We start from the raw sequence: 231,162 nt of genomic DNA, 5'->3' as shown, positions 1-231,162 counted from the left end.
ATCTTGGCATGTAAAGAAGAACGCTCTAAAGCCCCAATGGATTACTAAATAGTTTCTTGACGGCGCTGGTTGCTAATGGCATGAGGAGATATCTGATTCAACCAAACCCCAGCTATAAACCACAGAAATCTCGTGAGTTGCACCAATATTTATACTGCACCTCGTCACTCGTCACTCGTCACTCGTTAGTAAAGAAAAAAAAAGTTTGTGGCAGCTGGCGAGAGTCATCTTTTCAACATCACCATTTTTAAAGTTTAGCTGAGGATAGCTTCGGTGGATATCATCTATGTGAGGTTAATTTGGAAGACTAATCATCGAGTTATCAAGAGTGATTCAACTATGATTGTAGGATGGACTTGGAGGTAAGTGGAGGTAGCGATTTCTCACCTCTTTTTGTATGACATCCGAAGGCTTACGAAGAAGTGTTTCTCTAGATGTCAAGCATTTTTATCAAGAGATGAATAGGACGGCAGACTAAATCTTTTGTATGGCTAAATATGTAAGAAGACTTTCATAGATTGAGATAGTGACTGCTTGAGTTATTTTTTATGATATTTTATTTTCTAAATTAGTTGGATGTATTCGTGCTAGATGTGCATGAATTCTTTTTTTTTATCAAAAAAAAAAATAATTATTGATTTCTAATATAATTTTTTTTCTTATAACATAGCTCAAAAAGCAGTTGGAGATGAATATTACAAAATTATCAAGATAGAGCTTGGAAAGCTTGACAATAGACAGAAAAAGATTTTTCGGTTGACGAATGACCAAAACTGAATGATAAATATTATGCATGTGAAAGTTACGTTTTAATTTTTTGCATCAATAGCAATCATTAACAAATTAACAGAATATTTCTTAAGTGCGCTTATGTGAAGAATAAGACATAAAAGCTCAGAATATTTAATCAGTCAACCACCTCACGGCATCTAATAAAGTGCTCTCATCTTGCATAGTCCTTGTTCCAACCATTTTCTGTAGTTGCATTGCTTTCTCTTATGCAAGAATTGATCCTAGTGCATCTTGGCACGTTGAGTGGTTGCTATTGTGCTCTTCGAAAGAGTGCTTTCTTAAAGATTGGGACTCTAATTGAGTCCATTAGGCAATAAGTAATATAGAAGGTACCACCAAAATGTTTGCTAAGGAAGAGGGGAAAGAAAAAATGTCCACGGAAGTCCCTATACACATTTTTATCCGTACTTCTCAACGCCAAGGAATATGGGCAATCATGTTGTTTTAGGGTTAGGTCTTTCATTTTAACAGATGCTAAATCTTTAACAGAAATCTTTATGTCCAAACTGATGGCCAAGAAAATGAAAGAAAAGCAAAGTAAATCAATAAAAGAATAAGAAACTTGTACAATAGCATGGATGAAGTGGTACCGTTCAACTTATCCTCATTCACTCAGAGTAATTGTTTTAACTTAATTAAATAAGAAAAGAATCAATTATATATGTCAGACTTAGCATTCTTTTTCATGCAGCCTGGATTGTGCATATGAAGAGATAAGAATGACTGAAACGAACCAAGCTAATAGTCAGAATGATTGGAGTGAGTCATGATAATAATCAGATTGATTAAATAAAATAATTAGTATGAAGGAATCCGACCTCACGAATCTAAACAAATCCAAACTCTCCACCACATAAAATAATACAAACCCCTATGTATATAGCACATTGGCCCAGAATCTTATGAAGAAAGAACTAAAGCAAATAGCAAAATGGTGAAGAGAAGAAGAGACTTAGAGTAGCTTTGGTTGATTCGTTTATATTCCAACACTATTTAAGATGTATTAGAAGGATAAACATTTATAGTTAGATTACTCTTGACCCCATGTTTTTTTGGATCTAATATATCATCATTTTACTATTTAAAATTAGGAATTTCATATTTATCTTGTAGTTGGGTTTGACATGCGAAGAGCTTTCCATATCATCTTCGAAGCAAGACCACTTCTAAATGTGCAACATTAGAGCGCCTTGCTAGCATTGTACTTCCAAGTCACATTTAAAAATTCAATATATTGCTTTTAGCCTTAAGTTTTATATCAATCATTTAAACATGTTGCATGAAATCTTTGTTAGGTTAGCCCTGCTCATAAAGTATATTAGTCGAGTACAGCCCGAAGCCATCTAACACAACCATTTTTGTACCGTAAATGAAAATTCGAATAGAAGTTATAAAATCCAATCCAATCTTCTTAATTTTTTCTATCTTGCCATCACCACAAAGACTATTCTGTTTGATAAGGGAGGTATGCCAACTTCTGCACTCACCTCGACAAAAAGGAGAACTTTGGTGATTTGCTAAAAGGTTTTCTGCAATCATGTTAGAGCTGAACATCTCCATCATGGTTATGCATTGAACCACACTTTTTCCCAGTTGGCTAAACTGCTTAAGAATCATGCCTTTGCTCTTTAGCCACGAGAGAATAACTCTTTTTTAGATGCCATCCTTGTTCAGTAGAATGTCTGGCACACCACACATATTCCCTATGATTCTTAATTTGCTAGTTGTCAATTTTTCTTTGCCAGGTGGTTTGTCAGACAAGCATATATTTCACATTGCGACAGATAAGGAAGATGCCAAATGTCTGACTATATGTTTTTTAGATCACACTTAACCCAGAGTCTCATGAGTTGCGAATTACTCTCTCTTAAAAAAAAAAAAAAAAAAAAAAAAAATCCATGACTGCAGTAGAAGGGAGAAGGGAATAAAGTGCATCAGTGATCAAGAACACTTAACCAGCGCCAGTTTTGCGATGGTCCACAATTTTTAACCATTGTGTTTATAGCTCATATTCAAACTAGATCTTTTCTTATAGTTGTTACCCTTGACAAACCAAAGCAGCTTCCTTACATCTTTCAAGATACTAATATTCACAACCATCAAGTTTCTCGAGTTAATGGGTGCAAATTGGCTAAACACTAGAGCGAAAACTTTCCTACTGCTGTTCGCAGCAAACCCTACAATCTATACTTGGAGCACGGTGTCCATAACATTGTTCAGCATCATAATCCAGCGACCATTTCTCAAATAATATGAATGGAACAGCCCATGATATCATATGCCTTGTTTAACAATAAAAGTAATAGAAATTTTCACTTGATAGCATAATTATTGATAGCCAATAAGCTATCTGCAATCCAATATGCACATAAGAGAGGTACTAGTATAGAAATGAAAACACTTCCTAAACACCATGCGAAAATAAAATCATATGTCCTATAACTCTTAGCTCAGCTGATTTGTATCCTTCCCTAAGTTAAAAAAGATCTCAGCTCCAAATCTTAATGATAAAAATAACACCATTCACAGCCAATGATGAGGGGAAAAAATTCTAACTCCAATGTTTTCATTTTTCAGAGTATAATACCTGTCTTTCACAACATAATCTAGTGGAATTACTAGGTAAATTGGATGAAGAGCGTTGGATAGGATCCAATACCCCATGGTATCACTCCAAACCTAGTCCCACTTGGGAACAGCGGAGTAAACAGCGAAGTGCGATGGATCTTATCCCAACCCTACCGCCCTTGGGAGCAGTAAATGGGGCGGTCTTCGGCATTTTTCTTATCCATTGCACCAACAAAATGGTTGTGGAAGCAGGCAAAAATGTCGGCATGTCTTTTTTTGACGGGAACAAATGTCAGCATATACGTCAACTTTTTGACATTAAAACTTGGACGAAACAACTCTGCGGCAGGATTGGACAATTACAGCTCTTGCTAGGTGCTTCCACGATTAATAAATAACGTCTTTCTTCTACTAATAAAACCAAACAAAACAGGAAAAACGTCGGCAAGTGTCGGTCGCCAAAAAGGCTTTTTTAAGCACCACCATCTCATTCGCCTCCCCAATCACCAGAAGCTTATCCTTCTCTTTGTTTTGTAGCGAAGGAATCCGAATCCGAAGAGCAGGCCTCTCGTCACGCTTCGAATTCTTAATTGGGTTTTTATTTGTGGGGTTGGCATGGGGACGGTACACGGACGAAATCGTCCTGCCGGCAGATGCTGACCCGTCCGTTTGTCCGACAGCAGCCATCTCACCAAATCTGAAACTTTTACTCCGGGGATCTAAAACTCACACGGTGTCTGTTGCTTTTCTAGAGAGAGAGAGAATAGTCATACTATATCATTTCACCGCCCCGTAAGGTCGGATTCACAAATCGAAACGCAAATCTTTGAACTCACGTGGGTGAAGCAAAAGTTGACATGAAAAAGAAGGAAGTCGATGTCTGTAGCCCACACAAAGAATGACGGAAAAGAATGGATTAGGACAGAAGGTAGGAGAAACAAAGGTGGAGATATGATCCAAACTTCTGGATCAGTTGGTTCCGGTGCGGGTTTTCTAGATATAAAGATGGAGCTCCAGCCCAGCATTAGTTTCTTTTGTAGTTAAAAAAAAAAAAAAAAGAAAAAGAAAGAAAAAGAAAAAATGAGAGACCAGGTGTCATTCAATTGATCAAGAAGAAAGTGCATCATGTTTGTGGTGCATCACATAAATATTTCGAGTACAACATGAGTTACATGATGAATGGAACCTGCAAATCTGATTGATGTAGTGCACCAGTGTACCAAGTATGAGGTATTATTTCTCATTGGAGCATTTGATGGTGAGAACGAATGATATTACTGAGTGGGTGGTAGGGTACGTTGGGACGTTGATTTGACCCCAGGACCCATATGCACCACAAGAAGGATTTTCCAAGCAACATATACATAATGCACGCTAAAGGGGCGGTAGGCAAGTGAGTTGAGGTATCACAATTAACATGGATCGTCCAATCTTTCACAGTGAAATCATAATCCTTTTAAATTCCAGATTGAACAGGAGAGATAAGGTCACAAATGTCCATGTATTGTGGGAAGGTCATGATTAACTAGGTCCAATGCATCGTGCAGTCCAATGTACCGTATGAGACCCACTCTGTAACTATTACGTAATACATAAATATAGGGCCATGATCAGGAGGCTAGACCCTGAAGTAGAGAGGGTCTAATTCTCTTCAAAGTGAGGAAGACATGGAACCTCTATAACATAAATTGTGTCCCTGCAAGAAAAAATGGAATTGAATCTTCTTGTCAATTACAGTTAATACCATAGATGAAGCCGTTAAGAATCAGATCAACTTAAGCCCAATCTGACAAGAAATTAGTCAACCCTATCCCAGTTCAACTTAACCACACTTTGACCGCTCAAACTTAATTTGACCTAGCCCAAAACTTTTCAACCAGAACGGAATTTGGTTTAAAACGAGTTAGGTCAGCTTAGATTGGGTTAAGGAAATTTGGTTTAAGCTGGGTCACGTAGGCAGCTTTAGCATAGAAACATGAGCTAAGTTTTGAGTTTTTTTTTGGATTAGGAGCCATACAAAGAATATGGATTGATAGTCTGTTATCAAATTTCAGATTAGATTCAAGTTGTTTAAACTCTCAACTCAAAATCCAATCTGAATTAAAACTGAGTCCAGAATTTTCATCCCAAGCCCAATCCATGTTTAGTATTTGCTGTTGGCTTAAGCAGACCAAACCGTAGATTTGATCAGGTTTAAATTCTAATAACCGCAACCCAAATTGCAAAATTACAAGATAGGTGCCAAATGGTGATACAATTGGCTGCCGGCCAGAGTCTATAATAAGCTTTGACTTTCTGTGATCGCCTCGGGTTTAGTATATAACCACTTTGCTTAGCCTTTCCTTCTAGGCCAGTTCCATGGGAGATGGGTTGCCTAGCCTTTCTTTGTTTAGAACTTGCGTCGACTAATTCTCCAAGCATGTTCCGGAACTGGGCATGTGACGCACACATGTTCGCCGAATATTGAGGTAAAAGAAAAGCCCGAGATAGGTGGGCCAAGTGACCTGCAAAACTGGGAGACTAGCATTACACCTCAGGTGAAATTCTTTGTACACCGCGGGTGGTGTAGAACCACACGCACCGCTCGTAATGATTGGCTCACATATGAAGTCAAATTTTTTTTTTTCGCACGCCGCGTCCGACTTTGTGTGTGAGCCAATCACCGCAGACAATGCGCTTGTTCTGCACCGCCTGTGGTGCACAAAGAATTTCTCCACACCTTAGTATTGACTCAACTGGACTTAGGATTGGATATCAAGAGCGCAAATGCTGGACGTATTTCTGTTGGACTGATGAGGATTAAAAATTTTATTGGACTATATAGTGCAATTAATAAAGAGATATACATTTAATGTAGCTTAATTTTTTTCAAAATATATTTTTTCTCTTTTTATTCTATTTTGCTCATGCTTGATCATAATGTCATAGATAATAACAAAATATCATAACAATCAACAGAATGTTATAGAAAATAATAGGACGTCATAATAATGATATAACATCTTATTGTATCCTATAAATAATTATTAAAAAATAATATTACTAACACAAGATATCATACCAAGCATATGATGTTGTAACATTATCTGGGATGTTATAGGATTTATAGAAAGTCATATAAGACATCAGAAAGTAATAACAGTCCTCTATTTTTATTCTATTACACCCTAAACAATATATGATTTTTTTTATTTTTTATGACCTTTTGATAATTATTCATAGGATGCAAAAAAAAAATCATATGCATGCAAAAGAATGTTATACCATTATTATGACATCATGTTATTTTTTATGACATCTTGATAATTATTCATAAGATATAAAAATATGTCATAAGATATAAAAGGATGTCATCTCATTAGTATAACATCAAGTTATTTTCTATGATATCAATAGTATTTTAGTCAGAAAAATTTTGAGAAAAAAAATTAAGTTTATTAAATACCTACCTTCTTATTAATTGTATTAGATGGTCCAATAAAGATGGAGTAGTATATTTTTTCTCCACCAAAGATGGACAAAGAAGTTCTCATACTGCAAAGAACCAGGCAGAAACCCACTGTAATAAACGCAGCATTAAAAGGGCAGTAATAGGCCCAGGCCAATCAAACCCCATGGGCCCATTCCCGGATACCGCATATCCCACAGAGGGGAGAGAGAGATTGAGAAGCCATCATCTATGATAGTCATCCGTCTCGTGTCTCATTCTTAACATTCCACGCGTGTCAAGTGTTTATACTGACACCTAGCGTTCTCTTTTAGGCTACGTTTCCTCTCTTGTTTTGTCAAGTCCGGAACCAGGAGAAGCAAGCCACCAGAAAGGAAAACCAATAGCCCATGGCAGAAGGAAGCGGAGGAGAGTCCTCATGGATGTCCAAGATGAAGAAGGGAGGGATTTCATTTGTGACCTCCCTTAAGGAAGGTTGGAGATACGCAAAGGCTACTCTCACAGGCAAGGTATTTGTGATGTAGGAGGGGTCCTCTATTTCTTATTGTAATAGAGCTTATCCTCTATTTCTTATTTATCATAGAGCTTGTTTCCGTTGATTACCAGCAAGTTTTATTGTTGAACAGGTGAAGAAACTGACGGCCAAAAATGAGAAGGAAGCTAGTGAAGCAGACCTGCAGGCAGCTAAGATGCAGGTGGAAGCAGCAGATGAAGCAGAGAACCAGAAAAAACAACTGCAAATGTAGCAGAGAGTGCCTTTCCTTGGATAAACCAACATATGCTTAGTACTTTGCTTTTCCTAGATGTACACACTCTAATGCATGCTATGCTGCAATTTTTGGAAGTATGGATGATGATATGTGCACAATAGCTTTCTCATATTATCAACTCGCATGTAACTTTTTCCTGCTCACAGTCAAAACGAGAAAACTTGATAGGATGAACAATTCCATGACAAAAGAAAATCCTAATATTTCATAAAAGCAAGTTGACAACTCAGAAAAACAAAAGGGAGAAAAATATAATAGTATAGCCTGTCAGGCATGGACCCATACAAGTAGTTGAATACATCAAGAATCTTAATATTCTGGTTTGAAAAGAAAAAGATGGTAGAGATGTCAAATTTGCAGAGGTTTATGCTTCCACAGAGCTGGTCGTGAGTTGTGACTCCAGTTCAAGTCACCCAAGTTGATCAGCTCAGTAGAGAGGATTAGTTCTCTCGGTTGGATGATTTTAACACCATAGGAAATATTCTCCCAGCGATCAGATTGGGGCACTCTGCCCAGTTTGCAGAGAAATCCCCTACAAACGATTGTAGGTGAGATCTATGAAGTACAGACTTGGAAAGAGCTCTTATGATCCCCTGCTCTATCAAAACATGGTCTTATCCAAAAGGCTAAGATTCTATTTATCCAGACGATGCGGTTTCCAAGCATTCCTATTTCCTTAAAAACGGGCCCTGAAAGTATGTTGTCGAACAATGATACAACAGCAAACCTGATCAGATCACTCGGTGTCGTGCGTTTAGATGGGCAATTTGGTCGCCAGAAATTGAGAAAGATGAGCTTTAACAGTGCGCCCGGTAGCACAGGGTGACTTCTAGTCACCTGTGTAATGGTATCTGTGGCATAGGGTGCATAATACCTGGTTCAGATCAGACCATCAGGCATCTTTATTTGCACCGAGCTGTTGTTTGCAAGCCAGATGGCATTATGGATTCAAATGAGCGCACTGGCTTGCAAACTAGTTTAGCATGTGTTTATTGTCATTGATCTAAGCAAGAAAGTCCATAAATCTGACCTGTTTCATTTGGCAAGAGATTGACAACAGAACAATGCCAGCGTTTCATGGTCTGATGGCCCTCGAAAGCTTGGAGATGGTATGAGAAACTAACAACAATCACGTTCCTCAATCAAAACTTAGTGCAAGTTTCGAAGCATGATAGCAATGGATTACTCCATTTGATCAGAGTATGACTAACCAGACCGATAACCTTCTGTAATTACTCTCAACATAAAATTAACACACCTAAATTGGCATCAACTTACCGGCAAAGGTAATTTGGGCATATGACAGATCGACTGCAGAAACCTAGAGAAAGCTTGTGCCATAGACCAGGTTGTTTTAAGTCCACAACCAAAAGATACCACCACCACTGTTCTAAGTTGGAAGCAGTAGATGAAAATTTGCCAGAATAGGGTCTTTTCTCGAATCAAGCTTTTCCGATACGATAAATCACCTCTAGAGGCAGCAAACACACAAGTCAGATACAACTCAAAGAGGTTTATTAATAGAAATAAGACACTACCTCATTAATCTTCTATCTATAAGCATGTCTGCCCAAAGGAAAAATCACAAAAACCATCTAGAGAACACAAGAATACAAAGCATAGCATCCAATCAAGCAAGTGATTAATAACATGGTGCCTCTTAGAGAGGTAGTTATCCTGGTACAAATAATCAAATCAGCAACTGTTTGCAGAAAGGATGAGGGTAAAAAGAACATGTACACAAGCACTAAATTTGAAAGTTAGAAGGACAAAGGACAAACATTCCTCTACATCTCACTGTGCTGGAACTCTGCTCTTCATGTGCAAGTAGGTACCAGCATATGCTTTTGACAGAACCTATTGAGAGCAGAAAATTCATTACATATAGGAAGAACAATATTTCTCCTGCAACAAATACATCAGTATATGTTTAAAACAAAATGATCATGTTGAGGCTGTTATCTATGATGCAGTGGGTAACAAAACATCCAACTCTAACTTTTAATTGCAGTTGGTTTATGAAGCTGTTGACTCAGTTATATATTTACAGAAAAGCGTAGTGGGAAGTTGGAAGCAGATTACTTACTTCAATCGGATTGTTTACATGACCTCCTGCGAAGAGAGAAGGATTTTGAAAGATGGTTCACTTAATTTGCATAGACGTTCAATCTTACTTGAGCAGTGACTTCTGGGTGCAACTTAAGCTCAGCAACATATTCACCAGTTTCACGGATCTCTGGAAGGGTGACAATCCGTCTGTCGACATCCCTATATAAAATCGATAAATTTGGACTCAAATAATTACCCAATAAATCAATTATAGCATAATCTAGCTGTGTTTTCATTCTAATATCATACCTATTTAGCTGTGCTTTGATTATGTCAACAAGATCTTGCGCAGTAACACTAAAAGAAATGGAAAGGCAATGACTTGGGATTAGATTATTGTAAGTATAACATGTACAAAATAAGTCAGTTCTGTTGGACGTCGTAAAACTCACGTTCCAAAAATTTGTTTTCCTTTGCCACCTTTGCGCTTCACCTTAAAAGCTCCAACTGTTTGGAAAATTAGAGCAAGTTGTTGTGCCTCCTCTTTTACCTGATTCAACACAACTTGCAGAGTGAGAATTTCATTGACATACATGAGAACATGTGCATTTTATATTCTAATGAATAATGAATAGTAAGTTTCTGCTGTTTGAAGTAATGTGATGCCTACATGTCCAGGGTCAGGCAAAAAATAATTAAGGTAATTAAGTTTTCTTTATGAGCTGACTGAATTCTCAATCTATGCCGAAAATAAAATTGTTTCACACGACAGTGCAACTTATTACTAAATACTCAGAGAACAGAATAAAAAGAGAAAGGGAGAGTGCATTTCTGGTAAGTGAAAAAAATGGTGAATTGAGAGTCGTGCAGATCAGTACATTTTGGAGTATTATGCAGCACCTAAGTCATGATCAGCTGATCTAGCATGATATGTGTCACATGAAAGAACCAAAAGTTTACTCAATGAAAACACTGCAAAGTGAATATATTCCTTAAGAAACACATTTGGAGTCGGAACTATTTCAAAAACATGGACTTTATGGGTGCTAAATGACCGCTAGCTAAATGTGAACTGGAAACTGGAAAGGTTAAATTTTCCAACCACATAAAATATTTAAAGCCAATTGATATACCAAGTGTGTGTGAAAATACATACACATGCTTGTTATGCTCCGTTGATATTTCTTGAAAACTTTAATATTTTACTCCTGGACAATGAATGACAGTAAAAATCTCTACACAATGATGCCAGGAAAAGAGACAGTTTGAGGAATCTGAATCACAGTATGAATCAGCAATATTCCAAGATTATTTAAACAAATATTGGAAAGGTATACTAACAAAAACTGGTCCTATGTAAGGTCTGAGAAAGTAATTAGCCACACAGACAGCAACTATTAAGAATATACACATATTTCCCACTGAATTAGTTATTAGTTTTCAATTCTCTATAACAATCTTCGGATAAATGGGACTATCTAAACATATATTATGTGACATGTAAGAAAGTAAACCTAAGTTAAAAGTTTGATATCTCAAGAGGGAGGATCATCATGATATCTTCTTTGGCAGAAGACATCTCTTTTTATCAAAATACACTGAGATAGATGGAACAAGGCTCATTAATCATTGTTACAGTTAAATGATAAGTTCAGGTGTAAAATTCATTACCCGCTTTTTCTCAGCCTCAATTCTCTCCTCCTCAATCCGCATTTCCCTGAAGTGGGGAAATAAAATTGTTATCTAAATATTCAGTATGTAATGGAGAACACTATCAAATATTTATGTAAAGAATGGCTTCATGTAAAGAATGGCAATTTTTGCTTTGTAAGGTACTCATAAATTCTAAGCACCATACTTACTCAATGAACATGAAAAAGAAAATCAAATGATATAAATATTTCATATATTTTAGGCATGAAATTCATGTTACTATATGCAGATCTCACTGTTATATCACATTGTTTTTGAAAAGAAATGATAATGCAAATATTCGCAATAGTTAAGCTTAGGTGTATCTAGTACATATAAGGAAGTCGTCCCATTGAACAATTTAGAATGAGAGAACCACCAAATAAGTGGATCATGTTTGGTAGACTGCACATTTTTCTCAGCTGTAGGCATCAATTATGAGGTCTAACTATTTTTGCTACATTTAGTAGTCTGTAATGATTAGCAGCTCTAGAACTAAAAGTTGCACTCAAATCAGAAGCATATCATCTGTTCCAATTGTTGTTGGCATGTCTATAGTTCAAACAATGTCGTAGGCTTCCTGTTCTAAATGCTTATTGCTAGCTCATACATAGAAGTACTTTCCCAGGAAGCTTATGTCTATTGCAATTTTATTTTCAGTCATCTAAAATATCTGAAGATTCTGACTTATTTGTCAGGACTGTTGATTCTTTCAAATGCTCCTTTGAGTTGTGTGACGCATCTAAGACCCTAAAACAGCATATCAAATGGTGGATTTGGACATGGCTTGACCCAGACTAAAGCCAATGCTCCAATGGCTTACTCATTTTGCCATTATTTTCTTTTCTTCGTTGCCATTCTCTTTATCTATCTTCACTTTCTTTTTATATTTTCCTCTCTTTTTCTATTTTTTCCTTTCACCTTTTCTTAATCTTATTTGATTTGTGGTAGACCATCTTCCTCAGTGTCAAATAGTTAATCACTTTATCTTCTTCAAAATTGCTTCGAACCCTTTATATTAATGGCAACAGAAGCATGCATTAGATCATTAGATGTCTCAATGCATCTAATATAACATCAATGTTCTTTCAACCCTTTTTATAATGCCAGCGAAGAAGACTACATGCAGCCGCCACGCTGAAAGGAACTGAATTTAGTAGACCAATCAAGCCCTATTTCTCAATCTTCCTAGTTCATTCGCTCGATTCATCTCATTTATCATCTAAAGCAACAAGTTACTCTATGCCGTCCAACCACAAATTGCCATCCAAGGATATTAACTTTAAACTTAAACCATGCCCTCGAAAATTTCTATTTTCTGCTACTGTCGATTCTATATTACATCACCTGCGTAATAATATAATTTGAGCATTTCCCTGATAAATTCCGCAACTAAGCAAAATCACCAAACTAAAATTTCCCCCCAGCAATAAGGAAATAATGCTATATAAGAGTATCTGAGTGCTGAAATCAAATTATAGAGACCCAACCCAATTGTTGGATAACAGAGAGAACAAGAGCACAAAGAAGCGAACTTGAGCAAGAGAGGAGTGACGAGCTGGGCCTTCCCCGTGGGGAGAAGGTAGTTGCGAAGGAACCCGGCTTTCACATCCAGGAGCTGCCCCTGCTTCCCCATCCCCGGGACGTCCTCCTTGAGAATAATCTGGCCAAAAGTGGCGTTCAATTAATCGACCAAAGGCCTACCATACCATCATCGAACACGAGATGGCAAAAAACGCGAGGAGTCGGCTCACCTTTCGAAGCTTCTTGGCTTTCTTCTGGGCCACGATGGGCGCCGCCCTCCCCGTGTCCGCGGGGTTGGGGTTTCCGCGACGAAGGCTTCCGCCCAATGACCGCGGCGACGAGCAGCAGGAAGAGCTCCATGATAGGGCTGATGTCGACGCCATCGCTGCCGACTTCCGTGTGGCCTCCTCCTCTTTTTATCCCCGTCTCCCCTTGCCCTCGTTCCTTATCCCTTGACTCCTACCGTTTCTTTCTGATTCCGGACTTGAACTTATTGGGCCGAGTTTGGGCTTCGTTTAATGTGGTCTCACTTGGGCTCGTTTGACTCATCCCAAAAGGCCTAGTTGAAGAAAGTCCGGCAAGAAGGCAAACTCATTGACCTATAGACCCAGGATTGAGAACTCATTTGTTTTCATGTTTGATGAGGCAGCCCTAAACAATGGTCATAGCCTGGTTAGGCTTGAGCAGCCAAGGGCGATTTAAAAGTTGGGATGGCTGGATTCGTCTGCAGCCTTGAGGTGACATTGTTGCCGATTTTTAACATGTTAGATGCCTCGAAGGCTAAGGATACATTTGGTTAGTCATTAAAAAAATATTTTTTTATTTTTTAATTTTTAAAAAATAAAAATTAAAAAATAATATTTAATAATATCATAAAAAATAAAAAATTAAAATTAAAATAATTAAAATAATTATTTTATATATAAAATAAAAAAATTTATTTTTTAAATTTTATTTTTTTATTTTTTTTACTTCCACACATCTAAAACGTCAAATCAAAAAGTAAAGAGCTTCAATCTTTCTCTCTCGTTAAGCTCTTCATTTTTCCACCTCCTTCTCCCTCTTTTTCTGAACTCTTCTTCCTCATCGAGCTCTTCACCCTCTAAATATTACTTTTTGCTTTATAGCAACGTAGTTATTTGTCACGCCCCCAATCCGAGATTGTGAATCGAGGGTCATGGCAACCGCCGCATACTCATAGAAAACTTTTCCCATAAGCATGCAAGGCATCTTATCATGCTATCCTAAAACAACAGCGGAATAATTATTCAATAATTTAAATCCAAAACATAACGACCTAAATTTTTTTCTTTAATATCTCAATAAATTCAACAATAATTCAAAGGCTTTGCATCAAATTCAATAAGCCTTTCAACCTAAAATAAAAGTATGAAGATACTGCTTCTGATCACTCTTCCATTCATATCTTGTATCATCTTAATTTCTCAACATCTGTAAAAATAGTAAAATAAGAGGTAATGAGCTAGACAGCCCAGTAAGTAATGATCACTTCTCAACAGATTTCATCAGGCATATAAGTAAATAATCATTTATAGAAAATAAGCATATAGAGTTCATCAATTCGAAATCAATTTCAATTATGCAACATAATTCATGCCAAATTCATTTTTTTTTTTCGAAAATTCAAGTTTCTTTCCAAATTTCAATTTCTTTTCGTCAACCATGAGCTATGACCATATTTTTCCTGTGGCAGGGTCATAATACCGCGTATCTACTTGCGGTAGGCTGCGAATCATCTGGCAGCCATGTCCTTTGGAACCGCTGGTCTCGCTGGCGGTTTGTCGCTGGTCTCTCTGGCGACATGTCGCTGGTCTCGCTGGCGACATAAATCCTCAGGACAATCAATTGCCAACGTATATGCCCCCATTAGCAGGGTCCTTTACATAGTCAGGTTGTCAATTCTTATTGTTTCTTATATCATAATTCTTCATAAATCATGTTTCATATTCTAATTTCGATAATAAAACATATAATCATGTAGTATCGAAATCAATCAATATAATGCATCATGAAATCAATATATTCAATCATGCTTCATCATAACATTTCAAATAAGATATTTTGATAACAAAATACCATTCATCCAATTCATGCATCGTTTCACAAATCATGTCAGAAGAAAACATTATAATTTGCCGATAAATCTAGAAAAAGTGAAACATTACTTACCTCAAACGTATTCCAATAAATCCACATAATTCTATAAATTTTCTTTCAAAAATTCTGTTCGTAGATCATATCGCGATATCCCATGATCAAACATCCACAATCCTATACAGAATCAATTTCAATAATTAGAAAGAATACGAATACCATATTTCAATGGCTTAGATTGGGTCCGATCATCTAATTTCATCTAATCAAAATCTAATTAGGACCTAAACGATCCAAAGTTTGACTATCAGATCAAATCGGATTCGAAGTGATAGGACCGAGATTTCTTCATCGATTTCATAAAATCAAGTGGAGAGAGAAAATCAGAGGAGAGAGAATTCATGAGGTACAATTCGAATTGATCAAGTGACACAATCCACATTACGATTGGTCCAATATCTCAATTGGTGAAATCAACATGATCAAATCAAGTCATGGCTAGATCGAAATCATGGATAATCAAATCTAAAGATTCATGGTCTGATTAAGGTGGGTGCCAGTATGCTGTCTGACAATTATGGATCAGGATTTTTCATTAGAATCAGATCAGACTTATTAAAAGAAATTTCTTCATTCACTAACCTTTTTTTTTAGAGAGAGAATCAATCAAGAGAGAGAATATTTTAGAGAGAGAAAATTCTAGAGAGAGAAAACTCATCTTGGACTCCTCAGACGATATGATTCAACAAATTCGATCGATCAGATCAAATCATGCTAAGATTATCATGTGGACAATTTAATAAGATCATGAGAAATAAAATCTAAAAATACTTGATCTGATCAAAGTGGATGTCGGTGTATCGTCTGACGATCACGGATCAAAAATCCATCATGAGGATCATTTAAATTCATCATCATTCTTCTCAAAATTCTAAAAATCTTAGGAAAGATAATCTAGAGAGAAGATTCTAGAAAGAGAAAGTAGAGAGAGAAAGTCCAATTCTAGAGAGAGAAAATACTAGTTCAGGCTGAAGAGAGAGAGGGAAGAGAGAGAAACTCTCTTTCTCATATTTTATTATTTATCTCATTATTAATTAATTTTATTTTTCTCTTTCTTCTTTTCTTTCTTTCTCTCTTTTTTTTTCTTTTTTCTTCGTGGAAGAGAGAGGAGAGAAAATCCTATTTATTATTATTATATTATTATTATTTTATTTTTCTTCTTTCTTTTTCTTTTTTTCTTTTCCTTTTTTTTTCTTTTCTTTTTCTTCTTTTTCTTTTCTTTTTCTTTTCTTTTCCTTCTTCTTTTCTTTTTCTTTTTCTTTTCCTCCTTCTTCTTCTTCTTTTCTTTTTTTTTTCTCCCGCTGGGTTCCTTTTGGGCTGAAACAGGGGACCTTAAGGTCCCCTCGTTGGATGGCCGACCGGCGGCGTGGTTGGCGTGAGATGGCCGTCGGCAGGAGGAGAGGCGATCCGCGGTAAGAGGAGGCCAAACCGGTGGTCGACGGTGACCACCGGCGACGGAAAAACGGCAAAAAAAGAAGATTTTTCCGCAACAAAATCCGACGACTTCGGTCGCCGGCGAGCGTGCACATCGGCTCGGGAAGGAAGGGGGAGGAGAGAGGAAGGGGAGGAAGCTTACTTCCGACGCCGGCGAGGCTTTTCCGGCGAGAAATTGGATGGCACAAGGACGGGTCTCCGCGGGATTTTTCCGACGATTGCCGCCGTTTGAGCTTAGAATTTTCGGTGGAAAGGAGAGAGGAGGGATCTCCTCCTTAAATAGGGCCGGAGAGAACTTGTTTCCGACTCCGATTAGGAGCCGGTGAACGGAGGAAGAAGACTCCCTTCGGGAGTTCTTCTCCTCTGTTTTCCTTCCCTTTTTTTTTTTTTTGTTTTGGGCTTTGGATTCCTTGCTTGGGCTGGGCCTCACATTATCAAACATATTTTTTATTTTTTTTATTTTTATTTAATAATAAAAATTAAAAAAATAAAAAATATTTTTTAAAAATTAAAAATTAAAAATTAAAAAATATAACCAAATGTATCGAGTGATGTTACACTTAGCCGGAACCTGTATCATGGTTGCATGCAGCTCATTTTGGTAGCAAAATTCTAAGTTCCTTTTCCCGGCTACCGCTCCATGTTTATAGCTATTTTAAGAGGAACATTTAACGTTACTTTTAGGACTCTGCAATCGTAATGTTGATTCATCAATACTCATTATTAGTTTGCTTGAAAGCTTTTCTACGTGGCCCTTGCTGCATGTTCCTTCTGTTCAAAGAGTAGTAGGCCATAATTTGCAGTCCCTGGCTGCCAATCTTGAATAATTTCATGACAAAATTAATTGATTGGGTTCACAAAACATGATAGGCCAAGATTTTTTTAAATTTCAAAATATTAATTATTTCTACGTGTTGACGCAGATTTTTGTTTCGAGATCAGATCAGCTGGAGTTGGACGGTGACGGCAAATCAACGATAGTTGGACGATGGTGGCAGAATCTGCAAAAACAGTTCCTAATCGAAGTTGGTTCTGACAGGGATCCTTCGATGCTCAAATCAAATTTCTATTCAACAGAGGAAGAAATAAATATTTTGAGAGAGAAGAGATTGCATACCTTGAGGATCCCTCTTTAAATCTTTATTTATAAGTGGAAGCTAAAAAATCAAGAAAAAGAACGTAGTTGGTAGAGATCTTTTCGCCCTCAATTGAAGATCTTTAAAAATCCTATTGGCTTTCTAATTTTTTAGGTTTGATAGATAGTATCATTTTTTAGCACGTAGAGCCCATCTCCATTAATGGTATAGATTGACAACCAACTATTTTGAGAATGGAGTCTTTTTTTTTTGCTCCTGATTATTTTTATATTTTAATAGAATAATGTAATAGAATCAGGATCAAGTCTGATATAGTTTTGCGTCCCCATATGCCTTATGTTACGAAATTACCCTCCAACATTATGAATAACCAAGTTTGAGACGAATCAAGATATCAATTCATTTTAACCAAATGGCAAATGACAAAATTTGGAAAGAAATAAGGGTTCTTTAGACGGTATGCCTATTGCGCGAGTTGGTTATCATTTGAAATCTAATAAAATAATAGCATACCTTTCTAGAATGATCGAGCCCGTCTGTCCGATTCCCATGATCGCATCCTCCGACCGTGGTAGGGTGCTGTGCAGGTCTGAATAGCCGCCACGTCGTCCCAAGACAGACGGTTGTCAAAAGATCGCAACACCGTCTGCCTTTCCCAATTTAATTTATGACATATTTGGCAAATCAGAGGATCGAAGTAGGTCTGCCCTTCATGACATATTTGGCAAGGAAAGATCCTCCTCGTCATTGCGTCCATCGACACTTGACTTTATGCCTACATAATATCGTCCCCTTCCCAAAGTAACCGTCTATCTCCCATGCAACATTGTCGCGGACAGAGTTGTTGATGAGGGCTGTAAGACTTGGTTGGAACAGTTTGGTATGCGAGAAAAGATGGACATATATTCAACACGAGTTGCATCAGACGGTAGCTACGCTCACACTGTCCATGTTGTAGGGCCGTTCGGATCAACCCAGCATAGGTGGATCATGTAATACGAGTATATTAGGAGGCATGGTTAATTTCTCTTTGTTATATTCATTGAAGGATCAATTACATACGAACATACATTACATATGTGGATGTAAGTGTACGCGTGTGTGTATCCACTGCTGTGGTTTCATTTTTCTTTAAAATTTTTGAATTATTGGTTAGTATGATAAGATTATTGTATTTGCTTTTGTCTTCACCAATGGATGTTCATTGCAGTTACTTTGAAACTTTATTAATTTTATCATCTTCCTTGTTTTTATTAATATTGATTATTCATAAGGCTTGCTATGCCTCTAGTAGTAGTACCGTGCCAACACCTACTTACTGTATGAAAGAATCAAAAAATATGGTAGACCGGTACAGTAAGCCATATGCATTATAAATATCAATATCAAATAAAACAAGGAAAAAGATAAGTAACTATAACGAACGTCCATTACCAAAGACATCAGTGACCACGATAACATTGCTATACTCACTAATAATTCAAAAAGTCTGAAGAAAAACGGAACTGCAGTGAAGTAGGATCTATATATAACACCGACGCTAATGGAGTAATGGGTAAGACAGAAAGAAACAATGCAGCGCCTAAAGGTCCCTTTTTTAGTTCTATTATATAATCCATCTATGGTTGATCACAAAGACCCTGCAACGGGGGGCAGCATGAGGAGGAACGCAACCACTACCTGATGCAACTCACGCGGAACATACATCCACCTCTTCTCTCACGTCAAGCTCTTCCAGGCAAAGCGCCGTTGATGGCTTTGTGAAGGAATGAGACGGTAATATCGGCATTAAATTTGATTCGGAGAGAGAATAATAATAATTAGTCAGCAGTGCCGATTCTATGGGCAAATCCGATGAACCCCTATTGATGGGAATCAACTACCGTCCAAATACCCTATCTCCCATATTGATAAGAATCACCAACCGTCCAAATACACCATGGCCCGTTCGTCGTGGGGAAAAAAGGCGACCAGCATTAAGATGATCCCAGATCCCAGGCGCCTGGCGCGCTCCTCCTGGACGCTCATCACAGCATATTCGCAAAAGTTTCAGAAAAAGGCCAAAAAAAAAAAAAAAAACCCATTGGTTTCCTCGACGACGTTAATACCTCGCTTTAGAAGTCAGATCCTGATGCCCACAAACCGAATCCCGTCGCCTTGGTTTTCTCGACGACGACCAAGAAAGAAAGAAGAGGGGGTAGAGCGATGAACGGGCGGCCGCTGTTGACCCTCTCGGGGAGCTTCCGGGCGGATAAGCTGGGCCGGAGAGCGGTCCAACTCTCCGGCATCACCTCGAGGGTGGACTGGGACTTTGACGCGGTTCACGTCGTGAGAGGGGAGAAGGACAGGAACGCCGAGCTCTGGCCCAATTTGGCGAGGGACACCTCCCCTGAGGCCCTCCTCTCCACATTAGGCGACAAGATTGACGACGGGAGGCACCTGTATATCGCTACCAACGAGCCCGATACCTCCTTGTTTGATCCATTGAAGGATAAGTATACGGTTCATTTCCTCGACGATTTCAAGGACTTGTGGGGTGAGAATAGTGAGTGGTATATGGAGACCGAGAGCTTCAACAATGGGATTCCAGTGGAGTTTGATGGCTACATGAGGGTGGAGGTTGACACTGAGGTGTTCCTGAGGGGCAAGAAGCAGATCGAGACCTTCAATGATCTCACGAGTGATTGTAAAGATGGGATCAATACCTGTCACATGGATTCTTGAACAATTGATGGATTCATTCGGTTTGCCGAATTTTTTAAGTTTTTTTTTTCCCCATGATAATTGCAATAGGTTTCTGCATTGTACCTAATATTTGTTGAAGATTCCTATTGCCTTGTAAGAAGCTGCTTTGGTAGCATGCTGATTAATTTGTTGTCTGGAAAGCTTCCTGTTTTCTTGTGAATTAATACAATGGCATTTTTGTTCATCTTAATGTAGGAGGTGCTGATGTGTTTCTGTAATGCTGATTGCTATTGGTGGCAATTTGTTGTTGGTCATGGTTCTCTTAGAATGTCTCTTTGATATCTCCTGCTTTATTGGATCCTAAAATCCTTTTTTTTTTTTTGAGAAACATCTATCAGTAATGTTGTACTTTTATTGCAACAGGTGTAATTCAGTAATTGTCTTGGGTTCTTGATGATAAACAACCTGAGTTTGAGGTGAGTATATGAATGAGTAAGATCTAATGTTGCCATTCCTTGAACATTTTTGACTAATTCCTTTAGGTCAGTGCCGTATTCTTTGAAGCGGATCATGTGGGACTGGGATTTGTAGCCCTGGTGTTTGGTTCTGTGCTTGTTTATGAACTCATTATGTAATTAATTGAAACAATATCCAATCTTGCTAGAGTCCATAAAACTTGAATTGACAGCTAGTGCAATACCGCTGCAACTATCATTCTTTTAGAGTATCTGTTATTTCATATGCTACTGTTTGTATATTAGTACTTGTTCATATGCTGTTATTGTTTTCATTTTGTGTGTGTGTTGTGCTTCCACAACATCGGTTTCATTTTAGTTATCAACCAGGGATAAAAGGTCACAAAGCAGGTGAAGAGACCTAAAAGAATAGTGTTTTCCAAGCCAATGCCATTGAACTTGATAGAAGACTTTCCTCCAGGGTTGTTTGGAAAGGAAGGAAAAAGCAAAAAAAGGATAATAAAAGCAAGTGCCAAAACTGTGAATGGATTCAATCAGCCTGATCATTTGTTTTTTGTTGTCTCGCACAGTACAATCTATTGTTTCTGTTCTTTTGTTCTCATTAGCTTAATAAAATGGTAATAGGGTTCCTTTTCACCTAATTTTTTACTTTAGATAAAAAAATTGGTTAAAAAAAACCTCCATCAAGTAAGTCTCAACTATGCTGGATGATTGAATGATGTTGGGATCTGGGATCTTTTTACACAATGAAATCTCATGCCCTCTTAAATTTTATGAATAAAATACAAATTCCTCCATTGTAATTTCAACCTGCCAGATGGCACCTACACATTAAGCAATCGAACCAACCCCCCCCCCCCCCCCGAACAGTCTTTCTCTCTCTATCTATCTTTCTTTCTTTCTTTCTATCTATTCAATCTATCTAAAACAATCAGTGGATCAGTTGGTAATGTCTCTTCAAAGACATCCGATAAAATTGACAATGTGCCACAACCAGAGTTTGAACCCTGAACTTTTCCCAAGGGAAAGGTCTTTGTAGATGGCACCAATTAGCTGACATAACAACTGCTGTTTTGCGTGGACTAGAGAATCTTTTTTTTTTTTTCTTTCAAAAAAAAATCTTTTTCTTTGATAAAGTGCTGAAACACTGTTTATCAACTGACACAAGTTATTATCTGATCACTTAAATGCTGCTGCTGCATACTTTCTACTTCTTAAATTTGTTAGATCAGTGATATCGTTCAAAGATGCTGATTCAAGGCATAAGACAATGACTTTCCAATGGATGCCAAATCTTTGAAGCAAATGGTTTAAGGTCCAGAAGATGAAGCTAAAACAAGATGCAGACAATTTATTCTCTCTCATATCAGACAATCGAGAAGGCCGCTCCTTAATAAAGCTTTGAACTTCATTTAGAAACAGAATAGAACAGACGGAGTCCACAAAGTTTGTGACAAAAATATCCAGGAGACTGCCTCAAAATACCCAGGAGATACCAGAGGTAACAAGATATCTACTATGTGCCGGCTTTGCCTTATTGTGAGCAGGTTCATTTTTTAATGGAAGCTCTTGTTTCTCTCCATCCTTTTGTCTCTTCATTTATTTGTTGTAGAGAATTCCACCATTTGCCAGCATATGTATATGCCTTCCCCTCCATTGCCAGTCAGGTCTTCAAGCAACCAATCCATCCAAAGCCATGATGGGTGGCCTCCCACAAATCTTCATACTGTGTTCAGTAATACTGCTAGTTGCTTCAGTGGCTGGAGCTGCTGATATCTTTCTTGAGTGGCATGTCTCCTTCAATTGGAACATCAGGCCAGCCCTCTTCCGTCAACCGGTATGAACATTCTATAATGAGAAGAGGCAGTTCATTCATGACAAATATTAGTTTGCAGTGAAATTGTTACCGGAACCTCATAGATGCTGTGTTGGATCTCAGGTCATCACCATTAATGGAATGTTCCCGGGGCCCCTCATTAATTCAACCACAAATGATATGATCCATGTGAACGTCTTCAATAATCTCGATGAACCGTTGCTAATGACGTGGTACGCAGTCTCTCATAGCACATCCCTATGTTCGTAATTACATTGTTTAGGTGACCAAATTTATATTTCCTCTCAAAAAGAGTGACCAAATTATATATATATATATATAAAACATAGTTGCATAAGATTTGTGAATATATGAAAATAGGGATTACAGATGAGATCGCATATAGATAGCAAGCCAATTCTGTAGCTTTCTAATGGTTCATTATTTTGTTGTTATCCTTAAACTTCCATAAACAAAAATATTCAAAACATACTAAGAAGTTAGAAGTTCATTTCTGGAAATCTAGTTCAAGTGATCACAAGGAGGAATGCTATGAGTTTTAGACTATTCATCCATGTTCTAACAGATGATTGACACTTTTAAGAGGAGCAGTTGAAAGAATATAAGCTCTATATGATGCAGGAATGGCATACAACAGAGGCTAAACTCATGGCAGGATGGTGTGTCTGGAACCAACTGCCCCATCAAGCCTGGTAGGAACTGGACATACCAATTCCAAGTGAAAGACCAGATTGGAAGCTTCTTCTACTTCCCCTCCACCAACTTCCAGAGGGCCGCTGGTGGTTTTGGTCCTATTAGAGTCAACAACCGTGATGTGATCCTGGTGCCTTTCCCCAAACCAGAAGCAGAATTTGATCTTCTGATAGGAGACTGGCATTCCCTTCCATACAAGGTCATCATTTTTCCCCTAATATTAGTAATGCTGCATCAGTTTTGTTACATTATTGATTTCTGAACCAGTAAACAATGAGAAACCTTCAAGGATCCTAGAATATGGATTGATAAGTAATATCAAAAATTATAAATTATATTTTATTCAGAAAGGGTTTTGGAGTTAATTTGAGAGGCAGCAATTATGTTTCCAATGAAATGTCTTAGCATTTGATAAAACTATATTTCACTTTGAACTTTTTGCCTTCTTCGTTGGGTTTGTCCACTCCCTTCTTATTAGAAAAAACAAAATTCCATTTCTGTGATGAGAATATATTTTTTGTGAAGGATTATACTAATAGCAGATTGGCTACCTTCTCATTAAAATTGCCACCGCATAATTCAAAGTATCAATGATGAAAATAATCATGGCGTTAATTTTCACAACATCTAACTGGAAAGTGGATTTATAGAACATAATGTTGATAACCTATGTACTTGTGATAATTTGTGGATAGGATGTACGGGGAATTTTGGCTGACAAATATGTGCGTCTCAGTCCAGCTCGCTGGATTCTTATCAATGGAAAGGCTCCTTATAACAATGTTTGGGGAGGAGAGTATGAGTCCCTCAATGTGGAACAAGGTAATCATATAATTAAGAACAGCTGCTCAATAGTTCATTCAGGAAGATATCATCTGAAAAATGCAAATTTTCAAATAATCATTACTTAAGGCAACACCTTTCAACCTGCTTCTGTAAACCCCTCATTCCTATAATGCTCCTAATCTACGGTTAGATCCTTTCTAGAGCAACAATATCCATTCAACTCTTTTTCCCCTATTCCTTTTGCAGGGAAGACATACCGATTGAGGATATCGAATGTGGGGAATGCTTTGAGTTTTAATTTCAGAATACAGAACCATCAGATGATTTTGGTTGAGACCGAAGGATCTTATACAGATCAGATAGTTTTGGATTCTCTAGATGTGCATGTTGGCCAGTCATATTCTGTATTATTCACTGCAGATCAACAGGAATCAGACTACTATATTGTCGCCAGTCCAACACAAATCGATACTAGCAACTATCCTAAGATCAATGGTGTTGCAGTGCTTCATTATGCAAACTCAAACACTCAATTAAGTGGACCCCTACCTCCTGGGCCTGATCAATTGGACAGAGATTTCTCCATCAATCAGGCAAAGTCCATAAGGTATGATCATAGAGTTCAAGTTGAGTGTGCGTTGACATAAACCAGACTACTATTCTTCACAGTAGCCTGGAAAAACAGAATAATGTTGCTGCATATATTCTGAATTTAGAGAAAATATATTATTTATAGCAGGATTTATTCTTTTAATCTTGCACTAGCTATAAAGCTTTCTCCAATGAAGCCCTAGAAAAGACGGTATTGATGAAAGAAGTAATTTTTTTAGACAAATCAGATTTCTTCTTCTTCCTTCTGTTTCTTCTGTATACGATTGGAGTTTACTGACTTGACTGAATGGAGCTAACCATGTCTGTGGTTGTGAAGGTGGAACTTGACAACAGGGGCTGCAAGGCCTAACCCACAGGGCACATTCAATGTAACCGATGTCACAATCTCACAAACATTTATCCTCCATGGTTCGGAAGCAGAATTAGGTGGTCGTCGTTGTTACACCATCAACAATGTGTCCTACCTGATGCCTTCAACCCCACTGAAACTTGCTGATTACTTTGTCAATGGCTCCGGCGTGTACCAGCTTGATGCCTTCCCAACTAATTCTGTCAATCAAAAAGCTGCTCTTGGTACTTCAGTGGTTACTGGAAATCACAAGGGTTGGATCGAAATTGTGTTTAAGAATGATTTTGATGTTATGGATTCATGGCATCTTGATGGTTTCGGGTTCTATGTAGTTGGGTAAGCATCATCCTCATAACTACTATTTATAAAGCTAACACTTTGCTAAATGAATCATTTCTTGGATTGCATGTGCATTCTAGGTATTCAAACTTGCTTCAAAATGTTAATCAAATTCAATCATTTGTTCGGCTTCAAATTTCTTATGGACCTCTAACATTAGTTCATTTGCATATACTACTTGATTATATGCATGTGTATAGACCTTTGATGTTCTAATATTTTTATCCTTTGATTTGACAATAAAAATTGTTGATCTTACGTGCTATAAATCTTTGAGAACAGGAGTGAAGATTGTTTGCACTTCATCCAACTAGATTGCACAAATTGTATTTATCATTAAATTTTATACATTCTTCTGTTTTCAAGGGAACATTAAATTTTTAACTGTGCTCATGTGATAGGTATGTGATAGATTTAACTTCAGACAATCCAGTTACACATGATAAGTATTAAACTAATTAGAATGACAACTTTTATGTTTTACCAACAGAAAGAATTTGACCATGCCTCGTAAAGGTTGACATGATTTATTCTTTTAATTCTGTCCAAAACTTCAAAATCTCCACTCTAGCTAAGAGGTACCACTGATCTTATCTATAGGTTTGGTGATGGTGAATGGAGTCCTGCTTCAAGAGACACCTATAACCTATACAATCCGGTTGTCCGCTCCACAGTACAGGTTGTAGAAGAGTTACCTACGTGAAACTGGGGGCTAGATGATTCTTTTATGTTAAAAAGACAGATAACAGGATGTGCTTTCTTTGTGAATGCAGGTGTATCCTGGGGGATGGACTGCAGTTTATGCATTTCTGGATAATCCTGGCATGTGGAACCTTCGGTCTCAATGCCTTGAGAACTGGTATTTAGGCCAAGAAATGTACGTGAGGGTCCATGATGATGATCCTAACCCTGCCAAAGAGCGTCCTCCACCTGAGAACCTTCTCCTCTGTGGTTGGCAACCATGTCTCAAATGCTCTAACTTTCATGGCCTTGAACTTGAGATCACAGGTTGCTCAAGTCATTAAGAATTTTTTGTTGTCTTTGTTGTTTCAGGTATCTTTGCTCAACGATCAGGAGTTGCCCCTGCACCGGCTGTCAGTCCACGCTTGGCACCATCCCCACTTGGAGACTGGTGATGGACTTTGTAAGAACTCCACATGACAATTATATCATTTGTCCAAATGATCATTTAAGCCTGTGGTCTTAAAAGTTATCTTCATATATTAACTACATTTGGTCATACAATGGAACCTCTGATGTTATTCTCTACAAGATGTGGCTCTTTATTCTCTACTGTGACAGCTACCAGCCTGATGCTTTAACCAACAGTGTACCATTGATGAAGGCTTCTATATATTTGTTTGTGCTTTGAAGTTTTCTGCTTTTTAAAAGAATTAAAGCTTAAATGAGGAAACTAGTCTGACTCTAGCATTGCAGCCGCGCCACCAAAATTTGATGTTCATCAAATGTTTAGAAACCATGCTACGGGGTCAAACCTTTTGCTAAGAAAAGTCTCTTAGCGCTTGTTTGGATGACCGGACCCAAATCTATTGGAATTGTAGACTTGCGCCAATACAACCATCTAAATGAGGCTTTTGGGATTCAGCCTATCCACTACAATGGTTCTCTGGATGTTCATAAAGACATGTCTATTCTAGTCTCATTTTGGTGGTTGAATCGGTCGAAACCCATGATTCCTATGGAATTTTGGGTCTAATCATCCAAATAAATCCTTAACAACTGGCATGCCATGAGAAAAGAGGGGATTGATGCTAATTATCAGGTGGAGCAATGAGATAGAAAAACTCTTGTATTCTTGGTAATTAGAAAAACAAAAAAAAAAGGGGAAAGAAGAGAAAGAACGATAAAGAGACAGCAAAGGTGGAATTATTTATAGAGATGTTCAAATGTTTCTATTAACAGAAATGGAGCAACCAAGATCGGGAGTTGTTGGAATCCTCAACAGGGAGATGGCAAGGTGGAAGGAGATGAGAGGACACTGATAGACCGATGATATATGAGCAACCATGATGAACAATTCTCCAAAGCCCCTTGGCAAATCATTATTTGCTAAGAAGAAACTACTTTGAAGTCCCTAATACCACAAATGTTTATTTCAAAGTTCTCAATAGAAAGCAAGGGAAACGCTCGAGTGCGCGTGTCTGCATGGTTGTTCTATGCGGATTTACTTCCGCATAACACTTTCATTTTTTATGCGCACTTCCGCAGACGCATTGTCTTCAATAGGCAGTGGCATCGAGTGTGGCCGCGGAGAAGAGAGAGTCAGAGACGAGAGGAAAGTTGTCCGGTAGGGCTAAAGAGGTTTTGGGCCGGGCCGGACTCTGTCTAAGCCTACCCAATCAACCCCAAAGTTATCGTCTTTCAGGCCCATGCCAGTAGTAGCCCCAATTGTTACGGAATGCCAGCAAGTTATTTGTTCTAATTTATGCGATTTTCCGCTGGTTCATGAAAATACTAGTTGAAGGTCGAAAATACTGTTCTGCGTTTTTTTATCCTGCCAGTAAGGCCTTCTTCTATACAAATGTGTCTACCTGTGCAACCTAATTTCCAGTTGTTTCTTCCACATCCCCATTAATGGACAAGATTCCTCTGGATCATGCAGCCAAGGAAAGAAGTTTCATTGCTTACAACCTGGTTTTTATATGATGAATACAAGCATTTTTACTGAGATTAATACTTCTGTGGCAATGCATATGGTGAACTCCTGCTATGCTTGCAGATTTTGAGTATTTTAGAAGCAACATCTGCAACAACGCGTCACTACTTCATGTTTTGCAAGTTCACAGTTCTTAGGTGAATCAAATTTGGAGGTTATCTGTTACTGGCTTAGTCGGCTAGATTCTATAAACAGACACATGTCCCCTAGGAGTTTTGAGTGCATGTATTGCTTTCACAGCATCTATGTGATTGGTGAAGGTCTCAGCTTAACTTCCTATGTTTTTTGGAACAACATGGGGAGTATTTTACTGCATTTCCTCCTTTGTTTCATGTATGGTAAAAGTATAGTACACACCTGGTTGTAATTGCGATCTGCTAAGCAGGATAGCCTCAGATTTACACTGGTTACCCAGCTGACACTTTTCCTTGTCACTTGCTTTGGTTTTTAGGTACTGTACTATTGCCTGTTTTCATTTAATGCAGATATCTTCATAAGCCTTGATTGGTCCGAACAGCATAATATCTTTTGATGTGGTGCTGTTCTTCCAGTTTTAGAGGCTGGTTGCCATCAAAGTAAACCTTCTTGGATGCCCTCACACCACCTCATTGCCTGCCCTTACTCCACCCATCCACCTCTCCCCAACTCAATATTTTCAAGTAAATGACTATTTAAAAGTTGTTATTGGATTATGTGCATAGAAGAAGCGAGAACGTGGCTTCTGTCTGACATAAAAACCTTACACTTTCAGAGCTCACATGATCTGGTATATGTCCTTCAAAGAAATATCCATTTTTTTCCCAAAAAAGAATTAATGGGAGCACCACCATTACCCATATTGAACACTAAGGAGACTCCTCCTAATCTTTGTACCAGAAAAATCAATCAGATTAGTTGAATGATCTTTCAAAACAATACAACAAACATTGTAGTTAAATGAATTTTGGTGTTGGAATAATGTTTTGTGTGAAGGGCAATTTGGGGCTTTACATTGGTGGTAGAATCTTAGACTAGACTCCGCTCAAAAAGAATTTTAGAATATACACAGTAGTATGAGTCCTCTATCAGTATCTCGTAGCGCCTTAAACATTGATTAAGGTTGGATTTGATACCATCTCTCATGCAACCTTTATTAGCAAGTTATTAGGAAGCTAAGTGGCACCTTTTTTTCAACCCTAGTGGTGAACTTTTGCGAGTTCTTGTAATCATCACTAACTTAGCATTCAAGTTTGACAAGATCCTTCACAATTCTTGCCTTCCATTCTAATTGCCTCATCAACTGTAGCCACTACGTTCTAGAGAAATGAGGTGGATATTTGTCATCCTTGCCCCTATATCTACCGTAAACAAAAACTGGTCCACTTGAGAGGACAACAGTTGATTAGGCTATTAGAGCTTCTATGAAATTTTGCCAATTAGGTAGTTGGTATATGTCACAGATATCAGTCCTTGTCCACTGATTTCTCCAATAAAACGTCGAATTATTGAATTAAAAATGAAAATCTAACACCTAACTACACAAAAAGAAAATATGCCATAATATCGTCACGCTAGAATTCACACTTCTCTCAAGATATTCTTTACTCACTCATTCCATTCAGATATAGGCTACATATCAAACTCATTCTCCATTATCGCTGGATCGCCAACCTTGATAAATTTGATATATGAATCCAAACCTTTGATACAATTACTGAGTGACTACAGGATTCATCATCAAGAAAAATTAGGCTAAGATGGCTTTACAGGACTCATGTGATATCTCAATAGTCCAAACTTTAGAGCTTAGCTCCATGAATGATCTGTTGTCACACCACTACTACGATCTCCACAAACACTCTAAGACACGTCAAACTGTGACCTTTAAACGGCAGAGAGTCACATTTCGAAAAAGGATGTAAAACCTCATGGATGCCGGAGCTGGTAGGAGGTCATTGTTGTTGAAGGTCTTGGGGGTCACAAAAGTACAGATTAGTTTCAACTTCCAAGATCCAAGCGTTGCTTAACAACATCATTACTATATTGCTTCTTGCCACTACTTCTAGTGGAACAACAGCATGAACCACACCAGGATTCCAATGCAAACCTTGCAAGCAGTAGCACAATGATTATGTGAGAGACTCTGTCACATATTTCTACCTTTTTTCACACTATGGTGGCATGATCTCTCAAGCTACAGTACTAAAGGTTGAGGGTTTGAATCAACAGTTGGGAAAAGAACTCTTGAATTAAAAATGGTGTAAGATAATTGTTTTTTGTCTAATGCATACAAAAGCCAGAAATATGGTAAATTCAGGGAACCATGATAGGTTTCATCAACAAATAATTGAAGAAAAATACATGAATAAATGATCAATTCTATTATTAAATACATTGTGAAATGATATGAGCATAATTCAGAGAATCATTTAGTTGATCTATGGAAATTCTTGGGCTTCTGAACAAAATTCAATTATTCCAGAATCGTCAACAAGTGGGTTGATGTCAAGAAGTGGATATGTAGATTTCTTTTTGCAGAAAACTTCCAAACAACGAAGGCTTCCATGCAATTACAGGACGATGGTTCAGCAAACTAAATGCGAAGTTGTCTACCGTCTTTTCTAGACTTCAAGATACTTCAAAGGTGTTAATATGACTTTACATTTCATCAAATACTTAATTGAATGGTGACGGATTTCAGAAGGTTGATTCAAAATTCAACTTTCAAAGTTGACAACGTTAATCCATGGGTAGCTTAATTTGAGACTGGATTAAGCTAGAAAGGTAAGGAGTGTTTTGATGGCTTTGCATGCTAACGATACTTTGCTCATGTGAGCCTCATTCATCCATCACAGTCTGATATGTGAAAAGAGAAAAAAAAAAAAAAAACTATCTGGAATATGTGCCAGTTAGAGGAGTGTATTTTTTTAATTTCCATCTTATATTACCGAGTGGCAGTAATATAAAATTATCATTGCTTGATAAAAATGCCCCCACTTATATTATATTAATATTATATAAATTATATTATTTAATCATATTATATTAATAAATATAGTATTTATATTAATTGTATATAATATAATTAATGTGTTATAATTATATATCTATATTAATTATTTATATTTATAATTAATATAGAAAATTAATTAATAAATATATTAAACATATATATTATTTATTATAATTAATACATTTATTAATTATTAATTATAAATAATAATAAGCTAATTTTCTTATAAATAATAGTATAATCAATTTACTGATATATTTATTAATAAATCTAGCATGGGATTTAATTACTAGAAAATATATTTATAAAATTTATAATTAATATATTTATTAATATACTAAGTATATTAAAATTTATTTTTATAAGAAATATATTTTCTATTACATGTATAGTTAATTTAAAAATATTTTTTAGTTTGTATAAATATATTTCAATATTCAATATGGCTCATATTGATAGTTTTAGTAGACCATAAATAGCCAACAAATGAACTAAAAAAATTATTACTCAAATTATTTATTTAAAGATATTATTGAAAACTTGATAATATTTTTATATAAGATTATTTGCAATCAAACATAATAATCTTTTTTCAATATTATCTTTCACAACAATTTTTTCACCAACAGAATATGATAAAATTTATATTGTGCTACAAAAATTTTTTCAAATAGAAATTACCTCAACCAAATGAACCCTGAGAAATTGCCCCACCAAATAAACCCTAAGAAATAAGGTAAAATTTATATTCACCAACCAAATGTGGTAAATGATTCCTAAAAATTGTCCCAACCCAAGGAACCTAAGAAATACGATTTAACCCTCCAATCAAGGGGTGGAGTGGTTGCCCATCTACAAAGCTAACCTCCTAAAAAATAGCTAAATAGGATGGGAGGGTACCGACTCCCCCCAGTACTCCACAGGCAATAATAATACTAGAAACAAAGGAAGCCGGCTTTCTTGATCCGAAGGCATTAAGTAACTTCGCAGCTATGGTTTGGTGGAACTTTCCTATTGTTTTCTCTTCTCCTGGCGCACGATTTGACGAATCTGTCTTTGCTAACGGTGGAAGTGTGTGGAGACGTTGCTTGAGCCACTGAAATCCCTCTGTCTAACGTGAGAAGTGGTGCCAAACATTTCTATAGGAGATTGCCTCCACTCATATTGCTTCAGAATTGAAGATTATCTTGTCCAAATGGGAAAAAAGGGGTCAAGTTATTTTGTTCTATGGACAGGTCTAAATTGAACAAATCCAGTAGCTGATTAATTCTTTGAATTCAAATAGACCAATAGTTATTAGATATTCATAAATATGATAGAAGAAACATCTATGTCAAGCTGGAGAAATACCTTCTCGAAGTTCAGATGGAAATGGAACACAAACCATTAGATTCCAACCGAATTTACAACTTACATGACATCTATAGCCTGTCTTACAAATTATTTTTATCTGTTGTCATTGGTCATGCTAGTATTGCTATCATTGTCATCACCTTTTCTATGCTCAATTTTACTTGAATAAACAAATCAATATTGAGACTGTACAATTTTATATTCTATACTTTTCAGTTTACTCAAAATTCTTCTTCAACATTTCAGCTAATTCTTTCTTTGTTTCTAAATTCCAGAAACTCTGCATCTACCTAAATCGTTCTTTGTATACCTAACTTGGTTTGGTCTAGTTGGCATCAGCAGGGTACATCAAGCTATCCATCTCCGCAGGAACACGAAACACCACCTAACTATTCTAATATTGGCTAGGTTCAGTAAGTTCCAGGAGATGTATCTTATTGTCGAATTAATTAATGTATAATAAAAGAAGCATAGATTGGATTAATTAGTGGAGAAGAGTGGGGAAAGGAACAGAGGAAGCCATCTCCCACCAACTGATGCCTTGCTTGCACCACCACCTAATAACATAAGAGAGAGAGAGAGCTGGCTGGCTCTACACTTTCGTGCCTCACACAACCAACCCAAACAGCAGTTCGTTACGCCAAGAATCTGCCCTCCCTTAACCGACTCATTCCCCCCACCATCGTTGACTTGTCCCCCACAAATTACAACACTCCTCTGGCTACAAATCTACACACCCTCCCATCACATTTAATTAAACCATGTCAATTGCTGCGAGCCATTTGATTCAATGTCCAACCTTAATATATTTAGGAAGAAAACATCATCCAACTACGTTATCACTTATTTACACTACACACCGGAAAAGAATTGGAAGAGTGATTAATTCAACGTCAGTTATAGTGGAGAAAAGGATGGAGACGAAGAGAGAGAAAGAGAGGATAGGTGTCTTTAATTGGCGAGATATGTGGCCGGCCATTGCTCGCACCATCACCACTACTGCCAGTCCCCACTATCTTTAGTACTAGCGGGTTAGAGAGGGTGAACTGATACCGGGTCTCTAGTAGTTGGGAACAAGCAAGCTTTCGATTAAAAATAGCATGTAAAAGGCTACCTAAAATAACTAAAAACTAATAAAGAGATGAAAATTTAAAGGGGCCGGAGGAGCGCATTTTACGTGGTTCCAGGCTTGCAGTCCAATCCTATCAGCAAGAATCGTCGCCCAAAAGGAATGGGCTTGCTTCAAAGCCAACCGAATCTTTCTCTCTCTCATGTCACATTATTACTCACACATTTTTCTCTCTCATTACATTCTTTTTTTTTTTTTTTTTTGAGGACTTGTGAGGGAGGTAGCATGCTTTTATCGTGGTCCACTTGGTTGTAATATTGATGAGTTTTATTTTTGTTTTATAATTTTTTTGATTGGCCAGCCTATCCTTGTTAACAAAAGTGTCAAGTGTACACTACTCAAAAATAGGGGGGCCTTTTCTCCATCCATAGCTCCCCACTCCCCTCCCTTCACTCCAAGCCTCTCCAATTTCCACCTAATTCCAAATGTCCTTATTCCTTCCCCTCCTCCCCTCCTGCGTTTCTTTTGCTGCCTATATTTAATGTGAGTTGGTGCAGAGCTTGGAAACGGAAGGCTGGCCGACTCATTCAGCGAAGCCAAAGGGGCGGCTTTCCTCAGTTTTGACTCCCAAAACTCCAATCCAATTCATCCATTCTAAATATAAACGCCCTTCCTCTTCTTATTCACCTCCCTTCCTCTCTCTCTCTCTCTCTCTCTCTCTCTCTCTCTCTCTCTCTCTACCTCTATAAACCCCCTTCAATTCCTCACCACTCTCTCTTGCTTCCTCTCTTGTTTCCAATTCCCCCACCTCCCTTTCCTTCCTTTCTTTGTTCCCCTTTTTTTTTTTTTTGGTTAACCTGCTCTTTAAGGAGAGGAGAGCAATGGTAACTCCAGAGGAAGCCATGGTCTCCGACAACAGCACCAACAGCAACAGCGACTGCACCCATGCCGTCGTGAAAGGAAAGCGAACCAAGCGCCAGAGGCTCCACCTAGCGCCGGCCCCAGCGGTTGCCACCGCCCCCACCTCCTCGACCTCCTCAGCTGAGATCTCCGGGACCACCACCGAGGAGGAGGAGGACATGGCCAATTGCCTCATCCTCCTCGCCCAAGGTCGCTCCCTTGATACCGTCCCGAAGCCCGAATCACCGAGAGAAGAAGGTGCCGGCCCAGCCAGTACCAACGGTGTGGCCGACAAGTTCACCAGCCGTAGTAGGCTAGCCGAGGCCACCACGACGACCGACGGCAAGGCTGGATTCTATGTCTACGAGTGCAAGACCTGCAACAAATGCTTCCCTTCATTCCAAGCTCTCGGCGGCCATCGAGCAAGCCATAAGAAGCCCAAGCTAGCGATCCCGATGACCGGAAACGAAGCAAAGAAAGCAGTGATCGATGAAGATAGCCTCCAAGTAAGCATGAATTCATTGATCTCGAAGTCAATTATGGCTACCACCAACACCAACAGCAGTAGTATCAGCAATAACAAGCCCAGGATCCATGAGTGCTCGATATGTGGTTCGGAATTCTCCTCAGGGCAAGCATTAGGAGGCCACATGAGGCGGCACCGACAGGTGAGCATCCAGGAACCCTCGGAGGCGAAGAAGCAAAGGAACGTTCTCTCATTGGATCTCAACCTCCCAGCACCATCTGATGACGACCGTGAAGAAGTTCCGAAATCACCGTCAGCCATGGCCTTAGCATTTGAGAGCAAACAGCCGCTCGTCATCTCGGCGTCGGCCTTGGTGGATTGCCATTATTAAGCGGGCATTGAAATCAAAGCTGTCTTATTTCTAACTGTTATTATTTGAAGCCCGGAGGGGGTCATGTTGATTATATCTTTTACCATTTACCATTGATTCTTTGGATTCTTTACACCTTAGTTGTTCTCCTATGGAGATGGATGGTGATGATGTTATGTAAAGAAGAATGAAGAAAAGGTGTTATTGTGTTCATGAGAAGGGAGTGATCAGTTCAAAGGCTTTTCCTTCCTCCTCTTTTTATTATTTGCCGTTTTCTTTGTTTTATTTATGGCAAAGTGGCAGCCTAAAGAATTAATAATGAGATGGGGAGGTTAGAGTTGGCTCAGCTTGGTTTCTCCACCACCAAGGAAAAGGTCTTGGATCAGGCCGGTTTCCTTCTGGTGTGTTTGTTTTGTTTGCAAGCCGACTTTCTTCACATTAAATGCCAAAAGGAAGGAGAGGTTATGAGAAAGGAGGCAAATAGGTTACTGCCCATCAACATGCACACACTTGTATCTATATACACAACTATATGCTTATCTCCTTGAAATGGGAGGTCCAATTTACCATGCCTAACACATCAATGTGTCACTAAGATCAATAAATGCCATGAAACAGTTACATGTTAGTGTTTAGCCTTAGCTCTTGCATGTCACCATCTATTAGCAGCCAGCACTGCAAGCCATCTCATGAATATATGCAGGCGAGCCTATCATTTATCAGTATGGAAATTAAAGGAAGCTCTTTCGTGTCCTTTGAAGCTTGATCACTTGCTTTTGACCAATACACCATGTGACGCCTGAACATTCAGCGTGTGCCAAGTATGAATCTCTTGCTTTCTGAGCAAATACGCCTACTATAATCTAAAGTCACAAGTTTGTGAGATAAATATTCCCTGGCTGGAGAGAGAGAGGAACAATTGGAGAGCAAATCAGTGAAGTAACTTCATCTCATCTACTTTAATAGCATGAGAAGGGAAACTTAGATTTTTAATGACTTGATCAAAGGCCTGGATGTCAGTTAAGTGGACGTTTTGGCGGTGCAGCACAATGGTGTACTTTGCGTGAGAAGACCATAAACAAGGAGGAGTATGTGTTTCAGCTTTGACATTGTCACATGGAGGCGGTAAGCATCTCTTAATAATTCATCCACCACGACAATTTAATACCATCTGCTACTAGTTCCTATTTGTTTTGGCTACTAGTTCTTCTTTTTAATAAATCACAAGGGCTTCTGCTATGAGCTGCCTTCCCTTTCTGCTCCCACCGTTGTGTAGTGTGATAGAGTTGCTGTTCACATGATGGTTACAGATACTCTACTCTGTGATGTGAAAAATTTATCTTGGTGCAGGGCTTGCACACCGCAGACCCAATGTTTGCATTGGACAAGTGCCATGTGTCAAACTAGCCAAATTTGTGTCAAAATTTTGTTATTTATGAAGACTCGATAATTCTTGTTTTCTGGAAAAAAAAAAAAAAAAAAACTATTGATAAGAAATTATTGAATCCATGAGCACCACGTAAGCAAGTCACAGGAGCCACATTCAAATTGTTTCAATATCCACAAGACCATTCTTTCTCTCTAACAAAAGCTTGTGGGGGTCCTCCCTCCATTTTTCTGGAGAGAAAAAAAGGGGAAAAACACCACATGAGCATTCTTAGGTGGATTCTTTTCCATTGGAAGCAATTAATACATGAATGTATCATGGCCTGTCTTTCTCATGTAAGCGACCATGAATTGATAGATTAAATGCCTAAGTTCCAAAATGAAAAGGACACATATATATATATATATGATCAGCATGCTTTTCACTTGGCACACTGTTTGTCAGATTTAAGGGTTACATTGGCTGAAAAATATATATGGTGCTTCTCCACTGATCTAGAGAATCAGTTTCTGACATGGTTCTACTTGCCAAGCTTATACTCAACAAGCATTGCAACACAAGAAGTTAGACCTAGTATTACTTGTAATTCTTGTCCATGCAGCCTTAGAGAAATTTATGCAAGGGACAAAATACCTTGTTAATATACTTGCATCCACTGATTGCAGGCTTTTTGTGAGTGGTGAAACACTGGTGCATATGTGTGAACTGAAGACGTTAGAACCTGAAGAACGGCCAATTTGCTGCTTGCCAAGAAATTCCAAGGTGCAAGTACCTAAGCCTTGAACGGTAGTGGTTTACTGGTCCTGCTGGTTTTGAAGTGGTAATACCATTGAAGGGTCAATGATGTTATCTTGACTACGAAGCTTTTATTGGTTTAAACTCAAGCAGAATTGGAATGTTTAATCTGTAGATAAGCTCTGAGATTAGGTCAGGAAAAGCCACTTGCGTTCTGTTGGATGCTTTTTTTTAGAACATTCATGAAAAGCGTGCGGGTTGGGTAGATCCACTATTGTACAAAGTCAAACATTTTGTTCAAGAGTCTTGTCCTCTGCAGTGAAATTTAGAAGAAATCTAAAGGAGTCACCCTTTAATTTGAATAAGATATGACCAAGGAAAATGAAAGGTGAACTCCATTGCGAACTTATTTTTGGATTCGCTCTTATTTTGTTTGAAATCTTATGAATGATTTGGCTGGATTCCAAATAATATGGATCAATTGGTGGCTGAAATGAACTAACTGGCCTGTCGATATAAAAATAGCCATGATTAAATTAATATGGATAATTAAAAATTTAAAGTTTAGAGTCCAAATTTATTTGCAGATAGAAATATATAAAGTATTTTCAAGAAAAATATCATACAAATACTCTAATCCATTTCATTAAGTAAATAGAAGTACAACAGCAAAACAATAGAGCTTCACAAATACCAAAAAAAGAAAACTACTACTAATTTTATGAATTTTTTTTTAAAAGAAAGAATAGTAATCATATATAGTTTAAACATATCATATAATTACATGGTATTAAAATATTTCTCTAGGGCAGTTTCAGAAACTATTTTTTGAGAAATATGAAGACTAATGATATGAAACCATTAGTCATCCTACTTATTTAATAAAAAGCCAAATGTACAATGAAGTAAACTAGAGAAATAAAATGTATATAAAATTTTAAGTGACAGGACAATCACTTCCAGTATGAAAGAAAAAAAACTTACTTAAGGAATAGATATCAAAACTAAATAAGACTCAGAAGGTATATCAGAAAGCAAAACAAACAACAACAAAAGAAATCACATAATCCTCACAATGCTGTGAAGAATCTTCATCATCATCCTATAATGTGAAAGAAGAGCAAACTAAAGAGAGATCCAAGATGGAGATCTAGCAGTCCAAAATTGCAATCAACATCAACTTGGATGGTTTTCTTTGAGCCCTCTATTGAGTAAAAGAATCGACAATAAGATACTCCAAAATGCTCCAAGATAGAACATACATCTGTAGATCAAGATAAACGATTAAAGATTGAGCAACTAACAATACACTCAATAAAGACAAAAGAAAGCTATGCTATTTTGTCCATCTTATCCAAGAAAGAGAGCGATCAGCAACTAAAAAGAGCAATTCAGATAAAAAATAAAGTCAAGAACATCAAGTTTAAAGTGAAAATAGAATAATGCCAGAGAATTTCTTTTCTCAATCTTACCATATCCAAATACAACAGCAATTCCAAAGTTAGCAATGAGCAACAAAAGCTATAGATCATAAGGCCATCCAAATCAACACTTTCAAGAAATTACATTTATAAAGTTAAAAGCAAAACAAAAAATTGTATTAAATTTTCTCAAGTGAGAACAGTAGTTCCAAGAACTTGACTAATTGCCTTGTTGTTATAGAAACTTGATAAATTTTCTCAAGTGAAACCAGTTATAATGCAAATTTTTCTATTGAATTTAGAAATTAAGTATCTTTTGTTTGAATCGGACATGGGGCATTTGTCAATAAATAAAGCACATTGGAAACTAGAAAATGGTTCTAGGTTCTAGATGACATTTGGGATTGATCCCTTTCTAACTTTTTCGCTTTTGCTTTGGCCAATGAGCATGCAATCATGATTATGTCATCGAGAAAGCTAGATCTGAGGCTTTTTCTTTTACGTGACAAGAGTTTCAGCTTGGTTAGATAGGATCCAAGCGGATACTTACAAAGTTGAGCATATGATCATGAGCTAACAGTGAATTCCTTTTTTTTTAGATAGCCACAATTTTTGGTTCTTTTGTTAACAAATTGAATTATGGCCATGCTGAATAAATTTCTTTGAAAGTTCTCTATCACTCAATCATATATGCATTATCCTTGTGCAAACACTTGGATTTTCCTCCTCCCAGTGATTTTAAGACATTGAGGATGAGAAATTGTAGGATTTTGGAGTTTGAAGCATGTATATGTGTTTCAAAAATTTTATTTTCTAAATAACGCAGCGGAGAATAAGATTAAAATAATTTTAATCTTAGTTTTGCATATATAAAAACATAAAATCACACGATCTATTTTATATGCTGAAATTGATATATGCTGAAATTTAGATTGTGATCAAATCACATACCTGTTTCGCAATCCCTTTCTTCAAAACTAGATCTGAAAGAGAAGAGACTCTCTGCTAGCCGCACAAGTGTCCGACCTCTATGAGTATCTACTTGGGATCAGCCTGGAACGGCCTTCTATAATTTGAATTTTGAATCTCCAAAATTCAGCCTACTGAATCTGAACGAAGCTTGGATCGCGATCAACACTTGATTTTTCTTCTTGATCTTCTTCTTCTCCTCTTCTCTAGAGTTTTTCTTTGCTATGTGCTGCTACCAAATGCTAGAAACCAGTAAGAAAGAGGCATCCAAACACCTTTGGGTATGAAATACCTTGGGACGTGCGTCCTAAGAGAAGGGCGTGTAGAACGCCCAAGAGAAGAGAAAAGGGGAGGAAGAGAGGGTGTGAGGAGAGCCTTTGGGTATGAGGGGCTGCTGGTTTGGATGCTCAGAGGACCTTAGGGGAGGTCTTTTTAAATAGACATAAAGATTAAATCCTTCAATCTCATAATATAAGTCCTATTTGCATTAGGATTCCTATTAACTTAAGTTATCCAACTTATATTAGGAAGCCCATTAGGCGCTAACAATTGGAGCCCTTGCATCCATAATTAGATACCCCAAAACACATCCAAGAGATATCCCATATGAAAACAAAAGGCCCTCTAATCAATGGACATGCCCAAATTGATCAAATCAAGGTGGTGCCCCATAATAACTATCAAGGAGATTCATAAGGGATTTGCACCCTTAATTTATGTGATCCATAGCCTTAGACACCCAATAATTGAAGTCTCATGAATCTTATTCATGAGGGTTGTTAGCAGGTAATTAAGTTAGAATTAACTTATCAAATAAGTAATTCTAATAGAAAGAGGAATTGGGTCCAACCATGTGCTAGCAAGGTTACCATGAACTCAATGGATTTCTCTAAACCCAATTGACACTTCATAAGCTCAATTACTTATTCCAGGTCTAATCCCTTTGTTGTGTGATCTCATAAGTTCAATTCTATCTGATAGTGAGACATACAATGATCTCTATCATCGTATCATTGAAACTCTTTTTAATAGGTCAGAATAATTCTACTCTAACTCAATAAGGATTGTCGATCCAGAACAATCCTAGTGAGCTCTCACAATCCACTAGTGACACCTAGCAGTATACAGTGACAACTCAGTAGAATTGAAATGAACCTCTAAGTGTAGTTAATGTATGATTCAGTCCCTCTATCATGAGTTCCGACTAAATGACAGATCATGGATAAATCGTCAAACCTCAACATCAGTCATATGATAGATTTAATCAGCTTAAGTCCATATGTGATTCTATGAAAACTCTTTTCTATCAATCACACTGCTATGGTCATAGACTTAAGGACTTAGCCTCTTAAATTTCATAGAACTACACCCTTCTACTAGGATCGATAGATCCCATCTTGATGCACACCCCATTCTTATAGTGGATCAACTGTCGTTAACATCCACTACAAGAATTTTTTGAGTCCATGTTGATATGTCAGTTAAACTCCAGCAGCTTCACTGCGAGCAGTAGTATCATTTCAGATCAAAAGATCAATCATACAGCAGGAGTATCGAGAAAGTCACTAACGAGTGAGCAGACATCCATATGACTTCTCATGTTGGTCACGCTCAATGCTAGTTGTTCTCTGACAACCACCTGCACTCTCGCTCCAGTGTCTCTATACTGCAGACTTGAGATCCATCTGTCCGAAGAAAGTGATCCATGCACTGATCTATCCGGATCAATCACCATCTTCATGATGATCCTATGATCAGGAGTAATTTAGGAATCAACCATCAATGACATATACCTCAAATTCTTAACTCTTTGAGAATATGTGTCATCATCTTGTTAATCTCTTGGATGATTCATGAACACATAGACATGAATGGTAATATAACTGCCTAATAAGTATAAAATCATGTCCTAGAGATATGAAATATGTCAGTCAAGATTGACTTCTAGAGCATACATCCAACAATTTTTCACTTGCACTAAAATCAATCTGTCATGTACCAAGCCCTATCTTCACAAGATAGGCTATAGTCTTAGGCTAGCCATGTGACTTACCAGTGGGTCATCCACATCACATGTGGAGTTTGCTCTCTTCATCTCTATATATTTCTACTCGAGGTAGTTGTATGTTCTGCTGTTCTATGTTCGTGGATATCTGGTGAGACCTAGGCTTCTTAGCTATGGTGCCATTGTCTTTGCAGTATAGTGTCACGGTATCTGATAGTATGACAACTAATTCTGCAACTAACATTACAATCAGAATATATCCTACACATCTACAATGTACTCAGCATCTATTGATCGATTATTTAAAATTCTTCTAAGATATCGATATAGGAACACATCCATGATGTAGATATTCTACCATCAATATCAGATATAAAGTCTGAATTGGTGTATCCTCCCACTCCTAATTTTGATCTTTCTTTGAACATGTCCTCAGTTCTTCTTAAGAGCTTAAGAATATTTTCACAGCAATTCAACGCTCACAGTCTGGATACAACTGATATCTACTTATGACAATCACGGTATAATCAGTTCAAATACTTTATGACATACGACTATGCTCGAGAGGGTAGCAGACTCCTCTTCGAAATTTCTATGCTAAACGCTTTCAGCATCTGATCTCTGTACTTTATCTGTGAAAATACAAAGCATCCAATTGCATCTATCTCTATAGATCTTTAAGATACTTACTTTATGTCTTTCATGAAGAAATCTATATTCAACTATTTTTTAACCGATGTCAGTATTGAACACTCCCACTGATCCTTTTGAAATCCATAATTTCTCATATCTGATCAAATAATTTGATCATATTATTGAAATGAATATTCCAACTCCAAGGATATTGTGGTCTTTGTGATCACCTATCATAAGAAGTGAAATCCATAAGCTATTCCATATAAAAATTTTCAAAAGATCTCTACTCAGGAAAAGCTATTTCACATCCTTTCTTGGAGTCGATGTCTCACATCGTCTCGTTGTAGGTTCTGGGATCATCTCTATATTTTCTATCTCCCATGAGAAACGATTTTCTCTACATCCTCTGTTAAGCATATTTAAGTACCTTCGAGAGGGTTGAAGATCTTACTATGTGTATGAGGTGGAAGAGGAATACACATCTACTGATTCATAATTAATATGTTCTTAAGGTCTCAAGGCTCCCTGCTCTTCAGAGACACTCTCTTAGAGCTTAACGTTCCTCCCACTGCTTCATCTTGGTTAAACAGTTTTCTAAGAAGATAGCATTGAGTCACAATCACATTGTAATCCCATCGAAAAGTAATATCACAAATTCTTTTAGGAAGAGCTTTATAGACATATCCTCTAACATATCCACCTACTGTCCTAGACACATGCTGGACATCTTTGAATATCAAAATAATCAAGATTAAGTTCTCACCATGTTATATCTCATATGGTGTGGTAGGAATAGATTTAGAGAGAATCCAATTTCATAAAAATAAAGTATATCTTTAAAGAAATATAGATAAATCAGTGAATTTCATTATGGATTAGATCATATCTCATATAGTCCCATGACTTTTCTTATCTCATTGAGCTGAGATTTACTAAGAGGGGTCCAATATGAAACAATGCCATTTTATGAGATAATCGAAAAATTTTTTTTAATGGTATTGCATCATCGATCCAATCGAAGTATCTTCAGAAATCTTTCGACTTGTTTCTCTACTTACATCTAAATTCTTTGAACTTTTCAAAAATTTCAGATTTGTATTTCATATACAAAGTAGAGACAACTCCTTGGTTAGCACATCACATGGGCTGCACACATCAAATGTGTACAAAGATAAGTATCTCAGTGGTCATTTTCCTCTTGTCCCACAAAAGTAGCTTGATCATATTTTCTCAAAGAGATGATGCACAAACTATATTTGACTCAACAGTCAATGAGTCCGAGTCTATATTTTTTTAGTTTGTTAATCATTTCTTCTCCAATATGACTTAGCTATAGGTTCCACATATATTTTAAATTTTATCTCATTTTAAATCTTTCAGATCCAATGACATTCACTGATTGCTCAATTAAGTTCACATATGCATCAACATGCAAATGATAGAGACTGTCTCTAAGAACTAAATCCAAATAATGATCGTAAAGGATAGATACCTATGACCGCAGCAGCAACTGTTGCCCTATTACCTATTCAAGAGTTACTTCCTCAACCCTCTACTTTCTCATCGACTCTACACTAGAGTCTGTAGCTCAACTAGGAGAAGAAGAAATCATAAGGACAGTATTGAGCAATTTCAACATACCTACTTTAGGTGTGTCTTTATTTCTTTAGGCTCTCCAGGTATTTACCTCTGAACTCTTTCAAGGTTCCTTTGTTATCAGCACTTTAACCAATTCAGATAAAGTGCCATGATGGTCTTTCATATGGTAGTTTACCATAAACTATCCATATAAACTAATCAGAGATCGCAGGATTAAATCCATAAGTAATTCTTTATGCATGGTCATGTCGAGCCTTTTAAGCTCTTTAATGTCCCCGATCATTATCAAATAACGATCATAGACTGACTGCCCATCATGCATCACATATGCTGTGTGACTCTGATCACCTCACAATACTTATGGATGAATCAACATATTGTTGGCAGTGTACATATACTCATGCATAGCACCTATCTTTATTATCATTGTCCATCCACTCATCAAGTATAGCTCGTTAACTATGGATTGGATGGGTTGTTGATATTAGAATAATCTAGTAAAGAACATTGCTTAATTTTCTAAAATTAAGAACAATTCTTAAGTTTGTAAGCCAGTCTATATACTCGATTTCGATTAATCAGTTGATATCTAGGATTCAAGCTAGAGGATTGAAAGCTGACACAATGGATAGCGGAGAGCAAAGATTTTAATTGGGTGTTTGTATTTATTTTATAATTTTGCTCTAAGAACTTTTAGATGCAAAAAGAGACTCTCACTATTTTATCAAAACTCCTACACTCTTCGGGTGGAGAAACGAAAATCCTAATGCGATAATTAAATTTTTAGTGGGTGCTGGGTCCCACCGATGTCGTGCACCTCATTTAACAGTTATTGATAACACGAATTAATACCGATGCATGGACAACTCTTTGCCAAGATGTTTCTCTAAGTATATTGTAGCTACTTGGTCTCTAAGTTATGTGGGCTCACCTAACAGTTATTGCCCGCACTTCTTAGTTAAGTCAGACCCACCATTCATAAGCAGGTGTAAAGTCGTCATTGGGTCTCTCACCTAACAGTTATTGGGTCCAACCCCATCTTTATTCCATAACAACTCTTTGCTAATAAAGTGATTGTGTGTTCTCGATGCAACTGAACTACTATGACCAGCCGAGAACAATCAACATTGGTAGTACGTCTGCACATCTACAACGGTGAAAGATCTTGAACTTAATATTTTATAAAGAGATTTGAGTTTAGTTTTCATCTAATCAGTCATCACATGACTGATGTAATTGGCATGGACTAAATCAAACCACCAAGCAACCATATATGTGACTCAATTTTTCAAATTGGCTAGATAAGTGAAGATTAGTGGGGGTCCCCCCGTTGCTTTTTTAAGACACCAATAAATTGATCAGATAAGTGAATAAAATTAATTAAATAATCATCTTTTAATTACTTATCTTAGACACCAATTGGACAATTGATCAGAGTTGGTTAGCTTAAGTGAATTGGGCTCAAATTAACAAGCCAAATTAGATCTTTAGGTTAATCGATTTTACATATAGGACTCAATCGATTTGATCAACAATAATCGTATGATCATTAACTTAATTGATCTAACTCAATTCAATACTTGACTCAGTTTAATTAATTACTTAATCAAATTAGACCTATATATTTCAAATAAAAAATCTTAGATGTAATCCTATTACATGACCTAATTTTTGATTTTTTCATGACCAAAACCCTCATACATAAATATAAATTTTAGATTCTAAAATTATATTTTAAATCTAAATACTTTACATGAAAGTAAGTATTAAAATATAAAAATAATTTTCAAGTTCTATCATACAAACATATATTACATATATGAATGTAAAATCAGAACTTAAACAAAATTTCAGATCTAAACATGATATTATATATCTCATATACTAATCATAGATCAGATTAAAATTAAATTTATGATCTAAATATGCAATCATATATCATACATATGAATCAAAATTCAGATCACAAAAAAATTCAAGTTTCATGCATGTATCTATTTTACATGAACTAGAACTTTTTCTAGATCAATTTTCAGATCTATGCATGCATCAACATATCAACTATATATTCTAGAATTAAATCTAAAATTAAATTTTAGATTTGAAGATCCATCCATTCTTCTCATGTATCAAGAAAAAATTAATTTTAAATTTTTTTTCAAAAATATGTATATTAAAATTCAGCATATGAAAACCCGTGGCTCTGATACCACTGTTGGATTTCGGGATTTGAAGCATGCATATGTATTTCAAAAATTTTATTTTTTAAATATCATAATAGAAAATAAGATTAAAATAATTTTAATCTTAATTTTGCATGCATAAAAATGTAAAACCACATGATTTATTTCATATGCTGAAATTGATATATACTGAAATTCAGATTGTGATCAAATCACATACCTATTTTGCAATTTCTTTCTTCAAAACTGGATCTAGAAGAGAAGAGGCTCTCTGTTAGCCGCACAAATATTCGACCTCTACGAGTATCTACTTGGGATCAGCCTAGAACAGTCTTCTATAATCTAAATTTTGAATTTCCAAAATTCAGCCTGCTAAATCTGAGCGAAGTCTGGATCGCGATCAATACTTGATCTTTCTCTTTGATCTTCTTCTTTTTCTCTTCTCTAAAGTTTCTCCTTACTATGTACTACTACCAAATGCTAGAAATCAGTAAGAAAAAGGCACCCAAATTTCTTTGGACATGAAACATCTTGGGACGCGCGTCCCAAGAGAAGGGCGTGTAGAATGCCCAAGAGGAGAAAAGAGGAGAAAGAGAGGATGTGGGGAGAGACTTTGGGTGTGAGGGGCTGCTGGTTTAGATACTCAGAAGACTTTAGGGGAGGTCCTTTTAAGTAGACATAAAGATTGAATCATATTCAATCTCATAATACAAGTCCTACTTGCATTCGGATTTCTATTAACTTAAGTTATCCAACTTACATTAGGAAGCCCATTAGGTGCCAACAATTGGAGCCCTTGTACCTCTAATTAGACACCCCAAAATATCAAGAGATGCTCCATATAAAAACAAAAGACCCTTTAATTAATGGACATGTCCAAATTGATCAAATCAAGGTGGTGCCCTATAATAACTATCAAGGAGATTCATAAAAGACTTGCACCCTTAATTTATGTGATCCATAACCTTAGCAACCCAATAATTGAAGTCTCATGAATCTTATTCATGTAGGTTATTAGCAGGTAATTAAGTTAGAATTAACTTATCAAATAAGTAATCCCAACGAAAAGAGAAATTAGATCCAACTATATCTAGCAAGGTTATCATGAACCCAATGAATTTTTCTAAATCAAATTGATACTTCATAAGTTCAATTATTTATTTCAGACCTAATTTCTTTGTTGTGTGATCTCATAGGTTCAATTCTATCTGGTAGTGAGACATACAATGATCTCTATCATCGTATCATTGAAACTCTTTTTAATGGGTTAGAATAATTTTACTCTAACTCAATAAGGATTGTCGATCCAGAATAATCCTAGTGAGCTCTCACAATTCACTAGTGACTCCTAGTAGTATGTAGTGGTAATTCAGTAGAACTAAAATGAACCTCTAGGTGTAGTTAACGTGTGATTCAGTCCCTCTATCGTGAGTGCCGATTAGATGACAAATCATGGATAAATCGTCAAACCTCAACATCGGTCATATGATAGATTCAATCAGCTTAAGTCCATATGTGATTCTATGGAATTTTTTTTCATCAATCACACTGCTATGGCTATAGACTTAAGGACTCAGCCTCTTAAATCTTATAGGACTACTCTCTTCTAATAGGATCGATAGATCCCATCTTGATGCACACCCCACTCTTACAGTGGACTAATTATCGCCAACATCCACTACAAGTGCTCCTTGAGATCCATGTTGATGTATCAGTCAAACTCCAGCAGCCTCACTGCAAGCAGTAGTGTCATCTCAGATCAAAGGATCAGTCATACAACTGCAGTATCGAGAAAGTCACTAACGAGTGAGCAGACATCCACATGACTTCTTGTGTTGGTCACGCTCAATGCTAGTTGTTCTCGGACAATCACCTACACTCTCACTTCAGTGTCTCTACACTGCAGACTCGAGATCCATCTATCCGAATAAAGTGATCCGTGCACTGATCTATTCAGATCAATCACCATCCCCATAATGATCCTATGACCAGGAGCAATTTAGGAATGAACCATCAATGACATATGCCTCAAATTTTCAACTCTTTGAGAATATGTGTCATCATGTTATTAATCTCTTGGATGATTCATGAACACATAGATATGAATGGTAATATAACTATCCAATAAGTACAAAATCATATCCTAGAAATATGAAATGTATCAGTCAAAATTGATTTTTAGAGCATACATCCAACAGAAGTTAGAGAGTCAAAAGGAATAGCAATAACATAACGACATAGTAACTTTCTTGTTAGTTTTTTACTTTTTTTTGTTTCCTGTTTGTTTTTTTACCTCCGTGTGCCTGAAATAGGGCTTTGTAACTTCTTTGTGTCATAGCTAGCCTATAAATACTCTTTTTCAATAAATAATAGAAGGCTGGTTTCTCGGCCTCCGTATTTCTTCAAAAAGACATAATGACATATATTTTGGCAAATCCATTTTTTTTAAAGTGAAATGGAGGGAGTAAAGTACTTCCTCCAGCTTTATTAGAAATAGACTATTTAATGAGAAAGGAGATATATAATAGACTATTTGTTAGAAACATAGGGCGGAGTGCAATGAGATGTAAAGAATAATGGAAGGAAGAAGGAAAGAATACTAAATCGCATACATACATAAGAACACAGGGGTTTACGTAGTTCAGAGTATTTTACTCCTACGTCCACGATCGCACAGAAAAATTTTATTATATAATCAAAAATTTTACAAGAGTACAAGAGATGGGAAAGTAATTCTCTTCTACACACCCTCTCTTCTATACAGCACAGCTGTCGGCTCTCATGCATTTGATATTCAATGATTATTTATTTATACCAGGGATTAGAGTTAACAACTGGTAGAGGTGTTTTCGAATTTGCTCTCCATTCCAATGGAGAATCACAGCCATCAGTAGTATATACCCTCTACCGTTTGTTTGATGGGGTTCCACCCCCTAGACCCCCCTCCCTCGGGCAAGGTGGCACTATCCCCTTGACCCCCTCGTTCGCTGATCATGCAATGAAACCCATGACTAAAATTGTAGCATGCAAATAAGATTTGGATTAAAGGGATGGATTAGACTCCACAATCCCAATACTATTTATAAAATGGACAGGTTTCAAGAACACAATAGACTCTTACATCAGGAATATAACGGAAGCCTAATATGTTGAAAGAAAATAAGATACAAGGAAGAAAAAACCTATATTAGTAAAAGAGGGCAAAGAAGAGACTCAATTCTGTAATGGTTGCCTCTTCTTTTTCCACTGCACAAATGCTTTCATTGCTGGAAGATGCTAAGGGAGTGTTTGGTTCATAATTAGAATCGAAATCAAAATCGGAATGGATGGGAATCGAAATCGGAATAGTCGAATCTCCAGAAGTATTTTGTTCTTGACCGAAATCGGAATAAAAATTTAAATCTTAAAGGAGAGTAGAAATTATGTTTTAGGTAGATTGAGCCATTTTCATTCCATTTCCGAATCGAAATTGAAATAGAACTTCTCCAAATCAAACGATTAGAATGTGAGTCATCTATTTTCATTCTGATTTCAGATCCCAACTCCTTCCAATAGAATATCTCCTAAAAATTTTGTTAAGCACATAATTAATTGGAGCTTTTTTGTTATGGAAGATTTAAGCATTTCTTTCTGGCCAAATATGCCAACATACAGCCATGACAAGTTGATGCCACCCTCCCCTTCAATTTCCTTTGATTCTCTTCCTCCTCCATGCATCCCAATGCCCAAACACAAAAGTTCAGTTGGGTCTCGAGAGAGAAAAACAAGCTCTTCTTAAAGAGGCATTTGACAAGCCAAGTGCGAAGCCATCTCCAAATTTGCTCCACAAAGCCAGACCAGCGCCCCATCCTTTTCTGGCCAAAATTTGCCTACATGTAACCTATTTTTGTCAGCCAACCACACGAAGACCTTCACTTTTTTTTGAAACCGCTGCTGCTGACACCCCCATGGTTCAAAAAGTTGTAGGAGTTTACTAACAAGAGACCATTAAAAATGAGTTTCCAAACTGTCACATCCGCAAGTCTATTAGCTCTTGCAATATCCGGGATTTGGAGAAGGCCATCAAATTATGCATCTTCCAACTGAGTCAATGGCCCGAAGAACTTCAAACGCCACATTTGGTGTCTTTTACTCCACCAAGAAGCTACAGATGAATTCTTTTTCACCAATCTTCCGTAAAGATCAGCAAACAGAGAGACCAAGGGGGATGATCCAATCTAGACATCCTCCTAGAACCTACTATTTTCATCATTCTCCAACTTGAAGTACAGTTCTAGAATGCCTTGAGATCTTTGTTGATGCCTTTCCAAATAGAAGAGAATCTCGCAATCGATTTATGAACTCTAATGACAAATTTCCTTCTTCGATAATATGCCATTTTCATTTGGCAACTCTGGTCCATCTTCTTCCTTGTCCCAGCAAATTTTGACAAATCCTCTCATTTTGAAGTGGACTGTATGCAATATGTTGAGTACTTTCTAACACTTACTCCTTGAAGTGCTAACGAATGGTCTGTACAGTGACAGATTGTAGTTCTTATGCTTGGAAGCATCCAATTTAACATTCCTCGTCAATTAAGTGCTTTTGCTTAGATTAGATAAATACAACATCACATTATGTGTTGTACAATGGCCAATGCATCTAGAAGAAGCATCACACCTTTGTCTAGCTGCAATAATCCAATGGAACACTAAACCTCCCATGGTATGCAGCCAGTCAAAATAGGAGAAGAACACATGCAGAATGGCACATCCAGATCATGTTGCATACATTTAAAATATTCTCCGGGATGTCTGATCTTTTGCGAAGCACCATTGATGGGCCAAATACTTGGCCTTTATCCTAAGCATTAAGCCAAATTTCAGCAGGTCATTTATATGTTCTTAAACTTATCTAAAGACCACTTTATGTCTTCAAAACCCTACGACTGAATGAATCAAAGCTGTTACTAGTTCTGCTATTGTAATGAAAGCTTCACGATCCAGTTCTTACCAAAAAAAACAAAAAACAAAAAACCCCATGACGGAACGAATCAAAAGCTCAATGGCCAATGAGCATGGTCGGTGGTCATGCATGGTGGGTGGATGTACCCACGAATCGCGGTTCTTGGCGGACGGGACAAACCCCGAGGGCTTGGAGTACGAGGAGTCCACGTGGAGGGCATATATAGCGCGGTCACTTCCGGCAGCGACGTCCGAGGCGTTTTACCTGGCAAAATAGGCGTTTAACCTATACCATACGCGTGATTTTGTTAAAGCGGTGCGATCGAAAACGATGAAAACTGTCATCACCGAGGGGCGAAAGGCCAAGCCAAGGCTAATGTAAATTATCTGAGCATAGAAAAATGCAAGTAAAAGTATTCCTCAAGGCAGATGAACACAACCATCATCTCGGTTTAGGAGCCCAGGGGCTTAAGGTTCTAATTCGGGCACGTACGATCATATTCACACAAATACAGCTGTTTCCACTCGAACAGCATTTTAAGATAATCAATGACGTGTCAATCTGTAATTACCGATTTTCTGACGTGGCAACTGGGGAATGTGGGACCCATCTTGTAGCGTTGAGGAAATGCGGCACGTGTCGTAATATGATGGAGAATGCTGATCACAGCTGGCAGCCGATCGAGGGGTCTGTCCGTTTTAATCTAAAACTATAAATTAGGATCTATTCCAGTCATTTAGCCGGGCTGAGTGCTGTGCCGGACGGCGGCGGAGGAGAAGAGATGGCGGCACCACCGGCGAGAGCGCGCGCGGACTACGACTACCTCATCAAGCTCCTCCTGATCGGCGATAGCGGCAAGTTTATCTTTCTTTGATATCTCCTGTCTGCTTGGGTTTTCTTGGTCCCGATTTTCTTTGTAATCTGATTACCGATTTTGTTTGTTATCTGATCGGTTGGTTTCTTATTGGCATTTGGACGAACAGATGGCCGGCACTGAATTGGATTCTTTTTCTTTCTTTTTTTTATAAAATGACTGCTTTTTGAGTGGTAATCTTAGGAGCCTCTTTAATTTGTTTGATTTAATTGATTTCCTCGAAGGACTGGGAATCTCAGGATCCGAAGTTTATGGAATTGTTAAAATAATGAGCAATTGATCGCTCTGGGTGCAATCGAGGAGGAAAATGGTTGAATTTGGGGTTTCTTTACGCGATTCATTAAACTAAGATCCAAATCCAGATTTAAACTATACAAGTAAGTGCAGTCGAAACACAAATCATAATTAAATTACTTCGGAGGTTCATCCCTGGGTTTGGGTATGCTGTTAGTTATTATGTCGGATGGCCTGCCATTGTTTTATTTTATCTACTCCTGAGTAATTCAACATCTGATAAGAATCTCGATGAGTTTTGAATCCAAAAATAGTCCACTGCAACTTAGCAAGTATCAGATCCTTCACAGGGTCCATCCAAATCCAATAACTTTAACTGGTCCGGCTTTTTGTCCGTCCGGACCTGATTACATGTTGTTGTTCAGGTTGAGTTATTAGGACACCCAGCATTGTTTGTAGACAAAGATAGTTACCAAAGTGCATAGATATGTTGTATATTGTTTTATTTTATGTCTACTCTGTTGTGTTGCTTATCTTTTCTCTTTAACTAACAATGTGGGGTTAGTTGCAGTGTGTGAGACTCAGATTATTGTCTTCTTCCTATGATTTATACGAATTGCTGAAACTTATACCTTGCAGGGGTTGGAAAGAGTTGTTTGCTTTTGCGCTTTACTGATGATTCTTTCACCACTAGTTTTATTACCACAATAGGGTGTGTAATCATATCTTATTTCTCATCTCAGCTATGGCTGGTTCTACTTAATTCTGTAATTCTTATGTCGGGATTGTTTATTTCTTAGGATTGACTTTAAGATCAGGACAATTGAACTTGATGGGAAACGTATTAAGTTGCAGATATGGGATACAGCTGGTCAAGAACGTTTTCGTACGATTACAACAGGTATATTACAAAAAATATGCAGTGTTCCACCAAAAGAGAAGAGAAGAAATAAATTCTTTTGGCTGGTTACTTTAGGCCTTATATTGTGGTAATATTTGCCTATTATTTTCATTTCCTTATATGTCCAATATAACAATAATCTTAATGAAGGAAACTGCTGGCAGCTTGTGTGGATGTATACCTGTTTGTCCTTGGACCTTACATAAATTTGCCTACACTGCTTTGCGTGAAAGTGTGGTTGTCTAACTGCCTAGGATTATTAAGAATTGACCCGCTTAAAGGCCAGGCAGTATGCTTAGGCAGCCAGGGTAGTGACTAATAAAAATTTCCTAAAAACTTCTAGAATTGCATGATACATAAAGTATATAGTTTGTAGGAAGCACATCAAAGAACATGATACGGATAAATAGTAAGGTTGTAACTATTTTAGTCAATAGTATAATCAATGATTTAGTTGCTTTAATCGAAATAATTTTTTAGTAAGTATTTAACATATCTAAAGGCCCTAGAAATATAACATGCAAAAGCATCAATTGATATCCAAGGAATGCATTTTCAAGTAGATTTTTTTCTATTTAAAGGTAAAATTAATTTTAAAAAAAATGAACACTCTGTGCAAATGAGCAAAAGGTTTCTTTTTAAGACAGACTGCCACTAGATGGGCAGGTACTTGCCTGGGACTCAATCCAGGCACGTGAACGGCCTTATTGCTTGAAAGCCTACAAAATGTCAAATGCCTGGGGTGTTGGATTGTCTAAATCCCTAGGCAGCTGCATGTGACAACATTGCATTAAATCATACTTTTGACTGCACGGTTGTTGTTGCACCCACTGTAAACTGTTAATAAAGATGCCACACAAAGCTTGCTACATCAATGGTCCAAGACAACATGAGAAAAAGTACACAGCCCTTCCAATCGACTATCCTTGTTCCAGCATTTTTTTTTTTTTGAACAGCTTCTGCTAGCATTCTGGTAGATTCTTGCAGTTGCCATACCCATTGTTGCTTGACCTACCACTCTTGTGGCCCTCCTTTGTTCTCCTCCAGAGTCATTTTGGCATATGTGGCTACATATGTCCCACATATTCAGATGTGATCTCCTGACTCCACCTCTTGTCTATGTACAATTACAATTCATACTGTATATGGGCCTAAAAAATGGTCCATTTAGCATTGTGCAGACATATATGCAGCCCACGTAGCATTGTTTCGCTATATATACAGTCTGCTTGGCATTCTAAGTACCACATGCTCCTCCCTCTTATGCAAGCCTGTGTGGATGAAGTAAGTTGAAGTTGATGGTTGATGAAGCAACTTCAGGTTGATGGTTAAGTTTGATGTAGGTCACAAATGAGCTTCATGTGAGTATTAATATTATTAGTCGTTAATTATATTGTAATTATTCATACTACACACTAAGTACTTGTAGTCAATATTACATGTCGGTTGTTATTATTGTTAATATTGTGTTAATATTGTTATTATTTATCAAAAAAAAAAACTGTTGTTATTATTATTTTTATTGTAATTAATTAGTATATTGTTTAATTTTAAATTTTTTTAAAAATAATTATTGGTGCCATCATATTGCATATGCACTGCGATTCCTTCACCTTCTATAGACTGTAACTACCTTTTAAAAGACTGCCTGCAACCACCACCCATATCATGCTAATTACTTTCTCCACACTTGCATCATTCTGGTTGCTTTTCTCGAACCACCTTCACCCATTGAATTTTGTCATTCTGGATGCATTTCTTCAACCACTTTCATCTATTCGACTTCCTTCTGCAACTATCACCTCTTGCAATTCCGATGTCCACCTCCCTGTTGCTGCGGGTGGTTTGATGGAAGGAGTTCGCTGGAGAAAAAGTATAGGTTTTTGATGGTGAATGGAAGAGGAGGGTAATAGTCAGATGAGAGAAGAGGATGGGGGAAAAGAATTATTAAATGAAGGAAAAAAGAGAGAGAGAATATGGTGGGCTATTCCACATGCATAATTTTGTAAACCATTTGTTTATAGTATGCATATCTTGTAATCCATGCACACACATGAGCATCTATTCAGTCATTCAATAAATTTTATTTTCCAAAAATATCCATATGACCAAATTGCATCAAACAATAAACCAACTCAACGTACACAATGTTGTTAATAGAGTATGTTTATTCTGAAATTTCACCTGGATCTATTTATGTTGAAATTTCATCTGCTTAAACTCCTGATCTTCTTCATATGTTATATTTGGTTTTTTGTTTCTTCTGCAGCTTATTACAGGGGAGCAATGGGTATTTTGCTGGTTTATGATGTCACTGATGAATCTTCTTTCAACAGTATCCACTTCTTGTTTTTTTTTGTTGCCCACTCAGCATGTCCTCATCTCTTTAAACTACATTTGCTGGTTTTTAATTAAAATATGTTGACATCTTTTTCATGGTTGTTTCTCCTGATTCAGACATTAGATATTAGGAACTGGATTCGTCAAATTGAGCAGCATGCATCTGATAATGTTAACAAAATATTGGTTGGCAACAAGGCTGACATGGATGAGAGCAAGCGGGTATGATTAATTTAAGACAAATATTCCTTCGCTTCTATCTCCATATACGCATTCACGATTGCAATTTAGTTTTCCCCTTTAGGCTGTCTCTACATCGCAGGGCCAGATGCTAGCTGATGAATATGGCATCAAATTTTTCGAGACTGTAAGTTGGCATATGCAGGTCACACAAATTTCCTTTGGAGATCTCAAACTATTGCATTAATTCATTTTCGATTGATGCCAATACTTTCAGAGTGCAAAAACAAACTTCAATGTGGAGCAGGTCTTCTTCTCAATTGCTAGGGACATCAAGCAAAGACTAGCAGATAGTGACTCTAAATCTGAGGTATACATGTCCTCAGTATAAAATGAAGATTTGAGATCTGGAACCCTTTTTTCTTTTTTTTTTTAATTTGCATTTTTAATTTTCCATTTTTAACATTTTGTAGCCCCAAACCATCAAAATCAACAATCCAGATGCTGCTGCTGCCCCCAGCATTGCGGAGCAGAAATCAAGTTGCTGTGGTTCCTGAATGATTATCAAGCAAAGTGAGACTCCTTGGAGTTTCTTGTGCACCTGTGCTTTCTTATGTGGTTGGGGCAAGCTGTCCAGCATAACTGAGGCAACACAAGAAGCCAGCACCTTTCGCTACCGTTATTTAACCAGTTGAGAGTTCTATGCTCTCATCAATTTACCTAATTTGAATACTCAAATGATCCTTCCTGTGCTGGCATCCACTGTTTCTACCAATTCCTTCCCTGTGCTCTTTTTATTTCTGCTTTTTCTCCCCATTCTTTTCTTTTGAAGGAATCTTTATTAAGTACAGTTCTGACTCTAATGAGATGATGTTCCTTAAAGTGAAATATCCCCAGCGTGAAACAAAATACTGTTGGTTACTTGGTTTAACCATAATGATTAGATGCGTTGCTATAGCTCATTTTTTGTGAGATTATGGTATCTTAAGTGCAATGGCAGAACCTTTTTTGATAAAATCTGCAAGTGTGGATCTCATCACTGCCTCAGCTTTATTATATTGACTATGAAAGTTCTCTACATCAAAAGATTTCCTAAATCAGGTAACTGCACCAAAGAGTTTAGCAGATTTATGATATATTTCTTTTAGAAGTCTTCCAGTAACCAGTTTTGGGACAATTTCTGTTGAATCTTCAGTAGGTCGGTGCATGGATTGAATATGGATACATCCATAGTGTCTCTTTTTATTTAGCGAATACAAATATAGATATTGGATACTAAAATTTGCTTCTGTAGTTGTACTGAATGGTTATGAATATGAAATTAACCTCAGTAACATTAAAACAAGTGCTGATATAGATCAGATATTATATAATCAATTGGTTAATTATTCCCCTTTTTGTTTCCACCTTTATCATCTTTTTATAACTAAATGATCACACAAAGAAGAAAGAAATGAGTGTTTGACATGACACTTAATTGAATCCTACTAACTCTTCTTAGTTACACATGACAAGGCTGACTATTAAAAATGGAATCACCGCCTTGACAGTTTTCTTCCAATCTATTATTGGCCTGCGTTAAAGTTGTCCTTTGTCTCCCTACTTATTTATCATTTGCATTGATGATGCTTTCTCGTGTCTTGCAAGCTATGACCCTGGGGCAGGCTCTAGACTCCTATGTGCCTCCCTCAAGTGCCTAGTCCATCTGAGACTTACTATTTGTAGATGATTGTCTTTTGGTGAGTTAGATGATTATATTGGAATGCTACTACATTTGTGAAGATTTTGGAGAAGTATTATACTGTATTTGGATAAAAAATGAACCTCACAAAGTTAGCAGTATACTTTAGTCCGAAGACGAGTGCAAGTGAAGTAGGCGATGAGAGAACAGCTAGGCATTTTTGAGTAGGATAGAGTTTGGCATTATTTGGGTGTCCCTATCATTAGACGAAGAGTTCAGAGAGCAGCCGAGTGCATGCAGATGGAGCAGTCTGTCAGAGAGCGACTTGAGGGATGGCAGACTAGATCACTGTTGATAATGGACAAAGTTATTTTGGTGCGATCAATCCTCAGTGCTACTCCGATCTACCTATTGTCCAACACTCTCTTATCGAAGATCTCCTTGGTGAAGCTCCTTAGGAGCTTTTTGTGGGGTTTGTAGTAGGAGGAATGGGGGGTACACCTTATGGCCTAGAATAGTCTACTAGTCGATTAGGGATGGGGGTGTTGGGATCTAGTCCCTACTAATGAGGTGCAAGGTACTGCTTGTTAAACATGCCACACGATTCTTTCTCCTACCCAATAGTTTCTAAAGTATGATAATGTGGGCTAAATATGGCCCGTGGGTGATTGCTGAGGATATTTATGCCAATCCGAGTTGGGCCTTTATATAGAGAGAGATCTACTCTCGCAAATCTCAGATGATGATCCGAGTTAGATGGTTGATAGTGAATGGGTAATCTATCAATCTTTTGTGAGACCCATGGATGGTTGACCTTCCTTTGGCTCGGTGGTTGACCTTCATCAGCAAAGAGGTAGGTGAGATGATGCTAGTTCGCGATATGTTCCTCCCTAGGGAGGAGGTTGAGATACTGCATTGGTGGCCCATCTATTTAGAGATCAGCTCATTAAGAAGGTTTTATTTCAAGCCATCTATATTCATGGTGGCCGAGATGTGAGGGTCTAGTGGGCTTCCTCCAACCCAAGGGTGGCGGCCAAGGACTTCTACTATTTGCAAAGGAGGACATCGACCAAGAGGATGGAGACTGGATGTGGAGGTTGCACACACCCCCGGATCTATCTTTTTGTTTAGTAGGTAGCTTGGGGCCACTTCCCCACCAGGATGGTTTTGAGGGACATAGATATAGACCTCCATATCACTTGTCTCCATTATGAGATAGATGATGAGCCTATAGGCCATGTCCTTTTCTAGTGCTCGAGCACCATATAGGTGTGGTGAAGGATCAGTTTTTTTCTGACATTCGTTCACTCAACAATATTAGTTTAGTTCTTTTTTGAGGCACTGTGGAGGAGTACTGCCACTGAGACTTCATGTTTTTTAGCATTAGAGCCGCTTATATCACATACCATATCTGACTAGTTAGGAACAATCTATTTTTTGAGTCAAGGAGCAGCGTGTGAGATTTGCCTTAGAGAGGGGACTAGCTCAGGCCACAAAGATTGTTTAGTTGTCTATTGACTCGACTTTGATAATCTGAGATATCTGGGACTCCCTTTCTACTCTTGTAGTGACTTGTCAGATGTTCATTACCTGCGAGCCCTCATCCTTGGATTTTATCAAGGTGCAACTTTGAGTGTGTTTGGCAATAAAGGAGCTAGGTTCATGATTCTAGGCCTGAACTTGAGGCTTATTGCTGTATAAGGGAGCTACTTGATAGATGTCATTGTTCTCGATGCAGAGCTTTCGATGGTCTGGGTGGGCATCATATATGCAAAGTTGACCTTGGGGGTAGATCGCATCATCATTGAGGGGGACTCAGCTATTATCGAGGGTTGGTTGCAGAGACGGGGCGAGGCAGCTCACGTGCACCTATTGTTGCGTGACATTTAGAGAACGATGAGGGGGTGCTCTTCCTTAGACATCCGATATGTTTACATCGCCTCTTTTGTTATGGAGCACTCAGATAGAATTTTATGGACTGATGCTCAGAATATCTTTTTGTCTTTTCATAATGTTTTATTTTTTAAGCTTTTTGATTATATTCACACTAGGCTTGTATGATTATCCCATCTTATCAAAGAAAAAAGAGAAAAAGATGGAATCACCAAATAAGATGTCAAAAAAAAAATCTAAAACATTTTGGTATTTTCACCGGTAACCCTACATGGTATAGCAGGTATATGAAATTAAATAGGCTTGAAAATAGATTTGAAAATCAATAAAAATCAGATATTCCTGCACCCACATTTATAGTTCCTTTTTGTTTTTATGATGCTGGATATCAATATTAGCCATATGTTGAAATTTGAGCCCATGTCCAAATATGATTTTTTTTAAAAAAATATTAATATTTTTAATAATTAATTTCAAAAATATCCTCAATTCCAACTTATTTCCGAATTTATCACTCAAATATGAAATCATGGGTTCAACCTACGATTTTAGCACCATCTCAACTGAAATGATAGATTGGTGGCTGAACGACTTGACAAAAAGAAAAAAATGAAATCGTAGGCCTGGCTCATGATTTCATTCGTTTTTTTTTTCTTTTTGTTTCTTCCTTCTTCTCACACCCCCTCGAGTCCTCCACCTTCTTCTTCCCATAGCCGCCCTACACCCATCCCCTCCAACGCCACCCGCGGCTCCTCCGCACCCCACCCCCCGAGCCCCACACCTGTCCGTGGTCCCCCCTTCCTCGATTGCCCAACCGTGGCTTGTCCGTGCCTGCCCTGCCACCCCGCCCTCCACCTCTCTCTCCACCGCAACGTGGCTCTGTGCACCCCCTCCTCCCAACACTTGTGCCCCCACCCCATGATGCGGCTTCGTGCAATCCCACTACCACCCCCTACCCGTGCCCTCCCCTGCTGCGTTTCACTCCCTCGGCCCCACCCCACCCTCCTCCCCCTCTGCCAAGTTTCTGCACTCCCCCACCCCCCCTCCGATGGCTCTGTGCACCATCCGACCCAGCACTCACGTTAACCCCCTACGATGCCACAGCTCTGCACCGCACCACCCCACCCCACTAACACGCCACACACTCCCCCCCCCCCCACCCACCTCGATAACGATCATTGTCGCTCCATGTAGACCCCCCTCCTCCCTCCCTACCCCGACGCTCGCACTCCGATCCTCTGTGACTTCTCTTATTAACACGCCACGCCCCACGCCGCCCCCCCCCCCCCCTCCCCCACATGAGCTCTTTTGCCCTCACTTTCTTCTCATTCCCCCACCCGATGCACCCATGCCCCCAGCACCGCAAACCTTCCATCTAAAAATAAAATAAAATAAAATAAAATCATAGGATGCATCCATGAATTCTTGTGCTGGATCAATCACTTAAAATCGTGGATTAAACATACGATTTCAGCAGATCTGGATTCGAAATCCTGGGCTCACGTGTGGCACTTGCGGGACAATAAGTTCAGAAATAAATTTTATTTAGAGATATTTTTGAAAATAAATAATTAAAAAAATAATATATTTTTTTTTTGAAAAAAACCCGTCCAAACGTACTCGGAAATAGAAGCGGAGTTGAACGGATAGTGTCTGACATTTCATCCTTGAACTTCAAAAAGTTGATACTCAGATTTTTCACAGAGACATGGGTCCTCTACTTCCATTCTTCCTGAAAGTACATCTACCATCAGGCAGGTCCCTGAATGCTAAATTGAGATTCTCAGATTATGCTGAAAGTGTTTCGGAGTTAAACTCCTGTTTGACCCCTAAAAACCATAAAAGGATGAATGCTTAACAGAGAAGCTATGCAACATTTTGTTGGTTAACACTCTTTTATAAAATAAAAAAAAAAAAAGAAAAAGAAACTTCCTTAGAAATCAACAAACCACGAGGTTCTTTCCAACCAAGCACATAACCCAACTTGCTGAGCCAAAAGTAGCCATACATACTCTATTTTCTGCCAATGAGGTGTGCCCCGACGTAAACAGAAAAGTACAGCATAAATTCAACATTCAGTTGGTTTGACACATAAACGGAATAAGTTTATTGTTTTAACCAAAGAACAAGACAAAATTATCAGCTGGCATACTACATAATGGATCAAAATCTTGATATTTTTTTAGCCCAAGATATCCGCATTCAACTCTGCCAGTGTCTGCAGGTGACTGATCGTGCCTCTGGTATACCAGAATCCATCACTCAAGGGGGGTCAACCCAACAACACCTGCGCATGCGGTCAGGGAATTAAAGGAAAGGTTACTGGTGACATAAGAAAAGGTTACTGTTGACATAAGCTAATCCGTAAGTCTGAAAGATTACAATGTCGGTATTAAACAAAAATTTTGAATACAGCTTGAGTTTATGGAAGTTCCCTACATACTAACAATTATTTCCACTAAAATAATATTTAGCGTGCCAGGCAAGTTTTAGAAATAAAACTAGAAACTATAACCAAATACGCACCCATTGCAAGATGCATTTGTATTGTTTTTACATGCACATAATCAGCTTAGAATTGAAGATCTAATTCAGTCTCATCAAGATAATTTTAATCATGTCTTTGCATAAGCATGATAAGAACTTCAGTGTTCATTAGACATTGTTTTCCTGCTCGATCAACTTTCACACTTTGTATTAGCTCCTGAACCACAACCACCAAAACTTCATTCAGTTCCCCCAATCTATGCTTTTTCATATGAATCGGGTATCTCTACTAAAAGGGGGTTTAACATTTAAGAAAATATGCCATCCAAGGAATGGAACACCTATACTTAAAGCAACAACCATAACCCTTAGTTGGTCTTTCTTTATAACAAAATCCAGATGCTTAATCTGGTTAGAATAAATCAAGTATCTTAGTTGAAAGACCTTTCGCATTACAGTAATGAGGTTGTGGAATTAGAGTATGAATAAGAATGTCAATCGGTATGCTTTGGATGACATGGAATGTGTCCTCCCATTGCCTTATAGGCATGCAACACAAGCATGGTATCAAGGTTTTAAGACTTGCATCTCAGTCACCTTGGTGAGTGTCTGATTCCAAGATGGACTGATATCTTGGTTGATCTCAACCAAAGGAATTTTGGCAAAAAAATTAGAAGACCGAAATGTCAAGATCACAGTCCATATTTAATCTCAATATCAAAATCTCAGTAGATAAGGTAAATTAGAGATAATTAATATCTCAAGAAATCAATTGGAATATAACATGGTAAAAAACTGTTTAGAACATATCGATCATTCTGATATCGTATTGGCTGACGTATCAATATACTGATTTATCATATTGGACAAGATATCGATAATACCATCTTGGTTGGTGGCCGAGATCAATGCAAACTGATATCTCGGCTGAGATGAAAACCTTGCATGATATCAGTTGTATGCAGGTGCTTGGCACACCCCATGCCCACGCATGTCAAGAGTGCCAAGTATTGGCAGCGCACAATCCGGCACAAAATACATCATCCTGTTGCTCACACGGTAAATCAGACTCAATGAGAAATTTGAATCATATGATTACACAGGAAACTAGGTTGCCTTGAATATGCTCTTCTCAACATGGTCTCAAGAAACTCTCTCTCTCTCTCTCTCTCTCATGGGGGTGCCCCAAGGGGGTGGGAGGCAATGGTCAGTGGCAATTCTGTACTCAAGGTTTAATTCAATGCCCTTAAATTCCAAGGACTGACTTGGACCTGACTGATCATAAATTTAGATCAGAACATGAGGACTAAAATGTACAGAATTAGATTTATCTCTTGCCATAAAACACATGAAGGACTCTTGCATTGTTCTTTGAAATATTAAGTAATAGAACTCAACCCAACTCAACCAAGCCTCAGTCCCAAACTAGTTAGGGTTGGCTATATGAATCATTTTCCTCCATTCTGCTCAGTTTAGGGCCATATTTTCTGAAAGATGTTAAGACATCAAGCAATAACCACTAATAATAAAGGCCGTCTAGAGAAATTTGGTTGTTAGAGTGCTCCATCTACAGAAATGGTAATGTATTGAAAGCTAAAAAAAACAAGACTGAAGATACACTCTTGTATGATATTAAATTTTCCATCATGTCCAATGTTATATATAGCCCAAGACGATACCTTTACTATATTAAATTAAGTTTGTTTTGCCTATGGATTGATCACCAAGACATGCTTTCAACGCTTGGAAGGCTCTTATGGCTAAGTTATTCAAACTGAACTTCCAATTTTTCTACTAAAATTGCCATTATTTTATTTTAGTAAAAACATTTTAAAAAGAATCATTCTATGTGGTAGTTGAAGATTATAGTGTTGGGCCAGGCCAAAGGATGTTTCTGAATACACCCAAGCATGGAACCAATTTCCAAATTTTAAACATCAATAGAAGCATGGTGTGCTTAATTAATATTCTGTTTCCTTTTTCTCTCCACTGATTTGTTTCTCTTAGTAGATTTTTTGCAGGGAATCTTATCACCAGCAACTTGTATAATTCATATGAGATAGTACAATAAACAATCCAGCTTCTTTTTATTACTTGACTTTAAATAGTTAATGATTTATCTCTTATGTTAGTTTAATGAAGTTCTCAAAGCGATGATTGAATACCATTGCAGACCTACAAGAGAAGAATCAAGAGAACCACCATTGTCAAGTTCGAGTGTAAGAATCACGGATCACGGAACCATCCCGAACCGCCTAGTTTGGGGCGTATCAAGCCATACTAATGGCTGACTAAAACTGATGGAGGGGGAGAGGGATAAACAAAGAGAGAAAAAGAGAGAGGGTGAGGGGGGAGGGAAGGAAAGGGAGAGGGCTGCAACCTCTGGAGGCCCTCCCTCCCTCTCTCTTTTTTTTTTCTCTCTCACATTCTTTCTCCTCCCCTCTCACTATCATATTAATACGGGCTTTGCTAGGCTCAGTTGGCCTTTACCATCTCTCTCCCTCCCTTCTTATCTCTGTGAGAATCCGTACATGCATTATTTAGTCTCACATTAGTTATTCATTGGAAAGATCTTTGATACTTATACAGGACCAAGGAATACAAATAATAACTTCTAGCTAGCATTTTTGGGTGAGGTCCTAGGTCGTTACAACCTCTCCCTCCCCTTCTTTCTCTCTTTTTCTCTCTTTTGTTCTTCCTCTCCCTTACCATCAATTCAGGCTCGACACAGAATGACACAGAAGCATACCGAATCATGCTGCCGGCTAACCAATACGAGCCTTGGTATCGGCAGAGCGAACTAAGAATTGATATTTCTCATCTCCCTTTTTCTCAATTATTATTTTGGCATATAGTATTCATACTATAAGCTCAAGATGGGTGCATTATGAATCTAAGTACTTTTTCCCTTTTACTGCTTGTCTACAGAGAGTAAAAAAAAAAAATCAGATTTTACTTAAATGTGCATTCCACATGACTGTGTGCTAGTGCTACCAACTTCAACTTATTTTCCAATTACACAAAACCACCGGACTCTCTCAATTACCAAACCAACTTATTGTTAGTTAGCCATAAACACATTTGTTTTCAAATCCTAAAACTTCCTCAAGATAGGCAATGATCTTGTAAGAAAAGGCTGTTTTTATTATAAGTTACACAGTGCACTACTTTATTTATATATTGTTTATGAGGTAAGAGTGCACTAATTTTCAGTTTTTGGTTTATCCAACAAATTATTGATCTAGCACATGTACCTTCACATATAGTGGCTAACCTTCAAGTTTTAGTACACATTCAGCCCCACTGTCTTATCCAAAAACCCCATAGTTACATAGCTTTTAGATGCAAACCATTCTCTTCTCCCTTTTGTTTCTCTTTTGCTAAGAATGGAGATGCTTACCTGCAGTGGCAATGGGTGCAGGAGCAGATTTCAGTGCCAGTATAGGGAAGAGGATCTCTTGAAAATATTTAGAATAACAGAACAGTTAGAAAGTAGGTGCAGGATGAATTTCCAAAGAGATTCCAAAGTAGATGCAGCTCCCTAATCAGAAGTTTCTTGCTACACCACATCTTACTGTTATAGTCCCATTTCCATGCTCACATCATCTTTACATTCTGTCATATTCTCAACTATTTCATGCAACAACTTTTGACTCATTAAATCCTTTTAAGCAAGGATCAGCAAAATTGTTTCGAACTTGAGCTCAACATAAACAGCAGTTCCCATACCCTTCGCTACTTTGAAAGGTGAATAACAAAAATCTATCATTCCAAAATGAAGTCTCAGCCCTACCCTGCTCCTATTCCTGTACTATGCTTCCAACATCAATTACATAGAACAATAAACCACCAAGATAACTAATTCAAAATCACTGGACTTTTTCTTAAAACTTTGATGTCACATATAAAACACTTTGAGAAAGAATTAATAATGGAAGAGAATAAGATCATCAAATGAGCAATATCTTAGAAAATAATTACTCAAATCTCCATGCTTTTCCTTATCATTTGATATATCAAGTGTGAAACTAAAACATGAACCTGTAAATCCTCATCCCAAAAGAATTACACGAACAACTAGACCTATGCAATGTTGGCCCATCCTGACCCAATTTTTTCCAGGTTAGGTTGGGTTTTTCGATCCTTTAAGTCAAGGCAAGCATCAATTTTTCATTACCAACAATTTTCAGGTCATGCTCAAGCTTGCTATTTCTTAATGCAGCTTGGCCCAACCCAACCCAATTTTTAATTATATAAATTACATATAAATATTATATATCAACAAAAAATAACAAACTAAAACCTGACTCTTGATCTAATTGCACCTCTGCCTTGGCTTCTATTCTTTCAGCTGCCAACCAACCAACCCAACAGCCCTCACCATCATCCCACGACACTTCTCCCTTCTCTCCCTCTCTCTTGCCCCCCTCCTAGCCGATAGAAGAGAGCCAAGAAGGTCGGAACTGAAAACCCCCTCCCTCCTCCTCCTCTCTCTCTCTCGCCCCCCCCCCCCCTCCGACCAGCCAATCCCACTGATCTCTCTCTTCCCTCTGATCTATCTCTTCCTGTCACCATCCCACCGATCACTCGGCCCTTCGCTTCTATCTCTGCTCCCACCCCACTGATCTCTCTATTATCCCTTTGATCTCTCTCCCTATCCAATCTCTCTACCTTCACTTCTCTCCTTGCCCCCATCCCACTGATCTCTCTCTCTTTCCTATCAGGACGATCGAGTTGAGTTGGGCCCAAGACCCCGATTGAGCTTCAACTTGCAATCCTTAGGTCGTGTTAGGCTATGCTTGGGCCTAAGTATTTTGTGTTGATATAGGATCTCAGCCTAGCCTGAACCTGGCCAGACCCAAAGATGCTCAGGTCTAGAAAGTTGTACTGTAACCTCAGTGGACCATAGGACATATACATAGGACTATAGGAGGTATATATAAATATTAGTAGATAAGAGTACATAATGACTATTTCATGAACAAGCTAGAAGACTATTTTCATGATGCTCGGAGATATTTTTCAAATCTGACATCAAGAAAGTTCTTTCAAATTTTTCAGATCAATCAGAGCTAAAAATTAGAAGTAAAAAGTATTAAATCAAGAATTTCATTTAAAGCAAGTGAAATAAACCATTAATCAAACTTATCAGTAAAAGGTGGCAATGCCAGCAATATATGCATACCACATGCCAATCTTCCTCCTGCATTTCCAGTGGTAAGGCTGAGTTCATGCCCCCCTGTCAGCAAAGAATAGGAGAAAAACAAATTTTACAAAAAAAGAGCTGACAAAGAACATAAATATGTAAGCTAAATAATAAAGATAAATGCTTTCAGACAAACAGGAGATTAATGTTTCCAAGGATATTTCAAAAGAAATTTATGGCTTTAAAAGTCCCACCTTTTCCAAGATCATCCTCCAGCTCATGAACCACAAATGCTCTTCCGACAACCGAATTTGGTCCACTCAATGGAATCTTTATATTGATCGAAAGAACAAAACAACACCATTTATTAACGGAGATTAGCAAGGATAAACTCCAAATCTCAAGAAACTGGGAGAGAGTTCAAAAATCTTTTCTTAAGAGACGAAAGACATGATACAAATGAGACTAAATATCAAATCCCGCTACCTGGTTATCTACCATTGTTGCCTCAGCAACTCCTGGAATATAAAAGCAACAGAAATAGGCAAAATAAATAAATAAATAAACAAAGTCAATCAGTTTTCCATTATCCAGGAAAGAATTTTACTAAGGATGTGGTACATCATACCTTCAGAGTTTGCAACTATGTTTCCCAGGTCACCCGCATGACGGACTTCATCTTCAGGAGCACCATGTGTCATATTGTTAGGGTTAAAATGTGCCCCTGAGAGAAAAGTAGAAAATGATTAGTAGCAACATTATGTATGAGATGACAGAAATAGCTTTGTATGTATGTTTTTCATGAGTAAGCAGGGTTCCTTCCCAAGCCAGCATTGTATAAAAAACCCATAAAGCTATGAAAACTATCCTATTTACAACACAGAATACATGGTGAAATCAAGAAAGGCGGTCATAGAACACTTTTTGTAGCATGTTCTTCATAATTAGTTCAAAGGTTTCGCTAAACCTGTTGATATGCACCCATTGGTGGTGTCCCCGTACTCATGCTGCAGGACAAAACAACAAGCACTTAGAGAAGTCATCGTCTAGCTTAAGCAAGAAAACATAGAATAATCATAACATAAGCACTCACTAGATGGAAACCATGAAGTCCCGGTGTAAGTCCAGTAACACGAACTTTTACTGTTGTAGGACCTATTGCAAAATGAAACCAAGGAAAACAAATTAATAATTCGCAAAAAGTAACGAATTTATCCAATCTCCCAAGAATTTCACACCAGACGAACAACTAGTTATGCATCAAAAAGGATGCCTACTCCATTCATCCCAATGTTGATGCCTAAAAAGCCGGAAGATTATTTTTCAAAGAGTATGATAGATCATGCTTAGAATCGAGTTGAAATTGCTCAAAGTCTCGAAGGAAAACATGCTTGTAACAATTAAAAAAGATCTGCAGCCACAAAAGGTCATTATGGAATGCAATATAAATCCCAATCATATAAAATTCAAAGCACAATCCAAAAAGTGGAAAGCAAACTATCCAAACATGTAAAATTCGAAATCGCTTCCGGGTGCCCAATGTCAAACAGAAGATCCGCATTTTCTAAACATGATTTATGAAGGGACAAAAATTTTGGGTTACCAAACCCAGGCCACGAAAGAACAAAAACTTCATGCACATTTCCCTAAGAACACATCAAGAAGTAACCCTGCGTACCAAAAAGAACCAAGAAAAGAAGAAATAAAGAGGAGGGGAGGGGGAGAGAGAGAGGGTACGGGAGCAAACCATCGTCTTCTTGGACGAGGGTGACGACGCCCTCGACCTGGGAGTTGCCCTTGAGGACGGCGACGGCCTTCTTGGAGGCGGCGACGACGGTGAGGGGCTTCGACACGGCAGCCATGGGAAGCTTGAAGGAGGCGGTGGAGGGGAGACGGATGGACTGACCGACGAAGGCGGAGTGGAAAGGGCGGGCAGAGGAAGGAGGGAGGAGGGGAGAAGCGTGGGCGGCCGTGAAGAGGACGGTCTGGGCGGCCATGGCGGCGGTGAGCAGCGCTTGCATCAACTCACGGCCAGGAGACACAGAAGAGGCGGTGGCTGGTGACTGGAATCTCTGGACACCGGACTGCAGATAAGGGCTTACCGCTGGCCTTATCAAATCCTCGCCTCCGGACCAACCAACCCCGGTTCAACATGCAACCAGCCATGACGCACGGTATTTGATGAATAGATAAATAGATAGGTAGTCTTAACTTAAGTCGCAGGAATGACAAAAAGAAAACACCAAAAAAGACGAAGAGATTGAAACTAGTTTTTCTTAATTCATTGATATATGGCAGTTTTTTAGGAAAAGATTAACATTTATCCTTTAAATATTTTTTGTTGAATAGATCATAGCTTACACTTGGCAATCATATGCAATCCCGATGGGAAATTTAATTTTCTATTATATCATATAGACTTTTAGAAGTCTTTTAATTAAAGTTTTATTTAGAGCTTCTTAAGAAATACTCACATGTGAAATTTTCTAAGAAAAAATTAATATATAACTTTATCTTGAAGATTTTTTTTTTTGCTAAATAGATGGCACACTTTTAAAATTGGATCTGAAATGTTCGTACAAAAATTACATATTTCAAATAGTATTTGCGATTTGGGATCTCATAAATTTAACAATTTATCATCAATGAAAATTCTTATATAAAATTGGTCAAATGAGATTTACCATGATTTATAATATTATAAATACAGCATTCATCAATCTTAAATAAAAGCGGTCCAATAGAATTTATCATCATTTATAATATTATAAAAATTGAGAAAGATGAAGCGAAAATCGGTCAAATGAGATTTGTCATTATTTATACTATTATAAAAGCTAAGACGTTGGAGGTGGGATTTATCATCATTCAATAGATGACCTTGCCACGTACACTTGACAACATTATATGCAACCTCAGTGTACATTTGCCACGCCCCATGCAACCCTTGCCGAAAAGGTCAACTGTTACATTATATCATATACATTTGTTTGGAAGAACAGCTCTCAAAGGTTCTCAAGAGCCACATGGGAGTCCCATCGTGCCCCCAGCTACGTGGTCAATTCTTTTCTTTTCTTTTCTTTCTTTTTCTTTTTTAACCCAATTGCTATATTATTGCTGTGAAAGATGGCATAAGTCAGGGTAATTATTCTCTTCATTAACTCTTGGCATGTTTTTTTTTTTTTCTGTTTTTTTCTGGAAGGGGTTGGCCATTCTAATTTCTAATGATTAATATCCAGTGCAGTCCTGAATTACCCTGTCATCTTCCATCCGTGCTCTGTATAGGCCTTGCCAGCACATAAAATCCGAGAGCAGGCACAAGATGAAGATAAATTTCATTTACACAAGCACAGCCGTAGCACCACTCCTACTACAAACCAAAGAGTAGGTAAAATCTAGAGTTTAACTTTTCTTATATATGATCCAGAAAATTCTTCAATTTTCTCTTAACCAATCAATATTCAGTAATCTTGTAAGATCATACCATATTTTCAAATTTTTCATAAAAAAGAGTTTTTACTTGCTCTTCCTTCTAACCCCTATTTCAAGAAGCTAGATGAAATTTTTTTGGCTCAATCAGATGGAAAATACAGGTCACCCAATTTTCTGATACAAATACTACATTATAATTTGTCATACTAGGCCGGACAAGTCATTCTGCAAGCATTTCACCTCATATGTGCATCCTTTAGATTGTGGTACATATGAAGCCTTCATAATTTGTTTGTTTCTTGACCTCTGATTAGATTTGTGTTAAGCCTCCATTCATAATAAGCTAGTTTATTCCTTCAAGCTTTGTAATAAACACCAAGAAAAAGACTGCTGAAAAGCTTCAACTTCCAATATGACAGTATTAGTTTTGTTAGGGTGATTAAAGATAATCTGTTTCTAACAATTCTGCTCTATCCATTTACCAGCCATCAATCTACTCCTTGTGCTCGACAGTTCTGCATAGATGTCCCAGACTAAGGCTACTGAGCTTTAATTGGTAAAAACAACTACAAGAAAGGGTTTAGATGCCAACAAGGAAACTAAGAAGCCCTAAATAACCCTGTAAAACATACTTCCACATGGTTTTCTTCAAATATTGAATTCTCTCTGATCAATTATTACACAGTATACCCCACCATCGCCTGCTATCAATGCTATCAATATTTCATATCGTTCAGGTTACCAGCATCACTAGAGGTTTAAGTAAATCCAAAACATCTTTAAATTCTTAAGCGTGAGAGATCCATAATGTATAATTTCAGGTAAGTATCAACCTGACAAGGGGCATAAACCATGCAATTCCAATATTGCATACATAATTTCAACGTTGGAGGATGCTTTTCTTGCTTTTCTATGAGTTAAATAAGGACCTAACAGCATCCATGATTCAACTGAATGTACCAGAATATTTCGAAAAAAATAGTTAATAAAACAGTTACATGTTGACATGTCTTTAACATGTTGAGATTCTCAAACAGTTGTAGTCTCTGGTGGTGACTACCCAATCTTAGCCTAGCAACTGAGCACCAGAAAGGTTGCAATCAGTGTTTAATAACCCAAATCCTGTGGTGCGGTTATATTATTCTGAATGGACACATCAGTGAATTCACTCAACTGATACACAGGCTTTAGAACTGAAGAAATTGAACTGGTAAGAAACATGGTCCTTTTTAGATCTCTAATCACATCTGTTGACAAAAAAGTACCAGTAAATATTACACAATTATAAGTTTGGAGAAAAAAGATGTTTATACTCATCAACCAGATGACATAAGCAAGTCTGAAACCTCTGGCTTCTGTAGTTTTTGAGCAGCTGCTAGAGTTATCTGCAAAGATGGTGTAAAGACAAGTTTAGTATAGCCATCATTGATGCATTCTTTTGAGAAATATCGTTGTTGCATTCTCAAATGAAGGGCAAAAAAAAAAAAAAAAACTGTATGGGTACTTTTCTCAGATCATGCACACCAGAAGCCACTTCAAATATAAATACAAAAATTATTAAACCAAAAAATGTTTAGTGTCAAACATAAATTTTATAAGCAAGATTTAGCAAGCTAACAGCAGCCTTTTAATAATCATAATGCTCGGAACCATATTAAACATAAATTTCTCCAAGTCAGATGCTAATGCCTAATGCACAGATGAAAGAATGAGATCAACACACCTGACATAGGGAGATGCCGTATCAATTGTTTGCCCTTCCATGGCAAATCGATGCCAAAAGCCAACCACGGCCAGCTACCACACAGAGATGTGCCTAAAGTATTCTTGCAGTCTAAATAGCAAAATATTTTAATTATTCCAATAGAACTTGTAAGTGGTCCTTGCCTTGGTTTCCTTGAACCACTTGTCTGTAGATAGTGATAATATTGAAATCTTCAACTGATACCAGTAGGGCACGCCTATGACAAACAAGAGAATATCATACCACCCAAGGTACCTAGTAACTAAAGAAAGAAAATGTTCTCAAAGTTTATTACTGAGAAGGCCATGAGAACGTAGTTATTACCTCATCACATGCAAAACATGCTTCTTGTGACATGGAGAAGCCTCAATCTACCTTTTGTCCACTGCAGAATGGAATACGCTCAATCAAGACTCCACAGCCTCGTATTCACAAATCACTAAAGATGTTATAATGTTCTGGAACATCAGTATTCAAAAACATTAGATTCTCAGGAGAAATTTTGTTCCAAACCCAAACATAGGGCTGAAATTGGCAGACTTCAAATCTCACCTCAGGCATACTTGCAGCCTCCACTCTGCTTTACAAATTAAAAGATGTTGAAATTTATTCCCTTAAGTTCTTACTTCATGGGAATTTCCTTATCATATTCGTGTTCCATTGAGACAACCTGCAAAGCTGTGCCTTCAACAAGCCATGCTGTGAGCTCTGGTTGATGCTCAAGGTGGTTAAGTGGGCATAGATTTCCATCATCCATTTGAACACCATAAACAAACGGGAGTCTTAATGTAAGAAAGCTCTCAGGTGGTAGGATAACTCGACAACCAAGAGTGAACCGTAATTGCTGTTCGCGATCAGAAATAGACTGAGGCAGGCAAGAGTCCTAAAAGTACATTCATGTGCACCAAACCTTCTTAGCACAAAAATATAAATAAAACTTAAAAGGAGGCACCAATATACCTTGTTTACAAACGTGTACATCATAACTGTCTGTCCAATTGAAACAGCAGACCTCAATATATAAAGATACCAGATAATAAATTTCAATTGTACAGCAGTTAAGAACTTGGAGTTTGACCTATGTAGATATTTTACTAAAAAGAATGTCTTAGAAGGCAACAACCTAATGAAGAAGCAGAAATTCATCTGGTCTTCTATGAAGAAGCAGCTTGCATCTCAATACTGAATACAGATTAAGAACTTCCTTCAATAATTAAACTAGAGTAGATTGCCTAATTGAAAACGAGAAACTACTTATAGCTTAAGGAATGAAAAGGCTAGTAATATGAGAGCCTTTTATGCATCATACTTACCTCAAATTGTATTACTGGGTGTGTTGCTAAAACAGTAGGAAAAGGGGGAGTCACCTGCATGGCAAAATGGAGAAAGATCAATATTAGGATTGTAGATTACAGCTGCCAATGATGTATACTTGAGGAAAGAAAAAAAGGAGGACCTTAGCATTATACAGCACTGAGAAATAACTATTTGACCATAACTACATTTTCAGAATGGCGACTCCATGCAGTAGAACTTGTGCATAGCCAATATGGAAAATCACTTTTTGAAGCGTGCAAGGAAAGAAATAGAGCTAGCTGAGTCCTTAACAAGTTGAAAAAGGGAGAATGTCAAGTCAGATATGTCACATGATGTCTATACGGCTTAAGTTATGAGCTTTGCTCCACTCAAGGACTGAACTGTAAAGGCAACTTGACCAGCCTAGCAGCCCATAAGTTGGACTTCCAAGTTATGTGGGACTGATATAAGATCTCCAGAGTTCAGTTTCCCTCGTTCTAGTTGACGGCAAGTATTAATGCTTGTAGGAGTTAACAAGGTAGAAGTCAGTTTACAATCTAAACATTAGTAAGTTCCAAAGGTAATACTTTGACAGTTCATTGAACTGAAGCCATCATTGATAAGTAAAGAATGATTCTTTTAGATGGAACAAATAGATTCATTTTTTTAGATGGAACAAATAGATTCATTTTAATTATTACTTAAAAGGTACAACACAAATAATTTTTCATATTCTGATAAATATAAAAGACTGACAGGGAAGGCAAGTTGGCAAAGGCCGGTAAATCAGTTGCAGTACATAAACAAGTCTTAAAAGCTCCAAAAATTCATCAAAACTGTTGCTCCTAGATTGATTTTGATGATTACAAAGCAGATTGAAGGGATACAATCAATTGAAAAAGTCCTTATGCTCTTCAAGGGCAAAATCGTAATTTCACTAAAATCCTGATTTGATAGTACCATTTGGTAGAACAAATGATTTGAAATCTATTGGTGAAAATTTCATTGTGTTTGGACTAATATTTTTGAAGTTATGAAGGTTTGAAGTGCATGAGTCGACTCATGAGTCAACTCATGGCACTATGAGCTGAATGGCACGAAAAAATTCCCATGGCACGCTGGATTTTTGGCTTGGCACGACCTGTAAGTCGACTCATGAGTCGACCCACAAGGCATGAGTCGACTCATGAGTCGACCTCTGCTGATTTGAGCCGAAAAATCCAGAAATCAGATCTTCTGGTCTGTTGCAACAGAAGTCGACTCATGAGTCGACTCCTGAAGCATGAGTCGACTCATGAGTCGACCCCTGCGACGGGAAATGTAAGCAACGGCTATTTTTTTGCCCGTTTTAATTGCCATTTATGCTTCCTAAAAATCCTCTAACGGCTCTTTATCTGCCTAAATTGTTTTCTCTTGCTTCTAATGCTACAAAATGCTTTAAATGATGAAAGAAATTGCAGATTAAATAGCGGATCAAACGTGAAATCAAATGTGAAGAGAAAAAGAAGAAAAAGAGAAGAACAGAAGAGAGGATCCTAAATCTGAGATCAACGAAATATTCAAGAAGAAGAGAGAGGATCCACAATATTCAAGAGAGTTTGTGAAAAAGAAAAGCAAGAGCATTCAAAGAGAGAATCTTTCAAGTCGATTGTTTTTAACCTTGATCTAGAGATCGTTCAAAGCTTTCAAGAGATCTTCAATCAACAATCAACCTCTTCTCAAGCGTTCAACCGTTCATTCATCTTGAGAAAATCTGAAAAAGGGGTTCTTCATTTGAGTAAAGCTTTTATTGTTATATTTGCTCATTTAAGGAGCTGTTATTGTATTCATCTGTGCTCTAAATATTCTTACTCTTTGTGAGTTTTTGCTCTTGTTTTTGGAGGATTTCCAAAACAAGGAAAGGTTGATCCGAACCTGAAATCGGAGTGTTTTGGGTTTGCTTGTACCCGGGAAACAAGTGTTCTAGCTTGGGATAGCTAGGGTCGGAGTTTCCGACGTCTTGTATTCTAGCTTGGGATAGCTAGTGTCGGAGTTTCCGACGTTTTGTATTCGGGTTGAATACAAAGGATAGTGGATTAAAATTCCCAAGTGGGATCTTGGGGAGTGGACGTAGGTGCAAGGTTAGCACCGAACCACTATAAATCCTTGTGTTTGTGGTGTGCTTTATCGCTTTATTTTATTTCTTTATTATATCCTTGCAATACTGCTTTAGTTAATTAATATTGATTTAAAGCCATTGTTTTGTTCTTCATAAGTTATCTGTTGGGCTTAAAATTTTTAGAAACCCAATTCACCCCCCCTCTTGGGTTGCATAGCTGGGCAACAAGTGGTATCAGAGCCAGTGCTCTAGCCCTTCTTTGATCTAACAATCAAAGAGCCAAAGATCTATGGCAACCCATGTTGGAACTTCTCTAGCTGAGGGGCAATCAACAAACCGACCTCCACTTTTCAATGGGTCTAATTACACCTATTGGAAAGCTCGGATGAAGATTTTCATACAAGCACTCGACTATGATATGTGGAGTATCATAGTGAATGGTCCTCACACACCCACCAAGATTATAGATGGTGAGGAGTCAACCAAATCCGAGAAAGAATGGGATGAGGTTGACAAGAAATTGGCACAATTAAATGCCAAAGCTATGAATGTTCTTTATTGTGCACTAGATGCTAGTGAATTTAATCGCATTTCTACTTGTGCATCTGCTAAAAAAATATGGAATAGGTTAGAAGTCACCCATGAGGGAACAAATCAAGTAAAAGAGTCTAAAATAAACATGCTTGTACATAAATATGAATTGTTCAAAATAGAGCATGATGAGTCCATAACTGCTATGTTTACTCGTTTTACTGATATAATCAATGGTTTAAAGAGTCTTGGCAAATCTTATACTAACAGTGAACTTGTAAGGAAGATTCTCAGGTCACTGCCAAGAACTTGGGAAGCCAAGGTGACTGCCATCCAAGAAGCAAAGGACTTGAACACTCTACCTCTAGAAGAGCTTCTTGGATCCTTGATGACTCATGAACTTAGCATGATGCAACATCAAGAGGATGAAATCAAAAAGAAAAGAACCATTGCCCTCAAATCCACAACTTCACCTGATTATGAAACAGATGACTCTGAAGATGAAGATCAGGATGAGGAGATGGCTCTCATCACCCGGAAATTCAAGAAGTTTCTAAGAAAAAGGAAACAGGGGATGAGAAAGAAATTTACAAAAGGGGATCAAAGCATAGAAAAGGAGAAAGATCAAACCCCTATATGCTACGAGTGCAAGAAGCCAGGACATTTCAGATCCGAATGTCCTCAATTGAAGAAAGGTCCAAAGAAATTCAAAAAGAAGGCAATGATGGCGACCTGGAGTGCGAGTGATGACTCAAGCTCCGACGAGGAAACCTCAACCGAACAAGCCAATCTGTGCCTGATGGCACATGAAAATGAGGTAACTTCTGAATCCACTAGTGAGTTTACTTTTGAAGAATTGCATGAAGCTTTCTATGATTCAATTGATGAATTAAAGAAACTAGGGAAGAAAAACAAAGAGCTGAAATTGAAAAATCAGTCCTTAGTGAAACAAGCTGAAATTCTTTCAATTGAAAAATTCACATTGATTCAAGAAAATCAAAACTTTAAGGATGAAATTAACAGGCTGAAATCTATAGTAGATAAGTTCACCTTAAGTTCAAACAAGCTAAATATGATCCTTGATAATCAGAAAGCTATATATGATAAGGCTGGACTTGGTTATAAACCCCTGAAGAAACAAAAATTTTTGAAGGATATTTATGCAAATTATTCAAGCAAAAAGCCTACAAATATTACTTGTTTTAAATGTGGAAGAATAGGACATAAATCATACACATGTTTTATTAACAAATATGCAAACACAAAGAAAATATGGGTTCCAAAAGGAACCATTCTGACTAACCTGAAAGGACTCAAAAAAGCTTGGGTACCTAAGACAGAAACTTGATCTGTGCTTGCAGGTGTGTCTAGCATCCCAAGAAGGAAACAGGAAATGGTATCTTGACAGCGGATGCTCGAGACACATGACTGGTGATGAATCACAATTCATCACGCTTAATGCTAAGGATGGAGGGATGGTCACCTTTGGAGATAATGGCAAAGGAAAGATCATCGGGATAGGTAACATTGGTATCACTCCCTCCAAATACATTGAGAATGTTTTACTTGTTAAAGGTTTAAAGCATAACTTACTTAACATTAGTCAATTCTGTGATAAAGGGTATAAAGTAAGTTTTGAATCATCTGTATGCATTGTGACGAGTCCTATTAACGATGGCATTAAATTTATAGGACATAGGCATGGCAATGTTTATATGGTAGACTTGAATGATTTAACTAAATTAGACATGCAATGCCTAGTTTCCTTAAATGCTAAAATAAATGAGACTAGTTGGCTGTGGCATCGTAGACTTGCACATATTAGCATGCATTCTCTTTCAAAATTAATCAAAAAGGATTTAGTTCTCGGTTTGCCGAAATTGAATTTTGAAAAGGATAGAATTTGTGATGCATGCCAATTAGGTAAACAAACTAGAGTATCATTTAAATCCAAAAACACTATTTCAACTTCTAGACCTTTAGAGCTCTTACATATGGATTTATTTGGACCAACTAAAACCACTAGTCTAGGAGGAAAACGATATGGATTTGTATTAATTGATGATTACTCTCGTTTTACTTGGATTTTCTTTTTAGCTCACAAAAATGAAACTTTTCAAATTTTCACGAAATTTCATCGAAAAGTCACTAATGAAAAAGGGTTTTCAATTCAAAATATTAGAAGTGATCATGGAACAGAATTTGAAAATCATGAGTTTGAAAATTTTTGTGATGAAAATGGAATTGGCCACAACTTCTCTGCTCCTAGGACACCCCAACAAAATGGGGTAGTTGAAAGGAAAAATAGAACCTTAGAAGAAATGGCCCGTACCATGCTCTGTGAAAGCAACCTTCCAAAATATTTTTGGGCGGAAGCTATTAACACAGCATGTTACATTTTAAATCGTGCTTTAATAAGACAATTTTTAAAGAAAACCCCCTATGAACTTTGGAAAGGAAGAAAACCAAATATTGCCTATTTTCATGTTTTTGGTTGCCGATGTTTTGTATTAAATAATGGCAAAGAAAAACTTGGTAAATTTGATGCAAAATCAGATGAAGCAATCCTTCTAGGTTACTCCTCCACTAGTAAAGCATTTAGAGTGTTCAACAAAAGAACCTTAGTAGTTGAGGAGTCCATACATGTTGTCTTTGATGAATCTAACGATCTTCCTTCAAGGAAGAATAAGGATGTTGATGATGCAGATCCACTAATAGAAGGTATGAAGGAGATCACTCTAAAAGATTCAGCAACTCCAGAAGACAAGGATCAAGAAGATGAACAAAATGAGAAAGGTGAAGAAATTCAAGAACAACCTCAAGGTACAAATGACTTACCCAAGGAATGGAGGTATGTTCACAACCACCCTAAGGAATTAATTATCGGTGATCCTATGCATGGGGTAAAAACACGTTCTTCACTTAGAGATGTACTTAATCATTGTGCTTTTGTATCTCAACTTGAACCTAAAACTTTTGAAGAAGCTGAAAATGATCATAACTGGATTAATGCTATGCAAGAAGAACTCAGTCAATTTGAAAGAAATAATGTTTGGACCTTAGTGAAAAGACCTAAAGATTATTCAATAATTGGCACAAAATGGGTCTTTAGAAACAAATTAGATGAGCATGGAAATGTAATTAGAAATAAAGCAAGACTGGTTGCTAAGGGATATAATCAAGAAGAAGGAATTGATTTTGATGAAACCTTTGCACCTGTTGCTAGATTAGAAGCCATTAGACTTCTACTTGCTTATGCTTGCTTTATGAAATTCAAACTATTTCAAATGGATGTTAAAAGTGCATTTTTAAATGGATATATTTCTGAAGAAGTATATGTAGAACAACCCCCTGGATTTGAAAATCATGCCTTTCCCAATCATGTCTTTAGATTAAATAAAGCTTTATATGGTCTAAAACAAGCACCTAGAGCATGGTATGAAAGGCTAAGCAAATTTCTACTAAATAATGGTTTCTCAAGAGGCAATGTGGATACAACTCTATTTATTAAAAGAAACCAAAATGATATGCTAATTATACAAATTTATGTTGATGACATAATTTTTGGGTCTACTAATGAATCCCTTTGTCAAGACTTTGCTAAGCTTATGCAGGGAGAGTTCGAGATGAGCATGATGGGAGAACTCACCTTCTTCCTCGGACTCCAAATCAAACAATCAAAAGAGGGAATCTCCATCACCCAAAGCAAGTACACCAAGGAACTACTCAAAAGATTTGGAATGGAGAACTGCAAACCAATTGGCACACCAATGAGTCCCTCATGTAAGCTTGACAAGGATGATGAAGGTAAAAGCGTAGACTTAAAATACTATAGAGGTATGATTGGCTCATTATTATATTTAACTGCAAGTAGGCCTGATATCATGTTTAGTGTTTGCTTATGTGCAAGATATCAATCTAATCCTAAGGAATCTCATTTGAATGCTGTTAAAAGATTCCTTAGATACTTAAATGGTACACAAACTATAGGGTTATGGTACTCTAAGGACTCACAAATTAATTTGTTAGGATATTCTGATGCTGATTTTGCTGGATGTAAATTAGATAGAAAAAGCACAAGTGGAACTTGCCAATTTCTTGGAGTTAACCTAATCTCATGGTTTAGCAAGAAACAAAATTCGGTGGCACTGTCTACGGCTGAGGCCGAATACATTGCAGCCGGAAGTTGCTGTGCTCAAATCTTGTGGATTAAGCAACAACTCGAAGATTTTGGAATCAAACTTAATGAAACACCAATAAGATGTGATAATACAAGTGCTATAAATCTATCTAAAAATCCAATACAACACTCAAGATCTAAACATATTGAAATAAGACATCATTTTATAAGAGAACATGTTCAAAACAAAAATATAATTCTTGAATATGTTTGCACTGAAAATCAATTAGCTGATATCTTTACAAAGGCCCTTAGTGAGGAAAGATTCTGTGAAATTAGGAGAAATCTAGGAATTCTAGATCCATTTATCTGAAATTTCTCAATTTCCAAAGAATAGATGTCAAAAACTCTTAGAGCTCAATTTTCAACATCTATCCTGGTTCCAAAAGCTCAGTTTTATCACTCTAAAAACTTATCATTGAGCAAAATTCTTTCTCCCAAAATTTTGAATTTTTCTGGAATTTATTTGCATTTTTCCTGATTTTCTGAACTTCATGAGTCGACCCCCATGAGTCGACTCAATGGCAAACTTGTAAATCCCACCAACTTCCATCGGGTTCATTGTTTTTAAAACGGGAAACCTTGTTTATGAGACGACTCATCTTCTCGTCGTCTTCCTTCCGAAAGCCGTCCTCTCCAACTCTTTTTGCTCCAAATCCAAGGATCAATTCTGAGGCAATTCTCCCTCCTCCTCTCCACCAAAAATCGCTTCCTTGAAAAGGATTTTTCTGTGCTTTCTCGCAGTATTAGGCGCGGGTGGAACGTGCCCTAGAACTTCACCGTTCATTCAAAATCCACTTCTTTTCTCCACCAAAATTCTTCTTTACTCTTTTGTGATCCCTCCTCCACTGAATTCAAGTCTTCTTGTCTGCTACCTTATTGGATATGGCTCCAAAGATGAAACTTCCCCAAAGAAGGAAATCAATCCGAGAGCCTGAGGAAATTGTCCGAAAGAAAAGGCATGCTCAGTCTTCCACTGTTCCCAATCCAGTTTCAGTACCTGCTCAAGGTCCCTCTCAACCCTCCATAAGCCCCAGTGTAAATCTTCTTTCTGATAGAAAAGTAGAAACCGGGAAAAATATAGATTTTCGGTTCTTTGAGAAAGAAGGCTTTACTTTTGCTACCAAGATCAAAAATCAAGGATGGGAACTTTATTGCTCTCTTAAGGAAGTCACCTATGTTGATCTAGTCAGAGAGTTCTACCAGAACCTAAATTATGGAAACGGGTCTGTGACTTCAACTGTAAAGGAGATTGACATCTGTTTGGATTCTAGGATATTGGGAGAGATACTTCAGTTGCCTAGTGAAGGATACTCATATATGGAACTCCCAATTAAAGAAGAAGGGATCAGAATTATCTTAGGAGAAGATTTTTCAGGAAGTTTAAACAAATTGGAAGCAAAGCTACTGTCCATTGAGATGAGGGTCCTGCATCAGATTGTGACAAAACTATTCTTTCCTAGGAGTGGTAGACATGACTTACTATCTGGCAGAGATGTATGTGTCATGTTTCATATCATCACTCAGACCCCCCTAAACCTCCCTACACTTATGATAGAGGCCATGAGAGAAACTTTGAACAGATCCAAGGCACACTTGCCTTATGGTATGGCCCTTACTAGAGTTTTTAGGAGGTTTGGAGTTAGCTGTGAGGGGGAGACACCTACCAAGCTCTCACATGTGGACACTTTCAACCAACACAGCCTGCACCGAATGGGAATTACAAAGACTGTTGGTGGTTGGATCAAGGGCTCTGAAGAAAGAGCTGAGGAGAGAGCTGAGGAAAGAGCTGAAGACAGAACTGAAGGCAGAATAGAAGAAGAAGGTCCATCTTCTCCTGTACATGATTTCAGGGCAGCTTCACCAGATACCCAGTTCATTCCTGATACTGAGGCTGGCCCTTCTGAGTTTACTAGGATGCCCACACCAGTGTATCAGCCAGAGAGCAGAGCACCTCATTCAGAGTTCAGACTGGCTGACGATCAGATCGAGCATATATCTCAGCGTGTGGCTTCTTTGTTGTCTAGCCAGTGGAGTAGTACTTCTTTTGCACCTGGAGCTACTTCTTCTGATCAGACCATTACTCCCCACATCTCCACTATATTTCAGATGATTTCAGATCAGTCCGTCAGGATACAGCAGCTTGAGGATACAGTCTGGAGACTTACTGGCAGAGTTCTTGACTTGCAGGGGCAAGTCCTTGCATTGGCCCATCCCCAGCCACAGGAGTCTACCATTGAGGTCACAGACCTCACTGCAGAGGCTGGCAGGCTCAGAGGAGCACTAGAAGGTGGATATGAGCTACTGAGGAAAGAGATCAGAGGATCGAGTGAGCATGCTACCACCCAGTTCACTGCTCTACTTCAATCTGTTTCCAGAGCACTGAACGTACTTGATTCTATCAGACTCATGATATCAGCCCTAGTATCTCAGCGTTCTCAGCCTCCCAGTTCATCTCGTTCTCCTACTCGTGGCAGAGGCAGACGGGGTAGAGGACGCACTTCTGATCCATCATCTTCTCATACTATATCTGATGACTCTGATCATTGACTTATCTAGATCTTAGGAGTTAGTATCTTGTTCTAGGATCTATACCTTGGGGCCATGTATTGACATTTAGCTGGTTGAATTTTATGTATTGAAATGGAATCATCTTTTACCTATATCTTTGTAATGATTATATTTTGGTTATATTTCAATCTCTGATACATCTATTGAAATATTATCTTCTCCTTGTTGTTGTTTGCTATTGATAATTGCTATATTGAGGGGGAGCAAACATCTGTGAAAAAAAAAACTCTAAAGAGGAAGAAATTAAAGAATATTTTCAGAAAAGGAAAAGAAAGAGTTAACTATGTTTGATGATGTCAAAAAGGGGGAGAAATTAAAATTAAACAAAAATTGAAATTAGACAAAAAGCAAAACCCTAAATTATGAGAAAAAGGGGGAGAAATTAAATTAAAACAAATATTGAAGAAATTAAATAAATATTGGAGAAATTAGACAAAAACAAGGATTGAAAGATTAAACAAAACTTTGAGAAATTTTGGTATCGAAATTTGGTATCAGACAGAGAAATTTGGTATCAGACAGAACTTTAATCCATCAAAAGCAAAATCATGAGTACAATAAGTATTTTTTATATATATGCTCTGATATTCAAACTTGCTTTTGAAATTTTACTCACCTTGAGACATCAATAAGAAATTTGTTTTACTCTGATACATCCTACAATTTCTTTCAACTTGATCTGATACATGATCCGATACAGTGTGAAGGTTTCTCTAAAATATTATAACATTTGCTCTAATACTGAATGAAATTTTCTCTGATACATTAAAAAAAAAAAATTTTTTTCTTGCTCTGATACATTATAAAATCTTTTCTGATATCATTGTAAAAATTATTTTTGCTCTGATACATAGAAAAAGTTATTTATCTTCTCTTGCTCTGAAATATCTTGAACTCAAAATGATCTAATACCCTTTTCAAATCTTTAAGAAAATGGACAAACTATTTTTGCATTTATATTACATGCCAAAAGAATCATACTCTTTTCAAGCATATACACCCATAATGGATTCTTTTGAAATTAATGCATTAACATAAATATTTTTGTTCATATGTTTTGTCATCATCAAAAAGGGGGAGATTGTTGCTCCTAGATTGATTTTGATGATTACAAAGCAGATTGAAGGGATACAATCAATTGAAAAAGTCCTTATGCTCTTCAAGGGCAAAATCGTAATTTCACTAAAATCCTGATTTGATAGTACCATTTGGTAGAACAAATGATTTGAAATCTATTGGTGAAAATTTCATTGTGTTTGGACTAATATTTTTGAAGTTATGAAGGTTTGAAGTGCATGAGTCGACTCATGAGTCAACTCATGGCACTATGAGCTGAATGGCACGAAAAAATTCCCATGGCACGCTGGATTTTTGGCTTGGCACGACCTGTGAGTCGACTCATGAGTCGACCCACAAGGCATGAGTCGACTCATGAGTCGACCTCTGCTGATTTGAGCCGAAAAATCCAGAAATCAGATCTTCTGGTCTGTTGCAACAGAAGTCGACTCATGAGTCGACTCCTGAAGCATGAGTCGACTCATGAGTCGACCCCTGCGACGGGAAATGTCAGCAACGGCTATTTTTTTGCCCGTTTTAATTGCCATTTATGCTTCCTAAAAATCCTCTAACGGCTCTTTATCTGCCTAAATTGTTTTCTCTTGCTTCTAATGCTACAAAATGCTTTAAATGATGAAAGAAATTGCAGATTAAATAGCGGATCAAACGTGAAATCAAATGTGAAGAGAAAAAGAAGAAAAAGAGAAGAACAGAAGAGAGGATCCTAAATCTGAGATCAACGAAATATTCAAGAAGAAGAGAGAGGATCCACAATATTCAAGAGAGTTTGTGAAAAAGAAAAGCAAGAGCATTCAAAGAGAGAATCTTTCAAGTCGATTGTTTTCAACCTTGATCTAGAGATCGTTCAAAGCTTTCAAGAGATCTTCAATCAACAATCAACCTCTTCTCAAGCGTTCAACCGTTCATTCATCTTGAGAAAATCTGAAAAAGGGGTTCTTCATTTGAGTAAAGCTTTTATTGTTATATTTGCTCATTTAAGGAGCTGTTATTGTATTCATCTGTGCTCTAAATATTCTTACTCTTTGTGAGTTTTTGCTCTTGTTTTTGGAGGATTTCCAAAACAAGGAAAGGTTGATCCGAACCTGAAATCGGAGTGTTTTGGGTTTGCTTGTACCCGGGAAACAAGTGTTCTAGCTTGGGATAGCTAGGGTCGGAGTTTCCGACGTCTTGTATTCTAGCTTGGGATAGCTAGTGTCGGAGTTTCCGACGTTTTGTATTCGGGTTGAATACAAAGGATAGTGGATTAAAATTCTCAAGTGGGATCTTGGGGAGTGGACGTAGGTGCAAGGTTAGCACCGAACCACTATAAATCCTTGTGTTTGTGGTGTGCTTTATCGCTTTATTTTATTTATTTATTATATCCTTGCAATACTGCTTTAGTTAATTAATATTGATTTAAAGCCATTGTTTTGTTCTTCATAAGTTATCTGTTGGGCTTAAAATTTTTAGAAACCCAATTCACCCCCCCCCCCCCCCCCTCTTGGGTTGCATAGCTGGGCAACAAAAACAACTGGAAGAATGAATGTATCCAAAGTGATATTTATCAATCTAAATTGAGAAAAATAGTAAACAGCAATACAACTGCAGAATAGTTCATTACCAGAAAAATCCGTTGCAGCTGTGATACAGTACTTGCAAATTTGATCTTCTGGTGGTCCTGTCTTGTAGAGTTCTTGCAGTGAGGACAATTCATATATATAGGCAATTTCCTGTTTAACAAAGTGAATGCAGTTCCACCATCATCCAGTCTAAGATGTGGAGGATTCCCTTCAAGTTTTCCCATAGAGTCAGAATACATCGAAAGCCCATGCACAGATGGCAACTTTTCCAAGTCTGATCTGGAGGAAAGCATGAATCTATCAATTTGTTGACTATATCTAACCACTAGTTCTGTGGACCTATTACTTTTTTTCCTATTATTCACAGCAGCAGACATTGTTCCAGATGACTTCTGAAGAATTTTATCATGCACACTGTTCTTATTTTCTAAATTCCCATCAGAATCATCGGTAGACAAATGCAATTTATCAGGAAGTGAATAGGCAGGGTCAAGCTCCTTCAGATGCTCTGGAGACAATAAGAAGCGGTGTCCATAGGAGCACTCGTGCTCGAACCCAACATATACAATTACCTGCTTCAAAGAATTATTTGATTTAATTTTTTCACCGCCTAAGTTTACCGGCACTATATTACTTCCTATCTGTAAAAAGGGGTTGCTAGCATTCTGAAGGTTAGGCCCCTGTCTGTGTGTGCTTTCCTGAACAGAAATATGGTCACCTCTTTGAGGTCCTTGACGACTATCAGCTTCATGGATTTGATCATCAGTTTTATCAGCTGAAGTCACTAGTCTCATACTTTTTTCTGCATTAGTTTTTGGTTGCTTACTCTGCTGAAGACTAGGAAATGTTGAATCTGTGGCAATGGTGCCTGCGACAACCTCAGAAAAAGGCTTCTTCATATTAAAAGATGGAAGCCCTTTGCCAAAGCTGATACTTGAGTCATCAGAATGGAGCATCTCTAAGTGCTTTTTCTGGTTTTCTGATCCTCCATGCTTAACTTCTCTAGGAAACTCAGCAGCACCAGATTTCTTCACTTCTTCATCCACAATGGAAACATGCTTGAGATCAGGAGTTGTGCTTACTACAGAACTTCTGCCAGTAACACCAACAGGAAAGCTGCTTGTCTCCTTCTCTCTCTCCAGTGAAATTGTCCATTTAAATAAATATTTTTCAGTCAAGCAGAATCCAGTTTGAAGCAAGCCTTTTGATGGTTTATAATATCTTGCACCTCCAAGACGCATCAAACGCCATGAACTCGGAGGAAGAAATCCTGCATTACCTCCTCTTGGAAGTACGAGAGTAGGAAGGAGATTCTCACAATTTGCAAAACAATTGAATGTGATATTAGCACTGTCAAAGTCAAAAGGATCATCTCGAAGGCGCCTTGAGCGACCACAAGCGCAGGCATGGAGAAAAACATATCCACTGGAGTGTTGCTTCTTATCATCATGTCTCTGATGCATGCATGGCTTTCCTGTCAGGCTGACAGCATCACATAGTTGCCTTCCTGATTCCCATATTGATGTGCATTGATCTTCCAGCTTCTTTGAAAATAATTGGACGGCTGGTCCCTTAACCATCGAGTGAAATGCTTGCAAAGCTCTCTCCAATTGTGTCTTGTGCAAAGTAGTCGGGTAACATGCAGGCAACTCTTTCAGGTAAACCTCCTTAGCAGCTGGAAGAGCTCTTTGACACCAAGATATAGAAAACTTCATGTTAAGGCCTTTACTACTTTCCAAACAAGAAATTGCAGCTTCAATAGGATTGGTTCCGGGTGCAGAAATCTGCTCATCTCGTATCTCATTTGCACTTCTTTGACGAGGTATTTTTTTCATGTTTCCAATTTCATTCATAGAGCCATCTTTTGCAGACAGCAAGGAATCAAGAATCACATTACTCAAAGACAGCCAGTTTTCTAAACTTGGGAGTTCAGGGACACGAACCGGCTTTCCTGCTGCAGCTGATGCTGCTGCAGCAGCAGCTGCTGCAGCTACCATCCCAACACCAGCAGCCGCACCAGTGTTAGCATTACTTGGCAGGCCTCCTCTTCCTCTTAGAGTATCAGATTGCCTGAATATAAAATCCTTTATCAACTGAATGTCCTCATTATTCAAAGGCTGGCAATGGTTTTCGAGTGAAAACATATCCAGGACAGTTTTTGAATTAAGAGCCTCCTCCAAAAGACCTGTAATAAAATCCAAGGATTCACCTCTCTGGTTCTCAGACCTGTCCAGCAATGCAACAACCCTTGATGCATCAAGAGAAAACAGGGGAAAGGAGCTCACATGACCAACCCCTCTTGAACCAAGATGACCAGATTCTGTACCAACCAGCATGCGGCATTTCTTGATCAAAAAACGGACCTGCGCCTCCAAAGACGATTGCAGTTTCTTCCTGTAACTGCCTTCAATTTTACTTGCAGGACGTGCTAGCATGACTACAGAACCAGTACCTTTCAAGTTCAAGCTTGGCCTTGGCAATCCACCCATACTGGGCGGCTGATTTAGTGATGAGGCATCAGCAGAGTCCTCTACATTGCTTGCCGGATTTGGTCCATCCAACATGTCATCACTGAAAACAAAGAGAATGACAGGAGTACAATGCCCTGGCAGCAGTAGCGGATGAGAGCCTGTACCTGACATTAAAGAAATTGCCGAGCCATGTCGGTTCGAGGTCCCGCCACGTCGGCCTGGTGGAGAGGCAGAAGAGGCTCTCTGAGCCATTGAGAGTGAAACAGAGGAAGGTGATTTTGTTAATGTTGGAGCAATTTGGGACCTCAGAAATGGTGCCAGAGCATGCTTTGCAGCTTGTAGCATCCGGAATTTTTTTAAAATTGGGGTATCAAGCCGCAGACCCTCGTGAATAAATATAATCACATGGCAAACCTGATTCAGATTTAGTTGCTAATTTCAGATTCAGGATCCAAATTATTTTCAAAGTCACCTAAGCCTAAGACAGTTCCTGATGTTTATTAGCATAAGGTTTTATTTGAGGTATTGGAGATAAAATCTAAAAGCTTTATCCTACAAGTCCTTCATGTAATCGCGAACCCACTAAGAAAGCTAATAACACCTAATTCGGTTACTAGCTTCAAAATCATAATTCAAATTGTTTTCCATAAGATAAGAGTCTACGCGGGTTATTGATGTTGTTTGACAGGAGTCTTTTCTATCAGGACTTGAAGGCAAAGGCACGAAGTACAAACTGGAGTCTGTAACTTTTGTACCATAAACGTTTCATCTGATCACGAACCAAATCAAATTCAATAAAGGAAAAATAACAAACCCTAAACCAACAGCATAATCAACAACCAGGCAAACATAATGAAACCTATAGCCCAGCAGCAGAAACACAGCAAGATCGAAAGGACACAACTCACAGAGAACATGAAGAGCATCCCACGGAGATCCTCGGCGTCGGATAGCTCCAAGACCGATGCGGAACCATCTCCTCTGCCATCTGTTTGAGACGAGGCCAGCAACGACAGCGGCGACAAGGACGATGAGAACTGCAGAAAGACCATCCCTTTCTCCGCATCGTGGTAGTAGCTGATCCTTCGTCGCTGGAACCACTCCTCTTCTTGGCCGACCCCATCAGAGGGGGAGGGAAAAAGATCCTTATCGAGGCCACCAGAGCCGAAAACGTTGGCGTCGAGGAGCCGGTTGATAAAATGGGAGACGTCAGTGGCGGCCCTGCTGCCGAGGAAGCCCACAACCACGACACCGTCAAGAGGAGAAGCAGCGGCAGCGGCCGAAGCGGTGACGGAGGAGGAGGAGGATGGATTTTGGGGAGGCGGGATCGGGGGGTTGGAGGTAGCAGCAGAAGCAGCGGGCGTGGAGGCGGCGGGAGGACGTACGAGGACGCGGACGGAGGAGGGAGAGGAGTTGGGTTGCTCCATCGCGGCGTGGCGGCGCCCTCGCTCCTCAGGTCTCAGGCGCTGCCCCAAGCTTAAGTAGAAGAAAAGGAAAGAACCATGACTAGTTCTTGTGAACTGGTGGTCCGAGTTTCAGAGTAACGAGATCCAAAACCTGATTCAGTTGGAACTCTTACAAGGCAGGTCCTATTTCTTTGAATGAAAGAAGTCAGGTCCTCATTTAAAACTTATATCGTCCGGCAGCTCTGGCTGATGGATCCGCACTCCATGTACAGGTCGGATCTTAATTGGACCAAGTTCAAACCAGTTAGAATCTGAGTTAATTTATATAGCTTAATTTTTCTAGAAACATGTTTTGTACTGCAAATGCTGAATACTCTGTAGTCATGAATCATAAATATTTACTCGTTTTGAATCTAAGGGTCCATTTGGTTCGGTCTCAGTAGGCTAACTACCTCTAGACTAAAACCACTTTGGACCATTTCTGTCAAAATTTGGTCAGAACCCACTTCAGCTCCACTTTTCTCAAATGTGGTGAGTTTGGACCCTCCATTGCCGGCAACCAAACACACCTTAGGATTAAGAATAATGAAATAGCCATAATGAGAAATCTAGTTATAATTATTTGTTGGGGTAATTGCAGAGTATCTATACATGATAAGGTGCAATTTTGCTAAGCACATATGCGGTTTTAAAAATAGCATTTAAGCATTTAATCTACTTGAGCTTAGCTTTGTTAGATACAATGCCACTTCGTTGCTCACCTATATAGCATGAATTCATCTGAAAATAGAGATTTAGTGTTTATTTTCTCTTGATTTTGAATCATTTGCCTCCGTTCTATAAATCAGAGTTTGTTTTGTCAAATCCAAACATTTTTCTTGGAATCTAAGCCTCTTTCGCTAATGCGAAGCATAAAAGCAATCACATTGCCATCTTGTTTCCATTTGAAATTTGTTGATGGATTATAATGAATTGTCAAACAATCCTTGGACTGAAGTGATGTAGATGCTGTGGACTATGTCTTCAAACCTATCTTACGCAAGCAACACTAATAATAGGCTAATTTTGTGTGCTTACAAGGACATCATCTTCTTCATTACCTTGGGATTGCCCCCATGCTTTACCATGCTTCTAATGCCATCATCTTCTTCCTCCTCTCTTTTCTTAGTCCAACAAGAGTCATGTGATTTCAATCTGCCTTAATCTTAGATTGATGGACCTTGATTCCAACATTAAGGTAACAGCATCAATTCTTTGTGGTTTTTTACGTGGTTCCTCATCATATATGGCAATCAAGGATACAGATGGGTGACACATAGAGGTTGGATCGAACATGGTCCACTACACGAGAGCAGAAAAATGTAGAAATTGAATATTTGCTTTTTATTGGAAAACTAAGAGGTATTTGGTTGGAGGGAGTTAGGATCTGAAATTGAAATAGGAATGGATAACTCTCATTCCAATTGTTTGGTTAGAATGAGTTTCATTCCAATCTGAATTTCGGGGGTGAAATAGGAATGGCCCAATTTATATGAAATTCAATCCCTACTCTCCATTAAGAATTCAAATTTTCATTCTGAATTCGATTTTGGTCATGAACCAAAAGCTTTAAGGAATTTGGCTATTCCAATTCTAATTCTGGTTGCAAACCAAACACCCCTCTAGTTCATTAGGGAGGCCAAAAGATCTAGAAGGGTGTCACTCTAATTTTACCTCATCTCTTCACACCTAAATATATAAGATAGCTACGTTCTCATGGAGGATCCAAGACCTTGTACTTAGGCCCCCTGTACATCTAAAGAACCGGACACTTTACAACTAACAACTTTGAAGCGAAATTCTTTGTGTACCACAGGCGGTGTAGAAAATCTGATATGGAGTGCACTGTCTATCTGATTGATCTACGTAGTCACAACTTTTCAATGCACATTTAATGCTTGTAGATCGATTTTTTCGTTTAAAAATTTTGTATAACGAAAATACTCCTATCCTTTGAAAAAAATATGATATTTTATATCCATATTATGACATTCTGCACTGGACGTCATAATTTTTTTCTAAAAAATGAGAGTATTTTCATCATTTAAAATTTTTAAACAGAAAAACCGACTTACAGACATTTAGATATCTTAAATCATATTATGACATCCTGGATTATATTACGTCACATGATGTCATAATTTTTTTCAAAAGACAAAGACATTTTCGTCATATAAAATTTTTAAACAAAAAAGCTGATCTGCAAACATTAAATGCGTGTTGAAAAATGATGACTACATGAACCAATCGGATGAAATGATATACTCTACGTCGGATTTTCTACACCACCTCCGATACACAAAAGAAATCTCCAACTTTGAATTATGAAACGGATAGCACTGTTGCACAGCTGATCTCTTCCACAACAAGTCCGAGCAAAATCCGAGCAAAATCCAAACACATAGTGGCAGGCTGGCAGCCTCTGTCCTTCAACGAAAAAGAGGTTCCGCTTTTCTCAATCAATTGGAATATTACAGCCCACTGGGAGCTATGCCCCGACCCACCATAGAACAAGGCAAACAAAGCATCAATGATAAGGACTAGTCTGGATTTTGGAAATCCTTTCCATAATATGACAAGAAGCACATCATATGAAGCTTTGGTTGATGCTATAATCACGAGAAGAGACATGTGAAACAGGAAATGACAATAAGTAAATCTTTTCTGGATCTATTTTTTGAAAGTCTTGGGGCTCTTTATAAAAGATTGTGCTGTCATGCCAGCATACTGTGATCCCATCATTATCAGTTGGATCACACCAGATCACATGAGAAAATTATCGTGTTGCATGAATGAAGTCTATCAAGAAAAGTTATTCCAGCCTATATGGAAGAAGGGGAAACAACAGAATGCGATAAAAAAGATCGCCCTAAGATTCTGTTGAATTCACAATCTTATATTGTTTGAAAACAACGATCATCTTTGAACAAGACTGCAAAGTTAGATTGGGCTCGAAAACTGTCTCAAACTTTAAATCAAGGATTCAAATTTTAATGCAATGTAACGTTGGAACAAGTACCATCTTGAGTTTCAGAATATGACTATCCCAGCATCCCAATTAGTACATCTTGAAACATCTCTTATTCTAAGTATTTAAATAAGTTGGGATGGCGGCGTATTTCATTTCACGAGGAAGCTGGGACAGTTCAATCTCATAAGATTTAAAACCTTACTTTAAATCTTTATTTATACCGTAAGCCATGTAGGTGAGACTATATTCTATGATATCCTATAGCCATTGTGATATCGCCTACTGAATAAGTTAAGGGGTTCATGTTGCTTGCTAATAACTTAACATAATGTTGGTTATTGTCAGGATGAAATAGGTTTTGCTGCACCTGAGATGCTAGTTATAGAGTTAAGAAAGGACTTGAGTCTTCCTTGGAATAAGTCTTTCAATTTTGTTGGCTCGCTGTTATCCAAAACTCCGACTAGCTTAAAAGTTAACCACTTGTTAATTAATTAGGTTAAATTGGATTTTTTGCACAGCTTCACTAAATGGCCCAACAAAACCGTAAATTTGATCCCATCAATAATATTGCACGGACATGTGACCATCATATTTTGTGGAGGATAACCTTCAAGAGCATGATTGCACTTAACAACACTGTCAATAATTAGAAAAAACTTATTTTCCCATCTGATGCTAAGATTTAGGACCACAAGCCTGGTCAAGATCAATCAAAATCTCCATTCAACATGTTAATTAGAAATTTTATGAAAAACATGCAATGCAATACATCACCGTGTTCGCTGTAACTCCGTCCCTTAATTTAGCTCCAAAGTAATTTCACTAAAAGCAGGGAAAGCCTGAAAAAGCCAAAGAAAGGAATCATCTAGAAATGGTAGCAGCATTGCAGGAGCGAGCCATGTCCTTATGAAGAATTTTTTCTCTAATCATCACCACAGCTTGAGTCCTTCCAACTAAACCAATGCGTGCGGGTGCATGTCTGTGAAAGCAAGAGGGAGTAAGAAGGCAAAGCTGCAGGATGGCAGGACCAGAATCTCTTCCATTTCAAATGATACAATCGCAACCTCACTGAAGTCGCTTTCTCTCATCTTTCTGTTTCATAACGAGGAACTCTCTCTCTCTCTCTCTCTCTTCCCCCCAAATCAACTTGCCCATCTTTCACTCTATTTCCTTCCTCCTCCCTACTTCCACTGTCTCCTCTCATGTTCCTTTCTCATCCGATCATAATCTACTATTATCAAAGATGAGAGCAATAGTATAGGTTATAATAAAGAACCTCTATTAGTTGTCACGTAATGGTAGTTGAACCTCGAATCAGTCTTCCTCTTCTACTTCTCCTGCTCTACTAGCAGCCGCATAGAATTCCCTCGCACCTCCATCAACCTCGTTAATAGAAGAAGAATACCCCCTCTTCATAACTCTCCAATCCTATTGTTGCTGGAAGTCGGTAGAAAGATATGGAACGACGAATTAGAAGATATGGAAACCAAACTAGTCCAGAACGAACTAAAGTTTGGGTAGAGCCACCACCAAAACACCACCACCCCCACCAACAACAACAACAGCACCAGCAGCAGGGTAGCAAGATCTCAGTGGTGTATTATCTTTGCCGGAACCGCCACCTCGACCACCCACACTTCATTGAAGTCCCTGTCTCCTCTCCCGAAGGTCTCTACTTAAGAGGTCAGCATATGTAACGAAAGAAGATTCCAAATTTATATATAAACTTGGATCTATGTCGTCATAATGCTGAGCTTTTTCTCCGTTGTTCTTTTCTTGGTAGATGTGATCAATAGGCTTAATGTGCTAAGAGGAAAGCGAATGGCTGCAATGTATTCGTGGTCCTGCAAGAGGTAACACAGCGAGACTAGATGGTTATAAACACCAACTTTTGAGTTCTCGGGTTACAAATTGATGCATGGAATAATGTAATAGGAGTTACAAGAATGGATTTGTGTGGCACGACCTCTCGGAGGATGATCTGGTGCTCCCGGTACAGGGCAATGAGTATGTCCTCAAGGGCTCTGAGCTCGTGGATCGGCCCCCTCCGGGTACCAGAACAATTCCCCATTTTTTTTTTCCCTAGTGTTGTCTATGGAGGTTAAAATGAGTATGTTTGTTGGGTTTTAGATCGGCAGCATCGCGACATGGGCGACCCGAAGGTACAGAACCAGACGCAACCCCAGCAAGAATCTCCCGCCTCTTATAGAACCCACGAAGCCTCCTCCTCTTCCTCCTCTCCGCATCTTGTGGTCAAGGAGCCAAAGCTTTCCCAATCCCCGCCGCCGCGCCTCCGAGAAGGCGGGCTATCCCCCACCGGAACGGGGCCGGGCTCCTCCGGGAACCTCTCCCCGGATCCCGTCGGCAGAACTACCCCCTTCTCCCCGAGCCTGGCCGGGTACCGGGTCTACAAGCCAGCTCGGGATGCTTCCACCCAAACTGATGACGGTGGAGGAAGGAAGACCCGCACGGCCAGCGTCTCCACTGATGATGGCTCGTTTGGTACCGAGTTCGACGGCAGCCACCGTCATAGCCGGAGCCCGCGATCCATGGAGGGGTTGGAGATCGTCAGAGATGAGATTTCCCGGCCGTCGAGTGCTTCTTCCTTGGGTGCTGGCAAGATGGATACGTTGGAGAATTTGATTAGAGCTGAGGCAGCTTTCAGGGTGAACAATTTTAGGGTAACGGAGGAGTTCCCCATGCGGGTGAAGCTCAAGGCCACGAATTTGTTGATGCAGCTGATCTCGTGTGGGTCGATCTCTGTGAAGGGTTACTGCCACGGCTTTGAGCTCGTGCCCACCTACCGGCCGAGGTTCGCTAATGTGAACCTGTCCTCGCCGGTGATGCTGGGAGACCTCGGCTGGCCGCTGGCCAATGCGAGGGCGACGGGATTGTTCGAGTATTTTGGCGGGAGCTTGCCTGAAGCTAAGAACCACAAGGAGGAACAAGGAGCTTCTTCATCTGAGGACAGGTAGTTTTCAATGCCAACAAGCCTTTCGCTTTGAAAAATGTGTTCATGGATCCTTAGTTGCCTGAGATTCTAATTCTGTGGTAAATTGCGACTCAAAGCTCAACTTGTCGAGAGACACTACCTCGATAAACTGCGTCACTAGTAACCTAAGAATTGCTGTTCTGCACCCACATTGTGGATTGGTTAATTAGGCAGTGTTATATTTATCTGTTTCTTTTTTCAAACCTTCCTCAAGATATTTCCTCGTTCTTCAGTTATCACTGCATTGATCTTGAAGTTTGGATTACTTATGTGACGTGAGTATAATTTCTTCATAGTCTGATAAGTTTGTCACAGTGAAAACAGAGGGAAAAAAGCTTTGACGCTGGTCGTCAAACTAATAGCATTTGAAAATGTTGGATCCTTTAGAAGATTCTAAGAATGTTTTTTCTTGTAAAATAATATAACAAAATTTGGACTTTCTTTCTTGGCCATTCTTCATTTAATGTGAGTGATTACAATTCTGTCTGTGAACACATTCACTTCCGTTTCCTGCATCATTTCTTCAATGGATTTACCGATGATAATCATATTAAGAAATTTTAATACTTTTCTACATGTTACTTGTCACAGAATGCTGATCAAATAGCCCATATTCAAACACAAATTCAAAAGGTGAAAGTTGTGCATTGGTAATTATCTTGATATGGAGCTGACGAGTAACATTCTTGACTTATCAATATTTCTAGATGAGTGTAGTTACTTGTGACATCAGATAGAAAAAGTCAACGGAAGTGAGTTGGGAGCTTATTATTACCTGTTCATATGCAAATAGTTCAGATCTATGCAGAGGTCATTGAAAAACACTCGAAGAGAAGGATAACAACAGACTAGTAAAAACAATGGATTTAATACACATTGGCTGGAGTGGAGAGGATTCAATCATGTATCAGTGGCTTGGAGAAAGAGGGATTCAGTTGTTTCCATCTGATACCTCTTCATTTTTTCCAGTGCCTACCCCTCAAGAAGTGAGAGTGCTTATTAATCACACCAATTCTAAGTGGACATCAAATGATGAACATGGATTCTTTACATCCTAACCAAAGAACCTAGCTGAACACCAATTTAGATGTGGTCAGATATACATGGTGTTCTATAGATCTTCATCTGTTATGTTGATAAATATATTTGTTCTTAATGCAACGCCATTCAACTATGACATATTCAACCCAAACATTTGGTTGACATTCCCTATCCTGGATTTCTGAAATTCCACTGAAGAATCTCCACCAAGCTATACTAGGTCCAGTCAGTGGTCCAACTTGCTAAAAGAATAATCCTTCCTTAACATGTCTGCTGGTCTATCATGTTCGTCTTCCTTAATTAAACTGTACATTCACTTGTAGACTGGAGACTCTGCATGTTATTTAACAAAAACTGACATGTTTGCTTTCTATATGGCAGATTAGCTTCATTGTTATCTGAACACTGCTATGGCTATATAATAAAATGTTGCCATGTTTTCTAATAGCTAACAAGACCTTAATAGCAAAAAATTCTTCAGAAGTCCTGTTGCATCTACACTATATATATCATACAGAACTTTCATTGATAGGAACACTTCCTTCTAGTTTAGGGACCCTTGGACGAGGGCGAGATCTGTACCCATGGTTGATCTCGATTGTCAATATTCAATGCCACTAATACGCATCAACAATCTAGCTAAAGAAATTTTTATCAGACTATCTTGTCAAATACCAAATCTTACTTAGATATGCTTCCCAATTATCTTTAGATCTACTTCACTTTCTTCTGATGGTGCTCATCTGGAATACCTGATATTTTCTCATGAAAAAACTGTGCTTATTTGCTAAATACCATTTTGCAGGCATGCAACTTAATTGTACTTTCATGGGGTATGTTGAGCACAAAATTACCTATCATACCTTTCGGCTTTGTGTAGCCCTCTCAAATCCTGCTTAAACTGTTGATGTATTTCTCTCAGTACAGACACAATCTGCCTTTTATCTTCTGTTGGGTTTTTGATATTTGGATCTCTTTTTTGCAACATTCCAGATATCTTATTTCAAATTCTATGCTTAGATTCAATTTTGTGACCAAAAATTAGGGAACTGCAGGTGTTCTCTCAAATTAGATATGTTCCCCAAAGGAGGAAAACAGCTCCACCATTCCCATATTTGAAGTGGAGATGGATGGATGTGCATGAGGCTTCCCAAAAGACCATCATCTATAGAGCTTAACCAAGCACCCTACTCCATAAGTGGATGGTTATCTATGAAATGTCAGAAAAACGTGCCCCGCTGAAAATATTGTTTCTTTAATGGTAAAATCTCTTTTGAGTAGGAGACAGAAGACAAAACAGATCTTATTGACACTTTCTTTATCATTATAGAGATTGTGCATGGTACTGTGACTTGGTGCTTTCTGGTGCTGAGAGCCACTGAATACTAGAACTGAGATTGGTTGGTGTTATGGGTATAAGTTGAGTACATTGCATGAAATGAGACTGGCTTGGTGGCACAAAGGCCATATATCCAGATAGTTAACAAGCTTTAATTTGCTAATCATATTATCACCCATGCCTTTATGGGAGCGAATGGTTGTTTTTAGTGGACGGCAGTGTACTGTTTTGTTCTTAATGAATCTTCTACTTAGTTTCAAATTTTGAAAGATGCCTGGGTGAGTTTTGTTGTCTGTCTTTGTGTATCTATGTGCATGCTTCATCATGTGCTATGCTTTTGAGGTTCCCATGGCATGGCTTGCCACCTGAAAATCTAAATATATAAATTTAGCTATATCTTTTTTATTTTACTTATTAGTATTATTTTCCTTGCATTTTTTGTTTGTATTGTAGGATCACCCAAGCATCTTCTTTTCTTCTCTCTCCCTCTCCCTCTCCCTCTCTCTCTCTCTCGCACCCCCCCCCCCCCTTGATATTTTATCCCCATTACACCATATTTGCAAACTAAATAGATCTGGAAGATGCAGGAGCTGCAAGATGCCTAGTTCTGAGAGGGACAAAGAAAATGTAGTGGATTCAAAACATTTGAAATGCCTCCCACGAACAATCAAAGTTACATCTTGCAAGCACTCAAGGAATGAAACAATGGCATCACCTATCCCAAATGTAAGGCATTCTTCAGTTGGGCCAGACTGCAACAGATCCTCTCCTCTCAACTCATCAAGAGATGGAAGTAGAATAATCACTGATGCTTCCTTAGTGAAAGAATCATCTATGAGTTTGAAATCTTTCAAAGAAGAAGAGGAGAAGGTGATCATGATCGAAGAAAGTTAAGTTATATTGTCCTCCTTTGCCATCACTAGATGCATGGTTGTTAGCTCTTCCTTTTATACTCTAGTTTGATTGATAATTCTTTTTTTTTTCCTAATTCCTTCAGGCTTAATTCCGGAGCTCGGGTTATAATTCGATCTACATCTCTATGTGATAATAATTAGGATAGCTCTGGTTCACCATAAGGAACCAGTATTTTTATATATTATGTCTCTCATTTGATTGTCTACTGCTCTCGTCACAGCTGACCATGGAATGTGGTTGCTTGTAATTTCTGAAATAGGTGTAAGTGTCATTTCATTCAATTTATGGCTTATTTTGGTAGTTTTGGTCATTTTCTTCCTCAAACCTTACATAATACCTCAGCAGTTACCTGCCCGCAAGGCAATGCCATTGTTTCATTAGTCTTTTATTGGTTTTAAGATTCCTTCCAAGCGTGAAGGTCCTTTATTTTGCAAGAAATTTCCATTTCAGGCTTCAGGGTAAGCTTGACTCTTTAATTGGTTTTAGTGGCCTGCACAAATTGCATGTTGAAAGTGTAACTATATGTAAAGAACCTTGACAAAGATCCATTCAGTGCTTTAGGCCTTTGACGGGAAGAATAGATTAAACCTTAATGCTACATCATGAGATGGCAAACTTTTCATTTACTAGGAACACCTTATAAGACATGTAAGGTTAACAAATTGACCCTACAACATTTAAAAATAATCTCATGCCGCCAAGTGAGGTACAGGAAATTAGTGTATGTTTTTATATACCATGCTGATTATTATTTCTGGTGTTTGATTGATGATGATAAGCTGTAAACAACTTCTTTTGCTATTTTGACATCCATAATTTCCCCCTATTATATATTTCCTTATTTTTTTTTGCTCTACTTCCAATCTTGAGAAAAATTAGGTTTATGCCACAAAATATTATCTTTTATCCTTAGAGAAAGTTTCAGTTTCTTTGGACTGAACTGAAAGAAATGAATTAATTATTGGGATGGTAGCTTTTCTTTTTGTCCTCGTATTTTTGCTGCAGCTGGTGCTTATGTAAGAATCTTGTGGTTACAGGCATTTATGTATTCATAAATTGCTGCTACGAATTTCTGAGAAATATGTATTTTATTGTTACAAAATTTTGGGATCTAAACTAAAATATGTTGAACATTGAATTCATAAAAATGAGTTTGATTAAGCAATCAGTTTCAGCATTTAGGCATTTCATTGTATTATCCAAGTACTACTCGCTTGAGTTGGAACTCCTTGAAAAAAGAAAAGCTTTCAACTGACTTTAGTTAGTATGGAACTTCAATACAGATTGGACATATTAAGGACTTTAAAAGCATATGGACTGAAGAATTGTTAGGACATAAGCCTGCCTCCACAATTCAATGGTGGCAAATTCATCTGTCCAGTACTTGCTTTGGTCCTTGTGTTCACTTATTGCTGGCTTGGACAAACCCCAGTTTCTAGAACCTCTTATTCATCATGTAGTATGTGGTAATGTTTCCAGGAATTTTATCTGGCTCGGATTTCAGCTTTTACCCAGCACATACGCCAACCAAACATTGTTGTCAGAACACAAGTTCGTTGGTTTCAGAGAATATGCCCAAGTCAAGATCCTTCAGTTTGAGTTGATTTCTATAAATCAGTTAGTATGTTGAGCTTGGATAGAATAAACAATTCCTCAGGTTCCAGTCTTAAATGAGCCTAATTGATGCATTATGATAAGCAAAACAGCCTAGATGCCCCACAGATTCAAGCAAACAGTGAACCTGACAATTACCCAAATTATCCAACCATCAACAAGCCCCAGCATGAAGGTGTGCTGGAAAAACTCTTTTGGTAGTTCTACTAGAGACTTGGGATGGAATCCTGTCCGCTTTAGTGTTTTGGGTTTTAAGACCCTTCACTTAGTTTAGGTTAGATACAAACTTAAACAATTAATTCACTCTTAATTTTTGGTTCAATATTGAGAGTTTATCATGTAGCCTTTTTTTTTTGAACAATGTTTTGCACAGCAATATGTTCAGATGATTGCATAAATTTAGTAGTTCCATTGAAGTTTTAGCAACTGGTGGCATCCAATATTGGTTCTATGATTGACATGATATTTAATATCCGGCAACATCATTAACTCCCTGATGGTTTGTTGCTCGTTCTGAGCTGTTTCTTGTAAATTCTTTCAATGCTTCGCTCTGGTTAAAGGTATATGACTGTATTACATAACCACTCATCGAGCCCCATTGAGTTCATATCTTGAGATGTTTCAGTTGTTACGCTCCTATCCTAATTGTCGGTTCAGACATTAAATGAAATTCTATTATAGTTAAGCCATCTGCCTCTGGAGTTTGTAGAACGACATGTCTTATTGCCGACAGTGTAGCTGCCCTCTTAAATGATGGGTCTGCCCTTGTGACAAGGGCAGCACCACCATTAACTTCTACAGTTCGTGTGGACTATATAAACCAGTCTTCCTCTTCATTATAGTTCTCTGTTTAAAACATGTGGTCCTGAAAAGGATGTTCCACATGCAAACCTGCTCAGAGGATAGACTTTGCAAACCAAATGTTTACTTACCTTGGGAGCAGGTGATAATTACTTTGCACTCTATCAAGACAATGTACATTTGGCACAGAATGTGACCAATCTAATTGGTTCAAGTATGACTACATTCATATTAAATCTTGATAGTTCTGTCCCTGTTTGCTAGATGATATGATCCCTTTGCTGCTCCCACCCATGTGAGTAATCTCCTTTTAATGAATTCATTGATCAATAAAATGGTTGGTGGTCTACCAACATCTTACTCAAAAACTAAAATCCTGGTATCTGATATGACCTCTTTATAGTATATATAGCAGCCCTCTTCTTTTCTGAGAACAAAACAATGAAATCATGGTTGTATTAATTTCTTAGTACCATTTTTCCTACGTAATGCAGGTCCATTTTATTTCAATTGGTTGTCGTCCCAACAAACATTCTCATATTGCTTTAGGTAGGTCATCAATCATTATCCTCTTCTCTTTTCTTTCAAAAAAGTCGTCATCCTCTTCTCCAATCCCATGTGCGAGATGTTACCTTGTCTATTTCTGAAACTTCCCCATCTCTCCTCAATCTCACATGGATATAGGGTCGCAGTGAAACACACCTTTCCCTTCCATAATCATAGTTTAGATAGTTTAGCCACTGATTTGATTATCGACAGAGGTTTAGCCTTCCATAATCATAGTTAAATTATTCTATTACAGACTTAATCAGTGTCCCGCAAGATATATGTGCTGCAGAATCCGGATGGTACTGTAAACGAGTTAGGCAGTGGTACAGGTGGGTAGAGGTGGGGGCTGAAGGTGAGGTGGTATTGAATTTAGAAACTAGTAGAGACGTGACGTGAATAAGGAGAGGGGGACGCCAAGGACCATGCACGAAGGTCCATCTCGTTGCATTATTTTAGGTGGACCTTTGGTAAGTTAGTCCCTAATGTGCTTGATGAGTAGTTGAGAAGATTTCATTGTTTGTCCTGATGACCACCGAGCTAATCAAATCAGAGGCAGTTATTTCTCTTGAACTGTGCTTATGCCTATAGGCCTATTGAGTGTAAAAGTGTTTCCCTAAACCCATTTGATAACCTCGTTACTAGCTTGGATCCTGTTGTGATGATTAAAATATTTTTTCAAGCATTGGATGCCTGGCATAGGGTTCATTCGAAGTCTGCGAACAGGTGGTAGACTTGCAAGTTTCCTTGGGCCGTTCTCCAAAGCATTCTTCCACTTATTGTCTTTTGAGAAATTAGTCCTCTCGTGAGAGATGACGTTTCAGGGGGAGGAGGATGTCAACTCTCATTCTGCTTTTGCTTTTATTTCGAGAGAGAGATACACCATCGAAGAATCGAATCCAGAATCTCTGATTGCTAAAAAGCCGAGAGACGTGGCTGCTAGGGCAACATAATTCCAATCATCCTGCTTTTCTTATAATTCGTAATTGCACAAATGTTGGATACAATGGACATCACCTTTGCAAGTTGAGTCACAGAACTAGAGCCCAACAGCTACACCACTTTGTGTGAACTAGGTTTTCCAAACTTGAGCTACATATCCAAGTGGTTGACTTGAGTAATTTTTAATCATCTCTTTGAAATGATTGGTGGCCCTTCCATCCTTATTTTCAGGAAAGTAAATGAGCGTCAGGCTTATAATATGCGCATGGATCTCCACCCACTTTGGAGCAAGCGAAGTGGAATCTGAACACCATGATATTGTAAGCGGCGAGGTAGACTCTCTGCTCGGCTTGTCTCTCTTACCCATCTAGATTGGATGGCAGTTCCTCTAGTGGCCCTCTTAATTTTCAACAAAGGCCATCATTTCCACCTGTTCCGCATTGTATTATACACAGCAGCTGCTATATATACGTTTTAAGCATTATAAGATGTTCATGACACTGCTAACAATCATGTTATACAACCTTTCCAACACTTACGTAAAACAGAAAATTTTTTAACTTCATATCCAAATTATTGATGGAAGAAAAAAGATTCTGTTCTACGTAAACAATAGCAATCAATAATTATTTTATACTTTGGATGAGACACATATCTCCAAAGCCCCCGTTTTTTTTTTTTTCTTTGATAACCAGAAAAAGAGTGGGTGAATCCATCAAGATTGGAACGAGTTATAGTTTTTGTGACCCTCCTGCAAAGAATGTTGGACCAATTCAGGAAACAGTTTTGTGTGCTTAGCATGCCATGCAACCACAACACCACAACAGCACAGAATCTGCCAAATTCCATGCATGGTGCTGAAATTCTAGTTATAAAGAATCTTGGCCTTTTAACTTCTTGGATGTGACTGAGAAACCAGGTAGCTTCTTTTACTCCTGAGTTAGCCACTATATATTTTTCCATAAGAATGGTAGGGTTGCCATCAATATGAAGTTGCAACCAGGAACCTCAGCTTCTTTTACTCCTGAGTTAGCCACTATATATTTTTCCATAAGAATGGTAGGGTTGCCATCAATATGAAGTTGGAACCAGGAACCTCCTCTGAGGTGAAGGGATACAAGTGCTGGGCTGTAGCCCAGTTACTTTTGATGAAGTTAGATCATGGCCCCATGGGTGACTGGTGACTTTTCAATTGAGGGTCAGGGGTGCCTTTGCCCATGGACTGTGGACCCGAATGGGCAGTTGCCCTCATGGCTCGGATGCTTGGGCCTGTTGCCCTGTACCTTTCACCAGCGTATTGGTCTGTCGAGACTGTTTCCTCCCTTCTCTTCCTCTCCTTATCTCTTCATGTGGTCCTCTAAGAAAGATAATAGGACACTAGCGACTACTCTTCCTCACTGTTCCTTTTCTTGCCCAACTCATTTCAGGTAGAACATTGCAATATGAAAAGTTTCAGAGCCTAGTTTTGAAGCCTGAGAATGTAACGTAATCCAACCTAAACATGTGACCGACTGTTGTAAGAAGTGACTGAAACTTACTAGGTCCATAGCATCATGGAGGAACCCACACCAGCTCCAGTGGTCAAGATCTCATATGGTCCTATAATTAATTGAAGGGCCGGTTCTAATATTGCGACAACTGAGAAGATCCCAAAGATATATATATATATATATATATAGAGGCAATAAAGGCACCACTTCCCCTTTGTGATCCATCGACACCTTTCAATCTACAAAGTGGTAAAGATGATTTCGATACCAGTGAGAAAAGAAGAGGAAAGGAATGCACACCATGCTTTTGAGCACAAGGGAAGAAGGCCGCCATTGATTTCCGGGGTAGTGTAAGGTAAAGAATTCAAGTATGGCAAGCTTGGAGAAATTGAAGTGACACCAATATAACTTAAATAAGTTAGTGGATCATGATAGAGATTGTAGGGGACTTATGAGGGACCTCCACTTTGATGCCATAATTGAAGGTCTTGTGCTTTCTTGTGGCTGTCATTATCTTTTATAATTTATAGGAATCGACCCTAAAAACTCTTCCTTGCAGCATCACCATCCTTTTTCTTTTGTGAGCATGGTAGGAAAGCAGTTGATTAGATCGACGTGCATAGTTAACCCCCATCATAATTCGTTGAAAGCAACTCATATTCTAACCAAAGTTTACCAGGCTAAGAGACAAAATAGATGATTTGATTCTCTTCTTCAAGTCTACAACGTTCAAGCAATTGAAGGAAAGGACAATAGCAAACAAGCCAAACCTCTTAGATTTTTTCAACAAAGTAGTAACACAAGCAGCTTTACTCACCGATCACTCCCCTATCAACCCAAGTAATATAGCCTATTCAATTTGAGTGAACATATCTAACCCTTTGTTCTCGACCACACACTGTTCTTTCCTTCTTGACAGCATAACATAAAGATTAGTCCATAGTTGTTCCAGGGGATTTCTGTTACACATTTTCTGATGGCAACGAGGGCAATAGGGGCTGAGTAATGGAAGAAGCCTTGAAGGGAGTTGTTGGTCTCAGTCCATCATTTTCAGCAGTGGAAGAAACCATGACTGCGGCCTCTTTTGCAGCAAATGCTCTCTCCTCACTCTTTCCCCACAAGACCAGATATAGTCCAGCTATGATCAATATTGCACCAATGATCCTGCATGATGGATTGAATAAGAGGATTTTTCTAAGTGTTATAACTTCATCTATAACTCGTATTATGCTTTAAAAAGGATTAATTTATTATTACCCTCCAAGGTAGAATTGTTCGCCCAAAGCAATCGAAGCCATGATAGCAACCACAAGTGTCTGGACCGGTTGGTAGACAGCCACGAAGACAGGACCACCCCTGTCAATGCACCATATTTGAACAGCAAAGGCAACACCTGAAGCAATGAATCCCTGCATTTGAACTCATGCATGTCCCATGTTAGGATAGATGTTTGCGTTAAGGCATCAATTCCATCTGAAATTTGGGTCCCTTTGTCACGATAATACACATGCTCTATTTGGCAATATCATTAGATTTTTAGAATCACAAAGTTGCCCATGATGATTAATCCAACAATAGCAGCTTCAGCTTAACAGCTAGAAAGATTTGTTATGGTGTAACCATGTGGTCCTAACAGGTCTGTGAGATGCACAATGATGTTAGAGAGACAAGTGTGTTGGCTTATGCTCCCCCAAAAATCGAAAGCAGGGATTATATCCAACTATTGTACTGTGCCCCATCTCTCTCCTCCTTTCCATTATAAGGAGGGAAGACATGGTCTTTTCTATCCACTGAAACAATATAGGCATGACTGAAGGAAAGGAAGAAGTCTCTCCTAATGATGTGCTTGTAGCTCCCCTCCCCAAACTAAGTCCAATGGAGCCTAATCAATTGTTATATGAACAATAAGGGGGCATGTAGGTGGAATGAAAAAGAGAGCTTCTGTGTTATATTATGCCAACCACTAGGTAGAAAGGAAAAGCTATAACCGACTCCACGAAAAAGGAAAAGCTATGTGCAAAGTTAGCTTGAACCGACTCCACAAAAGCTTCCAGAGAAGACCAATACAATATAGGAACCTCTTCCAAAGCTTTCGCCTTTCACTTTTCCAATCGCATGGAATGGTACTTGGTGGCATCACCTATCCTACAACATGGAATGTTTGACCGGCCAATTAATCTCCACCATTCAGTAAATGTCAGGTACTTTTGAAAGGACATAATCGTGCTCACCCCAAGAATCAATAAAACAAAATAAATAAAACAACAAAACAGCAAAGTTAGCTTTTAGACCGAAGGTTTTCTTCTACGGTTGTTTCCACTTCAGATATTCCTCCAGTCCTATGTTCTTTTTCACAATTCCTTGGACTACTTAACACTTGCGAATCTTTTTTTTTGTTGAACGATCAGTTTCCAATATTTATCCTTTTCCATCTTTAATTCTCAGTACCATCAGAAATTTAATATATCAAGGCTTGTAGTACTCTTGAAGGGGGTAAGGAAATTAAGATTAGGATGCGCGGATCTTAACGTACCATGCTTCAAGTTCCACGCAAATTAATGCATCCATGCACCCCCTTCCTCTTTTCTCCAACCCCAAATTAATTAACCAAAGAGGAGGACCATCAGACCATGGAAAGAAGGAAAGAAAGAAAGGAAGAAACCATACCGCGTAGAGGATGGTGAAGAGCTCGGTGCCGGAGTGGAAGATCCAGGCCTCGGAATCCCTCTCGATGAAGGCTGCGATGACCAAGAACTGGATCACGCCGAAGAAGCAAGTGTACGAGGTCACCGACAGCCTCGCCGGGTACTTCTTCAGCACCGGCGCCTGGAGAACCAACCACCCGGACCACGACAGGCAGTGTCCGATGAGGTATACGCAACCCAGCGTCCAGTTCTTCCCCTCGGCGTCACCCAGCCACAGCATTGCCGGTGGGGAGCGAAGGCTAGGTTGGTTCAGGGCATGAGACTGGGAGAAGATGGTCGGACCCTTGTAGAGGGTGATGACCGATGCGCCCGCGACGCAGGCTAGCGTGCCCGCCACCTTTGCAATCCCGTCCTTTCGGTCGATTCGGACCTTCTCTATCCTGTTAATTAGAGTAGTGGGAGTGGCTCAAAAATGTTACGTGTGACGAGGAGAGGTATGAATTGATGATTAAGGGAGAGGTGGTGCATGCGAGCTCGCCTGAGGAGGACGGCCATGAGGAAGGTGATGGCCGGGACGGAGTTTTGGATGGCGGAGGCGAACGTAGGAGAGGTGTTGTCGAGGCCTAGCAGGTAGAAACCCTGGTTTGCAGTTATACTTTGCATGGAGAAACACATGCACACACGTAAATAAGTAATTAATCAACAAAAGAATAAAGACTAATTTTTTTAATTTATATGAGAATACACATATAATTGTAATTTGATCTTACCCACACAAGGCGAGGAGGAAGAATTGAACGAGGAAGGAGAGCGTCATGGCTGGCCTGTCTTTCCTATTACAAGCAAACACCAGAACAAGAGCTCAGAATGTTAACTTTAAGAGGCAAGTCTTAATCATCTATATATGTGTCATAGAATGGCGTACGTCAAGATTGTTGTCGAATTCTTAATCTGCTATAGTAATACATAATGTCTAATTTGAGAAAGTAAATGAATATTACTGGTAACATATTTTCTTTTTAATTTTGGTTAAATAATGGTTACATATTTTGATTAATGAGGCCAGACAAATCTTCAAAATCTGGGCGAGTAAGAAATCAACTGATACATCACCAGAAAAAAGCATGCATGCTTGCAAGAAGATATCTTACTTCTCGAGGAAGTAGGCGAAAGGCACGAGGAGGATCAAAGCGATGATGTTCCTATAGACAGGGAACACCACCTTGCTGATCCCCATGTTAAGGGCCGCCCGGGAGACGACATGAAACCCGGCGTACCCAAACTGCAGGGCCAGCATGGCCACATGCAGCTGCACCCTCTCCGGCACGCCGCATATACTCTTCCCCGCATCGTCCGCCATCTCTCCACCACCACCACCTCAGGTGACTAGGGACACAGATGAGAGATAGAAAATTAGAATGAGGATGGGGGGAAGGAAGATGGTAGAGAAGTGAGGAGTGGTGGAGGGGTCTAAATATGGGCGAGAGAGGGGGGCAAAGGGAGCAGAAGGCAGGAGTGGGACCTAGGGGATGTTAGTGTAGAGTAGGCCCCTACGGTCACCCTCTAAAAAGACGTTGTGTCAACTGTTTGTTTTCTGGTTGTCTCCCACATTCTTCCTCTCTCTCACGCATTATAACAAGCACTCGAGTCTCTGGTCCATGTATTTATATACGGATGTCTATGTAATAGTTTTGTTATATATATACCGAGAGAAGCATATAGTAGTAGATATTTTGTATATTGTATGAAACGGAAGCTTGTGCGTAACCCTTTACAGGTCTGGGTGACAAGACGGCAACCAGCGCACTAAGGATGGTATCGGATCCAATTGGTGCCAAGCCACTAGTGATGATAATTGAGGAGAAGTGATCGGATAGCACGCACGAGGGTGTCAGGTGAGCCCCATTATACACAAAATCAGGAAGCAAGGAACATTATCCTTTGCAAACAAAAGCATCAGGAATATCCCATTTTATTATCCAAAATATTCTGAATATATTATAAATAAAAGAAAGAACACATTAATTTCAGCTCTAATGCTACAGGTCTATATACAAAAATATTAATCTTCACATTTATTATGAATGTATATAACATAAATAAATGTTCCAAAGCATATACCATGTATAAATGTGGCAAAAATATATTTTCAAATATTGTTTAATATCTATTAAGTACTATTTGTCATTCCGAACTATACACCTTAATTGTTGTCTAAATATATATAAATGCATATCCAAAATAGATAAATATATGTAAATATATTTTCAAATATTATTTAATGTTTATTAACTATTATTTGTCATTCCAAAGGATATAGCATAAATGTGGTATACATGCGTTTTCAAAGTAGAAAATATTTTCATATACATATGACAAATGTATCGTATATAAACATGACGATTGGAGGCTCCGTCAATCCAGAACCTCCATTATATATATATATATATATAACATGCTAATAGTTTTTAGGGCATTTCCTTTCATTATATATAACATCATCTACCTATGGTTGTTAAATTTATCTTTTAACAACCATAGACTTTGTTGGGAATAATTATTGTATCATGTGAGTCCTTTGTTGAGACTTAAATAGCATTTAAACTGGTGTTTACATTTGCCAACTTGCGCATGCATTCATAGAATAGGTCACCTGATAACTCTTTTTTCTTCAAAACTATAATAGACTTTTTTAATATCTTGTAGATATAACTTCTATCAGTATTGCGAATCTTGTCTAATAGCATTTATAGCCATTAACACAGAAATATAGTTTTTTTTTTTTTTTTTAGATGTGGCTCCAGCAATCATATGGTACCCACGATTATAACTTTCAACATCACAAGCGAGATATCACAAGAGAAACAGCAGTTCGCTGTGACACATGATAGTGAGATGTTCCTACATTCTTCTTACTCTAGTAAGCGTAAGTCATAAAGTTATAAACGGTGGGGTGGGGAGAGGATAATTAATCTTTGTAAATTTTGGTGACTTATTTATCTATAAATATTTATTATTTTTATGGGCTATTTCTTCCCACCATTTTAAAGAAAGAAATAAGAAAATCAAGTAACAACTATGTTTGGTAGCAATATCCCATACCACAACACGCTTCAAATCTTAACCCAACGGTATAAAGATGATTCTATATATAGTTTATCATGATAAGAAACTTATTGTATTGTGATAAGTATGCCCAGAATCGTAGTACAAGGACCAAATAAAAAGAGCACAAAAAACAAGTGAGAGAATCAGCTCAAATTTGCATCGGACAAGATTATAATAGAGCTGATTTGAGGACACTTAGAACACTGTTCACTCACTTCGTTACCATTCACACTTTCCAAATAGTTGATTGCCAGAACTTATATCGATGCATCGTGGTCATTTGTATATAATGGATCACTAAAACACAAAAACATAATTATAAGTAAATAAGAGACACCACTTAGAAACATTAACAGACACATTTTTGGATTTCATTATTTAGTAGTAATTAACATTCATTAAATTTTATTTAGCACGTATAATTTTTTTACTTAGTAGTAAATACCTCTATAGATGCTAAATCCTAAAATTTTGTAGAATCAAGTCATCTTTAAATAATCTTAAACTATAATTTTGGAAGGACTAATACTCTTACTTATCTTTTCTTTTTTCTTTTTTTTCTCAATAAATAGATTCTTTCTTCCATAAACATTCCATATTTAGTAATTAGGTTCAATATCGACGTGCCATCCACGAGTAAAACGACACCATATCAATCACCTTTGCCTTCCAACATGCGTCCAATCCATTCCATGCTGAAAGATAAAAGTTGGCGGCCTAATTGCTATTTAGACATCTGTCATGAACTAGGTGATATTGATCTATGATGGATACATAACAAAATGGTGCTTGGAATAGCACTGATTAGCTGAGGTCATCCATATATCATATTTAGGGATCGGATGCACTAAAACATCTATAGTCCTGAAAACAAATATTATTTTTGATATTTAAAAAAATTGTCAGTTTTCATATTGATAGAGCCCAAGATAACTACAAACTTACATTAACAAACAGGTAAGCATATCCAAATGAAGTCCTTAATATAAAGGGACCTCCTCCACTTGGTTCCATATCCGTATGTGAACCTCATATACTGATAATGTAGCATATATATATATATATATATATCGTGCCAAAAATTTAAAGACCTCTGTGTATTAGTTAGTAAAAGGGGCCTAAAATACGATAACAATCTCAATTTAAATGGCAATCATTTTGCTAGCCATTTGGACCCGCCGTAATGATTTCTAATAGAGAAATGCCATCATTCTAAATTCCTGTGTCGATTATATATTATGGTATATATGGATCTAGTTTGCCAAGAAGAGAGCAGTTTTGGAGCCACACATCATAATGGCCGTCCCATCTTAGCCATAATTAATATCAATTGCCATGCACCTGATCTCCAACCTCTTTCCCACTCCCACTCACCCCTTCTTCTCAGAGAATCCCACGCTTTAACTGTCGTTATTAGAGAATCACACACTTCGAGTGTTTCCATTTCCTTTGCTTTAGGGTGCAACCATCAGCCTTTTCCTGTTCATTGATTCACTCACCACTGTTTGGTGAAATCATGAGGCTTGCCTTGGTGAGTGAGAAGGCTCCATTTCTTTCCATCGCCAATGTCTCAAATAACTCGTACATCCTAAGTAACGGACCCCTTCCATAGCCGTTATAACAACATAATAATAATAATAATAATCATCTATCCAGCCCGCTTTAAACCTATTTTTGTTTAAAAAATATTTTTGTTAAAAATTAAAGCATTAGCTATCATAACAAAGATTATTCATTATTGTAATAAATTTTTTTCTTTGTATTTTTCGAGAAGAAGAGCGTAACAAAGCTCGGCTCAAGAAAATTATGGTGGATGATAGAAAAAAAAAAATGTAACTTTTATGATCCTTGTTTCCTAAATATCTTTTTTTCACAAACAAATATTTAAACAAATTATGTTACTTCTTCCAAAGCAATCTGGAGATTCAAACATTTTTGAAAATAAGATATGTAACATCATTAATACTTTATTAAGACCACAAATTGTGATGAATGCGGGATGGAAATCTATATATATATATTTTGTATCAATACCAAAAAAAAAAAAAAGAAGAAGAAAAACTCAATTCAGTTACCTTCATCTAAAAAGTTCAAATCTAAAATGTTATTTTTGAGCAGATGACATTCATATATATGCTAGATAATATTTAGTATCTAATTTTTATGAAAATATTATTGTTATTAAATAAAACATAACGGAACCCTTCCTCTAAAACAGTTACAACGGCCGTTATATTTTCTTTTGATGAAATAACGGCTGTTATTTCACCACTTGCCTTTTTTGGTTCACCAAGATCAAAAACTGGAAAGCCACTTTACCATGTGTAGTTTAATGGTGCCGCTTAAGTCTCCACTCCCAAAGTTGTTCCCTGGGCGTGGGCTCTTTTTTTTCTTTTTACTCGCGTCGGCTTGCGGGCGTGGTCAGGTGCCGAGACTCTCCTGCTTTAAGGGACAGCCTGCCTGCCCCGAGCGAGACAAGACATCATTTATATATCTGATATCTCCAAAAGAACTACAAGAATTGCTCCATATTTATGTTTCATTGGTTTAAGTGTCTTAATCTCTTGCCATTCCTTTGCTTTGCCTTAATTTATAGAGCAAGGCCTCCCCACCTTAGTTCTGACATCCATCCCATCTGCTACCTGGTGCAGGCTGTGAAAAAGCTTTTCTAACCTTGGGCTGTTGCTTTGTGCTCTGTTTTGTTTTTTTGGTGACATTGCTTTTGTGCTCTGTTGGTGAAGTGTTTGTGCATTCATGAGGATCCACATGAAAGAGATTGGTTTCTTTCATCTCTTGTTGCTTTCAGCTTTGCTCTTTGTTTAAGCAATGTAGCGAGCTTAGTGGGTAGTTAGAGGGTTTAATCAGGCTTCCATCTGTCCATGGATGAAACCACTTGACTCTACTAGCCAGTAAGAAAACAAATTTTCTCTGTTACCAAAAAGAAAAAAAGAAAACAAATTTTCTCTGATGGCAGGTATCATTAGAATAGTCTTGAGATGTGTGAGTAGTCTCAAGATTTGTGTTAGTGATTCGATCTTAATGGTATATCTCGGCATGTTCTTTCTTAATTTTGATATAATTTTGAGGAAATATTGTACTGGGAATGTCACCAAATTTGAATCCTAGGAATGCCAACCAGCTGAGTAAAAATTGATAGGCAAATTCTAACATGATTTGAATGACATTCATGACGAACTAAAACTATTTATATGGGTTAAGTTAGGTTTGGATTGTGTCTTTCGCGCCAAAGAATGGTTGATCTTTTTTTACACTATCGACTATTAGATCGCATCCTACATGGATCTCAAAGCACTCTAAACTTGTTCATTCATTTTTTGCAAAGATCTCAAAGAAATCATTGCACGATGCAACGGTGGATTTGTGCAAAGAAAGATACAACCCGTCCAGTTAACTAGCGGGGGCAACTTTCATTGCAATTGGAAGTGTTGCTTGTTAGTAGGCCATCCCTTTTTTGATCGTCATACTAGCTAGTGGCTTCCATTGTCTTGTTTAACCATGCGACCAAGTCACTTGATATCATATGAGAACAAGGGGTTTCTAACCTTCACACAAAAGAAGCTTTACAAGTGGTGGATAAGGCATTTCAGATGGTGGTCATGTGAATTATTGAGAAAAATGAAGACAGCAAGTACGTTGGTTGGAAAAAAAAATTGGAGTAAAATAATTGAAAATGGAACAAAAAACGATTCCATGATGCTTTGATGTGATCTTCCCCGAACATTCATTGAATCATGCATCAGAAGAAGTCTCTTTCCAACTAATCCAACTTGTTGCAATCTGTAGTGCTGTTACTTGGTATGTACATTGCGTGCCAAGTTAATCAACTACAGCGTTCCAAATGAATGGGATTTACGTGTCATGTGTCATGCATGACTCGGTTACCGCAGGTGATGCTCTTTCTTGTATTGGCACAGACCTGGAAGGTCACATCCTTGCTTATCCTCCAGGCAAGTCCTCCTATGGTGCTTCACTTCCATCGTTCTCATACTGCATTAGGGTTCGGGTTGTATCTTTCATGCGATCGATCTTCTTTCATGATGTCGACCATTAGGTCATGCACCGCACAAATCTCCAAACATCCCGAACTCGTCCATTCATCTACATAGATTTTAAAGTAACCATTGTGCGATCCAATGTTGGATTCGTGCGAAGAAAGGTGAATCATTCAAAGAAACATCCCCTACCTAGCTGCATTACAGTAACTAATGTCAGTTAAAAAGAAAGCTAATTCCCTTGACATCACATCCTCCTGAACTACTAATGTGTGTATATACTTAACAATATTTAGCCCAAAAATGGAGTTTAAAATACCAAAGCAAACTTCCTTTAAAATTCACCAACTTCAGAAATATTCTTTTTCCTTCTTTGCGCCAGCAACTGCGTGGAAATATATCCTTCTGTCATTCAAGAAGGTGGATGGGTTTACGTAAAACCTTGTAGACTAGTGGAAAAGGAAGCACTATAGACCCTCTGGTGACTCTTGTTTTTGGCCGCTTGGTGAGGCAAAGTTATTCTCAGTGTGGAAGAGAATGACAAGCAAGAGAGTGGCTCACAAAACGGCAAACCATGCCCTGTCCTCATCCAACTCAATGCATGCTTCCAAATACTTGTGGCTTTCAGAGGACCCCAAGCTTGTACCTCTAAACCACTTCTTGTGTCCTAAAGATGTAACGTTTGCCTCATGCACTTGGCTGCTGCTTGAATTCCTTAAGAATTTCAAGCATTCAGAGCATGGGTCAGTATTCTCTGACCTGGGTACCGACTAGGACCAGGAAAACTCTGGCCCAGTCAAGGCCAGCATGGCCAAACAAATCCAAAAGATCATAGGATACTATTAGTTGATTTCCATAATTGGATTGCTTTTGGGTAATCTGATTGTGAATGGATTGGGTTCCGAATTTTGGATAATCAAAGAAGAGCATAACTGCAGAGGGATTTGTATAATGACACAGAATTAAATGGTTGATTGATGAATTGCTAAGACAACAAAAATTGCACCTCTCAAACTTTTCATGTTCAGAATCTAGTTTAAAGTTTAAGAATAAAATTGTAAAACTTTCAACAGGCTGAGGCTGCCAATTGATGATAAACTAACTCATTAGGATCGGATCCCGGTATTTACCCATCTCCTCAATCTGATCATCAATTACTTCGAGGCTCTTATGTTTGATGGGATTCTCTGCTCTGCTTGTGAAACGACTGCAACTACTTTCAAAGTTCTTGTTTGTAACATTTTAAAGAGCACAGCAGCAAAAGAGTCAGAAAAGAAAAAAACTTAAAAAAAAAAAATCATCAAACCATGGTGTGGAATAGGTGCACCACTTTGTGGTGGTGAATGCCTATTCGACACATCATATTGAAGTTATTTTATCCCCAGATTGATAAATTCCACATCAACAGTCCCAAGGGTCAAAAGGTACAGCAATTTGGTGCAGCGACTTTGGCACCCTCCAAAAAAGAGAGAGATAAAGGCGTTCATACCTCCCCCAGATGAGGTGAATAGCACATCCACCGTCGGCATAGGGCGGACACGAATCATCCGAATATCCCAGATCGGATGCGGTAAATATCATCCCATCCCGAGTCGAGAATCCAGATTCCTCCTTTGTCGTTATCCAGGATATCAGTTGTCGTTGGAGACCCATGATATCGACCCCTTGACACTTGAATTGGAATTTGGAACCGGTCAAGTCAAGTTGGAACCCAGGGACCGATTCTTTAGCGTTGCGGGGAGCAAACTCTGGATATCCGGGATTCGGGAGGATATGTCACGTACGATTAGCACCCGGTTGGACCTGGAATTGTACTGATGGGTGTCGGGCGTGGGGCGTGGATAAGGTGCATCTACATGTGATGGGGTCCGAGCCGCTTTGAGCTATGGTAGCGTTGGATACTGCCCTGGCCCGGGACACACGGCTTTTGGTAGCACCAAGTCGCCGGCATATGTTAGCCAGTATGTGATATACGAGGTGATTAACTATCAAAATATCAAGCCAGTATATGTGAGCCTGACAAACTTCTCTTATGCACTTACTTCATGGACAGCTCAAAAGTGTTTTCCACTGCACTGCCATTGTCATTAATTGTCACAAACCATTGTGTTGGACTCAATATCTGAGTATTAATGCCACTAATTATTCAATAGATCTTGTGCAGGCATTTGAATTTTTCAAGAACACTCTTTTTGTTATTTAAAAAAATAATAATATATGGGTTGAGATCTGCCACTAATCATCTGAATTCCTTGTTTGGTCAATTAGATAGCAGATAATGCCCTGTTTGCTAGAAGAAATTCACTTGAGCAATTATGAAACTCTATTTCAGGTTTCTATTATTTCGGCAAACATGTGAATGTGGAATCCTGATGAATGGATACACAAAGTTGGCAAGTTATCAAGTGTCTTCTAAAAGATTTTTTTTTTTTTTTTTAATTTATCAGTCAAGAAAAATAACTAGTAGAAGGGGATTGCTTGTTTCGATGTACAATTCCTATGCTGTCATTCCAAGGGCCAACACTGTAAGCAAATTTACTTATTCCTCCTCGCGCTCTAGAAGAAAAGGATGTACCATCTCTCCGACCCTCCATGGATTGTGCATTCCACTGGGCCATCCAGAGGAAATCATCCCATCTCAAGGTCTTTTAACATAATAAAGAAGCAGAAAATTGGAAGCCATGGCCATAGCGTTAGACGCTCCGGAGGGGCCTTGACAGTTTGCAGCCCACTAAACGTGTGTTTTGGACTGGGCCATCCTTACATCCACTAAAGTCGGCCCAAGCCGGGCACCAGCGCTGTCTGCCTGTCCCATGCCCACCCATTCTCTGGGCCGGTACCTGGGACTGGACCGTTTGATCACTATCTATTTATCAGTTATATTAATTTTTTGTGCACCGCAGGCGGTGCAGAAAATGCATGGAGTGCACCGTCTTGTTCGATTGGTCTACATAGTCACCACTTTACAATATGTATTTAATGCCCACAGTTTCTCTTTTTCGTTTGAAAATTTTGAATGACGAAAATACCTCTGTTCTTTGAAAAAAATTATGACATCCTGTGGTATATTATAATATCCTGCATCATATTATGACATCCTATGAAAAAAAAATTGACATCCTGTGACATATTATATTTTCACGTGCATATAAAGTTATAATTTGATCTGGGATGTCATAATATAAAAAAAGATATTTTTGTCCAACTACTTTCCAATACGTATTTAATATCTGCAGTTTTACTTTTTTATTTAAAATTTTTGAATGTCGAAAATATTTCTGTTCTTTAGAAAACTATAAATGCGGCTTTATCTTTTCGTTAGAAATTTTTGAATGATGAAAATATTCCTATTCTTTAGAAAAAACGATGACATATCGTGAATATTATGACATCTTATGCAATATTATGGTATCTTGTGGATAAAAATTATAATTTTCTGGACGTTGGATGTCATAATATGAATATAAAATGTTATAAGTTTTTTGAAGAACAGAGATATTTTCGTCATTCAAATTTTTAAATGAAAAAGTAAAATTACAGACATTAAATATTTATTGAAAAATGATAACTGTGTGGACCAATAATATAAAATGGTACATTTCACGTCGGATTTTCTGCACCACCCGTGGTGCACAAAGAATTTCTCTTATAAGTTGTCACTGGATCTCGGCAGACACGGTGGACGTGAACAGATGCTATCAATTTTTTGTTCACTCCAAAAGACAGATTTGAGTTTTCTCTCTCTTTTCATCCTTCTCCAGAGATGCTGCAAGAATGCCGCAGTCCTGTGCAATCAGTGGATCGATCGCATCTGGTGCTGGATAATTACATGCAATGCCCATCCCTAGATCTAGTATGTCATAAGTGAGTATTTTTAAACAAGTCTCGGAGAAAAAATCACACTGGGAGTGACAGGGCATCAAAGAAGGTAAAATTATTGAAATAAATCAAATAAAATCTGTTGCCTGTGAATCTAGCTAGCATAGTGTTGTTGAAACGATTTCAAAGCACATCCAAAATCCATGCTTAGTCTACATAGATACTACATAAACCACATTTTCAAATGTTTTATCACGAATTGCACATTAAGTTAATAATCATCATTACACAATTAATAAAATATGCATGGCAACGTAGAAGGCCACAGAGACTTCTCAATAGAAACAAGATATACGAAAACTCAAAGAAAAAGAAAGGAAGAAAAGAAAAGAAAAGAAAAGAAAGAAAGAATTAAGAAAAGAAGGAATCTAGAACACCTTAGCAACATCCTTCATGAGACCGGGGTTGGCGCGGCAGAAGGCGGAGAACTCGTTGAAGTCGATGTAGCCATCGCCATCGGTGTCGATCTCCGCCATCATGCGCTGGACATCATCAGCGGAGGTGGAGCCGAGGGTGAGGAGGGCTTCCCCGAGCTCGGCCAATGAGATCTTCCCGTCGCCGTTGGTGTCGAAGCGCTGGAACATCCTCTCCATCTCTGGTGTCACTTCCCCCATCTTTTCTTACAGCCTTACCAGGGTACCACTGGTGGTAACTTCTTTTTCTTTCTTCTTTTTATTATCTCAAGGTCTGCGTGTGTTTGAGAGAGGAAGGAAGGAAAGAGAGAGAAATGGGTGAAGAGAAGGTGATGAGCAGGGCGTATAGTGCAAAGCAGAGAATGTAGGAGAAATAGTTGGATCACCCTTTGGACGCGGCGCTTTTCCCCTGCAGACCCAATCACATTTTAGACCCGAATGGATCATATTTTAGACCCAATCACAATCACAGAACCGAAAAATCAAGATCAAGCTATACCTAAACAAGTTGGGTCATGAGTTGATCTTGTTACAAGAGTCCTTCCATAAAGAGAGTTTCACGAAACGGAGGTGTTTAAATATTAGTTTCGATAAACTTTGAATTTATATAAACTATATGATAAGGATAATAATTTTAAATTGATTTACTTAAAACCTGCTTGGATTGTCCCTTTACAATGTGGGACTAAATTCGAGATGATTTTAGAGATCTCAAGAGCGAAGAAAAATTTTGAATTTTCCTTCCAAAACTCTAACAAATCTGACATATTCACGATACCAGTTAACAGTTTCGGCACCATGCCCCTCCTCCAATGGTTGGCAATACCCTAGTCTCAATGACCCTAGACTAGTTAGGATGCACAAGTCTTGTTGAATTGTGACATGGAAGGGCACTAAAACTCATTGTTCCTATGGAAGGGTGCTGAAACTCATTTTTTACAGGTTATTGGACATGCTTGAACAAACCTACCGCACGCCAAGTCCTAGTTTTTATCTACAAATCAAATTTTAAGCTTTGTTTAGGAACGAGCCCATCGTTTATGAATCATGCTCTAATCTTTCATTGGGCTAACTCAATACGCTATTACTAAAGACTCCCCTGAGCTATTTTCGAACAGCTTGGCTCATTTGCAACCTGATAAAACTTAATTCTACTTAATCATACATACGAAACATGATTTTAAGATCACTCAAAGACTATCCCACAAATAATTCCACAAATAGGGCTGGTATGTAGAAATCGAAATTATGGGGCAAAACAATCCCAAGTTCCGATGGATGATCCACAGATGACACATTCAATTAGCTCAATACATAATTGGAGCAACATTTTCCTTCCCACAAGCAACGACAGGAATTCCACGCATCTGAAATATAAGTTCCATTCAAAAGCTTCATCTTCAATACTAATAATATGTTTCTTCTAAAATTTACAGAACTTGCTCGGCTCATACAGCAAGCTTCCCAGACTTTCTCAAGTGAACCCTTTTACCTTACTGAACAAGGCCCTCAAATCACATTTAGTCAAGGTAAAGTAATTGAGTACATTTTTTTTAACTGTCTGACGAATATCTAATATTGAACATTGATTTTGTTCTTGACATTCAAAAAAAAAAAAAAGAAGGAAAAAGTAGCTTCTTGTCATGATGCTAAAACAGCTGCAAGCTGGTAATGATAGGCCTACAAAGAATAGCAACTGCAACCATCAAGCTGCCCCATAGATATTCCTCATCTAATCATAGAGCCCTTCTTCATACCAGATATCCACTAAAAAATCTACCATTTCCTGCATAGTTGCTCAAAGCCATAAAGTATCATGAATATAGTCGAAAAGGATAAATTTCCAACAACAAAACACCTCCAAATTCAAAATGGAACGGCAACATACATATAAACATACAAGTACCGTCACTTACAGATAATGGAATCGGTTGAGGAAAAGGCTGACCGACTGACAGTAAGTCCTCGTAGGTGGTGCACCAGCTAGAAGGCAAATTTAAGTTCACACTGAATTAGCCAACAAAGAAATTAAATAAATAGTAACAAATAAGATCTTTCTTAGGATCACTGCCAAGAGCATCCATGAATTGTATAAAACCATAACAACCAGCAAGAAGCTCTTTCCCTACTATTTCTAATGAGGACCTATGCAGGAATATATTTAGTCCCATTTCAGTTATTCGGTGAAAAAATCTTAGATATTTATACAGAGCTAAGGAACCCAAATAATACCTTCCGACTAGTCTTTTTGAGTGAGGTTCTGGATTGTTACAAATGGTATCAGAGTTGACCCGATCCATAGCCTATGTGGACTAGGAGATACCACGGCACGTGTTCATTAGGGCTAACTATGAACTGATTGTGGTATTTATGAATTGATACATAAATTTAGACCCCACGGCTTAAATGGACGGAGTATGTGAAGACCCGTGCAGACATATATTTAATCCTATATCAATTATTCATTGAGAAGATCTTGAATACTTATACAAAGCCAAGAAATCCAAATAACACCTTCCAACCAGTCTTTTTGAGTGACATCCTGGATTGTTACAATTTCAACATCTTTGAGCACCTATATAGAAATATAAGAAAATACAAACATAAATCATTTTTTTGCAAGGAAAATGAGGACTCCCATTATGATTTTACTATTTTAAAATTGGCGTTATCATCTAGCATGGACAAGAAGAATACTTAATACAAATCGAACCTTATAAGTATGGTAAAACTTGGAAGGAGAACATTGCTTGCCACTGACTGGCGAGAACCCGCAAGAATACTCTCTCCCACCCTTCCAAGTTAAGACTTAAGAGGTTTCCTGTGGGCCTAGTTCTTAGTACCAACAACAAACACCATGTGCTATACTCAAATACCCTTCAAATCATCTATGGCAAAGAAGTTAGCTGTTAGGATTTGACGCCTCGAGATTCAGCCCACATTGAGCCCACAGCGAGGTTCGCGACGAAAAACGGAGTCCAACGAGATCAAGATCACCTGAATCGGAGCTCGGATGGAGGAGATACGAGCTTTTGAAGTCGGCACGATAATCGAGGCGGCGGAGGACCGCCGGCGGCCGGCGACCGGCGGCGGGCGGCAGCGGCACGGCCGCAGGCGGCGGCGCGCGGGAGGCGCGACCCAGGCCCAGGCCCGCGCGGGACGCGCGACCCAGGCCTGCTGGCCCCTTGCCCCGGTCCACCGTGGACCGAGTGGTCCACGGCGCGGCCTGTGGACCGCGTGGGCGTTTCCCACGCGTTTCTCGCGGTCCACGGCACTATTCCGTGGATCGAAGCGCGATCGGACGGCCCAGAGAGATCCCGGTCTTGATCCGACGGTCCGGAGGATTTTTTTGGCTTTGTTTAGGACTCCTAAACCCTCTCTAATCACGTTTTAAGCTCCGATTAACCCTTTAAAAGGGCTGTGCGTGAAACAGAGAGGGGTGTGCTCGGGGTTTCTCGCCGCCGTACGAACCAGAGGAGAGAGAGAGTCGTGAGGCGCTGTGAGAGAACGAGCAGGAGGCTCCTGGACAGCGGTCGCCAGGCTCTTCAGGGATTCAGGGGGGTCTCCAAGAGAGAGAGAGCTTTTGTGAGGGAAACTTCTAGTGAGAGAGAATTGGGTGTACAAGGGTTGAGGGTGAGGTCTCCTCTCGTAAAATTTTCTTTTCATAGTGAAGTTTGCATGCCCCGTGGAGGCGAGCCCTTTTGTGGCTGATCCACGTATGGTGATTGTTTTTTCTTTTGTTTTGTTTCTTCTTTCTTCCTGCTGCATCGAGTGGTACTGAAAGGATCTTGAGAGGTGGTGTCCTGGCCAGACATCCACCCAACAAGTGGTATCAGAGCAAGGCGGTACAAGGACGCAGATTGCAATGGTGGTGAGCAAGACTGAAGATGGAGAAAACAGGAACAATCAAGATGGAGATCAACAAGTTCGATGGTAAGAGCAATTTCTCCTTGTGGCAGGCAAGGGTGAAGGACGTGCTCATCCAACAGGGGTTGATCGATGCTCTCTTGTGCGATGAGAAGCCGACCACCATGGAGGTGCGGGATTGGAAACGGCTACAGATGCAGGCGGTGAGTACCATCCGCATGTACCTGGCGGATGAGGTGGTGATCCATGTGCTGAGCGAGACTTCCCGACGGTGCTGTGGTCGAAGCTCGAGGAGTTGTACATGGCGAAGTCTCTCACCAACACTCTTTTCCTCTGGAGGCAGTTTTACCAACTGCGGATGACTGAGGAACAGAGCGTGCAGGAGCATCTGAGCCACTTCCAGAAGATCCTCACCGACCTTCTCAGCATTGGCGAGAACGTTGAGGAGAAGACCAGGGCGTTGGTTTTGCTGAAGTCGCTTCCCTCTTTGTACGAGTCCTTGGTGACTGCTCTTCTAGTGGGGAAGAGCACTATCAAGATGGACGAGGTCACCGCAGCGATACTCCAGAACGAGGTTCTCAGGAGGGAGAACCCAGCTTCGAGCTCAGGTGGCGATAGCTCAGCTTTGGTGGCTTCTGGAGGTGCAGGAGGCGGTAGACGGAGCGACAGAAGATCGCAACGAGGGCGGTCTAAGTCCAGGAGGGACTTGAGCAAAATCAGATGTTACCGGTGTGAAGAGTTGGGGCATCTAGCCAGAGATTGCCCTCAACTGAAAAATCGGACAGTGGCTGCTGTAGCGACGGCTGGCAGTGATTTAAATGGAGATGTCTTTGAGATATCTGACGAGGTATCTGCTTCTTCCCAGCAGTGGATATTAGATTCTGCATGCCCCTATCATGTATGTTGCAGAGAGGAGCAGCTTGACTCCCTAGAGAACAGTGAGGGCACTGTATATCTGCCGGATGGATCGAGCTGTGCGATCAGAGGCATTGGGACAGTCAGCTGGAGGACACATGATGGTGCAGTGAGGAGATTGGGAGAGGTCCGATACATACCCGATTTCAGGCGGAATCTTATCTCACTTAGCAGACTGGATTCGAGAGGCTACAGGACGGTAGCTGGTGAAGGAATCCTGAGGGTGCTACGCGGCGATAGGATTATGCTGGAGGGGAAGAAGGGGAGCAGAGGACATTATTACCTGGCAGGGAGCCCAGTGCGAGGTGGAGCATCGGGAGCCAGGTGGAGCCCAGAGCGAGGTGGAGCTCCAGGAGGCGGATCGGGCACGAGACAGGAGACTCGGGAGGACGAGAGGCGACGTCGCAAGGTAAGATTCCTATTGCCGCAGGATGATACCCCGAGCAGGTCTCAAGTCAGGAGGAGCACAGCATACGACGGAGATGGGATCGAGCAGCCTGACTCGACTCCCATGTTTGCCCATCCATGATCAGCAGGTGATTGCCCCAGGACATGGGGGCGAGGAGATCCAGAAGCTCTCAGAGTTTGGAGGAGGCCGAATATCGAGTCGAGGTGGAGATTGTTAGGATTTGACACCTCGAGATTCAGCCCACAGCGAGGTTCGCGGCGAAAAACGGAGTCCAACGAGATCAAGATCACCTGAATCGGAGCTCGGATGGAGGAGATACAAGCTTTTGAAGTCGGCATGATAATCGAGGAGGCGGAGGACCGCCGGCGACCGGCGGCGGGAGGCAGCGGCACGGCCGCAGGCGGCGGCGCGCGGGACGCGCGACCCAGGCCCAGGCCCGCGCGGGATGTGCGACCCAGGCCCAGGCCCGCGCGGGACGCGCGACCCAGGCCTGCTGGCCCCTTGCCCCGGTCCACCGTGGACCGGGTGGTCCACGGCGCGGCCTGTGGACCGCGTGGGTGTTTCCCACGCATTTCTCGCGGTCCACGGCACTATTCCGTGGATCGGAGCGCGATCGGACGGCCCAGAGAGATCCCGGTCTTGATCCGACGGTCCGGGGGGTTTTTTTGGCTTTGTTTAGGACTCCTAAACCCTCTCTAATCACGTTTTAAGCTCCGATTAACCCTTTAAAAGGGCTGTGCGTGAAACAGAGAGGGGGTGTGCTCGGGGTTTCTCGCCGCCGTACGAACCAGAGGAGAGAGAGAGGCGTGAGGCGCTGTGAGAGAAGGAGCAGGAGGCTCCTGGACAGCGATCGCCAGGCTCTTCAGGGGTTCAGGGGGGTCTCCAAGAGAGAGAGAGTTTTTGTGAGGGAAACTTCTAGTGAGAGAGAATTGGGTGTACAAGGGTTGAGGGTGAGGTCTCCTCTTGTAAAATTTTCTTTTCATAGTGAAGTTTGCATGCCCCGTAGAGGCGAGCCCTTTTGTGGCTGATCCACGTATGGTGATTGTTTTTCCTTTTGTTTTGTTTCTTCTTTCTTCCTGCTGCATCGCGTGGTACTGAAAGGATCTTGGGAGGTGGTGTCCTGGCCAGACATCCACCCAACATTAGCGTTCTTCAAAAGGTTTATCATTCCTTTTGAAGAAATTTAATCACTTAATAAATTATGAAAGTATGTTACTTTGGAGTAAATCAACCAACATGCTTTCACATTATCCAAGATGAAAGATTCATTAACAATTTGTAATTCTTTTTAGTTATGTTGAGCGATCTCAAATATGCTATCATATTCTGAGTATTGATAATGCTAGATACAAATACTTATATCAATAATTAGTGACTTTTATGAAAAAGAGTCCTCCATTTCAAACCTGTGTGCTTTCAAGTTAAACAGCAAGAATGCTTGACAACCAGTGCATAATGCATTTGGACCCCAAATAAAAATGAAACATGTTGTTCTTCCGAGAAAAAGACACCAACAGCAAATTATTCATGGCATCCTTCGATTCACACTGGGTTTGACAGAATATGCAGCTCTTAGTAATATGCATGGAGAAAAAAGAAGCATGAAACTTACCTTGGAACAAGACATCTTTGTTATAATTATTATCAATAAATGGGGAGACCTTGCACTATATTGAGTTTAAGAAAAGATTTACTTCCGTAAAGCATTTCATCAGCTTCTTAAGAAAAATTAAATCAGTTCAGGAAGAAATTTTAATTTGGTCCATGCACCATAAGAGATGACATAATGTATACTTTAGTTTTATCCTTTCAGTATACATATACAAACATAAACCCATACATATGTAGGTTTTATAAACAATATACCATGACTTTGGCCAGAAGTAAGACAGTTGGCCTACACGATATTAACGGAGCAGCAACAGAATATGAGAAGAAGCTAACACAGCATAAGAAGATACTAGCATACCAAAGAAGGTTATAAAATTAAGGCAGGTAAGGGAGTTCCATCAACCGACAGAAAGCAGATGGGAAGAAAAGTATACAATGCTTCAATTATGTCAAAATAACAGAAGCAAAAAAGCTTATATTGCTGGCTCAATTGAATGAATTAAATTATGAGGAAAGCAAAAATTACCTACCTAGTTACTGAAAGAACAGAATACAAATGTAACCGATATTCAATTAAGGTACCTTACCTTATCACAGGTTCTCTTGGTGTTCTATGGGAATGTTTTGACCGGTCTCCAACCCATTGTCTTCTCATCTCGTTCCATGCTATAGCACCTGCACAACAAAATAAGCAAATTCCCTAAACATTTGTCACAAAAGCATTTTGTATTTTTAAGCCGAAGTACAGTAATAAAATATAAATGGATTTCAAATGGCCAACAAAGTTAAATTTTCTACCAAGGTAAACATACTGAAACCAGTGTAGGACCCAAAGAAGAAGACTGTCTGCTAAATTCATGATTGCTTCGCAATTTAAATTAATTTTTTTTCCTCTTACCATTTCTTGTTTACTCTCTATTTCACATATGTTATAGAAATTTTTAATTGGAATTGCCAATGAAAATATTAGGAAATTGAAGTCTAAGTAATTCTTCTTAATCTATATACAAGCAATGAAAAATTTGATAATCTGCTTCGTGCTTAGACTTTAACACTCAATTTAAATCAATCAATTCAAACATGTATGTATGTCTTCTTTCTCCCTTTTCGCCCCTGTGGGTCTAACCAATCCTGGAGGGAAGACCAGAATTTATTTTTTAATTCCATTTTACAGGCGTTACAAAACCATGGCCAAGTCAATCTATCATAAAGAAAGGTGAAAGATATGCATAGCAAGAGAACTTTTGAGCAACTTCGGGCTCTTCATTTCTCATCCTTCATAGAGCCTTGAGATAGATTCTCTAAAGAAGAACAAGCAATCATATGATCATGTAAGAAGCAACTTTTGAAGAGGTGGCTACCATGTGTAGGATTAAACTGAAACTATAATTATAAAATGATAGAGGATTAGACTAAATGTGTAAAACCTAAAAGAAAGTAAATTATAAATCAATAGACTGATTTAAAAAGACGAAGGGACATTCCTTTATACTAGGATGTCTTGGAACTTGATTATATGGTGTGTAGCACAAAGTAATGAAGCATTAGATTTATATATAATAAATTTTAATGTATCATGCTCAAAGTCTAGATCACATTTCAATAAAAACTGACCTTGGTTGATAAATGAAGAGTTATTCCCATTTTGCTCTGAAAATTTCTTTTCTTCACCTACTGAAGCAGGACCCGAAGACAGATGTGCTTCAGAGGAGTGAAAATTACTGGTATTATTTTCCATTTTGTCTGGACTTGATGACCATATCCTTTTTCTATAGATTGATGAGTGGCCTAAGTTCCACTCTTGATGAATGTTCAATGCTCTGTCTGTTGATTCGGCTTTGGCCAGACCCCCCAAACAACAACTGTTCTGTACAAAGATTGACAAAATTGAGCTGGTGCAGTTTGTAGAATGACTACATATACTAAAATCTCATTACAACTTTAATTTCTATGAAACAACAGAGCATGCACAAACAGACAAACATAAGCACAAGAGAATTGCTTTAAAAGGGGGTAAAAAGAAAGCAGCCTTGTGACAATAACCACCTACCCCATATAAGCTAAGAGAAAAGGGCTTCTGTTGGACTATCTATCTAACATCACTGAGTACAGTCTGTGTGACAGGTCAAGTGGCAGTACATGGAATGAGCTTCTCACTTCAAATCAGTACCAAAGTCCCAATGTCATCTTCCTGTTCACCACTGTCTGTATCAAAATCCCAAACTCTTCTTATAGTTTCTTAACTTCTTAAGCAAATGTTTAAATTCATAAGGGATCAGAAAGGATGACTTAATTAAAGAAGGTGGATGTCATAGAGATGCAATCTGTAAGCAGTATGTAATCATAAAAGCTTAAATAAAAAAGTTATGAAATAGCCAATAGACCAGCTTTACAAATACAAAAATGTCACCCAGAAAAATTAACTCATGAGCATAATAAGAGCACTGCATGAACAATGCTAAGTCTTGATCAAACTCAAAACAGAAATCAAAATTAACAGCTCATAAGAAGGTTAAGGGTAGTGCTGATAACAGCATAAAAAGGAGCCAATTTGAACTCTTTGGCCACATGCAGCATAAGCCAGAGATTACTTCTCGAAAAAGGGGGATAACATTGATTTAAGAGATCAAAAACTATTAAAAGATCAGACAGAAATGCCAAAATCAACTTAGATTGGGGTAGCGGATTTTATGTCATTTTGCAATTTGCAAGTCTTAGACTTGGATTAGAATTATTTCAGAAGTACAATACAAAAAACCAACCCCAAATAGATAACAGAAGGCAGTTTATTTTTATGAATCAACATTCACGTCAGGGTGTTTAGCTTGCGCTTTATGGTTATGCATCAAGGGTGATCTTATGTTGGATAGTCCATACTTCCATACGTATCAAGGTGAATTAGGTTAGTTAACCACAGATGGGCTCCCTGGCAGTTCTAGATTGAAAATTTGTTTATTAGTTTCTATTATCACTATCATTATTGTTCCTTCATTTGTTGTATTCAGTTGCATTGGGCATTTTATGCTCCCATGTCTTACATCTAGCCATAGTTCACAACAAAATCAGGGTCTGCTTGGATGCTCACACAGGCTATTCACTGAATATTCCTTATATAGTTGGTGCTGGGAAAATATTTGTGATGGAAACAAAGATTTTTTCTTTTTTTTTAAAAAAAAAGTATAGAAACCTTGGGATCAAAAGATTCCTAAAGGACCTAGATATGGTAAGATCACCTTTTAGATGGAATAAGTAGTCCCGAATTTTTGTGGGATTGTGTGCTCAGGAGAGCTTGCAATCTAAATGATTCTTCCTCTATGGGTTCTGTCTCCTTCTCATATGAAATTCTCATAAGGACCTTATCCAAAGCATAGATTATACGAGCATCCAACCACACACCCCTTTAAGGGTATTATCTTATCCACCTTTGCAAAACAAAATTGCCTGACTGGGACCTTTTAGCCCTTTGAAAACAATACAACTTGCTGCCATGTACTTGGGTTACAACTACCTCTAGTATGGAAGCTTTCCAAGACTCCCCCCAAGAAAGTTGTATCAACACTTTACCAAAAGAAAATTGTATCAACTTGATTCTATGTGCATTTAAAGCATATGAAAATGCCTGTACCCTCTCAATCCTTAGTGTGTTACTTATATCCCAGGAAGCATAGATACTGGTACGCAGTACGGGTACTTTATGATACGGATACACCGATATGGCAAAAATTAAAAAAATCACGATACGGGTACAGCTAGATATTTTATATTTTTATTAATATTTGAATATATATATAATATTCAAATATTAATAAAAATATATGAAAAAATTGAATCATATATATAATATTTGAATATTAATAAAATTAAGTTCTCAAATCTCAATTAAATTTATAAGTATCATCATAAAAAACAAACAAACACTTGCAATTAATGAAAAGAAAAAACTAGCAGTCTAAATAAGTAGAAAAAATCAAAATAGTAAGTCTTGATAATCAAGTGATAATAATTTCAGCTGCTTCATTCTCTGCATTATCAGCAAAAAGCTTCTTCTCCATATCTGGTTCATCAAGGGATAAACTTGCAATCTCAAGAATATAGAGATAGGAGTACCGGTGCCGCATCGAAAACGTGCCCGCACCGAAAACGTATCCGATGCTGGTACATGCTTGAAATAGGAGTATCCGTGCTTCATAGCTTATATCTCAATCCACGACTTGCTGGAATGAATAGGATGTTCTCAAGCATGACAGAAGTAACCATCATGTGATAATATCTTTTATGATGAAAGTTGATCCTACATCCATTTTCTAAACCGGCAATATTATGTTATCCTTTAGCTCATTAAGCCCAACAAAAACTGCATGTTGGAAATCAAGTTCTGTATTCCTTTATAATGAAAACAACGAAACTACCATAGATCACCTTTCGGGAATTATAATTATTAAACGAAAATCATTGCATGAAATAAATAACAATAGTTGCAATGTTGTAATATGCACCATATTAGTCTTTTATAAAAATTGTAACAGTGCATGACTTGACCATTCAATAAGGGGCTGTTTGGATGCATGGGCTCATTATTCACAGATTAGCCATCTAGGCCACTGAAGATTCCATTTATCAATCAAAGTCTCCCTAAAAATTAGCATTGCAAGTTCAGATTGACCTCCCCATCCCTCCCATTTCTTCTTTCCATCTTCATTCTTGACTTTAAACTCTTCTCTGGTGCATGATATATCCCTGAATATTGACTTCGAGCATCCAAACAGGCTCAAAATGCATAACTATCTTTTTCCTAATGACCCGCAATTGCCATAAAAATAGCTAATGTGGCCCAGTGTTACTCTAGAAATAACTAGCTTTACTTGATGAAGCTATGTCTCCTTTCATATGGCAACAAAGGCTTTTTAACCATTTTTAAGATAATCAAGTCGAGTTAATGGAATAGGAAAAAAGAAAAAAAACAAAGTGATGAAAATGAAGAGGAAAAATATTTTCTTATTTTTTTCATACTTTTAAGAGTGCATACAAGGGGCCTATAAATACAGGTATGCAGACCCAAATATAGTCAGGGAATAACTAGAATATGCCAAGGAATACCAAGAATATGCTAAGGCATAATATCCCTGAATCCTTATTTAGACAATTTTTCTAATTAGGTTCAATCCTTCCAACACTCTCCCTCAAGATGAGGCGAAGATATCTCGAAGCCCCATCTTGTCAATCAATCTAGAAAAAGATGATGAACTAAGTCCTTTGATCAGAATATCCGCCACCTGATCAGAAGACCGAATGAAGGTAATACAGATCTGACCCGGATTAATTTTCTCCTTGATAAAATGACGGTCAATCTTGATATATTTGGTACGATCGTGCTGTACGGGATTGCTTATAATCTCAATTGCTGCCTTGCTGTCACAATACAACCGAAGAGGAAATTTATTCAGAAGTTGTAATTCTTGAAGCAACTTCTGAAGCCAAAGAAGTTCACATATGCCTAGAGCCATTGCTCCATATTCAGCTTCTGCCGATGATCATGCCATCACTGTCTGTTTCTTGCTTCTCCAGGTAACTAGATTACCCCCTATATATGTGCAATATCCAGAGGTAGATCGCCTATCATCCAGTAATCCAGCCCAATCTGCATCAGTAAATTCCTCTACCTGAAAGGTGTTGTGTCGCGAGAACAACAAACCACGATCAGGACATCCTTTCAAGTAGCGTAATACTCTGAAAACTCCCTCCATGTGCGATTCTCGTGGATCATGCATGTACTGACTGATGACACTGACAGCATAAGCTATGTTGGGTCTTGTATGTGAAAGATATATCAATTTTCCAACCAACCGCTGGTACCTTTCTCGATCAACAGGGGCTCCACCATCTGTCACTGTCCGATGATTTTGATTTATCGGGGTAGCAGCAAACTTACACCCCAACATCCTAGTCTCAGAAAGTAAATCTAGTACATACTTTCGTTGTGACAGAAAAATCTCTTTGGATGATCGTGCAACTTCAATGCCCAGAAAATATCTTAGTGGACCCAGGTCTTTCACCTCAAATGCTTGCTTCAGTTTTTCTTTGAGTTGCTTTATCTCATGATGGTCATCTCCTGTTATTACAATATCATCAACATAAACCAAGAGTATAGTTTTCTTTCCCTTGAAATGCCTATAGAACAGAGTATCATCTGCATTACTCTGTCTATATCACATTTCTTTCACAGTTCGACTGAATCGATCAAACCAGATCCGAGGAGACTGTTTAAGACCATAGAGAGAGCACTTTAGCCTGCAGACTTTTTCAGTAGTTACTCTAGTCTCAAATCCTGGTGGTATTTGCATGTATACTTCCTCCTGAAGATCCCCATGAAGAAATGCATTCTTTACATCTAACTGATGTAATTTCCAACCAAAATTAGCAGCACATGATATCAGTATTCGAACAGAGTTCATCTTGGCTACTGGAGCAAAGGTTTCATCATAATCTACCCCATATGTTTGAGTATAGCCCTTTGCTACTAACCGAGCTTTGTATCTTTTCATCTTGCCTTCTAGAGTCTGCTTTACCGTGTACACCCACTTACACCCCACAGGACACTTACCAGCTGGTAGAGTGACCAGATCCCACGTTTAATTTTTGGATAAAGCAGTCATTTCTTCTAACATTGCTTCCTTCCACTTAGGTTCTGCCATAGCCTTTTGTCAGATACTTGAAATACAGATGGAGTTTAATACAGCTATAAAGCTTTGATAAGATAGAGACACATTCTTGTATGAAACATAGTTAGGTATATCATAACGGTAACGAGCAGGAGGAACAATTGGGCGAGTACCCTTCCGTTTTGCAATAGGAATATTAAGATCAGAAATGAAGAGAGTAGCAGAAATAATGTTACCGTTAGAAAATTCTGATTCTGGAGAAGAGGCTTCAAGCGGTAAAGGCACCTGGGCAGTTGGTGAGTGCACACTGGACTCTTCAACTATTCCAATACCAGGCTCCCCTTGAACATCATTACTATGATACTTCCCCTGAGCACCAGAATATTCAGGCGTATATAGAGAGTCACTCGGAAGAAGTAATTCTAGTGTCCTATTATCAGATGGACGACTTTCATAATAAGATTCAGTTTCTCGAAAAGTAACATCCATAGTGACAAGCATTCGTGGCTCAAGAGGGTAATAGCACTTGTATCCCTTTTGAGTAGCAGAATAACCAACAAACACACATTTCAATGCTCGTGGATCTAGTTTTTCTACTGTGGGTCTATGATCTCGAGCAAAACAAACACACCCAAAGACCCTAGGGGTGACCACATAATCAGTAGAACCCTTCAAGCACTGTATAGGGATCTTAAATCCGAGTGTCCTTAGAGGCATACGATTAATCAAGTATGCAGCGGTCAAGACGGCCTCACCCCACAAAAACTTAGGAACTTTCATAGTAAAGAGTAAGAACCGGGCTACTTTCAATAAATGCCTATTCTTTCTTTCAGCAACTCTATTTGAGCAGGAGTATCAACACAAGTGGTCTGATAAAGAATTTTGTGAGTGTGAAGATATGCACGGAACTCCCAACTAGTATATTCGGTACCATTGTCAGAACGTAAAATTTTAATTTGAGCACCAAACTGAGTACCCACAAATTTATGAAATTTCTTAAAGCAGTTTAAAATTTTCATCTTTTCTTTCAACAAATAGACCAACGTTACTCGACTAAAACAATCAATAAAAGTAATAAACCATCTATGGCCCAAGAGAGTAGTAGTACTACATGGTCTCCATACGTCAGAGTGAATTATAACAAAAGGTTCAGAACTTTTAACTCCAGATATAGGAAATACTCCTCTAGTATGTTTAGCCAACTCACAATGATCACAAACTAACAAATTTTTATTACAATTATTTGATAAAAAAAGAAATAAGCGACTAAGAATAGAAAAAGGAATGTGACCTAACCTACGATGGTGTAACATAAGTTCTGAAGTGGCACCTTCAGCAGACAATGCATATCCCGTCAATGAAGAGTTCATATTTTTCTCATCAGTTGATAGATAATAGAGTCCATTATGCAACCTACCACCCCCAAGTATCTTTCCCATTTTCAGCTCCTGAAATTGACAATGAGAAGGCCAAAATGTGTCAGAGCAATTCAAATCTCTAGTAACAGAGCTAATGGAGAGTAGATTTGTGGGAAAGGATGGAACAAGCAATACTGATGATAATCTTAAACTAGGAGTACAATCAATGGATCCTTTTTCTGAGACAGAGGTAAAGGATCCATCAGCTATTCGGACCTTGTCCTGTCCTGAACATGTTGAATATGAAATAAAACTATTAGATGCCCCTGTCATATGACTAGATGCTCCTAAATCTATTACCCAAGAGTTGGATGTGCCGCAAGTAAATGCATGTGATAATGTATATGGAGTACCTGAGTATGCAAAAAGAGAGGAATCAAGATACTTATCCCGGTGGCTAGGCTGTTTTTGAGTAGAGGGTGTGGTGCTAGAAGTTGATTCATACTTCTCCATCATTCGTCGAAGGATCTGATACTCCTCTGCAGATAAGCTGTGTACAGTACCCTCAATCTCTTCAGAGAGATTGGCTTGAGCAGATCTACGACCATGATTCTGTCCTCCAGTTCTTCCATTACTACGACGACCACCACGACCCCTACTACCACGCCCAGGCTGATTTGGGCGACCATGGAGATCCCAACAAAATGCCTTAGTGTGCCCAGATTTCTTGCAATGAAAACATACCTTCTCAACTATCTGCTGTGGTTGCACAGTAAGAGCAGATTTTACAGGACTACTGAAGTCGGAGGTTACTCGTCGCCGTGTCTCCTCGCTCAAAACAGTAGAGAAGACTTGACCCAAACTAGATATCATATCTCTGACGAGAAGCTGAACTCTGACAGACTCGTACTCCGGATTCAGACCATATAGAAAATCCTGAACCCGTTCTTTTTCTAAGTATTTTTGAAACCCATCAACATCAATAGAGCATTGTGAAACAAAAGTTCTATAATGATCAGCCTCAGACCAGAGACGCTTCAACTCGATGGCATATTCAGTGATAGATAAATTTTCTTGACGAAGCTGACGCAATTGAGACCTGATCTCAAATGCTTGAGTAGAATTCTGCTTCTGTGAGAACATTTGGGCCACTGTCTCCCAGACTTCCTGTGGAGTCTCCAGCAGTTGCACACTTCTGGCCACATTCTGTGTCATAGTATTGAGAAGAAATGCCAGAACAACAGAATTCTCCATTCTCCATTAGGCCAGATCCTGCTCACTATTAGCAGGTTTCTTCTTTATGCCAGTGAGATATCCTTCTAAACCTCGTTCTTGAACAAGCAGACGAGTGCTCCTTTCTCATTGCAGATATGTTGCTGGTCCATCAAGTTTTACAGCCACTTGAAGAGCATTCAGGGATCCACTATCTCTTGACGAGCCACCAAATTGAGTGGCAGCTGTAACAAGTCGATCCAGTAAACTTTTGAGATCTCGCATAGTAATTGCATTGGCCATCTCTAAAGACAAAGTACGATAATCTCACCGTCACACTATCGAACACCGGATATTTCTTAACTACAGGCTTCCGAGCATCTACCTTTCTTTTTCTTCTTCTTTTTCTTTTTTTTTAGGAAAAAATAAGTAAAGAGGGAAAAAATAAAAATTAAGGGAAGGAATTTCCTTCCTTACCGACACCCATCACCCATGAACCACGGGATGGGAGAAGACGACGGCCGACGTCGTGGTTCGTGCGGCGGGTTCCGACGAATGGAGTGCGGTGGCGTCGGATTGTGGATTCCGACGTCGGAGTGCAACAGCGAGGCGGCGAATCTGGTGCATGTGGTGGGGCGTGCGACGGTTCCGACGATCGGAGCGCAGATGGAGGCTGCGTCGGGGTGTGCGTCGTCAGATTGCAGCCGAGCGGCGTCGAGGTGAGGTAGAGAGGCGGCCGTGGATGAGACAGAGGAAGCCGGAGGTGAAAATGGAGGCAGAGAGGTGGCGTCGGGGTGTGCGTCGAAGTGCACAGGTTACCCCAACGTTGGATTGCAGCGGAGCGGCGGAGCGTGCGTTGGGAAGATGAAGAAGGGGAAGATGAAGAACGGTTTGGATGGCAGCGGTGGGGCTGATTTACTGGGTGATGAGGGCGACGGAAGGGGACAGAATGGAAGGGGAGAGACGACAATGATTTGGATTAGGAGGGAGGTGGTTCCAATAAAAAAAAAAACTATGATAGGGAAGGAAGGGAAAATGGATCAGAATCTGAGTGCTCTGATACCATGATGAAAATGAAGAGAAAAAATATTTTTTTTATTTTTTTCATAATTTTTAAGAGTGCATACAAGGGGCCTATAAATACAGGTATGTAGACCCAAATATAGTCAGGGAATAACTTAAATATGCCAAGGAATACCAAAGAATACCAAGAATATGCTAAGGCATAATATCCCTGGATCCTTATTTAGACAATTTTTCTAATTAGGTTCAATCTTTCCAACACAAAGAGAAAAGAAAAGAACATGAACCAAAAGAAAATGCAGAAAACTACTTAGCATGCTCTATTTTTATATCTCATTAGCATGAAAGGTAAAATTTACATTGCATTCATCTACACCTATTTTCATTTTTTCCATAATAAAAAGGTAGAAGCTACTAATATTATATTCCTAAGGACTTAATCTGGTAAAAGAAAGAGAGCCAAAAAGAACATACTGCATATTAATCATTCCATGTGCAGTATTTTTCAGCTCCAAATTCCAATCTTCAGTCCATTGCCTTGCCCATTTCTATGACGAAACAAATGAACCCAAGAAAGAAAGTCAATCCAAAAGCTAAACCTACAAACACTCTTGCCCCCAAAACAACATTGACTTCAGTTTATATCATAATATGACATTCTTGACCTCAAACTCCATTATCAATCCTAATCTAACTACATGGACCGCTACAAGTGAAAGTGAACACCATAGTTTGACCTCACTAGAGAAAACCGTACACAAAACCAATTCGCGATTTTTCTTTTTTCTTTTTTTCCTACACCCTTTCAAACTATACCGCCATATGACACTGTTGTTCAGACAGTTTCGGGAACAACGAAACAGATTTTTCCCAGATGATCAAGTCTGTAAGAAGAGAACTACTTCAATTGAATCAGCTCGGAATCCAAAAATAAAATAAAAATAAAAAACGCTTATTTCACTATATGAATCACATCCACCAATGCAACCATAAATAAGCATCAAATGATCAAGAAAAAAGACCAGAAAAAGGCCAAAAAACGCATCAGTCAAACCAAATTCATCCAAGAGAAGGCTATCACGAGATCAAAAACTTAGAAGTTAGAAAGACACAAGAGATTCTTGCAAGCAAAGCAAGCAAGAAGGGCGTTTCCATACCTTCCGTGGGGGGATTCGCGGAGAGAAACCGGAGTAAGGTGGGGGGAGGGAGCCGGCGTTCTGGGCGTGGATGGTCGGGGAGTTGGATTCTGGGGGCGGAGGAGAATACGGAGACTGGATAAAATGGATTTTATATGAGGTCCGCCGGTTGCTTTAAATGGCCAATTTGTTCTCTCTCTTTTTTTTTGTTGGCCTTTTTGGAATCCAGACTTGAAACAGTGGGCGCCTAGCTATCCACTTTTGGCCGACCAAATCATCCTGGTTTCAAACTATGGGCCGAAATATATTACTGAGGCTAACCCACTACCTAATAATCATTACTAAATTCTCTTTATTTATAAAATTAATTGAGTAAAATGTATTTTAATAAATTTTAAGTTAAATATAGTTTGTCTCATGGGCAAACGGATTGTAATACTTTTGCAACGATGAAATCTCAAACAAGAACCGTTGAAGTATCCGTAAAGTGCTTTATATTTTATCATATTTATATTTAAATTTATTTTATTAGTAATGATGATGATGATTGTGATTACAAATAAAAATATTTTGACGTCGGCGTTTGCTATCTTTCAAAGAAGTTTCATAACATTGATTGGCTATTAATGCCGGCTCTTAGGTGTGTTGCACGCCAATCGTCTTCTCTACCGTGGCATGCGAGGGGTTTTTCTCGGAACCAATTTTAGGTTCTTAATTTAGGGCAAATATAGTAAATGCTGTGATGTTAGAATTTGATTTCTTGGGATTCGGTCCATATTGAGCCCATGATAAATTTTGCGATAAAAAATGGAGTCCAACGAGATCAAGATCATTCCAAATAGAATCCGGATGGAGGAGATACGTGCGTTTGAAATCGGTACGGAATCCGAAGTGACGGAAGACCACCAGCGGCCGACGGCGGATCAGCGGAGCGGCGGCACGGCCCAGCATGCGGCAGCATGTGCGCAGGGCGCAGCCCAATGGGCGAGCCCAGCCTGAGCCCAGGCGCGTGAGGCATGCGGGCCAGCCCAGGCCTAGCGCGTAGTGTGCGGGCCGGTGCGGGGCGCGGCCCAGGCCCACGCGCACCCTGGGAGCCTGTTTGCCCGATCCACCGTGGATCGGATGGTGCACCGAGAGATCTGTGGACCGCGTGGGCATTTTTCACACATTTTTCACGATCTACAATACTATTCCGTAGACCGATCACGATTGGACAGCTCTGGGAGGCTTGCCGTGATGATCCAACGGTTCAGGTCCTTATATGGGCAGGATTAAGAATTCTAATCGCAATCTAACGTAGATTTAAACCCTTTAAAAGGACCTAATCGGTGAACTGGAGAGTGTGTGGTGGATTTTGTTCAACAGAACACCCATGGTGGACGTGGTGGCCTGGTGGTCTTCTCGTGGTGCGGATGTCTTCACGCTGAAACCAAAAAACAGTGAACCCATGGAGAGAGAAGCAATGCGTCGCTGAGAGGAGTAGGAGGTTCCTGGACAGCGGACAGCGATCACTTCAGGGGTTCAGGAGGTCTTCTTAGAGAGAGAATTTTTGTAAGGGAGAACTTTCTGTGAGGGAGAAATTGGATGTATGAGGGTTGAGGGTGAGATCTCCTCTTGTAAAATTTTTTTTTCACAGTGAAGTTTGCATGTCTCGTGGAGGCGAGTCCTTTTTGGCTGATCCACGTATTTTGATTGTTTTTTGTTTTATTTCTTCTTTCTTCCTACTGCATCACGTAATACCAAAAAGATTTTGAAAGGTGATGTCCTGGCCAGACATCCACCCAACAAGTGGTATCAGAACGAGGTGGTACAAGGATGCAGATTGCAGCAGTGGTGAGCAAGACTGAAAATAGAAAAGATAGGATCAATCAAGATGGAGATCAACAAGTTTGATGGAAAGAGCAATTTCTCCTTGTGGCAGACAAGGGTGAAGGACGTGCTCATCCAGCAAGGATTGATCGATGCTTTCTTGTGCAAGAAGAAACTGACCACCATAGAAGTGCGAGATTGGAAACGGCTACAGATGCAGGCGGTGAGTACTATCCGTATGTACCTAACGGATGAGGTAGTGATCCATATGCTTAGCGAGACTTCCCCGACGGTATTGTGGTCGAAGCTCGAGGAGTTATACATGGCAAAATCTCTTACCAACACTCTTTTCCTCTGGAGATAGTTTTATCAGCTGCGGATGGCTGAGGGACAGAGTGTGCAGGAGCATCTAAGTCACTTCTAGAAGATCCTCACCGACCTTCTCAGCATTGGCGAGAATGTTGATGAGAAGATCAGGGTGCTGGTTTTGCTCGCTTTTCCCTTCGTATGAGTCCTCGATGACTACTCTTCTAGTAGGGAAGAGCACTATCAAGATTGACAAGGTCACCGCGGTGATATTCCAAAATGAAGTTTTCAGGAGGAAGAATCTGGCTTCGAGCTCCGGTGATGATAGCTTAGCTTTGATGGCTTCTGGAGGAGCAGAAGGCGGTAGATGGAACGACAGGAGATCTCGACGAGGGCGGTCCAAGTCCAGGAGGGACTTGAGCAAGATCAGGTGTTACCGGTGTGACGAATTGGGGCATCTAGCCAAAGATTGTCATCAACTCAGGGATCGGACGATGGCTACTATAGCGACAGCTAGTAGCGATTCAGAGAAAGATGTTCTGGAGATATCTGATGAAGTATCTACTTCTTTTCAGCAGTGAATATTAGATTCTGCATGTACCCATCATGTATGTTGCAGAGAGAAGCAGTTTGACTCTCTGAAAAATAGTGAGGGTACTGTTTATTTACCGGATGGATCGAGCTGTGTGATCAGAGACATTGGAATGGTCAGCTAGAGGATACATGATGGTGCAGTGAGGAGATTGGGAGAGGTCCGATACATACCCAATTTCAAGCGAAATCTTATCTCACTGAGTAGAATGGATTCGAGAGGTTACAGGACCGTAGCTGGTGGAGGAATCCTGAAGGTGCTACGCGGCGATAGGATTGCTCTGGAGAGAAAAAAATGATAGGAGAGGACATTATTATCTAGCGGAGAGCCCAGTACGAGATGGAGCTTCAAGAGCTAGGTGGAGCCCAGGGCAAGGTGGAGCTTTAGATGGAGGTAGATCAGGCACGAGACAGGAGACTTGGGAGGATGAGAGGCAACATCGTAAGGTAAAATTCTTATTGTCGCAGGATGATGCCCCGAGCAGATCTCAGGTCATGAGGAGCACAGTATATGACAGAGATGGGATCGAGTGGCCTGGCTCGACTCCCATGTTTGTCCATCCATGATCAGTAGGCGATTGTCCCAGGGCATGGGGGTGAGGAGATCCAGAGCTCTCAGAGTTAAGAGGAGGCCGAATATCAAGTCGAGATGGAGATTGTTAGGATTTGATGCCTCAAGATTCGATCTACATTGAGCCCACAGCGAGGTCCGCGATGAAAAATGGAGTCCAACGAGTTCAAGATCATCCCAAATGGAGTTCGGACGGAGGAGATACGCTCGTTTGAAGTCGGTACGGAGCTCGAGATGGCGAAGGATAGCTGGCGGGCCGGCGGAGCGGTGGCGGTGCGGCCTTGCGTGGTGGGACGCAGCCCAGCATGCAGTAGCATGTGGGCTAGGCGTGCATAGGGCGTAGCCCAGTGGGCGGGCCCGCCCCAGGCCCAGCGCGTAGCGCGCGGCCCGGCATGGGGCATGCGGGCCGGCCCAGGCCCACACGTGCCCTGGGAGCCTGTTTGCCCGGTCCATTGTGGACCGGACAGTGTACCGGGAGGTCTGTGGATCGTGTGGGCATTTCTCACATATTTCTCGCGGTCCACGATACTATTTCATAGACCGATCACGATCGGACGGCTCTGAGAGGCTTGCGGTGATGATCCAATGGTCCAAATCCTTATATGGGCATGATTAGGAGTTCTAATCACGATCTAACACGGATTTAAACCTTTTAAAAGGGCCTGATCGGTGAACAGGAGAGTGTGTGGTGGATTTTGTTCAACAGAACACCCGTGGTGGATGTGGTGGCCTGATGGTCTTCTCGTGGCACGGATGTTTTCGCGCTGAAACCAGAAAATAGTGAACCCACGGAGAGAGAAGCAGCGCATTGTTGAGAGGAGGAGCAGGAGGCTCCTGGACAGTGGATAGAAATCGCTTCAGGGGTTCAGGGGATCTTCCTAGAGAGAGAGCTTTTGTGAGGGAGAATTTCCTATGAGAAAAAAATTGGAGGTACAAAAGTTGAGGATGAAATCTCCTATTGTAAAATTTTTTTTCTCATAGTGAAGTTTGCATGCCTCGTGGAGGCAAGTCTTTTTTGGCTGATCCACGTATTTTGATTGTTTTTTATTTTATTTCTTCTTTCTTCCTGCTGTATCGTGCAATACCGAAAAAATTTTGAGAGGTGGTGTCCTGGCCAAACATCCACCCAATACTGTGATAATAACCATGGCTTTAGAAATAAAAAAATATCATCCTTGCCACATTTAAGAGTTAGGATTGTATCTTTTGTATGAAAAAATAGTTAATTTTTTCTCATAATATCAATTATTAAATTATATTTTATATAATTTTTATAGCATGATATTAGTTTTAAAATCAATACCGTAGATTGAAAGAAGAGTTCGTCATGCTTTGAAAGTTATACGGTTTAATGATTGGTGTCATGAAAGAAGATTAATCATTTTTTTCACACAAAAGATACAACCCAAACTCCTCCTTTAGTATCATACTTCAGGGGATTATTATAAGAAAGAGAAGTGAAACAAATCTGATAGTTAATAGGGCTCTGGATTTAACATTGTGTAAAAAATGGTGAGGACTATATTAAGCAATGAAGGATCCTTATCCTAATCACCTTTGCACTACCTTGATTTGTAATGATCAAGCCCCATTCAACTATCGATTGAATCATCTAGACATATTCTACCAAAAAAAAAAATCATCTAGACCTCTACCAAAATCAAGTTTCAATTATGGGAACATGGTGTTGGGACATATAGAGGGTATTGTAAAATATTTACTGAAATATTGAACAATGATTTACTGTTATTATGTATGGTAATGACACATACACCTGACCCAAGCTAAAAGCCAGGTAACATTGCTTAACCATCAGCTTAACAAATATAAATGATCTTTTAACTCTGCTCCACTTAATTAACCTACAAATCTAGAATTCCCTTGTTGCATAATACAATTCAACTTATTAGATTCATATCCATGTTCTCTAATAGCATGTTTAAGTAAAAAAAGATAATTTTAATAATTTTGTTAGATTATGTTAGAGGCGGCAATTCATGACCAAGTTGTCAACTTGACAAGAAACTTGATCCATGATGAATAAGTTTGAATTTGACATGAAGGAGATGGGATAAATAGGTTCATCCAACAAAACTTGGTTATTAAATAGGCTGAACTTAAATTTATATGTGTGACCCATTCAACCTATTTGGACCGCCTATTAATTGGACTAAGTCAGGTCTACTTGCTTACAACTCATTTATATGTGTCAAGTCAGGTTAACATCTCATTTGCATATTTAAGTCACATAATTTGTTTATTCAAATAGTTGAATGGTGGGTGCTGATGATCTTATGATCCAACACTGTTCTCCGAAGAACGAATACTACTTATGAGTCTTCTTTTTGTCTTTTTGGTTCTTTCTGTTGAAGGTGTTGACGGCATATTTTTTTTGCTTTTTGTCTTTCCTGGGGTTTAGATAATTTCAGACTTTGTATATTCCGATCTTTCTGCTTTACATGGCTGTGTAATAATCTCTACATTCTCTTTCACTTCTAAATAAAATTTGGTGAGTAATGGGGAATCTCTCATTATTCTCCCTCCTTGTCCAAAAAAAATTTATCTGGACTCAATCCAATCTGGATTTGACCTCGCCAATCCATTGCCACTCCAACCCACTTGTGTCACGGTTTATAAAGTCCCAATTCACCTTTCCAAAGATAAGATTGCATCTTTTGCATGATAGAAGAATCCACCTTGTTTTGTACACATTCACCATTGGATCGTATAATGATCGCATCGAAATTTATATAGATAAATAAATGAAAAAGCTACAGTATTTTGACAGTGGTGTAAGATGTGATCCAATGATTGTTATGGTAAAAAATACAACCCAAGCCTCTTTTGCAACGAACGTAAACTTAATATGCCAGTCAAGTAAGAAGGTCTCCATCTTAGGCGAGTGCTTATTTATTGATTGGACCAAATTCACCATTCAGCTAGCAGGATCAATCCAACGGACAAGGGTCTAGTATTGTGCATGTGATGCACCATATGATGCAGTGCATGCGGACGGACGTACAGTACGGTGCATACAGCAAAAGATCCACGTGCCAATCCAACCACGGAACAACACACAGCATGCATGTATTGTACGTTTTTCTATTTCATTCAGTTTCGTACATGTAGCTTCGCAGGTGAACTGGTGCAGCTCAACCATGCATCCAGTCCAACCAATAATTGATAACGTTAGGGTGAGGGGTCACTTCTAGGCTCGTGGATTGCCGGCCCCGGGCAGCCAAACAACGGACTTGCTTTCAACGTCACGGGCTCAAACGGTCCACCCAATGCTTCCTTCCGCTGTCCTCATGTGACTTCCTTGTCTCGGGTTGATAGTAACTCGACATCATCAAGTAACGTGCTATTTGAACCAAACAGGACCGTTGCCTATTCGTGCCGTATTAAACGATGCTGCTTCCTTACTTTTGGATGCTTTTTTTCAACGGCTACATTCCACATCCCATGCAAGAAGAATTCTTGAGAAAGGTGCACTTACTTCATCATCAGAAACTTCCCTCGAAAAATGAGGAAGCGTTTCTACCAAAAAGAGAAATGAGTAAGTGTAGCTTGGCTTGATTAGGTGTACTGTTAACAACTGTCATGACGGTTACCTAGCGGATGCCATAAAATATGTCGTTTCCTATCTTTGGTGTTTTCCTCAACGGCTATATTCACATTAATCCTGTGCAGACCAATTGGGGAGAAGGATCCACTCGTGGAGAAAGACCAATTGAACTCTCCTCCTTGGGCGGTCAAAATTGTATGTCGGATAATTATTGGCTGAATCCGAACGAGGTGGGACATTTCAATGTTCATCCGTTACTCCATGATATTTGAAGATCTCTCTGTCATTCCACTATGATGGTTATTTAGCATGTCCTTCGAAAAATAAATAGTATCGTGGATTATATTGCTTATTTTGTTGCCGACCACATCGGAGATTGAATTTGATGTCAAAGTGACGATTGTTCAGAAATCTTGCATGATATTTTGTATTCTGATTTTTGGACTATACTCGTACTAAATTGATGTGATTATCCAATTGCATCTAGAAAAAGGGATATATCGAAAAATTAAATGCATGTTAGATATTGGAATCATCCTCTAAGAAAACAATGCTGTGACGACATTACATTAGATGATCGTAAGGTCAAACTCGCATTGGACTCTTATTTCTTTAGTGTTGTAACTTTATTTAAAAATCACATAAAACTACATCCTACTTGAGTAAATTTCAAGAAGTAATAGCTAATAAAAATTGTTCAACTTATTACGTTTGGCTGGTATAGGTAATAGTAAGCCAAGAACCTAGTTGGGATTAGGCATTTGGGTTGGCAGTTCTCTTCTGCTAGAGTGTCCTATTACATTGAACCTAAATGATGCCATTATGATAATGCTTCTTAAAAAATAAATAAATATTAACTGATTGATGAACCACAAGCCTTTTGCGAGTAGCTCATGAGTAGTTCATGGATCACCTACGGAAGTTGTAACTTGAATGATATTTTTATCTGAATGATCTAGTCATTTGAAAATATAGTGAGCACAGAGAAAGTTCTCTATTACCAAAAAAAAAAAAAAAAGTTCACTGGCATATCATCATGACTATTTCAGTAACTTGGCTGATTATGATGATTATTCCTCTACTTTTAATATAAGTAGAATGTGTTTAAATAATTTCAAGGGTTTGCTTGTTCAGGTGGCAATCTTTTAACTTTACCCTGAAAATCTTGCACTCCATCATGTGCTTCCACATGATTTTAGGCTCCAAGCACAACGTCCTCGATTCCTCGAGTAGAAGAGCCTTTTACCATGTGATTAAGAGAACATAATTTGTCCTTAATTCACATGCTACGTATGTGACATGGACCCTGGCTAGGTATGCGTGCATGGCTATGGTACGATACTGTATGTCTGGTATCATATTGGACATACCGTACCAAATATACCATGCTATATCCGACGTAACATACTAATATGTAATATCAAATTATATCGATACTTAGTATACTAAACTCGTATTGTGTACCAACATAATAAGAAAATGGCAGTATGATATCCGGGCCTAAGACAGTAAATTCTGGCTTCCATCTATATTCATACAATAGAAACTTAGATCCAAGTAATTTTAGCATGAATCCTATGCCGTGAAAATGTGACCAAAGCTATACCTGAATACTTGTACATGATTAAATGATCTGATGAAATTATTGGTCCGATCAGATCCATCAATTTAGAGGTAGACCAATCCAGCCATGAAACGACGTGTCTGTGTTGTGCCCTTCCCATTTTGTTTCTTTTTCATGTATGCGTATTGCTTCGTAGTTGGACTGATCCATCATTAAGCTGATAGACTTAATCCAACCAATAACTTCTCATACATTTATGTGCTCCCGCGACTCCTAGCAAGGTGCTCTATTACTTGGTGAGTATTTAAACCTAAACAAATGCACATAAATACACACACGGGAAATCACACATAAGAAAATAGCATGGAAGAAATGTAGGTTGTATCAAACATAACATATATTGTCATATTCTTGAAAGTACAACATTGGTTCAAGAATCGATGAATATTATGTAAGCATCAAGCATCGATACAAATATTGAAGTCTAATCACAGACTTATAAAAACTACGCAATAGTGCAACAGTCACACTCCTTGATTTGAAGCAGGTTGAAGATTTAAATCTTAGTAGGTTACTACCAAAAATTTCTAACAGAGGTAATTCTCCTACAGCTTGTTTGAAATAATTGATAGTGTCCCACTGTAGTTTTTGTTTTTGTCTTTTTTCCACGTATTCTCTTTTTATGAGTGAGTAGCAAGCCTAACCCACATGCAACCACACTAGTCAGTTGAATGTTCCAACAATCATTTTTAAAAACACTATCAATTATGCTTTTTTTTTTTTTGATAAATCATATAATTATTAAACCATGCGAGAATACATGCATATATAGCGATCAGCAAACAAAATATCTAACAATGAAATAGAAAGATTTGTCGAAGAATCTCATGATACAGTGCTAGGGGCATTAGCCACAAAATGCTACCAATTATTGGAATCCAAAAAATGCCACAATGGAATATCATAGGAAAATTTCTGCACAAATTGGTCTGGAAGTTGAAACAATGACTTGGCTAATCCAAAATGCAGGGCTAAGCCTTCCCGAGCCATCTAAGGTGGTAAAAACAACAATCAACAACACAATGAGCAGGAGACATGGAGCTTGATTGAGACTCGTGATTGGACCACTGCATATCACTATCCGACACTCTCTTTGCCTAATTTGATTCCACTAGAAAGGCAGCGACTCAGTCACTGTTCACAATTCTTGAGGCCGCAGGCGATCACAAAGCTAGTATTTGAGAAGAAAAACCCAAGATTAGTTAAAAGTGGACTGATGCCTGGACCTACTCTCCAAAGTAGATCCTGGCCCACAGGATAAATAAAGTGTAACGAAATTCTTTGTGCATCATGGATGGTGTAGAATTTAATATGAAGTGTACCATCTCATCCGATTGATCCACATAGTCATTATTTTTTAATATATATTTAATACCTGCAAGTCGATTTTTTTATTTAAAAATTTTGTAAGATGAAAATATCCTTAACTTTTGAAAAAATTATGATATTTTATGTCCATATTATGACATCCAGTGTCCATAATATGCACAGAATGTCATAATTTTTTTTAAAAAATAAAAATATTTTTGTCATTCAAAATTTTCAAACGAAAAAAATCGATCTACAGATATTAAATGCTCATTGAAAAGTGATTAGACAAAAATGACCCTATCATATTATGATATCTTAGGTCATATTATGATATCTTGGACTATATTACGCCACAAGATGTTATAACTATTTTTAAAAATAAAAAATATTTTTATCATATAAATTTTTTAAAAAAAAATGATTTGTAGGCATTAAATGCGCGTTGAAAAATGATAACTACATGGACCAATCAAATGAGACAGTGCACTCCACGTCAGATTTTCTACACTGCCCGCGGTGCACTGAGAATTTCTCTAAGGTGTAAAGAGGAAAAGTCTGAGATGTCAAGCAAGCCAAACTCCAATGATTGGACTGAAATATATGTTGCACATGATTTGGAGGACTTCACCACAAGGTAGCAACCCAATGGGAGCCACATGCAATTAGCATCCATCTACCCATGGCCCTCCTCACTGCCATCCCTTTCCTTTTGCTGCAGGGCATCATAAATAGCCAGGTAGGTTGAAACTAGAAATGATGGGGAGTTGGGAGCACCAGTCCTTGCTCTTTACCACGCTGTTCACCAAACTTCTCTAAAGTTCTTGCTCTAGGTGACTTGGATCTTATTACCTGTTCCTTTCCTTCATTTCTACCCAGTCCCTCATTTTCTGTGTCTCCAACTATAGCCTCTCATCACTTCCCTTCTTATCAGTCTTCTAGTGGTAGGACCCTGAAATCTTTCTATTTATTCTCTCTGTACAGCCATGCTCTTTCCTCATTGGAGCATCAGCAACAGCCACTCTTGTTAGCCATTCTTCCTTCCCATTTTCCTACTCTTTATGGCTCTTCTTCTCCCATCACTTCTTCTCCTCTTGCTACATTGGAGCAATGCTCAGCCCTCCCCAGGATACTATCCAAGCCACAGGTTTAGGCCCCTGAGGTTTTATCATGGGTTTAACAACCTTTGGGGTCCTCAGCATCAGTACGTCTCCGGAGACCAGTCCTCAGTCACAATCTGGCTTGATAGGAACTCAGGTCTATTACTATGAACCTTTTTCTTGAGCATATATATACTCTATTTCTAGTACTTCACTCTAGTCTCCATCTGTTGTCAATTTCTAATAAAACCTTAGTTTCTTATGTTTACTGAAATCAGGAAGTGGCTTTAAGTCCAATCGCCCATTTCGTAGTGGATATTTTAGTGCTTCAATCAAGCTCCAGCGTGGCTACACTGCAGGAGTAATCACTGCCTTCTATGTGAGGAACCTTGGACTCATTACATATGTGACTACCTCTGTTTTTTATCATAGATCTATGAAGTTTTATCATGATTGGTGATTAATATATACATCGATCCAATCATCACTATAATTTGACACTTCTCCTATTGTGCCGTGGTATTCTAGCTTTCGAACAATGAAGCACACCCCGGCTTCCATGACGAGGTCGACGTCGAGTTCCTAGGGACGACACCGGGCGAGCCATACACCCTGCAGACTAATGTGTACATCAGAGGAAGCGGAGATGGAAGAATCATTGGTAGGGAGATGAAGTTTCATCTGTGGTTCGACCCAACTGCTGGATTTCACAACTATGCCATACTTTGGAATGCTAGAGAGATCATGTAAGCATATTGGAGTTCATTTTAACTATTGGGCTTAAGAATGATGCTTGTTCTTTGAAGTAGCAGAAGTTAGCACAGTAATGCAATAATGTCGACTGAGAAAGGATACCCAGATCTAACTTAATACACGATTCAGCAGTTTATAATATTATAGGTAGCAAAGAAGCCAATTTGCCATAACAATCCAAGGACACGCCATCAAAAGTATTAACACCAAATCTACACAACATTGGCATGGCTTTTACTTTTATTAAGTTTACGTCCTTTTTAATGTTGGTGGATTTATAGATTTACCCTCAGCAGTAACTTTGATCCAAACTCCCAAGTGTTGGCCGGTATCATTTTTTTTTTAAATTATTATTATCAGTATATGTAAGTAAATCGTAAAAAATGAAGACATTCCACGAAGTGGACATCATTCATTGTGAATTTAGAGTGCGGTCATTATCAGTAATAATACATCAGATTCCATTAGAGCTCTGCATCTATGGAACCTAACAACTCTGTCTCTGTGCATTTGTAGTGGCAATGCTGTGCACACGATAGATAACGGTAATAAAGAATACTTAGATGTTTTACTGAATTGACTGGGCCATTTTAAGGTAAAGAATGTGTACGACCGGGTTTCTTGTCCGCTTTCAGCGTAAGGATATATATGCGCACAATAAAGAAGGGAACAGAGTTCATTCTTTTATGTTTAACCTCCTCAAAACATTAAACTCATTACATCATTGATCATTTATTAGTAACAATCACTTTTATTGCATGTACCCCTGAATAATAAACTAATTAGATGCTACAAATTAAGATTTCTTCATCAAGATGATACATAAACAAGTGTAGATTATTTTTGAAGGTTGAAATGATTGGTGAAAGCCTGAGACTAATATGAGTCATGACAGATTCTACGTAGATGATGTACCGATACGCCGATACCCGAGAAAGAGTGTGTACACATTCCCTCTCCGGCCGATGTGGGTTTATGGCTCCATTTGGGATGCATCATCCTGGGCAACTGATGACGGCAAATACAAGGCCGACTACCGCTATCAGCCGTTCGTTGCAAGCTTTACGAGGTTTGTCGTCCATGGGTGCTCCGCTTTTGCCTCGCCGCGCTGCCGCCCGGTGCACTCCTCGCCGTTCGGCATCGGCCTCAGCTCCCGGCAGTCGATGGCCATGCATTGGGTCCAGAAGCATTGCATGATCTACAACTATTGCTGGGATCATAAGAGGGACCATTCCCTGACGCCTGAGTGCAGGAACTAGTTAATCTACTTGTTTACTGATACAATTCATCTCCTCTATTGGCTTGCCTATCTCTCTAAACGTATTTAAGGGAGGGTTCTTATCCTTTTGTATTTTTTTCCTGCCAAATCCTAGCGGCCGAGGCATGCCTGCCGGCCCATTTCTACTCCTATGAAAGGTTAAATATTGTGTACCTTGTATGACTATTGCCTGGCTTTAATTTTATGTGGTGAAATAAATAGGAGACACTGGCTCTGGGATCATGGGATGGGAACTGTGCAGGGGGATGCTTCCATTCATTTGTCCTTTCCATCTGTTGTGTTACAAACAAGTAAACGGTACGGATGAGAGTGTGATGTGACATAAAGATTATTACCGTTATGTGCTGAAGTCGATCCATTTGTTTCCATTGGACATTTTTTCTGCGTTAGTCAAGTAGATTGATTGGTGGAGTGAGTATATACATCGATCTTTTTTTTTTTTTTTTTTTTGAGTAGAACATATGCATCAATACATTTGATAGTTTACTAAAGAATAGTGATCAATAATTGATGAAAGAAAGTAATGGTTAAATAAGTGCAAGAAATGGGACCGTCGTTCGGTACAAAGAGCACTAACTTCACCTGCTCGATTCCGGCCCTACATGGCAAAAAGAGATTGGTGGGCTTCCAAAGAGCAGAATAATTTAGTGCCTTCACTACGAGCTCCATTCGCCATGTATGCAGCCAACTGCTAGTTTCGTGGATTCCATCCATCAAACATATATCTTGATGCTCCATCATCGGGTTGTTATTGGCTGCATGCATGGCCATATAGTTGCATGCAATGTCGGCAATAATTTCTTCAAGATTGAGCTCGGTTCTCATGTTTAATGTCGGTGTCTCTTTTATGCAGATTTCATATTTATGAGGTTGGGTCTATAGGTAAACTCCTATGGACAAGGGAGTTGCACCATTGGATCATCCACTGGCTATTTTGTGATCTGACGAGGGATTCATGTGAAGGGGAATCCTCCTTTTGCACCAAAGATGCAACCCTCCCCTATTGCACCACTGATGGCTCCGACAAGTAATACTTTAGGGCAAGTGATAAGATGGTCGTTCTATGTACGAGTATATGCCCATGTATGGTGTATGCTGCATGTCCCCCAAGGGTGTAGCCCAAGCATGGAGGAATACTGAGCTAGTAATGTTAGTACAAACTTAGAAAATTACTGATATTATCTAGCTAGATGGGCAACATTATGCGAGCTGATCAAGGATAGGCTTTGAGACACAAGTATCATGGTAATATCTCTTCCCATGAAAATCAAATTAAACTTGGTGTAGCTTGATGTTTAAGACAAATGATTTATTAGGAGGCAAGGATCTGGAATCCTTTCATCAAGACCCTAACATTATTGTTGTGGTTGGATGCATGCCTCCATCTGGACTGGGCTCCTCACGAACAATTGTTCTTAGATTTAATAATAGTATCTCTAGGAAATTAAGGGACCTTGTGCACCTGGAAAGGTGGGGGACCACCTTATGCTTCTTCATAGTCATCATGAATCAGAATATATTTATCTACATGCTCTAAGATATTCCAAGAGACCAACTCGGAGTGCTTTTCAGGCAATCATCAACTCGGATCATGTGAAGATTAACCATGACGTTTGAAGAGGCAACTTCCTTCTCTTTTGATGGATTGGTCAGATGTGCCATTTCTTCAAACATCTGGTAGGCGCCATGCCTTATTGCACCCACAAGTTCATAGGCTAGGCCACGATGTTGAAGGTGAAGTATGGTGCATGGGAGATGTTGCCGTTGGGAGCCGATTTGACTAGATTGTCGAGTGTGCTAGAGGGCTCAACAGGGTGCTAAGTGGATCGCAGAAGTCGGTTGAAGACCTCCATGCATCTCCTAGGTGGATCAATGGTGAACGTCGGGACTTGGAAACGAGTGCTGTAGAGCTGACTGCACCCGAGAGGTGGCTGAAAGAATGCTGTGCTTGGACCTTCACACCAATGCTGAACCTGATAGGAAACAGCGTAGATAGGGAAGTCCTCTCGTAGGAGAGTGTTTGATAGAAAACCCTCTAATGTATAGGTCAAATAACTCTTAACAAATAGTGAAGGTGCTATGAGAGCGGTAGGATAGTGAGAACTCAAGAGCACTGATGAGTGCTGCAAGGCAGCTCAAAGTTCATCTATTGATCTGGGATGTCTGAATCTCCCTCCATCAAGTGGCTGCGATCAGAGTGCGGCATATTTACAGAGAGGCTAATACTGCAACAGATTGGATAGTGGCATGTGTTGCAGAGTACTTCGATGATAGGAGTTGGAGATAGAGTGAGGATTACCTGCGGGCTCTACGAAATTTTATATATTTAAAAAAAAAAAAAAAAACACTAATGACTTAAGGCTTAGACTTAGAATTTAAGATCGAGAACTTAGACTCATGGAAGAGTTCCCCAGGGTCGCTTATATAAGGGAGGGTACGTATCTATTATCATAAAATCTTGGGACATGCAGATTAGTCATTTCTGATAGCATATCCACAAGATAACAGTTGATTTCTTCGTGCACCACTTCCTCCATTATCCCATGGTTATGAAAATTATTTGCGATCGTGGTCCAATAATTGCTAGTTGGAGGAAAATTTGGATATCTCTGCAGGCCTCTAGATTAGCCACACAATGAGAGCAGGTTTGCTAGGAAGGAGGCTTCATGGTGAGCTATGATTGGCCGATCTGCCGTGTCAAAATTATAGCCAGTTCCGAGGCATATAACGAGGCATTTTCTACGTTGATCCTTTCATGCTCTCATGCTTCTGTGATGATGTCCGGTGTGAGATGGCTAATTGGGGACAGCAAGTCAGTTACTTGAGGACCCTTGGCTAATAGTAGCTCCAATCCCGAATGATTTTGCTTTGGAGAAATTAAAGGTGAAAGATCTGATCATCTTCTAAAATGGAAGAGGATGGGATGAAACTCTTTGGAAGCAAGCTTTAGGAGAAGACCTAGCTCAGCGAGTCCCCTCTTTTGTGCCGTTGCTCGGGGAGCAGGATCAAGGATTCGCACAAATTTTATTGGTACAAAACCGCAGCTAGCACGGATGGGGTACTGGTATGGAAAGTGATGTCACAACCAATGGTGGCAATGTTCCTTTGGGGGGTGGCATCGCGCATCCTCAAGTGGTATATTGTTTATCATATTTGGAAAGCAAAGAGTAGACATATCTATTGATAACATCATGATCAGCCCCAGCTTGGTCCTTATGAAGGCATTCACCCAAGCTAATGAATTCAATCACCCCAATGCAAAAAAAAAAAAAAAAAAAAGAAAAAAAAAAGGAAAAACAAACAAACATACAACAAGGAGGATATAAAGTTCCTGGAGCAGCAAAAAATGAAATAGAGAGCAAAATTTCTACATGCAATTCCTAGTCCATCTGTCAATTTAGGATGAAGGCCATTTATTGCTGAAATGGTAAGATCACCTGATAAGCCTGAGCAGCTGACCAATCTGCTGCATGATTTCCTTTTCTGCATCCCTGAGGAACTCTGGTTGTCCAAAAAATATTAAAGAGGTCTTTGACAGCAAGAAAAATTTAGAGCCTCCTTTCTTGCAGCATCTGCACCTCGGTTTGCTTCATATAGGAGTGTTTCTCAACTTCCTCAAGATGAACTTTAGTGGTAGAACTATTGGTAGGATTGGTTTTGTGATTGGAGGTCTAGCTCTTGGGGTACTCACTTGTATGATAGTACCGTGCCGCTTACGAAATTGGGAGATTGGGAAGGAATAGTATATGCCATTAAGATCTTGAAGACTACCAATATTGTGCTAGGAGGGAACTACAGGACAATTGCTTGTTGGATTGGATGGCATATGAATCAGATTGAGGGAGCTCACCCACTCTTAATAGATACTTGGATGATTGGATCTTTCTTAGCATCATTTGAAGCTCTTCGTATTAATCGAGAAGCCAATGGTGCAGTTCATTGGATGATAATTTGTAAAGCTCATCTGGCTCGGCGATTGAGAGTCTGGAGATTCAATTCCCTCTCATTTCTGCAATACTCTTTGGTCTCTAATGCTTTGCTTGTGGACTCTGGACGGGGGCTGTATCTTTTGCGTGAAAGAAGGATTCACTTTCCTTTACATGAATCCACTATTAGATTGCCCAATGGTCGCTCTGAGATCCATGCAGACAGATGCATGGAGTTTGGAATGCTTTGAATTTTGTGTAGGATGTGATCTAATGGTCGATGTCATGAAAGAAGATCAATCATTCTTCCATACGAAGGATACAACTCAAACCATCTACTTGTATGTATTCAAGTACCGTATAATCCACCGTTCGAAACAAAAAGGAAACTCAGAATATATTTTTAATAATTGGGACAATTATTTTGGAGGAAGTCAAGGGAAAAATTGTATATGAATAGATTTAATACATGACACAGTAGCTCAAGAAAAAAAATCATAAGGCATTTCACAGGTTTGTGATTGGGACAGAAAACATGAGAAATGTTGGGTCAAATAAATAGGTAGTAGAAGAAAATTTATTTGGGTTGAAACCAGAGCATGCACTTTGGAGACATGAAGATAGCTGCATACTGTTCCTTAAGTTGGCAATTTAAACTAGAAGTATAACTAACTTGCACTATTGTGACCTCTCTTATGTCGGAAGACCAAACATTCTCATGTTTGGAAACTTGAAGATGGTTGCATGCTATACATTAAGTTAGCAATTTAAACTATGAAGTATACATTAACTTGCACTATTTTGTGAACTCTTTTATGTCTGAAGATCAAGCATCCTCATGTTTGAAAAGAAAAAACTTCATACGAAAAGAAAGAGACCGACAATTCATCTGAATTCCCATTCAACTATACCCATCTAGAACATAACATCTTCGTCCGCATACGAGAAGAAACAAAGGAGAATCCATCTATTTTCGATAACTGCATGGTAAACTCTTTTCAAACAGGTTCCAGAGAAGAATCCCTCTAAATTGTAATGTTCTTCAGTCTTTAAACCAATAGTTAGACTTTTAATCTAATGGTCAGAGTTATTCTGAGTTTCTTTTGCTCTAAGATATGATTACTTTTTGGGATGGGATGAGGACTTCTGAGTTCTGGCATTCTTTATTTCAGATATATCAATGAAAAAGAAAAAGACCTTTAATGGATTTGGAAAAAAAAAAGATATAACAGATGATGTCTTTCAAATGGGTTTATTGTGCTTTGATGTGAATGAAAATGTAAAAATCCTCTGTTTTTGATTTTTTTTTTTTTTTTTTAAATTTCTACTGCCATATGACTGGTAAACTGAAAACATAATCTTTAGGATCTGCAATTTTAGACAGTAACCATTCTCTATATGACTTTTATATTTCATAACATTAGATGCAAGCAACGGATGAAACAAATTCATCATATATAGTGTCATGTTAAGTCATTTGTCACATGCTTTAATAGTCCAGAATATTTCAATTGTGGGTTTATAAGTCTGCTATCATAATGATGAGTTACAATAGCTGGTTCTTTAAATCTAGTTCAAGAAACCACAAAACATGAACACCTACAAAATTAGTTCCCCAAACCCAACCTCATGAACACCTAGAAAATGTCTAAAATGTCATGAGAAAACACCAGCACATTTGATCTGATTGTGATCTGGCTAAGAGATACACAAACATTAGTACAACATCCAGTACAACTTCTCAATTATCCACCCATTTCCACTTTTCATAACAATGATTGTGACAACCAACATCAGAGTGACAGAGTTGCAATGCAGTGTCATTGCCATTTGACAGAATCATTTTTTGAAATTTATAGTTCTATGTTTTGAATAATATCTTTACACATGCACACAAACCCTGTAAATAGTGAAAAGATCAAACAATGATTTTATTCTTGTGATAGAAATACTGCTATCATAGAATGATGGCGTTATATGGTGGCTACTATTTAGATGCTGACAATGGACATCAAACACATCAATGATGCCCAACATGACATTAGAACAGTCATTGTAATGTTAAAGTGGCCCATCATCCTCAACCATTTGTCAAATATGTGACCTATTGTCACATCCCAAAGCATGCATTCTCCATAGTGAGAGTCTATTATCTGATCCCTGCCTATTGTGGCGCACTAAGGTGCACACTCTTGCGGCCAGGAAAATCTGAGGTGGATCTTCATCCATCCCTAATGGTATATAGTAAGTTAGGTGCGATTAGTTATGCCAAATTGATGTGATCCAATTTTATTGGTGCTGGGATTGAAATCGGATTGGATACGGATGAAATATTATTATATCTGTATTCATATTTTTTTTATTTGATGAGTGCAGATATGGATATGAATGTTGATCAAATTTATATCTATATTTATTTAAATATATATGAATATAAATCAAATACTGGAAGTATAAATATACATATGGATATAAATCAGATAATATAATTTTATGATCATAGAATCAAAAATATTACTAAATAGATAACAAATCAATTTAATAATATTTTAATGTGGCCATTTATTTTTTATAAAAATTCATGAGTATTACATAAAATCAACATAGCTATAAATAGAATTGAATGTTCGGATATCTATTGAATAGTTATCTATTTACATCAACATCTATTTTTTTTTAATGGACATGAATACAGATACAAATATGGACGTCAATTAAATATTTAAATTTTTATTTATATTTTAATAGATTTAAATATAAAAATAAATCTGAATAGATATTTAATCTACTTTCACTTCTAGTTGATGCTCCACCATGGCACCGGCTTTTTGACCACAGCCATCCATTTTAGCATCCAACGTTCCCCATGGACAACAGATGGATCTACTATTGTCTCAGGTCCTTTGTTTCTTTCGACCTAGCATTTCTGAGTCCGATCCATCCCACTCATTGCACTGCTCCACTTGAGCACCTTAACATCAACGAAAAGTTTAAACCTAAATCCTGATAAGCTTTCTGTGTGTGCGCCAACCAGTCAGGCTGGTCTTTAGTACCATAGTTAATAAAATACTCTACTTTTCCCTTTCATTACAAAAGTTCTATATTATCTTTTTCAAATTAATATATGTAAAAAGCCTAAACCTACCCGGGCATGCATTTAAATATATGAAATGCGATTTAATTACACTTTCTCTTACTTAATATGTGGGCCTCCCATGAAAGGACATGGGCGGTCATATTTTATAGAGGGTGGTGAATTTAGATCATCCGCTATGTCTTGGACTATATTTGTCCCTCTTTTTTATTTTTATTTTTTTATAAAGATTACTATTCTTGAGAGCATGTACTGGCTCTGAAGTCCCCTCATATTAGTCTCAGCCAACATCAACAATCTAGCTAAGCACTGGATGTTGCCCAAACCAGCCATCACCTTTGGTAACATCACTGCACCTGTCATTAAGCTACAGCGATCATGGAACTCATAAACTAGAGCAATTTTAGGAGATTAATTTAGTAATCCTATTTCAATAAAATTAATCATCAACTAATGTATAGTCTGTTGTGCTCCACTTCGTTCTAAATTTCACATCCTTTAATAGAATACAAATCAAGCAACCAATGACTTTTGTGCCGATTGCATTTGTGCATGCCAAAAGCATGGCATAATTTGCATACGACTCTTTTGTAGTGCTCGTTATAAAGCCAACCATCATAAAGATGATAGAATTGCACCTTAGGTTCATAAATAAATCTTCACTGCCAGATTTATGTTCTACAATCTTATGCTTCTCGTCCGTTGTATAAGCTAGCTCCGATTTATTGGATGGGTTCGAAATTTTGGATTCTATCTTCCATGCGAAAGAATTATAGGTTTTTTTTCATAACATCAATTATTAGATTATATCTCGCATAGATCTCAAAGCACTCCGCACGCTCTCTTTTATCTCTGTGCACTAGCTATTGTGCGAACCAATAATGCATATTGGAAAAAAAAAAAAAAATCATTCTCTGGTGCGAAAGATGCATGATCTGAAACCACTAGGGTTATGTACCCAAGACATGTTCAAGGGAGCTATGTGAGCTCAGGCTTACTTAGCTAGTAATATTTACCACTACAAATATGAGCCAAAGAAATCTTGGTCAAATTTTCTTAGATATCATAGTATTGGTGATTAACATAAGAGGAAAAACATAAAGAATACCCAATTATGAGAAATTATGGGCATGGTTTGTGTTTTCCCCTACATTGTTTTTGTTTCCCTAGGTATCCTCATCGTCGGGATACAAGTGATAGTCCACGTCCAAGCCGTCGTACTTGTGGGTCCACGGATCCCTAGGTCAAGGAACGAGGGTGGAAAGGAACATGGAGACCAGTACTCCAATACATGGCTTCTTAGATGTGCCTCATTAGATCTTACTTCGAACTTCGCAAGAAAGCAACTTTAACCGGTTCTCCAGCGAGGCCTGTCCTATTCTCTGTCCCCTTCGGTGGTTGCAGCAGCACCATTGCCTTCTATTCTTGCTGTGGTCCTCATCTTATCTTGCAATTATTATAATTAATCTGATCATTGACTTAATTGCATTTTATAGGATGCAAGTGGACTATATAGAAATTAATATGGTAACCACTGACATGAGCTTCCGAGATAGGCAAGGTTATATTTAAGGTGAAGAGTTATCGGTATGTGACATTAATCATGTTCACCTACATTGCCAAAACAATAGGCAAAGGGGTGAGTATAATCTTATTAGCTCTTATATTATAGATCAACTAATGCTAGTCAGATGCACTGCATGATCATCATGAAAGGAAGGCATGGGTGGCTGTGATTCACCCCTCCTAATAAAATTTTAATTACTTTCAATTAATGTTTTCTTTATCCCTTCCAAAAAAAATTAAAATAATTTATATATATTTAAAAATATATATTTGTATGTTTTAAGTGTCTTGATAGATGGCGACATTTTTTGTCTCAAAACATTTTGTAATAGAATAGGAGAAAATCTCTCTTGTGAATAATCATCGAATTAGTTGCGTAACCTCCGAGGAGCATCATCTTTTTTCTAGAATTTGAAGGTGAGATGACTTGGATAATTTAGTCACCCACCTTTACTTTTTGTTTATCTATAGTGTAGAACCATAGACCTGAATTATTGAGTGCAATTAATTTGCTTAATTCATCAGTGAGAACTTTGAGGGTGTGTTAGATAAGCAATGATGTCACAAAAAAAATAATTCAAAGCGTCTTGCTCCAAACTTGGACTCTAAAAGTTGGTCAATAGGCCTCGTGACATCCCAAATCTCAATCAAATTATTCATGTTAGCTGGGTCACAAGTTGATATGAACTAGAACCTCATGTTCGGACCAAGCACAACCTAAATACTAAAGGAAAGTTATGGACCTGGTCAGATTATTTTTTGCGTCAAATAAATGATTAAAAGAAATGTATTTGCTATTTCAAATTCTAGGACATCATGGCCGTGATAATATATTCAACTCTCGAAATTTTTTGAAGGGCATAGATCTTCTGCGGTATTCAAAAAGTATCACAAAATGTTGTGCATGATTGATCGTCATCCATCTTAAAATGGACGGTCACATGCGTTCATACACGCACGATAAATAAATTAAAAAGGAAGGAATGGATAAATCTTCGGAATATTTGGATAATTTGGATGACTATCCATTTTATGATGGATGGCATCCAACTATGCACAATACTCTATGATATTTTTTGAGTACCGTAAAAAATTTTATTCTTTTTCTATATCTTAATAGTAGAATTATTATTTTATTTTTAATTAATTAATTTTTTTTATTAAGTATGGTATTAATGTGGCATCAAATAAACGGTAGTGTGGCACAATCAGATCCAACCATCTCCAACACCTCAACATGACCAAACTTAGTCAACTCCCGCTAATTGCGTGGTCAAGCCAAACAGAAGAATAGCAAGTAATCTCTAAGGTCGATTTCTCCAGCTCGGCCAGACAGCCACTCAGGGCACCAAACCAACTACGATCCTCTCTTCTTGGACAGCAATTAGAAACACACTTCCCTTGCTACTTCTGGAATTATAGTTGGCACCCACTTACTCTCGCTACTTCTGGAATTAAAGTTGGCACCAACTTCCTCAAATAGTTACAGCATATGATGCCACTGTTATAGCACAATCTTAAACTATTACAAATGTTGGGATATACCGATCGATCTCTTTTATGCCGACTCACTTTCGGATCTGTCCGACCGACGTCCGACTCTACCGACGACTGTCGACAGTAGCTACCGATATTATCCGATCGAAGATGTGTCGGCTAGACAGACCCATTCTGTTTTCGACCAGCCGAGCGGCGGAGTCCAAATCACCGACTCACTGTCGGGGGTGGCACCCGACGTCCCGATAACCGAATACCGACGTATAGTCGGCCAACCCACCCAAGGGCCATACGACCACTATGGACTGTTGTCTTGTCAAGGACATGCTGTGCAATCGTCCTGGAGCATTGTCCTGCCGAGGACATGGGTTCGTTCTGATAACCCGCGGTGATTTGACAGCCCACGGTGATTTGACAGTCCCCGACGATTTGACAACTCTCCAGTTGTCTGCATCATTAATGGCGGGACCACGCCGCATTCTACTATAAAAAGGGGTAAGGCAACAGTCTTGGTAAGCTCTCTGACACTCCCTCCAGCTCCCAAGCTTTCCCTAGCCCTCTCGAGTTGAGCCTCTGATTTTTCGCTGTTGCCTAGTCTCTCTGACTTGACCGTCGGAGGGTCCCCACCGGAGGCATCTCCGGTCTGTGAGGACTTCTCTTGCAGGTGTGCGACCTCGGCGATCGGGCGATGGAGGATTGGCCGCAACAGATTTGGCGCGTCAGATAGGGGAACGCTCGACAGAGGTAAGATAGCAAGCTCCCTAGAGCTTCAGAGACCTCTCGAGATGACGAAAACTAGAGCTCAGCGATCGAGAGCTACCGGGTCGGCGAGGTACTCTTGCCGTCAAGAAGAGCCCTCTCCTTCACCCTCCATGGCGGAGTCCAGCTCTCCACACCCGGCAGTGACAACGGAGGCACAGATCGCAGCGATCGTGCGGCAAATGACCGTTCTAACGGATGCGGTCAAAAAGCTCCAGCAGCAACCGACTCAGTTGCCGCGACCGCCGGCAGAACAACCGGTGGTGCATCCCATGCCGTCCAGAAGCAGTCGCCGATGCCCGCGTCCACTTCTATCTCCTCCTCAAGAGCAGCCGTCTCACCACTCCCATCGAGAAGGGGGGAGGCGGCCACGGCGTGACGCCCGTCGGTCTCGACGTCCCTCTCCTTCCCAGTTGGAGCGAGCGAGGAGGGAGAAGCGACCGCGGACGCCGTCCGCCTCACTCTCAAGCTCATCGGGAGGATCGACTCCTGGAGTTTCTCAATACTGACGGTTAAACGACTACGAGCGCAAGTTCGAAGAAATTGACCGTCGGCTTGCCTAGCTCCAAGCGGAGGGACAGAAGTCGTCAAACGACGTCGACTTTCGGACCATCCAACCTCTCTCCCGATTCATCCTCGACGAACCGATCCCTAGTCAGTTCAAGATGCCTTACGTGGAGCCTTACGACGGCTCCACCGACCTAATTGACCATCTGGAGAGCTACAAGGCTCTCATGACAATCCAAGGGGCAACCGATGCCTTCCTTTGCGTCGGCTTCCCCGCCACACTCCGCAGAGTTGCCAGGACCTGATACTCCGACCTCCGCTCGAGAAGTATCCACTCCTTCGGGTAGCTCGAACATTCTTTCATGGTCCATTTCAGCACCAGCCGAAAGTCGCCGAGAACCTTAGACAGTCTTTTCTCCCTCAAGCATGGAGAAAATGAGACTTTACGACACTTTGTGGCCTGATTCAACGCGGCTACGCTTGAGGTCCGAGACCTCAACGAAGATATGACTATTTCGATCGTGAAAAGGGGGCTAAGGGGGTCCCGCTTCACATACTCCCTAGACAAGACTCTCCCCCAGACGTACGTCGAATTGCTGGAGCGTGCATACAAATACATGCGCGCAGATGAAGGAGCTTCCGACCGGCACCTGATCGAGAGCACGGGCCAAAAGGAGAAGCGCAAGAAAGGTCGGGCTCCTGCTGAACCCAGTAGGCCCCCGACCGACAAACGGGTCTCACCCCAATGGCGAAGCCCGAGATTGCCCCGACAGCGAAGTCCGAAGCCGGTGCATCGCAGGTATGACTCCTACACTCCCCTCTCTGCTCCTCGTGCACAGATCTTGATGGAGATTGAAGGAGCAGAATATCTGCGATGGCCTCCGCCTCTAAAGGCAAAAAGCCTCGACCGGAGAAGGTACTGTCGGTTCCATCGGAGCAGCGGTCATACCACCGAGCAATGCATCCAACTCAAGGATGAGATAGAGGACCTCATCCAATGAGGCTATCTCGGAAAGTACCGAAGGGACCTGCCGGCTCGGCCCCTTAACGACCGACAACCCCAACCAACTAAAGAGGCGGCGAATAATCGGCCTACGACTGGGGTCATCAACATGATCTCCAGATGACTGGATCGGAGGACGACTGCTGGAGAAGAGTCGACAAAACGACCGTGCTAGGACAATGTAATCATCTTCATAGATGAGGATGCTCCGAGAATCCAAACTCTCCATGATGACGCTGTTGTTGTCTCGGCAACAATCGTGAATTATGATGTAAAAAGGATTCTTGTCGATAATGGAAGCTCAACTAATATTTTATTTTACTCGGCTTTTTCTCGAATGCGACTGTCGACCGACCGACTCAGGGGGATCTCTATGCCCCTCGTGGGTTTTGTCGGACAAGCCATCGCGGTGGAAGGAGAAATTACTCTTCCCGTGACAGCTGGGACCGAACCACGATAAAGCACCGTCCATATGACATTCGCGGTCGTCCAAGTACCTTCGGCGTATAATGCCATACTTGGAAGGCCCGGGCTAAATGCCCTTAAAGCGATAGTCTCGACGTACCACCTGCTGGTTCGGTTTCCGACCAAAAATGAAACCGGAGAGATGCATGGGGATCAACAACTCGCTCGACGGTGCTTCCAAATTTCTACTCAAAGCACTGAGTCGAAGGACTCCCTGATGGTCGACAAGCTGGACCAACGGGAAGAGGAAGAGCGGGGTGAACCGACTGAACAGCTAATCTCTATCCCGATGATAAGAAATCCTGAGCAGGTCGTCTGGGTCGTCGGGTCGCAGTTGACCGACCCGGAGCGACGGCAGCTGATAGAACTGTTGGAGGATAATGCCGACGTATTCGCTTGGTCGGCAGCAGATATGTCCAGCATACCTCCAGAGATGATGACTCACCAACTTAACATCGCCCCTGGCGCGAAGCCGGTGAGACAGAAGAAACAGGCATTCACTCCCGAAAGATAGAGGGCCATCGACGAGGAAGTGGACAAGCTGCTCGAGGCCGGCTTCATCAGAGAAACCACCTATCCCGATTGGCTTGCGAATGTCGTCATGGTGAAGAAAGCCAATGGGAAGTGGAGGATTTGTATCGACTACATTGACTTGAATCGGGCCTGCCCGAATGACAGCTTCCTACTGTCGAAGATCGACCAACTGGTGGATGCGACGTCCGGACATCGACTGCTCAGCTTCATGGACATCTTCGTCGGATATAACCAAATCCGGATGGCGTCCGAGGACGAAGAGCATACGGCCTTCGTGACCGTCAAGGGCCTTTACTGCTACAAAGTTATGCCCTTCGGTCTGAAGAATGCTGGAGCCACCTACCAATGCCTCGTCAATAAAGTCTTCAAGAATCAGATCAGGCGCAATATGAAGGTCTACGTGGATGATATGCTGGTGAAGAGCGCACAAGCTTCAGACCATGTCCAAGACTTGGAAGAAACCTTCCGCACCCTTCGGCAACATCGGATGAAGTTCCTCGGGGTAGCTTCGGGGAAGTTCCTCGGGTTCCTCATTTCTCAACGTGGAATCGAGGCCAACCCCGAGAAGATAAGGGCGATTATGGACATGCGACATCTAAACAGCAAAAAGGAGGTGCAGTAGCTCAATGGAAAGGTCATCGCGCTTAGTCGATTCATCTCTTGGTCGGCTGAGAGGTGCCTCCCGTTCTTCAAAATCCTGAGGCAGACGAAGGACTTTTTCTGGCCGAATGAGTGCCGGCAAGATTTTGAAGATTTAAAGAAGTACCTGGCCTCTCCACCCCTGCTTGTGAAGCCAGAAGTTGGAGAAAATTGTATCTTTATTTAGCTACCTCCCCAAAGGCTGTTAGTTCGGTACTCATCCGGAAGAGCGAGAGCCGAATTCACCAGCCCATATACTACACCAGCAAGGTGCTCCACCGGGCCGAAACTCGGTACTCAAGGGCGGAAAAGATGATATTTGCCTTGGTCATATCTGTGCAACGACTCCGTCCGTATTTCCAAGCACACGCCATCATGGTCCTGATCGACCAGCCCCTGAGGGCGATCCTCCGTCACCCCGACACATCAGGATGACTGGCGAAATGGATGGTGAAGTTGAGCGAGTTCGATATCCAGTACCGACCGCGTCCTACTTTGAAAGCTCAAGTCCTGACCGACTTTGTTGCAGAATGCCCGACAGCCGACCAAATGTTGGAAGATGAGAGCTCCAAAGAAGCTGCGACCTCCGAATGTGACCCTGGGTCAACCTGGGTGCTACACATAGATGGAGCTTCCAATGCCCAAGGGAGCGGCACCGGGTTCCTGCTCACCAACTCAGAGGGGGTGATTACTGAGTACGCCCTCCGATTCAACTTTAAAGCTTCCAATAATCAAGCCGAGTACGAAGCACTTCTCGCTGGCTTAAAAATGGTGCAGGAGCTCGGGATCGACAGCCTCAGAGTCTTCTCCGACTCCCAGCTGATCGTGGGACAAGTCAAAGATGAATTCGAGGTGCGAGATCTGACCATGGCAAAATATTTTCAGAAGGTGAGAGATCTCGTGGCACACCTCAAGTATTTCGAGATCTCCCATATTTTCAGGTCGGAGAATGCTCGGGCCGATGCACTCTCCAGACTTGCGACGTCCGCCTATAGCATCTTGGGCCGGACACTCATGGAGAGCCTTGAGCAACCGAGCATCGACAGGGCCGAGGAGGTGCTACAATTGACGACCGAGCCAAGTTGGATGGATTTGATCATCCGGTACCTGACCGACGGAACCAGCCTCGAAGACCCTGCGGAAGCCAAGCGACACCGATGGGCGGCCTCCTAGTACGTAATGATGGACGGGTGACTCTACAAAAGGTCATTCTCCCTTCCCATGCTACGGTGCCTCGGACCGGCGGATGCGGACTATGCACTCAGGGAGGTGCATGAAGGGATCTGCGGGAGTAACCTGGGGGGCAAATCCTTGGCCTACAAAGTCCTGCGGTAGGGTTACTACTGGCCCACCATGAAGAAAGACGCGGCTGACCTGGTTCGGAGGTGCGAGCCATGCCAGAAGTATGCTAATTTGCAACACCGGCCCACCAACCAACTGACTGCCATTGTCGCCCCGTGGCCTTTCGCCCAATGGGGGATTGACATACTCGGCCCTTTCCCTCCGGTGTCTAGCCAAAGAAAGTTTATAGTTATCACAATCGACTACTTCACCAAGTGGGTGGAGGCCGAACCTCTGGCACAAATTACCGAGCGTAAAATGGAAGACTTTATCCAGAAGTCCATCATCTTTAGGTTCGGGCTGTCGCACACCATCATCACCGACAACGGGTGACAGTTCGACAACAACGACTTCAGGGAGTTCTGTGCGAGGTTTCATATCATGCACAAGCTGACTTCGGTCGGACATCCACAGTCCAATGGAGAAGTCGAAGTGGCCAACCGGACCATTCTGCATGGACTGAAGACCTGACTAAATGCAGCCAGAGGCCTCTGGGTCGAGGAATTACACTCGATCCTCTAGACGTACCGAACGACACCTCGTGTCCCAACCGGAGAAACTCCTTTCAACCTGGCCTTCGGGACGGAGGCAATGATCCCACTGGAGATCGGGCTACCATCAACTAGAGTCGAGCAATACTGTGAGCCAGACAATTCTGAGTGTCGGAGAGCTGACTTGGATCTCCTTTCCGAACTCCGACACGAGGCTCAACTCCGCATGGCTTCCTACCGACAGAGAGTGGCCTGATACTACAACGCTAAAGTCAAGCCGAAGTCCTTCCGATCCGGAGACCTGGTTTTGAGAAAGACAAAAGTCTCGAAGCCTCAGGATCAAGGGAAGCTGTCCCCGAACTGGGAAGGACCCTATAAGATAACCGACACTTGCAGGTCGGGCACCTACCGACTTGAGACCTTAGAAGGGACGGCTATTCCCCAAACTTGGAATGCTGACAACCTGAAATTGTATTATCAATAAACTCCGTACGCCCTTCTTGCTTGGAATACAATACAATTTCAGAACTCCAGAGTCCGCGAAGTTTGGCCCTCCGTCGAGGGTCGGCTCTCGCCTGAAGAACGAGCCTCGATGCCCCGACTTGAGCCCTACGTCTCGTCGGAAACCTCCGCTTCGGTCGCCGAATCTACGGCTCAATCTACGTTCCGATCACCGACGACATATCGGATTCTATAATAGGGATTGGAGGAGCGGAATGTCTACGACGGCCCCTGCCTCTGAAGGCAAAGGGCTTCGATCGACGTCGTTGGCTAACTTGCCAAACTTTCGACTAAGAAAGGGCAAAACGCCAAGACGATCGCGACGTACCCGCCCGACCAAGGTCTGGGCAACGGGTATTCGACTTGCGATGAATCGACCCGGTCACGATCGATCGAAGGATATTCGGCTTGCCACCGTTTATCGTATGTCCTGGTGTACGCGCCCGACCAAGGGTCGGATGATGGATATTCGACTTGCCATCGTTGCCCTATCCGAAAGCGTCGGACGTTACTCGACTATTAGACTCTATGAAACGATCGTGTCGATGAGCTACGTTTGGGGATTGGCTGACACCCGACCCTATGTACGCACCCGACCAAGGCTCGGGCGACAGACACTCAACCTACGATCTGTACGGCTCTCGATCATCGGATCCTAAGCAGCCTGTGCGACAGTCGAAATGCCGACCTGTGATCGGGGCTTGTTCTACCCTTAGTGGGGCGCACGCCACTGATCACTTTGATCGACTATGCTGGATCCTATCGAACGTCCTAATGGGATATTTTGGAACTACGACCTATGCACCCAGAGATGGTTCGGATGATCAAACACATTCAACTACACACGGGAAAAAGTGAGAAGTCTTTGATTTTACTAAGTCAAAATTGGGACGAATTCTGATTACAAAATTGGGACGAGGCCCGATTATAGATATCAAAGGCTGAACAGAAAGTAAAAAAATACAAGGATAACAGAGCGGATACTCCGACTATTCGTCGGAGTTGGCTTCTTCCACCGGGTATAGTTTGGGAGCAACCGGCGTGCCCGCTCGGGTCGGTGAGGGATCGGGGGTTGGAGCCGCCTCGTCTTCGGTGACTCGTTCTGTCGGCAGTGGGTCAGCCTCTCCCTCTGCCGCTTGGTCCTCCGACCCTGGAGGGACGATCCCGCTCAGGTCGAGCTCCGGGTGTAGAGTCTGGATCGCTTCTCGGGCATCCTCATACCCCACCCGGTAGGAGGCAAAGCCGCTCTCTAGGAGATTCTTCCGGTACTCCTCCGAACCACGGAAGTCCTCCACCACCCGACCCAGTGTCTCCTTGGCCGACTCTGCCTCCGCCTTCAATATGACGGCGTCGACCTGGGTGGAGGACAGGTTCTCCTCAGCCTTGGCCAGGTTCTCCAGGCTAACGCGAAGCTGTTCGCACTTGGCCTCGAGTTACCTAATGCAGCCGTCCCTCTCGCACCTCAGTCAGTGAAGGAGCGGGTCTTGTGCCGAACCTGCTCGCGGGCTGACTGAAGTTCGGCCTCTGAGGCGGCTAGGCTGTTGGTGAGTCGAGAGATCTCCTCCTCGAGCCTAGCCTCATGGTCGACCGACAACTTCAGCTGGTCGACCAGCGTCGCCTTCTCAGCCTCGACGATCTCTGCCTTCTTCTTCCAGGCCGCCCGGATGTCGCCGAACCTTCAGTACCCGACCTCCAGCTCGGATATATTATAGATCAGCTGCGGACGGAAGGCCGACTGTCAGAAAACTGAATTGATGAAAAACAATAATGAAGAGGAGAAAGGAAGAGTAGGAGCTCACCTGGATCATAGTCGGATAAAAGAAATAAAGCATGTCGGACATTGGCCGACTCTTCATGATCTCTCGATCGGTCGGGAGAATGGTTGCTTGGCACAACCTCCTGGCCAAATCATGATTGGTCAGGGCCGACGCTCCTTCGGGAAGCTGGACGTCGGTTGACGCGGCTCGATCGGCCGACCTTGTGTCGTCGTCCGATGCCATTGGAGCCTTCCCTCGTCCGACCGCCCAGGCCCGAAAATCGGAGAGGGACGAAAAGCTCGAGCTCGATTGGGTCCCTCCCGAGACCGCAACGGCGGTCGCTGCAGGTCGTTCGGGCTCACGTACTTCGGCCCGAACCTCTTCTGTTGGTGGGGGAGCCGACGCTCCTTCGGCTGCCCCCTCAGTCGCCCCTTCCTCAGATGGTGCCTCAAGTGGCACCGCCGGCACCGACAGAGCAATGACAGGCTCGTAGCCCGACGCACGTTCGGCGTCGGGCTGCGCTCTCGTTGCCGCAAGGTCGGTCGGTGATGCTATCTGAGGCCTCTTGGGAGGCCACGATGGCTCGATCTCGTACGCCGGCCTCTTTCTCGCCGTATGTTGCTGAATGTCAGCGTTGGTCAGCCTCAGTCTCGGCGGTATCCCTGCAATTTCAACGAAGGATCAGCGCAAGTCCAAAGATGGATAGAAAAGACAAAGGACGACCGACAGATCGAGATGTACCTAAATGAAGAACCGAACTTAGGCCGACATCGTACAGAGCTTGCTCGGTGACGAGCTCCCTCTGCTTCGGCACCGACACATCCTTCAGTCAGTGAAAATCCTCTCAGTCCCCGTCCTCCACCTAACTGTTCTCATTCGGCTGAGTCTGAGGGTCCCCCCAGCGGGAAGGGAACTCCCAAGAAAGCGGAGAGGAGGCAAAAAAAAATTGGTTCTTCCACCCATGAATCGATGATGGAAGATCGGTGATGAACGAAAGACCCTTCCGGAGATTGAAGAACCACCACCCTCGGGCCTTCGGGTGGGGTCGGAGGATGAAGAACGTCCGAAAGAGAGAGATATAAGGATAGGTCGGCAAAAACCGACACAACAATGCGAAGCTGATTATCAGTCGGACTGAGTTTGATGCCAGTTGAGTCGGACAAAGCCCGTAATAATCCAGAACGTTTTAGACGAACTCCGAAATTGAAAAGCGAAGATCTGCTCGAAGGTCCTCGACATAGAAGGCCACTTGGCCCGAAGACGGGTTGTTAACCCGACCCTCAGCCCCAGGGGCGAAGAGCTCGAACTGCTCCGGGATACTGTATTGCTCCCTGAGCCGTTCGACGTTTGCCCCCAAAAATGAAGAAACCTCCACCTTCGGGGTCGACCGTGAGTCATCGGTCGGGTTCTCCGACTGACTTCCTCGTGGAGAGGTTCTAGCCATGACGCTAGCCCCAGAAAGGAGAACAAAAGAAAATGGCGAAGAGGGAAGGGAGCAAGGAGACAAAGACAGACAAAACTCCAAGAAGAACTTTTCGAAGAGAGAGCACCAAGACAGCTATCTGGAACTGGGGGACAACTCGACAAAGGCTCAGCGCCAGGAGCAGATTTGCAGCAAAAGTGAAATTTTGGATGCAAGTGGCCGCATATAGATAAGGCCCATCAACGGTCGAGATGAAAGCACATCGGACGAGGGCTTCCCTGATGCCGACATGTGGCGACGCTCGAGCCCTTCCTCGGTCCAACGATTCGATGCACCGGCCATCAGATCAAGCCACGTCGCCTCCATCTGCGTGAACGGATTTGGCCCAATGACCTCCTGCCATGTGGCGAAAAAAACCACGTCTCGAGATTCACTAACCGACGACGGTTTGTGTTCCTGAGGAGATGGCGGTTCAAGTTCCCGAGGAGACGGTGGAGACGGCGGTTCCTGTTCATAATGGGATGGCAATTCACGTTCCCAATGGGGTGTCTGACACCGGGCCATTCATTGGTACGATCGCCAGAGTCGGAGCATGACGTGATGGAACGTCAGAATCAGAGTATGGCGCGATGGATATCCACTCCTTTCCCCCGAAGCCGTCGCCCACGCGGAGACGCTGACCAGCACGACATCCGACTCAGGAGTGGGGAGGGACAACTGTTGGGATATACTGACCGACCCCTTTTACGCCGACTCACCCTCGGACCTGTCCGATCGACGCCCGACTCTACCGATCGCATCGACCGACAACTACCGATAGTAGCTGCCGACATTATCCGACCGAAGGTGTGTCGATCGGACAGACCCATTCTGTTTTCGACCAGCTGAGCGACGGATCCCAAATCACCGACTCATTGTCGGGGGTGGCACCCGACGTCCCGACAGTCGAATACCGACGTATAGTCGGCCTGCCCGCCTAAGGGCCGTACGATCGCTATGGGCTATTATCTTGTCAAGGACATGCTGTGCAATCGCCCTGGGGTATTATCCTACCGAGGACATGGATTCGTTCTGACAATCCGCGGTGATTTAACAACCCACGGTAATTTGACAGCCCCCGACGATTTGACAACTCCCCAGTTGTCTGCACCATTAATGGCGGGACCATGTCACATTCTACTATAAAAAGGGGTAAGGCAACAGTCTTGGTAAGCTCTTTGGCGCTCCCTCCAGCTCTCAAACTTTCCCTAGCCCTCTCGAGTTGAGCCTCTGATTTTCCGCTGTTGCCTAATCTCTCTGACTTGACCGTCGGAGGGTCCCCACCGGAGGCATCTCCGATCTGTGAGGACTTCTCTTACAGGTGTACAATCTCAGCAATCGGGCGATGGGGGATTGACCGCAACAACAAGCATGATCTCACATAGTTATAGATAAATCTCATGTGGTTATATTGAAATTTTTGACGGCTATAACATGACTCTAAACTGCTAAAATGCAATCTCCAGTAATTCATATCCCCCAACTATGAAAAAACCTGTAGATAATTTATCAATGGTAATTGCTAAATCTTAATTAGAACAAAGCTTTATCTCCCTGATTCCTCCTTTGTTACTGTTGTGTCGATGCATCAAGGGTCATCGAAGGCAATCACCTCGGGCCCCACGAAGTATTATCTGCTCTGGCTAGGTCCGGATGGGGAGCGTGCCTCATGGTCCCCACCGGGGGTTATCTCTGAGGCCCCTCTGGGCCCCACCGGGGGTTATTCTGCCCCGACCCAGCGTCACGCAGACGGTCTCACGGTTTTATCCTTTCGCCCTCCGGAGAGGGAAAAGGCACCTCGTGAGGGAAGGTGTGCTCGTATCCCACTTAAGCACATGACACTCCAGAGTTTGTCCGATATGGGACTATTAAGGGGGTCTCCTCACAGCCTGCCCACAACATAGCCCCCCACTCTGGAGGGTGCATGTGCTGTGAGCAAGGGGCGGGTGCCCCTTCCTGGCACGCCACTGTTGTGTCGATGCGTCAAAGGTCGTCGGAGGCAATCACCTCAGGCCCCATGAAGTATTGTCTGCTCTGGCTAGATCCGGACGGGGAGCGTGCCCCGTGGTTCCCATTGGGGGTTGTCCCTAGGGCCCCTCTAGGCCCCATCGGGGGTTATTCCACCCCGGTCCAACATCACGCAGACGGCCTCATAGTTTTGTCCTTTCGCCCCTCGGAGAGGGAAAATGCACCTCGCGAGGGAAGGTGTGCTCGTATCCCACTTAAGCACATGACACTCCAGAGTTTGCCCGATATGGAACTATTAAGGGGGTCCCCCCACAGCCTGCCCACAACATAGCCCCCCACTCTGGAGGGTGCATGTGCTGTGAGCAGGGGCGGGTGCCCCTTTCTGGCGCGCCACTATTGTGTCGACGCGTCAAGGGTCGTCGGAGGCAATCACCTCGGGCCCCACGAAGTATTGTCCGCTCTGGCTAGGTCCGGACGGGGAGCGTGCCCCATGGTCCCCACCGGGGGTTGTCCCTGGGGCCCCTCTGGGCCCCACTGGGGTTTATTCCGCCCCGGCCCAGCGTCACGCAGATGGCCTCATGGTTTTGTCTTTTTACCCCCGGAGAGGAAAAAGGTGCCTCGCGAGAGAAGGTGTGCTCGTATCCCATTTAAGCACATGACACTCCAGAATTTGCCCGATGTGGGACTATTAAGGGGGTCCCCCCACAGCCTGCCCATAACATAGCCCCCCACTCTGGAGGGTGCATGTGCTGTGAGCAGGGGGCGGGTGCTCCTTCCTGGTACGTCACTGTTGTGTCGATGCGTCAAGGGTCGTCGGAGGCAATCACCTCGGGCCCCACGAAATATTGTCCGCTTTGGGCCCCATCGGGGGTTATTCCGTCCCGACCCAACATCACGCAGACGGTCTCATAGTTTTGTCCTTTCGTCCCTCAGAGAGAAAAAAGATACCTCGTGAAAGAAGATGTACTCGTATCCCACTTAAGTATATGACACTCTAGAATTTATCCGATATAGGACTATTAAGAGGGTTCCCCACAACCTGCCCACAATAGTTACTGTGTATACATTTTTTCTAAGTTAATCATTATAGGGCTCTAGGCAAGTTCTTTCGTTCCCTTTAACATCTCGCAGTTCGATCAGCAGTCCGGTGATCAGCAGCAATAAATATATTAAAAAGGAATAGATTTATATAGTTGCATATTTTACGAAACAATTAAAAAACTGGCATCAAGCAGATGCTTGCCGTTAGGAGTGATTTGTGGAGTAATTAGTTGGCATGTTTGTCGCCTATTTTACTTACTCTAGTAATAGCATGTGGCATGTCAGCATTGGTGGCTGTTTGTCCAATCAAGAAATTTTAAATGTTATACTGTGCCTAATAACAATAAATACATAAAAAACTAAAAAAATGAAATATTAAGAAGCATAAAACTGATGTTGATCAAGGAACTTTCCTAGAAGCTTCATATTATATATTTATAGGAATCTTTGACTCGTCAAAGTATCCTCGCTAAGGAGATTCCCTGCATCGCGTGCCCGACAAAAATTTATAGCAGCCGTTCGATTTAATGTTTGTCGTGGGTGGACCGGTTCGGAATGAGTTAATTATAGCAAACTGAAGTAAAGGCTCATCAATTTGAACCGTCCAGTAGGTGGATCTCTGTCCTGATTTGGGACCCGGTCCTCCGGTTTAAAACTCGACGGTCTAGATCTCCTGATACAAATCTTTTGGACCAGTCGAGCCCACATCAAGCTTCCCCTTTGATTTATTCCGAAATTATTTTATTTTCACCTCATGTTTTCGTTCATTTATCATAGAAGATTTGGAAGTTTCTGGACAGTGCCATTTTGCCCTAGACTGTACTAATTTGACATTCAATTTTTTTATTAATTCAAAAAATTATTTATTTCTATAAATAAAAAAATAATCAAGTGATTTTTAGATATTATTATTTTTTAATAAAATATTCTTCTATATTTGAATTTTTTATTTACATCCGGATGTTTTATAGCATAAATATAATTAAATTATAAAAATCAAAAAAACTTAGCTTTAAATCCAATTTAGGGATAGAAAAGATGAATTATCCTGTATACTATATATATAATATAGTCATACACACCTACAATTATAATTATTTATTTTTATAAAAATATATATAAATATATATTTGAGAAATAAGATTTTTAGAAATAAATAATTATGATTAGTAATGTGTATGGTCATATGATGCACATAATATAAAAAATTAAATTTTTTTAGCATAATTTAGATATGAAATATCATGGTTATTAGAGTGTAATTTTTTTTTTTTTTTTTTTTTTCAAAAGTGACATAAGACTGCTGGTCTAATTATGTCAAAATAAGTGCGGTACTCAAACCAGGCAGGATGGGGGTGAGGTTATCACGTAACTTTTGGGAATATAAGAATAAATCCGGCCAGAAAAATCCCAACAGTCACAAATATCTAACCACTCCCAAACGAGAACCAAAGGACCAAAAAGCCGCACGAGAGATCCGCCTCCTCCTGTCGAATTGGGAACTTTGGCACCGGAATCGAGAACATCCACCACTCCTCTGTTTCTTTGAAGCCTTTCCTCCCACCTGAAACTGTAGTAGAAAGGGGAAAGCAAGAGGCAGACTTGTCTGATAGACATAGTAAGGGAACAAAGAGTAAGGGAGAAAGAGATGGGCCTACCGAGCGACGACGTGGTGGTCATCCGGCAGCCGGAGCGGCCCGGAGAGCCGAGCGTTATCACCATCAGTTGCCCGGACAAGACCGGCCTCGGCTGCGACCTTTGCCGCGTGATTCTACTCTTCGGCTTGAACGTTGTCAGGGGCGGTAAGTAAAAGTCCGATCTTGGCTTGTCTTTCGCCGTTCCCATGAAGAAAGAAACGATCATCCATGTGATTCTTCTGCAAAAATCTGAACTTTATGGTTTTTTCTCCGGTCCTTGTTAGAAAAAGGAACGACTTTTAGTGTGATTCTTGTGAGTAAACTGAAATGGGTGCTGGTTTCCAGACATGAGCACGGATGGGAAGTGGTGCTACATACTGTTCTGGGTGGTGGCGAGGGGAAATAAGGCGACGAGGTGGGGGCTGCTGAAGAAGAGGCTGTTGGGGGCCTGCCCGGTGGCGTTGTCGCTGTTGTTGGGGATGGATAGCTACTACTATGGGCAGCTGGAAACAGAGCAGCAGTCTCAAGTTTTTCTTCTCAAGTTCTCATGCTATGATCGATTGGGCCTCTTGCATGGTGATTCCCCGTTTCCCTCTCGTTTTTCTTTTGTTTTTCGGCACTATCATGTCATTTTTCCTGTTAATTGTTTGTTTTTATGTGGATTCCAATAGTTTCGTTCAGCTATGGAATATGGGATCTTATCTTTTTGTCGAATCTGAAAGATTCTTTTATTTTTGAGATTTGCAAATATTCTTTCTGTATAGAATTTTTTTTGAAGTTCTTGTTTGATAATCCTGATATATTTCGGAACCAATAAGTTATTGATTCTTAATTTTTGAGATTTGCAAATATTCTTTCTGTTTGAAGTTCTTGTTTTATAATCCTCGTATGTTTTGAAACTTTATAAGTTGTTAGGATGAAGTGGCTTCTTTATCTCATTTTCCTTTTATTTGGAAAATAAAATAAACCTGCATGATGCTTTAAGGACGGGTGGGGCAATATATTGGAGATTTGGATTTAAGTGTTCCTATTTATTTGGAATTTATTCTACTTCTCAAATAATGAATGACATTTTTCAGAAAATGATGTTGGATAATTTCTTCTATTTAATCACTTATGTTGTACATCCAGATGTTTTCAATATATTGGAGATTTGAATTTAAGTGTTCCTATTTATTTGGATTTTATTCTACTTCACAATAATGAATAACATTTTTCAGACAATGATGTTGGATAATTTCTCCTATTTAATCACTTATATTGTTGATCCAGAAGTTTCCAAGATTGGCAGTCTGGCACTGCCAAGGCTTTTACTGATTTCCTTGAAACATTGTGGACTTCATTATACAATTTTCTTTCTAGATCCTCATATGGAAGTTCTACTGTGTTCATGTTTGAGTTATTTATCTGCAGACTTGAGATCCCCTCCTCTCAAAACTTTTCTTTAATTTGTTACAAGGACTTTTCCCTTCTTAGTGCTGTTAAGTTCCTTGAAGACGGTTTTTGAAGCAGCTGTGAGTTGGGATATGGTTTGGAATTTTAGGTCTAAAATCTCATGGGTCAAATCTAAAATGGTTTTGTCTTGGGGTTTGGCAGATGTGACACAGGTACTGAGTGAGCTGGAGCTCACAATCAGGAGGGTTAAAGTATCCACCACTCCAGATGGGAGAGTTATAGACCTCTTCTTTATCACTGACACGAGGTAGCACTTAATCCTCTAAATCTTTATTTCATGACAATGCGAGGTTCTTGTTTTTCTTCATATATAATATGTGATTTCTTTTATTGTTTTCACTTATTATGTGTCCAAATTTATCTTAAAGAAAACCATCGGATGCTTATAATGCTACTGTCAAATATCACTTTCTTGTTTTGCCTTTTTTTTTTTTTTAATAAATGTTAGTTCTAAGAGTTGTATCCTAACTGTTTAATTACAGAAAACCCTTGAGTTCTATCCTTAAAGATTTAGAGATATGATAAATTACTGTCTTCTGGGATCCTGTATCATCTGCACTGAAAAAATGTTATATGGCTTTGCATATTGAAGCATTTAACTTAAATCAATTGTCATCATGTTGAGCTCGGAATGCCAGCTCCTCTACATGAAAAAGTGTTGGTTGTATCACCTGGGTTTATTGGATGATGATGCATGTCCATTTTAATGGTAGAAAAGATAGGAAGAAGCTGGCTGCTGTCTGTGTAGGGGCATATATTTCATCCTGAGGGCAAGTGTTTGGAACAACTGTCTAGTGTATAGCCAAACACATTTTTCATCCTAACCTGTTAGCATGATTAGATGCTTAAATGTAGGCTCTGAATTACTTCAGGGATTGCATATTTGCAAAATGGGTTTCAGTTCCAGTCTTCCAGATGTTGGATTATAACTATTCACACGGAGTTGCTGTGCTATAGTTTCAGAGTTGCTTATGCCTTCATGCTTCTAATCTCCACACTGTTTCAGAGAACTTCTTCATACAAAGAGCAGAAAGGATGAGACTTGTGCCCAATTGAAAGCTGCTTTAGGGGACTTTATGACTAGCTGCGACATCGAAGTGGCTAGTTCAGAGATTGCTGCATGTTTGCTGGCTTCATCTTCTCTACCCCATTCAGTCATGGAGGAGATGTTCAGCGTAGAGCTTCCAGATGAACCATCCACAGGATCTCTTCCCACACTCAATAATCCTTCAGTCACAATGGATAACTCTCTCAGCCCTGCTCATACACTTATTCAACTTTATTGTCATGGCCACAAGGCCCTCCTTTATGACATCATGAGAGCTCTGAAGGATTACAACATCCAGGTAATAACATCAAAATCCAACTGGGTATTATCTAACAAATTTCTCCATAGTGGGGGAACATATTTATTGTGATAAAGGTTTGTTATATGGCTATTGTGTAAATGAGTTACCAGTGAGTTGTAAACCTGTGCTTCCATTAATATTGATTTGGTAGTTTTTGGAACAATGAGATGCCTTTGCTTTCTTAATGGTGCCCAAGTCATCTGATCATGAAAAATAGTTTTGCCAGTTATAGTCATACAATGAACACCTGCCAAGCAGCAGGACCATTTTAAATGTTGAAGCTATGGTACCATTCATTGTTATTTTATGTCAAACATCTTTTATCAATTGAAGACTGTCATTTGATCATTTTCCTTATGTTAGTCATGTGCACAGTGTACCTATACAAAAAAGTTTTCATGTTAACAGATGATTTCTTGTTCATTTTTGTCCTACTGTATGATACTCAAATGCCAATACTTGTTATTGTCAGATTTCCTATGGGCGATTCTATGCATCTCATAATGAAAACTGCGAAATAGATTTGTTTGTGATGCAAGTAGATGGAAAGAAAATTGTGGACCCAAGTAAGCAGAAGGCATTGTGTGATCGCCTGAGAATGGAGTTGTCTCATCCCCTCCGTGTGATGGTCATGAACCGTGGACCCGACACAGAGCTTTTAGTTGCAAATCCAGTTGAATTATGTGGCAAGGGTCGTCCTCTTGTTTTCTATGATATCACCCTTGCCCTCAAAATGCTCGGCACACGCATCTTTTTGGTAATTCTTTGCCCTTTTTCCTGTTCATGTCTTGATGAAAACTCTTTTTCTCGATTGCCATATATTCATAAAAAACTGCATTTATGTGCAAAAACTTGCGTGAGGAAATATATTATTGTTAATCTATTAATAGTTCATTATCATGCTTATGAAACTTTTTGTGCGAATTTTCTTGCCATAATATTAGAAATTTCTGCCTTCTTTTTTTTTTTTTCTCTTGAGACTTCTAAGTTTAGAACCTCTACTTGCAGATTTAATCCTATGATAGGAATGAGTGATTTAAATCGAAGTTATCAATGCAATATACCCCATTCCAACTAACATCTGAATCTGGATATCCAGGCTGAGATTGGGAGGCATGTTGCCGGTGAGAGGGAATGGGAGGTTTACAGAATCCACCTTGGTGATGATCTTGAGCTTGCAGCATCAAGGAACAAGATTGTGGAGGGAGTTACAAAGATGCTAATGGGTTGGGACTGATTTGCATTGACACTTGCACGCTCTCTGTGTGCTGTTTGCGCATCCAGGAAGTCTTTGACATCAATGAGCTCTTTATGTTCAGCATATTTATTGTACAGTATACTCCATGCTGTATTTTTTTCTAATGGCTGTATACTCAAATCAAAGAGTGAGCTGACCTGTTTTACTTGCTTTCCCTTGTACTCAAGAGTTGCTATAATATAGCAAGTCTGAGATGGCATATTAGATGCAAGGAGAAGATCATGGGAGTAACAAAAAGAATGTAGCTCATAAAACATTTTTGTATATGCGGGAGAAAGAGCAGATACCTGTACATTTTTTTTTTTTCTGAAGAAAATATGTAGCAGATACTTGTTTGATGGTTAGGGTTAACTTGCTTGACTTCACTTTTGATATGTTTCCTTGTCTGGATGTTTCTGAATTAAGATGGTTTCTAAGGCTCCTTTATGGACTTAAATCTACATAATCTCCTCTGAATTCAAAGTTCTTAAACTGGGGCTACATGTATCATGTATATCTTTTGATGCTGCAAGACATGGGTACTCATTATCTGACTTCATATTAAGGTTGCTCTCCTTTAACAGCTGACTTCTTTGGATCGAGGAAGTGACCAAAAGTTTTCTGCTGCTCCTTTTTCCACTAGATGACTGGGGATCGGTTATGGCTGGCTTTGTTCTCTTTTCTTTATCTCGATAACCTTGGCGGAGGGTATTCTCTTATTCACTTAGATCTGTGGTTCTTCTTTTCTTTTTCTTGTTCATCATGTAAGCCTCAATCAAACTTCCACCTTCTTATAGGTTAGTTCATCTTTGAGGTGCCAATTGGTATGCATAATATGCCTTCTAGAAAACCGTGTTTTTTTGACTGTTTGTATAAGAGTATATTTTATTTTGGCCCGATGTTCGTGTCCGTAGTTTAGTGGTGAGAATTCTACTTGGTGGCCGTAGAGACCTGGGCTATAATCCCAGCAGCCATAATTTAAATTTTTTGACCATATTCCCTTTTAGGACTTTTTATTTTCACCTCCTTTGCTTTTCTTTCTTTAGAATTTTCATCATGTTTGACTTTTATCATGTCTTACATTGTTTTTATTTATTTATTTATTTTCTTGTACCTTATTTTCCACATCTTTTACTCATTTTTTTCTGCAATTTTTACTAGGTATGATTTTTGTCATACCTTACACTTTTTTTTTCATACTTCTCCTCTTAGGACCTTTTATTTTTCCTCCTCTTTTAGCTTTATTTCCTTCTAGAATTTTCATTGTGGTCCTGCCTTTAGTGATCATCAGGCTCATAACTTTGATTTTTACACTTGATCAACGTTAGCTCTAAATGATCTTGTGGTCCATAGAACAAGTTAGTATATTTAGTGTTTGAAAGTTATTTCCCTCCAGGCAACCAATGTCAACAATGAATTGATAATTTGCGAATAATATAATCACTGTTCTCTCACAAAAAGAAAAGGATCCGATAACATTTTTTTAAAAAAATCATAATAGCCTAATTTCACTACCTTGTCAGAGATAGAGATCATTTTTTTTCTTTGTAAAGTTAGTGTTTTTAGAAAATTTTTGAGCACGTTGCCTTTGGCCTTAATAGATGCACAGTAATTGTATATTTGAACATAATAATTTTAGGATTTATGTAAATATTTGAACATAATAATTCTACAGTGGTGAATGCAACACAAAAGAACAGAGAGAGAAAATTCTTATCGTGGTGAGGTATTGCGGTGAGCAGGATTATAGGAATTGAAGAAAAGACAATCAATCCCTACGAGCAAGCGGTTTCAAAATTTAATTATGAATTTTTGATGATATTCAGTTATCTGCCCACCATCCATCTATTTAAACAAATTCATTTAAATGGTATATTACATGATCTGATCTGATCTATTTAAATGGATCCATTTAAATCGATCAAATTCTTAAAATCTAAACCTTTTCTAAGTATTAAGTAGGATAAACAAATCAATCTATTTACGATGAAATATGTTTACTTTAAATCCTAATCTACTTATAGCAGATGGAATATAGATTGAATTGATAGATTTAACCATATTTTATCATCTTTGTGTAAGAGTCCTATATTCGTTTATCCACGCATTCTAATATAGATCGATATAGGTGATATATCGCAGCTAAATTTTAAATTTTAAAATATAATTAAAAGAATTAGAAGTTTCCAGGTGTAATTATGAGCCATGGCTTCACGGTATCCCGGTAATTTTTTTTTTTTTTTTTTTTAAGTTGCACCATTAAATCCTACCATCATATATGGCAGAATGCCAAAATGCATGCACTACGTGGCATCAACTTATCGGGAAGACGTTACTGGACGCTGTGACCGGCACAGGAGGTGGCCACGTGCCCACTCCACCGGCTCTCTATGGTCTTTGGAGCCACACGGGGCTCACACGCCACGGAAGCCGGCCCTCTCCTCCGCTCCACCTCCATGGCCGGAGCGCTCGTAGCTCCTCCAGCCCGGCGGCTCGCTGGCTCTCTCCCCCACCTTCGATCCGGTCTCCAGTCCATTTGGTCATCCTCCTGGATCGACGTCGATCCCCCCTCCCCCACCAGCTCCTCCACCGGCTCCGTCTCTTCTTCCAGTGCCCCCCGGAAGAAGCTCTCCCACCGCCTCTCGTCAGTAGTCGACGCCGTCAATGATCGGAAGCTTCCCCCCGAGCTCCGCGGCCGGGCCAACGCCGTCAGGTCCTCCTTTCTTCTCTTTAGCATAGATTACTGGCTTGTAGGTTTTCTTAATTCCTATTCTTAAAATCAAACCGATGTCTTGTTTGTGAAATTTTATATCGAATAGGTTTCTAAGTCTCGTTCCATCTAAATCTCCTGAAATATTAATTTGATAATAGTCTGAAAAAAGGTTCCTTGTAAATTTTCGTGTGAATGAGAGAGTTTAAGGTGATTATGATTTTACCGTCATAAGATAAGGGGTTTTCTGCCATCAAATTGTTGTAAAATACCGCCTTTTGTGCTGTTCTGTTTCGAAAACCGAAGCCAAAATTGTCGTTCATGAAGCTAATCAATGATTCCGTTCCTTTATTTTTGATGATCCAACTGGTTTAGAAGATGACATGACATTTTTGAAGAATCTGTGGGTTCGAAATGCGTGAGATTTTTCCCATACCAATATTTTTCTTCTAATTTTGTTTAAATATTTGTTTTAAGTCTCTCGCTACCCCTTTGTTGTGGTCTTTTTTGGATTGATTTAAAGACTCCAAGAATGAAGTATGACACCGAGCCTTATCTATCATCAAATTATACACAACTTATTGCCATTGGTCTATGAATCATTCGTCACAACCAAAAGTTTGATGAGCCAAATGTTCGCATCAGTCAATGTACAGCATTCTTGAACTTAAGAATCGATTCTTGTACCCCTATGATATTTCATGCAGCCAGAGATAAAGCTTCTGATCCAAAGTCATATATAGTTTATGATGACAGAAGCATCACCATTCTTATATCACCAAATGTCACTTGTTGCAGATTGGAGCATTCTCAGTTTCTATTTTATTTTATTCTATTTTTTCTTGTCATCTTTGCTGTTGCTTGTTTATGTGCTTCCCCATGTATATGAACATAGCTGATGTTTCATTACTCTCCTCTTCAGGTCAATTTTTAAAGTGTCTAAAAGGAAATAGTGCCTCTCTTGATTATCACTATGACTTCATTCCACTTGTTTTCCATGCCTCCTCTCAACCTATGCGTGTATTTTTCAAAGTGATTCCTTATGCCCTTTCTCTCATTCTTTCTTATGAAATCATCAAAAGCTTGACGCATTTTCTCAAGCATATTAGATTGAATTAGTTCATTTTTGTCCCACTTACGTTAAATACATGTCGACTGGGTGTAAAGTGTAAACATTTCATTTTTTGCAAAGTAAATAGGCATTTAATTTCATCATTGTTATCCTTTTCCACTGTTCCTTGCATATTAGGAGTGTAACAACAATCTTAGATTGTTGGAGAAGGTGGATTTGTTCAACTGCTATTGTTATTCAAGGTCAAGACCAATTTCAATGTAGTAATTGCTTTCAATCAACACTCCATTAATTGAGAAAATGTGAGATATTTAATAGGCTTTTGCTCGCCCATATTAACTGTCCAATTTTCTAACCAAGTTTTCCCTCCAACTCTGCTAGGAACTGTTCTCTACTACCCATTCCAATATTTTTGTCTTGATTTTTGCTATTGCATTTCTGAGAGGGGTTAATAGTATGTGGTGTCTAAGAATGTAGATTATCTTTCTAGTAGTAAACGACGTGTCTATTCTTCATAATAAAGCTACCCAATCTATCTGCATGAGAAATTAGTCTTTTGATGTGCATATACTATCTTGAATGGTACCCATTGATGTAGTTCTATACCAGTCCAAGCATTTCACACATCATGCTTCGTGTACCAGGCCCCTGACTGCTAAGCTCCTGACAAGCATTCTGTTCAACCTATGGTGGCGACAATGTTGGCCCTTGTACCTAAACTTTATAAATATTACTATCCAAATGCTAAGGGAAAATCTCAGATGTGATGTTGGTAGGGTAGGAAGTTTGGCTTCTTAGTTGGAATGTCAAAAGGTAAAAGGAAAATATTTGCTTCCAGTTTCTGCCAAATTAAGCCATATATTTTTAATGCACAGAACTGTACATACATTAGCAACCATCAATTTGTAGTCCATATATATTCTCTTCCAGTAACAGGAATGATGACATCACTGCAGATCTTAGGATCAACTACTTCAAAACAAAGTGGGCAAAATTCTTCAGCTAAGATAACAGATCAAGTCATTCGCTACAGCTTCTTAGCCATGCTAGAGAATTCATCGTTTTGCTAATGATAGTCTTTCCAGTTGTTTTCTATAATGCTTGAACCATCAGATCAGATCAGATCATTGCTGTGCATTTATACACAATCATCTGGGAAACCCATTGTGCATGGAAAATAGAATGGACAAGTCCCTTAGTTATCTAAAGTTAGTGGCTAATTGTTTTATTAATTGCTAGCATTATTCTGATATAAAAGTCATGCTGCAGTTTTCTTATCATCATGATAAGAATCAGCATAGAATGAAAATTGTTATATGTATCTGTTCATCATCGTTTATGCTTCTGAATCTGTGCATGTATGTTTGCAGAACAAGGTCATAATGAAGAGATTGTTCGACAGAAAATCAAAATCAGCTATCTGATTTTGTATATTGATATGTACTGAGTTAATCTAGTAAACTATTTTCTCGTTTTCGTGTTTGTCATTATGTTAGAAATCTTGTACATCCAAAACATGATGAATGAGCTAATCCCCTTGAGTTGAATGATGTGCTTGTTTCAGACTCTTGGTGGGTCATAACATAGAAAATCTTATAAGTTAATTAGAATGAAAAGAATGATGACGCTTAACATTTAACTTTGTTTAAGAACTTAGAAGCAATAGTTGGTAACTATTTACAATAATATACGTTTGTCATTTATTATATTCAAAAGTACACCTTTTAGATAACATTCTGTTTCAACAAAGTACGTTTTAAAAGATGGATTCAGCTATCTGGAACACTTGAAAATCCGACTCTTTTGTATGTTCCCACGCAGCATAATTATTCTACTTAATGATCTCTCTCTCCTCCATGTGTGTGTGCATGCACGTGTGTGCATGTGCGTTTAACATGGATTAGAAACTTGAAAATGATGAGCACAAGATCAATTTTTAATCAGGATCATGACCTTGTGTTTATTGCTGTCTGAAAAAGTGGATAATCTATTGTTTGGAAAGCTGTGGTGTTTGACTGGTTGATCCTGATTGTTATATTTATCAATAAATTGTGGTAAACAGTTGAACAAACCCAGTCCCACCTAGAAGTACATTGGAGCAATGCTAGGACAGTGCACAACTCGAATATTTCCCACTACTGATCTCTACTGTACTCATGGAAATTCTCCCAGAGGGGACCCAGGCACGTTGCCTTTCATTCCTTTTGTAGATTATCTGGGCCTAATATTCTTTCATGGTAGGGATTTGCCAAGCTATATGCTGTCCTAATCATTGTATTAATACACTATTTTGGCAAGATTTGGCTATCTAATATGAACTCGAAAATCTCTTTACTTGTGATATTTGCTTATGTGGCAGGTCTGAAACAGACATCGTTAATGTTGTGGAACAAAGAATATGGCACTCCATGGAAGAAGGTCACTTCGAGAATCTACCAGGAAAGGGGAAACCTCTCAACCTTGGCACAAACACTCATGCAGATCCTGCAGAAGACACCTTGTATAGAATCCTTTCTAGAAATGGTTGTGCACCTGAGTGGGTTGAATTAAACAAGGAAATTCGTTCAAGGATTGCAGAGTGGAGGACAGCTTTGAAGAAAGCTTGGGCCAGAAGATCAAATCATGATGATTCCGAATGGCTTGAGAATTCTGAGTCTCTCAAGGCACAGATGCGCGACATCAACGATAAGGTGAGTAATTCTATGAAGCAAATTCCTGGTTTTTTAGGTTTAAAACAACAAAGTGAAGCTCTACAAGAGATTTCATGGAGTTAAATTTGCAGGTTCTGCGTTACAATCTCATCGTACCCTTTGGTCGTCAAATGTTTGGACTCAAATGGGAGAAAGAAATAGATAAGTTGGAGTAGCCTATTACAGACACATCTTGTTATCGTTTCTTTACGAGTATCTTCTATCACATCACAGTGCCAGTTCATGACTCAGACACAGGAATACATGGATAGGTTTTGAAGAAATGCAGTATTTACTTGTTAGTAGTTAAGCTGCTATGGAAGCATAAATGTGATGAAGAGTGCAAAAATACATGCATATTTTTTGTGTAGAAAAATAAAATGTCTGTATTGGCCTATCAATTCAAATAATGGATGCTTATCATGCATGTGGACATGTATCTTTTCAGCTGTAGTGTTTAGATGACTTAGAATGTGATGAATTCTTCTAGCTACAAAAGATCTATTCAAAATATCTGGGCGTGTCTATTGCCTGTGAATGTGAATATATGCAGACACAGCCAACTTACCAATGACCATCTTAGCGTCTGTCAGAAAAAATAAAGAATAATATAGTGCTTGAGCTCTAAGCCTTGTGTTATTGTCATCCTCCCAAGCTTGCATAATTGACAAGGCAATGCCATGTTGGTCTGTTCTTCATGAAATACAGGTTCTTCATCCATCTTTGCAGAAGCCATAGGGGGAAGGCACCATGTATGGCTCGTATGGTGATCTTATGCATATGTTTGTGTTGCAGTGATTGACATGGCATGGCATGTGATGGTCTGATGGTCATTCTTTCATGTGGCACCATGGATAACATTTTTGTGCTGCGCATGATGATGCGGCGTCCCATTTGGGGATGTACCAGAATAGATAAGCCTTGGATTTCTTGAGCCTGATCAAGCGAGTGTAAGAGCCGCTCTCAAGCACCGGTTGATGTCTAATTTTTCTAATGTGTCCAACGTTTTCTAATGGAACGAGCCAGAGCAAGACTGTCATCATGTGGATTTTGGCTACACTGAAACTTGACAGTTATTTTGCGAACAGTCTGGCATGATTCCACAAGATTGTGTCGGTGTTGGCCGAATCTATTTCCCACACCGTCCAGATTTTTTCCTTTTATACGTTGTCCTCTACTGCAGCAACTCACTGATATCCCCTCTCGTGATCTCCAACCACTCCCCGGTCAAAACATGAGTCCCAGCGGTCATACCTCCATCACAAGCCCAAAAAATTTGCTACGGCTAAAGATGTGAGAGAGATAGATCTGCGGTCTAGATTGCAGCACTCAGCCACTCACTGAAGACGCTGGTGTCTTCAAGTTGAAGGGGGACTTTACTGCAGTCTCACCAAATCCACCAACCAGCATAGAATTATTACGTTACTTGAGTGAAAGAATCCCCCAGCAAAAATGTAGCCTTGCAGATGTTGTTTGCTTATAGAATTGGTAAAGCAAGTCATCCATCGATGCAATTTTGCTGGTGTTCTGTTGCACTCCCAGACAAAGGGCTTGGCTTTCTCCATGGCAACATCAAGGAAACATGGACTTTATTAAGATCTCAATGTTTGACAATGGTGGTAGCAAGAAGCTCATATTTGATTATAAAGATGCTGAATGTTGGGCGAGAAGTGGAGTGGGAAAAATACGATAAATACTTTATTATGGCTGCTAAACTTTTGGCTTGGCGTATTATTAGGGAATTTTTCTGATAGACAAGTTTTGATTTGCAAATATATAAAAGGGAGTCTTTTATATACAATTAACTGATAAAGGGAGAGGTTATATACTTTTTGTTCTTGTTTTCCTTTTTATAAAGAATAATACTGGGTACACCACCAACAAAAACTACTAACACCAAATAATTAAGAAGCCATCCCTGAGGTTTGAATAGGTTACATCCATTTGAATGCTTTTCAGCTATTTTGGGCCTAAGCTGCTTAAGTTCTTGGTCTTTTTGATAACCTTAGCCTAGGTTTTAGGAAGCGCAATCTATGACCCAACCTGCTAACTTGACACGCATCCACCTTGATTTAAATTGATTTATATTTGATATAAAATGAGTTTGGTCATAAACAAATAACCCGGTTTAACCTACTTATTAAATTTATTGGCTTAATTCTAAAATCCTAACTCATTTAACCTATTTTGACTCATTCCATAGTTCAAACAAGTTTAACCTATGTAAAAATTATTTAACTTGATTTGATCGATGTTATCTCAGGTGGGTTCAATTACCGGTTTAATAAAAAAAACAATCAAGTCTGAATTTGATTTTTTTTATTTAATAAATAGGTTGGATTAGCTTAATAAATAGTTGATCTAGTCCAATCCAATTTGCTCGGATTGCCACCTATATCATCTTTGCCCATCATTTACTTTGCCTCCCATTTTCATTCTATTTCATTTATCTCCTGCAAAAATTTGGGGGTGGCTGTATATCAAAAAAAAAAAAAAAAATTTACGCCAGCTCTTGACATAGTTTTACTCCATTAATTAAGATAATCACACATTATCTTATTGGGTCCAGGATAGGTGGTTTGATTTGTGAAGCCATGCCAAGGTTCAACATTGAAACATCCTTTCAGCCATGGCCCCCCAACGTTAAAACATCCAAAACAAGAACCTGCTAAGTTTCCGAGTAGAATCAAATGATTTCTCCCAATGACTTGAATAAAGAAAATTAGTGGTAGGTTAACAATTTAGTGACCAACTTATTATGCTTATAAAAAATATATGGGACCCCGGGTCTACTAACTGTCAGTATTCTTCTAGTCTTGGCACGGACAAGAAAGTGACTTCTGGGTTTGTTGTGGTGTCAATTTTTTTAAAATTTTTTAAATTTTGTGACCATTGCATGTAGTTGTCTTCTTATTAACTTCAAATTTTTTTAATAAATCTCTATTATCATGTATATATTATGATTTTAATAAAATGGGATAGCTCACCAACCTCCTATTCCAATCAAAAAAAAAAAAAAAAAAAACTGTGAGCATTCTCATCCCATGTTCCATAAAAATAGAAAAAAATAGGAAGATTTAAATAAATATCTTAATGTTTTCTATTTAATAAAAAAGAATAAAAAAAATCCACAACAGGGTCACCCCGAGTAAAAAAAAAAAACAAAGGTGAAAAAGCAGATTCTACAGTGGAACAAACGAAGACCACTGACATACCCATCAATCAGTATGGCCAACTACCGACGACTTATTGTGTTCTTTTTACTTTTTATATTTATCCAGCAATGTACGGCCAGACACTTAACCTACTCCAGCAGCAGTTCAGTCAAGCACATCTTTCTCTTTCCTTTTCAATGTTAACCAATTCAAAGAAAACAATTGATGTGACAAAGATATAAAAGACTGACCGTATTTTCTTCCAGTCAGTGTGCTTTTATTGGCAATACATTTCTGAAAAAAACAAATTCTTTTATTGACGATAGATTTCTTCTTTATTTCTTTATCTATGAAGAAGAAGCCGCAGGAGATTGAGTAATATCACCCAGCATATTTAATGCAATGCAAGGTTGCTCCACCGGTACCTGCCAAAATTAAAACAAATTTCAACATCAGAATACTAAAGAGCCTCTGTTCTGGGCTCGCACTCTTCACATCAGGAAGCTATTGCAGTTACTTTTTCTCAAAAGGGAGGCATCTACTTTCATGCATTTCTTGGGAATAACCCTGCGAGCAGCACCTAGGCTTGTTTGAAATGGGTTCAGATCTAGTTTTAGATAAATAATATTAGATATTTTAATTGAGATCTGATTTTATGAGTTTCAAACTTATGTTACCATCACCAATATGCATGTTGTTGAACTTAATTATATGTGAGTACAAGGATGGATGCTGAAGGGACATTAGAGCATGTTGTTTAGATGTTTATGGAGTTTTAAATTATATTTTTAGGAAATGAATAAGTTTGCCTTTGTTAATGCCACCATCACAGGTAAATCTGTGTCTGGTTAATTTATGAAAAAAAAAGGGATAAAATTAGTGAAGAATAAAAAATATATAATACTACAAATCAATATATTAATTTGATAAATTAATAATTAATATTATTATAGTATAGAGTGGAGGGCTTCATTAGTCCCGTATTGATTGTGAATTAAAGAGAACTCTAACTTATATAGGAGGAGATCATCTTTTCTACGTGAAACATCTTTTAAAGAGTAAAATCATGAGGTCCATGGACTAGAGCGAATAATACTTCAGTGTCGAGTCATCAATTTTTGACCGCAACATTGACATCCATCACAGAGCCTATGTGCTTTCTTTGAAACCAGTATGTGGGTGGTGTAAAGTGAAGAAATTCATTAATTCCATATTAGTTATGAGTCAAAAAAACATCCTGACTTAAATAGAAGAAAATCATTCTTTCCACGTGAGATATTTTTTAAGAAACAAAATTGTAAGATCCATGGACTAAAGCGGATAATACCTGATGTGCTGAGCCATAAGTTCTAGACTACAACGGATATATTTATAATAATATAATATTATTATATTATATTATATTTTAAATATTATTATATATAAAATAATATAGAATAATAATTTTCTGTTCTTTGAAAATCTTAATTAAATAATCCACACCATAGCACGTCGGATTTTTTTTAAATATTATTATATATAAAATAATATAGGATAATAATCTTCTGCTCTCCGAAAATCTTAATTAAATAATCCACACCATAGCACGTCGGATCTTAAACACCGAACCATCCAATATAAAAATGATTTTCGGTGCTGATCATCCGAAGCAATCCCATAGGTTTGTACTTTTGCACCTATTTATTTATCCAAGATAAAACGAGGATAAATCCTCGTAAAACCCAAACCAAACTGACAGGGAGTTAAACTCACAAAGAGAAGCGGTGAATGCACCGCAGGCGCGAGGGGCAGGCGAAATCCACTGTCCCATCAATGCGTCAGTGTACAACTTGGGTATTTGGTACCAACTTTGCCAGAGATCTGTCGCTGAAAGGTTCAAGCCTTGAAGGGGCCCACGTATTGCTAAAAGAACACGTTTCGCCGTGTGGGACAATTGCTATTAGTTTTTCTCAAGACAACCAAAGGGCAACCCCAAAACGAGACACCAAGAAAAGCCTTCCAAAATTTATGAGGTGTGCACGCCTTCTAAATCTATAGGCCCTTGGAAGTTGGAATCTGAGTTTGTGGCAGACTGTCCCAATATAATTGGTTCTTAGGCTGAGTCTACTTTGTGTTGTCAAAGCCTACACTGTTGATTGTTTGTATGAGTTAATGAGCAATTCCAAAACCACACACTCTTAAAATGTGAGTCAAAAATCAGAGTCACCTGCTTTTGTTTAGTCAAAGGTGATGTATTGCAGAAAAGAGGGAAGTTTTGTGATCATGATCCATATACTGTTCTATGGCATAATAAAAGTATAATATATGTTGGATGTTTCAAATTTCTACTCAACTTATTGGTAATGGGTTAAGAAAACCCACAGTAAGGATTTAGTGGCATTGTTTCTTGCAAGCATGGTAGAACCTAACTCATATATCTTGATCCTTGATTAAAGTAACTTATAAAACTCTGGGAATATCATTTCTAGTGGTCCCACTTGCTGGCTGCTAGGTTGCTACTATTATTAGTTGGCCAAGTTGTTGGTCCCATACAATTACGTAGGACTAAAACTTGATGTTAGCTATATATATAAATGATGGGATGATGGTGTTGGGAAATACTTACAAAATGTCCTGCTCCCAAGATCCAGTAGAAATGTAAATTTTTATAGGACTTTACAAAGCCTCTAGTAACTCCATCATTATTGCAGTGCAAAGGCTTTCGCTCTAATTTGTTGAACTCCTTCATACCTTCCCATCTGAAATGCATGAGACCAAGTTATCAGCTAGTCTCAAACAAAATAAATGCAAAAAAAAAGAAAAAGAAACATACTCAACTACAAAAAAAAAAAAAGAAAAAAAGAGAGAGAGAAAAAGTTTCAGATGCTTACTTGAGCTTTCGAACCCAAGCCTCGGTGCCCTTGGTTGCACAAATCAGATCAACCTTGACGCAAGCAAAAAATTCGATGTTGGTTTGGTTTATGAATGGAAGAATCACTTCTTTATTTATTAAGTACACTAAATGATTTAGACCAGCTTCATCTTATGGAATTGGACATAGTAGAATATTTTGGAAGGAAACTTATTCCAGCAAGAATAGTAAGACTATATATCCGAAAGGACATGACCAAAAACAGAAGGCTTTGGGCAAATTCTACGACAAGTCTTCAGTATGTTAAAGGATCAGTCCAATGGCCATTGTCCTATATTATTGCTCCGTGGCCTTTATTCCACTTCATTAGTTCCAATTAACAAAGTCCAATTAGTCATAGACGTGAGTTGTTGGCAGGACAGATGGGTGAAGGCCTTTGCTCTGTTCTATCTGCGGATAATGTGCCGATGCTGGCAGAATAATGATGAGAATATCCGCAACAGGACAGGATGGGCTTTCACCTCTTCCTAGGACCTATGCTTTGTTAATGAACAATGGTTTTCTTGTCCCTACTTAAAACTTCTCCCTTTAGAAAACTTCTCAAAACAAAATTCTATTTTAAGAGCTATGATAAGCTTGTTCATATACTTTCTTACAGCTTGGATTAATTAACATTAGTTTTAACCCCTTTCATACAAAGACAAAGTTTGTTTGCATTATCATCATCAAGCTTCCAGCTATTAGCATGTGTGCCCCTCTAAATTTCTAGTTTTCTATTACTTGATCTAGATTTTTTTTTTTTTTAAAATATAGCACCAACAAGTGGCACCAATCATAACAAGAGAAGATAATTGAATACTGATTCACCATCTTTAGGGGGCAAGACTAAGAATCTGATAAATGTTTTCTTTTGCGAAGCCCCTTAGGTCAGGGGAAAGCAAGTTGTTAGCACATAAAAAGAATCAGATGATGCAAATTTTACGTTCTAGTCTTATGCACCAAAAAGCATTTTGCCATAATTAAACAGATAATTTGAGCTTCTATAATTTTCTTGCATCATCAAAGCAGCAGGATGTATGAATTTCGAGTTAGTTCTAATTTAAAATCACATAACATGAAGTGTTTAGTGAAAGAAGGAGCATCATTCTGGATGAAATATTTAAAATCTTATCTATTTGTTGAGTGGGAAATATCTAGTACAATCACTTTGGGAAACAAGGAGTAACATATTGATTTTAGAACCAAAACTGACTTTTTGGGACCTCTAGAACATCTAAAAACATATATTAAGTTTAACAAGTGATCCTCAGCTACTTTTTTATCCAGTGATAGAACAATTGGATGGATATTTGCATCTTAAAAGTCATCTTAATGCAGTTGAGAAGTTTGAATAAATGCAAGGACTTTGTGGATCTTGTTGGACTTGCCAACTTTCTGTGGGACGTCACATGAAGACTAAAACTTTGAGATTCATACCTGTCCATTATAGATGGTGACATTGACTCCCAGAGACAGAAGCTCATCAACCTGTAAATTCCATCATGTGATATTAGCATTTCTTTGATGGATCTCAAAAGGATTACCAAACATCAAAGGAATCAAAAGAACAAAAAGGCAGGAAAAATCAATGCAAAGGCTGTTACTTATTAAAATGTAATGATAAAACCTTAATCAGACATGTACATGAATTTTATTCTCAATGCAACTAATATTTATTGCGTTCTTTTCTTGAGAAGAAGATTACTTTAAAAATATTGATATCAAAAATAAAATAAGTGAATTCTAGGTACTGGTTGAGACATTTTGGTACCTCGCTAATCCTGGGTTTCACGAAATCATGCACCAAAGCGTCAAAGACATCATTGGACTGCCCACCCCAACTGCAAGAGAGAAAAAAAATCCTTGACATTGATATCTTATCTTCATAATAGTTATTCTGCAAGTAAATTCTCACCTTACACTCTTGGGGATTATCTTTAACTTCTTCTTAATTATTCCATTCATGAGATCAGCAAGACTACCAGTGGAGGAAGCCTTGGAACTGAGGTACATCGAGTAACTCTTCTTCATGGTTAATTTCTCTGATATCCCTAAGTTTGTTGATGCGGCGATAGGGTCTTCGTCAGCATCCAGCATGAAATTATAAAAATCCTGCAATTTATTCAATGCAAAACTTTGAATTGTTCTAAATGCTAGTTTATATGATTAAAATCAATTAATTCCCAAGGTGTTAAATGCAAGAACATCACTTACAACACCGGCACTGCTCGAGGTGATGACTCCCTCCAGAGCACTCAACGTGTCTGTGGCGTCCTGATACTGCCCTGCTGCTAGTTGTTGTCTAATCTGTTCAGCTAAACTGACATATAAGAGAGGCATATGAGATCAAAATAAATAAAATACAACGAAATGGATATTTTTCTCCTGAGGGATTTCCACCTGTTTGAATTTTCTGCACCTAGAAAATCTAGCCTCGAGACATCTAAAAGCAGAGGCCCCCATGAGAACTGCATTAAGAATCACAAAAAAAAAAAAAAAAAAAAAAAAAAGCCATTGGAAAACTAAAGTTGGCTAATTTAACTCTGCTCAACCAGTGCAAAGTTCTCAGAACTAACCGCATAATCTTCTGGCGAAATCCAGCTATCTCCTAGAGCAACTCCTATTAACATAGATTTCATAAGATGACAAATTCTTGAGGCTTTATCTAGAAAAGAATTGTTCCCTAATGGAAGATTAGGATAAAGAAAATATCAAAATAAAATGATACCTCCAAATGTAAGCTTCAATTCTCCAGCCTTAATGGCTTTGGCAATCGATATGCCGAGAGTCACCGCATACTTGCCACCATAAGACTCTGCTACAACGTAGAGTGGGCTCCTCTGCAATCTTTCATTCGTATTGTAGAGCTTCTTGAGAAACGTTGTTAAGTCAGTTGCTGCTTCCCAATCGGTCGTCACCAGAGCTGTTGTATCCTCCACAAAACTGTATCCGGTCCCAACTGGGTTGTCCTAAAATTAACCATTCATATATCCAAAGGAAAAGCCATTACAAGTAACAGATAAAATGAGGTACATATAGAGAGGAAAAGAGAAAAAAAGACAGGCGGCGACTCACCACAAAAAGGAGATCAGCTTTCTGCAGCCATGTCGAATTCCGTGGCTTCAGATCAGTATCCAATGGACCAATCTCCTGGAAGTTTCCGATGCCGACACCCGAACCTCCCTTTTACCATTCATGGCGAGAAACAGAGTTTGGGATTGAGATATAAAAAATTCAAATATGTGCATGTGTACATCTACAGTTACTACTCAATTTCTATTTCAATGGAGACTTACAGGTCCACCCTGCAGCCACAGTACTGTCGGCCATGGAGTTGAAGCATTCTCAACTCTTTGTGGACTCCGGTAAAGCCACCAGAACATGTAGGCTTCTGTAGTCACTCAGAAACATGAAGAGAAGCATAAATACGGAAGGTCCAATTCTTTGGAATTATCACAAGAAACCATCAGAAGATGAATACAGATTATTTAAAGAAAGAAGAAGAAATTACTTGGCCGAACTCGAACATAGCCCCACTCCTCCGATCCATCGGCGGTCCCCAAGGCATTAACAGGCTTGATATGGAATATAGAGAGGCAAAGGAGAAGAGAACAGAGGAAGAGAGGAAGAAGAGAAGAGGACTTCCCCATTGCAAAAGTTGATGAGGATGGAAACCAAGTTGAATGGCTGAAAGAATGAATGAACGGATTGAGTCCACCTCACAAAGGGAATGAGAAGTTCTCCGTCTCTGTCTGTAACAAAGAGGAGAAAAATGCTTGAGAAAGCAAAAGAGATGAAACAGAGGATAAGAAAAAGAGGAGTGTTCCTTGATGACAAAAATCAGAGACGGAAAGAACTAGGATATGTATATATATATATTAATAGCTTTTATATGGCTTTTAAGGAGAGAAAAAAACAAAAAAAAAAAAGACAGCATATAAAATAAGAGCCATGACTAAATTTTATAGTTCTCATATGGTGATGATTGCTATGGAAACGCCCACGCTGGACGTAAAAAGGAAACAAATCTTCAGTCTTTTCTGATGAGTTGGCTGTAAAAGTTGAACGTGTTGATCAAGAGACAGTTGGGTCGTACAAGTTGAATAGGAAAATTTTTTATACACCATAAAAAATTTGATGTAGAGTATATCATCATAGAAAGTCATAATTTGATTCAAGATATCATAATATGAAAGGGATATTTTTGTCCGACCACTTTCCAACATACATTTAATATTTGCAGCTTTACTTTTTCGTTTAAAAATTTTGAATGATGAAAATATTTCTGTTCTTTAAAAAAATTATGACATTCTGTACATATTATAACATCCTGCGCTATATTATGATATCTTGTAGATAAAAATTATAACTTTTTGAGTATAAGATGTCATAATATAGACATAGGATGTTATAATTTTTTCAAAGAATAAAAATATTTTCATCATTCAAAATTTTAAATGAAAAAATAAAGTTACAGATATTAAATATGCATTGAAAAGCGATGGCTACATGGATCAATAAAGATGGTGCATTTTATGTTGAATTTTCTATATCGCTTGCGGTGCATAAAGAATTTCTCAAGCGTTGTAACAATAAAATCTTGTAAATGTTATATTTATGTAGTTTTTAATAGCTTTTGTCTTGTATGTCATGTTCTCTGTAAAATGGCAAATTCATAATTATGGATTGGTAATGACTGAGGTTGATTTTAGAATTTATGATCCTTTCTATTTTGTCTATCTAAAAAAAAAAAAAAAAAAAAAAAGGAAACAGCGTATACATCTCTCTTCCCGACTTTGGTTTTTTAGGTGAGAGTCCATGGTTCATATGAATTTGGAAATTTGAAAAATCTCCCACCATTCCACGTAATTGATTTAGCATTTTTAATGATAAGAAATTTTGTTATTACAAAATCCATTTAGAGCCTATTCATTATAAAGTTTCTTTCTTAAGATACTGTTTGGTAGAGGATGATAATTTACATCATCCTAGTGATACGAGAGATGATACAATCATTTTGTTTGGTATTACAAAATCTCATCTAGTAATAAAAAATCTAATGATAAATTCAGTAATAGCATCACTATACATACCCCAGATATAGCACATCATCGGATATTGATGATGTGCTAAAGTTATTTTGAAACAAAAATATCTCTAGTCACTAAATTAAGAAAAAAAAAAACCTTAGTCACACACCTTTTTATTTGTCTATTAGATGCCTATTTTATTTTTATTAACAGATTTAGTTAAATAATATCAATACTTTTTATTTATTTATTGGATGTCTATTCTATTTTATTAGATAGGTATATCTAATTTGCATGGATGGATTATACTAAACTCTTCATGCTTTTCTTTTTTTCATTTTATTCCGATGGGCTAAATCATTTCTAACGGGTAACTCTGACATTGATGGTCAAAATTGACTAAGTCTAGCCAAGCTCGATTATATATAATATTATCTTAATATTTTTTTAATAATTAAATCAAAATATATATCAATAATAATAATAAATATTATTATTACTACTATATATTTTTAAAAAGAGTTGTGAATGAAGAATGTTTAATCATTTTTTTTTTTTACGAGGAAATGGAGGACGGAAGATACTTTCACCAAATTTTACTATATTATATTATCTAAAATAATACAAAAACAAATAAGTTTGGGGACGCATGCACGGAGCATGGATTTATCAGTTCATGAGCGAACCGTGGCCCAAAACAAAATAGCTCATCCTTTCATGATTCCTGAAGACCCTTAAAATAAGAACAGTCCATTTTGAATTTTTGCTGATATGAAATTTGAAAGTAATTTGTTAACTGCTCATCTTAAGCTATATCAGAAATCTCTGTAGGCCCTACGCTATGGCCTGTTGTTGAATTTTGGTAGAAGTATAACAGCCTGAAGAAGCTATGGATGTGAGTAGGTTCTTTGTCTGTAGATAGCTCCTATTACAGGTTTTCAGAGCAAATTTTCAGCAAGTTGCATTGTGCCTTGAAGATACTGGTGGCCGACCCTTCCATTCTCCTTTCTTCTCTTACACTAAACCTTAATTGTCAAAGAAACTCAGTCACCCAGCTTTTATCAACTGATGTAGAACCCAAGTGATCTTACTTTCCTTGCTGTCTTGATACACCCCCAACAAGTCGAAGAATAATTATTACATACTAACATACAATACTATTTATGATATTTTATACATTATCACTATCACTGCTTGATGATGCACCAAACACAATGAAATTTTATTTCTAATGATATTTTAGTTTATATCAAATACAGAGATCACTCATCATCCTAGTATTTATACATCACTTCAGTATTTACATCAATCTAGTGACTATATCATCCCGATGATCACGTTACTAGTGATATACCAAACGGCATTTAAAACCATAAATACTAACAACAGCTACTCTTGATGGCTCGGGATTGCCTTACATTGCGATGGATTTAAAATTTAGACTTTCAAAATTTTAAAATTTAAATTAGCCACTATTTGGATTCTAACGCCGTATAGCAAAAAAAATATGATTGATTCAAATGACTTTTGTCTTTTAAAGGGCTTCATTATCATTCATCAATCTATAGAGATTCATCCTCTATTATCCATTCAACTGCATATATTTCAAAATATTTCATCCTTTATTATTCAATCCACTTCTCAAATATACTCTATCCTCCTACATAGATCTGAAAGTACTCCATTTTCTATCATTCATCCATTTATACATATCTCAAAGTACTCTATTTTTTATCACATATTTATTTATACAGATTTCAAAGTACTCTATTTTGTGTCATTCATTCACTTATGTAGTTCTTAAAACATTATATTTTCTATCATTGATTGGACTATACAGATCTTAAAGTACTTCATCCTTTATTACTTATTTATTTGGATAAATTTCAGAATGTTGGGTGGATGTCTGGCCAGGACACTACCTCCCAGGATCTTTTCAGTACCACACGATGCAGCAAGAAGAAAAAAGAAATAAAATAAAAATAATCAAAATATATAGATTAGCTACAAAAGGGCTCGCCTCTACGGGACATGCAAACTTTACTATGAAAAAAAAAATTTACAAGAGGAGATCTCTCTCTCAACCCTTGTACACCCAATTTCTTTCTCACCTGAAGTTCTCCCTCACAAAAGCTCTCTCTCTTGAAAAATCTCCCTGAACCCCTGAAGCGACCGACGTCCACTGTCCAGGAGCCTCCTGCTCCTTCTCTCTTAGCAGTGCGGTCTTTTTTTCTTCCTCGAGTTTTGTACGGCGCGTCCACAGCAGAAAATCGAACCACACATCATGTTCACTGTTCCCAGGCCTTTATAGGCCTTAAACCTGATTAGATGTTGATTAGGAGTCCTATTCAGGCTCAAACAAACCTCAAATCAAGCCCCAAGTCGTTGGATCAAGATCGAAAGCTTCCTGAGCCGTCCGATCGCGATCGATTCATGAAATAGTACCGTAGACCATGTGAAATGTCTAGAAAATGCCCAGATGGTCCACGCGGTCTGCCATGGACCACCTGATTCATCGTGGACTGGGGTACAGGCCCAAGTGCAGCGCCTAGGCCTGGGTCGGCCCGTGCACGCGGGCTTGGGCCACGCCTGCACTGGGCGCCTGGGCCCCAGGCCGTGCCCCACGCGCCTGCCTGGGCCGCACACTTGGGCCGCACGCCTAGGCCGCATGCCCCGCCTGGGCCATGCTTTGCCGCCTGCGGCCGTGCCGCCACTGCTCCACCGGCCACCGGCAGTTCTCCGCCACCTCGGATCTTGTATCGACTTCAAAAGCTCGTACCTCCTCCATCCGAGCTCCGTTTGGGGTGATCTTGGTCTCGTTAGACTCTGTTTTTCACTGTGGACCTCACTGTGGGCTCAATATGGACTGAATCTCGAGATATCAAATTTTAACAATCTCTATCTCGACTCGATATTCGACTTTTTTCTAACTCCGAGAGCTTCTAGATCTCCTCGCCCCCATGTCATGGGGCAATCGCCTGCTAATCATGGATGGACAGACATGGGAGTCAAGCCAGTCCGTTCGATCCCATCTCCATCGTATGTTGTGCTCTTTCTGACCTGAGACCTACTCGGAGCATCATCCTACGGTAATAGGAATCTCACCTTGCGACATCACCACTCGTCCTTCCGAGTCTCCTATCTCGTGCCTGATCCACCTCCACCTGAAGCTCCACTTTACTCTGGGCTCCACCTGACTCCCGAAGCTCCACCTCGCACTGGACTCCCCACCAGGTAATAATGTCTACTGCTCCCTTTTTTTCCTCCAGAACAATCCTATCTCCGCATAGCACCCTTAGGATTTCTCCATCAGCTACCATCCTGTAGCCTCTCGAATCCAGTCTGCTAAGTGAGATAAGATTTTTTCTGAAATTGGATATGTATCGGACCTCCCCCAATCTCCTTACTGCACCATCATGTGTTCTCCAGCTGACTATCTCAATGCCTCTGATCGCACAGCTCGATCCATCCGGTAGATATACAGCACCCTCACTGTTCTTCAGAGAGTCAAACTGCTCCTCTCTGCAATATATATGATAGGGGCATGCAAAATCTAATATCCACTGCTGAAAAAAAGTAGATACCTCGTCAGATATCTCCAGGATATCTCCATCTGAATCGCTATCGACCGTCGCTACAGCAGCCACCGTTCGATTTTTGAGTTGAGGATAATCTCTGACTAGATGCCCCAACTCCTCACACCGGTAACACCGATTTTGCTCAAGTCCCTCCAGGACTTAAATCGCCCTCATCGCGATCTCCTGTCGCTCCGTCTACCGCCTCCTGCTCCTCCAGAAATCATCAAAGCTGAGCTACCGCTACCTGAACTCGAAGCTGGGTTCTCCCTCCTGAGAACCTCGTTCTGGAGTATCGCTACGGTGACCTCGTCCATCTTGATGGTGCTCTTCTCCACTAGAAGAGCAGTCACCATTCGTATAAAGGTGGAAGCGATGCTAGCAAAACCAGCACCCTGGTCTTCTCTTCAACATTCTCGTCAATGCTGAGGAGGTCGGTGAGGATCTTCTGGAAGTGGCTGAGATGCTCCTGCATGCTCTGTCCCTCAGTCATCCGCAGTTGGTAAACTATCTCCAGAGAAAAAGAGTGTTGGTGAGAGACTTCGTCATGTTCAACTCCTCGATCTTCGACCACAGCACCGTCGGAGAAGTCTCGCTCAGCACATGGATCACCACCTCATCCATCAGGTACATGCGGATGGTACTCACCGCCTGCATCTGTAGCCATTTCCAATCCTGTACCTCCATGGTGGTTGGCTTCTCATCGCACAAGAGAGCATCGATCAACCCCTGTTGGATGAGCACGTCCTTCACCCTTGCCTGCCACAAAGAAAAATTGCTCTTTCCATCAAACTTGTTAATCTCCATCTTGATTGTTCCTGTCTTCTCCATCTTCAGTCTTGCTCACCACCGCTGCAATTTGCATCCTTGTACCGTCTCTTTCTGATAGCACTTGTTGGATGGATGTCTGGCCAGGACACCACCTCCTAAGACCTTTTCAGTATCACGCGATGCAGCAGGAAGAAAGAAAAAATAAAACAAAAACAATCAAAATACGTGGATCAGCCACAAAAGGGCTCGCCTCCACGGGGCATGCAAACTTCACTATGAAAAAGAAATTTTACAAGAAGAGATCTCTCCCTCAATCCTTGTACACCCAATTTCTCTCTCACCTAAAGTTCTCCCTCACAAAAGCTCTCTCTTAGAAAATCCCCCTGAACCCCTGAAGCGACCGGTGTCCACTGTCCAGGAGCCTCCTGCTCCTCTCTCAGCTGCACGATCTTTTTTCCCTTCCTTGGATTCCATACGGTGCGTCTACAGTAGAAAATTGAACCACACATTCTATTCACTGTTCCCAGGCCTTTATAGGCCTTAAACCTGATTAGATGTTGATTAGGAGTCCTAATCAGGCTCAAACAAACTTCAGATCAAGCCCCAAACCGTTGGATCAAGATCGGAAGCTCCCTGGGCCGTCCGATCGCGATCGATCCATAGAATAGTATCGTGGACCGTGTGAAACACTTGAAAAATATCCAGGCGGTCCACGCGGTCCGCCATGGACCACCCAGTCCACCGTGGATCGGGGTATAGGCCCAGGTGCAGCGCCTAGGCCTAGGCTGGCCCACGCGCACGGGCCTGGGCCGCGCCCGCGTCGGGCGCCTGGGCCCAGGTTGCGCCCCGCGTGTGGGTTGGGCTGTGCGCCCGCCTGGGCCACGCGCCTAGGCCACGCGTTGGCCCCGCTTGGACCGTGCTCCACCGCCAGCGGCTGCACCACTGCCGCTCTGCCGACTGCCGACGGTCCTTCACCGCCTCGGATCAAGTGCCGACTTCAAAAGCTCGTATCTCCTCCATCCGAGCTTCGTTTGGGGTGATATTGATCTCGTTGGACTCCGTTTTTCATCGCGGACCTCACTGTAGGCTCAATGTAGACTGAATCTTCAGCATCAAATCCTAACATAGAATATTTTATTCTTTACCATAAATCCGTCTATAATGATCTCAAAATGATTTGCCTTCTATCATCTCATCTGCTCGGATGACTTTTATATGATAATATTTTAGAATAAAAATATTTTAAAATAATAAAATAGAGGGCGTCCGGTAATTTTTTCTTGCCTTATATATCCTTAGCTCCAAGTCATTCAAAATCCTTAGCCGCCATAAATTGATTCAATTCTCCTATACTTCCCTTATACATGTTACCTTCTGTACTCCTGCTCCAAAGTGAAGGCGTTAAAAGACACCCCCACCAGTTGAAGGGCAGAATAGAGCCTGTAAAAGAAAATGACAGGCCTTGAAGAACCAAAAAAAAAAAATGGGGAAAGACAACAGAGAGAAAGAAATCAGCAAGGACAAACACAGGCTTAGAGAGAGACGCATAGGGAAAGAGCGGATGAAGGCGACTTTTTCTGGGTTCGCAGGGCTGTTCGCGCTGCGTAGTCCACTGACAGTGACCGTACAAAAAGAGAGAAAAAAAAAAGCGGGCCTCTGGCTGTTGTTAGTGGCCATTAGCTATCGTCCTTCCTGAATGTGATCCGTAGAAGTATATCAGAGAACCGGCCCCCTGATAGTAGGATAGTATATATCGCCCATCTGATTTGGTTGTCTATAAACATTGTAATCTTTGATGATGAGACGGTGCCTACTCATAAAATATTAAAGAAAATTTATAATTTTGTTGAGGAGTACAACTGTTTTGATACTACTAGCCTCTCTTACTATTTCGAGTTTCTGAGATTTCTTTGCTACGTAGACAGCGATCCGTAGGATTTTTTTCATATCTTTGAAGTCTCCACCTTCGAAGTTTGTCCAAATCAACTTCGACGACAGTGTCAAGGATAGCAAAGATGATGCAGGCTACGTCATCCGGAGCTCGGATGCTAAGCTGCTGGCTGTTGAGATTCAGCACTATTCGAGCCATCAGTTTTCAGAACTGTTTGGGTGGGCATCATCAAAAAGATGAGCTTTCACTTCTTTATAGGAATCTGATTTTGTTAATGAACTGGTAATTGAGACAATTATCCTTTCATGTCCCTAGTTAGAATTCTCTCTTAGAGTTTTAGCCAGAATAATCCATTTAACGTGACATATGGCTGCAACACCTGTACCTTGTCTTCAACAACCATGATAAGCTAATTCATATCCTTTCTCACAGCTTGCATCAATGTTATTTTATACATCCCCCCTTAACTCCTTAATATGGACCACTTTTCCCATGTCCATGATATGTCAAGTTTGCTAGTCCAGGACCCTTACATCTTTCAACAAACATGTCGATTTAAATAACAATGTTACCAATATATTTTTATTCTTTTGCTCAAAAGAAAAGGTTACAAACTTTTTTTTTTTTTGTTGGCTTCACATTCACTGAGAAACAGAAAGGATGATGGATAATCTTTAAAAAAAATTTTTCTTTAAAGCTATGTGCTAGTAAGAGTAGTAAGAGAGCATGACAGCGTGACTACTTGTTCTTTTGTTTCCCTTAAGGCCGAGTAATGGGGACACATCAGTCTAGAAAACCAATAAATTCATGTACTGCAACATGCATGCATGTCTAAAGTGCAAAACTTTCTGGTACCTGTTTCAGATCTCCTTGACATAAAACAACGTCCGGTGTTGCGGCCAACCCTCCGCCATCTGTCACTGATAATGAGCACTTGTAAAATAGTATCCATACAAATTAGATTGATATATGACAGAAATTTTTCAATATTTAAATCAAAAAAAAAAATTAATAAATAATAATATTTTGGTTATTCAGAATAGCAGAACTCTGATCAGAAGTGACCCCCGTACTGTTCACTTACCTCCTTTTTATAGATGAGATTATTATAACTGTCAGATGTGATTCCGTATTTTATGGCATTAAATTATCGGACCATAATCATGTAGTGGGTCATTAATTTTCACTGATTGCATCGTGATATGAGACGGATAACCGTTCGTGACGGTTATGGCATGTTGAGCGGATCAGCCGATCATACATCAGTAGTAGATGTGGCCGTCGGCTGATAGTTAGGTTGCACCGATAGCCCAAGTTCTTCAATATTTATCAGCATCAGCCGATCACTAGTCGGTAACCAACTATAAGTCGGTGAAATTTGTTCAAGTGGTTGATGAAGAGTTGGTACTATCTGTTCAGTCGATGCTCAGTCAGATTCGTATGTTCAGTCGGTCGGCTATTGCCGAGTCGGAGTCGGGAGTTGGTTGGCCTGAGTCGGGGGTCAGCCGGTTTATCCCAACAGTTGCCCTCTACTCTCAAGTCCAATGGCGGGTCGGCGTGTATACTGCCACGTGGCTTGTCACATTGGACGAAGGGAGTTATTGCCTGTCATGTCGAATCCCGATTCTGCAGCCACCTTTTTCGGGATACGGACGATTAGCTATTTTGTCATCTTTAAACCGCCACATCAATAGGATGATTTGGTGTCAGTTATCGATATCAGACGTCATTTCGGGAAGACGAGCCGGTATCAGATGGTTTGATTCTGACAAGTAGATTTTTGCCATGTGTATGAATGTTATTGGATCGAAGTTGTTCACGCAGATGGAGGTGACATGGTTTGATCTGGAATAGGTGCGTCGAATCGTCCGATTGATGGTTGGTCCAGATGTTGCCATGTGTCGTCATCGGGTGAGTCCTCGGTTTGACCGCTTTTATCTCGACCATTGAGGGATCCTATATATAAAGGGTTACCTTCAATCAAATTTTTTACTTTTCATTTTATCTTTCCTAGTGTGGGAACTCTGCTGGACGGTCGCCCCAAAATTCCTATCCTTTTCAGGTTCAGTTGTCTGTTCTTGAGTTCTCCCCTCCTTTTTGAGTCTCTAAGGTTTTCTTCTTTATAGTTAGGACTTTTTCTCTTCAGGAGAAACCCAGTCAGATTCGGAGGTGGAGACTTCTTCACTTTTGGAGTCAAATATTGAACGACTCTGAAAGCAGTATTGCATCCCGGAGCAGTATCAGCTTTTCGCCCCTGGGGTCGATGGTCGGGTGAATAGCCCTTCTTCAGGCTAGGTGGCCTTCTATGTCGAAGATCTTCGGGCGGATCTTCGATTTTTGATTTCGAAGTTTGTCTGAAATATTTTGGATTATTACAGTCTTTGTCCGGCTCAGCTGGCACCGAACTCAGTCCGATTGATTATTAGCTTTACCTTGTTATGTTGGATGTTGCCGACTGAACCTCATATTTCTCTTTTTCAAATTTTTTTCGTACTTCGATCCCACCCTAAGGCCCGAGGGTGGAGGTTCTTTAACACCCGCAAAGATCTTTCCTTCATTACTGGTCTTCCATCTACCATTCATGGATGGAAGAATCAGTTTTTCTTTACTTCTTCCATTCTTCTTTGGGGTTTTCCTTCCCGTTGGGGTGATCCACGAACCGATCCCAACAACAATAGCCAAGTAGAGGTCGGCGATCGGAAGGACTTCCACAAGCTGAAGGACTTGATGGTTCTGGCATAGAAGGAGCTTGTGATCGAACAGGTCCTTTATGATGCCAGCTTTAGTTCGGTCGCCTGTTTAGGTATAGTATAGTCGGCTATTTTTGCCTTCACTTATCTTTTGAGTTGTACTGACTCTTATCGTAATTACAGCCATGCAGTCAAGGGTATGAGTGTCAAGCACCGAAATTCATCAGCACGTGGCTAGGAAGAGGACAGCATCTGAGGCTGGACCTTCACGACCGCTGAAGAGGCATCAGGCTTCGACGCAAGCTCAGGCGGCAACTCCGACCCCAGCTCTAGTTGCTGCTTCGACACCGACTGAGGGGCCCGATGCTCCACCTGCATCGGCTCTTGAGCCAGTTCTGGCACTGTCAGCTCCGACAGTGCTCCCTACCATGCCATCCGAAGATAGGGTGGCTAGGGAAACTACCGAAGAACCGTCAGTAATTCTCTCTATTGAAGAGGTTTGGGTTGAGGCAAGAGAATCCGAACAATCTGCTGCTGCACCAGTCGCTCCTTCGGTCGGGGCACAGTCGAGTTCAAGCTTTCCCTCGCTTTCAAACATGGGGCCACTGACAAGGGACCGGAGAAAGGCCCCAATGACTTCGACGGAAGATGTGGCGTCGGAGGGCCGCACAATTTATTTCAACTTTCAAGTGCCAGGTGACAAATCAGTTCTGGCCAATCCGATGTTGGCTAGATGACTGTGCCGAGTCACCCTCCTTCCGACTGATCGAGAGCATCGGAAGAAGCAGTCAGTAGCCGAGATGCTCTCATCCTTTTATCCGACGGTGATCGGAGTAATTTTCTTCTTATTTTTTAACTGACTTATCTTCTATCTGCAGTTGATCCATGGCATGATTGACTTGGAAGCTGGCTACTCGAAGTTCAGCGATATTTGCAAGTCGTGGATGGACAAGGTGGCAGCCGTCAAAGCTGAGAAAGCAGCTGCACTTGATCAGCTAAAGTCTGCAGTAGAGCGGAAAGCCAAGCTTCAGGAAGAGATTTCCCGCCTGACTGATGACTTAACATCCTCGGGGGCTGAACCTAATTTGGCTCACGAGGCTATCTTGTCTCTTGAGTCGAAAATCAAGAGTAAGAAGCATTCTATTCACCGGCTTCGATGAGAACGAGATGGATGCATTGAAAAACTCGAAGTCGAGTGTGATCATCATCGGGCCAGCCTAGAAAGGCTGGCACTGACCGAAGAGGAGTCGACCTCCGCACGAGCCGACGTTGACTTGGCGAATGCAGAAGCGGAGTTGTTGAGGGAGGCACTGAGTTGGGCGATCGAGGACTTTTGAGATTCGAGAGAATACAAGGAGGAGATCCTCGAAAACAGCTTCACTTCGTACTATGTCGGGTATGAAGATGGTCAGGACGCAGTCAAAAAATTATACCCGAACCTAGACTTGAGCAGCATCATTTCTCCTGGATCAAAAAAGGGAGATGTCGAGGAAGAGGCCGCACCGACTCCAGATGGGACACCGACTGTGCCTGTTGATCGAGCGTCGACTATGCATCGAAACAAAGGAATAGGGACGGTGATGAAGATTAGTCAGTGTATTTTATTTTTCTTTTCTCTTTGTATAGTCAGATGCTTGTAATCAGACTTCGGTCCAATTTTGTAACTCCTTGACAATGAATGAAAGTATTTTTCTTCCAAGTTCAAACTATATGGAATGTTAAGTTCGCAATGTCTATAATGTAAAGTAACCATCAAATATTAATCGATGATCTGATCATTCAGTAGGACTTGTAGAATATTCGTTAGTCACGTAACCTCTGATGTATTTAATAGTTAGGATAACAATGGTAAGTCGAATATCCAGTACCCGATGTTTGGTCGGATTTGTACGTCAGGTCATTTGATAATCAGTGGTAAGCCGAATATCTTTCGACCGGTTATAGCCACATTGGTATAATTTCAATCTGATCTCGATCGTTTGGTATTTTGGTCCACTTACGATCGAGTCGGTATATTGGTCTTTTGGCCATGGTCAGCTTTTACAGTGGAAAGCCGACACTGAGTGCCGAGATATAATCGATTCTATGGCTTTTGCAGTGAAAGCCTTTATATTTGATGTCGGTCTAAGATCGCACTCGAGATGTCGATTTTTTGTGAGAAAATCGAAACATAGTCAGCAGTTAGGTAATGGGTTTTCTAACTTTTACAGTGAAAGTCGGAAATGAATCTTGGATTGTACCGTCGATTGTTCGACTTTTTCAGTGAAAGTCGATATATAGCCAGAAGTTGATAAGAATTGACTAAGACTAACGATTTTGAAATTCTATATTGCATTCCAAGTAGTGTATACACAAATGAGTTCATTGGTAATACATCTTCAGATTATCGGCATTCCATGTTCGAAGAATTACCGATCTTTCAAGGGTTTCTAGTCGATAGGCATCCGGTCTGAATGTCTCAGATATTTTGTTAGGTCCTTCTCAATTTGGAGACAGCTTTTTTCGATCCAAAGATTTTGAGATTTTTGCTTTTCTCAAGACTAAATCTCCTGACCGAAAGCCCTTCGGCTTAACCCTGGCATTATAGTATCGGGCTATTCTTTGTCGATATGTAGCCATACGGATTTGGGCCTGATGTTGGAGTTCTGGAAGGAGATCTAAGTCAGCTATTTGATATTCAGAATTGCTCGGCTCACTATATTATTTCACTCTGATCGATGGTAGTCCGATCTCGAGCGGGATCATTGCTTCTGTCCTATAAGCTAAATTGAAGGGAGATTCTCCAGTTGGTATGCAAGGAGTTGTTCGATATGCCCATAAGATCGAATATAGTTCTTCCATCCAGAGACCTTTAGCTTCATTCAGTCGGGTCTTGAGCCCATGTAAGATTGTTCGGTTGGTTACCTCCACCTCTCCATTCGATTGTGGATGACCGACTGACGTGAGTTTGTATGTGATATGAAACTTCTCATAGAACTTTCTAAAATTTTGATTGTCAAATTGTCAATCATTGTCGGTGATGATGATGTGTGGTAGATCGAATCTGTAGATGATAGATTTTTAAATAAAATTTTTCATTTTATTTTCAGTGATTTGGGTCAGAGGTTCGGCTTCTATCCATTTAGTGAAGTAATCGATAACAATTACTATGAATTTCTTCTGACCAGATGTCAGAGGAAAGGAGTCAAGTATGTCAATTCTCCATTGTGTGAAGGACCATGGTGCTACGATCGACATCAACTAACTGGCTGGTTAATGTTGTATATTCGCATACTTTTGACTTGGTTCGCACCTTCGGATTAGTTCAGCTGCATCTTTTTTCATAGTGAGCCAATAATATCCTTGTCGCAGGATTTTATAAGCTAGAAATTTATCCCCTAGGTGATTTTTACAAATTCCTTCATGGACCTCTCTAAGTGCATAGTCGGCATCTGTTGGTCCCACACATTTTAACAAGAGAAGAGAGAATGACCTCTTGTAGAGATGTCCATTCATTACCACATATTGAGAAGCCATCCATCGGAGTCACTTAGCTTTCGAGGGGTCTATAGGAAGAACTCCATCGATCAGGTATCGGACGATCGGATCCATCCAGTTTGGTTCAATAGTGAGCTACAATACTTTCTCGACTTTATCAATACTTGGCTATTCAAGACATTTAACGAATGTCTGATCCAGCGAGTTGAAAGTGATAGTTGCCAATCGTGAAAGTATGTCGGCTCGAGCATTTTCAGTTCTGGGTATGTGAAAGATCTTGAAGTATTTCAAGCTCGCAGTAAGATCTTTCAACTTCTGAGGGTACTTCATCATAATGGGGTCTCAGACTTCAAATTCATCTTTGACCTATCCAGCAATCAGTTGTGAGTCAGTGAAGACCTTCAAACTATTGATCTCAAGCTCTTTAGCTATCTTCAAATCGACTAAGAGTGCTTCATATTCGGCTTGATTATTTGAGACTTTAAAGTTGAACTGAATGACGTATTCAGTGACTACCCCTTCGGAGTTTGTGAGTATGAGGCTGGCTCCACTACCTTGTGTGTTAGATGCTCCATCGATGTGTAGCACCCAAGTTGACCCTAAGTCAGATTTTGGAGTTGTAGCCTTCTTTATTGTATTATCATCTGTATCTTCTGGCTTATTGTCGGATATTATACATTCTGCGACGAAGTCGGCTAGAACTTGCACTTTTATAGACGATCGTGGACGATATTGTATGTCAAATTCGTCAAGCTTTACTATCCATTTTGCTATCTGACCTGACGTATCAGGTCGATGTAAGATCGTCTTTAACGGTTGATCTGTCAGAATCACAATTGGATGTGCTTGAAAGTATGGACGAAATCGTTGCGCCGATATAATTAGAGCGTAGATCATTTTCTCTATTTTTGAAAATCAGACTTCGATATTGTGGAGTACTTTACTGGTGTAGTAGATCGGTCGATAGATTTGATTTTCATTCTCCTGGATGAGTCCCGAACTAACCGCTTCTGCTGAAGTCATCAAGTAGAGATACAGTGTCTCTCCGACCTTCAGTTTTGTAAGCAACGGTGGAGAAGCCAAGTATTTTTTCAGGACTTTGAAAGACTGTTGATATTTATCCAACCATGAGAAGTCTTTCATCTGTCGTAAAGTCTTAAAAGTTGGCAAGCATCTCTCGACCGACCTAAAAATGAATTGGCTGAGAGCGGCAATCCTTCCGTTGAGTTGCTGTGTTTCTTTTTTTGAGCTCGGATGCTTTATGTTAATGATGGCTTTTATCTTTTCAGGATTAGCCTCAATTCTTCATTATGAAACAAAAAAATTGAAGAATTTTTTGAAGGTTACTTCGAAAGCACACTTGGTCAGGTTTAATTTTATTTAATGTTATCGGAGTGTGCCAAAGGTTTCCTCCAGATCTTGAATATGATATGAAGTTTGGAGACTCTTTACCAGCATGTCGTCCACATATACTTTCATATTCCGTCCGATCTGTGCCTTGAAGATCTTATTGACGAGTCGTTGATAGGTAGCTCCAGTATTTTTCAGACCGAAAGGTATTATTTTGTAGTAGTATATGTCTTTATCGGTTACAAAAACTGTATGCTCTTCATCTTCTAGTGCCATCCGGATCTGATTATATCTGACGAAAGCATCCATGAAACTTAAAAGTCGATGGTCAGAAGTCGCATCAACCAGTTGATCAATCTTTCACAATGGGAAGCTGGCCTTCAGACAAACTTCGTTCAGATCAGTATAGTCGATGCAGATTCTCTATTTTTCATTGGCTTTTCTTACCATTACTATATTGGTGAGCTAATTGGGATATGTAGCTTCTCTAATGAAGCCTGCTGCGAGGAGCTTGTCGACTTCTTCATCTATGACCTTCTATCTTTCAGGAGCAAAAGGTCGTTTCTTCTATCTCACCGGTTTAATGTTCGGATTGATGTTAAGTCGGTAAGTTATTACTTCTGAAAGATTTTCGGACATATCGGTGGCTAACCAAGCAAAAATGTCGGTGTTGGTTCTGAGTAATTTTATTAATTGTTGCCGCTCTAAGTTGGGCAGTTGCGATCCAATTTGGACCATTTTCTCAAGATCTTCTTCTCTTAATGGGATAGGAACCAGTTGTTCAGCTGGTTCACCCCTCTCCTGATTCTCTCTTTGGTCCAATTTATCGACAAACAAAGAATCTTCAGATTTATTATTTTGAGTGAAAACAAGAAAGCAACGTCGGACAAATTGTTGATCTCCACGTATTTCTCCAACCTCATTTTTTGTCAGGAATCAGACTAATAAATGGTATGTTGAAATCACTACTTTCAGAGTATTAAGTTCAGGTCATCCGAGTATGGCGTTATAGGTCGAAGGTACTCAAACTACCATAAACGTTATAAAAATGGTGCTCTGTTGTGGTTTGGTCCCAGCGGTTAAAGGGAGAGAAATTTTTTCTTCTATTGTGATAGCATCTCCTGTGAAGCCGATCAATGACGTCGAGACTCTCCTGAGTCGATCTATTGGTAGTTACATTCAGGAGAAAGTCAAATAAAATAAAAGATCAGATGAACTTTCATTATTTATAAGGATTTTTTTTACATCATAATTTGCTATTGTTGTCGAGACAACAACAGCGTCATCATGGAGAGTCTAAATTCTCCGAATATCTTCTTTCGAAAAAATTATTACATTGTTGAGTCATCTCTATTTTGCCGACTCCTCCTCGGAAGTTGCCCTGCAGGTCGTCTGGAGATCATGTTGATCACCCCTGCAGTCGGTTGATTATTTACAGCTTCTTCAGCTTGCAGTTGAGGTCATCGATCAGCAGGAGGTTGGGTCGGCAGATCTCTCCGATACTTTTCGAGATAGCCTCATCGAATCAGGACTTCTATCTCATCTTTGAGTTGAATGCATTGTTTGGTATCATGCCCGTGATTACGGTGGAACTGACAATACTTCTTCCGATCGTGGCTCTTCGACGGTGCTTTCATCGGCAGAGGGTGTCGCAAATATTCTGCTCCTTCGATTTTCATGAGAATCTGTGCATGAAGAGCAGAAAAGGGAGTATAGAAGTCATACCTGCCATAAGTCGGCCTTGGACTCCGTCATCGGGGTGAAGCTCACTTGTTAGAAGATGGCCAAATCAAGATGGAGAAGCTCGCTTGTCAGAAGATGGCCGACTTGATTCGGTCGGAGCTTCGTCCTTCTTTTATTTCTTCTTCTTCTGATCATCTACAGATTTTCATGAGAAGGGGCATGTCGAGAGTATCGAGAAAGTCCTTGCTCATCTCGACAGGGAAGTCAAGACGGTCGCTTCGGAGAAGGAGACAGTGATCGTCGTGGATGACGGCGATTGTGCCTGGAAGGCACTGACTGTGCCACCGGTTGTTCCGCCAACGGCTGTTGCTGCTGGGTTTGCTGTTGCTGGAAGCTATTGACTGCCTTCACGAGAATATTCATTTGCTGTACAAGTACAGCGATTTGGACGTCCGTGGTGATCACGGGATGTGAGGAGCTAGGCTCTGCTACTGGAGGAGGGGGAGGAACTTCTTTCCGGTGGGAAGAGTACCTCATCGATTCGATTGCAGTCGAGCATTGAGTTCTGATTTTTGTCATGACGAAAATGATCCTCCGGTCTCCCTACTTGGTGTGCCAATATGTTGCGGCCAACTCCCCGTCGTCTGTCACCGGTAACGAGTACTTGCAAAACAGCGTCCACACAAATCGGATTGGTGTTCGGTGGAAACCCTCTGATGCTTAAGTCAGAGAGAAAAGTTGATGAACAGTAGTATTTTGGATATTCAGAGTAGCAGATCTCTGATCAGAAGTGACCCCCATGCTGTTCATTTACCTCTCTTTTTATAGATGAGATTATTGTAACCGTCGGACGTGGTCCCATATTTAATGGCGCTAAATTATCGGGTCATAATCATGTAGTGGGTCATTAGTTTCTATTGATTGCGCCATGATATGCGGCGGGTAACTGTTCGTGATGGTTATGACGTATTGAGCGGATCAGTCGATCATCCATCGGTAGTAGATGTGGCCGTCGGTTGATAGTTCGGTTGCACCGACAGCCCAAATTTCTCGATATTTATCAGCATCAGTTGATCACTAGTTGGTAACTGATCATAAGTTGGTGAAGCTTGTTCAATTGATTGATGAAGAGTCGGTACTATCTGTTTAGCCGATGTTTAATTGGATTCGTATGTTCAGTCAGTCGACTATTATCGAGTCAGAGTCGGAAGTTGATTGACCTGAGTCAGGAGTCAGTCGGTTTATCCCAATACCTATCACTAGTTGTATTGGGTGGATGTCTGGCCAGGACACTACCTCTCAAGATCTTTTCAGTACCACGCAATGCAGCAGAAAGAAAGAAGAAACAAAACAAAAGAAAAACAATCAAAATACGTGGATCAGTCACAAAAGGGCTAACCTCCACGGGGCATGCAAACTTCACTATGAAAAAAAATTTTATAAGAGGAGACCTCACCCTCAACCCTTGTACACCCAATTCTCTCTCACCTGAAGTTTCCCTCACAAAAGCTCTCTCTCTCTTGGAAGACCCCCTGAACCCCTGAAGTGCCTGGCGACTGCTGTCCAGGAGCCTCCTGCTCCCCTCTCAGCGCTTCCGCCTCTCCCTTCTCTTGGGTTCCGTACGGGTTCGTACGACGCAAATCCGAACCACACCCTTTACTGTTCGTTCACAGGCCTTTTAAAGGGTTAAAACAGGGTTTAAACCTAATTAGATTAGGTTTAAGAGTCCTAAACAAGCCAAATCAACCTCCTGAACCGTCAGATCGTCACCGAAAATTTTCTGGGCCGTCCGATCACGATCGGTCCATAAAATAGTACCGTGGACCGCGTGAAATGCGTGGAAAACACCCACGCGGTCCACAAGCCCAGCCGTGGACCGCCCGGTCCACGATGGACCGGAGAACAGGGCCAGCAGGGCCGGCCCGCTCCCGCGTGTGGGCCTGCGCGTGGCTGGGCCGCCCGCCCGCGTGGGTCGCACGTCCCGCGCGGGCCTGGGTCGCGCGTCCCGCACACCGCCGCCTGCGGCCGCGCTGATGCCGCCCGCCGTCGGTCGCCGGCGGTCCTCCATCGCCTCGAATCTCATGCCAACTTCAAAAATTCGTATCTCCTCCATCCGAGCTCCGTTTCAGGTGATCTTGATCTCGTTGGACTCCATTTTTCACCACAAACCTTGCTGTGGGCTCAATGTGGACTGAATCTCGAGGCATCAAATCCTAACAATCTCTACCTCGACTCGATATTCGGCCTCCTCCAAACTCTGAGAGCTTCTGGATCTCCTCGCCCCCATGCCCTGGGACAATCGCCTGCTGATCATGGATGGGCAAACATGGGAGTCGAGCCAGGCTGCTCGATCCTATCTCCGTCGTATGCTGTGCTCCTCCTGACCTAAGACCTGCTCGGGGCATCATCCTGCAGCAATAGGAATCTCACCTTGCGACGTCGCCTCTCGTCCTCCCGAGTCTCCTGTCTCGTGCCCGATCCGCCTCCTGGAGCTCCATCTCGCTCTGGGCTCCACCTGGCTCCTGAAGCTCCACCTCGCACTGGGCTCTCTGCCAGGTAATAATGTCTTCTACTCCCCTTATTCTCCTCCAGCACAATCCTATCGCCGCGTAACACCCTCAGGATTCCTCCACCAGCTACCGTCCTGTAGCCTCTTGAATCTGGTCTGCTAAGTGAGATAAGATTCCGCCTGAAATTGGATATGTATTAGACCTCCCCCAATCTCCTCACTGCACCGTCATGTGTCCTCCAGCTGACCATCCCAATGCCTCTGATCGCACAGCTCGATCTATCCGGCAAATATACAGTGCCCTCACTGTTCTCCAGGGAGTTAAGCTGCTCCTCTCTGCAACATATATGATAGGGGCATGCAGATCTAATATCCACTGCTGGGAAGAAGTAGATACCTCGTCAGATATCTCCAGGACATATCCATCTAAATCACTGCCGGTCGTCGCTATAGCAGCCACCATCCGATTTTTGAGTTGAGGACAATCTCTGGCTAGATGCCCCAACTCCTCACATCGGTAACACCTGGTTTTGGTCAAGTCTCTCCTGGACTTCGATCGCCCTCGTTGCAATCTCTTGTCGCTCCGTCTACCACCTCCTGCTCTTCCAGAAGCCACCAAAGCTGAGCTACCGCCACCTGAGCTCGAAGCTGGGTTCTCCCTCTTGAGAACCTCATTCTGGAGTATCGCCACGGTGACCTCGTCCATCTTGATAATGCTCTTCCCCACTAGAAGAGCAGTCACCAAGGACTCGTACGAAGGGGAAAGCGATGCCAGTAAAACCAGTGCCCTGGTCTTCTCTTCAACGTTCTCGCCAACGCTGAGGAGATCGGTGAGGATCTTCTGGAAGTGACTCAAATGCTCCTGCACGCTCTGTCCCTCAGTCATCCGCAATTGCTAAAACTGCCTCCAGAGGAAAAGAGTGTTGGTGAGAGACTTCGCCGTGTACAACTCCTCGAGCTTCGACCACAGCACCGTCGGGGAAGTCTCGCTCAGCGCATGGATCACCACCTCATCTGTCAGGTACATGCGGATGGTACTCACCGCCTGCATCTGTAGCCATTTTCAATCCCGCACCTCTATGGTGGTCGGCTTCTCATCGCACAAGAGAGCATCGATCAACCTCTGTTGGATGAGCACATCCTTCACCCTTGCTTGCCACAAGAAGAAATTGCTCTTACCATCAAACTTGTTGATCTCCATCTTGATTGTTCCTGTCTTCTCCATCTTCAGTCTTGCTCACCACCACTGCAATCTGCGTTCTTGTACCGCCTTGCTCTGATACCACTTGTTGGGTGGATGTCTGGCCAGGACACCATCTTCCAAGATCTTTTCAGTACCACATGATGCAGCAGGAAGAAAGAAGAAATAAAACAAAAGAAAAATAACCAAAATATGTGGATCAGCCACAAAAGGGCTCGCCTCCACGGGGCATGCAAATTTCACTATGAAAAAGAAATTTTACAAGAGGAGACCTCACCCTCAACCCTTGTACACCCAATTCTCTCTCACCTGAAGTTCCCCTCACAAAAGCTCTCTCTCTCTTGGAAGACCCCCTGAACCCCTGAAGTGCCTGACGACCACTGTCCAGGAGCCTCCTGCTCCTTCTCTCTCAGCGCTTCCGCCTCTCCCTTCTCTTGGGTTCTGTACGGGTTCGTACGGCGCAAATCCGAACCACACCCTTTACTGTTCGTCCACAAGCCTTTTAAAGGGTTAAAACAGAGTTTAAACCTAATTAGATTAGGTTTAAGAGTCCTAAACAAGCCAAATCAACCTCTTGAACCGTCGGATCGTCACCGGAAATTCCCTGGGCCGTCCGATCGCGACCGATCCACGGAATAGTGCCGTGGACCGCGTGAAACGCGTGGGAAACGCCCACGCGGTCCACAGGCCCAGCCGTGGACCACCCGGTCCACGGTGGACCGGAGAATAGGACCAGCAGGGCCGGTCCGCTCCCGCGCGCGCCTGGGCCGCGCGCCTGGCTGGGCTGCACGCCAGGCTGGGCCGCGCGCCTGCCCGGGCCGCCCGCCCGCGTGGGTCGCGCATCCCGCGCGGGCCTGGGTCGCACGTCCCGCGCGCTTCCGCCTGCGGCCGCACCGCTGCCGCCCGCCGTCGGTCACCGGCGGTCCTCCACCGCCTCGAATCTCGTGCCAACTTCAAAAACTCGTATCTCCTCCATCCGAGCTCCGTTTTAGGTAATCTTGGTCTCGTTGGACTCCGTTTTTTACCGCGAACATCGCTGTAGGCTCAATGTGGGCTGAATCTCGATGCGTCAAATCTTAACAAGTCGCAGCAAGAATAGACAATGGAACACTGACTCGCCGTCTCAAGGGGCCAGAATACAATAGGGTGAATCCTTCGCAAAGCCCCAAAGTTGGGGGAAAACAAATCTTGAATACATAAGACTTTTTTTTTTCTTTTTCCGATGAAGTGGAATGTTAGATGCCACCCAGAATTTTATTTAGTATGACTAATGTACAAAGGGACCTCGGACCCCATGCAACCAGTGGCCATCACAGAGGTCAAGTTTGGACTCACTCACTTGGTGTGACAGGTTACGGTTTACGTTAGTATACAGAATGCATTTGGAAAAAGGCTCGCTTCACGGTAGAAAAGCCATGCAACGTGAAGTCATGAAGATTATAATTAAGCAGAAACGCTCTCTAATAAAAAGATGCTATTAAGTGGCCGGCCGCATCTTGAATCAGATTTGAGCTCACTAATGGCATGCCAAAAGCCCAGCTTGTCTCCACTGTACGGCTCGACGGTCCATGCGTGCTGTTTAATGCTGAATCGCAATGAAACCAGTATGAGCTTCTTGTGTGGTGGCATTGCCGAGAGGTCTGAGAACCTCCATGACCCACCCCTCACAGTGGACCAACCAGTCTTGCATAAAATTGTAAATCCATAATAGGTAACTTTAGCTCTTATAATGTATTTGCATCATTCCACGGGTAGCCAACTTTTTGTAGGTCACCAAGGGAAGACAAATGATGTGAGTTGACAGATGGAATTCATACTTGTCCATTATGGATAGTGACATTCACTCCCAGGGATAGTAGCTCATCAACCTGTTAGAGAACACACCAAGCATTGATCCGATATTAGAAAATGCCATGATGGATCAAGAAGTATTGTAACACTAAAAGGATGAAAAAATATGGTAAATGTCATTGTAAAGGAATATGACACTCCTTAAAGTGCACAAATTGTCCTTAATCAGCTACATGATTACTATTGCTTCCAAAATATAGAGAGCAAGAATTCTATGAGCAGATCCTATAATACAGGTCTAGGTGATTGGTTACCTCATTGATCCTGGGTTTCATATACTCATTCATCAAAGCATTAAAGACGGAATCGGACTGCCCACCCCAACTGCAAGAGATAAACAATCAAGCAGTTCTGAACAACACCCAAGCTCAATACAAGCTCAAGCATTTTACCTAGTTTTCACACCATGTCATGGGAACTTCTTTTCTAAGCCATTAGTCTAAAAGCAAACATACCTTACATTCTTGGGGATAATCTTTATCTCCTCCTTAATTACACCATTCATGAGACTAGCAAGATCAACAGAGGAAGCATTGGAGCTGAGATACATCGAGTAAATCTTCTTCATGTCTATTTGGTCTGATAATGCCACTGCCATCCCTGAGATAGGGTAACTTCCAGCATCCAGCAAGAAATTATAAAAATCCTGCAAATGATTTAACAAAACTTATACGGTGTACTGAGTGCTTCTTTATTTGACTAAAAATCAACCAAAGTTTAAAAAAGGTAGCTACATTGCTCACGACACCATGACTATATATCCCTGGGAATTTGATTCTGCAGATCTTGCCATGTTATTGTAGCCTCATAATACTGCCCTTTCGCTAGTTGTTGTCTAATCCGTTCTGCCACACTGATATATGCCAATCGGAGAAATTAGATAAACTAAATAAAAAAATAAATAAAATACCACAAATCAACATTTTCTCTTATTCTTTATACACTCTTTGTTGTTTAAGAAAGAGCATATCATAACCTGTTTGATCTGTTTGCAACATTGATACCGAGCCTCGAGACATCTAAAAGCAGAGGTCCCCACGAGAACTAAACACAAAATACTGATAGTTATATCCTGAAACTAGATTTGGCTAGTATACCGTTCTTACTCGAAAAACAGATGTACATAGTACTCACGACGAAATCTTCTGGTGAAATCCAGCTATCTCCCAAAACAACTCCTATTTACACAGGTTAAATTATGAGATGCTAAAAATGCTGATAACTTTTTCTTTAAATCTCCTTAATAGCAAATTAGGATAAACTCATATGAGAGATATTCATACCTCCAAGTTTAAGTTTCAATGTTCCAGCCTTAATGGCTTTGACAACCGATAAACCAAGAGTCACAGCAAATTTTCCTCCACAAGACTTGGCCACAATGAAGAGCGGACTTCTTTGCAAGCTCTCATTCTCATTGTAGAGCTTCTTGAAGTCAGTGACCGCCGCCCAATCAGTCTTCACCAGAAGCTTTTCATCCTCTACAAAACTGTATCCAGTCCCAACTGGGTTGTCCTAAAATTTATATTTAATATCTAAATGAAGTCACTCAACAATAGAAAACATACAAAAGAATGATGGATGCAACGGTTAGGATAAGAGATTCACCACAAAAAGGAGATCAGCTTTTTGCAGCCATGTCGAAAGCCCTTGAGTTCTATTCTTAAAGATTTAGAGATATGATAAATTGCCGTCTCCTGGAATCCTGTATCATCCGCACTGAAAAAAAAAAATGCTATTTGGCTTTGCATATTGAAGCATTTAACTCAAATCAATGGTCATCATGTTCAGCATGGAATTCCAACTCCTCTACATGAAAAAGTGTTGGTTGTATCACTTGGGTTTATTGGATGATGATGCATGTCCATTTTATTGGTAGAAAAGATAGGAAGAAGCTCGCTGCTGCTTGCGTAGGAGGGCAAGTGTTTGGTACAACTGTCTGGTGTACAGCCAAACACTTTTTTCATCCAAACCTGTTAGCATGATTAGATGCTTAAATGTAGGCTCACAATTACTTTAGTGATTGCATATTTGCAAAATGGGTTTCAGTTCCAGTCTTCCAGATGTTGGATTATAATTATTCGCACAGAGTTGCTGTGCAATAGTTTCAGAGTTGCTTATGCCTTCATGCTTCTAATCTCCGCATTGTTTCAGAGAACTTCTTCATACATAGAGCAGAAAGGATGAGACTTGTGCTCAATTGAAAGCCGTTTTAGGGGACTTTATGACTAGTTGCAACATTGAAGTGGCTAGTTCAGAGATTGCTGCATGTTTGCATGTCATTTGATCATTTTCCTTGTGTTAGTCATGTGCACAGTGTGCCTATACAAAAAAGTTGACATGTCAACAGATGATTTCTTGTTCATTTTCGTCCTACTGTATGATACTCAAATGCCAATACTTGTTACCGTCAGATTTCCTATGGGCGATTCTATGCATCTCATAATGAAAACTGTGAAATAGATTTGTTTGTGATGCAAGTAGATGGAAAGAAAATTGTGGACCCAAGTAAGCAGAAGGCAGTGTGTGATCGCCTGAGAATGGAGTTGTCTCATCCCCTCCGTGTGATGGTCATGAACCGTGGACCCGACACAGAGCTTTTAGTTGCAAATCCAGTTGAATTATGTGGCAAGGGTCGCCCTCTTGTTTTCTATGATATCACCTTTGCCCTCAAAATGCTCGGCACACGCATCTTTTTGGTAAGTCTTTGCCCTTTTTGCTGTTCATGTCTTGATGAACTCTTTTTCTCGATTGCCATCTATTCATAAAAAACTGCATTTATGTTCAAAAACTTTCGTGAGGAAATATATCATTGTTAATCTATTAATAGTTCATTATCATGCTTATTAAACTTTTTGAAAGAATTTTCTTGCCACAAATATTTGAAATTTTCTGCCTTCTTTTTTTTTTTTCCTCTCTCGAGACTTTTAAGTTTCGAACCTCTACTTGCAGATTTAATCCTATGATAGGAATGAGTGATTTAAATCGAAGTTATCAATGCAATATACCCCATTCCAACTAACACCAGAATCTGGATATCCAGGCTGAGATTGGGAGGCATGTTGCCGGTGAGAGGGAATGGGAGGTTTACAGAATCCACCTTGGTGATGATCTTGAGCTTGCAGCATCAAGGAACAAGATTGTGGAGGGAGTTACAAAGATGCTAATGGGCTGGGACTGATTTGCATCGACACTTGCACGCTCTCTGCGTTGTTTGGGTATCCAGGAAGTCTTTGACATCAATGAGCTATTTATTTTCAGCATATTTATTGTTTTTCTTGCTTTCCCTTGTACTCAGGAGTTGCTATAATATAGCAAGTCTAGATGGCATATTAGATGAAAGGAGAAGATAATGGGAGTAACAAAAAGAATGTAGCTCATAAGACATTTTTGCATATGCGGGGGAAAGAGCAGATACATGTACATTTTTTTTCCTGAAGAAAATATGTAGAAGATACTTGTTTGATAGTTAGTGTTAACTTGCCTGACTGAACTTTTGACATGTTTGCTTGTCTGGATGTTTCTGAATTAAGATGGTTTCTAAGGCTCCCTTATGGACTCAAATCTACATAATCTCCTCTGAATTCAAAGTTCTTAAACTGGGGCTACATGCATCACGTACATCTTTTTTTTTTTTGAGTAAAAAAATGAAGTAAGAGATTTCCTTCATTGATATATGTATTAGTAAATAAGGTTATGTACAAGTAAAAAGAAGAAGATTCGGTATTGAAATTTGCAGCAAGTGGTCAAAACTTAGAGGCACAGTAAGCTCCCTTGGGAGCTAAGTATAGCAACTTTAGTGATGCAAGGGCCGGTCAGATGAAAGTGAATTAAAACTTCATCCTTCCACGTCCGCTGAGCGGGAGCTCAATCAATAGGGACCCACGCTTCATGAGACAGCCTTCATTGCGAGGATAAAAAAAAAAAAAAAAAAATAGGCCCACGTCCAGGACTACGTGCATGCATGAACGTCCCTTCTCAGCCTTACTAGAGGTAATGAAGCCGCTCACTGTTTCGTAATCACCAAGTGAACAGTCATCCTTCTATTGGAAGAGGTCGAAGGCTTAATTCTTAGAAAAACTCTAGAATGCTCTTAGGCTCAGAATGAAGGCGAGTCAGTGTGAAGCGAAGAGGATAGCATATGAAATCACTTGTCCTTAGAGTTCCTTGTCCAGCCAGTCATGAGGAAGCTAATAGTCCGAATTATCTCGTTGGAGTTACAGGCCTCCAAGCGAAAAATCTTGTTATTTCTCTTTTTCCATAGTGACCACAGAGTCACTAAGATCTGGAATTGCTATGCTTAGATCTCCAGTCATGCCACAAGACATGGGTGCTCGCTATCTGACTTCATATTAAGGTTGCTCTCTTTTAACAGCTGGCTTTTCTTTGGATCGAGCAAGTCACCTAAAGTTTTCTGCTGCTCCTTTTTCCACTAGATGACTATGGATCGGTTATGGGTAGCTTTGTTCTCTTTTCTTAATCTCAATAACCTTGGTGGAGGCTGTTCTCTTATTCACTCAAATATGTGGTTCTTCTTTTCTTTTTCTTGTTCATCAAGTAAACTTTAATCAAATTTCCACCTTCTTATAAGCTGGTTCATTTTTGAGGTGCCAACTGGTATTCATAATATGCCTTCTAGAAAATCGTGTTTCTTTGACTGTTTGTATAAGAGTGTATTTTCTTTTTGCCCTATGTTCGTGTCCGTAGTTTAGTGGTAAGAATTCTACTGTGTAACCATAGAGACCTGGGCTATAATCCCAGCAACCACAATTTAAAATTTTCGACCATATCCCTTTCCAGGACTTTTTATTTTCACCTCCTTTTTCTTTAGAATTTTCATCAGGTTTGACTTTGATCACGTCTTGCATTGCTTTTTTTTTTTTCTCATTTATTTTCTTGAAGTTTATTTTCCACCTTTTCTACTCATTTTTTCCTTCAATTTTTACTAGGCATGATTTTTATCATACCTTACACTGTTTTTTTTTCCATACTTCTCCTTTTAGGACTTTTTATTTTTCCTACTTTTTTTACCTTTTATTTCCTTCTAGAATTTTTATTGTGGCCCTGCCTTTAGTGATCATTAGGTCCATAACTTTGATTTTTACACTTGATCAACGTTGGCTCTAAATGATCTTGTGGTCTCCATAGAACTGTTAAGATTTTATGCTTCGAGATTCGATCCATATTGAGCCTACAGTGAGATCCACGATGACAAACGGAGTCCAACGAGCCCAAAATTATCTCAAACGGAGTCCGGATGATCGAGATACGCTCGATTGAAATTGACACGAAATCCGAAGCGATGGAGGACCGACGGCAGGCTGGTGGAGCAGCGGTGGCACGGCCACGCGCTGCGGCCCAGCGCACAGAGCACGGCCCAGGCCTGGGCGCAACCCAAGCCCACTCGCACACATGCGGGAGCAGGCGTGCGATATCTCAATCCACGGTGGACCGAGCGATGCATGGGCGGGCCTGTGGACCGAGGGAGCGTTTCCCTTCGATTTCTCATGGTCCACCATGGATCGGACATCATTTTCTCGACATCTCTCATGGTTTACATATTCTTTCATGGATTGGTGCACGATCGGACGGTCTGGAGAGCTGCCGGTCATGATCCGACGGGTCTGGGAGGTTTTCTAAGTGTTGTAAGGAGTCCGTTTCCTATTGTTTTACATTTTTAAGCCTCTATAAGGCCCTGTTTACGAAATAGAAGGGTGTGGCATGCATTTTTGTTCGGTAGAGAACCCAGGAAACCCAGGGAATAGAAGCACAGCGTCGACAGGAGCAGAAGCAGAGACTTCAGGCAGACTGTTGGACAGTGGACAGCGGTTGCTTCAGGGGTTCAGGGAGATCTTCCTAGAGAGAGCTTTTGTGAGGGAGAATTTTCTGTGAGAGAGAGATTAGATGTACGATGGTTGAGGGTATGATCTCCTCTTGTAATTTTTCTCTTTTCTCATAGTGAAGCTTGCATGTCCCGTGGAGGCGAGCCCTTTTTTGACTAATCCACATATTTAATTATTTCTATTTTATTTCTTCTTTCTTCCTGCTGTAATGCGCGGTATCGAAAAGATCCTGGGAGGTGGTGTCATGGCCAGATATCTACCAACAAGTGGTATCAGAACGAGGTGGTATAAAGATGCAGGTTACAGCAGTGGTGAGTAAGATTGAAGATGGAGAAGACAGGATCAATCAAGATGGAGATCAACAAGTTTGATGGAAAGAGCAATTTCTCCTTATGACAGGTAAGGGTGAAGAACGTCCTCATCCACCAAGGGTTGATCGATGTCTTCTTGTGTGAGGAGAAGCCGACCACCATAAAGATGTAGGATTGGAGACGGTTATAGATGTAGGCGCTGAGTACCATCCATATGTATCTAGCGAATGAAGTGGTTATCCATGTGCTTGGCGAGACTTCTCCAATGATGCTGTGGTCGAAGCTTGAGGAGTTGTACATGATAAAATCTCTCACCAACAATCTCTTCCTTTGGAGACAGTTCTACCAGCTATGAATGACTGAGGGACAGCGTGCAGGAGCATCTCAGCCACTTCTAGAAGGTCCTCACCGACCTCTTCAGCATTGGTCAGAAAGTTGAGGAAAAGACCAAGGCACTGGTCTTGCTAGCATCGCTTCTCCCTTTGTATAAGTTCTTGATGACTGCTCTTCTAATAGGAAATAGCACAATCAAGATGGATGAGGTCACCACAGCAATTCTCCAGAACAAGATTCTCAGGAGGGAGAACCAAGCTTCGAGCTCAGGTGGTGGTATCTCAGCTTTAATGATTTTTGGAGAAGTAGGAGGTGATAGATGGAGCGACAGAAGATCATGACGAGGGCAGTCCAAGTCTAAGATGAGGGACTTGAGCAAGATCAAATATTACTGGTGTGATAAATTGGGGCATCTAACCAGAGATTGCTCTCAACTCAGGGATTGAATAAAGGCTATTGCAGCGACGGTCAGTAACAATTCAAAGGATGATGCCCTGGAGATATCTGATGAGGTATCTACTTCTTTCCAGCAGTGAATTTTAGATTCTGCATGCACCTATTATGTATGTTGCAGAGAGGAGCAGTTTAACTCCCTGGAGGGCAGTGAGGGCACTATTTATCTATCGGATGGATCGAGCTGTACGATCAGAGGCATTGGAATGGTCAGTCGGTGGACACAAGATGGTGCAGTGAGGAGATTGAGGGAGGTCCGATACATATCCGATTTCATGCAGAATCTTATCTCACTAAGCAGACTGAATTCGAGAGGCTACATGACAGTAGCTGGTGAAAAAATTTTGAAGGTATTGCACGGCGATAGGTTTATTCTGGAAAGAAAGAAGAGGACGAGAGGACATTACTATCTAGCGAGGAGCCCAATACGAGGTGGAGCTTCAGGAGCCAAGAGGAGTCCAAAGTGAGGTGGAGCTCTAGATGGAGGTGGATCGGGCACGAGATGTGAGATTCGAAAGGATGAAAGGCGATATCGCAAGGTGAGATTCCTATTATCGCAGGATGATACTCTGAGCAAGACTCAGGTCAGGAGGAGCACAGCATATGATGGAGATGGGATCGAGTGGCCTGGCTTGACTCCCATGTTTGCCCATCCATGATCAACAGGCGATTGTCTCAGGATATGGGGGCGAAGAGATCCAGAAGCTCTCAGAGTTAGGAGGAGACCGAATGTCGAGTCAAAGTAGAGATTGTTAGAATTTGATGCCTCAAGACTTGATCCATATTGAGCTCACAGCAAGATCCGTAATGACGAACGAAGTCCAACGAGCCCAAGATCATCTCAAATGGAGTCCGGATGATAGAGATACGCTCAATTGAAGTTGGTACGAAATTCGGAGCGACGGAGGATTGGTGGTGGCCGACGATGGGTCGACGGAGCAACGATAGCGTGGCCGTGCGCTGCCAGGCGCACACGCTTGGGTGCGGCCCAAGCCCAGGCACACGCGTGTGGGCACGGCCCAGGCCCACACGCACTCGCGCACGGGAGCAGGCACGCGATATCCCGATCCACGGTGGACCGAGCGGTGCGTGGGCGAGCCTATGGACCAAGGGGGCATTTCCCCTCGATTTCTCACGGTCCACCATGGACCGGATGCCATTTCCTCGATGTTTTTCACAATCTACGCATTTTCTCGTGGACCAGTGCATGATCGGACAGCTTGGGGAGCTATCGGTCACGATCTGACAGTTCTGGAAGGTTTTCTGGGTGCTGTAAGGAGTCTGTTTCCTATTGTTTTACATTTTTAAGCCTTTATAAGGCCTTATTTATGAAACAGAAGGGTGTGGCGTGCGGCCTTGATCAGTAGAGAACCCTGGGAACCTAGGGAACAGAAGTGCGGCGTCGACAAGAGTAGGAGCAGGGGCTTCAGACAGACTGTTGGACAGCAGACAGTGATCGCTTCAGGGGTTCAGGGGGATCTTCCTAGAGAGAGAGCTTTTATGAGGGAGAGTTTCCTATGAAGGAGATTGGATGTACGACGGTTGAGAGTGTGATCTCCTCTTGTAATTTTTTTCTTTTCTCATAGTGAAGCTTGCATGCCCCGTGGAGGCGAGTCCTTTTTTGGCTGATCCACGTATTTGATTATTTCTATTTTATTTCTTTTCTCTTCCTACTGTGATGCACGGTATTGAAAAGATCTTGGAAGATGATGTCCTGGCTAGACATCCACCAACAAGGACAAGTTAGTATATTTAGTGTTTGAAAGTTATTTCCCTCTGGGCAACCAATATCAACAATGAATCTATAATTTGCAAATAATATATTCACTATTCTCTCACAAAAAGAAAAGGATTCGATGATATTTTTTATAAAAAATTAAAATAGTCTAATTTCATTTTTTTTTAGAGATAGAGATTTTTTTTATACAAAGTTGGTGTTTTTAGAAAACTTATGAGCACGTTGCCATGGGCCTTAATAGGTGCATTCTGATTGTATATTTGAACATAATATTTCTTAGAGTTTATGTATATATTTTGTTTGCAATAATTTTTTAGAAAGCTGAATGCTGGCATAAGAGAGGAAAGGAGAAATCCTAATGTGATGAGATATGGGATGAGTGGGACTGTAGGGTTAGGAAAAATGAGAGTCAATCCCAAGACAAGTGAGCAGTTTCAAAGTTTAATCATGAATTCCTATGGAATTCGGCCATCCGCTAATCATTTAGTCCATTTAAATGATATATTATTTCATCTAATTCAATCTGGATATTAAATAGGTTAGATAGATTAGACTCTTAAAATATAAATCCAAATCTATTTATGATAGACTAGATCTGGATCAAATTGATGGATCTGATCGTATTTTGCTATTCTTATGTAATACTTGCATGCTCACATATTCTAATACGGTTGGATGGATGGGAATCAAATATTAAATTTTGGGATTTGTGATTGAAAAAAACTAAAAGTTTTGAGGTGTAATCGTAAATTATAAAAAATTAATAGAGTATCATGAAAAAAAATTTTTAATAAGTTTCAGCATTAAATTTTAGAATAAACTAAGAAAAACTATCCATTTGAGTTTAAACTTAAAAGTAGCTATCCATTTGAATTTTAAATAAAAGCAGCTACCTATTTGAGACATAACTTAAAAGCAACTATCTAAATGGAGGTAAAATAATCCAATTCTTTTTGCAGTTATAAAGCAACACTACACTATTATAAAGTAATACTATATTATTATAAAATTATACTATATTATTATAAAGTAACACTACATTATTGTAAAATAATAATACAATAAAAAAATACTACACTATGATAATGAAATACTATCTTATTGTAAAAAAATACTACACTAGTATAATAAAATAAAATAATATTATATTATTATAAAATAATACTGCATCAATATAATATAATACTATCTTATTATAAAGGACTACATCAGTATAATAAAATAAAGCAACACTGCATTATTATAAAGCAATACTGCACTAATATAATATAATACTATCTTATTGTAAAGAAATACTACACTAATATAATACAATAAAGTAACACTAAATTATTATAAAGTAATACTATATTAATATAATATAATACTATCTTATTATAAAGAAATACTACACTATGATAATATAACTAGTATAGACACGTATGATGCATAAATTATGGTATAGCAATAGTATAGAATAAAAAAAATATTTAATTGAAAGAATGTAAACCATGCTTAATAGTTTAAAAGCATTGTTTATAGCTATTTTGAAAATAGATAATATACAACCTTAAAATAACTCTGTGCTTCATCTGTGGTTGTGGATATAACATAATAAAAAATGCTTATAATTTAAGAGATAAGATTAATCAGTATTGCAATATTTTGAGTACTTAACTGAAATGAAATAGGCATAGTTACTTACAAAAGAAAAAAATTACAATAATTTTGTAGACCATCTTTGATTGTGGATTCGTGCTTATAAAGATGCTTGTAAATTGAAAGATAAATAAAATTAATAAAATAATATCAAATGTAAAAATAATAGCAAATAATCATAAGTAATCATATGTATAAAGGTTGTATAGATAATAACCTAAGATAAATTGTTGAATACTTTTTTGTACTTGACGTTGGTAGTACTCTTCGAAAGATTTCTATCTTTATCAAAAATTAAAATCTTTAGTCCACTTCTATTCTGTACTTTTGAAATAGCAACGTATAGTTGCCCATGAGTGAATATAAGGCTAGATAGATATTTGAAAGAGAATTATCTCCTACGAAGCTTAAAAAATAATCTGACATCTGAAGGTGTTATTATCATCCTTGGAATGATAATCTTCTAACTAACGTTACTTTCTGAGATAACTTTTGCTTCAAGCACGTGCTTCCCTAGTTGACTGATAATTAACTTTGTACCATTGTACAACCCCAAAGATTTATCAATATTTCTAAGCAACATCACAGGAGCATCGACTTTCAGCTTTAACACATGGTTTGTGTACAAATTATCCATGCTATCAATGTTTGCATCTATCCTACAAACATTGTCTGAACTCAAATATATTCTCTCATCTCCTAGGATCATTGAAAGCATGTACTCATTAACAACATTAACATTCAATAAGGTAGGAGCAAGAATAGCTCTTTCTTAAAAATAATTGAGATCATTTATATCTTCTAAAATATTAGAATACGTGCTCTCAATAATTGCCTTTATAGAATCGTCTGAGACATTTATGAGAACATTATCAGGAATATCAACCATAGCTTCACCTTCGTTGTTTTTATCTGTTGCTTCTTCGCCTATTGAGATTATCTAGTCTAAAAATTCTTTAATCTTTTGATTAACAATGCTTAAATATCCTGAACAGAGCCTCATATTTCATATTAATGTCAATAGTTTGCAATCATTCTACAGATATGAGGAATTAATAGTTGAGAAGACTATCACCTACCTTGTTCTTTTCAATATTACTGATAAAATCTACCTAAAGTCTCCGTTAAATACTATTATCTTATCTTTGAATGGCTGATTTGCGCATTTTGAATTTGAAAACCTCAAGATATCTCTTAAGCTCTTGTCAAGTGCTTCAAAACAAAGCTTGTTTGTCATCGGTGCCTCATCCCATATAATAAGCTGAGTATGCACTAAGAGCTCGACTAATCACTGCCTTGCCTTATATTACAAATTGAATCTTTATTTATTTGCAATGGTATACCAAACCTAGAATATACAGTCCTACCACCAGGGAGCAATAGGGATGCTATCCCACTGGAAGCAATATTTAACACAATATTTTTCTGTGATCGCAATGAAGTTGAGAGGATTTTTTAGACAAATATCTTATTTGTACCCCCATAACCATAAACAAAAAAAATACCACCATCATTAAAATTCATGGTACTTATTATCTTGTCATAAATATACCTTTGCTCATCAGTAAGTGAATTTAAAAGGTACTGAAGCTCTTCGGCTAAAATACTTCTATTGTAGCTTAGCTCATTATGCATCAACTTGTTACTATCCCTTTGTATTCTATTCATGTCTGGATAAGGCATTGATTCAAAGTCAGCAAGATTTCTCTCATTATGTTGCAATAAATTCTCAATTATAATAAGAGCATAATTCTTTAGCTCTTCGTCTATAAGTTGTAAAGTTGTAACACATGTAATAGTTAGCTATTAAAAAGAAATATAAATTCATATTCATTAAAATATTTAAATTAAATATTTAAATCTATGGGATATTAAAAAGAAACTTACAATCGTGTCCCAATAGTGTTCTTTTCCTATGAATAATATCGTCGGATAATAATTTTCAAGTTTTCTCTCAAATAAATTCGGCTTAGACAAAGTGTTAGAGAAAAACAACATGACAAACAAACACCTTAAGTACTCAGTTGACGCCCATGAACTTGCTTCTACTATTCCATCAATGTATTCTTTCTCATCATCCAATAAGCCAATTGCATAGCATGCATCTTTAAATGAACAATAATGAACTCCATCAATTGTCTTGATATCTTCATAACATATTGGTCCTTTGACTATATTCAATAAAGTATGTAGATAATAAACTTCTCTAGCTTCAGATGGAGTGTAGTATAATCTGTCGATTGAGAAAACCTAGGAGACCATTAACGAATATCCTTTTTAAAGATAAATCTTATAGAAAAATCAGCATAAGTCAATTCCCTTACTTCTAGATATTTCTTGTTAGCCTCTAGCCAAGCATTGAATATTGTGGCCCTATGTGCATTACACTCAACAACAGAATCAATCGGCTCGTCATCAGGAAAAACCACCATCTGTTAGTCTAGCAAATAAAATGATAGTCTTTCAACTGGGGGTTCTTTATAGTTAATATCAAGTCCAAAAATTTTTCAGACAGACTCGCATGAAGATAAGTACCTACAATCGTAGAACATTTTGATTTCGTCCCTATATTGTTCGGATCTTGAATTCTATGTACCACTGCAAAAGGCTACAGTGACTCTATCATGACCTTTATTCATATACTTAAAAAGATATTTTATGGATCTGGATTGATTGCATCATTCAATGTTTTTGTGAGCCATATACTTTGTCAACAACTTTGGATTGTAAGGTATGACAAATCTATTGTCTAAAATCACTCCATTCTTCTCTATTGTCACACCATTATTTGTTCGATCTCTTGTACTGCAGATAGTCTTCTTCATTAATGACAGTAAATTCATTGAATACTTTCGAAAATATTTTGAACATTTACCATCAGTTATGCAACGTGAACTGCCATTAGCTTGACCACATGGACCGTGAATCATCAAACTACTTACTGCCTCAATCAATGTAGGAAACTTTTGCTTATTAGGTATTTCAACTGATATAATTCTGTCAATGTCCTTCGCTGTAGGGTACTTATCTTTCTTGCAAACAAACAATAATATGTGCGCGTGAGGTAATCCATGCTTTTGAAACTCAATTATATATATTACTGCATAGAGGAACAAAAATGACTTCGCATACAAAATTAAGTAAAAACATTACATTGAGTAAAAATGATACGAACTGGTTATAAATTATTATCTGCTTTTACCCTTCCAAAAAAATTATTCTTCTTTAGATCTTTGATCAACTAATCGAGTTTGATCTTGAAAACTCTGCATACAATGTCAGGCCTATCTTCTGTTCTCAAGTGGTTTGAGTCTAAAAATCTAAAAACTTCAGGCCATTTTGGATTACATGTGGAAGTTACAAACAAATCTAAATATCCAGCCCATTGGCATATAGCCATTGCATCCTGATAATTTTGTATAGTGTACCATGCACCTCCTGTGAAGGATGAAAGTAAGACAATCATTTTTCTTAAGATGATGGATTTGTCTCTCCTCTAAGCATAGCATCCGCAAGGCTTTTGTAAAGGTCTACTCTCAATTTTTTTTGATACATTCTTATGTAAGATAATCTTTCAGACTCGATCATTATGTATCCATCTACCAAAAATTGTTAAAAAAATTTATCCATACTCACAATGGTTTGAGGCTCATTGTCTCTATCTTGAATTCTAAAGATAAAGAATTGCCTTAGTGTCACTCTTCTTCTTTTAGCAACAGAGTCGGTATTTATTGCACTGAGCTCAACATCATCTCTATATCCATCTTCTTTATATAGAAATAATAATTGGTATTGCATTGGTAGATATAGCGAATGAGCCTCATGAATACATTATAATAGTCCTGATTTATTTTGTATAATAATATCTCTCTCATGTTGTGTAGATCTAATATCACCAACTATTAAAGCAGTAACTTCAGAACATATTGGTAGGTTATATGTCCTTCCGTCTGTAGAATATTTGTGTATCAATCTAATCTTCAGATTATCGATCATATTACCATGCATTCTGCCCTTTGCCATTTTAAAAGTCTTAACCAATGGGTTTGATATATCTAGCATATTCTTCAATGAAGCCACAATATCAACATCAAATTGACCATTGTCATCCCTACTCCTAAAATAATAATTCAATAAATTAAATAATTATTGAAAATAAAAATATATATTAAACTTAGAGTTGTGTTTAGAATATAAAATACTTTACTGCAGAAATCTTTTTTGACACTTCATTATCTGTATCATAACTATAGAGTTGTGTAAATTTTAGAGTCGAACCAATATTTGAGAGCAAACTATCAATCATATTAATATTTTGTTCATTTATTCTGTACACATAGAGACCACAACTTCTATTTATATCCTTATCCACTTTACCTCTCATTGACGTAGAGGCAAACATCATATTGTAACTTCTTATGTGATTGCGAAAGTGGTTGCTTCTCGCATCTCTATCATGTAACAACTTATGCAGTACATGAGAATGTTTAAAAAATGTAGCTCAACCTTGCCTTGCATACAGCACAAGGAGAATTTAGGATTTCTTGTCTTAACATCTTTTTTGCTCTCTCCTCATACCACATCTTTGTTCCGCAATACTCACATACTGATAGAGGATCACCTATGTCCCAATAATCTAATATTTCATAAAATGTATATATATAATTAACTAATGAGTAGTAAGCTTTATACTTTGAAGAATAGATAAAATCAATGTATAAAAAATAAAATAAATATAAATAAATTAATAACATACCTTCCTCAGAATGATGAATATCCTCATCAAAATTATCTAGTATGAAATTAAAATAATACATCATATATCATATAATCTAGTTCCCAATTAATATATTATGTCATATATCATAGTAAAAGAGGATAAATAAAAAAAAATGATGTATAACTATGTTCAACTTGTGTAATATCAGACCTCAGAGAAGCATTCAAATCATCATCACCGATGGTATTTAAGCCCGCTGTATAAAGTTTTGCAATAATAAAGATATCAACAAAATTGAGTCACACCAAATTAGATGATATACTAATATCAATAATAATATTTAAAAAATAAGTAATTTAACAATGAGTGTACTATAAA

At 39.7% G+C, this 231,162-nt stretch overlaps 18 protein-coding genes across 41 annotated transcripts; 10 read left to right on the top strand and 8 right to left on the bottom strand.

Annotated features, from left to right (window-relative positions):
• The first annotated feature begins 7,136 nt into the window (after positions 1-7,136).
• On the top strand, positions 7,137-7,687 carry LOC105059073 (uncharacterized). Its single transcript, XM_010942235.4, has 2 exons — positions 7,137-7,317; positions 7,435-7,687. Exons 1-2 carry the CDS (start codon positions 7,198-7,200, stop codon positions 7,552-7,554), a joined length of 240 nt encoding a protein of 79 aa, XP_010940537.1. The 5' UTR covers positions 7,137-7,197; the 3' UTR covers positions 7,555-7,687.
• A 1,511-nt stretch (positions 7,688-9,198) lies between these two features.
• LOC105059074 (large ribosomal subunit protein bL9c) lies at positions 9,199-13,305 on the bottom strand. Of its 2 annotated transcripts, none has more exons than XM_029260213.2 (7): positions 13,074-13,305; positions 12,855-12,982; positions 11,299-11,344; positions 10,080-10,177; positions 9,937-9,984; positions 9,665-9,846; positions 9,199-9,483 (listed from the first exon to the last, which is right to left on the bottom strand). In XM_029260213.2, the coding sequence occupies exons 1-6, from the start codon at positions 13,224-13,226 to the stop codon at positions 9,726-9,728; spliced, it is 594 nt and encodes a 197-aa protein (XP_029116046.1). In that variant the 5' UTR covers positions 13,227-13,305; the 3' UTR covers positions 9,199-9,483; positions 9,665-9,725. The 2 variants fall into 2 exon arrangements, with proteins under 2 accessions (XP_029116046.1, XP_010940538.1); XM_010942236.3 differs by having other exon boundaries at positions 9,199-9,435.
• A 6,273-nt stretch (positions 13,306-19,578) lies between these two features.
• On the top strand, positions 19,579-20,311 carry LOC109506736 (uncharacterized). The gene has a single exon (XM_019855407.3). It carries the CDS (start codon positions 19,755-19,757, stop codon positions 20,271-20,273), a length of 519 nt encoding a protein of 172 aa, XP_019710966.1. The 5' UTR covers positions 19,579-19,754; the 3' UTR covers positions 20,274-20,311.
• Positions 20,312-21,998: 1,687 nt separating this feature from the next.
• Positions 21,999-28,402, top strand: LOC105059072 (monocopper oxidase-like protein SKS1). Of its 2 annotated transcripts, XM_019855350.3 has the most exons (11): positions 21,999-22,211; positions 22,323-22,547; positions 22,650-22,759; positions 23,169-23,439; positions 23,936-24,062; positions 24,273-24,633; positions 24,955-25,323; positions 25,927-26,005; positions 26,100-26,277; positions 26,380-26,470; positions 28,067-28,402. In XM_019855350.3, the coding sequence occupies exons 2-10, from the start codon at positions 22,407-22,409 to the stop codon at positions 26,460-26,462; spliced, it is 1,719 nt and encodes a 572-aa protein (XP_019710909.1). In that variant the 5' UTR covers positions 21,999-22,211; positions 22,323-22,406; the 3' UTR covers positions 26,463-26,470; positions 28,067-28,402. The 2 variants fall into 2 exon arrangements, with proteins under 2 accessions (XP_019710909.1, XP_010940536.1); XM_010942234.4 differs by lacking the exon at positions 28,067-28,402 and having other exon boundaries at positions 26,380-26,699.
• Positions 28,403-33,850: 5,448 nt separating this feature from the next.
• LOC105059071 (zinc finger protein ZAT5) lies at positions 33,851-35,409 on the top strand. The gene has a single exon (XM_010942233.3). It carries the CDS (start codon positions 34,299-34,301, stop codon positions 35,172-35,174), a length of 876 nt encoding a protein of 291 aa, XP_010940535.1. The 5' UTR covers positions 33,851-34,298; the 3' UTR covers positions 35,175-35,409.
• Positions 35,410-51,753: 16,344 nt separating this feature from the next.
• Positions 51,754-56,449, top strand: LOC105059070 (ras-related protein RABE1a). The gene is made up of 8 exons (XM_010942232.3): positions 51,754-51,886; positions 52,780-52,852; positions 52,941-53,041; positions 55,311-55,376; positions 55,506-55,603; positions 55,686-55,748; positions 55,839-55,931; positions 56,035-56,449. Exons 1-8 carry the CDS (start codon positions 51,814-51,816, stop codon positions 56,116-56,118), a joined length of 651 nt encoding a protein of 216 aa, XP_010940534.1. The 5' UTR covers positions 51,754-51,813; the 3' UTR covers positions 56,119-56,449.
• A 4,674-nt stretch (positions 56,450-61,123) lies between these two features.
• On the bottom strand, positions 61,124-68,938 carry LOC105059069 (superoxide dismutase [Cu-Zn], chloroplastic). 2 transcript variants are annotated; one of them, XR_012137436.1, is made up of 9 exons: positions 68,516-68,938; positions 67,862-67,923; positions 67,736-67,775; positions 67,397-67,492; positions 67,255-67,286; positions 67,023-67,098; positions 66,808-66,861; positions 62,507-62,667; positions 61,124-61,422 (listed from the first exon to the last, which is right to left on the bottom strand). XR_012137436.1 is itself a non-coding variant. In XM_010942231.3 (8 exons), exons 1-8 carry the CDS (start codon positions 68,787-68,789, stop codon positions 61,394-61,396), a joined length of 663 nt encoding a protein of 220 aa, XP_010940533.1. In that variant the 5' UTR covers positions 68,790-68,935; the 3' UTR covers positions 61,124-61,393. The 2 variants fall into 2 exon arrangements, 1 of the variants encoding a protein (XP_010940533.1); XM_010942231.3 differs by lacking the exon at positions 62,507-62,667 and having other exon boundaries at positions 68,516-68,935.
• Positions 68,939-70,978: 2,040 nt separating this feature from the next.
• On the bottom strand, positions 70,979-89,333 carry LOC105059067 (uncharacterized). Of its 8 annotated transcripts, none has more exons than XM_073249952.1 (9): positions 88,636-89,332; positions 85,298-88,141; positions 73,258-73,311; positions 72,497-72,827; positions 72,269-72,402; positions 72,088-72,161; positions 71,924-71,997; positions 71,522-71,585; positions 70,979-71,447 (listed from the first exon to the last, which is right to left on the bottom strand). In XM_073249952.1, the coding sequence occupies exons 1-4, from the start codon at positions 89,152-89,154 to the stop codon at positions 72,567-72,569; spliced, it is 3,678 nt and encodes a 1,225-aa protein (XP_073106053.1). In that variant the 5' UTR covers positions 89,155-89,332; the 3' UTR covers positions 70,979-71,447; positions 71,522-71,585; positions 71,924-71,997; positions 72,088-72,161; positions 72,269-72,402; positions 72,497-72,566. The 8 variants fall into 8 exon arrangements, with proteins under 8 accessions (XP_073106053.1, XP_073106052.1, XP_019711005.1 ...); XM_073249951.1 differs by having other exon boundaries at positions 71,547-71,585; XM_019855446.2 differs by having other exon boundaries at positions 71,547-71,585; positions 71,924-72,161.
• A 3,761-nt stretch (positions 89,334-93,094) lies between these two features.
• On the top strand, positions 93,095-98,740 carry LOC105059066 (protein SOSEKI 3). Of its 5 annotated transcripts, none has more exons than XM_073250303.1 (6): positions 93,099-93,826; positions 93,927-93,996; positions 94,079-94,194; positions 94,274-95,114; positions 98,097-98,404; positions 98,513-98,740. In XM_073250303.1, exons 1-6 carry the CDS (start codon positions 93,601-93,603, stop codon positions 98,536-98,538), a joined length of 1,587 nt encoding a protein of 528 aa, XP_073106404.1. In that variant the 5' UTR covers positions 93,099-93,600; the 3' UTR covers positions 98,539-98,740. The 5 variants fall into 5 exon arrangements, with proteins under 5 accessions (XP_073106407.1, XP_073106404.1, XP_029116049.1 ...); XM_073250305.1 differs by having other exon boundaries at positions 93,105-93,826; positions 98,103-98,404; XM_073250306.1 differs by lacking the exons at positions 98,097-98,404; positions 98,513-98,740 and adding an exon at positions 95,727-97,221 and having other exon boundaries at positions 93,095-93,826.
• Positions 98,741-104,504: 5,764 nt separating this feature from the next.
• LOC105059065 (protein WALLS ARE THIN 1) lies at positions 104,505-107,914 on the bottom strand. Its single transcript, XM_010942221.4, has 6 exons — positions 107,620-107,914; positions 107,239-107,301; positions 107,007-107,123; positions 106,491-106,908; positions 105,081-105,232; positions 104,505-104,987 (listed from the first exon to the last, which is right to left on the bottom strand). The coding sequence occupies exons 1-6, from the start codon at positions 107,826-107,828 to the stop codon at positions 104,786-104,788; spliced, it is 1,161 nt and encodes a 386-aa protein (XP_010940523.1). The 5' UTR covers positions 107,829-107,914; the 3' UTR covers positions 104,505-104,785.
• Positions 107,915-117,683: 9,769 nt separating this feature from the next.
• LOC105059064 (polcalcin Phl p 7-like) lies at positions 117,684-119,103 on the bottom strand. The gene has a single exon (XM_029260219.2). The coding sequence runs from the start codon at positions 118,080-118,082 to the stop codon at positions 117,837-117,839; it is 246 nt and encodes an 81-aa protein (XP_029116052.1). The 5' UTR covers positions 118,083-119,103; the 3' UTR covers positions 117,684-117,836.
• A 144-nt stretch (positions 119,104-119,247) lies between these two features.
• Positions 119,248-136,234, bottom strand: LOC105059063 (uncharacterized). 10 transcript variants are annotated; one of them, XM_073250091.1, is made up of 7 exons: positions 136,093-136,224; positions 135,410-135,483; positions 132,639-132,790; positions 126,298-126,545; positions 125,271-125,358; positions 119,798-119,888; positions 119,248-119,667 (listed from the first exon to the last, which is right to left on the bottom strand). In XM_073250091.1, the coding sequence occupies exons 3-7, from the start codon at positions 132,779-132,781 to the stop codon at positions 119,614-119,616; spliced, it is 624 nt and encodes a 207-aa protein (XP_073106192.1). In that variant the 5' UTR covers positions 132,782-132,790; positions 135,410-135,483; positions 136,093-136,224; the 3' UTR covers positions 119,248-119,613. The 10 variants fall into 10 exon arrangements, with proteins under 10 accessions (XP_073106192.1, XP_073106196.1, XP_073106200.1 ...); XM_073250095.1 differs by lacking the exon at positions 132,639-132,790 and adding an exon at positions 126,734-126,888; XM_073250099.1 differs by lacking the exon at positions 132,639-132,790 and adding an exon at positions 126,734-126,874.
• Positions 136,235-146,599: 10,365 nt separating this feature from the next.
• On the top strand, positions 146,600-149,214 carry LOC105059062 (probable xyloglucan endotransglucosylase/hydrolase protein 32). Its single transcript, XM_010942212.4, has 4 exons — positions 146,600-147,102; positions 147,224-147,324; positions 147,474-147,691; positions 148,594-149,214. Exons 1-4 carry the CDS (start codon positions 146,907-146,909, stop codon positions 148,955-148,957), a joined length of 879 nt encoding a protein of 292 aa, XP_010940514.1. The 5' UTR covers positions 146,600-146,906; the 3' UTR covers positions 148,958-149,214.
• Positions 149,215-173,013: 23,799 nt separating this feature from the next.
• Positions 173,014-177,438, top strand: LOC105059061 (ACT domain-containing protein ACR10). Its single transcript, XM_010942211.2, has 6 exons — positions 173,014-173,330; positions 173,511-173,741; positions 174,762-174,867; positions 175,627-175,966; positions 176,442-176,726; positions 177,069-177,438. The coding sequence occupies exons 1-6, from the start codon at positions 173,177-173,179 to the stop codon at positions 177,204-177,206; spliced, it is 1,254 nt and encodes a 417-aa protein (XP_010940513.1). The 5' UTR covers positions 173,014-173,176; the 3' UTR covers positions 177,207-177,438.
• A 2,143-nt stretch (positions 177,439-179,581) lies between these two features.
• Positions 179,582-184,113, top strand: LOC105059059 (uncharacterized). Its single transcript, XM_010942210.4, has 3 exons — positions 179,582-179,919; positions 183,348-183,678; positions 183,771-184,113. The coding sequence occupies exons 1-3, from the start codon at positions 179,597-179,599 to the stop codon at positions 183,852-183,854; spliced, it is 738 nt and encodes a 245-aa protein (XP_010940512.1). The 5' UTR covers positions 179,582-179,596; the 3' UTR covers positions 183,855-184,113.
• A 2,959-nt stretch (positions 184,114-187,072) lies between these two features.
• On the bottom strand, positions 187,073-193,573 carry LOC105059058 (serine carboxypeptidase-like 51). The gene is made up of 13 exons (XM_010942209.3): positions 193,235-193,573; positions 193,020-193,114; positions 192,799-192,906; positions 192,452-192,692; positions 192,300-192,343; positions 192,124-192,191; positions 191,938-192,043; positions 191,639-191,835; positions 191,495-191,564; positions 191,161-191,211; positions 189,704-189,756; positions 189,439-189,571; positions 187,073-187,258 (listed from the first exon to the last, which is right to left on the bottom strand). Exons 1-13 carry the CDS (start codon positions 193,371-193,373, stop codon positions 187,181-187,183), a joined length of 1,383 nt encoding a protein of 460 aa, XP_010940511.1. The 5' UTR covers positions 193,374-193,573; the 3' UTR covers positions 187,073-187,180.
• Positions 193,574-216,489: 22,916 nt separating this feature from the next.
• Positions 216,490-218,114, bottom strand: LOC105059226 (serine carboxypeptidase-like 51). The gene is made up of 6 exons (XM_073249821.1): positions 218,064-218,114; positions 217,357-217,410; positions 217,035-217,263; positions 216,886-216,929; positions 216,728-216,795; positions 216,490-216,604 (listed from the first exon to the last, which is right to left on the bottom strand). Exons 1-6 carry the CDS (start codon positions 218,112-218,114, stop codon positions 216,505-216,507), a joined length of 546 nt encoding a protein of 181 aa, XP_073105922.1. The 3' UTR covers positions 216,490-216,504.
• A 26-nt stretch (positions 218,115-218,140) lies between these two features.
• Positions 218,141-218,966, top strand: LOC105059225 (ACT domain-containing protein ACR10-like). The gene is made up of 2 exons (XM_029268635.2): positions 218,141-218,447; positions 218,792-218,966. Exons 1-2 carry the CDS (start codon positions 218,223-218,225, stop codon positions 218,927-218,929), a joined length of 363 nt encoding a protein of 120 aa, XP_029124468.2. The 5' UTR covers positions 218,141-218,222; the 3' UTR covers positions 218,930-218,966.
• Positions 218,967-231,162: the final 12,196 nt, after the last annotated feature.

Source organism: Elaeis guineensis, chromosome 16, assembly GCF_000442705.2.
Source record: "Elaeis guineensis isolate ETL-2024a chromosome 16, EG11, whole genome shotgun sequence".
In the NCBI taxonomy this organism is placed as follows: Eukaryota; Viridiplantae; Streptophyta; class Magnoliopsida; order Arecales; family Arecaceae; genus Elaeis; species Elaeis guineensis.
This window is presented reverse-complemented; position numbering and strand designations above follow the sequence as displayed.

What these genes read in the sequence shown, in the direction of transcription:
- LOC105059073 (XM_010942235.4), top strand. Translation starts at nt 7,198, where the DNA reads ATGGCAGAAGGAAGCGGAGGAGAGTCCTCATGGATGTCCAAGATGAAG. An exon ending in AGGCTACTCTCACAGGCAAG is followed by an intron (nt 7,318 to 7,434) that starts GTATTTGTGATG and finishes ATTGTTGAACAG; the next exon opens with GTGAAGAAACTGACGGCCAA.
- LOC105059074 (XM_029260213.2), bottom strand. Translation starts at nt 13,226, where the DNA reads ATGGCGTCGACATCAGCCCTATCATGGAGCTCTTCCTGCTGCTCGTCG. An exon ending in AAGCCAAGAAGCTTCGAAAG is followed by an intron (nt 12,983 to 13,073) that starts GTGAGCCGACTC and finishes ACTTTTGGCCAG; the next exon opens with ATTATTCTCAAGGAGGACGT. An exon ending in TTGAGGCTGAGAAAAAGCGG is followed by an intron (nt 10,178 to 11,298) that starts GTAATGAATTTT and finishes GTGTTGAATCAG; the next exon opens with GTAAAAGAGGAGGCACAACA.
- LOC109506736 (XM_019855407.3), top strand. Translation starts at nt 19,755, where the DNA reads ATGAACGGGCGGCCGCTGTTGACCCTCTCGGGGAGCTTCCGGGCGGAT.
- LOC105059072 (XM_019855350.3), top strand. Translation starts at nt 22,407, where the DNA reads ATGATGGGTGGCCTCCCACAAATCTTCATACTGTGTTCAGTAATACTG. An exon ending in GAACCGTTGCTAATGACGTG is followed by an intron (nt 22,760 to 23,168) that starts GTACGCAGTCTC and finishes TATATGATGCAG; the next exon opens with GAATGGCATACAACAGAGGC. An exon ending in TTCGGGTTCTATGTAGTTGG is followed by an intron (nt 25,324 to 25,926) that starts GTAAGCATCATC and finishes TCTTATCTATAG; the next exon opens with GTTTGGTGATGGTGAATGGA.
- LOC105059071 (XM_010942233.3), top strand. Translation starts at nt 34,299, where the DNA reads ATGGTAACTCCAGAGGAAGCCATGGTCTCCGACAACAGCACCAACAGC.
- LOC105059070 (XM_010942232.3), top strand. Translation starts at nt 51,814, where the DNA reads ATGGCGGCACCACCGGCGAGAGCGCGCGCGGACTACGACTACCTCATC. An exon ending in ACATGGATGAGAGCAAGCGG is followed by an intron (nt 55,604 to 55,685) that starts GTATGATTAATT and finishes TTTCCCCTTTAG; the next exon opens with GCTGTCTCTACATCGCAGGG. An exon ending in ATAGTGACTCTAAATCTGAG is followed by an intron (nt 55,932 to 56,034) that starts GTATACATGTCC and finishes AACATTTTGTAG; the next exon opens with CCCCAAACCATCAAAATCAA.
- LOC105059069 (XM_010942231.3), bottom strand. Translation starts at nt 68,789, where the DNA reads ATGCAAGCGCTGCTCACCGCCGCCATGGCCGCCCAGACCGTCCTCTTC. An exon ending in CAATGGGTGCATATCAACAG is followed by an intron (nt 67,493 to 67,735) that starts GTTTAGCGAAAC and finishes CTTTTCTCTCAG; the next exon opens with GGGCACATTTTAACCCTAAC. An exon ending in GGAGGATGATCTTGGAAAAG is followed by an intron (nt 66,862 to 67,022) that starts GTGGGACTTTTA and finishes CTTTGCTGACAG; the next exon opens with GGGGGCATGAACTCAGCCTT.
- LOC105059067 (XM_010942223.3), bottom strand. Translation starts at nt 89,154, where the DNA reads ATGGAGCAACCCAACTCCTCTCCCTCCTCCGTCCGCGTCCTCGTACGT. An exon ending in GGATGCTCTTCATGTTCTCT is followed by an intron (nt 88,142 to 88,635) that starts GTGAGTTGTGTC and finishes AATCTGAATCAG; the next exon opens with GTTTGCCATGTGATTATATT. An exon ending in ACCCAGTAATACAATTTGAG is followed by an intron (nt 72,828 to 73,257) that starts GTAAGTATGATG and finishes ATGTACTTTTAG; the next exon opens with GACTCTTGCCTGCCTCAGTC.
- LOC105059066 (XM_073250303.1), top strand. Translation starts at nt 93,601, where the DNA reads ATGGAACGACGAATTAGAAGATATGGAAACCAAACTAGTCCAGAACGA. An exon ending in CGAAGGTCTCTACTTAAGAG is followed by an intron (nt 93,827 to 93,926) that starts GTCAGCATATGT and finishes TTTTCTTGGTAG; the next exon opens with ATGTGATCAATAGGCTTAAT. An exon ending in CGTGGATCGGCCCCCTCCGG is followed by an intron (nt 94,195 to 94,273) that starts GTACCAGAACAA and finishes GTTGGGTTTTAG; the next exon opens with ATCGGCAGCATCGCGACATG.
- LOC105059065 (XM_010942221.4), bottom strand. Translation starts at nt 107,828, where the DNA reads ATGGCGGACGATGCGGGGAAGAGTATATGCGGCGTGCCGGAGAGGGTG. An exon ending in TTCCTCCTCGCCTTGTGTGG is followed by an intron (nt 107,124 to 107,238) that starts GTAAGATCAAAT and finishes CTCCATGCAAAG; the next exon opens with TATAACTGCAAACCAGGGTT. An exon ending in CTCATGGCCGTCCTCCTCAG is followed by an intron (nt 106,909 to 107,006) that starts GCGAGCTCGCAT and finishes TCTAATTAACAG; the next exon opens with GATAGAGAAGGTCCGAATCG.
- LOC105059064 (XM_029260219.2), bottom strand. Translation starts at nt 118,082, where the DNA reads ATGGGGGAAGTGACACCAGAGATGGAGAGGATGTTCCAGCGCTTCGAC.
- LOC105059063 (XM_073250091.1), bottom strand. Translation starts at nt 132,781, where the DNA reads ATGGGAAAGATACTTGGGGGTGGTAGGTTGCATAATGGACTCTATTAT. An exon ending in CTTATGTTACACCATCGTAG is followed by an intron (nt 126,546 to 132,638) that starts GTTAGGTCACAT and finishes TGTACAGAACAG; the next exon opens with TTGTTGTTTGGGGGGTCTGG. An exon ending in CCAAGAGAACCTGTGATAAG is followed by an intron (nt 119,889 to 125,270) that starts GTAAGGTACCTT and finishes TGGCTAATTCAG; the next exon opens with TGTGAACTTAAATTTGCCTT.
- LOC105059062 (XM_010942212.4), top strand. Translation starts at nt 146,907, where the DNA reads ATGGCTCTTCTTCTCCCATCACTTCTTCTCCTCTTGCTACATTGGAGC. An exon ending in CTGGCTTGATAGGAACTCAG is followed by an intron (nt 147,103 to 147,223) that starts GTCTATTACTAT and finishes TACTGAAATCAG; the next exon opens with GAAGTGGCTTTAAGTCCAAT. An exon ending in GAGTAATCACTGCCTTCTAT is followed by an intron (nt 147,325 to 147,473) that starts GTGAGGAACCTT and finishes GTGGTATTCTAG; the next exon opens with CTTTCGAACAATGAAGCACA.
- LOC105059061 (XM_010942211.2), top strand. Translation starts at nt 173,177, where the DNA reads ATGGGCCTACCGAGCGACGACGTGGTGGTCATCCGGCAGCCGGAGCGG. An exon ending in CTTGAACGTTGTCAGGGGCG is followed by an intron (nt 173,331 to 173,510) that starts GTAAGTAAAAGT and finishes GCTGGTTTCCAG; the next exon opens with ACATGAGCACGGATGGGAAG. An exon ending in TGAAGGATTACAACATCCAG is followed by an intron (nt 175,967 to 176,441) that starts GTAATAACATCA and finishes TGTTATTGTCAG; the next exon opens with ATTTCCTATGGGCGATTCTA.
- LOC105059059 (XM_010942210.4), top strand. Translation starts at nt 179,597, where the DNA reads ATGGTCTTTGGAGCCACACGGGGCTCACACGCCACGGAAGCCGGCCCT. An exon ending in GGCCGGGCCAACGCCGTCAG is followed by an intron (nt 179,920 to 183,347) that starts GTCCTCCTTTCT and finishes CTTATGTGGCAG; the next exon opens with GTCTGAAACAGACATCGTTA. An exon ending in TGCGCGACATCAACGATAAG is followed by an intron (nt 183,679 to 183,770) that starts GTGAGTAATTCT and finishes TTAAATTTGCAG; the next exon opens with GTTCTGCGTTACAATCTCAT.
- LOC105059058 (XM_010942209.3), bottom strand. Translation starts at nt 193,373, where the DNA reads ATGGGGAAGTCCTCTTCTCTTCTTCCTCTCTTCCTCTGTTCTCTTCTC. An exon ending in TGTGGCTGCAGGGTGGACCT is followed by an intron (nt 192,907 to 193,019) that starts GTAAGTCTCCAT and finishes GAATGGTAAAAG; the next exon opens with GGAGGTTCGGGTGTCGGCAT. An exon ending in AAGCTGATCTCCTTTTTGTG is followed by an intron (nt 192,693 to 192,798) that starts GTGAGTCGCCGC and finishes GGTTAATTTTAG; the next exon opens with GACAACCCAGTTGGGACCGG.
- LOC105059226 (XM_073249821.1), bottom strand. Translation starts at nt 218,114, where the DNA reads ATGAACAAGAAATCATCTGTTGACATGTCAACTTTTTTGTATAGGCAC. An exon ending in AAGCTGATCTCCTTTTTGTG is followed by an intron (nt 217,264 to 217,356) that starts GTGAATCTCTTA and finishes TATAAATTTTAG; the next exon opens with GACAACCCAGTTGGGACTGG. An exon ending in TTTCACCAGAAGATTTCGTC is followed by an intron (nt 216,796 to 216,885) that starts GTGAGTACTATG and finishes TTTTGTGTTTAG; the next exon opens with TTCTCGTGGGGACCTCTGCT.
- LOC105059225 (XM_029268635.2), top strand. Translation starts at nt 218,223, where the DNA reads ATGCAAGTAGATGGAAAGAAAATTGTGGACCCAAGTAAGCAGAAGGCA. An exon ending in TCGGCACACGCATCTTTTTG is followed by an intron (nt 218,448 to 218,791) that starts GTAAGTCTTTGC and finishes CTGGATATCCAG; the next exon opens with GCTGAGATTGGGAGGCATGT.